The 287,989-nt window shown below is 38.7% G+C and overlaps 1 protein-coding gene across 1 annotated transcript; it reads right to left on the reverse strand.

Annotated features, from left to right (window-relative positions):
• Nucleotides 1-32,039: 32,039 nt before the first annotated feature.
• LOC149185286 (pentatricopeptide repeat-containing protein At2g13600-like) lies at nt 32,040-178,060 on the reverse strand. The gene is made up of 7 exons (XM_089415609.1): nt 175,452-178,060; nt 174,676-174,817; nt 174,488-174,544; nt 139,556-139,652; nt 138,538-138,704; nt 33,947-34,021; nt 32,040-32,135 (listed from the first exon to the last, which is right to left on the reverse strand). The coding sequence occupies exons 1-7, from the start codon at nt 178,058-178,060 to the stop codon at nt 32,040-32,042; spliced, it is 3,243 nt and encodes a 1,080-aa protein (XP_089271735.1).
• Nucleotides 178,061-287,989: the final 109,929 nt, after the last annotated feature.

Here is a 287,989-nt window from a genome sequence, read left to right on the forward strand (position 1 = left end):
AGAGGGATGAAGGACCAACAGAACAGTAAGCAGTCAAAGGGGAGAAACAGCCAACAGAGAAATAGTCATGCTGAAGCATTCATTGTGACAATGAGAACATAAGCTTGAACAGAAAATTGTTCTTTATACAGAGTTTAGTGCAGCTAACAGAAGACTGACTAAAGCTGTGTGAAGACATTATCAGAGAGAAAAATGGCTATTGGAGACTATGTGTGGGCAGTGTGCAAAGTTGTAAAGACTCATTCATAAGAAGACTGGTTGTCATTGATACTGTAGCTTGGAGACTACAGTGAAGCTGTAAATAGATAGAACTTAGCAGAGAAGAGTTCTGAGAGCAGAAGGATTGGAGTCCTTGGGGTTGGTGCCTCAAAAGTGAGAAGGATTGAAGTCCTTGGGCTGGTGCCTCAGAAGTAAGTAGGATTGGAGTCCTTGGGGTTGGAGCCTCAGAAGTAGGAAGGGTTGAAGTCCTTGAGAGTTTGTGCTCCTAAGTCCAAGATTGGTGTCTTGGCAAAATAGAGTTGGTGCTCTGGAGGTTGGAGCCTCACCAAAGTCCAAGTTGGAGCTTGGCAACTGATTGCAACCATCTATATATTGTATCTATTTTACTACACAGTTTATATTAATAAAAGCATTTATTCTTGCTATTCATCTTGTGTTCTGAATATATATGTTTTAATTGGTAAAACAATAGTGGGAAAAAGAAATACTAATTCACCCCCCCTCTCAGTATTTCCAACAATTGGTATCAGAGCAGGTTCCTTCATTCAAAGCTTAATAGCTTGAAGGTTGACATTAGGAACACAAATGGCGAAGTCAAGGAAGAAAGTCTCCAATCCTCCTAAGGATGTGTCTCCCTCTACTACTAAAATAGAAGACAATCAATTTGATGAGGCTCCAAGGCTCAATGGGAACTTTAGTATATGGGAAGCAAGAATGAGGAATTTCCTACAAACTCAAGGCATTGAAATCTGGAAATCAGTTATTGCTGATAGTAGGATGGATGAGGGATCCAAGGATTACAATGCAAAAGCAATGAAGGCAATCTTGAATGGGCTACCTAATTCTGTAAAGAACAATCTAGGAAAATGTTCATCAGCAAAGGGCATTTGGGACAAACTTCATGATCTTCACTCAAAAGGAGCATTGACCATGACCATAAGCCAAGAAGATGATGGAAATCTAGAAGGAAATCCAAAACCCATCATAGAAGCTGAACATGAGAATGATGACATCAAGGCTAAAACAGACTTAGAAGATGAAGAGAATGAAAAAGATTTTGTAGAAGAACTCCTTGCTAAACTTATGATTGCCATGGAAGAAATTAACAATTTGAAAGAGGAAAATGAGGAACTTAAGAAGAGAGCACTAGTTGGTAACCAAGATCAAACAAGAAAGAAATTTGACCTCATCAAGCTTCAAGTACAAGAAAGGGATGAAGAGCTTGCCAAGCTTAAGAAGGAATATCATCAAAGCAAAAGAAAGCATCATGAAGAAGTCATATCCATGACAAATCAATTGGACAAAGCAAAGAAGCAGGAAGATATCCTGTCAAGCCAACTTGAACAAAGGCACAAGAGCTTGAACAAACTTGAAGAAGAAATTGGTCAGTACAAGGTAGAGGTCTCCTCCCTTAAGTCTCAACTACAAGAAGCCAGGAAACAGTCACAAGGAGCTGAGAAGAAAATGAAGAGCAGTCAAGCAAAGAATGAATAAATCTTCAAAGTAAAGTCAGATATCATCTCCCTTAAAATAGAAGCAGATGAAGCTACTTGTATCAAGGAAGAAACTGAGGAAAAACTTGCTAAGAAGACTAATGAGTGTGAAATTTTGGAAGAAGAGATTATCTTCCTCAGAACAAAAGTTGAAAGGATGAACAAAACCTTGAAGAGCTCTCAAGCCTTGGATGACATGCTCAGCTATCACAGATGTCCATCTGATAAATCAGGTCTTGGATATGTAGGTGAATCCTCAAACAAGAATGAAAATGCTTCAAACAAAAGAGATGTGAAGAAGCTAAAAAGAAATGATGATGCTCCCAGCTCCAGCAAAGGCAAGGAGAAAAATCAAGGCTGCAATAGAACAAATCCTCTTCTAAGGAGAAAACCAGCTCCAAGAAGAAATGTAGATGATGACAAAGATGCAAGAAGAAATGGTTATCATCAAAGGATATCAAGGAAGAAAGGCTTCAGAAGTACATCAAGGAAATCCCCATCTCCCAGGTACCAAAGTTCATTTTTTGGTTATTGTTATTCTTGTACAAACTTTGGTCACATGGCAAAAGACTGTAAAGCATATCATAAAGATAAATGTTATGGTGCCCAACCACTCTATAGAGATAGATATTATAGTCCCCAACAATCTACAAGAAAGAATTTTGTAGGAATAAATCATGAATTCTTATTCATGAACAATGTAGAATGCTTCAAGTGTCATAACATTGGTCATATGGCACATGATTGTAACTTACCATGGGCTCTTACACAAGCTAGAACCATGCAAAAGAAGAAAGTTACACAAGTATGGAGACGGAAGGAAATACAATCTGAAAGTCCCTTGAGCTCTCCAGCCAACAGCATATGTCATTGGCCTAAATTTTGACAATCTAAGAATCTTATAAGAAGACTCTGCCAAAAGGAGATGATGCATACAGTTAGGGGGAGCCTGTGATTCTTGATCATTATTGCTGAAGCTATTAGTGAAAGGGTCCTGATGAAATCCTTGCTGAACTATATTAACAATCATTCTTTGATAAAGATCATTTCTCAGGGGTACTCCATTGAAGAATATGATCCTGTAACCATTCTTTGGACTGTTGTTAAAGAAATAGGGCAAACAACCATGGTGCTGTTATCATAGAAGTTTATGTCTTAACTCAGGAATTAAATGTGAGAACAGATAAATTCTGGACACTGATAGAGGCAGTCTTCAAACAAACAGATAAATCTGGAATGGAGTTTGAAGTAAGAGCAGCTAGCAGCATATAACAAACTGAAGCATTGCAAAAAGATGCAGATCTGCAATTGTATTTAAAAGACAGTCACATATTGGATATCTAAATCTGCTAAGAGGAAATAACTAGCTGAGATATGTACAAAAACACAAGGAAAGGATAGCAGTGAGTTAAGAAGAAGCACAGAGACACAAATAAATTCAGATCTAAAGAAAGACAGGATGAAAGACAATCTCAGGGGCATTTTCTCTTGATTCAGACTATGAAAGGACAACAATATTACCTGTGGAGACAACAATATGGATTGAAGTATAACTTGGACACTTGGTGTATGACCGTTTGCAATCTAAATGAAAGCATTAAAGTAGAGCATCCTTAAGTATTGTTGAAGCCATGATAAAGCAATTCTGAGACATGAAGAGGGAATAATGTGCAAATTGATAATAAAATATCAATCCTTCTATCTTGAGTAAAAAGGAGAAGAGCACTATGACAGGGGGAGTCACAGACCCATGAAGATCTACCATTCATGAAGAACAAAAGAAATTTGATAGGGGGAGTCCCAGAGCACTCCTTTGCCATTGATGTCAAAGGGGGAGAGAAGAAGAATATTTCCATCAATAACAAAGGGGGAGATTGTTGAGCTAGGTTGTCATTGATGTCAATATGGCAATATTCTGGATATTAGAGGATGACATGAAGCCAAGGGGATGCAGAGCAGATTCATGAAGAGACAGGAGCAAGCCCATTAGGATAGCCAAGCCATAAGCAAAGAGGAGTTACCTAAGGAGGCATATCAAAGCATATTATAGGATATCAAAGCAAGAGAGGCATTCATATATGCAAGGAGGTCTTTGAAAGACACTGCCAAGCCAGAGGAGCCACATTGGACTAAGAGGAGCTGCAGGAGGAACCATAAAGCAAGGAGGCATATCAGAGTCATCAGGAGCCATCGGAGGAGCAATGGATGCGTTTAAAACAAAAAGGAGCAGACAGAGTCACCAGAGGAGTAGATGGAGACGAAGAGGAGCTAACAGAGCACGAAGCACCACCATGGGAGCCATAGAGGAAGCAGACAGAGCTAGAGGAGCCCAAGTGGAGCACACAGGGTGCTGTAACACTATCCACGACATAAACATGCATATGGCAGCAAAGACCTGTATATGCATTTAACCCAAACAGAGCTATCGGAGGCGGACGATTTAGACTCATATGCAAATACACTGACAGAGTGAAAAAGGTAGAGTTTATATTGTATGAGCAGGCTACGTTATCGGGCTTGTAAAACCCATGTATGCATGCTTTAACAGCTGTTGAACATTGTTGAAAAAGTTGGAGAAAAGTTGCTAAAACATCAATTTCTCCGTTGCTGAAACACCGACACTTGTCAAAAATTTGCTAATACACCAGTTTCAGCATTGCTGCAACACCAGTTTCAGCGTTGCTGTAACACCAGTTTCGGCGTTGCTGAAACACCAGTTTCAGCGTTGCTAAAACACCAGTTTCGGCGTTGCTAAAACACCAGTTTCGGCGTTGCTGAAACACCTCCGTGACGAAATTATATTTCGACATTGCTGAAACACCTCCGTGACAAAATTATATTTCGGCATTGCTGAAACACCTTCATGACGACATTATATTTTTGTGACAACACATCAATCGAAGGTAATCATGAGGAAGATAAAGCGAATGGTGTAGAGGAAGCCGAAGCTCAAGCGAGCGAAGAGGAAGCCAAAGAGCCATTGAGTAAGCGAAAACGAATGGACAAAGGTATGAGAATTTATAAAACAGTAAAAACAGAGAGCTGTTGCAGTTGGAGCTATTGTGGTTGTGGCAAAGAACCAGAATGTATGCCAACAGACGCAGTAGAGGTGGTTAAGCGTTGTATGAAGCTGCTGTTGCTGCTGTTGCTGTTGCTGTAGCTGCTGTTGCTGTTGCTGTAGCTGCTGTTGTTGTTGCTGTAGCTGCTGTTGCTGCAGCTGCTATTGCTGTTGCTGTTGTTGCTGCTGTTGCTGTAGCTGTTGTTGCTGTAGCTGTTGCTGCTGTTGCTGTAGCTGTTGTTGCTGTAGCTGCTGTTGCTGTTGTTGTTATTGCTTCTGTTGCTGTAGTTGTTGTTGCGATTGCTGTTGTTGCTGCAGCTGCTGAAAGTTGCTGAAATACGCTGTGAAGGCTGTTACAACTGCTGAAAGTTGCTGAAATATGCTGTGAAGGCCGTTACAACTGCTGAAAGTTGCTGAAATACGCTGGAGGAAATAGAGGCCGTATGAAGGTCCAACAGAACAGAAAGAGGGTGCAGCAAAACAGAAAGAGGGATGAAGGACCAACAGAACAGTAAGCAGTCAAAGGGGAGAAACAGCCAACAGAGAAATAGTCATGCTGAAGCATTCATTGTGACAATGAGAACATAAGCTTGAACAGAAAATTGTTCTTTATACAGAGTTTAGTGCAGCTAACAGAAGACTGACTAAAGCTGTGTGAAGACATTATCAGAGAGAAAAATGGCTATTGGAGACTATGTGTGGGCAGTGTGCAAAGTTGTAAAGACTCATTCATAAGAAGACTGGTTGTCATTGATACTGTAGCTTGGAGACTACAGTGAAGCTGTAAATAGATAGAACTCAGCAGAGAAGAGTTCTGAGAGCAGAAGGATTGGAGTCCTTGGGGTTGGTGCCTCAAAAGTGAGAAGGATTGAAGTCCTTGGGCTGGTGCCTCAGAAGTAAGTAGGATTGGAGTCCTTGGGGTTGAAGCCTCAGAAGTAGGAAGGATTGAAGTCCTTGAGATTTTGTGCTCCTAAGTCCAAGATTGGTGTCTTGGCAAAATAGAGTTGGTGCTCTAGAGGTTGGAGCCTCACCAAAGTCCAAGTTGGAGCTTGGCAACTGATTGCAACCATCTATATATTGTATCTATTTTACTGCACAGTTTATATTAATAAAAGCATTTATTCTTGTTGTTCATCTTGTGTTCTGAATATATATGTTTTAACTGGTAAAACAATAGTGGGAAAAAGAAATACTGATTCACCCCCCTCTCAGTATTTCCAACACCCGATACACTAGAGAAATTCGAACCAAGCTGCAAAGCTCAGTGGAGGGCGATAGGTTAACCGATTGTGGGAGCAGAGGACACCTACTTCGGCTAAGAATGTTGCAAGTGCAAATTAATCAACGGATGGTGAGAGCCAGCCGAGCCTGTTTTTCAATTACAACGTGATTCGTGGTGAGGAAGTGAAGTGGCCAGGCATACGTGGCCACATGCAGACTGCAGTTCTATCATGAACTGCATGTTCTCTTCTGGATCAGTTGCATTAGAGTTCAAATGGCCAACACTTCCTGTTTTTTTTTAATTTTCACGTGAGTCACCTGTCCACATGTACTGCGTGACTGCCGGCTGAGTGCTAGAGAAGACAATCGGCTTAACCTTGCTAATTCGTGGCTTAATCCCACCATTCCATTAACTCATGCCGTTTTTAAATTAAATTTGTGCAATAGAAGAACGAGTTTCAGTCACATACCTCGAAGTCGAATGGCTGTCGTGAGCTGTTGTGGGCTGTCATTGCTGCATGCATTTGATTTTATGGTTGCATGATGGCTTGGTTGCTGATTCATGGCTGGTTTCCTTGTGCAGGTGTCCTCTGGCCAGATGCATGCAACAAGAGTTCATTTCCACGTTCAGATCTGCACCCTCAAGCTGCTGCCATTGAATTTTCACAGGACCAGAACTTGTTTTCGCCATTTCTCCCAAACGGTGAACCAGATTGATCTGAAAATTTCTGAGCATGTTCCTATCATCATGGTGCATCTCCCATAGAAAAATAGTGATCAATGGATGCACGGATTTCGAGAAAAATGGAAAATGGCTGAATATTTCAGAGATCAATTTCTCGGAAACCGTGCATCGGAATCGGCTGAAACTGCTTGGGTTGGTTACCATCACTCATATGCATATCCCCATGAAATAGGTTTTGAAACGGATGCACGGATATGGAGAAAATGCAAAAATGACTGATGGTGATGGAGGCTGATTTCTTGGAAACCGTGCACCGGAACGGCATGAAACTGCTCAGGCATGTTGTTATCACCCTTGTACAATTCCCCATAAAACGTTTTGTCAAATGGATGCATGGTTTTCAAGTTATGGCAAAAACAAATTCTGTTCTATGTGTTTTTGCTTCAAGGCACTTTGCATTTTTGGTTGCATGGTATGAAAAAATGAATTTTGGCTGTGATGCAGGTATGGAGATGATGGAGGAGGAGTTGGAAGATTGCATGAGGACTTCTGAACCCTTGAGGAAGCTACCATGTTCGCCAAACCACTTTTTGAAATCCATGTCTAGTTTCTCACAATTTCTACAGGAAGTTCCTGTAGAAGCACAATGAGGTGGAAAAAATGATGGAGAAAGGCAAGGGATGGACACACAAGTGCTTGTAGGCCTAATCAACAGATTCCCACCATCAGATTCCATTTTAGACTTGAATTTGGTTCGTCCAAAGGTTCTACAAGATGTTTCCTGTAGAAATACAGAGCTTCTTGTAGAAGGCACAAGAAAAATTCCTTTAACCTTGATTTGAGTGCTCCTCCTGTCATGAAACGTCCTTCTTGCAACCTGCAATTAGCCAATGGAATTAGTTTTCTTTTTCTTTTTCTTTTTCTCTTTTGTTTTTTTTTTTTGAAAAACAACTAGGGTGCCTCATGGAGGTTTTCACCCTAATTGCCTGCCTTGGGCGCCTCCAAGGGAGGTTTTCACCCAAGGATCTTATTCCCTTTTATTTTCTCTTCTTTCTAACCCATTGACCGCCTCATGGAGGTTTTCAATTAATGAGCCAATCTAAGGTGCCTCTGAGGAGGTTTTCACCTTAGATTTTTATTTTCATCTTATTTTCATTTTTCTCTTTTTTTTTTTCTACCCTACCCTGCTTGAAAAAACAAAATTCTTTCTCAAGTATAAGCATACTTCCAATGGAGCCATGTGCACATCGAGATTAGAGATAAACTGATGTGGAGGCTTGAAATGCATGCTTTGACAGCTATCCGGATCTCAGAGACCAAATGATTTGACTTTGAAGGGATCAAACATAGCTGAAGAAGAGAGTACTGCTGCAACTTAGTGACCTTCTGAAACCATATCTCTATATAGCTCTGGTATCCTTGCTTCTTTTGCTGATCTGGATCATGTTTTATGTCACCTTCTAACATGACTTTCTCATCTTCCTCTTTTTGCTGATCTTTCTCTTGAGTACATGGAGGATTTGATGGTAACCATGAAGGAACTCTCTCGATCTCTGATTCTGATCTCTTCTCTTCACCAAGTGCAACCCATGGTTCTTTGATCTCCTCTTTGGAATCTTCTTTTTCCTTTGGTCCTTCAATGTTGTCAATATAATCTCTGTTTTTCAACACTCTTCCTGAGCTTTGGTGAACATCATTGAGCTCAAAAGGAGTCATTTGCACATGTTGTGCCTCAGCTTTGCACTTGGGTTGAGCTACTCCATTGTATGGCTTTGGAAATGGTACAGGTAGTTGAGTGGAGGTGTGAAATTGAGATGGAGATGGATGGCATTGTGGTTGGGTAGGCATTTGGGGTTGCCTTGGTGGAGGAGGAGGCGATGGTTGTGGATGAGCAGGTGGTGGAGGAAAATAAGCAGGAGGAGTGTTGTATTGGGGCCTCCACTCCTGATAAGGTGCATTCCACTGAGGCTGTGGTTGAGCATAAGAGTGAAATGAATGAGCAACTGGTTGGGCATAATATGGATCTGTGAAGGAACAAGGAGGAGGTGTGAACCAGGAAGGATGAGCAGGGGGACCCCAAGAAGGCATGAAAGTGGCTTGGTAGGGGTCATAATAGGTCTCGGGTGTCCCTTTCAGTTCCTGCTGGTAAGATCTAGGTCCATGCGGCCAACTTTGGTTCATGTAATAGAGTGATTCAGTGGCTCCTTTGGCTCTCTGATATGCAGCTCTGATTCTAGGTAAGGAAGGGCACTGATCTGTAGGATGGTATTCTTCACAGACAAAACACACTTCTATGGAGTACAATGGACATTCGTTCCTAGGATGCTTTCTAGTGCACCTAGGACAAAAAATGACCAAAGCCCTCTTGGCTTCCTCTTGCTTCTGTTGGATCCGCAAGGTATCCAGTTGCATGGCAAGAAACTGCCTCATATCACTCTTGAAATCTTTGATCTGATTTTCAATTTCATCTTTGGACAAGATGTTGCTCCCAACATTTCTGCTTGTAGCCATTCGCTTAGAGGAATGTTTTCTTCTTCTTCTCCCCTAGAGGTTCTTTAAATATGCCTTGATGTCCACCCAGGGGTTCTTCTTAGTCACAGCCATCGAAGAAGAGAGAAGATTGGCTGTGTGAAGTAAAGGGGGTGTTGTGAAAATATTTTTCTAACTTATCTCTACTCCTACAAGGCATGAAAGGAAATATTTTTGGTTGATTTTGTTTTTTCTTCTTGTACCTGCAAAACTAAATTAGATTGAACTGCAACTAACTATCTTGCTGAAATGAAAATGCGGAATTGAAATGGAATCAGGAAATGACTAATCTATTTTGCTCAAATGAAATTGCAGGAATGAAATGCTAGGCTACGCTTGCAGAATTGAAATGCTAATCTACGCTTGCAGAAATGAAATTGCATAATTGAAATGCTAATCTATGAAAGCGGGAAATGCTAATCTACTTTTGCATAAACGAAATTTCATAATGGAAATGAAATAAACTACTTAGCAGAAGATTGTAGTGGAAAATAGAAGAAAAGCAACAATCACCAATACTCTGATGCTTCCCCGGCAACGGAGCCAAAAAGATGGTGGGCCCCAGTATTGTAGCAATAATGCTACAACTCCTGGAACTCCCTTCTTTAATTTTATCAACCCGGTAGTTCGTAACAAATTTGGAAGCGACGGTGCTGTATGCACAAGTACTAGCTCTTGCTGCAGCTGTCACTTGGTCAGCTGGCACAAGTCCGCTAGGGGCTCAAGCCAACTTCTATGAGCTCTTAGAAGAAGCTTTTTAACTGATGGACGAAAGCTAACTCAAAGGAAGCTAATCTACTTGCGGAAAGAAACTGAAAGCCAAAAAGAAATACAAACCCTAGCAAACCCTAATTCTACCAACTAGTCCTACTGATGCTAAAATGAGAATGCAAACTATGAGAAGAGATGCCATTACTTCTAGGAAGGTAAAATGCATGTGTCTAAGTTATCACTATCTGAAGAAAACATCTTTTTGTATTTTTGATTAAGTTATTAGAATTATCATGCATGTGCTTTTAACTAACTTTTCACTGTGCAGGGGTGGATCAAGGAGGAGAAATGCTTGGAAAAGGTTGGGAAGACTCGGAGAGGGTCTAAGGGATCCCTATCATCCTTTCAAAGAGTTTCACAAAGTCAGGATGCCATACAACCGTGTTTATGAACTTCTACAGGAAGTCTGCAGGGGTTTCTACAGGAAGTTCTGTAATTCTTCTATAGGATGTTTCGTGATTGGGTTTTTGACTGATAGGTGAGTGGGAGAGAATGCATGAATGGGTAGGGAGGTAGGGTAGGGGCCTGGAATGACCCAATGACTGAGGGATGAGGTGATGAGAGGGTGTGGAAGTCTAGCTTGCATCAAAGAAGGTTTAGGCAATGGAAAGGAAAGAAGGTAGGGTTACGTGACAAAAGAGCAGATGGGAGATGAGGAAACAGACTTGGTGATGGAGGAGCTGATCTGGATGAGGCTCAGATGAACGAGGAGGTGATGAAGGTGCCTTGCATAGTGTTTACCTGATCAAACCAACTACGTCTTGCATACGATCAAAATATTGGATGATCTATCTAACAGTTTAATGAGATCAGTGAACATCAACCTTATTCATGCCAAGAATCACGTACAACATGTGAACAAAACATTATCAAAGAGATATAAACGCATGACTAACTCCTACCAATCCATCCTAAACATAAAAAGCTACTTCAACCATCAAAAGCAACCTAAGTAACAAAGCACGAATTAAATCTAAAGAGCAGACTTTATTTTAAGAATGCAGCGAACACACATAAAGATAAACAAGGGAGGTACTGGGCGCTTGAGATGGGCCCAACCCCAAGAGCTACAGCCTCCCAAGAGAGATTTAGAGCTGGTGCAAAGCTGGATTCATCTTTATTAATCAAGAATGAAGAGTTACATCAAAACTGTCCACAAGGAGAGCTTGAGAATGAGCTGAAAGCAAAGCTAATCTATTGCCTACAAATCGAATTACAAAATGACTACAACAAGGCTATGAAATGACTAACTACTAGCTACTATCTACTGGCTAACTAGCTAACATCCACTGGCTAACCAAAATGAGGCCCTAAGCCTTCTTATTTATACAATTTGAGGACCCAACAGTCCTCCTAAAATTTAGGGACTCGGTTGCCCAAGACTTGTAGTTAACAACAGTCCCACTTGACTTGCTTGGTTGCCCTTGTGCTGATTGATTTGGTGGCCCTTGAACTCCAAGCTGATGGTGGAGAATTCGAGGTAAGGGCCCATAAATGAAGGGGAGACCTTCCTACAAATCCTCTCCCTTGTTCTCCCACGAATTTGGCTGCCAAGTGCTCATTAAGACCTTCAATTTTGTCTCCAAATTGACCAAAAAGGCTACACAAAGCACACATTAGACTTGTTGGCATAATGACTAACCCAATTCACTCTATTAGCATAAATATAATTAAAAACATGCAATAAAATAATGAGAATGGTGGATTAAGTCAAATTAGGAGGTTGAATGAGCCCAAATAATTATCCATTTTTGGGGCTCATTAGCGTCACCTTTGCTACTTGATTCACCTGCATCAACGCTTCGATAGGAGGAGATCTCTCCCCTCCCCACAGGGATGCTCATACGACATGTCAGAATCCACTAATGTGATGGAAGCATCCAATAAAGTCTTCAAATCTGATAGTAAAATACTTTAGAACCTGCCATCCAAAACCCTGGCAGAGCGCATGTTCTCTTCTCTAGGTTTTCATTACAGGTTCAAAAGTATTTACTGAGATCTATTGTGGGGGTTTGAATCAAGAGACCTATGAAATAAATTTGCATAAACAATAGGGCTTTGTTATATTTTGAAGGGATTAACAAGGTTTTACTGCAGCGAGAATATGAGGTATATAAATGGTGTTTACCCATGATTTTCCCTCCATGATTCTTGAAGCGAATTTAGAAAATAAGGTAAGGAAAAGAAATTTATTGCATTAAGATTTGCTATTTGATTATTTAGAAGACTATCTCCTATTTTATGTTATACAAGTTATTAATTATGGAATGATTATAATTTGGGCTAAATTACTTCTATGGAAGATTATATGAGGAGACCATTACAATTATCCAAGCCAAGGAGGTGTGGAGTCCTCAAGTTCAAAGTCAAAGGGGAAAGAACCAAAGTTTTAAATCATCTCTGAGAGATGGAAAACTCTTTTCGAATAATGATTTTCAAAATTAATTCTTGTTTTTATTTGAAAGTAGTTAAGGGAAAATTATTTGAACTATTATTAATTTTTTTGTACAAAATCCATGATTTCTCATTCAAAAAGGGGGCTAGGGGGCTAAGGGAATGGGATTATATTTTAGAGACTCTATTGCAGCTGATGCAAAAGACAAATATGATATTATGTAACCTTTAATTATGCACTTTGAATATGATATTCCAAAAATTTTCTTTTTATTTTCCTGTGTACCATATGTTGACTTATATTTCAATTTAAACTATTGACATGATCGATTATTTGAATTTCTTTTCATTATTTAATCTTACCTCCTCTCAAGTATATGTATTATCAAAGTCGAAAATATTAAACTATTTCCATGTTTTATTGTTAATGGAATTTCCTAATGCATGACATTGTTGTTTTGTTATAGAATTTCGTGTGAATATTATTTTTATCAGTTATATGCTCTATTTAATTCCTTTTTTTTTTCCTGTTATTTCATATGCTAACATCTCAAATCTATGAGAAAATAATGCATTGACTTGATCATGGTTGTCTAGTTACAACCTATGCAGGATTGGTTTATTGTCTAATATACATATTATTGGATTATAATCTTATTCTTAAAAATAATCTTTTGTAGGGTGAATGAAAAATAATAATACATCATGTTACGTTATATCACGTTTTTCACTTTGATGGGTTACCAATAAATGGGATATAATCATAGCTAACGTTTAATTATTTTTCTTTTATTGTTAGGTCCCTATAATACTAGTGTATTCCTTCATTGTTATTGTCATTGTAGCCCCATTATTTTGTTTTTGTTGTGCCCAGTCCTCATATTGTTATTATTGTGCCCCATAGAAGCTCACTATTGTTATTTTTGTGTCCTTACATTATTATTGTTATGTCAACTCTGATTATATTGTGACCCCTTAGACTCCTATATATAGGAAGGAGGTTTTTTCATTTGAACCATCCAAGAATTTTTAATTTGTGTAATGTAAAGGAGGTTTCCCCCTTGAAGAGGCTAATTTTGAAGTCATTAATTTAACTCTTCTTCTATTTTGTGAGTTGGTTGCATAACATTTGCTATCAAAGACTTGGATTCTATGGTTTCGCTTTTTTAAACAGACTATCTTGGAATTTTAGCTATAACTTATTTTATATGAGGCTTCAAAAAATAAAACTTTTACCACTTGGATCTGAAATCTCATAGAATGTCATGTAAAAATTTCAATTCTTGGTTCTCTATATTTTCGGAAATATGCTCTAATGAAGTTAGGTTTTTTGCAAGCTCTAGAATTTTGTCTCTAAGAGGATACCTAAGGAAAATTGTCAAAAATATTTTTTCTATGAGGCTTCAGAAGCTGAAAATTTTACCATGTGGATTAGAAATCACAGAGAACATCGTGTAAAAATTTTAGATCTTAGTTCACTATATTTTCAAAGATATTCTTTGAGGAAGTTAGGGTTTTTTCAGGCTCTAAAATTTTGTTGCAAATAGGTGACCTAGGGAAAATCATCATAACTTTCGTTTCAGGAATAAGATTTGAATTTTGTAAAAAGTGACTAAAAGTGCATAGACTGTAGTTTGTTTTGTAGAAATTTCAAGAACGAAGATTGAAATAGTGACACCTGACATCCCGTACAACTTCGCTATACTGAACTAGTCCATAATCAGGTTATCGTGGGAAATTTGGCATAACTCTTTCTTGAAGAATCCAATCTCAACCATAGTTATGATGTTGGAAAGAAGACTTAGATGTCTACCTTGGGACAAAATTTAAGACCTTGGAGATCCGAAATTTTAGAGATACGATAGATTCAATATCGAGCTCCTACAAAGCGAAAAAAAAAGTGTGTAGTTTTTAAAATTTGCATATGTTTTTGTTTGAAAAATTAGTTTGAAGTGATTCAAAGAGCATAGTGAAGTATAATTATCATTAGTTGATGCCTCAAAGAAATAAAAGGGAAACACCTAGTAATAAGCTCGAAAGCTCTACTATGACACATGAAGAAGAGGAATAAATGCAACATGATATATCAAAATTACAAGACCAAGTGCAACAAATTTCACTCTCACAAAAAGTAACAAAAGAAAAGATGGATGGTTTGAAGAAAGACATGGAAGGTTTGACAAAGTTTCTACAATAAATGCTTCCTAATGGTGAAAAGGTATTAAATGAAACTCATGATGAGAACAAAAGAAATATTAATCATGATTCCATAGACTCTAACGTTGGATTGAAGGCCTGCGATATTCCAAAGATCGATATGAGGAAGTTTGATGGCAAGGATATGGTAACATGGATACTACAAATGGAGCAATATTTTGATCTTCATAACGTGAAACACATATAAAAGGTATGCATTGCAACTTTATATTTAGAAACCAATCAGTTTGTATGGTATCGATGGCTTTGTTCTTGTAAACCACTTATCACTTGGTAATTTTTTACTGAGGAAATGATTGAACATTATGAGGATACAAAGAGAAAAACCTTCTTTAGCCAATTGATAAATCTCAAACAAAAGGGTTTAATGGCAGAGCACATTGAGGACTTCCAAAAATTGAATATAAAGGTAAATGATATTCCAGAGGAGCATAGGATTGATGCCTTCATAGGGACTTTAAAGGATAAAATCCAACATGATGTTCGCCTTTGGGAAACTAATTCATTGGAGAAGGCACTTAGGTTGGCAAGAAAAATTGAAAGCAAAATTATGGCAACAAGGAAGTCTACCACTCACAACCATAAACATGGAGGTGTTGTTGCTCCTAACCTTCCACAACCTACAAGGTTGACATCACAAAAATTGGAAGAAAAAAGAGAAAAAAGGCTTTGTTACAGTTGTGATAGAAAATACACTAAAGGTCATAAGTGTGTTGAGAAAAAATTAATTTATATAGTTTGTGAAGAGGAGGAAGAAAAGGAACAAGAAACGTCAAAAGAAGAGGATATACATCAGGAACCAACCCGTGGGAAAGAAGAAATGAATTCGACCATATATTTTAATGCATTGGGAGGAATTGCCACTCCTCAAACTCTCAATATAGAAGGACATATCAAGGAGAAAAAGGTAATAGTGTTGATTGACTCAGGTAGTACCCATAATTTTATTCATTGTAAGATAGCCAAGGAATTAAGTTTCTTCCTATATGAAGCACCAGAGTATCAAGTGAAGGTTTCAAATGGAGGAAGCATAAATTGTTCTGGAAAGTGCCATAGTATAAAGTTATCCCTGGGATAATATGTATTGAATAGTCCACTGCTTTCCACTCCAATCGGTGGTGTTGATGTTTTACTAGGAGTCCAATGGTTACAATATTTGGGTATGATAACTTTTAATTTTCAAGAACCTTTCTTGATTTTTTTTGTGAAGGAAAGGAAGTTGAATTAAGGGGTATCACAGGGAAACCAGGAAAGATAATCAGCTCTAATGGCATGACAAATCTTTTAATAAATAAGAAAGGGGAATAATTACACAATTATGTTCACTAGAGGTTCAAACACTGAAATCATTTATTTCTCCAGATCTCCAAAAAGTCTTGGACAATCATTCTACGGTTCAAGCAATGGAATATCACATCGAGCATCAACAACAAGTTTTCCAACTCTTAAAGGATAACATCTCTTTGGCACATAATAGAATGAAACAAATGGCAGATCAACATCGTAACGAAAGAAGTTTTGATGTAGGTGAATGGGTATTTTTACGGCTACAACCATACAAACAAATGTCCCTCAAGAAAGCTAAGAAGGATAATAAATTATCACCAAAGTATTATGGTCCTTACAAGGTGTTGCAAAGTATTGGTACTATGGCATACAAATTGGAGCTTCTTGCATCTCCCCAAGTGCACCCATTTTCCCATATTTCATGCTTAAAGAAGGTTATATATGACAAGATCCCAATTCAAACAATATTGCTAGAACTTGACGATGAAGGAAAAATCATATTGGAACTTGAAACAGTCATGGAAACAAGAACTCGATAACTACGAAACTAATCAATTTACGAGTATCTCATCAAGTGGAAGAACTTACTGTTACACAGTATTTTGTCACACCTCCTACACTTCCCTATGACATACACTGAAGTTCCCAAAACATGACCATAATGTAGTATACTCATTCATATATGCAGCTCAGATCCTCCCTCGGACATTGATTAGAAAATGCCTTGAGCTTTCCCTAAATAAAATAGCTCTAAAAACTTAATTTGAGGATCATCACTCTTATGAGGCCAAAACCAATGATGATCGCCTGTTGCACTGTACTTGACCAGTGACGGCATCACTCTATTCACTTGTATACCCACGATGATCCAAAAAAGGCAATTTTCCCAAAGAGGATGAGAAGCTTCGTGATCTAGAAGCTTCTAGAGCGACAAGATGGAGGTTGTTTGGCATAGATGAGATTGAATTCTCCCAACTTGGCCTCTTGGTCTTATTCCTATGAGCTACCTCCTTGAGATAATGGCCTAATCATATCTTTGGAGAGGTCCTAACTCCCTTTCCTAGCCTATATATTCATCCTCTCCCATTCCCAAATGGTTGGTCTATTGGTCTTTGCCTATTTACACCCTTATGCTAAGATTGTGCCTATATGCCATTCATTTGGCTTGGAGAAGGAGTGCTTGGAGAGCATAGCTTGGACTTGGATATTCATTCAAGGATAGCCCATCAACATCAAGGCTTGGTTGTATGCTTCCCCTTATTTTCTATTAATATACAACTGCTGGTTCATTTTCCTTAAATGTGTATGTTCATGTATCATTTAGCTTAACATTCCTTGATTAGTTAAGTATGTTTCTTTTGAATATGCTATTTGTATTTGCATGCCTTGTTGTGTATTGATCTCTTGTGCAGGTGCACAAATGTTGAGAGCAGCAAGAACGAGCCCGCAGAGTGAGTGATTCAAGATCTTCAACAACGGAGATTGAGGTAGCATCAAAACGAGGTAGGTCATCTTCTTCGTCTCTCTTTTCAATTGAAATTTACGAAAGTGTCTAGTAGATTGTTGATCTGAATATGAAACTACTTGAAATGCTTAGCAAGGTATTCAATTCAGTAAATATACATGTTAACATGATGTACTTGTCTTGCAGTTAAAAACAAATGAAATTTTCAGCTGTTTATGACCCATTTAAGTATAGGAGAATTATTTCCTTTTTCTGTTTAACACACTAAAACAAATTTGTTATGCAAAATAACTCAACCACAGATGCAAAAGAAGTTGATGAAGCAGTTCACCCCTCCTAGGCTACATCTGCTGGGTCCAAGGCTCCCAAATGGGCATGTCCTTGATTTGATTAAAATCTCAAAATGATTGTACAACTGAATACAAGCCTTAACAGGAAAAATGGACTGTAAAAATGGATTCAGAACGCTCAAATCAATTAGGAATGACTACTGGTTCTCATCCAATGGGTACTTGCAACTCTATACAACGCCCACAATGCTGGGCCTTAATGGCTCCTAGAACTTCCACAGAGAAAAAAACACCTGAAAATGACCTCTGATTGCTCTCTAACCTATGCCAATGGCTTCAAAATCATCTGATTAGTCAAAATCAAAAAAAAAAATTCATCCAAAAAGGACTTCCCTAGCCAAAGTTATGGCTCATTCATTGAACTACCAGTGTGCCCCCAAAATCACTCTAGCTAACTTTAGTGGAAGTTTAGTTAGCGCCGCCAATTATGGTGGGACCGCCCAAATTTGTCGGTTCGCCAAAACCTTCGCCAGTCTGTCCTGTAACAGTTTGGTTGAACTGTAGTTATAATAAATAATATGTGAACGCAATTCATGAACTGGCAGTCCTTTTCGGAGTTTGAGCCCGAACCTTTGGTAAATGGTTAGTGTAACATTTTATTGGCCTGCGGTATATGGTAATGCAACCACATAATGCAGGATAGTAGTGACCATTAAGCACATTTATTCAATTTTACTGGGCATTTCTTCCTTTTGGCGTAACTTCCGCATACAGAGACCATTTTTCGAACTGTTTGCGGCGCCGGAATCAGGAGGACGAGACCTATCCGATCATTTAGGTTAGAACTAGTTCTGATCACTTTCAAAATTGAGAATTTTCGATACTTGGTCTTAAGCTCCTGATCACACCTTCCAAATGAGAATGAACACCCTCTTCTCTTCAGCCCTTCAAACATTTGATTTGCATGGCAAATGACTTTGAACCACAAATGGAAAGAAATTGACATTTCCCTTCCTGAATGCACTTGTCCTCCTATCCAAAACTGTCTTTCTTGCACTCACACAGAAATTTTCTGGCGAGAAAAATTATAGAATGAAACTGAACAATGTTGCCTTGATCAATGATCTAAGGTGGCTCAAAACAAACAAGATATTACAACATAGAATACATGCATACATCCGAAATTTACATATGTACAAAAGGAGTACATCTTACTGTGTCAAGAAGTCCATCCACTTCTCACCAAGCCCCTTCCATGGCAAATTTTTCTGCTGCAACTTTTCCTCATGTGAAACTTCCCTTTCCACATCAATAATGGAATCTGTGGTTCCACCTTTGCCAATCTTCTCGTCCTCTTGCTACATGTGTTCTGGACGACGAGTTGGATGTAAAATCCGACATTGAGAGACAACATGTCCCTTCTTTTGGCAAAAAGTGCAAAACTTATGCACCTTCTTTGAAATTAGTCTTTGCCTCATCTGTTCCCTGTGTGATTTCTTCCTCATCCAGCATCTCGAAACATGATGATTAAATTGACCACAATATGTACAAGGAAACTTTCTTCCATTAAAGCATGTAAAATTTTCATGCCTTGCTGAAACACAATCAAATTGATCATGAGAAGATGTATACCTCTTGTGCTGCTTTGCATGTTCATCCTTTTTGCCTCCATGAGGAGATGAACTAGTAGAGGCTCCAGTTTTCAATTCCTGACTAACATCATAGTTCTTGTCTTGAAAAATGCCTAAAATTGCATGCTTGCCATAAGCTGCATGTCTACCATCTTCTTGCTACAAAAAAGGGTTAAAGAAATGGTAATCATCTTTGAAACAAATTTGACATATTTGTCTCATGGAACTTGGGACAAAAGTTCTCTTTGAATTAGCCTCATATGCCTTCATGGATTTTGAGTTTTCACCATAAAATTGCACATAACCCAGTCCAAGAATCTTGGATCATTCTGCAACAGAAATAGGTTCAATCATGCCTTGTCCACGCTTTCCTAATCCTTTGCCTTCATAACCCATCTTAATCATGAGCTTGGATCCTATTCCCCTTGTATGCTTTTCGAAAGATCCTACACATCTTTATAAAGAGGAAACTGAAGACAAATTAGAATGGAATACCTTTTTCTCAAGCCTGTTCTTGGCCAAAGCCTCTTAGGCTTGATGAAGCTGCAACTCCATATCATGCAATATTTGAAGAATTTCTTCCTTCTTCTGCTTCATGGCCAAAAATTTATCATGAAGCACCGTGCTTTCTCTCCTATCCTCAAATAGGATCTGCACCATATCCTTCAAGATAAGGAATTCACACTTCATATCCTCATCGAAGAACCTTGTGAAGGAGAAATCTTCACTTGATGAAGTTGTCATTATGATGTCAATGAACAAATTAAATTCAAAAATGTTCTTAAAGCTTTTCAAAACACATGACAAAGCTTTTTACCCAAATGTCTTTATAACCATCACATTCAAGCAGCCAACAACACATAAATCTAGTGAAAATCTTGTTCAAGCAAACTATCTTCCTTATGAGTGATAGATTCTGTTGAGGCTCTTGAGGGTGAATCTGAAGGTGGAGATAATGACACCCTAGCCCTCCTTGACTGAGGATTCTCTCATTCTCTATTCAAATGTCCTTCCCCTCTCTGAATTTTCAGCTTGGTAAGCATCAAAACTTGCAAGATAGTCAAAATATCCTTGCACAAAAACAATCAAAAGACAACTACACCAGAGATTGACTGAAAATAGTGTTTATCTACTTTTCAATTGTATAAAAAGAGCATTTTGAAGGCTACTTGGCTCATTGTAGGCTCTATCTATAGTTTATTTGAATACTTTTGATATAAAGAAACAATAATATAGCTCTGATACCAACTTGATCTGAATATGAAACTACTTGAAATGCTTAGCAAGGTATTCAATTCAGCAAATATACATGTTAACATGATGTAATTGTCTTGCAGTTAAAAAAAAATGAAATTTTCAGCTGTTTATGACCCATTTAAGTATATTAGAATTATTTCCTTTTTCTGTTTAACACACTAAAATAGAGTTTTTCTACAAAATAACTCAACCACAGATGCAAAAGAAGTTGATGAAGCAGTTCACCCCTCCTGGGCTACATCTGTTGGGTCCAAGGCTCCCAAATGGGCATGTCCTTGATTTGATTAAAAGCTCAAAATGATTGTACAGCTGAATACACGCCTTAATAGGCAAAATGGACTATAAAAATGGATTCAGAATGGTCAAATCAATTGGGAATGATTACTGGTTCTCATCCAATGGGTACCTACAACCCTATACAGCTCCCACAATGCTGGGCCCTAGTGGCTCCTAGAACTTCCACGGAGCAAAAACACCTACAAACGACCTATGATTGCTCTCTAACCTATGCCAATGGCTCCAAAATCATCTGATTAGTCAAAATAAATAAAAAATCCGTCCAAAAAGGACTTCCCTAGCCAAAGTTATGGCTCATTCATTGAACTGCCAGTCTGCCCCTAGAGTCACTCCAGCTAACTGTAGTGGAAGTTCAGTTAGCGCCGCCAATTATGGCGGGACCACCCAAATTTGGCAGTCCGCCAAAACCTTCGCCAGTCTGACTCGCAAAGGTTTGGTTGAACTGCAGTTATAATGAATAACATGTGAACCAATTCATGAACTAGCAGTCCTTTTCGGAGTTTGAGCCCGAACCTTTGGTAAATTATTAGTGTAACGGTTTATTGGCCCGCGGTATATGGTAATGCAACCACATAATGCGGGATAGTAGTGACCATTAAGCGCCGACGGATAAGGGTAGGGCCCAAGGTTTTGGGCGGTGGTTGCATGATATGGGGGCTGCCCCCCTTTGGGCCCTGCACCATTAAAGTTTAAACCTTAAATACAATTACCTCTGCACCACATACAAGAACTGTTGCCGTGTCATGTTGGTTAAGGCATAGTATTGGCTCCGAGTAGGTCGCGGGTTCAAACCGCCGGACCTCCAACCAAATTCTTAACATAAGTCCATACCATCTGCTGACATCATCCAGGCCACGTGGCAGCCTCCGAGCCTGCCACATGGCAGCTTCTGATTGGCCTGCCCAAGAGGAATAGTCATGGAATATTCCAAGGAATATTCTATGGAAATATTTTTTTATTTTTTTATTTTTTTGAAAAAAATTCAAAATTCAATGTTATTGGGCATTTCTTCTTTTTGGCATAACTTCCTCATACAGAGACCATTTTTTGAACTGTTCACGGTGCCGGAATCAAGAGGACGAGACCTATCCGGTAATTTAGGTTTGAACCAGTTCTGATCAATTTCAAAATTGAGCATTTTCGACACTTGGTCTTGAGCTCCTGATCAATTGTCACTTCAGTTGCTAGACCCACTCATTGGGCTAGAGGTATCGTCTCTATCAGCATAGAGGTTTCACCTAGAAAACAAAATGAGGACTCCACTGGGGAGCCTATGATCCTTTCCATTCAATCCTTCACCTTGTTTTTGTGATGAGTTTGACCAATCGTCCAATCCCAGACTTGTTTTCTTGTCTATAACTATTTTCACTTTCTGGTAATAGCTTGAAGGTTCTTGATTTGTGCTACTCTTGAAGATTTTTTGTTTTTTCTTTATCTTTCTCGACCATCATAGTTTTATCTCTTATAGTCACGATGACATCGCGGATATGTTGATTACAGTAGCGATGATCGCTACTTTTCTTTTAATAAGTGTGATGATATCAGAGGTTAAAGAAAATTAGGGTTTGTCTTCTTGTTTTTAATTTTTTCCTTTTGTCAGTGGTTTACCAGTGTGATTTTAGTGTTCTTGTCTTGCTTGACATGTTTGTCTAATTACAATTGCCTCTTGATTTGGTTTAAGTGTGTTTGGAGCTTGATTTGCCTTCTAGGGTTTTAGGACTTCTAGGTCATCCTTCATTCACTCATTGGTCTTCTCTTCAGAGATCAATTTCCCTTGTTCAAGGAGTCTTTTTGTGTTTGGATGTATTTTGCAAATCACTTTTGGTTCTTGGGTATTAAGTTGTTTTCATTAGTGTCAAATTGAGTAGATGCTTTGAAAGTCACTTTAGTTCCCTTTGGCAAGAAATAGATTACAAAATTGTTTGTTTCGATTGAACTGAAAGGAAATATTTTCTTTGAATTTTGTGTTTCGAAAATCGAAAGCGAAAGTGTTTATCTTTTAAGTAGTTTTTGAAGCATTTGTTTCATTCAAAATCATTAATGTGAAAGATATTTTCATGATTATTGATTTGTTTGCATTCTCTTTTTCTCTTTTGCACTAGATTACATTGATTGCATTAAAGTGAAAAAGGAATCATCATTATATCTTAAGGTAGATCGCTTTAATATTTTTATTTTGGCATTTGCATTTTCTTATCATATGAAATATTAGATTTCATGTTTGGCATTTAGCATTGGAAAATTGTCATTAATTCATCGTTTCTTGTTCAATGCATGATTTGGGTGTTTATCTTCCCTATATAGGTAGCCTTAGTCGAATGAAAGGATTTCATTTCATCATTTAGTTGCATTTTCGGAACAGGTGACATAGTTAAGGCCTTGAAATTGAAACATAATTGCAAGACCAACTTTAAAATCTATCAATTAATCTAGGGAGCATTTGAAACATTAACGTTCATACTTAGTGGTCTAGGCTAGAGACGTGTTCTGATGTCTATAAAACTTAGCAGTTTTTGTTCACTCTTGCATTAGACAACTCTAGCACAAACTTGTGCTTCTCGTACCATCAAGTATATAAAGGGAGACCCTCATAGGTTGCAAACCTTTATTCATAGGAAGCCGAGTCTATCGCCCTGTAAACGTGATACACCGAACACAACATTTAGGGAGATTTCCTACACGTACATCAAGTCCTTGGTAAATTTATTTTCTGAGGTGTATATTGCAGTTCACGATTACTTGGTAATCCCTTTTGCCTAGAGTGTCATGAGTAGTCATTTCGATCTTTTCGGACTCCTTAAATTTGAAAAGATCATTGAGCACTTGTCCTTTCAATCATGCTAAACCAATGAAAGTGACTACAGTCACCTTTTTGTCCTTTTATCGACTCTTAAAACATGAAAAGGAAAAGTTTTTGTTTCAAATTCTAAAATTAATTGACCACGGAACAACATCCTTCATGTGGAAATACTCCTTAGTAGATATTAGGTTGATACCAATGGAAACATTTCCCGATTCTACCAACCAAGGAAACCCCTGACAGGAGTCCTCATCCTTTTCCTTCTTTTGGAAATGTTGGTGCTCCCTATATGGCAATGTTGTTGCTTCCTGGATTAACCATTGGTCTGCCATTTTGGTTGTTTTTGACCCCAGTGTTTCCGAGTGTCCAAACTACTTTTCAACCAAGTTCTCCTCCACTTGAACAACATCAACCTCATGTTGATCCTAAATTTGACACCTCGCCCTCTGCGCTTATTTCTTCACCCCATTCTTCCTCTTCGCCTGGTGAAAGTCTGGATTCTAGTAATCAGGAAGCTAAGAAGAATAATAAGAGGATGAAGAAGAAGAAGCAAAATAAGCAAAGGGGCAAGAAAACAATTATTGTTATGGATGCAACTGATGTAGAAAAATCTTCCAACCAACCCTGGAAAGTAAAATTCCCTTACATGTTATGTAAGGGTGACCACCTTCTTCGGAATTGTCCTGGTATTCCCAAGGTCTTAGAAGTGTGGTCTACAGGTTCACATCGACCTTTGTCATCAGCCTCTGGAGATCATGCTAGTGATAAACCTTCAACTAGTGACAATAAAGCCCATGGGAAAAAGGGAAAAGTCAAATTTCCCTGTAAGTTGTGTGAAGGTAATCATCCCATTCACCTTTGTCCTCTTATGGATGAAGATTCAAAAGAGTTAGAAAACCTTACAAATTCTCAACCTTGTCTTCTGGTTGGTTATCGAAAGCTTTCCGATGATCCTTCACTAGTTGATCCAGTGATTAATCAAAATTCATCTTTGGTCAACCCTACTCTCTCTGAAAGTGAGCCTCATGAGTCCATTCTCGACCAATCATTGGTTGATAAACTAGTAGACTTGACTCCACCTTTAGTTAATAATACCTTTCTGGTAGAGAGTGAAACTCATACTCTTCAAGTTCTTCTAGTTTCTCCAGTTTCAAATGAACTGGAGGGAAATCCTCCCGTTCTCGAGGTGCATGAGAGTAGTTCTCATGTTCCTACAACACCCCCTTCGAGTAGTTTAGTCACTTATTTTGATTGGAGTCGACTGGAAGTATATCATCTTGTATCTTATGTGCCTTTCCAGATTTCAATACAAGCTTACCATATGGCCGTACCTACCACAGTGATAGACGAGGGCGCACCTGTTAGCATTCTGTCCTCAACTACTTGGCAAGCTTTAGGTTCTCCTCAGCTTGTCCCTGTCAGCCAGAATCTGTTAGCTTTTAATAGAGGAAAAAGTCAACCATTAGGGATCCTTCCTAAGTTACCTATTACTTTTGGAGGTAAGACTATCTATATAGATGTGATTGTTTTCCAAGGCCCTTTAGATTTAAATCTACTCCTTGGCCATGACTATGTTTATGTCATGGGAGCTCTTGTCTCTTCCCTCTTTCGAGATATGTGTTTCCCACATGAAGGAAGCATTTTGATCATTGATCAACTTACATTCATTGGTCCTGAGTCAACTCCCCATCAACCATCATCACTAAATGGTTATCATATGCAAGCGGTATCACCCCCACCATAGTTTAATTATGTGGCTACATGTTCCATGCCTACACATACTAAGCATCTAGTAGGTGATGTAGTACACCATGTACTAGGGGCATTGGGGCCCGATCTTTCATTTGGATCCCTAGACATGTATCCCTTCTAGAGTGTTGTTCTCCCATATGATGAGAACCTCTTGGAAGTCATGGCTTATTTTAGGTTGTGATAAAGGGTTTGGAGCAGAGTTCCTTGTCTTGTGTCAAGCTTGTTAAAAAATGAAACAAGGGCCATCAGGATAGTTCTTTTCCCATGTCAACCTCATTAAAAAATGAAATAGGTCCCCATGAGGATAGTTCTTTTACTATGTCAACCTCGTTAAAAAATGAAACAAGTGTCATGAGCATTGTTCTTTTCCTATGTCAAGCTCATTAAAAAATGAAACAAATCCCCTTCCAATTCGAGTCTTTTATTAGATCTCGTAAAATCCCAGTCGAGTCTTTCACTTGATCTCGTAAATGAACCTTCATTCCATCCACCTGTTAGTAACCAATAGTCAACTTAGGTGAATGAGATGAAGCTTGGGGGGAATGTACCTCATATTGATTCATTATTCTGAGGGCATGAAAACTTATTTCAAGCATATTTTATCTTTGTTTCAAGCTTGTGTAAAAATGAAACCAAACTCAAGCATAGTTTATCTTTGTTTCAAGCTTGTGTAAAAATGAAACCAAATCCAAGCATAGTTTGTTTCCATTTCAAGATTGTGAAAAAAGGAAACCATCCTCAAGTATACTCGAGCATAGTTTCCCATGTTTCAAGCTTGTGAAAAATGAAACCATACCCACTTTACATCTCGTGATTCCCATTTTTATCGGCCGATTTTTGCCAGATGAGCCTTGGTTTTTTCATTCCATTGTCACCATCTCTTTGGCTGATCATAGACTTTCACTTGGCTTTTTTACCTTTTCTTGAGGAACATTTGTAATGAGTGGTCTTATTAGCCAACCTATTGTCACCTTTACATGTTTTGAGCAGTTCCATCATTACCAGAACCAATTGCTATCCTTTTATACCACTCGTTCCTCTAGGAGGAGTCATCTTTCAACTCTTTTCTGACTCTTGAAATATGAAAAGATTGTCGAGTACTTGTCTTTTCGAACTCGTTAAATTAAATGAATTGATGTAGTCTCAGTATATGTTTAGCCCTTTTTCAGGCTGAGATTGACTATTTACGAAAAAGTTACACCTTGGTTGACATGATCAAGAGGTTCTCCCAAATATTGTTTTCTACCTTATTGGGTTCGAGGGACAAATTACGCAAAGGGACATGATAGAGTTTTCTTTTTCATCTCTTTTTCAAATTCTCTAAATATGAAATAGGTACCGATTTATTCTTTCGTCAGACTCATTAATTTTTTTTTTTTATGATGAAAGACTTATCACCATGACGAGACCAAGTTTCTCCTTCCTAGGAGTCGTAAAAATTACTAGGATGGATTCATTTGAAGGGTGAAATTATATGACAAGCATATGGTATCCTCTTCAATATTGTGTAACAATAAAGAGGTACTCATTAGAAATAACAGGGGAAAAATGAAAATGAAACATCCATTGTATAGGCAGCATGTCTCTCTTGAACATGACACTCTTATGCTTTCGTGTCAGGTTTGGGATATCCTCACTCAATCACTTGTCCTCCGAGGTTTGGGTTATCCATTTTGCCTCTTGTTTGACTAATCCATTTTTTCATCATGACCTTTAGTCCTATGTTGAGTCAAATGCTTCCACACTCGGGAGTCGTGTCGCCAGTGTTCAAGAGAAGTCCTATCTACAGTTATTTATGTATACATTTTTTGACCCATTGCTATAGCCTTGGATCTTATTCATTTCATTCCACTTTATTCCTTGTTTCATGTCGATGATGGGGGACGCATCATTGTGGTCCTTCCACGGGTCACTTCCTATCGACTTCATCTCATTATCCAAGAATATGACTTAGAAACTCCCTTTCAGTACCTTAGAGCTTGCATGCCCTAATGGAAAGTTCTTCACATTCGATGATAGGTCTTCATCATTGGCCTTCGATTAGATGATTCCATGAGTGTTTGACTTTAGTTTCATTATCACATTCATGGATTTTACTATCGTACCTTGACAGCCATTGTCATTATTGGTGGTTTCTCTTGTACCTGTTAATGATCCACATCATTGGCTGGTAATCAGGTGGTTTTCTAGCATGTTCAACTTCAACACATTTATTCACATGTTCGAATTCATACTTTGGTTAGTTTGGGATGGAACACAAGACTTTGAGTCCTGTCTGATATGACTCAAGTTGCGTGGAGTTATATGTTATTCATGATTGTACACATGTTTCTGCTATATGGATTGTTGTGACCATACCATGGGACTTTACATTTATGATGATCCTTTTATATCGAATGGCTGCGTCCATACCTTGGATCTTATATTCATAGATGATCCTTCTTATTTGGATTGTTGCGCCCATACCATGGATCCTTTCATATAGTCCTTATCATCTGGATGGCTACGTCCATACCGTAAATTCATGTCTTGATCTCAGATATGTATATGTATATGCGTCCTTGATTTGCAAGTCTCCTGACAGTGATTGACCTTGTCCTTGCAAAATCTTGTGAAGCATCTCAGCCATCACTCCTTTTTTTGCCTTCATGCTTTAGGGGGCATCTGTTACACAGTATTTTGTCACACCTCCTGCACTTCCATGTGACATACCTCGAAGTTTCTGAAACATGACCATCATGCAGTGTACTCATTCATACATGCATCTCAGATCCTCCCTCAGACATTGATTAGAAAATGCCTTGATCTTTCCGTGAAGAAAATAGCTCTAAAACCCTAATTTGAAGATCATCGCTCTTATGAGGCCAAAAACAACGATGATTGCCTGTTGCATTGTACTTGACCCATGATGGCATCACTCCATTCACTTGTATACCTGCGATGATCCCAAAAAGGCAATTTTCCTAAAGAGGATGAGAAGCTTCGTGATCTAGAAGCTTCATGATCTAGAAGCTTCTAGAGCAGCGAGATGGAGGTTGTTTGACATAGATGAGATTGAATTCTCCCAACTTGGCCTCTTGGTCTTATCCCTATGAGCTACCTCCTTGAGATAAGGGCCTAATCCTATCTTTGGAGAGGTCCTAACTCCATTTCTTAGCCTATATATCCATCCTCTCCCATTCCTAAATGGTTGGTCTTTGCCTAGTTACACCCTTATGCTAAGATTGTGCCTATATGCTATTCATTTGGCTTGGATAAGGAGTGCTTGGAGAGATTATCTTGGACTTGGATATTCATTCAAGGAGATCCCATCAACATCAAGGCTTGGTTGTATGCTTCCCCTTATTTTCTATTAATATACAATTGTTGGTTCATTTTCCCTAAATGTGTATGTTCATGTATCATTTAGCTTAACATTCATTGATCAATTAAGTAGGTTTCTCTTGAATATGTATTTGTATTTGCATGCCTTGTTGTGTCTTGTTCTCTTGTGTAGGTGCATAAACATTGAGAGCAACAAGAACGAGCCCGCGGCACGAGTGATTCAAGGTCTTCAACATAGGAGATCGAGATAGCATCCGAACAAGGTAGGCCATCTTCTTCGTCTCTCTTTTCAATTACAACTTAGGAAAGTGTCTAGTAGATTGTCACTTTGGTTGCTAGACCCACTCATTAAGCTAGAGGGATCATCTCTGTCTGTAGAGAGGATTTACCTAGAAAACACTTACCCACTGAAGATTCCACATGGGAGGATGAGAATTTTATAAAGAAGCATCCATAACTACTCAAGCATTGATGACAACACTTTTTGAAGGAGAGGGGCATGTTAGGTCCTTATAATACTAGTGTATTCTCTCATTGTTATTTTTAGTGTAGCCCCCTTATTGTTATTGTTGTGCCCATGTAGTCCCCATATTATTATTATTGTGCCTCATAGAAACCCACTATTGTTATTTTTGTGCCCTTACATTATTATTATTATGTCAGCTCTGATTATATTATGACCCCTTAGACTCCTATATATAGAATGGAGGTTTTGTCATTTGAAACATCAAATAATTGTTCATTTGTGTAATGTAAAGGAGGTTTCCCCTTCGAAGAGGCTAATTTTGAAGTCATTGATCTCTCTCTTCTTATATTTTGTGAATTGGTTGCATAACATTATCTTCGATTGTTCCTTTCTTTTATTTTAAGTTCTTATAGAATATTATTTTCGTATTGCTCAATTAAGGTTAAAATTCGATATCATTGACTACACAATTGTATGTAATCCTCTCCCACCTAGAGCTTCACACCTTACACTCAATGTCATGATATCACTAACCTGTCCATATTTATTTATGGAATTAGAAAATCAATTTAAATTAAATTAATAACAACCATCCCTTGTCACCTGAAGTGGGGGGATTCTTAGAATCCTCGGTGAATGTCTTCTCGGGTTGTTCTTAGTTATCGATAAAATCTGAGAACCAACATTCTTCTAGTGTTATTACCAAGGAATGAATTGTCAAGATTTCATTTTCCTAGTAACTGGATTAATTGATTAAGTCTGTAACCTGCTAGTAAACAGGATCATAGATGCATGCATCTTAAAAGTTTTCAAGTATATATTTCATTGTTTTTTTATTCACTTGAAAACTCTTTTATAATGGATTTATCTTGGGTTTATTTGGTATCTTTTGGGTGCATTTTTTGTGCCTATTTCCTATACTTTATTTCCCTAGTTTTGACGCTTTCCCCCTCCAAACCAATAGAAATTTACATGTTAACCTCCTTTTTCCTTATTGTGGACAACATATTTTTCTATCATGTTATTTTGCTATTTTTTCTAGATATAACAATGCAATATTTATTTTTATGGCTAACTGGGCTAAGCATTGGAGAATTATTTTGGATCCTCTCTTCTTTTTTAGGTGTTGCTTGCAAGAACGAGGTTATGGAATGAACAACCGCGCTGATCGGTCTAAGAGCATGATGGAACAGATTGTTGTTACACTTTGTTTTCTCTTACAAATCTTGTTGTTACACCATGATGTTGTTACAGGAATTTGTTGTTACATCGCTTTACTGTTACAGGTTACTGTTGTTATAGCTTGGGTTGTCGTTACAAGGTTTTTTTTATCTAGTGATTGTTGCTACATCCCAAACTGTTATTTGATCACAGGGTGTTGTTACACCGTAGCTGGCAAAGTTGTGGGTACTATTCCATGAAATAACTATTGGAATTTATGAATTGTTTATTTAGAAAGTGACAAATCCAAGAGGTTATGATCTTAACTGATGTGTTTGAATAGAATTTGTATTTAGGAATTGGTTATAACAATTTCTATTTTATGATCAGCATGAGAATCGTGAGATTCTCATGATTGATCTATTCCCGATTTTGGGTATGTAGTAACTATAAGAGAAACTTAATCCCCTAGGTATGGGGGACAACATAGAGAGTACTGTTATTTTGATCTTGTAACTTTTAATTGTTTTTAATATTAAATAAATTGCAGTGATGTTGTTTTTGTTTCCTACTCCCATGCTAGGGAGGAAGGGCCCTCCTCTTTAGCAGGGACTGCAACGGTAGAATAGTTATATATTATTGTTTCTCTCTTTTATTATTTGTATGGTTTTCTGTTGTTGTTGTATAATTTTTAGAATACAATTGATTCAGTTCCAGAATTATGTTATGTTGTTACACAGATTTGATTTAGTTGACTAGCCGGTGTAGTTATCAGTACAGTGTGTGGCGCACCTTTGCTCTGGTAATTGTGAAGTGTGATTTCATTTCTGTAGAGCGTTTAATTTCTACATGAATGATTTAGTTTTTGCAATTGATTCAGCGACATTCTTTATTGTTTTCTATTTTCACTCTTGGCTGTAGTGTATCGGCACAGCTAGTGACAACTCCATTGAAATAACAAACCTACCCTGGGTTGAAAATTAAATGGTTGTAGTCTTCATCAATTAAGATTGGGTAAAACAGAACTACATTTTGGCACCATTTTCAGGGATGTTAGTTGACGATACAATCATCCAAGTTGTTTGTTTAATGATAGAGTGTTCCTAGTTCATAGTCGTTGGGCAGTAAGACAAGAGGTAAGAACCTGCGCATTGCTCTAATATGCCTAGGTGGGTGCACCCTTGTGATCACTAGGGAATTTAGGGTGGGGCATTTTCATGTTTTCTTAAAACGTGTCTTCATCTCTTCAGTTGTTGGGTGGTAAGACAAGAGGTACAAACTTGCACATCGCTCTAACATACTTGGGTGGGCTCACCACTATCGAAGACTGGGACACTTATGGTGTGAATTAATACACATAGGTACCATGTGTGCAATTGTAGGAATTATAGAAATACCAAAAACACCCCCCACTCTAAATAGTCATAGGAAAAAAGGGTCGTAAAAAGGAAAGGAATAGTGTAGATTTGGGAAGGAAAACATTTATCCATGAACTGATCTCAAGGGAAGAAAAAGAACAGTCAAGTTCTCAAAAGGACACAAGGAAAATAGGGCCACAAAAAGGTGTTACTCCCATAACAAGGACAAAAGGACCATACCATTCTAAAGCTAGCAAAAACACCCCCAAGACTAAGCATCCAATTCAGGAGCAATAGGGGGAAGCTAGTAACCAGAACCTTAGGACTGAGCCACAAGGGGAAAATGAAGGGGAACATCAAAAACCTAAAACCAGAGAGCACTTATTGGTTTTTCAATACCCATATTCGGGCATCGTAGTGAAGCAACTAGTCTTGAAGCAGCTTGAACTACCAATTTCACCTGCAAGACAATCACAAGAACGGTTTGAAGAACGTATGTTACAGAAAGGATCATAAGGGTTAACAATGGGGGAGAAAAATAACAACACTAAAATATATGCTACTATCACCACCTTTGAGTTCCCAATTGGGGATATCAGAGGTGAGGCTCCCATGAAAAATATTCCTTTATCATCTTTACCATATTTTCAAGGAATGAATGTAGAAGATCCTGACACCTTCTTATTTGAATTTGATTTCTTATGCAAGAGTTATGACTATGTTTTAGATGCTCAGAAATTAAAATTATTTCCAACTACTCTAAAAGGAGCGGCCTTGAGATGGTTCACGGGGTTAGGATTTGCTTCTATTCGAACATGGAGTGACATGAAGGAGACATTTTTATCAAAGTATCAAGACTATTGCAGAACCAGGGACTTAAGAGAGGAAGTATTCAGGATGACACAGAAGGAGGATGAGAGCTTGGAGGACTATGTGGAGCGGTTTCATTACAATTTGCAGAGGTCTAAACACAGTGATTTAGATCACAAGATCTTGAAGACCATATTCATAAGAGGAATGAGGGATGACTGCCTTGATACCCTAAATCTATTAGGAAAAGGGGACATATCTCAGGAACCATTCACTGAAATCATAAAGATCTGTCTGAGATGCTCTAGAGGATCGTCGAAGGGAAGAAGCACAATCTAAGATGCCTCTACCTGAATACAAAAATCTACAAGTGGAGGAGTAACCAGAGCAGAGATTGGGAATTTATTTGAAAATTTCAAAACCAGCATCCTCATTACTCTATCTTCCCAGATAACAACAACACAGATCAAGAAGACACAAGGAGAAGCTGGTACACCTCTAGCTGTGTTCTTTCCAAATTGTCCAAAGAAACATCCCTTGAGGGAGTGTGAAATGAACAACATCAGCTTGTGCAATATTTGTGAACTGGAACATTCTACAGGTAAATGTCCAGAGCTTCCCAGACTAAAAGAAGTACTTAGAGAATTGAGTGAAGAAGTTTAGTCCTCCTATTTCATCGCTCCCAAGAAACCATGGCATCCATGACCTCCAAGTCTGTCCCAAGATTTTTCTTCTTCTAATTCATGGAATAATGCATACAATGCTCAGAAATATCCATGGAAATAATCCTTTCCTTTTCCAGCACATTTTCCTTTGCTCTGGAACTAGTGGTCCCCCTCTCCATCTATTCAATATCCTCCATTTCAACCATATCCTTGGAATCAGAACTAGAGGGGCAATGCCCAAAGTCCAATCCCATATGGATGAGCAATGCAGCAACAACTACAATTACCCCCTTTCCAAACTCATGTTCCTACACCACTTGTGCAACCTAACCCTAACTCGAATAATAAAGTAGCCCAGAGCATAGAGGCTCCAACTACTTTCCAGACTTACCTTATCACTCCCGTTGGACTTAATGAAATTAAACTACGGTTAGGTAAGGTAATTAAAGCAAACCACTCCCCTTTCATCACCAAGGAGGAATGTGAACCTTCTAGAGAAGGTATAGTAGATCTTGAGGCGGTTGTTACACCTATAACATCCGATACAGAGAGGATTGTTACACCTATAACAGCCAAACTAGGAAGAACTGTTACTCCTGTAACAACCAACTTGAGTAAGGCTAATACACCTGTAGCAATCAATTCGAATGTTATGACTTAGGATCCTTCGTATTGTGATGTAGGTAAAGTTCCCTCTGCGGACAAAGGCAACCCCTCTAGCCCTAGAGTGGGTCTAGTCACAACAAAACAAATGAAACAACTAATTCCTTAAATATTCATTGTTGAAAGAGCCTACCTTATGCTGGTGTTCGATGCAGTCTTCATTACGCTGCTCCAGATATCGTTTTCTTCTCTTTGATGAGCGGTTCACCTGAAACAACATAAGAGAACAACGAAACATATAATAGAGCACAACAATGAACTATTCACTTACAGAGTCAAGGAACCATAAGCTATCAAATATATTTAATACAAGATATAGGAAGTAACCATTGATTGTATTAATATGAGCAAAATTAAAGCTTACAACCATGCCTTGATGTCGTAATCTTCCTTGAAGAGTCCAGCCAGTATGTCTTCGTGAGCATTCACTCTCAAAGGTCTCCCAAAAGGCTGATGGCTCTCTCTGTCACTCAAAAGCACTAGTATAAGGCTAAGGCAATCACACTAACAATCCACAACCTATTGCTAGACTATCAACAATTCACACTACAAACTATCAATCCAACACCAAGAACTAGCTAATTTGCTGACTACCAAAAAACTAGCTGATCATAGCAATGGAGGATGCTTTTATAAGAGGAGGAGCCTCTATAAATGAGGGAGAGGAAGCTTGTCTTCATGGGAGGTTACTTAGAAGGTGAAACCACCATCCCAACTCAGGAAAGGTGAACTTCTTTGACCCAACAACTAGTTCCAGAACCACACAGAAGCATTCTGTTTGAACTAATTCTAGGTCATCGCGAGTCAAACACTAAGACTCAGAGACAACATCGTGAGACAACAGTGTATTCAGAGCTATCATTGCAAGCAGGGTACTGATGACTTGCGATGATCCCTAAAATTTGACCATCACTAAGAACAGATGTACTCTTGCGACGATGTCACGAGGTTCTTGTTTACTCTGGGCTATCGTCGCATGTAGAACATTGATGTCTTGCGACGATCTTGAAACATGGGTAAAAAGGATCAACTTCAGGATTAATGAGCATGGTTAATCTTCTTGAGTGATTTGGAAGATGTGGACACATATTTTGATGTATGACACAAAGCAAATGCCATTCAGGGACCGACTTTACCTGGGATCAGGGGATATGGGGTCGGTGACAAAATATTGTGTAACAGATGCCCCCTAAAGCATGAAGTTCGAGAGAGTGGGAGGGGTGAAATGCTTTACGAAACCATAATTGAACTGGAACACCATCGCGAAGAACCTACATATTCAAGTACAACTGATATCTCTGATAGTGAAAGAAATACATGTAGTCTAGGTATGGGCGTAGCCATCCAAAAGACAAATAGAATGGGTCTGTGGTATGGACACAACCATCTAGTTGATAATACCATATGAAAACATAGGTATGGTCGTAGCAAATCAGAAAGACTCAGGTATGGTCGCATCCATCCAATCAAAGAGTCATGTATGCTATCGCGAACCAATCCACGCAACCCGAACTTATGTAATCTGAGTCCGGGGTCTTGAATCCAACTTGATCATAATACGATTTCTAACATGTGAATAGATGTGTTGAAGTCAAACATACTAGAAAATCACTTGATTACCGTCAATGATGTGAACCGTTAACAAGCGTGAGAGAAACCACCAGTAATGTCAATGGTCCTCAAGGTACAACTAGTACAAGTCACGAAGTGTGAAAAATGAGTTGGAGTTGAACACTCGTGAAGTCATCTGATCGAAGGTTAGTGATGAAAACCTGTCGTCGAATGCAAAGAACTTTCCATTATGGCATGCAAGCTCCAAGGTACCGGAAAGGAGTCTCTAGATCATCCTGAATAATGAGTTGATGTCGACAGGACATGATTGGTCGTAGGAGGGCTGTAATGTTTCCCACATCAACGATGCGAGATAGAGGAACAAGATGATGATGGATGAAATGGAGAATCAGAGGAGGATGCAATGGTGCAAACTACAGAAGGATTAAGCTCTTGAACATATCGGCGACACGACTTCGGAATGTGGTAGCATTTTGGTACCAAGGGATCAAAGGTCATACAAAGACAACAGGGATCGAATGGAATGAGGCAAAATGAAGAACCCAAACCCCGGAAGGCAAATGACGAAGTGAGTATATCCCAAACCCGACGAGAAACAACAAAGGTGTCGATGTTCAAGAGCAACAAGTTGTCATAGGTAATCAATGGAATATTTCCAAATTTTCCCCCCACCATTGCTGGCGAGTACCCCAATTATTTTTGAAACATAAGCTTGAAGGGGATAGCATATGCTTGCAATATAAGTTTGTCCTTCAGACAAATCCAACCTAGTGAAATTTTAATGAGCCCTAGGGAGGAGAAGCTCGGGTCTCATCATGGCGACGAGTCTAATGTCGTCAGGGTTTAACGAGTCCGACATAGGTAAAACTCAGAGTCTTTTTCATGTTTAGAGAGTTTGAAAAAGACATGGAAAAGAAAACTCCAAATGGACCCTTTTCGTACGTTTGTGTCTCTCAAGCCCGAAAAGGGAGAAAACAATATTTGAGAGAACCGCTTGACCATTTCAGTCGAGTAATTTTCATAAATAGTGTCTCCAATCCAAAAAAGTAAAAAACTTCCTAGATACATGACATTTTGCAACCATGAACGAGCTTGAAATGACAAGGGATCGACAATCTTTTCACATTTCAAGAGTCAAAAAAGTGCTTAAAGCAAACCCCCCATTTTATTTCCTTTACGAGTCAAAAAGGGAAAAATACTCGGCAGTATTTTCAGCTTTTACACGTCAGGAAATAGCTTAAAGGTGACTCGTCCTAGAGGAATGAGTGGTATAAAGGGTAGCAACTGGTTCCGGCAATGGTGGAACTGCTCAAAACATGTAATGGTCAAGAGGTTGGCTAATAAAACCACTCATCGCTGCAGTCCCTTAGGAAATGAAAAACAACCAAGTGAAAGCATATGATCAGTCAAAGAGATGGCGACGATGGAATGAAACAACCAAGGCTCATCTAGAAAAAATCAACTGATAAAAATGGCAATCACAAGATGTAAACTGGATGTGGGTTCGTTTTTACACAAGCTCGAACCTTGGAGAACTCTGCTTGGATTCAGTTTCATGTTTACACAAGCTTGAAACGAAAAACTATGCTTGAATAAGTTTCGCATGTCCCCAGCATAATGATTCATTCGAGGTACGTGCCCCCCAAGCTTCATTGCATTCAACTAGGTTGAGGTAATGAAGGTTCACTTTCGAGATCCAGGAAAGACTCGACTGGGATTTTACGAGATCTCAATCAAAGACTCAATTGGGAAAAGGGAGTTGTTTCATGTTTTAACGAGGTTGAAATAGTGAAAGAACTACCCTCAAGACATTTGTTTCATTTTTTAACGAGGTTGACACAAGATCAAGAACTTTCCTCAAGACGCCTTGATTCATTTTTTTAACGAGCTTGACACAAGACAAGGAATTATGCTCCATACTGCTTGTTTCATTTTTAAAGGAGGTTGACACAAGATCACGAACTATCCTCACAATCCTTGTTTCATTTTTTGAGGAGCTTGACACAAGACAAAAACTATGCTCATCACCCCTTGTTTCATTTTTTAACGAGTTGACACATGAACAAACTATCCTCGGGACTCCTTGTTTAATTTTTTAAGGAGGTCGACATAAGAAAAGAACTATCCTCGGGACTCCTTATTTCATTTTTTAACGAGGTTGACAAAAGAAAAGAACTATCCTCGGGATTCATTGCTCAGGGACCAAATAAGGACATGGCTCCCAAGAGGCCTTCACTCGACAGAAGAATAATGCTCAAGGAGGAATACATGTCATTAGGTACCAACAACAGATCGAGTCCCAATGCCCCCAGTAGATTATGTACTAGATCATCTACGTGATCATCTAGGGAGGCAGAACAGGTAGCCACATAATTGACCTGTGGCGGGGAAGGTACTGCTGGAAAACAAGAGCCGACAGAAGATGATGGTGACGAAGGAGGTACTTGGTGACTAACGAATGACAATTGATCTATAGTCACAATTCTTTTGTCATGTGGAAAACAAAACACACAGAAAAGTGAAGAAACGATAGCTCCCATGACATAAATATAGTCACGGCCAAGGAGGATATTGAAATCCAATGCACCTTGGATGACCATCACGTCTATATAGATGGTTTTACCTCCCAAAGTAATAGGGAACTTTGTAAGGATCCCTAAGGGTTGATTGGTTCCTCCGTCGAAAGCCAACAAATTATGCGTGATAGGCACAAGCTGTGGGGAGCCCAAGGCTTACCAAGTAGTGGAAGGCAAGAGGCTAATAGACACACCTTCATCCAAGAGAGTGCCATGTACTGCCATATTATAGGTGCGTATTGTGATCTGGAAAGGCACGTAAGATGGAAGGCGGAAAGTAGTCAAGTGACTCCAATCGAAGGAAACAATAGAACTACTTGGTTGGGGTATCGTATGATTGCCCCCATGCTCTGCAGGAACCAAAGAAGGACTCTCTTGATCAGCTAGGACAAGAGGGTCATGCATTGATTCAGGAGAATTGGATGAGATGAGAAGAGCATGAGCAGTGTAATCATTACGCTCTTCCGAAATAGAATGGACAACTGGTGGCGAGACCAGGCCAACACTCTCTTCGACCAATGGTTGGTCGGAAATAGACACAACACAGTCAGACTCCAGAAGAGGAGGATGGGAAAGAGATGAATCCAAGTCAATCTTTGCACCATGCTGGGGAGGATCAGAAGAAAGCCTCTGATAACCAATAGGAAGTTGGGGTTGAGGAACTGCCAGGTTTTCCAAAATTTTGAAAGCTTTATCCATGAGAGGACAAAGGTGAAGGAGATGTTCGCCCTCACATAACCTACAGGGAAATTTAATCTTCCCTTTCTTCTTACCATCGCTGGCCAAGAGCGTAGCATCGACATGATCTCCAGAGGTCGATGATGATGGTTGGTCCGAAAGCTGACATCACACCTCCAAGACTCTGGGAATGCCAGGGCAATCTCAGAGGAAATGGTCACCCTTGCACAACTTGCAAGGAACTTTACCTTCTGTGGGGGACCAGAAGGTTTTTCGACTTGAGGTGGACTCAGAGCAATAGTCGCAAGGTTGGCCTCTCACATATCTAACTTCTTCTTCTTCGTCTTCCGATTTTTCTTCTTAGCATCCTAGTTACTGGATTTAGAGCTTTCACCAGGCGAAGTAGAAGAGGAGGGTGAAGAAATAGCGGAAGAAGGCGAAGGGTCAACCCGGGAATCATCGTGATGTGATTCAAATGAAGGAGATGGTGGAACGGGAGTCGGAATGCTCGGGACCACCGAGGTTGAAAACAACAAAACAGGTAGACCAATGGTTAATCTGGGCAGGGACAACATTGCCATGTAAGGAGCACCAACATTTCCAAACGAAGGAAAAGGACTAGGATTCCCATCTGGGGGGAGACCTTGACTGGTAGACTCTGAAAATGTTGCCATAGGACTTCACCTTAAAAGGAAGACTAAGCTTAAACAGGAATATTTCATGGGCAGTTAATTTTACAACAATGAAACAAAACTATGTCTTTTTATATTTTAAGAGTTGAGAAAGGGATGAAAGGTGACTCTATCTCTTTCAAGGTTTAATGAGCCCGAAAGGAAAAGTGCTCATATGATCCTTTTACTTTTAAAGAGTCAAAAAGGAATGAAAGTGACTGCTCTGGAGTACTAGACAAGAGGTTTACCAGACAAATCGCAAACTGCATATACACCTTGGCGATCAAATGAAAGAGAAATGACCAAGGACTTTCTGTAAAGCAGTCAATCTTCCCGAATGTTGTGTTCGGTGTGTTACGATTCGTAAGGTGGTAGACTTGGATTCCTATGGATAATAGGATGATAACCTAGTGGGGTCTCCCAAAATATACTCGATGGTACGGGGAGCACAAATCCGTACTAGTACCTATTGAATCACAAAAGGAGGAATCACCCAACCTTAGTGAAAACAATAATAACTAGGTTTAATAATGCCAGAACATGTCTCTAGCCTAGACCTCTAGATATGTGAACATTAGGTTCCAATGCGTTTTTAAGTTCATTCAATATATTTTAACAATTAATCTTGAATTAAGTCTCGATTTCAAGGCCCTACCGAATGTATTTCAACAATTTATAGAATGCAACTATAATGAGTAAAAAACCATTCCTTTCGATGAACAACTACCTAAATAAGGGCAAGGAGTTCATTTCCAAGCAAATGAAGACAATAGCAAGCAAATGCAAGAACAACTGTGCATGCAAGAAATCCAATCACTAGGAAACACAATGCATCAATTTTGCTTATCTCACAACTCCTATGACGGAAAATGAAAGATTTGAACTTTGATTTTTAATTTCTCAATCATGAAAAATCCACTAATGCAAATGAGCTTTCACTTTCGTATGCTAGATGAGCGCAATGTTTTTTATTTTAGGACTTAATAACAAACAAGAAAATGCAAGCCTGGCTTATTAAAACAAATGTAATCTATGTTTCAATGGTGAACGGAAATTAAATCAACACACCAAACTATTTTGTTGACCAATCACCACAGACCAATCAGATAGAAAAGACAAGTAGTAAGGGGACAGCTGCAAATAAGTCAATAAGATGGTTGTGGACGTAGTTCAGAATCTTTGAAGGACAAGCAACCCAAAAAAAGTGACTTCTTGACGAAATCCCAAAAGACTTAAGTCAGACGGCCCAAACACCAAAACTCATACAAACGGAACCAAGAAGGATATGCCTTAGCAAACACAGTCAAAACAAGCTTGATAATATGTGAGAGGCAGCAGAGGACAAGATACACCGGCCTATTCAAGAGGCAGGGCTCTGAAAAGAAACCCTACAGGAATCGTGGTAGGGGTTAGACTAGCAACATGAGACGAAAGCCAAATCATCGCAGGAACAAAGTTAGCAACTCAGTGATGTCGTCGCAAGAGTACACCTGCCTTCGACGACGTTCCGATTTCAAGAATCATTGCAGTTGTATGACGGGATATCTGCGACATACAACTTGGTCAAAGAGGACAGGGGTGATTCGTCATAGTTGTTAAGAGCTAAACAGCGACGATCTCAACAGATAAGGAAAACAAGGCAAAAACCACTAAAAGACACCAGGCTTATCACTCAGACAGCGAAGTGGAATACCAGAGCTACTCAAGTGATGCAAGACACTGATGGGTTAGTCCCAAACAAGGAGACGCTATGTAATTCAATAAAAAACAAATCAAGAGCAAAACAAGAGACAACACACAAAGCATCCCCAACAGAGTCACCAACTTGTGATGTAGGTAAAGTTCCCTCTATGGACAGAGGCTACCCCTCTAGCCCTAGAGTGGGTCTAGTCACAGCAAAACAAATGCAACAACTAATTCCTTAAATAGTCATTGTTGAAAGAGTGTATCTTATGCCGGTGTTCGATGCAGTCTTCGTTACGCTGCTCCAGATATTGTTTTCTTCTCCTTGATGAGTGGTTCACCTGAAACAACATAAGAGAACAACGAAACACATAATAAAGCACAACAATGAACTATTCACTTATAGATTCAAGGAACGATAAGCTATCAAATATATTTCATACAAGATATTGGAAGTAACCATTGATTGTATTAATATGAGAAAAAGTAAAGCTTACAACCATGCCTTGATGTCACAAGCTTCCTTGAAGGGTCCAACCAGTATGTCTCCGTGAGAATTCACTCTCAAAGGTCTCCCAGAAAGACTGAGGACTCTCTCTCTCACTCAAAAGCACTAGTATAAGGCTAAGGCAATCACACTAACAATCCAAAACCCATTGCTAGACTATCAGTTATTCACATTACAAAATATCACCAAGAACTAGCTAATTTGCTCACTACCAAAAAACTAGCCAATCATAGCAATGGAGGATGATTTTATAAGAGGAGGAGCCTCCATAAATGAGGGAGAGGAAGCTTATCTTCATGGGAGGTTACTTAGAAGGCGGAACCACCATCCCAACTGAGGAAAGGAAAACTTCCTTTACCCAACAACCAGTTCCAGAACCACCCAGAAGCATTCTGTTTGAACTAATTCGCCATATATTTGTCATGAGTCAAACACTAAGACTCAAAGACGACATCGCGAGAAAATAGTGTATTCAGTTCTATCATCGCAAGTAGGGTACTGATGACTTTTGATGATCCCTAAAATTTAACTGTCGCTAAGAACATATGTATTCTTATTTACTCTGGGCTATCGTCGCAGGTAAAACACTGATGTCTTGCGACAATCTTGAAACATGGGTAAAAAGGGTCAACTTTAGGATTAATGAGCATGGTTAATCTTCTTGAGTGATTTGGAAGATGTGGGCACATATTTTTATGTATGACACAGAGCATATGCCATTCAGGGACCGACTTTACCTGGGATCAGGGGATACGGGGTCCGTGACAAAATACTGTGTAACACGTATCCTCATAGATTAACTGATATTGAAATGACCTCACAACCCAAATTTGATTTCCTTAGGGAGTTGCAAAACCTGCATGTATGAATTCCTCTGCCACAAGCTCTTAAAGAAGTACCTATTTCTGCCAAAAAAGTACTAGATATGTGCATTAAGTAACCTGGAAGGAAGCTTAAGGACTCTACTACCATACACGTGATGGGGAAATTGTTTGAATTAATGACTGCTCAACCTCTTTTAACCAAGTATAATGATCCAAGAAACCCTACGGTTACTGTCTATATTGATGGCCATCCCATAAGTAATGCATTGATTGATCTTGGGGCGGCCATTAATGTAATGAAAAATGACCTCTTTACAACCTGGGGGCTACATGGACTTAGACATATGCCTAATGTACTTCAATTAGCAGATAGGTCCTATGTTAGACCTGAGGGGGTATTAGAAGACATAGTATTCACAATATCTTCCTAGAGGTATCCATCTAACTTTCTTATCTTACAAACCAAATCCAACCTAGGGGGACATCCTTTGATTCTAGGGAGACCCTAGTTGGCCATTGCAGATGCATTTATAGGATGCAAATCCATATCTATGATGATTTTAGATGGCCAGGCTACAAAGAACCTTAACCTTTACCCCCCAAAACCAAATATGGATTTGAACAATCCCTGGTGGGATGAATTTGAACCTGAATCAGATCTTTCCCTACCGCTCCTCACTTTGGGAAAAGCCCAGTATTTCAAGGATGAGACAAAAGATGATATCATTAATGGTTTTATTAGTAACTCGCTTTTTGTCGCTTCTATTGAAAATTCAATGGAGAAAGAGGAGGTAGAAGATATAAACTTTGAAAAAATGAGAACCACTCTGCATGCTGACAGCATTCCAGTCAAAATAAAACTAGGAAAATATTTGAACATTTATCCCCACCTAACTGCTGAGCAAAACAAATTGTTGTTACAACTGTTACAAAAATACAAAAAGGCATTTGCATGGAACTACACGGATATGAATTGGATGCATCCTAACTTGTGCACTCTCCACATTTATTTGAAACATGGCTGCAAACCAATTAGATATCACAATTGTAGATAAACCTGGAAAATATAATGTAGTAGATGATTTTGTTTCTAGGTTAACTATTGATGACAATTGCATTTTGTTGGGTGTGGAGCCTGATTATCTTCTTTATTTAGAGGTATTTCCACATTGGACCCTAGTTCGTAATTTGGCGGCAACGCCACCCATAAAATGTATGATGCAAGGGGGGTCTAAGGGGGTGGCTGTGATTTTTTGGAGCCCCCCCGGTAGGGGATCGGGGGTAGCACCCCTGAAGCTGTAAATAGATGTAAACTTGCCTTGTAAAATGTTGTAATTTCGTAGTCAATATGGGTCGCTCATAAGGCGGAGATATGACATTAGAAGTTATCTTTAATTTAGGGTTTTTCCCCCTAGAAGGCAAACCCTCGCTATATATGAGGGAATTGTATTGTGTCTATGTAGATCTGTATTATGAGCGAGGAAGAGAGAGGAGATTGAGAGTGAAGAGGAATTACAGTGGATCTGTTGTAGGTTGTATCTCTTCATTTTGTTGGATAATAGAAAAAGGAAGGACTGACTGTTTCTCTGTGGACGTAGCCCAAATTGGGTGAACCACATATATCTATGTCTCTCTTGTTTTATGCATGTTTTGTGTTTATATTTATGCAATATTTTGTGTGCCATTACTCTGTAATATATAATTTTTTAACCCATTCCTACTTCTTTCCCTAATGAGTATCTCTTTGCTATTTCTACTTACTCACCATGGTATGAAAATATAGCCAATTATCTTGCTACATGGAAGTTTCCACAATACTTGTCCTCCAAGGAAAAGAGAAAAATCATATAGCAAAGTGCTACTTATACCTGCATAGATGGGAATCTCTATCACACTAGACCAGATTTTTAGATCAGACGTTGTGTTAGGGAAGATGAGATATTTGACATCCTTAAAGCTTGTCACAAGGAACCTTGTGGAGGGCACTTCACAGACAAGTGAACAGGATACAAAGTCCTTTCAATGAGATATTATTGGCCAACAATATTTCAGTATGCCAAGAATTTCGTGAAAGGATGTGATAGTTTCCAAAGGATGGGCCAACCACTGCAAGTAGATGAGATGTCGCTATAGCCTCAAATAGTCTTAGGACCATTTGAGAAATGGGCCTTGGATTTTGTGGGATCAATTAATCCTTCATCTAGACAGAGATCCTACATCTCGGTCTGCACCAACTATGTCACAAAATGGGTTGAGGCAGAAGCACTAACCAAATCCATGGAGCAGGTTGTTTCAGAGTTATTTGAAGACATATTCATCTCTTTTGGGATACCCAGGGAGATAGTGACAGATGGAGGGCCCCAATTTACATATCATATGATCCAAAAGCTGGTTGAAAAATATAAAATCCATCATAGAATCATGACACCTTATCACCCATAAGCAAATGGCCAAGTGGAAAGCACCAACAAGGTCATTGAGGGGATTCTTACCACAATTGTGGCTAGTCACCAAAGGAATTGGGTTGATAAACTTCCAGAAGCGTTGTGGACATATAGAACTACATAGAGGAATACTATGAGATTCTCACCATACGAATTTGTGTATGGTAAAAATCCCTTATTCCCTATTGAGTTCGAAATCAAGACATTGAGAACAACATTGCAGGTAAACATGGATCTGGCTACAACACAAAAGCAAAGGTTTAACCAACTCAATGAATTGGTAGAGAAACGGCTGATTGCTATCCAGCAAACAAAGATTATCTAACAACAGAGAGCTAAGTGGCATGACAGGTTTATCAAAAAGAAGAAATTTCATAAAGGAGATTGGGCTCTCTTATATGATTCAAGATTCAAGGACTTCAAGGGTAAGCTCTGCACCAGATGACTAGGTCCTTATGAGATAGATGCAGTCTTTGACAATGAGACTGTAAATTTGGTTACCATTGACAGTGCGAGGACACCATTTATTGCAAATGGGCACCGTCTTCGGTTATATAATAAACCTGCTTCATAATAAACCTGCTTCAAGGGATTCATTTGTTAACATTGTCACGAATTCAGACCTTTATATTACAAGAGTAGGGGAAAACCCCCCTGTGCTACCAAAATTCTAATTTTTCAATAAGTGTAACAACTGAAAAACAACCTCTGTCTGCAGCTGTTAGACTTGCTAATATATATATATATATATATATATATATATATATATATATATATATATATATATATATATATATATATATATATATATATATATATAAGAAAATAAATAATGAAAATTATTTGGCTGTGAAAACCTCTTTTGAGCGTAGACAAAAAATTTCTGTAACAGTTGAAAACCATTATGTGGTTGCTGTTACAAACTTTGAAACAACATTTTTTACTTGAGGCATATCTTACAATAATGTTTTTACATGATTTTTTTTAGTTCTTTGTTTTTATCTTTTGTGGAAACCAATAATACATAACAGTCGTCTCAACTGTTACAGTTGTAACAGCCGATGACTTCTAGAAATGATCCAAGTAAATTATCTATTGTGATACATAACACACATCACCATGACTTAGAAGTAATTGCCTTGATCGTTGAAATTAATTTCATGCACCTCGTCACCAATGTCTTCTCTCCATGTCTGTTGCACAAAATATTGTCACCATGACATTCTGCAATCAGTGTGAGTCTATCACCACTCATACTTTCCTCCTATGCAAGTCTTAAACCTCAGCTCTTCATGTCAAGCCTTGAAAAATAAGAAAAAGCCCTTAAAAATCTCTAAAACTCTGGTTCCGCACTTTCTTTTACCATTACCTACGGTCCCGCACCCACTGGTCATGTCCCCTGCGGACTTGCCTGCTCTATTTCTGTGTAATGGGTGCGGACCCCTGTGAAAGCAAAAAGGCGCAAGTACATTCTCAAAAACTCACTTTGGGTTATTTCTGGAAGCTTCTAGATGGAATCTTGAGGTGGCAAGTTCGCTCCTTTAAGGTGCATGCATCCCATACCTAAAGGAGCTAACCCCTTGATGTGAGGAGCTTATCCCTTTGAAGGAGGACTCTACCCCTTCATAGGTGGACCTGTAACTTCCTTCCTTTGCACTATAAAATGAGGCATTGGGCTGATTACTAAGGAGGTTGAAAGCTGAATATTTTTTAGGGTAAATGTTGTTGGAATTTAGACTTCCTAATTGAGCTTGAGAGGAGAGATTACATACCTTTTGACCTCATTGGGAAGAGTGTGAGGCTTGTCAAAGTAGAGGAGATTCTTGCTTGGACCTTGGGAGGAGCTTGTACAACATCAAGGCACCAAGGTTGTAAAGTTTTTCTTTGTTCAAAGTTAATACAATCAATTTTATTTTTCTCAATAAGCTGTCTCTTATGGTTTATTTCATGGATTCCTTGATCACCATGATGAATATGATTTATTATATTAGCTATTGATCTGAATTTGAAACTACTTGAAATTTGTTTGCAAGGTATTCAATTCAGAATTAAACATGTTTAAAAGATTTCCATGTATTGCAGAAAGAAAACACATGAAATTTTCAGCTGTTCATGACCCATTTAAGCATAGCAGAGTTATTTCCTTTTACTATTTAACACATTAAAATGAATTTGATCTGCAAAATAAATCAACCCCAAATGCAAAAGAAGTTGATAAAGCAGTTCACCCCCTCTAGGGCTACGTCTGCTGGGTCTAAAGCTCCCAACCGGGCTTGTCCTTGTTTTTATTAAATGCTCAAATTGAAAATACATCTGAACAGAAGCATCTACAGGAGAAATAAATGGTAAAAAAGGATTCATAACACTTGAATCCTTCAGGATTGACTATTGGATCACCTCCAATGGATACCTGCAACCCCATACAGTCTTCACAAAACTGGGCCCTAGTGGCTCCTAGAACTTTCATGGCTCCAAACCTCTGTAAATGACCTCAGATGGCTGTAAGACCTACACCAATGGCTTCAAAAGGTCAAAAATACCCAAAATAAAAAAAAAAATTCGTCGAAAACTGACTTTCCTAGCCAAAGTTATGGCCATTTAAAGTTTCTCCAGTTTTTCCCTAGAAAAACTCTAGCTAACTTTAGTTAACTCCAGATAGCTCCGCCAATTATGGCGGGTCCGCCAAATTTGGCGCTCTTGCCAAAATTCCACCAACTTAACTGCAGTTACATTTAATGTTTGGTGGTTTCCTCGGATTTCGTGCCAGGCGGAATATTCCTTTTTTAATTTTTTTTGAAAAATTACAATTTCTAATGTTATGGACAAATTCTTCTTTTTGCCATAACTTCCTCATACGACGACCATTTTTTCGAACCGTTTGCGACGCCAGAATCGGGAAGACGAGAATTTTGCAGTCATTCAACTTTGAACCAGTTCTAAGCACTTTAAATTTTGAGCATTTTAAGACACTTAGGACATGAGCACCTGATCACGCCTCCCCATTGGGAAGCTTTTGGACCCCAAAAGCCTTCAACTACCTGTTAAAGAGGTGAGGGTACAGCTCCCTCACTCTGTCCACCTCCATCCACTTTTCCTTGTTCGGTTTGCTGCCTTTGAAACCAACCCGAACATAATCTACACTGCCCCTTCTTGAAGTGCGTGTCCTTCTGTCAAGGATTGTATCTTCTTTCAGCTCATCTAAGAATTCTAGTGAGAAATCTTCTATAGATGGCAGCTGAACAACACTTTCATGATCAGCAATCAAAGGAGGTTCATACAAACTTAAGTTCTCCACATTGACAACAGAATACATTTGCATGTAGGAAGGCAAATCTAATTGAAAAGCATTATTTCCAACATTCTTGAGGATTTTGAATGGACCATAACGAATAGGCTTCAGCTTTTTACCTTCTCCTTGCATCCTTTCCTTACTAATGTACAACCATACCTCATCTCCTTCTTGAAACTTGTGATCGACTCTATGCTTGTCGTGTCTTTCCTTGTACTTGCCTTGACTCTTCTCAAGCTGTTCTTGAATTTGCTAATGTATTTGCTGAATTCTTTCAATGAATGAATGAGCGTTGTCAATGTCACTATGTCCCTCAATGGCAACATCTTTCTCAAGAATGAAATCAAGAGGTGATTTTGGCAAGTAACCAAAACAAGCTTCAAACGGTGAGGTGTTTGTGGAAGAGTGCTTGGCACGATTGTAAGCATGTTGTATGTAGTGCAAATGTTCATCCCAAAGCTTGGGATGCTTGCTGCAATAACCTCTCAAGAGGTGCACAATGGTTCTTTTCACAACTTCTGTTTGTCCATCTGTTTGCGGATGGAAAGCAGTACTTTTCTTCAACTTTGTGTCCATCATCTCCCATAGGTTGGAGCAAAAATTCCTCACAAATCTGGAATCCCTGTCACTAATAATGGAAGTAGGCAAACCAAAGTGAATCCATACATGATGAAAAAATAATTCAGCAGTTTGTTCAGCAGTTATAGTTTTCTTACAGGGCATAATTATACACATTTTGCTAAAACGATCAACTACTACATATAAATGATCATGCTGCTTTCGAGATTTTGGAAAACCTCCTACAAAATCCATAGAGATGCTCTCCCATGGTCTAGAAGGTACCGGCAAAGGAGTATACAAACCAAGCTTCTTGTTGCTAGGCTTGCTTGTAGCACATAATGAACAACCTCTTATGAACCTTGAAACAGAATCTACCATGCGAGGCCAATAGCAATACCTCTGTAGATGTGCAACTGTTTTGCTCACACTAAAATGGCCAGCAATAAGAGAAGAATGAGCTTCTCTTATGACATTTATCCTCTCCCCCTGTGGTATACACAACTTGCCCAAATGAAACAGCAAATTGTTATGCATGTGATAGTCATTTTCCTCTACATGATTTCCTTTACTCAAGTTAGCATACACATCTTTAAAGTCATCATCAGATGCATATTGTTCTATGTAACTATCATGTACAATGGAATCATTCTTAAGTAAAGTAACAGCACCAATAATAGGCCTTGAAATCATATCAACAACCTTATTCAAAGTACCTTTCTTATACCTTATTACCAAATGGAACTGTTGCAAGAAGCCCATCCATCTGAAGTGTCATGACTGTTGTAACTTGCCTTGTGATTGCAAGTACTGTAAGGGCTGATGGTCGGTATGTATAATAGTTTCTTTGCCCATCAAGTAGTGTTTCCACTTTTTGACGCTTTGTACCAACGCATACAACTCCTTATCATATGTAGGATAATTTACAGCAGCACCATTAAAAGTTTTAGAATGAAAAGCAATAGGCTTACCATGCTGTAGAAGAACTGCACCCATAGCATAATCACTAGCATCAGTTTGTATCTCAAATGGCTGTCTCAAATCCGGTAATGCAAGGACTGGAGCTGAACTAATCTTCTCTTTCAAAGATTCGAAAGCTTTTTGCTGCTTGCCTCCCCATTGGAAAGCATGCTTCACACTTGTCACTGCATGCATAGGAGCTGCTATAGAAGAGAAGTTAGAGATAAACTTCCTCCAATATTGAGCTGCACCCAAAAAAATTCTTACCTTTGTTATGGATTTGGGAGTAGGCCACTTCACAATAGCCTCAATCTTAGCAGGATCAATTCTCAAAGCACCTCCTCCTACTATGTGTCCCAAATAAACCAAAGAAGTCTTTCCAAATTCACACTTTGACATTTTAAGAAATAACTGATTCTTCTTCAAAACATCAAGTACTTTTCTAACATGCATGACATGATCTTCTCTAGACTTGCTAAAAATTAAGATGTCATCTAAGTAGACAATAACGAAATCATCAAGAAAAGGACGCAAGACATCATCCATTACCCGCATGAAAGTTGCAGGTGCATTGCACAAACCAAACGACATCACAAGCCACTCAAAGAGTCCTTGTTTGGTTTTAAAGGTTGTCTTCCAAATGTCACTTTCTTCAATTCTTACTTGATGATATCCACTGCGCAAGTCTAGTTTAGTGAAATATCGAGCATCTTTCAGCTGGTCTAGCAAATCATCTATCCTTGGGAGTGGGTAACGATTCTTTACCATTATCTTGTTCAAGGCCCTGAAATCAACACACATACGCCAAGTGCCATCTTTCTTTGGAATCAATACAATCGGTGACCCACATGGCGAAGTACTTGGCCTTATGAAACCCTTGTCCAACAAGCCCTTGATTTGCTTCTTTATTTCAGCATTCTCCATAATAGACATGCGGTACATGCCTATGTTTGGAAGAGGACAATCTGGATGCAAATGGATTTCATGCTGAATATCCCTCTTAGGAGGCAAACCTGTAGGCTCCTGAAACATCTCATGATATGCATCAACTACATCATACAGATCTGATTTAAGTTTTGGATCACAATTGTCAAATGACTCATGATTCACATCAACCTTGGGCTTAATCATAAGAAGAACACAATTCTTACTTGAATTGAACAACCTTTTTACCTGTCCTGCATTCACCATTGCTATATTTGTCTTCTTGCGATGAGCTTTAACAATGAACTCCTTGCCATCTTTGAACAGATGATATTTGTTTTCATGGCGATGAAAGATAGCTTTCCTGTCAAACAAGTAAGGACTTCCCAAAACAATTCCTGCTATATCAAAAGGTACCACATCAAGTTCAACTGTGTCAATAAAATGTGCAGTAATTGCAAAGCACAATGTGCACTTTCTTGAAACTTGTAAATTTGCATCCTTGCAAATCCATCCAAGTTGATATGGCTTCAGATGTGGAACGGTCTCAAGTTTAAGCTGCTTGACCAAATCCTCTGATATAAGGTTTGCTTGTGACCCACTATCAAAAAGTGTGTCAATTTTAGTATGTTTTGAAATCACCCTCACATGAAACAGTTCAATTCTTTCTTCCTCATTAGGAGCTTGTACATGGCAGTTTGAGGTACTAGTGCTGGCTTGAGTTTCAATTTCTTTTCCCTTCAAGTTTTTCAAACCCATGGCTGCAATTTTGGTTTCATCACCTGAATCTTCCCCTAAATCTTGTGGTGTAGATGTAGTAGCAGCAGTTTTCTGTTTCCCTTTGGATTTGTTAAATTGAGGTCTTTTTTCAAGATATAATTTCCAACAGTTTTTCTCCTCATGGCCTGGTTTAGAACAGTGCTTACAGATCACTTTCTCACTCTGCTGTTTGATAGATGCATTTTTTTTTCCCTTTCCCTTGGAGCTTTTCTCTTTGTTTTTCCCCTTGGGGGGCTTGTTTCTACCCTCTTAAAATGTGTTTTTTCCCCTTGCCTCTAAATGGGTAGCTTGGACACAAACCTCATCCAGGCTAGTAGGGTTAAACATCAAGATGGTGTGTCTAAGGTAGCTATGCAAGCCACCGATGTATTTCAGCAAGGTTTCTTGGGTCTGTAAATCTACCCCTAACAAGGGAGCTCTTCTCCTGAATTCTTGGGTGTAGTCTTGGACACTCTGACCCTTAAGTTGTCTGAAATTTTTCCAATTCATAATGGCCTTCTGCATGTGAGCAAGAGGATAAAACTTTTTTTTAATGGCTGACAGAAATTCAGGCCATGTTAAGGTAACCTTACCAAATTTCTTGATCTCCTCTTTAGTCTTGGCCTCCCACGAGACCAATGCTGCTCCATCCATTCTCAAAGAAGCCAACTGAATCTTTGTGGCATCATCATGCATATTTTGGATCCTCAAGTAAACTTCCAACTGCCTAATCCAGTTGTCAAGCTTTTCTGCATTCACTTCACCATTAAACATAGGTAAATCGAATTTTACATCAAGCTTCAAAAAAGGACTTTTTCCAGAGGATCTATGCTTATGAACAGAAGAAGACGAGGATGAAGAGGAAGAAGGTGAAGATGGGGGTGGTGGATCACCATTTCCTCCATGTCCTTTCTTGGAATGATCATCATCCTTCTTACCTCCTGAAGAGCCCTCTCCTTCATGTGGATGTTTGTACCCTTCTCCAGCCAATTTCTCATTTCTTTCTTGGTACAATATCCTCACCATTTCAGTGAGGTCCAAGAAAGCCTTTCTGAAGACTCTTTCTTCTTCTCTTGGATCTGTCTCTGTAGGAATTTCTCCTTCATGTGCAGAAATTCTTGAAGCTTCTGCTGAGACTCTTGAGGGTGAAATTGAAGGTGGAGGTGATGGCTCTCTGGCCTTCCTTGACTGAGGATTCTCTTGTTCTCTAGTCAACTGTCCTTCCCCTCTTTTAAGTTTCAACCTGGTAAGCATCAATACTTTGCAAGAAAATTAGAAGATCTTTGCACAAAAACCCTGAGCTCTGATATCAACTTGATCTGAATTTGAAACTACTTGAAATTTTTTTGCAAGGTATTCAATTCAGAATTAAACATGTTTAAAATATTTCCATGTCTTGCAGAAAGAAAACACATGAAATTTTCAGCTGTTCATGACCCATTTAAGCATAGCAGAGTTATTTCCTTTTACTGTTTAACACATTAAAATGAATTTGATCTGCAAAATAAATCAACCCCAAATGCAAAAGAAGTTGATAAAGCAGTTCACCCCCTCCAGGGCTACGTCTGTTGGGTCCAAAGCTCCCAACCGGACTTGTCCTTGTTTTTATTAAATGATAAAATTTAAAATACAGCTGAATAGAAGCATCTACAGGAGAAATAGATGGTAAAAATGGATTCATAACACTTGAATCCTTCAGGATTGACTATTGGATCACCTCCAATGGACACCTGCAACCCTATACAGTCTTCAAAAAACTGGGCCCTAGTGGCTCCTAGAACTTTCACGGCTCAAAAACCTCTGCAAATGACCTTAGATGGATGTAAGACCTGCACAAATGGCTTTAGAAGGTCGAAAATACCCAAAATCAAAAAAAAATTCGTCCAAAACCGACTTTCCTAGCCAAAGTTATGGCCATTTAAAGTTTCTCCAGTTTTTCCCTAGAAAAACTCCAGCTAACTTTAGTTAACTCCAGATAGCTCCGCCAATTATGGCGGGTCCGCCAAATTTGGCGCTCCTGCCAAAATTCCGCCAAATTAACTGCAGTTACATTTAATGTTTGATGGTTGCCTCGGATTTCGTGCCAAGCGGAATATTCCTTTTTAAATTTTTTTTGAAAAATTACAATTTCTAATGTTATGGACAAATTCTTCTTTTTGCCATAACTTCCTCATACGGTGACCGTTTTTCGAACCGTTTACGGCGCCGGAATCAGGAAGACAAGTACTTTCTAGTCATTTAACTTTGAACCAGTTCTAAGAACTTTAAATTTTGAGCATTTTACGACACTTAGGACATGAGCACCTGATCAGCTATGCAGGTGTTATTTGATGTGTGCTTGTTTGTGTTTGCAGGTTCTTAAAAGGAAACTCATTCGGATGGTCGAACCATGGATGCCAAAAACTAGCGTTGGACTTAAGGTAGGGTCTAAAACACCTCTTGGTTTTTATTTATAAATCGCACTATTTAGAGAAAGGTAGATTTGCTTGTTCTGCTTGTCACTAGATATTAATTGATACTAGGGAGATCGGTCTTCTCCGCAAGAACAATTTATCCGGCCGACAAAATGGCGACCATACTGGGGACTTAAATTTTGGTTTTTTTCTTTTCCTTTTACTTTGACTTGAGAAGCTTTTTTCTTGTTTGTGATTTTTGCCTGATGTGTGTGGGATTGGGTAGTTTTTAGGTTCTAAATTGTTTTTTGTTTTTTCACGTTTTTGAAAGAGGACCGCACGTTCTGTTTGTAACACAGTGCAGACATCCCCGCACTGTTGCTTTACTACACAGAGCGGTACCGCATCTGGTTATACCGGAAGCTTGCGGACCCTGTCAAATTTTTGAAAAACCTAAAATCTTTTCATCCAGTTAAGCTTATGATTTTTTTATGTTTTTTAGCCTCTGCCCAGATCTTCATGTGTATTGTCAAAAGTTCCTTGTGAGTGAATTCCATTGGCATTTTGGTTTTAGGTGATTTTCTAGAAGTTTTGCGTGCCTGGTTTGATTTTCGCTTGGTCTTTGTAGTAACTTAGAGATTAGAAGTCTAAGAAACCTCAAATTACCCTGGTCTTTTTGGTCTTCTTGATGAGTTTGACCGATTTGTGAAATCTTCCCTTGCTTGAGAAATAGATCTCATTTTCTCTTAGCGAAGCTTTGAACGAACTTGTTGGAAAGTTTTGAATTTCATTTTTAAAAAAGAAAACCTAGCTGGGTGTTTTTTTTGATTAATTTGTTATACTGAACGAATTAGTCCTTAGTTTGCTCAATAACTAAGTAAAACATTCTCAAAAAAGAAATTTTTTAAAGCTTTTACTTCAATTAGGTTTTTAGAAATTTTTAGATCTCAAGCATAGTTTTTTATAGTTTTGAGTGTTTTCTAGAAATTTTAGAATCTCTTTTGAAAGAAATTGTTTTTTGTAGTTTTTGAGTGTGGGAAAAGAAAGGGATTTTTCATGAGCATAATTAGTAGTCTCGTTTTTGAGGTTATTGAAAAAGACAAAAAAAAAAAAAAAAAAAAATCTTTTCATTTATATGTTGAAGAAAGATTTGATTTTCAAAGAATTGCATTCTCAACTCTTTCTTTAGCTAGAAATTCATTGAAGAAAAAGAATTGTTGATCATCTTAGGTGCATTTTTAGTGTTTTGGGGTCAAGTCTTCACACCATAAAGTTTCATCTCCATACCTTTTGACTTAAGAAACAACCATAAAAATAACACTTAAAGTAAAATTGATCTAGCAATCTTTTTATTTCTAGGGTTCTTATCACCAACATAACTTAGCCTAGTATCTTGGAATAGGGAGTAATTAACTCTCCAAGATAGTTAAAACAAACAAGTAGCTATATCTTGCGGTAGGAGATAGATTCCAATTGTTATATCTATGCTCTGGGAAGCTCCTCTTAAAGGAGTCAAGCACAATATCATATTTGAACTAGTGGGGTAATCAATCCTTCCTCATTGGGAACAATAGCAAATATACATGTATTAAAAACAGTAAACCTCGGATTAACCATTGTCGAGGAGCCTGGGGTCACTTGTTGGTAAACCTTGGATTATGTCAAGAAGCCTTCAAGGGGATTGAGCTTTGTTACTCTGCCCTTGCATGTGTATTGGATCGTAGACTATTCCCCCAGGTATATTTGTCTCTGTTGGTAACCATAGTGACCATAATCTATATGATTCTTTCCTAAGGTGACGGTGGAGGGAAGATCCCACTGTACCTAGAGCAGACGTTGACTAGACTCACTTGGACTCTCTGGGGGGTTCTCTTCACTCAAGACGGTTTTGTGAAGAAACTTGTGCCAATCTATTTCATTAAGCAGGTTGTCGGGGTAACTGTTCCAACCGCCCTTTCTGTATTGAATTCTGCGACGTTGGATTTCATCACCAACTAGTGTTTTTGGTACGGAAAGTTACTGGTTGTGTGTGGTTTGATCTCCTAGATTTTTTTTAGGCGTGTGATTCAAATTGTTTGGTTCTTTAGAGACTTTAGGTGGTTTTATTGAGATTTTCTTTGTTTGCGTGTGAAGTAATTAAAATATTTAATCGTGGCCGAATTACCAAGACAATCCCGTAGACTTCGGGGGCAACCTCCCGAGTATTCACCAAGCCAGCTTGAAGGGCTATGAGCTCTTGTAACTCCTAGTGACAATAGAGTTGGGTCACTGGAAGAAATAGAATCTTCTTTAGTTGTTCATCCTGATTATCAAGTTCAAGCAACAAAGTATATTTCTGAACCAATTTCATTTTCCGAAGTTATTGGTAGTATATCTTCTACTAGTGAATTAGCCGAAGAACTTGAAATTTCTGAGCCTGAAACTGAACCTGTTGCTACTCCATCCTTAGGATTTGCTTCTCCAACTTCCAGTGGTCCTGGTTCACCCAGGGTAGGAAGGATCATTACCCAAAATCTTCCTTCGGGACTCATTTCTATTGAAGAACTTGTCAGTCCAGAAGAAGGTATAACTGTCCCCGAAAATCAACCAACTTTAGAACTTAGGGCTCAGTGTGAATCAATTTTCTAAAGTCCTCCTAGGAGGGACGCTTGGTACCTCTCATTGACCAACTTTTTAGAAAATCCGGGTCTTAGTTTTTCACCACCTCGTATTCCTTTTCATCCAACACCTAGAGGTTATCATCCTCCTTTGAATATGTCGAGACAGTCATCCATGATTTCCCAATCATCGAAATCATTTTTATATGGCGGTCCTTCTATTCCTTCTGGGTATCAGTCACTCACTAGTACTTTTTCAGGAGCATCTCCTCAACCCATTGAACATGGGCTATCAACTGGTAATAACGAAACTAAACTGTTGAGTGTAGAAGAAATTCTTATGATGTCTGGTACTATTCCAAATCTGCAACCTCAAGGTAGTCAGTTACCGCCTAGGGGGCAACCTCAAGGTACTCAATTATCACCTGGGGGGCAACCTCAAGGTAGTCAGTTATCGCCTGGGGGGAAACGTCAAGGATAGTGCATACCTTTGGGACAGTACATTCCTCAAGGTCAACCCCAAACTCAATATATACCTCAAGGTCAACCCCAGTAACAATATATACCTCAAGGTCAACCTCAGTTCAGTACGTGCCTCAAGGTTATCAACCTCAAGGTCAGTGCCCAACCCAAGGTTGCCAACCACCTTCAGGTAAATCATTTGTTCAAGGAGTTGGAAATGTACCTTTGAATTATCAGCCCTATGCTCAACCCAGTTATGGTCCTCAATATGCTCAACCTTCTATGGGTCCATACCCCGGAATGAACATGGTGTGGGATCCATCTCAATCTCAACAAATTTTGCAACCTAATGTGCAGTTGTCATCTCAATCTGGACAACCTTTGGTTTCTGGTTCAACCCAACAACCCGTCCAGCCTACTATTCAAACTTCTGCACTTGGTGTAGCTCATCAGTCTGGGCCTAGTTCGCCTTGAACTCCGCCTCAAACGACTGCTGCAACTACTGCAGCTTCTGTTCAATCTACCCCACCTACTTCTGGAGTATCGAAAACTCTGGTTTCTACTGTTCCTGCATCAACTCCTCAAGCATCTTTACCTCAGTCCGGACCTACAATTTAGTCTTCGGTTCAGAGGACAACCTGGTCCAAGTACGGTTGTCACAAGTCAACCACAGTTCACTTATCAACCGTACCAGGGACAGTACCAATTCGGTCTTGCTGTGCAAAGCCCAGTTTACCAGTATCAACCATACCCTGGATATACTTATCAGCAACCTCAACAACCCCAATACGGTCCGGTTAATCCTGGTTTTCTGGGAGGATATAATATCCCAAATGCAATTCCAATTCCAAGTTATCCTGGATATCCTCCTCCTGGGGCTGGTCTTATGACCCAAGGTTTTCGTGACCCTAATCGTCAGTTACCGTTTATAGCAACTTTGGACTTGCCTGATTTGTCGCGCCTTACGAACGATCCAATTAATTATCTTCCGTTTTGGCCGCCAATGCCAAATAAGTTGCCTAGTGATATCCCTAAGTTTGAAGGTAAATCAGGAGAGGATCCATCAAACCATGTGATGACTTATCACCTCTGGTGTGCATCTAATTCCATTATAGATGATTCAATTCGCTTACGTCTTTTTCAACGCACTCTGATTGGTCTTGCGACCAAGTGGTACATTGAGTTTCCGCGAGCCTCTTTTTATAATTTTAGTTAGTTAGCCACTTCATTCTTAACTCATTTTCCGCTGCCTGTCAGATATGACAATGGCACGGAATTATTAACTTCATTAAAACAGTCAATGTCCACATATATTTCAGATCATATTCATGAATGGTGGTGTCGACGACATTTAGTGAAAGTTTTTATTCCGGATCAAACCTTAGCAGAATGGTTTGTTAAATCATTGTTACCTAAAATCACTGAGGATGTAGCTAAGGCAGAAGTTGTTACTGAAGAGCAAGTAATTACTCAAGCTCTGTACCTTGACCTCGTTTATACGCAGTCGGGTACTTTACACGAGAAAATCCTTGATCTTCCGAAACAAAATCAAATAACTGCAGCTCCTTCAGGGTCTCATGTCGCTGAAGGTATGATTGGTTCAGCTAACACCATAAGTAAGAAGAAATCTTCAAATAATTCTTCTCCTATTATAACTTTACCAGATTCCTCGACAGGAGACTCTTCCACTGAAATTCCTGCCGATATTCATGTCGTAGAATCATCTACGGCCAAATCAAAATCCAGCGGTAAAAAGAAAGGGAAGAAGAAAAATAAGCAAAATTCGAAAGAGAAATAAGATAAAACAGAATCTACTGACGAGAAACGTAAACCTCGCTATCCTTGTCTCATTTGTGACGAAGAGAATTTTACAAGAGACTGCCCTCATTGTCAAAGGTTGCGAAAATCGTCAAAGGTTCTCAAATGCCTGCTGTCTTGAAGGATCCTTTTCCTAGTCAAGATAGTAAGATGATCGGTTCTTCCTCAAATGCCTCAGAAGAACCCATAATGATGATGTCTCATGTTAGGATTGCGACGCGATCGCAAGATTATGGCAGTTAAAGTCTTGTTGGTGGTAAGGAAGCAAAATATTCTAATTCAAACCCATCAACTTCAACTCCTGTTTTCGATCTGCTACAGATCGAGAAACCTAACACAAACTTAATAATCATACCGTCTGCTAAAGGTATACTTCGAAAGTCAGCTTTCAAGCCGCATGCGAGAGCTTCTCATAATTATAACATTATTGAAGACTTAGCTATTTCCCCTTCAGCAATGTCGGCTTTGGAGGTGCTGCAATCATGCCCAACACAACGTAAATTACTATTGTCAGCTATAAGAGTTGTTGATATTCAGGACTCGAACCTTATAATATTCGATTTAGAAAATAGTACACCTCGCTTACCTCATCAAATGGCTTTCCAGATTCCAGTGTTATTAAAAAACAGACCCTGCTTTAGGACTGTAATTGATGAGGGAGCTTCAATGTGTATTATGTCGATCCAGTGTTGGAGATCGCTTGGTTCTCCTACACTTAATAAATCCCTGATGATTCTAAAGGCTTTTGATGGCCGTGGGTTCCATCCTTTTGGCATTCTACAGGATTTACCTATAGGGGTTGAAGGAAAAACTATTAATCTAGATGTGGAAGTGGTTGATGCCCCTCTAGATTACAACCTTCTTTTGGGTCGCAGCTGGTCTTACGCTATGACTGTTGTTGTTTCATCGGTCTTTCGGCTTATAAAGTTTCCTCATAATGGAAAGATCATAATCATAGACTAGCTGACTTATTTTTCATCTGACCCGGCCTCTTCTGAAAGTATCCAACATGTCGGTAAAACAACTATCCCTTATAAGGATGTTGGGGTAGGATTGATTAAAGATTCTGGTTTACTAGGAAATTTTACCTTTCCTCCTCCTAACGCATTGACTTCTACTGCAACCATTCATATGATTTCATCAAACACTATTGTTATTGATGATCCTTGGATCATACCTTCTGAATCTGAGGTGGATTCATTTGGTGATGCGATGCCTTTGAGTCCCTATGAAATTGCGTATCAGGCTGTACAGTTGTTTTCCAACCCTTCTTCAACCAAAATTGATCTAATGAATGTGATCCAAGGAGAATCACTTTCAATATCAACCTCAGATTCAACAACTTTTTCCGAGCTTGTTCATACTGATGAGAAGATTCGTGAAATTTTGTCTGTTGATGATTTACCATGGGAAGATCTTCATCATAGATCTTCGTTTTTACTTGAGCTTGATCATTTTGAAAATGTTTTTTCATCTATTTTTACTATTGATTATGTCAAAGAACCACAGAATCCATTGCAACATCCTGATTCTGAGTTAAATTGGGGAAATATATCTCGAACGGTTCCTATTGACTTTTCAGTTAAACTTGGAATTGTTGAAAACATTCATATAGGTGCTTCCTGTACGGATAATGAACTCCAAACTTATAAAGCCCTATTTCAAGAATTCCGTGACATGTTTGCCTGGTCATACAAATAGATGCCAGGAATCAATCCAGCAATTGTTTTTCATGAAATCAAAACTTACCCAGATGCTAAACCTATCCAGCAATGTTTGCGTCAGATACATTTGCGAAAAGTTGCTGCTATTAAAGCAGAAGTTGAGAAATTACTTAAAGCAGGTTTCATTTATCCAATTTCCTTAACGGATTGGGTATCGAATATTGTTCCTGTTAACAAAAAGCAAGGAACAATAAGAATATGTATCGATTATAGGGATATTAATCGAGCTTGTCCCAAAGACAATTATCCAACCCCCTATATCGATCAAATCATTGATGATTGTGCCGGTAGTGAAATTTTCTCCTTTATGGATGGTTTTTCCGGTTACAATCAAATTAACATACTCCCTGGTGATCAACCAAAACCGGCTTTCATTTGTCCATGGGGGACGTTTGCTTATTGCAAATTGTCTTTTGGATTAAAGAATGTCGGCACAACTTTTCAAAGAGCTATGTCTTACGCGTTGCATGACATCAAGCACATTGTGCAACCTTATCTCAATGATTTACCTGCCCATTCATTACGTAGAGCCGATCATCTCACTCATTTACGAGCAATATTTATGAGATGTAGGCATTATCAAATTAGGTTGAATCTACACAAATGTGTTTTCTGTATAGAAACGGGTCGTTTACTGGGATTTGTTGTTTCAAAAGTCGGCATTCGTGTCGATCTCTCGAAGGTTGAAGCTATTGTCAAATTGCCTCCTCCTTCGACTCTTCGCCAACTCCAAAGTTTGCAAGGGAAAGCAAAATTTTTACGTCGTTTCATTCCTAAATATGTCGAGATAACAAAGGGTTTTACCAGGTTGTTGAAATAGAATACTCAATTCTTTTGGGATGAGATAGCTGACAAATCTTTTGATGCACTTAAACATGCGTTGACCCATGCACCATTATTGCATCCTCCCAACTACAACCAGGATTTCTTCTTGTACTTCGCTACCTCTCATTCCACCATTGGGATGGTTTTAGTTCAAGAAGATGAATTCAATAGTGAACATGTGATTTACTATCTTAGTCGAACTTTGAATCCGACTGAGCTTAAATATTCGCATGTGGAGAAATTGGCCTTGGCAGTTATTCAAGTTGTCCAAAGATTTCGTCATTACATCTTACTACGCAAAACTACCGTAATTTCTAACTGTAACCCTATGATCTATATTTTGACCAAAAAATTGCTAGGGGGCAAGTATTCCAAATGGATTGTTATCCTGCAGGAATTTGACTTAGAATTTGAAAAATCAAAATCAAAGAAATATTTGGTATATGTGGAACTGATGTGTGACTTCCCGCGCATTGATACTGAAACTGTGGCGGAAGAGCCCATTGCGGACGAATCCTTGTTTCTTATCAGTACTCTTGATCCATGGTCTGGAGATATAATCGTTTATCTCCAAACCCAATCTTTTCGGCCTGAAATTTCACGATCTCAGCGATGGAAAATACGATTCCAATCCCAACAATACAAAGTAATTGGAGATACATTCTATCACCGTGGGGTAGATTCTATTTTTTGACGTTGTTTAACTCATGAGGAAGCTGAAAAGGTTCTAAATGACTGTCACTTTGGAGCATGTGGCAGTCATATGTCTGGGTATTCCACATCCCAAAAGATATTGCGCACTGGTTATTTCTGGCCGTCTTTATTTAAAAATTGTATTGACGCGTTTCGAAAATGCCACAATTGTCAAATTTTTGATCGAAAGATGTGTGCTCCACCTGCTCCTCTCCACCCTATAATTGCCATCGGCCCTTTTGCAAAATGGGGTATCAACTTTATTACATGTAACCCTCACTCGGTCGGGGGGCAGGTGTATATCATCCTTGTGGTAGATTATTTTACCAAGTGGGCTGAGGCAATGCCTACATTTTCAACAGACGGCAAAACCGCTACAATTTTCGTTTTCAATCATAGAATTACTAGATTCGGTGTTCCACAAGCGATTATTACTGATCATGGGAGTCATTTTCAAAACATAATGATAACTGAACTAACAGATCAACTTGGCCTACGTCACGATAGTTCTACTACATATTACCCACAGGCTAATGGTCTGGTTGAAGCCATCGACAAAGTTCTATTCATTATGATCCAACGAATCATTGGTATTTATAGGTTGAATTGGCATAACATGTTATTTTCAGCGCTTTGGGTGTATCGAACCTCAGTAAAAACATCAACTAGTTTACGGTTTGGAAGCTGTGTTACCCATTGAATGCAAAATTATGTCATTGCAAATAGCCATAGAGTTACTCCCAGCCACTTCCGAAGAGGAGAAACGTTTGTTGTACTTAGCTCAACTAGATGAGAATCGACGTGATGCTACATTAGCAATCAAAACTCATGCCAAACGAATTAAAGCTCAATACGATCAAAATGTTACACCTCGTATTTTTTCGGAAGGAGACCTAGTCTTACTATACGATCAAGCAAACGATAAGCTAGGGGCTGGAAAATTTGTACCTATGTGGCATGGTCCTTTTATTGTTAAGTGAAAGCTGGCGAAGGGGGCCTATGAATTGGTAGATTTTGACGGTGTCTCTTTGGGTAATCCCAGAAATGGTATTTATCTGAAGAGATATTATGCTTAAATCTAGGTGTGGAGATTTTAGTTAGATTTTTTTCTTTCTAGCTGGTGTGTTTTAGATTAGAAAAGTGTGCTTAGTTTAGAGAGTGTTTTTTATCATTATTCCTTCTTATCTTGATTTTACTCTTGATATTGCAGATGTCGACGTCTCTTCAAACATACATTGGTTTCGCTAATGGTGCTTGTCGTAATACACAGAACATTTCTTACGCAGTTTGGGTTATCTATTCACCCTCTGATGAGTTGGTATCTATGCATGGGGTAAGCCTCGGTCAAACAACAAACAACATTGCAGAATATAGTGCAGTGATTGAGTTATTATTTGAATCCATCTCATTTTGGATTCAGAGTATGATTGTTAGGTTAGATTCTGAACTCATTGTATTGCAACTTAATAGAGTTTATGCCATTAGAAATCCAGTGTTATTAAGATTATTTTTGAGAATTCCTCTCTTGGAACGTGAATTTGATTACCTTGAATATCAGCATATTCCAAGATATTTAAATACATTAGCAGATGCAATCACTTCTCGAATGTTAAATAGACATTTGCAATAATAAAACAGTAAATTTAAAAACATTCCATAACATGTTTTACAAGATAGACAGTAATAGCGATATAGCATAGCATAGAAGTGTGTCAAATATACATCGTCTTCGATCATAGGTTGAAAAACACCTTATGATCGGCAAAAATGATAGTACAAAAAGAAAAAATGGTGTATCAAGTTGTTGAAGCCCCGAAAATCGGGTCGACAACAAGGGGGATACCCACCCGGTCCGAACCTTGGTTGGCAGCTCCTTATCCGTTTGGTATAGCGGGTCCGACTGGGGATAATGGGACCAGTTTCCCAATTTAAGGGTGTGTGTGTGTGCAGAGTTGGATGATGCTGATCTAAGAGTACTTAAAGCTAATTTAATTCAAACTTTTAAACTAACTCTATGCTATTGTAATCTAATGAGAAACAACACATCTAATCTACGCTAACCCGGGGTGTATTTCTTCTATTATGCGATCTAAAGAGATTTCAAACAATAACTGGTAATAAAGATCATTCAGCTATCATAAGAATAGAAATCAATTAAGATAAACCACTTTGCATAAAAAGTTAGGCAAAACAGTTGTGAACAGCATATCACATAATAAGTTATTCATATATCAGACACAAATAAATGGCTCCACCATACAAAAGTGCCAAATGGTAACTCACACATTCATGCAGTAACATATAAACAACTAAAGACTGCATATCACTTTAAGAATATAAACAGAAACGATCAAGAGATAAAAGTACCATTTATGACTGGTTCCACTCATAAGCTTCAAGTAATAATGATTTATCTCTCCTTGCTCTAACATCTACTAAGAGTACAGAAGTGCAACATCAATAGCAGATATCAAATGCAAACATTAATAAACCTTGATCCATCCATTCATCAAAACGCCCTCCGAGGGTGCAAAAGTGCATGTTCTGAGGACAAGTTTTTTGACAAATTTCTGGACCCTTCTCTAAATGCATGAGAAGGGTTAAAATACTACTTCCTAATTCTAATAATAGTGTATTTACAAAATTTAGGATGCGGTTTTCAAATGACCGTCCTTTTTCTAATCTAATTTTAAAGAAAAAAACAACATTCTAAAATAAGGCTACTTCTGGACTTGGTCTTTAAAGCTGCAAGTGTTCATCATGGGCTTGAGGAGAGTCGGCTGGCTGACTTCTGCGCTGAGCTGGGCTGCGAAAACAGAATCTATGAGAGCTGGCACTACTTTTTCGGCCGTGTTTATGATGCATTTCACAGTCATCCATTGACTATGCGGCTTGACCAAGTATGCCCAGTAACACTCCCAATTTAACCTGTTTAATGCTTGGATCGCCTTTCCCTTTTCCTGCGCCTTCTGCTTCCATTCTGTTTCCATTCGTAGTTTATTTGGTAGGTACCCCGGGGTGGTCTCTTCAATTAAATTGGCCCTATGTAAATTCTCATTTACACAGTCGATAAGAATGCTTGCTTGTGTGGCCGTTGTCTCCGCTGCTTGTTCCGCCTGCCTGATTTGATCGTCCCATTTATTAAAGAGAAATTCTTTATGATTCTCGTTTATTCTGGGTGCACTTGCTCTTTTCCCTTCATCTTCATCCTGCCAAGCTAAGTATTTTGTCACTCGTCTGTCACTCTGATCATAGTCACTCCGCAAGTCTACCACTTGATTGGTGATTTTATCGCTCAGCTCGCAATAGTGACTCCACTGTGATATCTTACGTCCCAACTCTTCCTGTTGCTGTAGTAGTTGCTCATTTAAGCCAATAGATTCTGAAATAAATTCCGCAAGCTTAGGCTCATCTTTATGCATTTCTTGTAAAATTTGCAATTGTTTTCCTTTCTCGTCTAGACTTCTTTGATAGCCTATCTGCATCTGCTGAAAGTTTTCCTGCAAATTCTCGAGCTGTTTGGAAGCTTCAATATTAGCATTGGCTTGTTGCAATTGTCGTTGTAGTAGCTGTATTTGATCTTCTTTTTCTTTCAACAATTGTTGAACTTCCGATGCCTTGTCAATAGTTGCAGAAGCATATGCTCCTGTGATCTGAGACAACTTAGTGAGATTTTCAGTTGGGTTATTGTTGGGGTCTTTCCATAAGACATCCAAATGTTCAGCATCTTGTGACAGTGTATTTTCTAGTTTTCTTTTCTTCCTCTGTCTCCTTACAACTGCTTTATGTTGGGGACTATAGAATATGTCTAGTGGGGGAATTTCTTCTACATTAAGTAGAAGCTCAGAAGGTGGAGCGATAGGAATGTGCTCCGTTTCTGTGACACTGCTGACTATGGTCGAAACCACTTCTTGCGCTACCTGTGTATTGTTCACAAGTGTTCTTGGGGCTTACCCTTCAAGATTGATCAGCTCATTGAAGGTTTCCCATTCTTTGTCCAGTTCTGTTGTGACGGGTGGCACTTCAATGACAAGAGGGGGAACATCTCTTGGCGGGGAGGCGATAACCTGCTGTTGCGACATTGCACTTGACTGAGCCGTATCCTTAGTCGTTTCTTCGTTCTTTCCTTGGTCGCTTCCAGATCCTTTAAAATGTTCAGGCACTCCTTGCGCAGTGTTAGATTTAGACCTGGAAGTGCTAGAGTTTCCACTGAGGCTAATGCTTTGAGTTGGTTCTCTGGCAGGCAGTCGCAGCTTCTCTAGAGGAACACTAGCCAGCCTTCTTTCCCTGTATAACATGAATCTTTGGAGGTCATCTGGAGACAACTTCGACTGAGCTTCCCGCAAAATTTCCTGGAGTGAGCTTCTACTCTGAAATAAATCATCAAACAAATCTTTCTTTCCAACGAATACTTTTATTTTGATGTTCGTTGTGAAATATTGGGCAACATCATTTGGGTTGAATGGCCTTGCTGGGAATTTAAATAATTGTAGACACGTCACATTCTCCACTTCGGTGAAAGCGTGTCCTACATCGAACAATGAAAAGGCCCCACAAGCTACAGGAAACTGAGGCCATATGGCCTTCTTTTTGTCTTTTAGGTCTTTGGTCAGGGCACCTTCTGAACATGTTTGATATGCAATTTCCCGAGCCAAAAGTTTATCGGGGATATACAGAGGCAAAACATGAGGAGGTACAGTGCTTCCAAACACTCTAATATAGGTGAACCATTCTTCCCCGAACCATCTTGTGATGGGGATGATATCTATTTGTGCCTTGGGTGAGCATCTCGGGGGGTCTTCATCATACATCATTCTATACAAGGGTAATATAAGCCCGTGAAAAATCTGGTAGAAGTGTGGGACGAACTGAGAATCCCATAACACCTTATGATAAACATGGATAGGTAATGGGTCCTGAGTAGTCCATTTCCAACCCATAGTGGGAAATTTAGACACATAACAAATAGAATCCATAACATATGCGGACAGATAAAAAGGAGGATAGATCCTTTGAGACAAGGATCTTTTAGACCGGTAATTGATAATAGCCATGTATAGATTATCAAAAAAGATCTTGGCCCAATCCATAATATCGGCATTTGTGTCAGCATCTATTAATGGTAGCCATTCAGACAAAAACTTATTGATATCCGACATTCCAAATAATCTACAAAGCATGGCCGCAGCAAAACAATACGGAGAGGTGAGGGAACCAGTGTTGTACATACCATTTTTGTCTTTTTTGAGCGGCTCCTCTTTTCTGGACCAATCTTTGGTGGTCTCTGCTAGGTTTGGGTTCTCTGCCACAAATTTCTTAACGAATTGTGCATTGTAAGTCGCCTGTGGTTCAAGAAGATGATACATAAGCTTTAAATCTTGTGCAGCGAATGATCCGATGAGCCCATGTCCTTGAATCTTGAATTGTCTGTTGTTCATCTCTGCATTGTCAAGTATCCACTTGATCATATCCATATATGGTATAATTTTGGGCCTTGCTGCTATCCGGTGAAGAAATGAACATGCTAGCTCCTCTAAGGACGCCTCGGAAGAGCGTTGTGAGCCCGCGACAGCAACAACCTTCATTATTCTGGGATTCTCTTCTTCGAGCAGTCTGTACATGCTTTCCCATGTCGATATCCCTGCGTCTCTGTTACAGGCTGTGTCTGTATACAAAGGCACCATCTCCTTCGTCTTTTCCTTCGCCTCAGAGCCTTGAGCTTTATTTTTCTTTCTCATTTCTTCCTGCGTTTGGCTTTGAATCGTCTTTAGTTCTTCGTTCCTGCAGCTTACGAGTGAAATGGAAATGACTGATCAAGAAAGGTGATGGGAGAGTTTTAAATGCAACAGATATATCAAATATGCCACCTTACGTGAAGTAATTCTTTAAAAAAGCACGCGTCTTCATTTCATTTAATAGCTGACAACTAATTCCTTTACTATCATTAAAAGCGCATGATCTTGAGTCAGATTATGGTAAGTGGCTTTTCTTTGAATAGCATGCCCGAAGGATTCGTGATGAAGTGATTTATGATTTGTTTACGTACCATCGCAGATCGCGCCATCGCACCATCGCAGATCGCGCAAATATACGAATATAATATCGCAGCGATCGCAACATCGCAGGTCGCAGAAGTTTAATGTTTGCCGAATCTTGTCAGCTCATTTCTGCGATATGCGATCTTGCGATCGGTGTTATCGCAGATCGGTAAATCTTGAAGTTTTTTCTTTATGAGTATTACTTTATTGCGATGCGATATTATGCTTAACACGAGAGTCTTGCGCATACCGATATTATAGAGAAATGGAGGCATTTCCTATCTTTTTTGCAACGCGGCTTTAAAGATATTTCCCTTATCATAGACTTAGTTTAAAAAAATATTCAAAAGACCTTTCTAAGCTTACGATGGTAACCTTATTTTGAAGAAAGGAAACTCTTGCTTTTTTTCTAAAATTTAACTAAGGGTCCCCATTCATTTAGTATTTTAGACAACACTTAAATGAACAAGGGGGGGGGGGGGGGGGGGGTGTTGTTGGCCACAACACAAGTCTACAAAAGCGATCATCCTATCACTGGTGATGATCACGATAAGAAACCATTGCTCGGGCCACCCTACAAAGGAACCTCCTGAAAGGTCCTGGGACTCCAATCACATAGCGCTGTAACCTAAGTGGAATGTCATCTATGCTAATCTTTGGAATATATGCTGTCAAACGCTCTAGATGATTTTCCAATTCGGTCAGGGTATCTGTAGATTCATCCCGTGGGGCCGGTACTGCTGCAGCTGAGTGTCTCCTCTCATAGGGCCGGAGAGTGGCTGGTCACCGTGGACCCACATCTGCATTTGAAACTTTTACTATTAGTTTTGGACGATTAAAAAAAAAAAAAAACTTAGAAAATGTTGAGAATGATTTTACCTGAGTCATCCCACTGCTCTCCTGGTGGAAGAGTCATGTCTGGATCACCACGATAATCCATCCCAGCATAAGGAAAATCCTGAATCACGAAAAGTTGGTTCTCCAACCAACGAAAATACTCAGGAGGAAATCGAACAACCTCTGAACCCTCCTCAGGATGACGGGCCATAACTGCAACCCAACGCATCAGCTTGGGCTCTTGGGGAAGTCCAACTCCAACGGAAAGATGCTGTGGGACCAACATCGGGACCCTCTCTAGACCAAAGCTCACAACTAAGAAACCATATCCAAAGTTTTTTAGTTGTCCGTTCTTTGCTCTAGTCAGTTGGCCTTTTACATTCGCCAACACAGCTTCACACCAGTTGAAGATGGTGCCTCGATAACAGTCTACTGCCATTCGCATTTGGGATCCGGTAGCTACATGCAGTGTCGCGCTTCTGCAAAGTCTAGTGACAGTAAATGCAATCACTTTAAGGTCAGGACGGGAGATAGTATTGATATCAATCCCTTTGTCCTTTGTTTGGTCATTACAAAACTCTAGTCGGAGACTATCGACAGACTAGTCACTTGGCCTAGTCCCGAATAGAGATAATCATTCACCTCTCTTGGGAAAACCAGTCAAGAAGTAAATGTCCTCTAGCTCCATTTCGAGATAGTGGCCACCAATAATGAAACAATGATCCTATATATTCCATCTGTCCACTAGCCACTGCAAAAAGTCTACTTGGGCCCTCATTCCAGGTATGGCCCAGAATTTAAATAGCCTACATGCCCTCAATGCATCTATTATGGCAAGGTCCACATCTTCGTGCTCCCGTTCCCACCAAATGAGCATTGTGTATATCCCACATTGTAAAAAAGGCGAATTAGAACATCTCAGTTCAAAAAAATTTGGGCAGAAATGAAAAAATTGAAGTTTTAAAACCTATTTCGCAGGGTCCACACTCTCCAGTTAGGGACAGTGCGTAGATATGCACTCTGCCCAAGTAGCAGGTGCGGGCCCCTAGCTCTTTCCTTTGTAGGAAAAAGTCGGGATCCGCAGGTTTTGCATGTTGCGCCTACGAACCCCCATGAGCGGTCTTTTAAGCTAATTTTTCTCTAAAAATCAAAATGGAAGCCTAAAAACAAAATTCAAACATTTGAAATGCAAGATTAAAGTGATGTGGATTACCTGGAGGTGACGGTTTTCGTTTCCAACAGACAGATTTTCCGCAATATTCACAGGAATTTTCTTACCCAAAAGCTCTCTTTTCTCACTCTGAAGTCAAACGGCGAAAATGAATTTACAAAAGCCCTTTTTATAAGCTTTTTTGAATAAATAAATTTTTAATTTGTTTATTTTTCACTTTAAAAAGGTAACTTTTCGATGCATTTTTGTTTATTTTAAACAGGTATGAGTAATGTTTCAGTTTTTGTGTAGAATATTGGATTTTTCAGGAAAAATTGATCGTTTTCAACAAAAAACATTGGAGTCCTCTTTAAGCTCTTTTCTGACTCGTAAAATATGAAAAGATTGCCGAGTTTTTCTTTTTAAGCTCGTTAAAATAGAATTAAAAACATGGTCCACTTACAGCTCTTTTCTGACCGTATAAACATGAAAAGATTGCCGAGCTTTTGTCGTTTCAAGTTCGATATTGGTTATAAAACGACGTGTCCTTGATCGTTTTTTTACTTTTTCGGATCAAAGACACTAATTATGGAAAGTACTCCTTGATTGTAATGGTCAAGCGGTTCTCTCAAGTATTATTTTATACTTTTTCGGGCTTGGGAGACACAAATCTACGAAAAAGGACAACCATGGAGTTTTCTTAAGTTTTACTTCTGACTCCCTAAAATTGAAAAACGTCGAGTTTCTCCTATACTGGACTCGTTAAAATGTAACAGTAAAGGACCTGTTCAATTTCAAACAGGAACGGACCACTCATTCTTAGGGTTCGAATTTTAAACTAAGTTGCACTCATCCGAAGGATGAGCTTATAATCAAGCAAATGTTATCCTCCTCAAGCTTGTCAAAAATAAAGAGGTACTTGCCAGAAATGGTGGGGGAAAAGAGAGAAAAATGAGCCTGTTTGTTATACTTTGTGTCTCAGAAAAGCATTCAACCACTCTTGAACACAACACTTTTTGTTCACCTAGGTTGGGAAATCCTTTGCCCAACAGTTAATCAAACCGTATTGAAAGTCTTCAGCCGGTTTCTGGGTATTAGCTTTGGGTCAATTGTCACCAAACCATCTGTAGTGTCGTTATGTGTTCAAGAGGTTAGTTCAAATAAGCCATTCATCTGCAAAATATCTGTCATCTATCTTGACCATCCCTGAGTTAGTCCTTGCCAAATATATTTCTTCAAACTTGATATATGATTTCGTGTTGTGGGCTTGCCTATGACGGATCGCTTTCTATCGACTTCAACTCATTATCTAGAAAGATGATCTAGAAATTGTCAGTACCTTCGAATATGCATGTCTCAGTGGCAGGTTTCTCGCCTTCGATGATAGGTTGCGTCATGACCTTCGATCAAAGGATTCTATGACATGTTCAACATCAGCTCATCTATTCACATTTCATGGATTGTACTGAGTACTTTGAGAGCCATTGACATTATCGTGGTTTCTCTCACACTTGTTAATAGTTCACATCATTAACTGGTAATAAAGTGGTTTCTACCATGTTCGACTTCGACACATTCATTCACATGGATAGAATCATACTAGTTCAGGAAGCAGAAATCAAGACCGTGGATCTAGTTTCCACCATCCAGGCTGCAAGGAATTTTGTTATTCATTATACAGTGGACTATTCATAGACAGATGGCTACGCCCATACTGTGTCTACATGTCTATACTTGTGATGTATTACAAAATCATTCCTATATCAGAGCAGTTTAGTTAGTTCTCTAGTCAGTTTTGATCTGAGTATGGGAATGCCTACCTCAGCTATGATATGATCACATATATATATTTTGTATTGAATGTTTTTACAGGTTCCAACCAGGCTGTCCACAAGATGATCTTTGAAATGATAAAGTACTTCACTCTTCTTAGATGACAAATAATATCCTCATCTATTACAGACTTCGCACATTAGGGGGCAATCTGTTGCACAAAATATTGTCACCATGACATTCTGCAATCAATGTGAGTCTATCACCACTCATACTTTCCTCCTATGCAAGTCTTAAACCTCATATCTTCATGTCAAGCCTTGAAAAATAAGAGAAATCCCTTAAAAATCTCTAAAACTCTGGTTCCGCACTTTCTCTTAGCATTACCTGCGGTCCCGCACCCACTGGTCATGTCCCCTGCGGACCTGCCCGCTCTGTTTCTGTGTAATGGGTGTAGACCCTTGTAAAAGAAAAAAAGGTGCAAGTACATTCTCAAAAACTCACTTTGGGTTATTTCTGGAAGCTTCTAGAGGGAATCTTGAGGTGGCAAGTTCGCTCCTTTAAGGTGCATGCATCCCATACCTAAAGGAGCTAACCCCTTGATGTGAGGAGCTTATCCCTTTGAAGGAGGACTCTACCCCTTCATAGGTGGACCTGTAACTTCCTTCCTCTGCACTATAAAATGAGGCATTGGGCTGGTTACTAAGGAAGTTGAAAGCTGAATATTTTTTAGGGTAAATGTTGTTGAAATTTAGACTTCCTAATTGAGCTTGAGAGGAGAGATTACATACCTTTTGATCTCATTGGGAAGAGTGTGAGGCTTTTCAAAGTAGAGGAGATTCTTGCTTGGACCCTGGGAGGAGCTTGTACAACATCAAGGCACCAAGGTTGTAAAGTTAGTCTTTGTTCAAAGTTAATACAATCAAGTTTATTTTTCTCAATAAGCTGTCTCTTATGGTTTATTTCATGGATTCCTTGATCACCATGATGAATATGATTTATTATATTGGCTATGCATGTGTTATTTGATGTGTGTTTGTTTGTGTTTGCAGGTTCTTAAATGGAAACTCATTCGGACGGTCGAAGCATGGCTGCGACAAACTAGCGTTGGACTTAAAGTAGGGTCTAAAACACCTCTTGGTTTTTATTTATAAATCGCATTATTTAGAGAAAGGTAGATTTGCTTGTTCTGCTTGTCGCTAGATATCAATTGATACTAGGGAGATCGGTCTTGTCCACAAGAACGATTAATCCGACCGACAACATCACACTAGGTACGTCATGAAATGGTAATATCATTATCCTCTTTTATTTAGTAATTATGGTAATTTAATATGATATATTTTTTATGGCCGAGGACGTTGTCACATTTAAGTCGAGGGGGAGGACGAATTACATCATGACATGACCTTTGCATGACCTGTGATCATTTAAACCGAAACCAAACTATGGTGATCTCGTAATCATTATCATTTAATGATTGATGATGTCGGAAAGGGAATTGTACCTCATACTAGAGCTTCCATAACTTAGCATTAATAAGGAAATGATATTGTGCAATACAAACCCTGATTTGAAATCCCTGCCTTTAACCTCACTGTGTCACCCTACCATTACCCACTGTTGAAGCATTGCATCCTCATTCAGAACTCTCAGACAGAAGTGGAGGAGAACAATTTGCAGAGCTAGAACAACTGAGCATTGTGTCGATCACTTCGAAATTTCTCAAGGAGGAGAAGAGAGGAGAACAACGTTGAAACAATGTAGCAATGGGTGGGACAACAATTCGACATGAACCAGGATCAAAAAAGGCATTGGAAAACTACCCCGAAGCATGCCAAATTTTTAAAGACATAGGTTGGTTTAGGCTAGAGGGATCAGATGGAGCAATTTCTATGGAATTCGCTAAGAATTTGAAGAGGAATCAAACGGAGGTCAGGGGATTGCAGCTGGAAGTTACAGAGGAGGTAATTTCTCGTGTGACAAAATTGCCAACAGAGGGAAAAAGGTGGTTTAACAAAAAAATCAATGACCCCTCTTTGAAGGAGGATTTTCTCCAAGGGGAAGAACGACTGGTGAAGAAAGGAAGAGGAATTGACAAGTTGTCGCTTCCCTAGCCATGGGAAGATGTTTCCCTTTACCTCATTAAGTATATCACCTGTGAGGATAGGGAAACAATTGTATTCAATTACCACTTCCTGTTGTTAAATCAACTACGAAATCATCAGATGATAAACCTCATGTATTTTCTGCTAGAGAATATCAGGCCTATGGTTGCAGCCGTGAAGATAGTTGCGCACCCTAGAGAACTGCATCACAAACCATGACCTCATCAAGCTAATTGTGCTAGACGCCCTAAGTCACCAGGACAAGAGCTGGGATGAATTCATGAGAAACAAGGCTAGGAATACCTATAGGAAGTGAGCTAGGACTTCTGAGAAATCTCCGGTGAAAACCAAGGAGTAGACCCAACCCTCAAAATTAAGGGCTGAAAAGAGACCAGTTGACAAGCCAATTAGTGATAAGCGGCCAAAGAAAAGAGTAAGGGTTAGTGGGAACCCAGAGTCTCCATCCATGTATGAGAAGAACAAGGAGGCAGCGAGGTAGGAAGATCCAAAGCAGGCTCAATCGGAAGAACCTTCCTCACCAGGTAAGAATGAGACCCAAACCTTGTTGCTAAAAATTGAAAGTTTAGAAAGAGAAAATGAAAAGTTAAGGAAGTAGTTAGCAGAGGATAAGGTAGAAGCAAGGGCCTCGAGGTTAGATACTTTGGTTGAGGCTATAGATAGGGCCAAGGAAGAAAATGTTACGAGTTCTGTGTGCACGACTTGTGCTAAGGAGCTAGTGGCAGGGGGTATAGAGTTTGTGTAGTGGACAACTTTTTGAGGGGAACACAAACTGATTCATGAGAAGTTGACGCACAAAAACACATTGAAGACATTGTTGTTACACAATAACCAGCAGCTGAAAAGGAGCATTCCACAGAGAGTAGTTTGGTAGCTGATACACAGGAACCCTTGGATGGCACTGTTGTTACACAAGAACCAGCTGTGGAAGCAAAAGCTAACCAAGGCGAAAAAGAAGAAGTTGATATACAAAAACCTATGGTTGACACTTTTGTTATACAAGAACCAGCGGTGGAAACAGAAGCTAACCAAGGGGAAAATTATACACAAGAACCTATAGATGAAATTGTTGTTACACAAGAACCCATTGATGACGTTGTTGTTACACAAGAACCAGCAGTCGAAATGGAGTAGTTTCACCCGCGAGAGGCTGTTACACCTTCAATTGGTAGTGCATGCGGGAGAACACTGAGTGCTCATGAAGGATGGTGTTCTGAAAGAATGTTGTTGATACAAGAATTACAAAAATGGAAGTAGCAAGCGCTCTCTCTGCAAGAGAGAATGATCTCACTCAAGGCACATAAGAAGATGATGAATTCACTTTGGGAGAAATGGTTAAGGAAGAATGGGCGATAGAATGGGAAGAGTAGAGGAATAAGGAAGCTATGAAGAAGAAATATGAACAACAACAGCTGTTACAGCCACAGGTTCTAGACTTAACAAACGATAAGATGAAGCTTCGAGAGCTTTCCTTGAACCTGTTAGGTTGCAAGAGGCCTTCCCCATCATATACAATGTTCCTATGGGAACAATATTATTTATTTCAATTAAAAGTAGTCTTTGAAAACAAACCTTATTTGGGTTCTTCTACCTGCACTTTTCTTGAAATTTTTCGTGCTTGTGATTTTGATGAACAAAGCTTACTTTGTGAATTATTTTTGCATAACATGATGTGTGAATATGTCAGTACAAAGATGGTGGCAAGTTTTTTCTCTTATATGGGGGATTTGCAGCTGTGAGCCTTCATTTCTTTTATGGGGAATCAAATCGAATGACATTTGGCATGAAGTCAGCTGAGACTAATGAAGAAAGGGCAACATTGTGGATCAGGGAAGAACCAGGAATGGTTTTTGAGTTGAGACGTGAGTTCAAGTTGTTCCTGAGTACCCCAGAAATCAAGGAATAGTCATCCACTTACAAAAAAAGGATTGTGGGGTTTTGCCTCAATCTTTATGCACAAATGAAAAGTCGAGCACTAACAGGGTGCCTTAAGTGCACCGAAGCCTATAGTGCTGGATTACAAGAAGGAGATCCTTTCGAGTTCAGGAATTTTGTCGTTGCTTTTACACGAGTACCAGAATATGCCTGGGTGGTGTAAACATTAGGGGCCTTCTAGATTGGACTTAGATTCAAATATCCTTTGATTTGGTTATCGGTGGAGGAATACCAGTCGTATTATCACTTGTGCGATTATGAATAAGAATCCTAGCTACGACAGCTAATGACTAATTAGGGATACAAGTCTGTTGGTGAAGACACTGCTGGTGCTTATAATTTTACAGAATTGCATCGGAGGTATAACAGGAGAAACTGAGGTTTTTGCATGAGGACATGCAATTACTCAGTTGGGGGGAGATGTTGGGTGTAGTTTTTGTGCCTATTTCCTATACTTTCTTTCCCCATTTTTGACCCTTTCCCCCTCCAGACCAATAGAAACTTACATGTTAACCACCTTTTTCCTTATTGTGGAAACATATTTTGCTATCATGTTATTTTTCCATTTTTTCTAGATATAACGATGCAATATTCATTTTTATGGCTAACTGGGGTAAGCATTGGAGAAGCCTTTTGGACCCTCTCCTCTTTTTCAGGTGTTTCTTGCAATAACAAGGTTATGGAATGAATAGCCACGCTGATCGGTCTAAGAGAAGGATGGAATAGATTGATGTTACACTATGTGTGTTGTTACATATCTTATTGTTACGCCACGATGTTGTTACAGGCATTTTTTGTTACACCGCGTCGTTGTTATAGGTTACCATTGTTACACATCGGGTGTCGTTACAAGGTTGTTGTTATCTAGTGATTGTTGTTACATCCCAAACCGTTATTTGACCGCAGGGTGTTGTTACACCATAGCTGGCAAAGTTGTGGGTACTATTCCACGCAACAACTATTGGAAGTTATGAATTGTTTATTTAGAAAGTGACATATCCAAGCGGTTATGATCTTAACCGATGTATTTGAATAGCATTTGTATTTAGGAACTGGTTATAATGATTTCTATTTTATGATCAGCATGAGAATCGTGAGATTCTCATGACTGATCTATTCCTGATTTTGGGTATGTAATAACTATAAGAGAAACTTAATCCCTCGGGTATGGGGGACGACATAGAGAGTACTATTATTTTGATCTTGTAACTTTTAATTGTTTTTAATATCAAAGACACTGCAGTGATGTTGTTGTTGTTTCCAAGTTGACTCCTTAACTAATCTCGTGTTCATTCCTGCACCCCTGCTAGGGAGGAAGGGCCCTCCTCTTTAGCAAGGACTGTAGTGGTAGAGTAGTTGTATATTATTGTTTCTCTCTTTTATTATTTGTATGGTTTTTTTTGTCATTGTATAATTTGTAGAATATAATTGCTTCAGTTCCATAATTATGTTATGTTGTTACACATATTTGATTAGCAGTATGGTAGTTGATCAACTGGTGTAGTTATCAGTACAGTGTGTGGCACACCTTTGCTCTAATAATTGTAAAGTGTGATTTCATTTCTTTAGAGTGTTTTAATTTCTTCATGAATGATTTAGCTTCTGCAATTGATTCAACGACATTCTTTATTATTTTCTATTTTCACTCTTGGTTGTAGTGTATCGACACAGATAGTGCAAACTCCATTCAAATAACATACCTACCCTGGGTTGACAATTAAATGGTTGCAATATTGGTCAATTAGGATTGATTAAAAGAACACTACAGTACCAAGTTATCTGCTAACATACTTGGTTTATTTCATGTTCCTGATCATGCTAACATTGATGATTATAAAGAAGGAAAATCAAGGTTATGCAAGCAGGAAGAAGAGAAGGTATGTGATCTTGTTTTGTAGGAATTTAAAAGGTAAGATTCTCAGATAGAACACCAAAGGACACCGCTCACAAACAGATCACAGATCAATACACCAGTACTTTTGATGTGGTTAAAACCCTCAAAGAGGGAAATATTCCATGGCCTAAGCCAACGCGGCCACTTCAGGCAATTTATTAATAAAAGAATGAAAATTTACATAAGCTTCTCTCATGGACGGTTAACCTACAAATGACCCTCCATGCTCTTTAAATAGAGATCATGGACCAATCGGGTGTTAAGCCACGGATCAAGTGTCGGTAATACTAAGGAGAGAATGAACCGTCAGATCACTACATATCATGACCGTCGGATTGTAAGTTACAAAATGTACATAGTAAAGAAACACACTTTACCTAACTCTATACTAGACCAAGTTATATTTATTTATTTCCTATGTGTCAAAATATCCTATCATTCCCCCTTAATAAAAACTTGGGATAGGATTGAAGGATTTACAAATATGACACAATAGGAGAAGGAAGGAGGCACTAGAGCCTATCCCCCCTTAGTGACAACTTCCTGAACTCCAACCATAAATCGAAGTTTAGTGAACTTCGCCTCTGTGAGAGCCTTTGTAAAGATGTTTGCAACTTGATCATCTGTTGAAAAATATTGCACTTCAAGAACATGGTCGTGGATGAGCTTTCTGATGAAGTGCATGTGCAGTTCAATCTGTTTGCTGCGCTGATGTTGGACTGGATCTTTGCATAGTTGAATGGCACTTTGATTATCACACCAAAGTGTAGTCGGATGTTTTTGCTGAAAGCCAAACTCTGAGAGGATCTGACGAAGCCACAAGGCTTCCTTACTAGCTTCTACGGCACCACAATACTCTGCTTCTGTTGAAGAAAGAGAAATGGAACCTTGTTTCTTGCAAGCCCATGTAATAGGTCCTAAACCAAGAGTGAACACATAACTTGCAGTAGATTTCTGATCATCAGGGTCACCAGCCCAATCGGAATCAGTGAAACCAACCAATAGAGGAGCTGCTTCGGCACTGTAATGAATCCCAAATTGAACTGTACCTCGAACATAACGAAGTATTCTTTTAGCTCCTTTTCAATGACTTTCATGTGGGTTTTTCATAAACCGAGCAACAAGGCCAACAACAAAGGAAAGGTCAGGACGAGTATGGGTTAGATACAAAAGTTTTCCTACAAGTTGACGGTATAAGGTAGCATCAACTTCAGGAGAAGTACAAGTGACTGAAATTTTGATTCCAGACTGAAAGGGAGAAGGGGTTGGCTTAGAGTCTTCCATGTGAAAATGGCGTAGAATATCACAGGCATACTTGGACTGGGAAAGGGAAATGCCTTCCTTGGATTGCAAGACTTGAAGACCAAGAAAATAATGTAAGTGTCCTAAGTCTGTCATTTCAAACTTCCTTTTAAGGCTAGACTTCACATGGTTTATAAGGTTGGGATCACTACCAGTCAGGATAAGATCATCAACATAAAGAACAAGAATGATAAGAGACTTGCCCACTTTCTTGGTGTAGACAGTATTGTCAGAATGACACCTAAAAAAGCCATTTTCTAAAAGAAAGTTATCCATTTTGGCATACCAAGCTCGAGGAGCTTTCTTGAGACCATAAAGGGATTTCTTAAGCCGACATACAAGGCTGGAGTCTGTTTTTATAAATCCAATAGGTTGTTCCATATAGATTTCTTCATGCAAGTCCCCATGCAGGAAGGCGGATTTAACATCCATCTGATGGACTTCCCATTTGAAAGAGGCAGCAAGGGAAAGAACAAGGCGGATAGAGTTCATTTTGGCAACAGGGGAGAAGGTTTCAGTGTAGTCAATGCCTTCAACTTGTGAAAAACCCTTAGCAACAAGACGAGCTTTATGTTTATCAACTTTCCCATCTGGTCCATACTTGGTTCTGTAAACCCATTTGCATCTAACAAGTTCTCTTCCCTTTGGTAGAGGAACAAGATCCCATGTAGCATTTACCAATAATGAATGATATTCTTCATTCATAGCTGCTTCCCAATCTGGTTGGCCTAAAGCTTCTGCAAAGGTGTCAGGATCATAATTCACTGAAGCTTGAGCTAGTAAATAAGAGGCTCTATCAAACTGAGAATGTGTGCGTTGCTGATCTGTAGGATCACCAACAAGATCACCTGCTGCATCCCGAGTAGCACGGACCCATTTTGGAAGCTGAGGAGCTGAAGGAGGATCCTGAGAAGGTGGGGGAGGATTTTCATCCTCGCTTTCATCATCTAAAGAAGAAATATTTTCAAAAGCAGAAGAGATAGAAAGAGGTGGCACATCCAACGAACTAGGCTCGCAGGCCGATATATTTTCAGCAAACTTTACATCTCTTCTAATGATAACATTTTTGGACTTAAGTGGAATAAGTCTATATCCTTTGACATCTTCAGAATATCCAACAAAAATACATTTTTCACTCTTAGGTTCTAAAGCTTTATGTTTCTCATCTGGAATATGGGCCCATGCTTCACTTCCAAAAACACGAAAGTGACTTACATCTGGTTTAATTGAGCTCCATGCTTCTTCTGGAGTGATATTCTTTAAAACCTTAGTAGGAGTGCGATTTATTATGTAATTTGCATAGTTAATTGCTTCTTCCCAATAATTAAGACTAAGTCCTTTAGATTGAAGCATACAATTAGCCATTTCCTTTAAGGTGTGATTCTTCCTTTCAGCTACACCATTTTGTTGTGGAGTATATGGAACAGTATGTTGCATTTGAATTCCATTCTCAGTGCAAAAGTTGATGAATTTGTTGTTAACATATTCTCCGCCCTTATCAGATCTTAGCTTAAGAATTTGATGTCCAGATTGCTTTTCAACAAAGGCCTTAAAGGCCAAGAACATGTTAAATACTTCACTCTTGAGTTTTAAGAAGTATACCCAAGTGCGTCTGGAGAAATCATCAATGAAAGTTAAGAAATACTTGTAGCCAGAGAATGAAACAACTGGAAGTGGACCACATAAATCACTATGCACGAGCTGTAAAGGGGCTGAGGCATGCCAAGAGGCACGTTTTTCAAAAATATCCCGATGATGTTTTCCGAGTACACATCCGGAACAAACACCATCTCTGCAAGATACCATTGGAAGCCCTGTCACCATATTTTATTTACATAGATTCTGAAGGGAGCGATAGTTTAAGTGACCAAATCGCTCATGCCAAAGTTTTCTCACTTCATCATTATGAGCAACAAATACCGAGGGAAGATTTGATGACCCAAAGTTGTGAAACTTATACAACCTTGTCGAATCATCAGCAATGCCAGTAGCTAAAATCTGTCTAGGATCTCTTAGGTCCTTAATTACAACATCATGAGGTGAAAATTCAACGATTTTACCTTCACCTGAATGAGTTATCCAATATACAGATAGAAGGTTGCAGGATAAGGTTGGAACACATAATACATCATTAAATTGACCATTGTCTATATGAACAGTTCCAGTCCCTACAATGCTAAGAGATCTATCATCACCAACATATATATTTTTGTATGGGGTTTTTTTTTACGCAGTGCATTATATTAGATATCATTTTGGGATTCAACTACGTTAAGTAAGTCATTCACCTATGACCATTTCAATGAGAGGTAGTCGTAACTGACTAATTTCTCATGATTTTTGAATAGTTCACTTAGCACTCATTGCATCGGGTGATGCTCACAGGGGTGAAGAAGTGGGATTGAAACTAGTGAAATGAATCACATAGCATCAATCATCACTTCCGGGGCTTGCACCCGGTACCCAGGACTTCCCAGGAGGTCACCCATCCCAGAACTCCTCTGGTTCAAGCGCGCTTAACTGTGGAGTTTTTCCCCATAATCAAGCCCACTTAGCTTGCTACCCCATTTGTAAAACCTTAGCAAGTATTGTGCCTCATGAACCATTCAAGTAGAGATCCCTTGACTCTTTTTGAATTTAAGTATGGGGTTTTTTTTTTACGCAGTGCATTATATTATATATCATTTTGGATTCAACTGAGTTAAGTAAGTCATTCACGTATGACCATTTCCATGGGAGGTAGTCGTAACTGACTAATTTCTCATGATTTTTGAATAGTTCACTTAGCACTCATTGCATCGGGTGATGCTCACAGGGGTGAAGAAGTGGGATTGAAACTAGTGAAATGAATCACATAGCATCAATCATCACTTCCGGGGCTTGCACCCGGTAACCAGGACTTCCCAGGAGGTCACCCATCCCAGAACTCCTCTGGCTCAAGCGCGCTTAACTGTGGAGTTTTTCCCCACAATCAAGCCCACTTAGCTTGCTACCCCATTTGCAAAACCTTAGCAAGTATTGTGCCTCATGAACCATTCAAGTAGAGATCCCTTGACTCTTTTTGAATTTAAGTATGGGTTTTTTTTTTTTTTTACGCAGTGCATTATATTAGATATCATTTTGGGATTCAACTGCGTTAAGTAAGTCATTCACTTATGACCATTTCCATGAGAGGTAGTCGTAACTGACTAATTTCTCATGATTTTTGAATAGTTCACTTAGCACTCATTGCATCGGGTGATGCTCACAGGGGTGAAGAAGTGGGATTGAAACTAATGAAATGAATCACATAGCATCAATCATCACTTCCGGGGCTTGCACCCGGTAACCAGGACTCCCCAGGAGGTCACCCATCCCAGAACTCCTCTGGCTCAAGCGCGCTTAAATGTGGAGTTTTTCCCCACAATCAAGCCCACTTAGCTTGCTACCCCATTTGCAAAACCTTAGCAAGTATTGTGCCTCATCAACCATTCAAGTAGAGATCCCTTGACTCTTTGAATTTAAGTATGGGTAATTTTTTTTTTTACGCAGTGCATTATATTAGATATCATTTTGGGATTCAACTGCGTTAAGTAAGTCATTCACTTATGACCATTTCCATGAGAGGTAGTCGTAACTGACTAATTTCTCATGATTTTTGAATAGTTCACTTAGCACTCATTGCATCGGGTGATGCTCACAGGGGTGAAGAAGTGGGATTGAAACTAGTGAAATGAATCACATAGCATCAATCATCACTTCCGGGGCTTGCACCCGGTAACCAGGACTTCCCAGGAGGTCACCCATCCGAGAACTCCTCTGGCTCAAGCGCGCTTAACTGTGGAGTTTTTCCCCACAATCAAGCCCACTTAGCTTGCTACCCCATTTGCAAAACCTTTGCAAGTATTGTGCCTCATGAACCATTCAAGTAGAGATCCCTTGACTCTTTTTGAATTTAAGTATGGGTTTTTTTTTTTTTTTTTACGCAGTGCATTATATTAGATATCATTTTGGGATTCAACTGCGTTAAGTAAGTCATTCACGTATGACCATTTCCATGAGAGGTAGTCGTAACTGACTAATTGGTTGAAGGGAAAATACCCCTAGGGTCCTTTGGGCTAAGACTCTACCAGACTGAAAATTGCTTATTCAAAGAAACACACACACACAGCCATCATTTTACTTTTAAGCAAATGCTAACGTTAAGGGTACATACCTAAGGTCCTACGTTCGAGAAGACCTTAAGGGTCCAAACCCTTCTTGGAGTTCCCTTCTTCTTTCTTTGACCTGCAAGACAAACAAATCAAAGAACACAACAGTACATGTGCAAATACTTATATATAAACCATCTTCATGCTATAAAGTTAGTTATAAAAAATCTTTAAGTAACCACTTCCATAAGAATTCAACACAAGAATCTCATAAGCATAAAGAAAGATTATTCGGGAACAAAGACGTGTTTCTTTATATATAAAGGCAAATAAAGTACATATATCGGAAAGATATCACCTGAACACCTTCAGCAGGCTCCAAGCAAGCTTCCTCCCGGATTCGTTCCAGCCTCAAGCCTCCAACAAGAGCTCCTTCCAAGTCTTACTCAATGATGATGTCAAGGATGAATGATCACCAATACACATGGAAACAAGGGTTTCCTATGCAAAATGGGGGAAATGCAGAATGCACCAAGGACTTCAGACCTGGTCTAAGGGAAAAATCTCAGCATAATAATCTTGCTCTCCTTTTTCTCTCTCCATGGCCTTCCCTTTGATGTCTTTTTATACCCTCTCCAAAGTAGTTTTTTAGTTAGGAGTTGGTTGGGAACAGTTGGGCCACGGGCACTAACAGGTGATCCAGCAGGTAAACCCGCGATCACCGCCCGAAAAAGAGGAATTTATTATTTTTTTAAGTGTTTTAATAGATACACGCGGGTTGGGTATGACAGACCCGCGTGTACACGCGTTTAACACAGGGCAAAGTCGCGTATAGGGAATAAAACACTGTTTTTTAAATTTTTGGACCAGGTCTGGAAGGAGGGGTTGCCCTAGGCCATAAGTGCAGCATCACAAACCATAAGAGTGAGATTTGGAGCTATAACACTAATTTCTCATGATTTTTGAATAGTTCACTTAGCACTCATTGCATCGGGTGATGCTCACAGGGGTGAAGAAGTGGGATTGAAACTAGTGAAATGAATCACATAGCATCAATCATCACTTCCGGGGCTTGCACCCGGTAACCAAGACTTCCCAGGAGGTCACCCATCCGAGAACTCCTCTAGCTCAAGCACGCTTAACTGTGGAGTTTTTCCCCACAATCAAGCCCACTTAGCTTGCTACCCCATTTGCAAAACCTTAGCAAGTATTGTGCCTCATCAACCATTCAAGTAGAGATCCCTTGACTCTTTTTTAATTTAATTATGGGGTTTTTTTTTACGCAGTGCATTATATTAGATATCATTTTGGATTCAACTGCGTTAAGTAAGTCATTCAGGTATGACCATTTCCATGAGAGGTAGTCGTAACTGACTAATTTCTCATGATTTTTGAATAGTTCACTTAGCACTCATTGCATCGGGTGATGCTCACAGGGGTAAAGAAGTGGGATTGAAACTGGTGAAATGAATCACATAGCATCAATCATCACTTCCGGGGCTTGCACCTGGTAACCAAGACTTCCCAGGAGGTCACCCATCCCAGAACTCCTCTGGCTCAAGCGCGCTTAACTGTGGAGTTTTTCCCCACAATCAAGCCCACTTAGCTTGCTACCCCATTTGCAAAACCTTAGCAAGTATTGTGCCTCATGAACCATTCAAGTAGAGATCCCTTGACTCTTTTTGAATTTAAGTATGAGGTTTTTTTTTACGCAATGCATTATATTAGATATCATTTTGGGATTCAACTGCGTTGAGTAAGTCATTCACGTATGACCATTTCCATGAGAGGTAGTCGTAACTAACTAATTTCTCATGATTTTTGAATAGTTCACTTAGCACTCATTGCATCGGGTGATGCTCATAGGGGTGAAGAAGTGGGATTGAAACTAGTGAAATGAATCACATAGCATCAATCATCACTACCGGGGCTTGCACCCGGTAACCAGGACTTCCCAAGAGGTCACCCATCCCAGAACTCATCTGGCTCAAGCGCGCTTAACTGTGGAGTTTTTCCCCACAATCAAGCCCACTTAGCTTGCTACCCCATTTGCAAAACCTTAGCAAGTATTGTGCCTCATGAACCATTCAAGTAGAGATCCCTTGACTCTTTTTGAATTTAAGTATGGGGTTTTTTTTTTTACGCAGTGCATTATATTAGATATCTTTTTGGGATTCAACTACGTTAAGTAAGTCATTCACGTATGACCATTTCCATGAGAGGTAGTTGTAACTGACTAATTTCTCATGATTTTTGAATAGTTCACTTAGCACTCATTGCATCGGGTGATGTTCACATGGGTGAAGAAGTGGGATTGAAACTAGTGAAATGAATCACATAGCATCAATCATCACTTCCGGGGCTTGCACCCCGTAACCAGGACTTCCCAGGAGGTCACCCATCCGAGAACTCCTCTGGCTCAAGCGCGCTTAACTGTGGAGTTTTTCCCCACAATCAAGCCCACTTAGCTTGCTACCCCATTTGCAAAACCTTAGCAAGTATTGTGCCTCATGAACCATTCAAGTAGAGATCCCTTGACTCTTTTTGAATTTAAGTATGGGTTTTTTTTTTTTTTTACGCAGTGCATTATATTAGATATCATTTTGGGATTCAACTGCGTTAAGTAAGTCATTCACGTATGACCATTTCCATGAGAGGTAGTCGTAACTGACTAATTTCTCATGATTTTTGAATAGTTCACTTAGCACTCATTGCATCGGGTGATGCTCACAGGGGTGAAGAAGTGGGATTGAAACTAGTGAAATGAATCACATAGCATCAATCATCACTTCCAGGGCTTGCACCCGGTAACCAGGACTTCCCAGGAGGTCACCCATCCCAGAACTCCTCTGGCTCAAGCGCGCTTAACTGTGGAGTTTTTCCCCACAATCAAGCCCACTTAGCTTGCTACCCCATTTGCAAAACCTTAGCAAATATTGTGCCTCATGAACCATTCAAGTAGAGATCCCTTGACTCTTTTTGAATTTAATATGGGGTTTTTTTTTTACGCAGTGCATTATATTAGATATCATTTTGGGATTCAACTACATTAAGTAAGTCATACGTGAATGACTTACTTAACGCAGTTGAATCCCAAAATTATATCTAATTTAATGCACTGCGTAAAAAAAAAAAAAAAACCCATACTTAAATTCAAAAAGAGTCAAGGGATCTCTACTTGAATGGTTCATGAGGCACAATACTTGCTAAGGTTTTGCAAATGGGGTAGCAAGCTAAGTGGGCTTGATTGTGGGGAAAAACTCCACAATTAAGCGCGCTAGAGCCAGAGGAGTTCTGGGATGGGTGACCTCCTGGGAATTCCTGGTTACTGGGTGCAAGCCCCGGAAGTGATGATTGATGCTATGTGATTCATTTCACCAGTTTCAATCCCACTTCTTCACCCCTGTGAGCATCACCCGATGCAATGAGTGCTAAGTGAACTATTCAAAAATCATGAGAAATTAGTCAGTTACGACTACCTCTCATGGAAATGGTCATACGTGAATGACTTACTTAACGCAGTTGAATCCCAAAATGATATCTAATATAATGCACTGCGTAAAAAAAAAAAAAAACCCATACATAAATTCAAAAAGAGTCAAGGGATCTCTACTTGAATGGTTCATGAGGCACAATACTTGCTAAGGTTTTGCAAATGGGGTAGCAAGCTAAGTGGGCTTGATTGTGGGAAAAACTCCACAGTTAAGCGCGCTTGAGCCAGAGGAGTTCTGGGATAGGTGACCTCCTGGGAAGTCCTGGTTACCGGGTGCAAGCCCCGTAAGTGTTGATTGATGCTATGTGATTCATTTCACTAGTTTCAATCCCATTTCTTCACCCCTGTGAGCATCACCCGATGCAATGAGTGCTAAGTGAACTATTCAAAAATCATGAGAAATTAGTCAGTTACGACTACCTCTCATGGAAATGGTCATACGTGAATGACTTACTTAACGCAGTTGAATCCCAAAATGATATCTAATATAATGCACTGCGTAAAAAAAAAAAAAAAAAAAACCCATACTTAAATTCAAAAAGAGTCAAGGGATCTCTACTTGAATGGTTCATGAGGCACAATACTTGCTAAGGTTTTGCAAATGGGGTAGCAAGCTAAGTGGGCTTGATTGTGGGGAAAAACTCCACAGTTAAGCGCGCTTGAGCCAGAGGAGTTCTGGGATAGGTGACCTCCTGGGAAGTCTTGGTTACTGGGTGCAAGCCCCGGAAGTGATGATTGATGCTATGTGATTCATTTCACTAGTTTCAATCCCACTTCTTCACCCCTGTGAGCATCACCCGATGCAATGAGTGCTAAGTGAACTATTCAAAAATCATGAGAAATTAGTCAGTTACAACTACCTCTCATGGAAATGGTCATACGTGAATGACTTACTTAACGCAGTTGAATCCCAAAATGATATCTAATATATATTTTTGGTGTTACAATTAGTTAAAGAAGAAAACATGGCTTTGTTTTTGGCCATGTGATAAGAAGCTCCAGAATCAATGAGCCACTCATGAGAATGAGAGGAAGAAGATACATTTAGTGCATAGCCAGACCGAGATGCTTGAAAACCACATGCAGAAAGTGCCATTCCTGAAGATGAAGTTGAAGTTGAAGAGTGCTCCAAATGGATGTTATGCTTCTTCATTGCTACTTCCAAGGCTTCCATCTTCTTAAAGCATTTGGATTCTAAGTGGCCATCTCGATTACAAAAGTTGCAATGTCTATCAGTCTTCTTCCCTTTGTTTTTATTTGTCTTATCATTTTGTTGAAATTATTTTTCATTTTGAGGCTGAAATTGCTTAGGACCCTTGTTTGGTTTAAGACCATTCCTTTTAGGATACAACTTCGTAGGATTCTTTGAATTTGGTTGCTATTGGGCAGCTAACGCTTTCTTAGAAGAGTTTCCAAGATGAAGAAGACCAAGGTGTAAGAGTTTTTCTTGTTCTCTTATTAAAGAATCAAAGGAAGGGGACTTGTAGTCTTGTCCTTGAGAAATGAAGGCTTCTCTTGTAGAATGGAAGGTGGAAACAAACACGGAATAGGTTGGTCCCAACTTAGTAAGAATGGAATAGATAAGGCTACTATCTTCTTTCTTAACCTTAACACCTTCCAAGAGAAGTCTAAGGGTCTTCAACTTGGACAAAAAATCTTCAATGCAAGAAGAATTATTGGGGTCTAATGTAAGCAACTCATTTTCGAGTTGATGAGCTTTAAGTTCATTTTTAATTCCAAAAACTTTAGTGATCTGTTTCATTGCTTCCTCATGAGTATCAAGTTCTGCAATATGGAATCTAAGATCTGGAGAAATAGACATCCCTATCAATCCTCGTGCTTGATCTTGCCTATTTTCCTATTTAGCTGCCTTATCTTCATCTTTCGATTTGGTTTCTTGGCCTGAGGCTATTCTGTAGAGACCTTTACTTCTAAGTAAATCCACAATGTAGGACCACCATTGGAAGTAGTTGGTGCTGTCAAGAATAACTTGGCATGGACTTTCCATTTTAACAGAAACTAAAGCTATAAATGTTGAAACTAAGTGTCCTAATGGAAAGATCTCGAAAAATTAGGCTGTTTAAAAAAAATGGCTCTGAAAACGGCTTCCCGATGAAGAAGTTATGGCTTTTTGAAGAAAATTTGATGAAGATGCCGACAAAGTGCGAGAATGTGCGGAAATGAAAAATCCGCCCCCACAAAAAAGGAGACTTGAAATCAAAACCTCTACTCTCATAAATTAGCTTTGAACCAAATGAGCTATACAAAAAGTTTGAGAGAGAGGGGGGGGGGGGGAGGTTGAAGCTTTGGGTTGCATGCTTGCTTTGAGAAAGCTCTTTTTCCCTACAAAACAAAAAACACAAAACCCAACACGGACATACAAAAAAAAAGAACCTTGTGGCTCGAAGTTAGCTTTAGCCGGAAACTAAATATTTTCCTCAATGTTTCTGATTTTCCGAGATCACACTAAAGCGCAGCGGAAAAGAGCATACGCATGAGAAAAATCCTTCCTTTCTATTTCTAATCTGCCCAGATCGCACAGAGTCGCGGGGCAAAGAGCATACACAGAAATGAAAGGTATAGATCCGATAATAAAAAAAAGCTAAATAAACCGAAACCAAAATAAACAAAGAGAAAATAACTGTAAACTGCAAATAAACATTGTATACCTCCAGATCTTAAAAATGACATAGCTAGGGCTACCGGAAACCTTTTCGCATGAAACGAAAGGGGTTCCTCACTGGAACATATGCTCCCAACATAACAGAGCAGTCCTCTCGACACGAAAGCAGTCAGAAACAGTAGATCTAGGAAACGGTAGTCGGATGCAGTTATACCGGCTTCAGATTTGGATCACCAACAGATGCAGCCCTCAAATAGCTCTGATACCATGTAGGAATTTACAGGGTAAGTTCTCCAGACAGAACACCAAAGGACACCGCTCACAAACAGATCACAGATCCATACACCAATACTTTTGACATGGTTAAAACCCTCAAAGAGGGAAATAGTCCACGGCCTGAGCCAACGCGGCCACTTCAGGAAATTTATTAATAAAAGAATGAAAATTTACATAAGCTTCTCTCATGGACGGTTAACCTACAAATGACCCTCCATGCTCTTTAAATAGAGATCATGGACCAATCGGGTGTTAAGCCACGAATCAAGTGTCGGTAATACCGAGGAGAGAATGAACCGTCGGATCACTACATATCGTGACCGTCAGATTGTAAGTTACAAAATGTACATAGTAAAGAAACACACTTTACCTAACTCTATACTAGACCAAGTTATACTTAACTATTTCCTATGTGTCAGAATATCTTATCATCCCCCCTTAAGAACAACTTGGGATAGGATTGAAGGATTTACAAATATGACACAATAGGAGAAGGAAGGAGGCACTAGAGCCTATCCCCCCTTAATGACAACTTCTTGAACTCCAACCATAAATCGAAGTTTAGTGAACTTCGCCTCTATGAGAGCCTTTGTAAAAATGTCTGCAACTTGATCATCTGTTGAACAATATTGCACTTCAAGAACCTGGTCGTGGATGAGCTTTCTGATGAAGTGCATGTGCAGTTCAATGTGTTTACTGCGCTGATGTTGGACTGGATCTTTGCATAGTTGAATGGCACTTTGATTATCACACCAAAGTGTAGTCGGATGTTTTTGCTGAAAGCCAAACTCTAACAGGATCTGATGAAGCCACAAGGCTTCCTTACTTGCTTCTACGGCACCACAATACTCTGCTTCTGCTGAAGAAAGAGAAATGGCACCTTGTTTCTTGCAAGCCCATGTAATAGGTCCTGAACCAAGAGTGAACACATAACTTGCAGTAGACTTCCAATCATCAGGGTCACCAGCCCAATCGGAATCAGTGAAACCAACCAATAGAGGAGCTGCTTCGGCACTGTAATGAATCCCAAACTGAACTGTACCTCGAACATAACGAAGTATTTTTTTAGCTGCTTTCCAATGACTTTCATGTGGGTTTTTCATAAACTGAGCAACAAGGCCAACAACAAAGGAAAGGTCAGGACGAGTATGGGTTAGAAACAAAAGTTTTCCTACAAGTTGATGGTATAAGGTAGCATCAACTTCAGGAGAAGTACAAGTGACTGAAAGTTTGATTCCAAACTGAAAGGGAGAAGGGGCTGGCTTAGATTCTTCCATGTGAAAATGGCGTAGAATATCACAGGCATACTTGGACTGGGAAAGGGAAATACCTTCCTTGGATTGCAAGACTTGAAGACCAAGAAAATAATGTAAGTGTCCTAAGTCTGTCATTTCAAACTTCCTTTTAAGGCTAGACTTCACATAGTTTATAAGGTTGGGATCACTACCAGTCAGGATAAGATCATCAACATAAAGAACAAGAATGATAAGAGACTTGCCCACTTTCTTGGTGTAGACAGTATTATCAGAATGACACCTAGAAAAGCCATTTTCTAAAAGAAAGTTATCCATTTTGGCATACCAAGCTCGAGGAGCTTTCTTGAGACCATAAAGGGATTTCTTAAGCCGACATACAAGGCTGGAGTCTGTTTTTATAAATCCAATAGGTTGTTCCATATAGATTTCTTCATGCAAGTCCCCATGTAGGAAGACGGATTTAACATCCATCTGATGGACTTCCCATTTGAAAGAGGCAGCAAGGGAAAGAACAAGGCGGATAGAGTTCATTTTGGCAACAGGGGAGAAGGTTTCAGTGTAGTCAATGCCTTCAACTTGTGGAAAACCCTTAGCAACAAGACGAGCTTTATGTTTATCAACTTTCCCATCTGGTCCATACTTGGTTCTGTAAACCCATTTGCATCTAACAAGTTTTCGTCCCTTTGGTAGAGGAACAAGATCCCATGTAGCCTTTTCCAATAATGAATGATATTCTTCATTCATAGCTGCTTCCCAATCTAGATGGCCTGAAGCTTCTACAAAGGTGTCAGGATCATAATTCACTGAAGCTTGAGCTAGTAAATAAGAGGCTCTATCAAATTGAGAACGTGTACGTTGCTGATCTGTAGGATCACCGACAAGATCACCTGCTGCATCCCGAGTAGCACGAACCCATTTTGGAAGCTGAGGAGCTGAAGGAGGATCCTGAGAAGGTGGGGGAGGATTTTCATCCTCGCTTTCATCATCTGAAGAAGAAATATTTTCAAAAGCAGAAGAGATAGAAAGAGGTGGCACATCCGCCGAACTAGGCTCGCAGGCTGATATATTTTCAACAAACTTTACATCTCTTCTAATGATAACATTTTTGGACTTAAGTGGAATAAGTCTATATCCTTTGACATCTTTAGAATATCCAACAAAAATACATTTTTCACTCTTAGGTTCTAAAGCTTTATGTTTCTCATCTGGAATATGGGCCCATGCTTCACTTCCAAAAACACGAAAGTGACTTACATCTAGTTTAATTGAGCTCCATGCTTCTTCTGGAGTGATATTCTTTAAAACCTTAGTAGGAGTGCGATTTATTATGTAATTTGCACAGTTAATTGCTTCTGCCCAATAATTAAGACTAAGTCCTTTAGATTGAAGCATACAATTAGCCATTTCCTTTAAGGTGCGATTCTTCCTTTCAGCTACACCATTTTGTTGTGGAGTATATGGAACAGTATGTTGCATTTGAATTCCATTCTCAGTGCAAAAGTTGATGAATTTGTTGTTAACATATTCTCAGCCCTTATCAGTTCTTAGCTTAAGAATTTGATGTTCAGATTGTTTTTCAACAAAGGCCTTAAAGGCCAAGAACATGTTAAATACTTCACTCTTGAGTTTTAAGAAGTATACCCAAGTGCGTCTGGAGAAATCATCAATGAAAGTTAAGAAATACTTGTAGCCAGAGAATGAAACAACTGGAAGTGGACCACATAAATCACTATGCATGAGCTGTAAAGGGGCTGAGGCATGCCAAGAGGCACGTTTTTCAAAAATATCCCGATGATGTTTTCCGAGTACACATCCGGAACAAACACCATCTCTGCAAGATACCATTGGAAGACTTGTCACCATATTTTCTTTACATAGATTTTGAAGGGAGCGATAGTTTAAGTGACCAAATCGCTTATGCCAAAGTTTGCTCACTTCATCATTATGAGCAACAAATACCGAGGGAAGATTTGATGACCAAAAGTTGTGAAACTTATACAACCTTATAGAATCATCAGCAATGCCAGTAGCTAAAATCTGTCTAGGATCTCTTAGGTCCTTAATTACAACATCGTGAGGTGAAAATTCAATGATTTTACCTTCACCTGAATGAGTTATCTGATATACATATAGAAGGTTGCAGGATAAGGTTGGAACACATAATACATCATTAAATTGACCATTGTCTATATGAACAGTTCCAGTCCCTACAACGCTAAGAGATCTATCATCACCAACATATATATTTTTGGTGTTACAATCAGTTAAAGAAGAAAACATGGCTTTGTTTTTGGCCATGTGATAAGAAGCTCCAGAATCAATGAGCCACTCATGAGAATGAGAGGAAGAAGATACATTTAGTGCATAGCCAGACCGAGATGCTTGAAAACCACATGCAGAAAGTGCCATTCCTGAAGATGAAGTTGAAGTTGAAGAGTGCTCCAAATGGATGTTATGCTTCTTCATTGCTACTTCCAAGGCTTTCATCTTCTTAAAGCATTTGGATTCTAAGTGGCCATCTCAATTACAAAAGTTACAATGCCTATCAGTCTTCTTCCCTTTGTTTTTATTTGTCTTATCATTTTGTTGAAATTATTTTTCATTTTGAGGCTGAAATTGCTTAGGACCCTTGTTTGGTTTAGGACCATTCCTTTTAGGATACAACTTCTTAGGATTCTTTGAATTTGGTTGCTGCTGGGCGGCTAACGCTTTCTTAGAAGAGTTTCCAAGATGAAGAAGACCAAGGTGTAAGAGTTTTTCTTGTTCTCTTATTAAAGAATCACAAAAAGAATCAAAGGAAGGGGACTTGTAGTCTTGTCCTTGAGAAATGAAGGCTTCTCTTGTAGAATGGAAGGTGGAAACAAACATAGAATAGGTTGGTCCCAACTTAGTAAGAATGGAATAGATAAGGCTACTATCTTCTTTATTAACCTTAACACCTTCCAAGAGAAGTCTAAGGGTCTTGAACTTGGACAAAAAATCTTCAATGCAAGAAAAATTATTGGGGTCTAATGTAAGCAACTCATTTTCGAGTTGATGGGCTTTAAGTTCATTTTTAATTCCAAAAACTTTAGTGATCTGTTTCATTGCTTCCTCATGAGTATCAAGTTTTGCAATGTGGAATCTAAGATCTGGAGAAATAGACATCCCTATCAACCCTCGTGCTTGATCTTGCCTATTTTCCCATTTAGATGCCTTATCTTCATCTTTCGGTTTGGTTTCTTGGCCTGAGGCTATTCTGTAGAGACCTTTACTTCTAAGTAAATCCACAATGTAGGACCACCATTGGAAGTAGTTGGTGCTGTCAAGAATAACTTGGCATGGAATTTCCATTTTAACAGAAACTAAAGCTATAAATGCTGAAACTAAGTGTTCCAATGGAAAGATCTCGAAAAATTAGGCTGTTTAAAAAAAAACGGCTCTGAAAACGGCTTCCGGATGAAGAAGTTATGGCTTTTTGAAGAAAATTTGATGAAGATGCCGACGATGTGCGGAAATGAAAAATCCGCCCCCACAAAAAAGGAGACTTGAAATCAACTCCTCTACTCTCATAAATTAGCTTTAGACCAAGTGAGCTATACAAAAAGTTTGAGAGAGGGGGGGGGGTTTGAAGCTTTGGGTTGCGTGCTTGCTTTGAGAAAGCTCTTTTTCCCTACAAAACAAAAAACGCAAAACCCAACACGGACATACAAAAAAAACAAACCTTGCGGCTCGAAGTTAGCTTTAGCCGGAAATTAAATATTTTCCTCAATGTTTCTGATTTTCCAAGATCACACTAAGGCACAGTGGAAAAGAGCATACACATGAGAAAAATCCTTCCTTTCTATTTCTAATCTGCCCAGATCGCACAGAGTCGCGGGGCAAAGATCATATGCAGAAATGAAAGGTATAGATCCGGTAATAAAAAAAAGCTAAATAAACCGAAACCAAAATAAACAGAGAGAAAATAACTGTAAACTGCAAATAAACATTGTATACCTCGAGATCTTAAAAATGACATAGCTAGGGCTACCGGAAACCTTTTCGCGTGAAACAAAAGCGGTTTCTCACTGGAACAGATGCTCCCAACACAACAGAGCAGTCCTCTCGGCACGAAAGCAGTCAGAAACAGTAGATCTAGGAAACGGTAGTTGGATGCAGTTATATCGGCTTCAAATTTGGATCACCAATGGACGCGGCCCTCAAATAGCTCTGATAACATGTAGGAATTTACAAGGTAAGTTCCTCAGACAGAACACCAAAGGACACCACTCACAAACAGATCACAGATCAATACACCAGTACTTTTGATGTGGTTAAAACCCTCAAAGAGGGAAACAGTCCACGACGTGAGCCAACGCGGCCACTTCAGGCAATTTATTAATAAAAGAATGAAAATTTACATAAACTTCTCTCATGGACGGTTAACCTACAAATGACCCTCCATGCTCTTTAAATAGAAATCATGGACCAATCGGGTGTTAAGCCACGGATCAAGTGTCGGTAATACCGAGGAGAGAATGAACCGTCGAATCACTACATATCGTGACCGTCGGATTGTAAGTTACAAAATGTACATAGTAAAGAAACACACTTTACCTAACTCTATACTAGACCAAGTTATACTTAACTATTTCCTATGTGTCGCGGAATATCCTAACATGTTTTCATTACTTATGATGTCTATTCATTTGAGGTTCATTTTGAATACTCGGAACCTCCCATATATGATGTGTACAATGATAATTATTCACTTGTGGGTTTAAATTCACGATCATCATATGATTATAATATTTTTAATACTAATAAACATAATGAACATGACTATATAACTAACATGACACCTCTCTCTAATAAGGAAATTGTCTATGATAATTATTCTCAAGATGATGTTAAAATACATGGACATACAAGTGAATTAACTCTTAACTTCATTTTAACTAATATGCATTTATTTATTTTACCATATATACATCATCTATTTAATGCCACCTTCTATATTACACATGACTATATCAACAATTCTTCTCCTTGTTGCAATGAGCACAATTTTGAAAAATATTTGAATTTCCACATGACTAATCCTAATATGATCTTAGATTGCCCTGAGAGGAGAGTAAATTATGAATATGTTGCAGATACATTTATGTTACAAATGTTTCATCATTTAAACAATCACACAAAGTATCAAAACTTTGTGTATGATTGGATGGAAGAGGTATTTAAGAGAACATCATCCTATTATCATGTAGATATCAACTCATTTTTAGAGAGAAAAATGATCAAAACATCTTACCTTCCTTACAATTACTTTACATATTATTATTTTTAGAATACAAAAGTAAGGGTTATGGAGTTGATAAATTACTATCATTGTTACATTGTCTGTTTGATTTCTTTAAACAACTTTACCCTTGAGAATACTAATGTATATAAATTATCGTATATAAATAAACTCCTTTGATTATGTATACTTTTATGTTGTTAGGTTTAGAATGAATAAATATGAAATTATTTTCATCTTGAAGAATCCATGTCAGGTCCTTATAATAATAGTGTATCCCCCATATTATTATTGTTAGTGTAGCCCCATATTGTTATTATTGTGCCCCATAGAATCCCACTATTGTTATTGTTGTGCCCTTACATTAATATTGTTATGTAGGCTTTGATTGGTCTAAATATCTTAAGCTACCAGTATTAACCAAGACCTTTTACTTCTCTGATGTTAGCATAATTGCATTCAAAAGAACATGAAAATCACGTGTGCATACTGTAAATAAGATGAAACATAATAACAACCATCAAATCGAAGAACACACACACATTGATAACAGAATTCACCCAGTGTGGGTTACGTCTTTGAGCCCTGGTGTCAAGAGTGGGGAGGCCGCTTCATTCAATGACACAAGATGATGATGAGTACATAATACATTATTTTTCTTTACAAGGATGAATACCCTAAACTAGAGTGCCATGTCTCTCCACGAGATGTTCTTAGGAACTCTCAATCATATGGGAAAATTCCCTCAACAAGAGTGACGTGTCTCTCCACGAGACATCCTATAGTAACTCTCACTCAAATGGGCATTCTTTCGGCATGACAAGCTAATAAAATCTCATATGATGTGGCATACAAGTATCCATCAACATAATGAAAATCGTGGATCTCAATAACAAAAACATCATCTCAGCAAATCCGAAGAAAAGCATGACATAACTGCATCATATACCTCCACTTTTGGACATGGCCGAAAAATTCAAAGCTTAGCTGATGAAATGGACTTCACCACTGAATTTTTGGTGCGAAATCATGTCAAACAACTATAAACTTTTCCCTTTTCTGACACCGTCAAATTCTAGACCCTTAGGAATCTTGAAGATTCCTCCAAAGATTCTTTCTTGAAGATGGCCGAAAAATCCGCTACTCGGATGAAGATTCTGAGAACACCACTACACTCCCTACATAATTCTATGAAAAATGACTATAAAGTTGGCATCATTTTGTCTTGGTCAAAATCTGCCTCTAAGGGAATATTTTATATTCCACAAGATTCTGTGAAGATTCTTTGTTGTTGGACACCTATATTTTTGTTACTCAGATGGAAAAACAGACTGCACAGTTGGACTCCTGGCGAGAAAACATGCAAAAATGACTATAATCTTGACAAATTATGACATTGGTACCTCTAGCCCTATAAGGGAATCTTTTTGGCACCTTGCATATTCTCCTGCTCGTGGTTCCATGTAGAAAATCTGTGATAGGTTAACCCGATAATGCAATATAAATCAAAACAGAATACTATAACCTACTTCTACTATCAATTTGTGGAAGCTTAAAGATCGATCTGAACAATATAACCAGAAGAAGAAGAATCAATGGCACAATACACATGAAAATACTTTGGGAAAATCCTCTGATAAAAACCCCACACTATTGTATTATCATACATGGTGGAAATACATAGGAATTATACAAAGCCTTAGCTCTCACAACTAGCCAACTCTTAGTATAATCCTCACAAATGCTCACAGGTAATCTTGGCTTCTCTCCAGCCTTCCTCTCTGCCCTCCAAGCTCCTATTTCCTTGCAAAACCAAGCCTTCAAAACTGCGCAATCCTCAAGGATGAATCCTTGACTGCATGCATGAGTTTTCTCCATGAGAAAACACATGAAACTGATAGTACACTATCCTTGAACATTAATCTCAATTGGGTCTTTCTCAGAATAAACATGCATGAGTTTCTGATGAGGGAATCTTTAGTTAACTGGAGTAGCACTAGTTGAGTGCATTAATGCATCAACTAACTGTTAACTCACTATTATTTCCTCAAACAGTTTGGAACTAATTTAACTGGACTTAACTCAATAAACTGAGTTAACTAATTACAACTCAAATATAACTTAATCTTATCTCCTTAATTTAAGGGATAACTCTTGCATGACTTAAGAAAGACTTCTAACTTGTATTTTTCTAACTAATTAATTAATTATTTCCAAGTAGTTGTTAAGACTAAATTCAATTTTAATTCACAATTTAATTCAATGTCAAATTAAATTGGAATATTCTTGTTTCCATATTTCAACACTCCCTCTCAACAATAAAGGGATTATTTGCCACCCCAATCCTGTCTCTATGGAACTTGAATTTACACTTTGACAATGCCTTTGTCAAAATGTCAGCATCTTGCTCCTCTGTCGAAATATATTGCAGCAACATGATCCTCTCGACCTGTGAAAAGCCACGGGTAACAAATATTGCCTTATGATTCTCCACACTACCATCGGCAGCTTGCTTTACCTTGTAAAGCTAACGGGAACTCACAACTAACTTGTTCTCCGGTCTCGGAACCATGTCCCAAACATTGTTACAAACTATGGATTCATACTCCTCCACCATAACATCAACCCAAATCAGTTGTTGCACTGCTTCCTTAAAGGAAGATGGCTCAGTCTCAACACATTCCCCAACAAGGGCCATGTACCCAGTGTACCTCTCAAGTGACCTCCTCTGTCTGCGTTGAGAAGATGGTGCTCCCACATTCTCTCTCGCATCCTCCAATAATCTATCAGCTTCTCTTGTGCACTTTTTTCTATCTCTGGAAGACTCTGCTTGAGTGGATGTCTCCACTCCTAGAACCTTTGCATGCGGCTGCTCCGCATCAGTCTGAGGCTCCTCCTCCTTAGGAACCAATAGTTCCTCCACAACCTATAGTTGGAGCTCCCTCTCAAGGGAAACTCACATGGCCTTCTGCTCATCAAAATTGAGATCTTTACGAACCACTGTCCTCTGATTGGTAGGCAAGTATACCCGATAGTTGTGAGGTGTATCAGTGTACCCCACAAATATCCCCAACTCTGTTGTCGGCTCAAGCTTCTTCCGTGCATCTTTTGTCACATGGCAATATACCGATGAGCCAAAGATCCTGAAGTGACCCACATCTGGTCTCTTACCAGAGAAATCTTCCTCTGGTGTCTTCATCCAAAGTATGAGATGCGGGCTTCTACTCTACAAATAGACCGTTGTGTTGCATGCCTCAGCCCACAAGTGAAATGGTAGGCCTTGGTCATGCAGCATTCCCATGGTTCCCCTACAATAGTTTTGTTCTTCCTCTTAGCCACCCCATTCTATTGTGGGTTATAAGGTGTCGTCAACTCTCATTTAATTCCTTCCACTACACAGAAGTCCTTAAACTCTTGAGAGACATATTCTCCACCATTATCGCTTCTCAAGGCCTTGATCTTATTCCCTGACTCTTTCTCGACCAAAGATTTGAACTCACAAAACTTTGTGAAATTTTGGTCCTTCTTCTGCATGAAATAAGTCCAGCATTTGCGAGAATAGTCATCAACGAAAATCACATAATACCTTTGCTTCACTGTGGATTCTATCAAGAATGGTCCACACAAATCAGTATGAACTCGCTCTAAGATAGCCTCTGCTCGACTATATCAATCATGAAAGGAAGACTTGGTGTACTTTCCCAAGGTACAACCTTTGCATGTGTCAACTTTCTCAAGTTTAATTTTGGGAAGTCCTGTAGATATCTGTTGCATTATCTTCAAAGCCCCATGATGAAAATGGCCCAATCTCCTATGCCACAACTCGCCAATGTCTTGGCTTTGCACCAATTCAGCTTTCGTACTCAATGTTGCACAATCATCTACTCTAGTTTATAGAGATTCTTCACCCGAATCCCTATCCTCTTGGTCTGACCTGTGGCTATGTGTCTTAGGAATGCCTTTCCTTTACTGAAGACAACATCGTAGCCTTTGTCCTCCAACATCGCGACCGATAGCAAATTCTTCTTCAGTCCAGGCACATACATTGCATCTGTCAAGGTGAGATGAGCTCCATGCTCCCAATGAAAAGCAACCATGTCCACTCTTGAAACACTATACCTTCCGTTGTCACCCATCTCTATGGGCATCTTGAGGTCTTTCTCCTCTAAGGCACTGAATAAATTTTTATCACCAGTGATGTGGAATGAGGCTTCACTGTCAAGATACCAGACACAACCCATCATCGATGAAACCATGTATGCGATGAGGATAAAGTCCATTTCAAACTGAGAGGCTAATGCCTCACCTTCTGATCCTTCCGAGGATCCCTTCTTGGACTTATTCGATGGGAAATTAGTCGCATAATGTCCCATCTTGTGACAATTAAAGCATCTTACTTTAGACATGTCACCCTTCTTCCCTCCATGAGAAGAATTAGATTTGAAATGGGAAGCCTTCCCCTTCCCTTTCCTTGCCTTACTGTTATGAAACCAGCTCACAAAAAGAGAGATCCACGCTTTAGAATTCAGCCTCTTCGAGGGGGCAACCTCCTTTACATTACATAAATGAACAATTCTTTGATGATACAAATGAAAATACCTCCTTTCTATATATAGGAGTCTAAGTGGTCCCAATACAATCAAAGCCTACATAACAATAATATTGTAGGGCACAACAATAACAATAGTGGGCTTCTATGTGGCACAATAGTAACAATATGGGCACTACATGGGTACATCAATATAAATAAGGGGTATAACTACAATAGTAATGGGGTAATCACTAGTATTATAGGGACCCAACACTTACTTGCTAAGGCTAAATTTTCTTCATCATCACTCTTGGATGAAGAACCATCTCATGTGCTCCTCCTGATCTCCTCCTGCATAAGATCCGACCACAGTCGTTCCCAATCCGACAGTTTCTCCCTTCTATTCACAAAGTCTTGGTAGCTATTCCAACTCATTGGAAGGCCAAGGAGAGTGAGGCTCACCATATCATCATCAACAGTATTTATTTCCACACTGCCAAGCTCATCTCCACAGGTGGTGAGCTTGTTCAGATATGTGGAAATAGTATCGCCCTTCTCCATCTTGATTCTTCTAAGCTTATCCTTGAGCGTCAATTTCCTCTGGTCGCTATTGTTCTGGTAGAGGTCCTTCAATGTCTTCCACATTGAAAATGGAGTATCCTTCCCATGGATACTTGAGACAATATGGTCTCGAACTCCCTCAAGGATGATCCGTCTCGCCTTCGCCACACACTTCTTCCACTCAGCCAACTCTTGTGCATTAGTTGAAGTTGGCTTTGGGATTTCTTGATCAATGAATTCCTTCAAGCCATTGTCTTTTAATACATCCTCCATTCTATATTTCCATGCTATGTAATTCAAGCTACCTTCCAAGGCATAATCGAGTCTCAAGCCATAGAACACCATTGGCCAACCTTGAAGTATGATATGAATTCGATTTGCACCTGCAACCCCGAACTTCAAACTTCAAATTATTTTCTTAGTATATTGTTCACAGCTTCGATACCATGTAGAAAATCTGTGATAGGTTAAACTGATAATGCAATATAAATCAAAGTAGAATACTATAACCTACTTCTACTATCAATTTGCGGAAGCTTAAAGATCTAGTTGAACAATATAACTAGAAGAAGAAGAATCAATGGCACAATACACATGAAAATACTTTGGGGAAATCCTCAGATAAAAACCCCACACTATTGTATTATCATACATTGTGGAAATACATAGGAGTTATACAAAGCCTTAGCTCTCACAGCTAGCCAGCTCCCAATACAATCCTCACAGATGCTCACAAGCAATCTTGGCTTCTCTCTAGCCTTCCTCTCTGCACTCCAAGCTTGCGCAATCCTCAAGGATGAATCCTTGACTGCATGCATGAGTTTTCTCAATGAGAAAACACATACAACTGATAGTACACTATCCTTGAACATTAATCTCAACTGGGTCTTTCTCAAAATAGACATGCATGAGTTTCTGATGAGGGAATCTTCAGTTAACTAGAGTAGCACTAGTTGAGTGAATTAATGCATCAACTGACTATTAACTCACTATTACTTCCTCAAACAATTTGGAACTAATTTAACTGGTCTTAACTCAGTAAACTGAGTTAACTAATTACAACTCAAATATAACTTAATCTTATCTCCTTAATTTAATGGATAACTCTTGCATGACTTTAGAAAGACTTCTAACTTGAATTTCTCCAACTAATTAATTATTTCCAAGTAGTTGTTAAGACTAAATTCAATTTTAATTTGCAATTTAATTCAAGGACAAATTAAATTGGAATATTCTTGTAGCCATATTTCAACATTCCACACCACTAATTCGCTCATGGTTCCATTGCTCCGCCATGCTCTCCCCTGGTTAACTGAATGGTTTGGGTTCTATTGAAGCCCCGAAAATTGGGTCTACAACAAGGGGGATACCCGCCCGGTCCGGACCTTGGTTGGCAGCTCCCTTTCCGTTTGGTATAGCGGGTCCGACTGGGGATATGGGACCAGTTTCCGAATTTGTATGTGTGCGTGAGAAAGATGGATATTTCTGTTTCTAACAGTTTCTAAATGAAATACTTCTACTCTAATTCTAATCTAATAATAAGGAAATTATATTCTAATCAACAAAAATATGTAAATCTACACTAACCCGGGGTGTAATCTTTCCTTTATGCGGTCTAAAACTATTTCAAACAACAACTGGTAATAAAGATCATTCAGCTGCTATGAGAAAAGAATTCAATAAAGATGAACCACTTCGTATAAAAAGTTAAACGAAATAGTTGTGAAAAGCTTATCGCATAATAAGCTATTCATACACTAAGCATAAATAAATAGATATCACCGTACAAAAGTGCCAAATGATAACTCAGGCATTCATATATCAATATATAAATAACTGAACATGAAAATCACTTTAACACAAGGCAGAAATAGTTAAGAGATAGAAATATCATTTATAACTAGTCCTACTCATGAGCTTCATGTGATAATTATTTATCTCTTCTTGATCACATATCTACTACAAGTACAAAAGTGCAACATCAGTAGCAGATATCAAATGCAAACATCAATAAATTCGGTTCCATTCATTCATCAAAACCTCCTTAGAGGGTACAAAAGTGCATGTTCTGGGGATAAGTTTTTGATAAATTTCAGGACCCTTCTCTAAATGCATGAGAAGGGTTTAAATATTACTAACTAAATCTAAAAATAAATTATTACAAAAATATAGGATGCGGTTTAAATGACCATCCTCTTTTCAGGAAAATAAAACAAAATTAAAACTAAAATTGAATCTAAAATTAAACTACTTTTGTATTTGGTCCTTGAAATCGCATGCATGCAGCATCTGTTTGAGAAGAGTCGGCTGGCCGAATTCTGATTTTAGCTGAGCTGAGAAAACAGAATCGACAAGAGCTGGCGTCATCTTTTTAGCCACATTGATGATGCACTTGAGAGTCATCCATTGGCTATGTGGCTTTACCAAGTAAGCCGAGTAATAATCCCAGTTTAACCTGGTTAACCTTTGAATTGCTTCTGCCTTTTCTTTTGCCTTCTGCTTCCAATCTACCTGTAGTGTTGTTTTCTTGCAATTTTCAGAGCTTGTAGATGAATGGGCAATTAGCAGCTTGCCTTTTCGAAAAAAATTCTCAGCGATGCGCCTCGGAAACTGCCTCCGTTTCTTAATTCGGGTTTCCTTGATGCATTTTTCGCGTTTTGCGCTTTTTCTTTCTAGCAGATATAAATTTCATCATTTGTGAAAATAATATTTCCGTAAGATCTTGACCTTGAGTTTTAAACTCTCTGTTTCTGATATCTGCGCTGTCTAGTATCCACTTCACCATGTCCGTGTATGGGAGAATTTTGGGTCTTGCTGCTATCCGATGTAAGAATGAGCAGGCTAGCTCTGTAAGGGATGCTTCAGAAGAACCATTTGAGCCCGCAGTAGAAACTACTTCCATTACTCTGGGATTCTCCTCTTCAAGCAGATTATACATGCCTTCCCACGTAGCAATTCTCGCATCTCTGTTACATGCCATGTCTGTATACAAGGGCGCCATTTATTTTTATTTTTCTGAGCTCGGGGCTTTGCTTTTCTTTCCCATTTTAACCTGTGTATTTCTTTGTATTGGCCTCAGTTCTCCGTTCCTGCAATTCACAAGTGAAGTGAAAATGAATGACAAGGAATGGTGATGGGAAAGTTTTAAATGCCACAGACAACATAAAATATACCACCTTACGTGAGATGATTTTTCGATAAGCACGCACCCATATTCCATTAATAACTGGAAACTAACTCATTTATTAGCATTAAAGCGCATAACCAGGTGTCAGCTTAAGGAAAATACTTTTCTTGAATAACGCGCCTGAAAGATCTGCGATGGAGTGATGGAGCGATTCGCTTCGCAATATCGCAGATCGCAGCATCCGGAAATGATAATATTGCAAAATCGTAACATCGCAAAGTTGGTCACTCATGATATCGCATTATCGCATTGTCGCTGTATCGCGATATCGCAATATCGCAGAGCGCAGGAATGTTATGTATGACAATATTTGTTAACCTGTTTTCTACGAAATGCGATTTTGCGATCGACGTCATCGCATATCGGCAAATTAAAGCATTTCGTTGTAGATTGTGCTGTATGCGATGTGATATTTCATTATCGCGCATCGCAATCTCGCAATGTTTAAAATTCAGCTCATAAGGAGGTATCTCGTTATCTTTTTCCAATGCGATATTCCTAAGGAAATAATTGTGTCTTACCTTATCATAAAACTTAGATTTTTTGGATTTTAGAAGGGGGGGGCTTCCTAAGTTTATGATGGTAATTTTATTCGAAAAAGGAAATTTAAACACTAATTTGACTTTTAAAATTTTTAACTAAGGGTCCCCACTTATTTAGTATTAGGAATAACACTAAATAAGAAGGGGGGTTGTTGTCGGCCACAACAATTGGCGATTCACTTGGAAGAACCAGTTATCTCTGCTACTTTTTGAATTTTCAAAACTTCCAAAACAGAAAATCTTTTAGAAAGTTAAACTTTATTATAGAAAGATAAGGTACGTTATGCTTTAACCTGCCAATGACATTTTGTTTCAACTATTTTCAACTTTGATTATTTGCTGCCTCAAGCTAGTCCTTGTATTTACATCAATCATAACGTGGCTTGTAAAGATAAAACAAAGTCTTCTCTGTAAACCAGTTTTAAATATGCTCATTTGTCGTAGGTAGAGCCTCTACTGCCAGCAGGCGTTTATAGCCTCGACAGGGTTACCTGTTACCCAACAATGATCCTGTATCCTACTTAAAGAAACCTACAATTCCCAAAGAATAATCCACATCCACACTTATTGTTTTCATTTTCTTTTTTATTCTTAAAGAGCAATGTCTTGGTTTGTTAGCCAATTCATGACACAGTCATTCACTGATTTATAACTTTGCTGAACAAGATGGCTCGTGATGAGACCCCTTGCCTTTTGATTTTAACAATCTCGAGTCATTGCCCTGTTGTGGTATGCAGTATTGGCAAAGTCAGCAAGCTATAATATCTATGATTATGATAAGTCGGCTCGTGATGAGACCTCTCACTCTTTAAGATAAAGTGTATCCTTGGATTGTTCCTCTAAAAGTTGTGATTTCCTTAGTAGGGAGGAAGTCATTGTTTCCTTAAGATAGCTCTGGATGACAATAATAGAGTTTTTGGAAATAGCTGTTCTACAGAGAATCTTTATTTTGTTATTGATACCTTTCATTGCACTGATATAAAACAATTTATCACTAAAGGTTGTTTTCATCAAATTTTTTGAAGTTGAAACTAGTATCATATCTAGGCTAGATTTTTTAAATGTATCTTTCAATAATAAAGATCAATTTTCCAAAAGATTTGCTATTTATACAAGCGAAAGATCAAAATTTGAAAGAGAATTGGTGTCTTTTTTGTAAATACCTATTGTAACCATTCACAACTGGTTTTATTATGAAAATAAAAACAACTACTCTACAAAAATAAAAGAATGTTCTTCTATGGAAAATATTTCTTGAGAATTTGACCATTACCAGGTAGAGAATCTCTTTTTCCTGTTAAATCTTATAACATGAAGGTATATGGACCTATGACTTCTATGATTTGAAAAGGACCAAGCCACATTCTTTGAAATTTTGTATGTTTTCCTTTTTCCTCATGAGCTTTGTCCCATTTTAAAACTAGATCTCCCATCTGAAAATATTTTCTGGATATCATATTGGAATCAAAAGAGGACTTTACCAATGCTTGATGATGAGCATGAGTAATCTTAGCCCGTTCTCGTTCTTCTAATTTAATTAATTCCAGTTGCCTAAGTTGTAAAGAGGAAGTTGGTACTTCATCAATATATTGAACCAAGGCTAAAGAGGGAATTGCCAAATGTGTTGGAAGAACCACTTCTTTCCCATAAACTAAATTAAAGGGAGAAGTGCCGATAGAGGCTTTCTGCGTTATTCGATTTGCCCATAAAGCGTATATTAAAGACTTATGCCAATTTTTATGATTTTGGTCAATGGTTCGCTTAGTGATTCTAATTAAGTTCTTATTTGTAGATTCAGAAAACCCATTCCCTTGTGGATAATAATTGACCGAGTATTTAAGCTTGAAACCCCTTTTGAGTGCAAATTCAATCATTGCATTTCCATAAAAGTATGATGCATTATCAAACATTAAAGTGGAAGGCAATCCAAACCTGGTAATTATGAACTGATCTATGAATTCAATGATATTTTTAGCAATAGCCGTCTTGAGTGGAACTGCTTCTACCCATTTTGTAAAGTAATTTGTCACTGTTAGGATGTATCTATGTTTTTTAGAAGAGTGAGGAACGATCTCACCTATTATGTCCAATCCACATTGATAAAAAGGTTGTTCGATGGTAAGTGGTTGTAGTGGCAAGGATGGTTTCTTTTGTCTCCCAACAGCGGTTTGACAGACTCGGCATTTCCTTACGTAGTTGTGTGCATCCTTGAATAATGTGGGCTAGTAATAGCCTGCGCGTAAGATCTTATGAGCAGTGGTGTCTCCAGTGTAGTGTCCACCTGCTGGCCCATCGTGGAGTTCCTGCAAGACTTTTTCAGCTTCAGATTTCTCAAGACATCTAAGAAGAACATAATCATAATTTATTCTAAAAAGAATGTCATTCACAAGTTGATATTATTTGGCTTTTAATCTTAGGGCTCTTTTCTTGGTATGATCGAGGTTTGAAGGGGCATATCCATTCTTCAGATAATAAATAATATCAGCATATAATGACTCAGCATCGTTTAGGCTTACCTCGTACACTTGTACCTCTTCAGATGGATTTTCGAGCATTAACGATGCTCCTGCCAGCATTTTGCAAAAGCCTTGACCTTTTACAATATTTGCTGGTCTAATTTCTACGTCGTATTCTTGTAAGGCAGTAACCCAATTTTCCCTTTTCTCACCCACATCCTTCTGTACTAGAAGATTTCTTACCGCTGGAAACAGTACTATGATCTTGGTATGTGTTTTGAGTAAGAAAGGTCTGAAATATTTAATTGCTTTAAAAATAGCATAAGCTTGTTTTTCCACATCTGAATAATTCAGCTCAGCACCTTGTAAATTGGAACTGAAAAAAAAGAAATTGGGGCTTCCACCTTTTCGTGATTTGTTTGAGTGAGTATCGCAGCATATGATCTATCCGAGGCAAATGTATACAAAATAAAAGGATCGGAAAAATTTGGAGTCGCTAACGATGGAGCATTGATAATTGCTTGTTTGATCAGATTGAATGCCTCATGTTCATCTTGGCCCCATTTAAAATTTGCGTTCTTTTTAATCATGGCTTGTAAAGGAGACACGATTCTTGAAAAGTTTGGAACAAATCTCTTTACAAAGTTAATCTGGCCAAGGAAAGATTGCATGGCTTTCTTGTTGTGAGGTAGGGGAGCTGCGGAAATTTTCTTGATTCTGTCAGGATCAATGGGAATTCCAGATTTTGACACTATGAATCCTAGAAGTTTTCCTTCACTCAATGCGAAAAAAGATTTTTTCAGGTTAAGCGAAATTCCATACCTTAAACAACGTTGGAATATTTGTTTTAAATCCCTGAGATGGTTGTTTCATTTCTTGGAATAAACAGTGATATCATCCAAATAGATTACCACTGACTTATTAACTAACCCTTTGAATGCAATGTCCATGGCTCTCTGAAATGTGGCACCTGCGTTTATCAAACCAAATGGCATCTTTTGATATGCGTATGTGCCCCACTTAGTTCTGAATGTCGTTTTTAATTGATCGTCGGGATGTACGAGCACTTGGTTGTATCCTGAGAATCCATCTAAGAATGACAATAATTCTGAGCCCGCAACTGCCTGCAATATTTGTTCCATGGGAGGTAAAGGAAAATTATCCTTTTGGCAGACCTTGTTAAGGTTTCGAAAGTCAATGCAGATTCTGATATCTCCGTTTTTCTTTCTAACAGGTACCATATTGGAGACCCATTTAGAATGTCTAACGAGAAAGATTATTTTGGCTTTCAATAATTTGTTGAGTGTAGTTTTGATCTGATTTTCTAAATTTGGATGGATCTTTCTCAACTTTTGTTGGACGGGTTTTTCATTATCAATCATTGGGATAGTATGTTGGATGATGGAGGTGTCGTATGTTTTGAGTTCATCGAAATTCCAAGCAAAGACACTTGTGTATTGTTTCAAGAGACGAGTATATCCTAACTTTTCTTCAGGGGCTAGGCCAAGGCCTAGGTTGATATTCTGTGGTTTTGCATCAGTTCCTAGATTTACTAATTCATAATTCAAAGTTGAACTTTGGAGTTTTGAATTGGTAGATCTTTTGAATTCGATCTTTCAAATCATAAAGGTCTTCTAACTTGAATACTGATTTAGGTATAGCATTGTTAGTACTATCCTGTTGCAATTGTTGGTCATGTTGGTCTTCGTCGATTATTTGATTGGTGTAGGATCCTTCAAATGTGAGAAAACTCACGATATTAGGATCGTCATTGAAAATCCTCCAATTGGTAATGTTATCAGGAATAGATGGTCTAAAAATTAACTCAATTGAAAATCGGTCAGGGCTAAAATCTTCTGAAGGAATGAGCTTGGAAGCTACGTTGGCTAAGAGGTCTGCGCTAGCATTCTGGAGGCTAGCAATTGAGGAAATATTAAATGCTATAAAATGTTCAGTCAGATCTTGAACTAAAGATTGATAATGCTTTAAATGACCTGATAAACAGTGTATAGTATTACGTACCTCTCTGATTACAATTTCAGAATCTCCGAAAACTTGCAGGTATTTGTCCGATTGCCTTGTACAACCCTTGGACTAGAGCTTCGTATTCTGCGGTATTGTTGGTGCACTCAAATTCGAGTCTGCAAGTTAGCATGGTTTTATCTCCCTCTGGGCTTACTAACATGCATCCTGCTCCTGCTCCTTCGTTAGACTTAGATCCATCAAAAAATAGTTTCCAAAACAAAGATTTATTTACAGGACTATCTATAAAATTAATGCATTTAGAACTATCTGTTTGAGAAAAAATTTCTACTTGAGATAAAACATAATGTTCTAAGTAAGGTGAAGTGTGAGCATTAAAATTTCCTAAGAAATAATCTACTGAATAGTTGCCTATGATGTTAGAATTGTATGTTATTGGTTCATTTTCTCCCTCGAGTTCTATTACTATGTATTTCTGATGTTTTTCATGTTCAAATTTTATCTGGTTTGGTTTACCATTATAAGGGAGCCACATGTGGGACCAATCAGTTGCAAAGTATCCATGAAGTTTTTCTGACCAATCTCTACTAAGAATTAAGCCATAAAATTCAGGAATATCAGCAACTAAAATGTTGATAACTTGACATACCTTTGGGTTGGATGACAACCTTATGGTAACTTGATTTAATTCGCCAATCACTTCGACTTGCGATCGATCTAATTGGACTATGCGTACAGCAGATTTCTGTGGTTGAATGTTCAATTTTGCACAAATTGATCTTGGTAAAATATTTGATGAAGCTCCAGAATCAACTAAGCAATTATGCACATTTTTATTGAAAATTTCATAAGTAAGGAGAAATGGGGGAGTATGCGATCTCGATCTTCCTCCAATTAATGCGATATCATTTGGATCAACTTTATTCATCGTACTAGTTGGAGGTCTTCCCATATCATGAGAAGCTTGAGAGATTACAGCAGCTGGTAAAGGCACAACTAGTACAACATGTAATTCTTTCAAAAGTACTTTCTGCTGATGTTTTAACTTGCTTAATTCAAAAAGAGTAATATTGGCCCTAGTCTTTTTCATATCTTCTACGATGTTATACTCCATTTCATCTGAAACGATTAGCGTTTTAGATGGAGTAGATGTGTCTGTTTGGACTGGGCTGGTTTGAGTCGCTTTAGGTGATGTTTTCTTGGCTGCGACTTTATCCTTAGACATTGAGCTTGCGCTCTTTAGCTTAGGTGTAGGTTGAGGGGGATCAAGTTGATTTTTGCTACGAGTACTAACCAAGAATGCCTCTTGATCTTCTTCATTTGGGAGGATGAAATCCCACATACCTTGTAACTCTACAACTTATTCTTCATCAGTATGTTCTTCGGTAGTGTTTTCCTCTTCTTATTCTTCTGACTCAGCATTTGATATAGCGTTAGGAGGTTTGGAATCAGTTGAAGGATTTCTTTTAAAAGGCCTGTATGGATTTTTAGAAGAAGTTTCTGCCACTTGTTTCTTGATGTCGACCATTTCGTTAGACATGGTCTTCAAAACTTTTTGTAATCCTTCTAAATCAAATGGATCTTTCGGTTGTTTCTTCTTGGGATCTTCTTTGAACGAGACATTCTTAGATTTCCGTTCTTCCATCACGTTTTTCTTTTCTAGGACCGTAATACGTTTCTCTACTGCTATCGCTTCTTTCATGTTTTCAACTAAGGTTGTTTTGTTAGCCCTATCAACAAAGATTGCTAATTTTGATGGTAAAGCAGTAATGTACCATTCACTTCGCACTCCTTCACTAGGATGAGAAGCAGTAGGAATTTTGCTTAAAATTTTATTGAAACGTAAATTGAAATCTTTGATAGGTTCTCTTGACTTGTCCCTAAGATTAGACAAGTCATTGATCAGTGTCGTTGTAGACCTGTCGTCACCAAACTTGGTCAGGAATTGTTCTTGTAAGATGTCCCAACTAGTTATAGATCCAGAAGGTAACGAGAAATACCATGATCCGGCTGTCCCTTGCAAAGTATAAGGGAAAAGTCAAACAACAACATCCTCATTAACAACTCCATTGAGATTTATAGATAACATAAAGTTATTTATATGCTCTTCCGCTAGCATGCCTACCTCAGGGTTAAACTTAAGCAGCCATTTTTCAGGATGGGCCGGTAACTGACTCAAGGGTGCAGACATTAAGACTGCCCCTGGGTTATTCCATGGAGATTGGGCCATTGCTGAACTAATAACAGAGGAAAGCAGAAGATGATCCCTGTGGTTGAGAAGATGAGGATATTATGACTCCAGATGGTTGAAAAGGAGTTGAGGAAGTTGCAATAGGTTGATGGACGATGATCTGAAGTGGAGGAGTGGATGGTTGAATTCACGGTGAAGAGGTTGAGATGGATGAAGATGATGAAAGAGTCTCACTATTGGATCCTTTAGGAGACTTCCTTGCTCTCTTCCTGGTAGGTAGAGGTAATTCGGTTGGCTGAACACCAAACTTTTCGCTCTTTAACCTGGTGAGAGGATGAGCAAGATTATATTGCGAAGTCACGCTGCCTTGAGATTTATCAAACTTTTGAGGAGATATTAAAAATCGCTGAAGTTTGTGAATCAAATATTCAACTTCAGGAGGTTCAATAGTAGATTGTTCTGAAATATCAAGGTTTGTAGCAGTGGTTGTTGCTCCAGTGACTCCTAACTCTAGATTTAAGGTTTCTGAATGCAATGGAGAAGTCGGAGGAGATGGTGAGGGAGATTTACTCTTAGAATGGTATTTAGATTTGGATTTTCTTGCCATTCACAGTTCGGTGGCCCTCCTTCTAGCACCAAATATGTTGAAGCACCAAAAATTGGGTCTACAACAAGGGGGATACCCGCCCGGTCTGGACCTTTGTTGGCAGCTCCTTTTCCGTTTGGTATAGCAGGTTCGACTGGGAATATGGGACCAGTTTCCCAATTTGTGTGTGTGAGAGAAAGATGGATATTTCTGTTTCTAACAGTTTCTAAATGAAATACTTCCACTCTAATTCTAATCTAATAATAAGGAAATTATATTCTAATCAACAGAAATATGTAAATCTACTCTAACCTGGGGTGTAATCTTTCCTTTATGCGATCTAAAACGATTTCAAACAACAATTGGTAATAAAGATCATTCAGCTGCTACGAGAAAAGAATTCAATAAAGATGAACCACTTCGTATAAAAAGTTAAATGAAACAGTTGTGAAAAACTTATTGCATAATAAGCTATACATAAACTAAGCATAAATAAATAGCTATCACCATACAAAAATGCCAAATGATAACTTAGGCATTCGTACATCAATATATAAATAACTGAACATGAAAATCACTTTAACAGAAGGTAGAAATAGTTAAGAGATAGAAATACCATTTATAACTAGTCCTACTCATGAGCTTCAAGTGATAATGATTTATCTCTTCTTGATCAAATATCTACTAAGAGTACAAAAGTGCAACATCAGTAGCAGATATCAAATGCAAACATCAATAAATCTTGTTCCATTCATTCATCAAAACCTCCTCAGAGGGTATAGAAGTGCATGTTCTGGGATAAGTTTTTGATAAATTTCAGGACCCTTCTCTAAATGCATGAGAAGGGTTTAAATACTACTAACTAAATCTAAAAATAAATTATTACAGAAATATAGGATGCGGTTTAAATGATCGTCCTCTTTTAAGGAAAATAAAACAAAATTAAACTAAAATTGAATCTAAAATTAAACTACATCTGTATTTGGTCCTTGAAATCGCATGCATGCAGCATCTGTTTGAGAAGAGTCGGTTGGCCGACTTCCGATTTTAGCTGAGCTGAGAAAATAGAATCGACAAGAGCTGGCCCATCTTTTCAGTCGCATTGATGATGCACTTGAGATTCATCCATTGGCTATGTGGCTTTACCAAGTAAGCGAGTAATAATCCCAGTTTAACCTGGTTAACCTTTGAATTGCTTCTGCCTTTTCTTTTGCCTTCTACTTCCAATCTGCATGTAGTGTTGCTTTCTTGCAATTTTCGGAGCTTGCAGATGACTGGGCAATTAGCAGCTTGCCTTTTCGAAAAAAAATTCTCAGTGATGCACCTCGGAAACTGCCTCTGTTTCTTGATCCGGGTTTCCTTGATGCGTTTTTCGCCTTTTGCGCTTTTTCTTTCTAGCGGATATAAAGTTCATCATTTGTGAAAATAATATTTCCGTAAGCTCTTGACCTTGAGTTTTAAACTGTCTGTTTCTGATATCTGCGCTATCTCGTATCCACTTCACCATGTTCGTGTATGGGAGAATTTTGGGTCTTGCTGCTATCCGGTGTAAGAATGAGTAGGCTAGCTCTGTAAGGGATGCTTCAGAAGAACCATTTGAGCCCGCAGTAGCAACTACTTCCATTACTCTGGGATTCTCCTCTTCAAGAAGATTATACATGCCTTCCCACGTAGTAATTCCCGCATCTCTGTTACATGTCGTGTCTGTATATAGGGGTGCCATTTCTTTCTTTTTTTCTGAGCTCGGGGCTTTGCTTTTCTTTCCCATTTTAACCTACGTATTGCTTTGTATCGGCCTCAGTTCTCCATTCCTGCAATTCACAAGTGAAGTGAAAATGAATGACAAGGAAGGGTGATGGGAAAGTTTTAAATGCCGCAGACAACATAAAATATACCACCTTACGTGAGATGATTTTTCGATAAGCACGCACCCATATTCCATTAATAACTGGAAACTAACTCATTTATTAGCATTAAAGCGCATAACCAGGTGTCAACTTAAGGAAAATACTTTTCTTGAATAACACGCCTGAAAGATCTGCGATGGAGCGATTTTGCGATTTGCTTCGCAATATCGCAGATTGCAGCATCGTGAAATGATAATATTGCAAAATCGTAACATCGCAAAGTTGGTTGCTCATGATATCGCATTATCGCATTGTTGTTGTATCGCGATATCACCATATCACAGATCGCGGGAATGTTATGTATGAGAAAATCTTTGTTAACCTGTTTTCTGCAAAATGCGATTTTGCGATCAACGTCATCGTATATCGGAAAATTAAAGCATTTCGTTGTAGATTGTGTTGTATGCGATGCGATATTTCATTATCACGCATCACAATCTCACAATGTTTAAAATTCAGCTCATAAGGAGGTATCCCGTTATCTTTTTTCGATGCAATATTCCTAACGAAAGAATTGTGTCTTACCTTATCATAAAACTTAGATTTTTTGGAGTTTAGAAGGGGGGAGCTTCCTAAGTTTATGATGGTAATTTTATTCGAAAAAGGAAATTTAAACACTAATTTGATTTTTAAAATTTTTAACTAAGGGTCCCCACTTATTTAGTATTAGGAATAACACTAAATAAGAAGGGGGGTTGTTTCTAGCCACAACAGGTTCTTATACATTGGCGCCAATGGACAAAACAATGTGAGGCCCTATGGCCATTGGTGGAATTTGAGAATAGGTTGGCGGAGGTCAGAGGTTCCAATGCCCCGCCCGACCAAAACATATGTTGGTTAAACTTTTGTTGGCGGATTTGTTTGGTCGCATTTGCATTTTGGTATCCATCGGTAGTTATGACAAATCTGACGGTCAATATATATGTGGCATTTTTTGGAACAACCTGGGAGGTAGGCCAGCCCCACCGAGTCGGGCAGGTTCGAGCCCCGCCAGTTCCGTTGTGTATTATATATGGTATGGAATGGTTGGCAGGGTTGGTGGACCGCCAACTAACTTTGGAATATATATATATATATATCTATATATATATATCACGTCGGCAGGGTTGATGGGGGTTGACAACCGGCAACCCCTATTTTAATATTTTTTTCGTTTTTATAACCAACATGATTATTTTTAATTCACCCAAAAGTAAGGGTTACTAGACATTTTAAGTAGGCGACAAATTCACCCATTCAGTGACTAGATTTTGTGCGCTAGGTTGCTGCCAATTTGTTGCCTCGTTAATCTTGCAACTTGGTCAAGTTTGACCAAAACTTTGACCAGATATAAATTGAGCATATGAACTCAGATTTGAGTTGTGTTCGCATCGTTGGAAATAGGGTGACAAGAACTATGATCAGGTCTTGGTTTCACTTCAATATGAGGAATTTCATTTTTAAGATTTTGCAAGGCCACTTCTAAATTATGAGCATGTCTGGAGCCACCTGGATCATTCTTCCTCACTGAGGATATTTTGATCCTCCAAAAGCATGAACATAATATTCAATTGTTGTGTATATTGTCTGCACCACAAGTGTCCTGACAGGTCACACTTCTCCTTCACCCTTGTTCTTCGAAGCCATAAGTAATGAGCCGACACCTGCATCCTCCGCAAACCTGTAGTACATCTTTGCAAATTACATGCTCAATTACATGACCAATAATGACCCAAGCATCCCCATAATCGCCATGAGTTTATAACACGTGCTTTGTGTTCAAGTTTTCATCATAATAGAATCCAATACCCTAGCTATCAACAAAAAGGCCAAAACATCATAGCTTCTTTAATAAGTGATGGAAAACACATCATCACTTTTACATTTATATCGCAACAACTTACAAAATGCAGCCATGACAAGATACCATGTCCAGTAAAACCATCTCTTACTCAACAAAGTGAACCACCAGGAATGTGGAAGATTTGCTCATTGGACACCTTCACTAGTTGGTTTTTGCACGTGCGCATTATCCTTGAGACACTGCTATGGATGGAGCCTCTAACATGTGGCTCTTTAATGTCCACCTATGTTGCAATTACTGCATAAAGTCTTCTTCCTTTAAACTTGCTTTACCTTCTTCTTTTCTTGATATGGAGAAGGCATTTCACGTCTCATCCTCTTTCTTGTTGCCATTCTCTTCCAACACTTCTCAACCACATGGTTATGTAAACAACAAAAACTACATAGCTTTCTATGCCATCATTTATGTTCATCATTAACATTCTTGTAATAAAAATTAACTTTAGAGTATAGAGACTTGTTATACCTCTCTTGAATGTCTTTGGTGTGATTCTGGAAATAAGAGCTTGCCTTAGTTCTCCCTTTGTGATGTGCACTATCATTAGAGGATGGTATTGTGTTCCCATCATTCTCTTTCCTCGATGGTTTCAATAATGTCTTGTAATATTCTGACACCTTTGAGAACTCTCCTTCAATGTATCCCAAACCTATGAATCGATGTATTTGTACCACCTCCAATGGCTGAGTCATTCCTTGGCCATTAACACCAAGCCCTCCTCCTTTATATCCCATCTTTGTAATGAGTCTCATTCCAGTTCCTGAAATTGGTACCTCTATGTTTCCAACATAAATATTGTCATGTGAACATAAAACTAAAGCATGATTAACATTGTTTACCTCAGTTGTCAATTTTAAAACAGATGACGATGGCTTTACTAAGCCTTCATTGCGCTTCAATTCTTCCAAGGCATCTTTCATGACTCGTAGCTAAATCTACAATCTCTGCTTCTCCTCTTTCTCTTCTCGTAGAAGTCTCCTCAATTAAAAATTCTCTCCTTGAAGGTTGTGATTGATCTCCTCATCTAAATGATGACAATATGATGCAGAAGATGAATGTACACTCAAGGGGGTAGATGGAGCATCGTCCTATCCTCTTTCTTTCTCCCGTTCCTCTCTTTCCATATTCTCCTCATGATCTACATACATTATGTCTACCAGTTTTTACATCCTATAGAAGGCCTCATACATATCTCTGTCATCCTCCATTTTCCTTCTTGTTGCATGTTCAATCATTAACACTCGCAATTCAAATTAGGGAGAAGACCGCTCTAATCCCAAACTTGATCCAGATCTCTTCAGCTACCAGAATTAACCAAGATATTTTGCTTCTGTGATGTTAGCATAATTATATTCAAAAGAGCATGAAAAGCCACATGTGCATACTATAAATAAGATGAAACATAATAGCAACCATTAAATTAAAGAGCACACACACATTGATAAAGGAGTTCACCTAGTTTAGGTTACATCTCTGAGCCCTGGTGTTAAGAGTGGGGAGGTTGCTTCATTCAATGTTGCAAGATGATATTAAGTACATAGTACATTATTTTTCATTACAAAGCTGAATACCCTCAACAAGAGTGGCATGTATCTCCACAAGACATTCTCAGGTACTATCACTCATATGGGAAAATTCCCTCAGCAAGAGTGGCATATCTCTCCACTAGACATCCTATAGGAAATCTCACTCAAATGGGCATCCCTTCAGCATGGAAAGATAATAAAATATCACATCATGTGGCATACAAGTATCCCTCAACATAATGAAAATTAGGGATCTCAACAACAAAAACATCATCTCAGAAAATCATAAGAAAAACATGATATAACTACATCATATACCTCCATTTTCAGATATGGAAGAAAAATGCAAAGCTCAGCTAACGAAATGGAATTCAAAGTTGAATTCGTGGCTCGAAATCATGTCAAACGACTATAAACTTTGCCCCTTTCTGACACCTTCAAATTTTGAACCCTCGAGAATCTTGAAGATTCCCTGAAAGATTCCTTCCTGAATATGGCCAAAAAATTTGTTGCTCAGATGAATATTCTAAGCACACCACTGTGCTTCCTATAAAATTATGTGAAAATTGACTATAAAGTTGGCATCATTTTGTCTCAGTCAAAAGTTGCCTCCAAGGGAATCTTTTAGATTCTATAAGATTCTGCAAAGATTTTCGCTGGACCCCTGCATTTATTCTACTCATATGGGGAAACAGACCACATGATTGGACTCTAGCGACAAAACATGCAAAAATGACTATAAGCTTGACAAATTTTGACATTGGCACCTCTGGCCCTTTAAGAGAATCTTTTTGGCATCTTGCATATTCCCCTGATCGCGGTTCCACACCTTTTATTCGCTCATGTTTCTGCCGCTCCTCCATGCTCTCCATCGATCGACTAAATGGTTTGGGTTTTATACATTGGCACCAACAGACAAAACAATGTGAGGCCCTATGGGTCATTGGTGGAAGTTGAGAATAGGTAGGTGGAGGTTGGAGGTTCCAACCCCCCGCCCAACCAAAATATATGATGGTTAAACTTTTGTTGGCGGATTTTTTTGGTCGCATTTGTATTTTGGTAGCCGTCGACAGTTATGACAAGTCTAGTAGTTAATATATGTGGCATTTTTTGGAACCACCTGGGAGGAGCATCGGGCAGGTTCGAGCCCCGCCGGTTTCACTGTGTATTATATATGGTATGGAACGGTTAGTGGAGTTGGTGGCCCGCCAACCAACTTTGGCATTGATATATATATATATATATATATAGAGAGAGAGAGAGAGAGAGAGAGAGAGAGATATATAGATATATATATATATATATGCCACGTTGGCGGGGGTGATGGGGGTGGCAGCTTACCACTCCTATTTTAATATATATATTTTTGGTTTTTATAACCAACATAATTATTTTTAATTCGCCCAAACATAATGGTTACTGGAAATTTTATGTAGTTGACAAATTCGTTGGCCCAGTGTCAAATCGCTACCAATTTGTTGCCTCATTGTTGCCAAGTTTGACCAAAATTTTGACCAGATATAACTTGAGCATATGAACTCAAATTTGAGTTACGTTCACACCGTTGAAATCAAGGTGACAAGCATTATGATATGGTCCTAGTTTCACTTCAATTTGATAATTTTTTTACTTTTGAGTTTTTTTCAAGGCCACTTTTGAATTCTGAGCATGTATGGAGCCACCTAGATCACTGATTATATTGTAACCCTTTATACTCCTATATATACCAAGGAGTTATTATCATTTGTATCATCCAATTAATTGTTCATTTATGTAATGTAAAGGAGGTTTCCCCCTCGAAGATGATACTTTTTAAGTTATTGATCTATCTTGTATTCTATTTTGTGAGATGGTTGCATAACATATCAGAGCTTTGGATTTTAGGGTTTCACTACTTCAAACTGACCATCTTGGAATTTTCTCTATAATTTTTTTCTATGAAGCTTCAGAAGCTTAAATTTTGACCACGTAGATCTGAAATCTTGGTGAACTTCATGGAGAAATTTTAGATCTTGGTTCGCTATATTTTTATAAGATATGGTCCAAAGAAGTTAGGGTTTTTGCATGCTCCAAAATTCATTCTCAAACAAATGACCTAGGGAAAATCGTCATAACTTTCTCTACAAGCATCAAATTTGAATTTTATGAACAATGATTGAAAGCACATGGAATTTAGTTTTTCATGTATTATTTTCAGGGTCTAAGATTGATACAGTGACACATGAAATTCCGTCAGGGAAAATTTTAAGGATGGAAATCTATCTTAAAGATTAGAAACCTTGGCGAATCTTACTAATCCATAATATGCAAACTATAAAATTCTTAGTGATATTTGATTAAAAATATTCAAACTTCTAATGATTTTATATAGACTCTATAAAATTTTGGCGATTTTTAAGGTAAAATAAATTTTCCTTATAAAATATAGGCAAATCATTGTTAGGAAAAATTGGGATTTGAAGAATCGTTTTTTGGGAAAATCATGGAAAATTAGCCCATCTGCGAATATTAACCCCTAAAATATTCCTTGAATTTCGTACAAGTTTGCTCTACTAAACCAGGCCATTGTGGGAGATTGAGCATAACTTTATCTTGAGGAATCCAATCTTGGTCTGACTTGTGGCATTGGAAAGAAAACTCATAGGGCTACCACAAGACTAAGTTTTAGACCTTGGAGAGACTAAATTACAGAGTTATAGCCATTTCAAGATCAAGCTCCTAAAAGCAAGAAAAAAATGTGTATTTATTTTTTAAAAATTGCATAAATTTTGTTTGAAAAATTAGTTGAAGTGATTCCAAGGGCATATTGAAGCATAGATACCAATATTTGGTTCTAAAATTCATCCCAAACAAAATAATTCTAGACCCATGAAAGCCTCAGAAAGCTATTCTATGACTCATGAAGAGGAAGAATTGCAACATGATATATCAAAATTACAGGACCAAGTGCAACAAATTTAGCTCTCACAAAGAGCTACCAAAGATGAACTAAAAGGGGACATATATGGTTTAAAAGTAGAGATAAAAGGTTTTAAAGATGGTTTAAAAGTGTACGTGGAAGAAATGATGAATTTGAAGATGGAAGGGTTGACAAATTTGTTGCAAGAAAGTCTTCCTAGTGGTGACAATGTAATCCATGAAAATCATGACGAGAAAAAAAAAATGAATTATGATTTTAGAGACCCCAATGTTGGGTTTAAGACCCACCACACTCCAAATATTGATATGAGGAAGTTTCATGACAAGGACCCGGTAACATGGATACTACAGATGGATCCAGGAAGGAAAAATAGGAAGAAGGGCTAAAGGCATTCTTCCATCCTAGAGTACCTCAAGGCAGTCCTTATAGCACAAGAGGTTTGTTGCAAAAGGTTGTTGAAATAAGCTCTTTATTAATCTTGTTTAAAGTTTTCTGTTCATTGGCATAATGACAACTTCTACAAGTGGGTCCTCAAATTCTGCTTTCTTCACAAGATTCTTTGATGAAGACATGAAGCAAGAATTGTCTACCATAATGGATATGGTGAGAGAAATGTATGAGGATCGAAGGAAGAGCAGCAAACTTAGGGAGCAGCTGAATTCCATGAAGAAAGAGAAGCAGTTGCTTTCTGACAAATTGTAGGAAGTGGAGAGGCAACTTCATATTGGAAATATGAACATGAAAAGGATGCATGAGTTGGAGACACAGCTCTTTGTTGCCCAAGAAGCCTTAGTCAAGTATCAGCTTGAAGAAGAGGTAAACCATTCCAGTTTGTCTTCAAATTCCTCTAAGGATGCTTATATTGATTCTTTTGAAAAACATAGTAAAGGCATAGGTTCCAAGCTAATTTCCAAGATGGGCTATGCAGGAAAGGGCTTGGGTAGACATGCACAAGGCATTGTTGAGCCAATAATGATTGAGGGCAGGCCTAAGTATTTTGGTCTTGGCTATGGACAATCTTATGGAGAAAGTTCCAAGGCTGCCATGAAGGCCATTGAAATAGCTCCAAGAAGGAGTTACATAGAGTGTGAAGATTGTATTCAGTTGGAATGCAATAGCTTGAAACATCATTTGCAGGATGCAAGTGTTCAGAAGCACACACTTGAACCAAAGAGTTGGGGAGACTCCAATAGCGTTGAAGAGATTGATGATGTTCCAAAGGAAGCCACTTCTTCATTTGCTTCACCTCCTCATGAAGGTGATAAAGGTGAAAGAGAAAGGTCTAAATCTGGTTCTAAACATTTTCCTTTTGATTGTGCAAAGCGTGATAAATTTCCACATATGTATGGAAACAAAATTGCATGCTCCTTTTTTGGGTTGGATAACCATAATGTTTCTAGATGTTGGAAGAGAATGGCCACATACAAGAAACTTTTGAAGGAAGAGAAGCAAGAAGCCAAAGGTCCATTGGACAAGGCAAATCATGCAATCAAGAGGATGCACATGCAGTGCACTTACTTCCATAAGCAAGGACATCTTGCTGCAAAATGTTGGACTTTGAATCCAGCAATGCTTCCACAAAATCTGAAGAAAGTGGAAAGAGAAGATGGCAGAAATGGAAGTGAAGATTCCATGAATGATGTGTCTCAGAATGATTCACATGATGATGTTGATGTGCAGACAAAGGTAGTACCTTTGAATGGGATTGGTAAGGAACGGTTAGAGTTCTTATCCGATTAAGATTTCATGTCTATTGATGCACCTACATTATATTTCATTTCAGCTTCAAAATTACAGTGTGCTTAAGCGAAAGATTTAAGGATTAAATGCATGCATGAGCATGAGATGCATGAACACAGAGATGTTGATGATTTCCTTGTTTTTGAACATGTATGTGTAATTAACTTGTAGGGTTGATTGCTTTGACATGCATGTGATGCCATGTTGACTTGGGAGAAGTTAACTTGGTCTCCAAATGGAGATAGTGATGAAGTATTTCATCTTTTGAAAAAGAGTCCTAATGGTCTTTTTCTACATGCTTGACTTGAAGGGTCATTTGTTTAAAGGCATGTTTTGTGGGATTGTTATCTAGTCCATAATTTGTATGCAAATGTAAGACATGGAGGTTTTCACAAAATGTGAAAACTGTTTCTTTTGTTGAAGCAGAGGTTTGGTCCATCCAGTTGTTGTCTGTGTTTCTATTGTTGTTAACAATTGTTGTTGACAGCTTTTAAAACAAGTGCAAATGAAAGTTTTTGTGAAGCAGATGAACTTCACATTTGTTAACCTTGGATCAATGATCAAGGCAAAGAAGTTCAAACCACATTCTATGACCATTCAGCAGAAATTCTACAGGAAGGCAAGGAGGAACACAGTTCTTCCCAGAAAGACCAGCCCATCCAAGAAGGGAAGTGGTCAAAAACTATTGGTTTAGAGGCACTATGCAAAGGCAAGTGTAGGGAGGCTGAAAGAAGAGGGTGACTCACTCTCATTTACTACTCAGATCAGTATATCAGTATTTTGGAGACCAAAAATTCTTTTAGTGGGAAGGCGTGATCCAAAAATGGATCTTGGATAAACCTCTAAGTCTAAAAGACTTCATATAAGAGGTAAAAGGTGCCAAATGGCACAAATCCTTTGTAAATAAGAGGAAAATGAAAATCATAGGTTTCTATTGGAAATAGTCTCATTGCAAAGATCTCCTCATTCTGAATCCAACGCAACTTGAATGGGTGAAAACGAACGTCAGATGGAGAAGTTATAATAAAAAGAATTTCCCCTTTGTTCTTTAGGAAAGAGGCAAAAATCTGAAGAAATAAGGCCTATCGGAGGCTTAAGTCAACAATAAACAAGAGCCAACGGATCTGGCCAATCAACGGTCCAGATATGATCAGCATATCACATCGACAGTGACAGGCGAAAGTAATCGGAGGCATAACATGCGATGGGATCAGGTCGATGCAATACTGCGATTGCCGATATCGGCAGATCGCAATCGGCATTGGCATAGACCATACTATATGGAAAGGCCTCGGGCTGATGTGATATGCGATTGTGACAAGTCACATCGAAATATCGCATCAACGCATTACAGAGGAGTAGATATATATATATATATATATATATATATATATATATATATATATATATATATATATATATATATATATATATATATATATATATATATATATATATATATACATATATATATATATATATATATATATATATATATATATATATATATATATATATATATATATATATATATATATATGCGATCCGATTGTCGGACTCGATAGCACTTTAAAATGATATTACATAATAATTCAAATCTGATATAAACCCATTGCTACGGGATTTTGCGATGTTTTAATGTATTTCTAAAATACAAAGGGACAGGCCAAAGCAACTTGCGACAACGATTATGGGTGGACCCGATAGGAGTTTAGGGCACAATTATGAAGATTTGAAGTCCGGGGAACAGTGTTCTCTGCAGATTTTCCCTGTGTCTGGTAGATTTACCTGTGTAAGCCAAGAATGCCAAAATTTGGGGATTTCAAGTGCCAATTGCCCCTTCTGTTACAGAATAGGTGGCATCCATCCCTGAGGGAATTTAGCAATGATTGCTAACGCTCAGAGAAGAGATTTGAGCAGACTGTGGCTGGAAGACAGAGAGCCCGAGAGGGAAAATGAACCAACAGTGTTGATTTGGCTTAAAAAGCCATAGAACAATAGCAACAAGAAGATTTTTGGTTGCTGAGGGTGTTGCTAGGGTTTTGTTGCTGAAAGTGAAGCCAAAGCAGAAGCCTAAGGCAAAAGAGGCAGCGCAGAAGCAAAAAGGAAACCAAGGGAGTCACTTGGAGTTCAAGTGAAAATCCTAGAGAGCTGTAAAATGATAGAAGGCAGAAAGAAGCCAAAGCCAAAGCCAGAGCCGAAGAGCCAGAGTAAGAGCCAAAGAGCCAAAACCAAGAGCCAAGAGCTAGAACCAAGAGCCAGAGCTTCAAGAGCCAAGGGATAAAACGGTGTCTGAACCCATTGTTTCTATGTAGGACAGCATGAGTTGATCCAAGAGATTGTAAAAAGGACTTATACCATAATCCCAGAGAGCCTAGTTGAGTTGAATAGAGCTCACGAAGATGTAGCCCAAGAGTTGTGGGTGGACTCCTAATTAAATTGTTGTTTTTCTATGTGTTTTATTGTTACATTATCTCTGTTGTTTTATTTACTATTATATGCATTTATATATCAGTTTAAGCACATCAACTTACAACACAACAACAGAAAGTAAATTATATAATCAATTTAACACAAGCATAAGCATACACCTATAATTTCAAGCACTTCTTAATTCCGCATTGGTTAATCATTAATACTTGGGAATTTAAAGATTTAGAAGTGGGAGAGGTTCTGGTAAGTTAGACAAGAAGCCTAAGTGCCCCATTTTCATATCATATCATCAAATTAGAATGAAGACTAAAGACATTCCGAAAAAAATATTCAGAACTCATGAGAGTCATTATGAATATGTGTTCATGTCTTTTTGCCTTACTAATGCACCTTCCACATTTCAAGGTTTGATGAATTCCATTTTCAAACCCTTCCTTAGAAAAATTATGTTAGTATTCTTTGATGATATAGTAATCTACAACAAGTCTTGAAAGGATAATTTTCAACATGTTGACAGGGTGCTTAAACTATTGGAGGAGAAACAATTATATGAAAAAACCTCCAAATGTTTCTTTGGAGCACAAGAGGTGGAATATTTGGGTCATATTGTATTTCATGAGGGTGTTAAAGTAGACCCTAACAAAATTAAAGTCACTAAGGAATGGAAAATCCCCACAACCATAAAGCATATTCAAGGATTTCTCGAGTTGACAGGGTATTATTGCAAGTTTGTTAAGAATTATGGGAGAAAGCATCACCTTTAACAACACTACTGAAGAAATAAGCCTTTTGTTGGACTCCAAAAGCAACTAAGGCATTTGAACATATTAAAGAGGTAATGTGCCAAGCATCGGTCTTAGCTATGCTAGACTTCACAAAAACCTTTATTGTGGAATGTGATGCCTCAAGAAATGGAATTCGTGTTGTTTTAATGCAAGAAGGAAGACCCATTGCTTTTGAAAGTCGTCTAATCAAATGAAAGTATTTTCACAAACCTATTTATGAGAAGGAAATGTTGGAAATACTACATGCACTAAATCAATGACGACCTTACCTAATGGGAATACATTTCAAGGTAAAAATAGATCATGACAGTCTTAAATACTTTTTGGAACAAATATTATCTTCAGAAGAGCAGCAAAAATGGGTCACAAATATGTTGGGTTATGACTTTGAAATCATCTACAAAAAAGGGAAGCAAAATGTTGTTGTAGATGCACTCTCAAGAAAGGATGAGGATATGAAAGTATTGATTTGTTCCATTTATATTATCCAACCTGATTGGATAACCGAAGAAAGGGATGAATGGAAGAATGATGAAGAGCTGTGGACACCCATTCAAAAGTTGCATCAAGATCCCAGTACATCTGATACATTTAGCTAGAAAAATTATTCATTATGGTACAATTATCACTTATATCTTTGTAATAATTCCCAACTCAAACAAAATATTCTTTTGGAATTGCACACCTCCCCCCTTGGGTGGGAACTCGGGATTTTTAAAAACTTACCACATGGTCAAGAAGGATTTTTTTTGGGAAAGCCTTAAATATGATATTCAAAAGTTTGTGTCAAAATTTTTGGTTTGCAAACAAAATAAAGTTGAGACAATGAAGAAGACCCCGAGTCTGTTACAACCTTTAGCCATTCCAAGTCAACATTGGGAGGAGGTCTCAAACGATTTTATCACAAGTTTACCCAAGTCTGAAGGAAAGAGTGTTTACCCAAGTATGTATAATTGTGTGCATTGTCTCATCCTTTTAAAGCCAGTACAATTACTTTTGCATTTATGGAAACAATTCAAAATCTACGTGGAAACCCAAAGATTATTGTAAGTTACATAGATCCCATTTTCACTAGAAATTTTCTGACAAAATTATTTCCTTGTCCTAGTACTCAATTAGCTCATAGCTCATCTTATCATCCTCATTGTGATGAGAAAACTGGTATAGTGAACAAATTTTTTGAAGGATATCTCTGTTGCTTTATATTTGATAAACAAACACAATGGGTCAAGTGGTTACCTATAGGTGAATGGTGGTATAACACTTCCTTCCATATTGCAGCAAAAATGGCACTTTATGGATATCATCCACCATCCATCACATCATTTTAAGAGAAAATTCTAAGGTTCAACCAAAAAATCTCCAACTCTTAAAGGATAACATCACTCTGATGCATAATCAAATGAAATAACAAACAGACCAACATTGCAGTGAAAGAAGTTTTGATGTGGGAAAATGGGTATTTTTACGGCTACAACCATACAAACAAATGTCCCTCGGGAAAGATAAGAAGGATAATAAATTATCATCTAAGTACTATGGTCCTTACAAGGTGTTGCAAAAGATTTGTACTATGGAATACAAATTGGAGTTGCCCGCATCTTCCCAAATAGACCTAGCTTTCCATGTTTCATGCTTAAAGAAGGCTATCAGTGACAAGCTCCCAGTTCAAATAATGTTTCGAAAACTTGACGAAGAAAGAAAAATCATATTTGATCCTAAAACAGTCATGGAAACAAGAACCTGACAACTACAGAATCAATTAATTTCAGAGTATCTCATTGAGTGGAAGAACTTACCCACTAAATATTCCACATGGGAGGATGAGAGTTTTATATAGAAGCATTCATAACTACTCAAGTGTTGAGGACTGTTACACAGTAATTTGTCACTGTCTCCCTGTCAGTCCCCTACTGTGTCAGGAATTCACAATAATCAAGTTCATGCCTTCCGAACTGGCCAAAAAACCCACTTTTCCAAAGTTTTCCTCATCAGCGCGTCTGTTTCTAAAATATCCGCGATGACTGGCGCTTTATAACAGACCGCGTGCGCTGCCAGCGCGGAAGCACACGCCTTTCCCGCGCTGATTGAAATTTCATGACCAGCGCAGCCTCTGTTTGTATCTACCCGCGCTGATCTGGCCTTTTACATTATGTCTTCGCGACGTCAGCGCGCCAGACCAGTTATGCACCCGCGCTGATCCAGTTTTGGCGAATTTGTTCCAACAGCCAGCCTTCCAGATAACTCCAGGCTTGGTTGTTGGCTTTGTGAGTATCGACTCCTTTCTATGGCATGTATGTTCGACCCTTTGCAACCACTTCCCTTAAGGATAAGCTCATCCTTCCACCCTTTTAGGAGGCTCCTTCTCCTATATAAACTTCCACCTTTACCATGAGCAGCTAGTTTTGGAATAGCTTGGATTGTATAGAGCTTATAGTGCTCAGATTGCTGCTACTATAGGTATTTGGTGTGCTAGGTGTGGAAGTGATTGATTGCTTAGGGAAGGTTGTTTTGTGTTGCTTGTGTGATAGAGAGAGTTGCTTGTCTTGGGAGAATCACTTCCAAAGGTGAATGCTTGAGACACTTGCTGACTGGCCCCTCCTGAGAAGGTTACTGACGTCAGAACATTTGGTTGTACTCTTCTCTGTTTGATTAATAATAGATGACTGTTATTATTGTTCCATTCTCATTTGTCTACGCAATGGTTAAATGTGAATTACATCTTTTCTGACTGATGTATGGTTGCTTTTATTAGATTTCACGCTTGTGTTTGTTTCCTCTTCGTGTGTGCAGGTATCTATTCGCGGAGATCGCGGAGGATCGTGACCGGCCAAAGTGAAGGAGCGAAGGCGGCATCTCTTCGTCAAACAACAGCGCTGGAATCCAAGTAGGTGCTCTTTACCTCTTGTTTAATTGCAATTAGGAACATGCATAGTAGCATTGACTAATTGTTGCTAGACCCTTGCTGGGCTAGTAGGGATCGCCTCTATCCGTAGAGGGGATTTACCTCTCCAACAATTTGGCGACTCCGCTGAGGATCAGCCTTTTGCCTCTTGTGTCCACTCTTTGTGTTTGAATTTGATTTTTCTCTCTTTTCGAGTTTTGGGGATTGTTTCTCTGCTTGTAGCCTTCCTGGGTCCATCTGGGAAGTGTCTTGATTGTTAAAAGACTTTCTACCTTTGGTTTGGGAATTTTCTGCCTTGATTCTACTCGTTTTTACCTTCGTCGCGCTTTAATTCAGAACAGACGCGCTGACGTCGTACCCCTGTTTCTTTGTTATCCTTGTCATCGCGCCTGTACGATTAATAGTCGCGCTGACCTCGTTTTTAGAGACAGCGCGCTTTATCCGTGTGCTTTCGCGCTGACGTCGCACACCTGTTTCTTTGTCCTCCCTGTCATCGCGCTTATGTGATCAACAGTCGCGCTGACCTCGTTTTTTTGAGACAGTGCCCTTTATCCATGTACTTCCGCGCTAACGTCGCAAAGTTGCTACAGGCCTCCTCTTTTCAGCGCCGAGTTGCTGAAGGCTACCCGCGCTGATCCTGTAGGATTCATTTTTGTCCAGATTATCCTCCTGAACTTGTTGCTTTAGCTTTCCCCTCTTCTCTCCACTTGGTTTGTGACTTGTTTTTCATTACCTGAACTCTGAGCTGCTTGTTTGCGAGGTCTTGCTCCATAGGGTTTCGTTTTTGCTCATTTTTCGGTTTTGCAAATACCTTCCTCTTTGCTTTCGCTGCTTGGTTTGTATTTCCGCCATCACTCTTACAGTTGCTGGATTGTGTTGAGTCTCTAATTGACTGGTTGTAACTCTCATCCTTCGGGTGTTTGCCTTTTTCCTTTGATTTCGCATTCTAGCCCTAGGGCATCTAGTGGCTGTGTGCGTGTCAAGCCTTCCGTAAGGATCTTGTTTTCTTGTTTGACCAGCCAACTTCAGATTTGTTTTTGCACTCGTTCAGTGATTGTTGAAGTGTTTTTGGTTGTGTTTCCGAGTAGTTTTCGCTTCCTCCTTGTTTGAATCCTTGCTTGTCTTGCCGAGCTTAGATCACATAGCTCGTGCAGAACTTAGTTCTTCCTTGTGATTTGGAAGCCTTTGTTGGATGTTTTGGGAGCTTTGTGTGCTTTCATTGAGTGATTTGCTTGGTGTTCCGGTTCCTCCAAATTCATTTAGATGCTTTGTGCCATTGAAAGAAAATCAAACTAGTAGCTTTGCTTTTGAGAATTGAAAAGGAAAAGAACATTTCGTTGATTTGCATTTTCAAAAGAAAAAGTTTCCTTTCCTTGCCTTTAGCTGCATTAGGATTGTTTGATTGCTCGTGATCGTTTTGTTTGATCGAAATCTCTTTACCCTTTCATAGCTAGAATTCATCGAACAAAATGGTTTTCTTTGGCATGTAGTTTGCATCTAGGTAATTGTGAGAGAACATACGATAGGACCTGAAATCGAAACTAATTTCAAGATCAACTATAAAATGAACTGAATTAACCTAAAAACGCATTGGAACTAAACGCAAACATCTAGAGGTCTAGGTTAGAGACGTGTTCCGGCGTCTTTAAACATAGTCACTGTTGTTTCACATTATGGTTGGGTGATTCCTCCTTCTGTGACTCGATAGTGGTCTAACACGGACTGCGCTCCCACGTACCGTCGCGTATATAGGGAGACCCCACTAGGCTTTTATCCTTTATCCTTAGGAAGCCGAGTCTGCCGCCTTGTGAACCGTAACGCACCGAACACAGCATTCGGGAAGATTGACTGCAGTACAGAAAGTCCTTGGCTCTCATACGATTGCTAAGGTGTATAAGTAGTTTTACGGGTCGCCTGGTAAAACCTATACCTAGAGTCTCCAGAGCAGTCACTTTTGATCCTTTTCGGACTCCCTAAATGAAAAGGTGCCTGTGAGCGTCTTGTCACTTCGTGCTCATTAAACATTCGAAGGAGAATGGAGTCATCTTTTCGTCCTTTTCTCGACTCTTGAAACATGAAAAGGTCAAGTTTGGTTCTTGTGTCTTAAAATTAATTCGGCCACGATAACATCACCTGATTAGATCTTGTGTGCGTTAGTTTTGAGTAGGGTCTTTATCGTTAGTTTGCTTTAGGTTTTCTAAGGGGTCTTGTCATCCTGGCTGACCCGTCAACTCCCGGTCCAAGTGATCAAGGTTCTCCATCTTCTGTTGCTCCAGAGGTACCAGTTGTAAGCGGTACTCTTCCCATTGTTCCGAGTATCCAGCCTATCAACGTACGTGCCCCGGGCGACGAAGATTACATAGAAGATTGGAATCCTATCTGGGAGCCTGACAGCGATTATACCCCTCGTACCCCTCGTACTCCTCTCGGTATGTCGTCTCCAATGTCTACTTCCCCCATGGATGAGACAGCTTCCAGCACAGGTGAGACACCCGTGGTGACGGATATTGAGACTCCGATCCCGGCTTCCTCTCCACTCCCTCCACGATATCAGTCAATGAGGGATAGGATAGCCGCTAGAACTACTTCTACGACTATATGGGATCCTAGTCTTATTGCCACCACGGGGCCTTTTATTTCGCGACCTCTTAATACACCTCTTACTTCAGGTCTTAACACGCCTGTTACCTCAGTTCCCACCAATCCAACCGTTTGTGTAGCACGCTCGACTCCGGTCATCAGTGCTGTACCAGCATCCTCATCTACAAACCCTGAAGCTGGGCCCTTTCCTGGTGGTGTTCCAGGAGCAGGGCCGTATGATGCCCATGGGCAGCCCATTGTGGACCCAGATTACCAAGGTCCACTCTTTTATTATGATGCGAACGGCGAGTACCTCGAGAACGTTTCGTCCTTACCTCGTCGTCCTTTCGAGGAGAACCAGGAACCGTTGAACGTTACGTATGATCCCGTTACTCATGTTTTTCATGGGCGCTGGAATCCTCCCGAACAGCCTCAAGGACCACCCAATCAAGGCCAGCCGCCTTATGTGCAAACCCCTCAAGGGCAACCACTTTATGGCCCGCCTTACCCAGGACAATCTGGGGGCCCACAGGGACAACCCTACCAGGGACAACCCTCGACCGTTGGAGGTCCGTCGTATTCATATCAAGGTCAACCTACTGGATATCCAGGGCAACCTGGTACCCAGCAAGGTTACCCAACTGGACAACCCGGGCAGCCTTACATTCAACAAGGCCAACCCGGTTTCCAGCAAGGGTACCCATCTGGACAAACTGGGCCAGTTTATACTCCTCAAAATCAACCAGCAGTCCAGCAGGGATATCCTCTTGGGCAGGGGGGGCAACCCTACTTACAGCAGGGCCAACCTACCGCCCAGTCTGGTCATCTTTCTGGGCAGGGTGGGCAACCCTATGTTCAGCAGGGTCAACCCACTGCTCAATCCATGCATCCTTCTGGGCAAGGGGGGCAACCTGCTATACAGCAAGGCCAACCCTCTGCTCAGCCTACGCACCAAGGGGGGCAGCCCGCTATACAGCAAGCCCAGCCCTCTGCTCAGTCTGTGCACCCTGGGGGGCAAACGGGCCAACCTTCTATGCAGCAAGGTCAACCCGCTGTCCGCCCTAATCGTCCATCTGGACAAGCTGGCCAACCTCAGGGTCAACCAGCTATCCAGCCAGCTCAGTCATCCATTCCGCAAGGACAACCCTTGGTGGCTCACGGACAACCTGGTACCCAGCAAGTCCATCCTGCTGGCCAACCAGGTCCATCTCAAATCCAACCAAGTCAACCTTCGGGACAGATGGTTCAACCCCAGCCGGTTCAAGGACATTACTCTGGACCTCAAACTCAAACGGGTTATCAACCTTCTTACCAGACGCAGCCTCCCTATCAGGCTCAGTATGGGGCCCAGCAACCATATGGCTACCAGCAACCCCAAGGGCAAAATCAGTTTGCTCCTTATCAAAATTATCAACAGCCACAGGTCACTCCTTACCAAAACTATCAGTATGGTGCACCTGTGGGGCAAGCTGCTAATACATGGGGAGCTAGGGGGCAGACACAGGGACAGTCGTCCGCATATGGCCAGAATCCGTACGGACAGAACCCCTACGGACAAGCTCCCTATGCACCAGGCCCTTTTGGGCCGGGTCCATCGGGGCAAAATTCTTACGCACCAGGCCCTTTTGGGCCAGGTCCGTCCGGACAGAGTTCGTGGGGGCAACCACCATCTGGTTGGAACCCTAATGTCGCCTCGAATCCGCAGCCACAAATGTCCTTTAACCCGCAGTTACCATTCTTAGCAACGTTGGAACTACCTGATGTGTCCAAGCTAACAAATGATCCTATTCTGCATAATCCGTATTGGCCACCGGTTCCGACCAAAATACCAGGTGACTGTCCAAAGTTTGATGGCAAAGCTGGTGAAGACCCTCAGGCCCATGTAATGACTTATCACCTTTGGTGTTCATCCAACTCATGGCTTGATGATTCTATCCGGCTTCGCCTCTTTCAGAGGACTCTCACTGGTTCAGCTGCTAAGTGGTACATCGAACTCAATCGCGGCATGTTTCAAGATTTCAACTCATTGGCTATGGCCTTTCTGACTCATTTTCAGTTACCCATTCCGTATGAGACTGGGACACATCTCCTCACGTCTCTCAAACAGGATACGGCTACGCACATCTCTGATCATATACATGAATGGAGAAGGCGTCGTCGTTTGATTAAATTTTGGATTCCTGATCAACTCCTGACCGACTGGTTCACGACTTCCTTTGTCCCTAAGATTGCAAAAGACATTGCAATGGGAGCGTGTGTAACTGAGGAGCAAGCAATCGCGCGAGCTCAGTACCTCGACTTAGTGTACTCCCAGTCGGGTACCTTGTATGAGTATTTGCCAGATGCCCCGAGGCATGGACAGCCCAAGGCTCCACCGAAGCCTTCTGTTGATGGAGTCATTGGTTCTGTGAATTCGTCATCCAAGAAATCGGCCGCGAACCCTGGGAAGCAGAAACAGAACGCCTCTAACGAAAATGCTCCTCAGGGCCAATCTATTTCTGGGAGTACCTCCGAGGTAAACGCCGTTCAGTCCACCGCGGCGGATAAATCCTCGAAAGGGAAAAAGAAAGGGAAGGCTAAAGATAAATCTGGACAGCCCAAGCAGAACCCTCCTAAACCTCCCTCCGAGGAAGGAGCTAAACGAAAGCCTAAGTATCCTTGTCTCATCTGCGAGGAGGATCACTACACCAAGGATTTCCCAAGGCGGTGCGAGGTTAGTCGACTTTTGAAAGGTGCTCCGGGGCCTCCTGCTGTGCTAAAAGAGCCTTTCCCTTCCCAGCAGACGCATCAGGTGGCAGATCCCTCTCAATCCTCTTCCTCGTTCGGTTCTCAAGTGTTCATGGCTGGAACAATCCCCATCCATGTTTCGACTCGAGCGAAAGATTATCCATCTCCAGCCGGGAAAGAGCCGGAGGTTCCCTCCAGCGCTCCTCCGTCCAGTTCTGGTCCCCTTCACATCGAACGGCCCAGCACCGAGACGATCCCCCGACCCCCTCCTAAAGGTGTACTTAGGAAGTCATCTTATAACCCCAATGCTCGTGCTGCCTAGCACTATAGCATTGTCGAGGACTTAGCTCAGGCTCCGTCTGCTATGTCCGCGTTAGAAGTCCTCCAGAGCTGCCCCTCCCAGAGGAAGTCCCTGCTATCAGCGATTGGTGGCATAGACCCGGCAGATTCGGATTTAATTTCTTTTGATCTCGAGGGTTTCACACAGAGACTGCCTCATCAGGTGGCTTTCCTTATACAGGTCCTCATCAACGGCAAAACGATCCATCGAACAGTCATTGATGAGGGTGCCTCAACCTGCATCATGTCAGTTGCTTGCTGGAAGGCTATTGGTTCTCCTGCTCTGAGCCAGTCTCCTACGACCCTGGAAGCTTTCGATGGAAGAGAATCTCGTCCATATGGTATCCTCCCACGATTGCCTATCTCTTTAGAAGGGAAAACCGTAGAGGTAGAGGTTGAAGTCGTTGACGCTAATCTCACTTACAACCTCCTCCTTGGACGAAGCTGGACATATGCCATGCAAGCCGTGGCTTCCTCCTTGTTCTGTGTCGTTCGCTTCCCCCACCAAGGAAGAATCGTCACGGTGGACCAGCTGTCCTTTTTTGCTTCCTCTTCCGAAGGAAATGTGTGATTCGTGGAGCATACCTCAAAGTCGTTAGTGAGTGTGGGTGCCGGACTATTCAAAGATCCCTCCTTAATGGGAGTCTTTCCCCTCCCACCTCCGAATCTCGCCCCTGTCAACATGATTTCAGTGCGTTCTGATCCATGGGTTCTTCCTCCCTTGAATCAGGAAGACTCTTGGGGTGATATGATGCCGTTGAGTCCTGCCGAGCTCAACTACATCGAGATTGTCGCTGCGTCGGCTCCTCCTCCTGAACCTGCTTTTCTAAGCAGTGTTCCCGATTCATATGATCATTTCCCTTGGCTGGGCGATGAGGCCACTTCGGATCCCCTGAAGGAATCATTTCCCTCCGATGAGGCCATCATAGAGACTATGTCTCTCGAAGAGCTCCCTTGGTTAGATCACCACCATCGCTCTTCATTTCTCCCTCCGCATTCGGAAATGGTCGCTTGTCTTGAGTGGTTTGCTTCATATGTCCCATCTCCGCCTCTCCAAACACCTGTTCAGCTATATCAAGTGTCTTCGGAAGGCAATATGGGTAACATCACGTAGACCCAGCCTATCGACATCTCTGTCAAACCAGGGATTGTCGAGAATATTTTCATTGGAGTCACATGCACTCCTGAGGAAGTTCAACTTTATACCGCTTTATTTCGTGAATTTCGTGATGTCTTCGCATGGTCTTACGAGGAAATGCCCGGCATCGACCCCAGTATTGTGGTGCATGAAATACCTACTTATCCAGGCGCTAAGCCTGTTCGTCAACGCTTACGTTCAGTGCACCCTCGAAAGGCTGCAGCCATCAAGGCCGAAGTTGAAAAGCTTCTTCGAGCTGGTTTCATCTATGCCATTCCCCTCACGGAGTGGGTATCCAATATAGTCCCTGTGAATAAAAAGCAGGGCACTATCCGGGTCTGTGTTGACTACCGCGATATTAATCGTGCCTGTCCAAAAGATAACTTTCCTACGCCTTTTATTGATCAACTTATTGATGACTGCGCAGGAAGTGAGATTTATTCGTTTATGGACGGCTTCTCTGGTTATAACCAGATCAACATAGCCCCTGCAGACCAGCATAAGACAGCTTTCATTTGTCCTTGGGGCACCTTTGCTTATAAGAAGCTTCCTTTCGGTCTCAAAAATGTCGGTGCCACTTTCCAGCGTGCGATGTCGTATGCTTTTCATGATATTCGACACATCGTACAGCCTTACCTGGATGACCTCCCAGCTCACTCAGCTAAACGTCAAGACCATCCATCTCATCTACGCGAAATCTTTATCCGCTGTCGACACTACCGTATTCGACTCAATCCGCATAAGTGTGTCTTCTGCGTAGAATCTGGCCGACTGCTCGGGTTCATCGTCTCCCGGGAAGGCATCCGTCTGGATCCCCTCAAAGTCGAGGCCATTTTGAATCTTCCTCCCCCTACCTCTTTGCAGCAATTGCAGAGCTTGCAGGGTAAAGCTAATTTTCTCAGACGATTCATTCCGAATTATGCCGAGGTGGCTAAGGGTTTCACACGATTGTTAAAGCGAGACACACCCTTTCGTTGGGATGCTATCGCCCAGGAATCTTTCAAGCGCCTTAAAGACCTTCTTGTCTCAGCTCCGCTCTTAAGACCTCCGAATTACCACCGTGACTACACTCTCTATCTTGCTGCCGCTGACACCACCATCGGCATGGTTCTAGTGCAGGATGATGATGCCGGCATTGAGCACGTTGTCTATTATCTTAGTCGCAACCTTCTGGATACGGAAACTCGCTATGCATATGTCGAGAAGTTGGCATTGGCAGCTGTCTGCGCCGTCCAACAATTCCGCCATTATATCCTGTTGCGCACAACGACCGTGATCTCTGATTGCAACCCCATGACCTACATTTTGTCGCGTCAGCTGCTGGGGGGCAAATACTCGAAGTGGATCGTAATCCTCCAAGAGTTCGACTTGGAATTCACTGCGGCCAAGTCTAAGAAATCTCTGGTCTTTGCTGAACTGCTCTGTTCCTTACCATCTCACTCTGCACCATCTCGTTCAGAGGAGCATATCCCGGACGAAACATTGTTTCTCATCAGCACCCTCGACCCATGGTACGGGGACATTATCGTATATTTACAGACGTCTTCTTTCCGTCCAAATGTATCGAAAGATGCTCGACGGCGAATTCGTCACCAAGCTCAACCCTATCGCATTTTGGGCGATACCCTGTACCGCCTCGGCGTTGATTCTGTTCTCCGCCGTTGCTTGACTCTCGAGGAGGCTGAGCGGGTGTTGAATGACTGCCACTCCGGCGCTTGTGGCGGCCATATGTCTGGATATGCTACCGCCCAGAAGATCCTCCGTGCTGGTTATTTCTGGCCTTCCATCTTCAAGGATTGCATCCTTGCTGTACGTGCATGTCACGAATGCCAGGTTTACCACTGGAAGATGCGTGCACCTGTTGCACCACTGCACCCGGTTGTCACCGTAGGTCCATTTGCCAAATGGGGCATCGATTACACATCCTATAACCCTCGTTCGGCCGGGGGGCATGGGTACATCATCGTTGCCGTGGATTATTTCACCAAGTGGGCCGAAGCGATGCCTACATTGAACGAAGACGGTTACACAGCGGCGCAGTTTTTATTCAATCATGTCATTACTCGTTTCGGAGTCCCTCAAGCTATTGTCACGGATCACAGAAAGCATTTCCGTAATCACATGATGACGGAACTAACAACCCAACTAGGCTTGCGTCAGGATAGTTCGACACTGTACTATCCACAATCTAACGGTCAAGTCGAAGCCGTGAACAAAGTTTTGATCACTATGCTTCAACGCACCATCAATACGCACAAGTCTAATTGGCATTTGATGTTGTTCCCAGCCTTGTGGGCCTACCAGACTTCTGTGAAGGACGCCACCGGTTTTACTCCGTTTCAGTTGGTTTACGGACTGGAGGCTACCCTTCCCGTCGAATGTGAGATTCCTTCATTGAAATTAGCTGTCGAGTTGCTTCCCAACACCACTCCGATGGAGGAACGGCTTCTGTACCTAGAACGGTTAGACGAGACTTGTCGTTTAGCTTCTCTGGCTATCGAAGCGCAAAAGAAGAGAGTCAAGGCTCACTTTGACCAGAACATTCATCCTCGTTCCTTCGTTGAGGGAGATCTAGTACTGCTCTACGATCAAGCTAAAGATAAGCTGGGGGCAGGAAAACTCGAATCCATGTGGCTAGGTCCCTATATCGTGAAAAGAGTTTTAAAAAAGGGCGCATATGAGTTGATTGACTACGAAGGAAATCCTCTTGACAAGCCCCGCAACGGGCTGTATCTGAAGAAATATTATGCATGACTTCGTGCACTCAATGTGTACATACGCGTGTTTAGTGTGTTTTGTGTGCATGATTTCATGTTTTGCTTTGGTTTGAAGACGTGTTTGCCTCTTATTGTGTTTTCTTCTTCTTGTGCAGATGTCTAGTGCACCTTATGTTGGTTTCGCTGATGGCGCCTGCCGTAGTACCTGCAATTTGTCCTCTGCGGCATGGGCGATCTATGATCCTCACGGAGAGTTGCTAGATCTTCAAGGAGTCTGCCTCGGTCATACCACTAATAATGTTGCCGAATACAGTGCCGTAATTGAGCTACTAACCGAAGCAGTTGATCTCGGCATTCGTGCAATGATGGTAAACCTGGACTCCCAGCTTGTCGTTCATCAACTCAACGGGCGATATTCCGTCAGAGACCAAGTATCCTAAGGTTGTATCTACGTGTCAGATTGTTAGAAAGGAGTTTTGACTATATCACATATCAACATATTCCGAGACGATTAAACACGTTGACTGATGCATTGGCAAATCATGTGTTAGACAGACATTTGCGAAATAGATAAACATCATACGAGAAGACATAGAAAGCATAGTAGAGTAAAACATATGTAAATAAGACATTTCTCAAGCATAGTTTGCATGCGTGCTGTGTGTGCTTTTAAGCTTGCATTTAAAAACATTAAAATATATGGGTCATGTGTTGTGCAATTCATACATAAGATCACATTTGTACTGAACACTTGCATAACATAAACAAAACATCATCACATGTAACAAGATCCATCCAAAAATCGGTATGTATATATATATATATATATATATATATATATATATATGTGTGGCGCACTAAGGCGCTCAAAAATAAGTGTATATGTCAAAAATAGAGTCACTGTCCTCAATACATCCGAGACACATGTCTCTCAAAACAGCAATAGAAGTAAACCTAGGCGACTAGTGGGCTGGGTTGTGCTCTCTGTAGCACACAGCCGCTCGTGCCACCCGCCTCAAAAGGCGGTGCAGCCTGGGTGCCACCCCCACTGTGTGGATCTGGTGCTCTATGGGGACCTCCTCGACCCCCTGATAGTCTGGCACTCCCTCCAGCAAACCCTCAAGGTTGCGGGCCACAGTCTCCGACGTATCCACCCCTGGAGGAACTAAGGCCAGGGCCCCAGCTTCTGGTCCCTCTCTCCGTGCCGTTAGGGCTAGGCCCACAGGTCTCACAGGTCCCACATCTGCATACAGTGACATTCATTAAGACATGTACATGAAAAACCAAAAACATCAAAAAATGTTAAAATGAGATCAAGTGACATACCTCCATCATCCCAATGCTCTCCTGCGGGCAGTGGCATGTCTGGATCATTGCGGAAGTCTATGCCGACATATGGCCAGTCCTCCACAATGACAACTTGGCACTCCAGCCACTCTCTGAAGTACACTCCCCAAGATACTGGGCGACCACCACCTCCACGTGGCATGACCCGGGCCCATCGACTGGCCCTCGTCTCCCGGGGACCTCTAGGTGGATCCACAGCCATGGTCTGTAGCTGTAGAACCGGCACCCGCTCCAGCATGAGCGGTAAAAGGAGCGACCCATATGCGAACTGCTTCGTCTCTCCACGACGGCAGTTGCTTAGTTGCCTCTTCATGCTAGCAGTCACAGCAGTCGCCCAGTCAAAGATGGTGGGCTGTAGGCACTCCAGAGCTAACAACAGTTGGTTCTTCGAGGCCTCATGGTTGGCCAAAGAACCCGCTGCCCGTGTCACCAGGAAGAGTATCGTGCGGAGAGGCATGTCCCGCACTGTCGGGATAGCAACCTTCCCGCTCCGTGTCTTTTCAGCTCCTGGGCATACTCTAGCCATCAGCTGGTCCAGAGTCTCGCCGCTGGGTCGCTGCCCCTCCAGGATGGGCCTCTGGCCCCGGCGCGACAAACCAGTCAAAAAGTAGATATCCGAGGCATCGAACTCAATATCCTGCCCGCGGATGGTGAATTTCCCATCTACTGGATTCCAAGCTCTGATCAGGAACTCCAGCAAGTCAGGTTGCGCTCTCAGGCGCGGAGTCAGGAAGAACTTTAGGAAACCGCATGCCCGCATTGCATTCCGGCATTCGGCAAGTGCATATGCAGCTATATCCTCGTTATCGTGAGCTCTCTCTTGCCATACGAAAGACATTGTGCCCTGCAAAGCCATGAAAAAATATTAGATCGCCGTTGGTGGAAAAATTTACGTTCAATTTATAAAAATTCATATTTTTCCGCGCCAGCGCGACTGTTTTAAAAACAGTCGCGCTGAAAATGGCGCCCCTTTGTTTTTTCATTGGGTCAGCGCGGAAGAACACGGGTTTTCCGCGCTGACCCAAAAGCTGGTACGTGTAATTTTAAATCGATCAGCGCGGTCCCGAGCGGGAAACCCGCGCTGACCGAGAGCGCACCCATGCTCAAGAAATTTGCCCAATTGGGCGAATTCCACCGTTAAAATCTTGCTAAATATAATCAAAATGGAGCGCATGGCAAGGGGAACCTACCTGGATCAAGCCGTTCGACGAATGGTGTCTGCACGGGGAAGAATTTGCTCCGTCAACTTCACAGCTTCACAACGTTCTCAGAGGCTCAATATGGTAACAATGGTAAAAATGACTATTTACCCTCCTATTTATAGTAAAAATGGCTTAATTAACTATAGATTTTGCAAATGTGGGTTTTTGTCATGCTTTTACCATGGATTTAGCACTTCTCTCAATGTCGTTATGCATGTTTTAATATGTTTTTTCCACATATCGAACGGATTTATGTGGGTATTTTTATTGTGTAGGTTCTCAGAAACAATGAAGTCATAATGATCCTAAAATCACTTGGTCCCAAAAAATGTCGTCTTTGAGCTCTTTTTCGACATGAAACAAGAAAAGATGGCCGAGCTTCCTTTCAGCTCGTTAAAGGGGACGAGAGGCGGTCATTTTAAGCTCTTTTTTCGACCGTGTAACTTAAAAAGATTGCCGGGTGTTTGTCGTTTCGCACTCGTTATTGGCTTTAAAACGACGTGTTTCCGACCGCTTTTTTACTTTTTCGGGTCGAAGGCACTATTTACGAAAAGTACTCCTCGATCGTAATGGTCGAGCGGTTCTTTCGAGCATAGTTTTATACTTTTTCGGGCTCGAGAGACACAACTGTACGAAAAAGGACCCCCCTGGAGTCTCCTTTTCCGCTGTCTTTTCAGACTCTCTAAATAAGAAAAAACGCCGAGTTTTTCCTTTGTCAGGCTCGTTAAACACTTAATGACATCGGACATGGTCAAATGACACTCTTCAAGCATATGCCATCCCCGTCAAGCTTGTCATCCAAAAATAATCAGGGTACCTGCCAGAAATGGTGGGGAAAATGGAACTGTAATCATAGTCGTGTCGGTAGTATGTCGCTCTTGAACATGGCACTCCTCTGCTTCGTGTCTGGGTGGGACCATCTCATCTTGTTTTTCACTGGCCTCCGTGGGTTTGGGTTATCCTATTTGACCTCTCATCTGCTCATTGCCATCGTCACCATACCCTCTGCTCATTTGATGTCAAATACTGCCACATCCGCTATAGTGTCGCCGATATGTTCAAGAGAAGTTGACCTCTGCAATAATACAACCTCATCTGCTATCTCACACAAATCATTTTACCTCTGTCTCGTGTCGATGATGTGGGAAACATTATGGCCCACCTTCGGTCAAGGTCACTTCCTGTCGACTTCAGCCCATTATCCGGGAAGGTGACTTAGAGACTCCCTTCAGGTGCCTTAGAGTCTGCATGCCTCAATGGCAGGTTCTTCGTGTTCGACGCGAGGTTTTCATCATAGGCCTCCGATCGAATGATTTTGTGGGTGTTCGACACCAGCTCATTGATTCACACGCCGCAGATTGTATCTATAGTACCTTGAGGACCATTGTCATTATTGATGGTACCTCTCGCGTCTGTTAACAGTTTCATCATTGACTGGTAATCAGACGATGTTCTTGCATGTTCGACTCCAGCTCATGTATTCACATGCTTGGACTTGTACTTTGTTCGGGTCGGGACGGAGCGCAAGACCCTGGATCCCTGTCTGTTATGGTCCAGGTTGCGATTTTGTGGATGATCATTACATGACTCATTGATGGATGGCTGCGCCCATACCTGAGTCTTCATGGATGGCTGCGACCATACCTTATCATTATTTTGGTCTCTTTAGCTGGGTGGCTGCGTCCATTCCACAGACCTTTTCGCATGTCTTTCGGATGGCTGTGCCCATGCCTAGACTGCATGTACTTGATTATCAGAGATATTCGGTCCTTCCTGGTGGTGTTCCAGTTCGGCGAGTGTTGTAAAGCATTTCACTCCTCCCACTCTCTCGGTCTTCATGCTTAGGGGGGCATCTGTTACACAGTAATTTGTCACTGTCTCCCTGTCAGTCCCCTACTGTGTTAGGAATTCACAATAATCAAGTTCATGCCTTCTGAACTGGCCAAAAAACCCACTTTTCCAAAGTTTTCCTCATCAGCGCGTCTGTTTCTAAAATATCCGCGATGACTGGCGCTTTCTAACAGACCGCGTGCGTTGCCAGCGCGGAAGCACACGCCTTTCCCGCGCTGATCGAAATTTCACGACCAGCGCAGCCTCTGTTTGTATCTACCCGCGCTGATCTGGCCTTTTACATTATGTCTTCGTGACGTCAGCGCGCCAGACTAGTTATGCACCCGCGCTGATCCAGTTTTGGCGAATTTGTTCCAACAGCCAGCCTTCCAGATAACTCCAGGCTTGGTTGTTGGCTTTGTGAGTATCGACTCCTTTCTATGGCATGTCTGTTCGACCCTTTGCAACCACTTCCCTTAAGGATAAGCTCATCCTTCCACCCTTTTAGGAGGCTCCTTCTCCTATATAAACTTCCACCATTACCATGAGCAGCTAGTTTTGGAATAGCTTGGATTGTATAGAGCTTATAGTGCTCAGATTGCTGCTACTATAGGTATTTGGTGTGCTAGGTGTGGAAGTGATTGATTGCTTAGGGAAGGTTGTTTTGTGTTGCTTGTGTGAGAGAGAGAGTTGCTTGTCTTGGGAGAATCACTTCCAAAGGTGAATGCTTGAGACACTTGCTGACTGGCCCCTCCTGAGAAGGTTACTGACGTCAGAACATTTGGTTGTACTCTTCTCTGTTTGATTAATAATAGATGACTGCTATTATTGTTCCATTCTCATTTGTCTACGCAATGGTTAAATGTGAATTACATCTTTTCTGACTGATGTATGGTTGCTTTTATTAGATTTCACGCTTGTGTTTGTTTCCTCTTCGTGTGTGCAGGTATCTATTCGCAGAGATCGCGGAGGATCGTGACCGGCCAAAGCGAAGGAGCGAAGGCGGCATCTCTTCGTCAAACAACAGCGTTGGAATCCAAGTAGGTGCTCTTTACCTCTTGTTTAATTGCAATTAGGAACATGCATAGTAGCATTGACTGATTGTTGCTAGACCCTTGCTGGGCTAGTAGGGATCGCCTCTATCCGTAGAGGGGATTTACCTCTCCAACAAGGACAGCACTATTTTGAAGGAGAGAGGCATGTTAAGTCCCTATAATACTAGTGCATCTTGTTTACTGTTATTGTTAGCATAGCCCCCTATTTTTATTGTTGTGCCCATGTATCCCCCTATTTTTATTGTTGTGCCCATGTATCCCCCATATTGTTATTGTTGTGCTCCATAGAAGCCCACTATTTTTATTGTTGTGCCCTTACATTATTATTGTTATGTAGGTTTTAATTATATTATGACCCCTTAGAATTTTATATATACCAAAGAGGTCTTATCATTTGTATCATCCAAAAATTGTTCATTTATGTAATGTAAAGGAAATTGCCCCCTCAAAGAGGACAATTTTTAAGCCGTTGATCTATCGTTTCTTATATTTTGTGAGATGGTTGCATAACATTAGATGATCACAACTAGAATGGAATATGGATCTATGAGTAATTAGTATACACCATGTTAACGGGTTTGGAATACATCTTTAAATGACTTTTTTTATAAATGAAGGTTGATGAGTAACTATCTTTCTAAAGGACTTAAATCTCAATCTCTCTAATAGCCTCAACTTCATACCGAGCATTTTTTACCACATATTTATTTTCATACTACTTACACATAAATACCATCATGGATTGCATTAACTCATAAGTACTGAACTATAAACATAAGGTTTGGCTTTCAAAAAATCTAATTGAAACTCTGGTGGAACTAGTTAGTTACAATCATGCATGAGACCTTCCCTAATCACCATACTACCCTATGGACAAGAACCTATGTTTTCTTGGGTGGGGCATGTTGGTATCTTCGTCGGGGCTATAGACACTCGTTGGTAGCGAGGAAAGACCAGTGACACTAGATTAAAATCTAGTGTGTGATCTTCCCACTCCTTCTGTTGAGGTAACTTTTGATGGGACATGTCGGTATCTTCGTCAGGGCTATAGATGCCTGCTGGCATCCGAGTAAGGTTAGTAGTATTGGACTAAGTCTAGTGTGTAATCCTTCCATCCTGTAAAATCACTTATTTCCTAAATAAATTGAAATATGTCCTCTAACATGAAGAGCGATGTCCCTTATCTCAGGATAGTGGATGACTCCATCGGGACACTGATCAGGCCCACTAGTTGTGAAGCGACGTCCGATTATAGAAACTCATGTTATGCAAACAAAAAGGGAAACAAATCCCTAATAACTAGTCTCCATAATTTCAGTAAAACCTTATTCTGAAATGGAAGTCGTCCTTGTGAATATTAATTAGTACTATGACTCTTGCAATCTCTTGAACATTAACTGTAAGTATGTATTGTTTATATATGGTGTGGAATGCTCTTATGAAGAATGAGACGAATTTTAATCTATGATTGATGTACCCCAAATCATTATCATAATTACCCTGCTACTATGAAAAATATAAACATGTGTCTTTTATACGAACAACAACTAAGTTCATTAACATATATACTAGGACTTCATGTGATTACCTTGGTTTCATTCTTGCTATTGGTTAGACTAAACGTTAAGATGCAAATAGTTTCTTTATAGGATAGGTTAAACTTTACATTTTTTTCACATTCAAAGCTTCTTTTTCTCCTCCTAGGTAATAAATGAAGGGTTTTTTTGTTTTATTTTCCTTATAACAGTGAAAATTACGCATCTTCTGACATAAATAAAAAGGGGTGCTATTAAAGTTTTCTCCTATTTTAATTATTAAAGTGTTTTATTTCCATTAAGGCTTGATTATGTATATGAGAATCTTACAATTTTATGCTAATCATTTGAAATTCTTTGCAAGAGATCCTAGATTATCCACTAGATATCATCAGACAGTTGAACTATGATCAACCTATTAAATTGTAGCAAGAAAAGGCTTCATTTGACTTGTGCCTTAGTCAACTGGAAAAATTATAATTTCCATATCAACAAAATGACTTGAGTTACAGTTAGAAGGAGTGACATGGCCAAGTCACTTTGTTAAGTTAGTCAATTCAAGTTTGTGGGAAAGAAGTAGAGTTGTGCACGAGTTTATTGCTAAGATCTAGATAGTGGAGTTATACTTTGTGAAACTCATTTATCCGAGATCCAGTCATGAATAGATTCAATATGAGTTCAGTTGAGTAGTTGTAACTGTTGTTAACTCACAGATCTCTCTGTTAACTAGTCAATTTACTAAAAATAGCCCTAGTCATGTATGCAATTCAAATTGCCTAGTTGAGTGGTGGGAAAATGCATAATTGTATTTATTATTGTATACTAGTGAGTGTACAGAATTTGATGTATCAAATGAGGAGTTCTCTTGGGATTGCACAAGAAAATAGGAGCTCTTCCTATTCTTTAGGAGCACAAATTGCACAAGGAAATAGGAGGAAGCGGGAGGCCTATTTTGGCTAAGTCTTGGCCAGAGAAAATCTAGGAGGAGATTAGTATTGCAATATCGAATGAGATTCAAGGATTGAAGCATTCATTGTAATAGACATATATTCTCATATGATATAATAAAAATGGAGGAGAGGTTTTTCCCCATTGGGTTCCCCAATAAAAATAGTGTTCCTTGTGATTGAATGATTGCATGTGTTTCTATTGTATGTTTTCCCTTCATCAAATTGAGTAGAAGAAAATTGTGTTTATTATTTTTAGTCTAAATTCATTAGCAGTTGCAAATTTTGAGTTATTTCTACATGGTATCAAAGCTATTGGAGACTACATAAAACCCAAGTTCCAAATCTTCTCTTAGAGAAATTTCGAATAGAAAAGTTTTATGGTGCAATTTTTTTTAGTGTAGGAACAATGTATTTCTATGCATTGAGGCTTGAGTATGCATCAGAGGGCATTTAAAATTTCATAGCTTGGAAAGACAAAATGGAAGTTGTGTTAGATGACAAATGAGTATTGGCGTACACACAAACTGATATTCCAAAACCAGCAACATGAGATGGACAACAACTGGCTCAGTGGAAGAAAGACACAACAAAAGCTACAAGGATTATTCTAAACGGAGTCTGAGATCATGTGTTTTTCAATTTGCATGGCAAGGAGACTCTATTTGCAATGTGGAAAATCCTCACAGAACTATTCCACAACAACAATGATGCGAGGAAATTTGCATTGAGAGATAAGCTCAAGAACATTCGAATGGGTAAAAATGAAATTGTTGTTCAATACCTATCAAGCTTCACTTAGGTGAGAGATGAACTTGGAGGAGTTGGAGAAAATGTGCCATCATCTAAACTTGTGAGATTAGCACTCCTTGGTCTTCTAAGATCTTGGCATAACTATCAAGATTCAATTAATGGTATATACAAGCTCCCATATTGGGAAAGACTTTGGTCTGGTTTGGTGCAGGAGGAGATTAGAAGAAACATTAGAGATGGAGTCTCATCCAGATCCGAAGAAGAAGAAGAATGTGCTCTAGTTGGAAAAGGAAACAATGCCAAATGAAATAAGGCCCAAGGCGAGGCAGAATTCAAAAAAACCCATGGCAAGAAAAAAGACCTTAGTAAAATTAAATGCTTTCACTGCCATGAGTATGGAAATTATGCAACCAAGTGTCCACATAAGAAATTAAGTAAGGAGCCTGCAACAACAACAACAAGAAATGCTCTCACATCACAATTCGAGTTGGATTTCACCCTCATTACTTGCATGAAAAACATGGTAAGAGGGAGTGAGTGGTACCTAGACTCTGGTGCTTCACATCATATGATAGGAAATAAGGAGTTCTTCAGTAGCCTAAAGAAGAAGGACCTACAATTACCCATAGAGCTTGGAGATGATGATATATTTTGTACCAAAGGGATTGGCATTGTCACCTTTAAGAGGGATTTAGGCTCTCATCTTCACCTAAAGAATGTGCCTAGCCTAAAGAAAAATCTAGTTTATGTAGTTGTACTTGAGGACAAAGGATATGATGTGGTTTTCAGTAAGGGGAAAACTTATCTGAAGCATGTTGCTACTAGAAAAGTAAAAAAAAATGGTGCTCGAGTTAAAAATCTCCATAAGCTAGAGGTATATTTCAATATGCATGCAGATGTACCTCTAGGAGTGAGGTGGGGTGATGTAGAGCCTTAGTCCCAGAGTTGAAAAGATTTGGGCAGGGTCCATAGGAGAGAAACAACAATTGCAGTATACTCGTCTCATGGATCATTACTCTTGCTACGGGTACCCATAGTATTCAATAGCATAAGGATCAATGTCAATTGATGCATTCATACCTTGAGTGACAGTTGCAGAGGCTAGTAGCAGTCAGAGACTTAGGAGACAGTTGCATCTCAAAGACACAATTGATTTAGTATTTTGGATGCTTCTTAGTTGCAGTTTTTGCAGTAGCAACAACAACAATGAGAGGGAGTTTTAGTTGTGTTACAGTACATTCCTATAGAAGAGTAAGATTGGGGTTGTGCATAACCATTTTATTCCTAAGAGGGAGTGTTAATTTGTAGCGATAAAAGGATTCATTTGGCTTGTGCCTTAGTCAAATGGAGAAATTCAAATTTCCACATCAGTAGGATGACTTGAGTTGTAGTTAGCAAGAGTGACATGGCCAAGTCACTTAGTTAAGTTAGTCAAGTCGAGTTTGTGGGCAAGAAGTAGAGTTGTGCACAAGTTGATTTCTAAGATATACCAATGTAGTGGAGTTATAATTAGTGAAACTCAGTTACATGAGATCTAGTCATGAATAGAGTTAGTAAAAGTTCAGTTGAGCAGTTGTAACTATTGTTAACTCAATGATCTCTCAGTTAACTAGTTAATTTATTAAAAATATCCCTAGTCCTGCATGTCCTTTGAATTGCCTGGTTGAGTGGAAGGAAAGGCATAATTGTGTTTATTATTGTATACTAGTGAGCATACAAAGTTTGCATGTAGCAGGTGAAGAATTATCTTGGGATTGTGCAAGAAAATAGGAGATCTTCCTATTCTTTAAGAGCAGGAATTGTGCAAGGAAATATGAGGAATCATGAGGCCTATTTTGTCTAAGTATTGGATAGAGCATATTTAGGAGGAGATCAATATTGCAATGCAGATTGAGATTCAAAGATTGAAGCAGTAATTATAATAGATCTATATTCTCATCTGATATAATATAAACGGAGGGGTTTTTCCTAGTTTGGTTCCCCAGTAAAAATTGTGTTCCTTGTGATTGAATGAATGCATGTGTTTCTATTGTATGTTTTTCCTTCCACGGATTGAGTAGAAGAAATCTGTGTCTATTGTTTTCAGTTTGAATTCATTAGCAACTACAAATTTCAAGTTATTTCTACACAACCTCACAAAAAAAATATCTTCGGGTTGTAATTAGCAAGGAAGCTAACTCCCTCCTTGTGGATTGTAGATATCAGACGACTAATGTTTGATTTTGGGCCTAATTAATACCCACCTTGTGTCTAAAATGATCTAATGAAGAAAGCGAAAGTGATCAACAACTGGTTTTGGTTAACTCCTATAGTGTATCCGATGGTGAATTTCATCACAGTAGCTAAATTATGCTTGGTCCTTCCACACAGTTGAAAACAAGATAAGGATAAAATGGATGGATTAGTCGCTAAGTTTCTAGCCTTATCACTGAGTTTGAAATGTCAATCTTTAATAGTGACGAAAACAAATAATAGGTAAATTTACAGGACATTTATTGATAATGCATTAACATTGGATGTTTATGGTCATGTAATGATGTTGTTGCAATATATTGGTCTAAATGACTCCATTCCCAATAGAAGGCATCTATTATGTTGTTTTTGGTGCCTCACAAGGAGACACCATCCTTAGTAGGAGCTAGATGTTGTTCCCAAAGGTGACCCTCCTCAAAAACTAAGCTTCTCTCTCTTCGAAGACTTTTCTTATTTCTCCCAACCTTATTCAACTTCCTATAGTTGTATATAACTATGTATCGCTTATTCCTATTCATACAAAAAAAGAAAATCAGTGAAATAGATTAGAGCCAAAATTTTAAGTATGAAGAATGGAGTTAATGGCATAAGTGACGTTGTTTAAGGAATGTGACATATCAATTAAAGTGTGTGTTTATTATTTTTTTCAACCTTATTAATCATATATTAATAAAAATACAAAACAATTAAAAGATTAATATCACTAACTAGCGTATGTGACTAAACATAATTAAGAAACTATTACCATAACTAATAACTCCACAAAAATGAGAAAGTTGTCCACAAAAAGAGGAGTACGGTCCAAAAAAGGGAAATATACAAAGATTCACTATAATAAACTAATTTAAAGGTGATCATGATAAATCTTCTTAAACTAATGAAAATATAATTTAACCAAAGTAAATAATGGTAAAAATTGTATACCCTGATCGGGGTGCGTGCTAGAGGATGGCAAGTCCTGCGAATAGTTATGAAGAATAAAGGCAAGGTACATCACACTGCCCCCCACACGCTCAAGTTGATGGATGCGGTGGCCCTTCACATGAGTACATGCAAGGGTGGTGGGAAAGGTGGCAGGCACGGCAGGGACGAGGTGAGAGGCATAGTAATTAAGGAAAGACAAGGGGAGGAGGAATTGTATTATGGTTTGTGGAGTAAGGAGCTGAAGCAGCACCGTAGGAAGGCGACAGCATCAACATTTGAAACTTGGGAGTGGAAACGGGTATGCATCTTGGAACTATGCCTCCCTTGCAATGTCGACTTGGTTTGATTCTTGCTGGGGGATTGGGAGACTCTGGGGAAGGGAAATTGGGGGAATTGCAGGGGAAATTGGCGGAGGCGTCACGTTGTTTAGTCTGGCTTTGTGTCGTAGCTATGAGACCGTTGGGAACTAATTTGGCCAATGGTTGTGAGCCCCTTTCTGTGGGTAGCACTAAGACTCCTGGTTTCGCATGGTGTGGACCGAGAGAGGTCGGGTGCTGGGGATGGTTAGGTGACAACTCGCTGGTAGAAGCTAAGTGTAGCAAGAGCATTCAAACTACGGGGTTGGTGGGTGGATCAGTGGATGCAACCTCGGCAAGACCTGAGGAATGGGGAGTAGTAGCCGCGATGAGAAACCTGATAGGATCTATGGAGGGGAGGAAGGGTATGACAAGGGCAGAGGCATGGTGTTGGCTTACTAGGCAGAGGGGAACGAGATGGCATACCACGGTAGAAGAATGGCTGGGTTGATGCGAGGGATACATGCATGGCCTTAGCAGGGGCCTGTCAACCTTACTGGGTATGCGAGGTATCAAAGAGGGAGGAGTGAGAAGCTTAAAGGGAGATGGAGCCCAGCCACGGTTCACGACTGGGCCACCAGCCACCCTGCCCCCTACTCTATGCATAATTGGGTTAAGATAAGGAAGAGAGAGAATATCGACATTGAGAATTCAAAGCAAGACTGTAAAATGATCCAAAGCCAGAGGATAACACCTCTTTCTTGTGAATAGGTATTGAACAATATTGAAATGGCTCGGCCAACGAGAGGAAGAGGTCGCGGAAGATGAGGTCGAGAGCCGGCAAAGGCTAAAGGCCCGAGCACATCGAAACCCTGCAGAGGAAGGAAGTCAGTTGAGCACCTCATTAGTGAAGCCGCCAAGGCATACTGGGAGGGAACAGACGAAGGAATTCGAAATTTGCTAGAAGAATGGGAGGCAAAAATCAAGCAAAGCAATGAGACAAAGGAGGAGATAGAAAACTGGAAGACATTATTCCCGGACCTTGGGAATACCAGAGGAAGGATAACCCAATTGAAATAGACTTTATACCTCTACTGGCTTATGAAAAGCCTATTGGGGAAACCCATGGAACAAATCTCAGTGGGGATGGCTCTCTCTCTCCAAGACATGCCAAACTACAAATAGGATTTGCAGCGAATCCAATTCCAACTCCACAAGTAGGATATCCGACTGGATAGAATTCAAAGGCATATCCCATGCATCATTGAATTGTCTGAGATGCCTGGGGAAACTATCAAGGATCCGACATCGGTGGAATCGACATCAAAAGACTAGCAGGGATAGTTAGTTTATCTAGTTTCTTTTTGTTATTATATGCGGGTAGCATTTACTTTATATTATGCATGCTTATGGACAGATAGACATATAGAGTCTTGTCATGAAACAGAGACATACTTAGCTTGGTTAGAAAGACTAAAACTTCATTGTTTTTGGATGGTTTATAACGAGGATAGGTGGCCAACAGACTTGGTTTTCCATTAGGAAAGTTGAGGCCACCTAGCCTACCTATGTGGTGTAAATTTGCTGATTATAAATAGAAAATGAAGGGTCCTACGAAGTTTAACAAAAAAAGTGGTAAAAATCGTATAATTAAAAAAGTGAAAATAATTCCACATCTGAGAGTAATTTTAAATAATCACTTATTTGAAATCGATTCATATTATCATTATTATCATTGAATGGATTACTCATACCTAAACTATTTGACAAGCACAACCTTGTATAAACCTAAAATTGTAATCAACATCTAATCTTCTATTGACGATATGCATATGCATATCGTGAATCTAGTAACAAGGAATTAAATGGTTATATATATTATTTGAAATCAAATTAAATTTCATTATTCATATATTATTTATTACTCGCATTTGCATGGTTAAAATGTAAATAATTTGAATTATAAAAATAGTTATTTATAACTCTAGTCATAAAAGATAAATAAATAAATAAAATAAAATAAAATAAATAAGTAATATTTAGATTGGTAAAAAATATATAAAGAAAATATCAAAACATTAATATTTTCAGTAAATTATAAACGTTCTAAACATTCAATTCTTGGTGAAGCTTATTTAAAAACCATAAAAGCATAAATCAATTATTTTTTTCAATTTAAGTTTTTATAAATAAACACATATATAAATTAAAATGGAGATTAAAAAAATAAAAAATAAATAAAAATATGTAAGTAAATTTAAAAGTCACTTTTAAATAAAAATTTGTTGAAATTTATTCACAGAGAAGGTATGCTCAACTAGTATGAAACCCTATTCTACATTGCTTATGAATTACATTTGATTCCACATAGGCTTAAATTGAAACGTTTTATTAAACCATTAATATTTCTATTATTTTAATGCTACGATATTAAAAAATGATAAAAATAATTTTTATAAACTTTGTAGAGCTTCTCTTTCACTACGCTGGAAAGTTAATTTCTCACGCATTGTGCATCATGAATAAAAAATCAAAGTTAAAAAAAAAATAATAATAAAAAAAACAAACAAAACAAAACCAAAAAACCACTTGATAAAACAGATGCCCAAGAAATACTTAGGGTAATTTATCAAAACTTAATTACTAAACATTATATCATATTTACTATCTCCCAAGATCCACATTATAACGTTTCATTAGAATTACTTATACGAAACCACCTTTGTCAGATCATATTACGTTAAAAGAGGCTAAAGGGTAATATATTTATCAAACAAATATTTCATTAAACGAAGAACCACTTTATCGAATCATCATACTAAGCTAGGCATGGCGTCCACAATTTGACAACACTCGTATCGTTGTCGTTGGGTCGAAGGAGGAGGTTTATACACTTTCCTACTCCTAACCTGATATGGAAAGAGGGTCGTTTGTCAAAAATGAGATCAATGTTCGAGATGTGTCAGGATAAACAACGCTGATCACCAATTCCGGTCTTTGATTTTGGTATTTGGAATCAATTTGCAAAGAGTCTCACCCGTGTTAACTCACTTATCATTCTCCACCTGCTATAAGAGGATGATTTTTTATTTAAAGTAACTCAAATCCCTAGGTTGTATTAAAGAACACATTTTCACTTGAGTTTTTAGAGCTTTCTATTCATTTGTTGGTAGGGACGGATGGCTGTAGCACCCCCCACCCAGGTTCGAGTCCTGCTGTGGCAGGTGTATGATGTTGTATGTTGGAAAATGTAAAGGTCCCGCACTAGCTTACAAAAAAAAAAAAAAAAAAAAAGAGCTATTTGAACTTTGTTAATGTTTGAATTTAACTTGCACAAAGTCTCATATATAAAATGTGTCCTTGGAGATTAAGATTTTCATTATAGGTTCAAAAGTAATTACCGCGATTTTTATTAATTATGGAATGATTATAATTTATGTTAAATTATTTCTATGGAAGATTATACAAGGAGATCATTACAACCATTCAATCCAAGAATGTATGGAGTCCTCAAGTTCAAAGTCAAAGGGGAAAAAACTAAAACTCTTTTCGAAAATTATTTTTCAAAGTTAATTTTTCTTTTTATTTGACTAAATAATTAAGGGATAATTATTTGAATCATTATTAAATTTCTTGTACAAAAGCCTTGATTTCTCATTCGAAAAGGGGGTTGGGTGTTTGAGAGAAAAGACTTATATTTTAAAGGCTCAACTACACCTGATGCACAAGCCATATATGATATTTTGTAACATTTAATTCAACAGTTCGAATATGATATTCCAACAGTTTTCTTTTTATTTTCCAGTGTAGCCATATGCTGACTTATATTGCAATTTAAACTATTGACGCGATTGATTATTTGAATTGTTTTTCATTATTTAATCTTACCTCCTCTCAAGTATATATATTATCATAGTAAAAAAAATTAAACTATTAACATGTTTTGTTGTTAATGGAATTTCCTAATGCACGACATGTTGTTTCATTGTAGCAATTCGTGTGAATATTATTTTTATCAGTTATATGTTATATACCTAGGGGGGATAATATGGGGTACCAAGGGAGGTACCCAAGGTAATAATGTAATAATGGGATGCGCCATAGTAATAAATAAGGTGGTTAACCCATGTCATGTAAGGGACCACAAGTAGTTAATAATAATGTAATGGGCCCATGGTATTAGTTGATGGTATGAGGAAACCATGGTAATGATGCATGGTATTGTATGTATGAGGCCTATATAAAGGCTAGAGACTCCACATATGAAGATGAAGAGAAGTATTATTGTATGAACATGCATATGGCTTGTGGAGTGTTCTCCTTCCTTAAGGAGTGAATGTATGGTGTTTCCCTACCATAAGAGTTTTGATAATAAAGAAGCATATGCTTGTTCATACAAGAATACTTCTCTTCATCTTCATATCTCTCCATGTGGAGTCTCTAGTCTTTATATAGACCTCATACATACAATACCATGCATCATTACCATGGTTCCCTCATACCATCAACTAATACCATGGGCCCATTACATTATTATTAACTACTTGTGGTCTCTTACATGACATGGGTTAACCACCTTATTTATTACTATGGCCCATCCCATTATTACATTATTACCTTGGGTACCACCCTTGGTACCCCATATTATCCCCCCTAGGTATATAACATTCCACCCCCCTAAGCATGTTTCGTCCCCGAAACATGGGAAGAACACAAATAATAAGATCTACTCAAAAGAGTAGTCCACTGATACCATGCACGTGCATCTAGCCATCCAAGAGAAAGGTGAACCCTCGATCTCGCTGGTGCCTCGCTCGCTTGAGATGGAAGTTGACCGTGGCAGCTCTTCTGTGTTGATGTGTAGTAGGTGGATCGTCTCTCCTTTCTATCCATCATTTGACTACTTGGTTTCCATCTATTATATTTTTATAGATGGAAACCAAGTAGGGGGGATAATATGGGGTACCAAGGGAGGTACCCAAGGTAATAATGTAATAATGGGATGGGCCATAGTAATAAATAAGGTGGTTAACCCATGTCATGTAAGGGACCACAAGTAGTTAATAATAATGTAATGGGCCCATGGTATTAGTTGATGGTATGAGGAAACCATGGTAATGATGCATGGTATTGTATGTATGAGGCCTATATAAAGGCTAGAGACTCCACATACGAAGATGAAAAGAAGTATTATTGTATGAACAGGCATATGGCTTGTGGAGTGCTCTCCTTCCTTAAGGAGTGAATGTATGGTGTTGCCCTACCTTAAGGGTTTTGATCAATAAAGAATCATTTCATATCATTTCTGGGTTTATTTGCATTATCTTATACTTTTATATCAGATCTATAATATTCTGGGTTAGATCTACAACAATTGGTATCAGAGCTATAATATTCTTAGGTTAGATCTACAACAAGTGGTATCAGAGCTCTTTCTTAGGCAAACTGTGGAGGATTTTTTTTTTATTTTTTGCAAGGTTTCGGGGGCGGCGACTTTGCAGGTCAGATCTGTACATTTTGGTGCAAGATCTGTAAAATATAATTACAGATCTGTATTCCTTGTGAAAAAATAGCCGATTTCAACAAAAAAAAATCGGTTGAATCGGAGTCCGGATGAAGGAGATATCGCTGATTTAAAAATCAGTGGGGTTGTAGACAATTTTTCAGGGCAGCGAGTTTTGCGGCGCAGATCTAGACGTCCTGGTACAAGATCTGCAAAATCTAATTGCAGATCTGGATTATTTGGGAAAAAATATCCAACTTCAAAAAAAAAATCAGTCGAATCGGAGTCCGGATGAGGGAGATATCGCTGATTTAAAATCAGCTCTTTTTGCAGAAATTTTGGGTGACGGCGGGAGAGTAGCAGCGCAGATCTGGAATTCTAGCGCCTGGATCAGGATTTCTATCACATGGGCGGATGCAGAATGATTGCTCCATTTCTAAAAATAGGTCATAATAAGGATTCTGAGCAATATTGACGAAACTGTGACAATTACACATTTTCGCCAAGTAAGTGAATTTTTTCCAAACCATTCATGGCTTCTAGCAAGGATCTATATTTTACAGGAAAAGATGATGGTCCTACTATTGAAGAATTCATACAAATATACAAGTCCAAATTTGGGACAACAGGTTGTTTTTGGAAGTTTCAAATGTTGTCTAACTTTAGAGGTGAGGCTCTAAAATGGAAATTATTACTTGACTACGACTGGTTGAACAAAATTTCAGATGCAGAATTTGAAAAAGTCTTTTTGGACAAATGGTCTCGGGTTAGGAAAAAGGAGAATGAGACACATAAGGGGTTAATTCCTACTGGTATATCCTTATTGCAGATTCATGGATTGATTCAGAAAGAGAAGGTCATTGTTTCTATCAATCCTAGTTGTAAACATAATTTTATCAGTGTTAATTTGGTAAAAAAATTGCAAGTCCCAGCAAAACAAATTGAACATACACAGGTGGATCATGAGGATGTTCAAGTGTATAAGGATTTGAAGATTTCTATGGATAAATATGTGTTGCATGGTGATTTTTATGCTTTAGAGATGGATAACATGGATGTTGTTTTGGGATACCCTTGGATGGAATCCGTGGGTACTATCAATATTAATGTGCAGAAGAAATTCCTAAAGCTATGGTATAAAAAGAAGAAAATTACATTACACGATATTTCCATCCATAAACAGGTAGAGCACATGGAGGCTGAAGCATAAGATGTTCAAGGGACTAACATATCAGATGATGAGCCTTTGATGATCGACAATCAAACACAAACAGAGGCTGCAGAAGAAAAGGTTACAGGTGATGATACATCAGAGGAGGGCTCAGTGGTTGAAGTCATATTGAAAAAGAAGACACCACAACAGGCACCACAGTAGGGTGAAGTTAAGCAAAAGCCATCGTGGGTTAAAACTTCAACATATCATCACCCACATCACCCCGCAAGACAATCAAGATGGAAACCAAGTAGTCACATGACGGATAGTGAGGAGAGAAGATCCACCCACTACACATCAACACAGAAGAGCTGCCACGGTCAACTTCCATCTCAAGCGAGCGAGGCACCAGCGAGATCGAGGGTTCACCTTTCTCTTGGATGGCTAGATGCACGTGCATGGTACCAGTGGACTACTCTTTTGAGTAGATCTTATTATTTGTGTTCTTCCCATGTTTCGGGGACGAAACATGCTTAGGGGGGTGGAATGTTATATACCTAGGGGGGATAATATGGGGTACCAAGGATGGTACCCAAGGTAATAATGTAATAATGGGATGGGCCATAGTAATAAATAATGTGGTTAACCCATGTCATGTAAGGGACCACAAGTAGTTAATAATAATGTAATGGGCCCATGGTATTAGTTGATGGTATGAGGAAACCATGGTAATGATGCATGGTATTGTATGTATGAGGCCTATATAAAGGCTAGAGACTCCACATACGAAGATGAAAAGAAGTATTATTGTATGAACAGGCATATGGCTTGTGGAGTGCTCTCCTTCCTTAAGGAGTGAATGTATGGTGTTGCCCTACCTTAAGGGTTTTGATCAATAAAGAATCATTTCATATCATTTCTGGGTTTATTTGCATTATCTTATACTTTTATATCAGATCTATAATATTCTGGGTTAGATCTACAACAATTGGTATCAGAGCTATAATATTCTTGGGTTAGATCTACAACAATGGTTGTCTTGCGGGGTGATGTGAGTGATGATATGTTGAAGTTTTAACCCACGATGGCTTTTGCTTGACTTCACCCTGCTATGGTGCCTGTTGTGGTGTCTTCTTTTTCAATATGACTTCAACCACTGAGCCCTCCTCTGTTGTATCATCACCTGTAACCTTTTCTTCTGCAGCCTCTGTTTGTGTTTGATTGTCGATCATTAAAGGCTCATCATCTGATATGTCAATCCCTTGAACATCTTCTGCTTCAGCCTCCATGTGCTCTATCTGTTTATGGATGGAAATATCCTGTAATGTAATTTTCTTCTTTTTATACCATAGCTTCAGGAATTTCTTCTGCACATTAATATTGATAGTACCCACGGATTCCATCCAAGGGTATCCCAAAACAACATCCATGTTATCCATATCTGAAGCATAAAAATTACCATAAAACACACACTTATCCATAGAAAGCTTCAAATCCTTATAGATTTGAACATCCTTATCATCAACCTTTGTATGTTCAATTTGTTTTACTGGGACTTGCAATTTTTGTGCCAAATTAACACTGATAAAATTATGTTGACAACTAGGATTGATAGAAACAATGATATTATCTTTCTGAATCAATCCATGAATCTGCAATAAGGATATACCAGTAGGAAATAACCCTTTAGGTTCCCTAGTTTCCTTCTTTTCTGTAAAAATGAAATCTTTGCTAGGCAATGTGACCTGACGAGCTAACTGGCAAACCTCCTTCCACGTGGAAGGGTGGTGAAGTAGAACTTGAGCCTTGATGGCTTCTTTAAGACCGTTGATAAAACATTCCTTGAAGAATGCATTTGTGAGACCCTTAGTGCGGAAGGCTAAGGCTTCAAAAGCGGTAATATATTCCTCCACTGTACCAGTCTGTTGGAGCCAAACGAGACGATGCAAAAAAGATTCTTCCTGTTCAAAACGATCTAGGCCCGCCATCACAAAAAAAATTGAAATTGTCACAAGAAGCATTTCATATTATAAACAAAAAAAAAAAAAACCTCCACGGTTTGCCCAAGAAAGAGCTCTGATACCACTTGTTGTAGATCTAACCCAAGAATATTATAGCTCTGATACCAATTGTTGTAGATCTAACCCAGAATATTATAGATCTGATATAAAAATATAAGATAATGCAAATAAACCCAGAAATGATATGAAATGATTCTTTATTGATCAAAACCCTTAAGGTAGGGCAACACCATACATTCACTCCTTAAGGAAGGAGAGCACTCCACAAGCCATATGCCTGTTCATACAATAATACTTCTTTTCATCTTCGTATGTGGAGTCTCTAGCTTTTATATAGGCCTCATACATACAATACCATGCATCATTACCATGGTTTCCTCATACCATCAACTAATACCATGGGCCCATTACATTATTATTAACTACTTGTGGTCCCTTACATGACATGGGTTAACCACCTTATTTATTACTATGGCCCATCACATTATTACATTATTATCTTGGGTACCTCCCTTGGTACCCCATATTATCCCCCCTAGGTATATAACATTATATGCTCTGTTTAATTCTTCTTCTTTTTTCCTTGTTATTTCATATCCTTACATCTCAATCATGGTTGTCTAGTTGCAACATATGCAGGATTGGTTCATTGTCTGACATACATACTATTGGATGATAATCTTATTCTTAACACTCCTCTTTTGCAGGGTGAATGAACAATAATAATACATGATGTTATATTATATCACATTTTGTACTATGATGAGTTACCAATAAATGGGATATAAGCATATCTATCATTTAATTATTTTTCTTTTATCTTCAATCGTTTCATTCTTTTATTTTAAGTTCTTGCAGATTATTATTTTCTTATTACTTAATTAAGTTTACAATTTGATATCATTGACTACACGATTGTATGTAAGTCTCTCCCACTTAGAGCTTCATACTTTCCACTCCTTGTCATGATATCAATAACCTAGCCATATTTATTTGTGGAATTAGAAAATCTATTTAAATTACATTAATAATAGGGAATACCCTCTGAGGTGGAGGGAGGCCAACCCTTGTCAGCTAAAGCGGGAGGATTTTTATAATCCTCGGTGAATTTCTTCTCGGGTTGTTCTTAGTTACGGAGACAAAATGAGAACCAACAGTCCCTACCAGCCTTTTCTTTTCATTGTACACTTTGTGGGGAATGCTCCTTTCATGGATAGCCATGCAAACAAAATAATTTTGGGGGGCGTTGTTACTTTCCATAGTTTTTTGTCCACCAACATTGGTAAAAATCAAGGTAGCATAAAGGGTTTTGAATTTTGTATCAAATTTTGACATTGTATTTTCCCATTGTAGCATTTCTCCCTATAAATGTGTTCTCTTTCCTTCTAAGATGTAAGTTTTCTTAGGTGAGTAATGTTAATTTGGCAGCGAAGGGATAAATTTCCTCATTTGGAAAACCTTCCTCATCTAGAGAAAACCCTCTTTTCCCTTGGAAGAAATTAATTTAGTCAAGGAAAAATATTATTTTAAATCAAAAACCCACAAGTACACAAAATTTAAGTTCAACCTAAAGTCATAAATGGGTCTCCAAAGAAGCATATAAATACACATCAAGGCAGCCTCATTTGGACATCACATCAACACATATTCTCCTCTCTCCTCTTGTGATTGGTTCGTATAGGTATACAATAAAGGAAGTTGAGCTCACATGTGCGAAGGAAAGAAGGGCATTCTGAAATTTTTGCATTGACTGTTGTTTGGGCAACTGTTGACCAAGTTTGACTTGACATTTTGACTCACTTTGACTTGGAAAATTTCAATCTTGGGAGGCTGAGTTTTTTTGTGGAGGAACTGAATTTTTTTGAGCTACTTTGACTATTGTTGACCATGGAATTCAACCACAGAATTTTGAAGTTGACCACTTGGATTCTCTCTCCTTTGACCGAGCTATTTTGGGACACTTTTGACTTGACTTTGACCAACAAACGAGGCCGAGTTTTCTGCTACCAAAACCAAACCTTTTGGAGTTGATTTGACCACTAAATGTTGATTGATTAGGGCATCATTTGCTACTGTTGATTGTTGTTGACTTTGACCATATTTGACTTTTGGGCTCATCTCTTGGATATTGATTGGTTAATTGTTAGATAAGTCAAATATTTGACTTTGACTCTCTCTTGTTGAATTGTGTCATTGTAATCTCTTTGTTTAACATTTGATAACAATCTAATAAAAGAAGAATTTGAAAGAGTTTGCCCCCTTGTGGGGTTTTTCCCTGGTCTTTGAATAAATCGTGTGTCTCTTGTCATTGCTCTTAGTTGTCTTCTATTTTACATTGCATTTACTATTATATCTACAATTGCTATTTTTTATTGGAAGATTAAATTGATTTGAAAGTGATTGCTAATTGAAGAAATATTTGGGACAAGTGATTGTACTAAGCAAAAAACAATGGAAATTTAACATGGTATTGGAGCTAAGGTGATGACAAGCCCAACGAGACAATTTTGAAGCAATCATCTTTAAAAGAAGCTAAAGGAGCCTATTTGACTCGATTAAGATATCTACCTCTTACTTCAAGGATACCAAGAAGTTGGGTGACTCATCAAATTTTGTTACTTGGAAGATCATATTGGAATTTATATTGGATGATAATGATGTCCTAGAATATGTGGAAGGAAAAGTATCTAAGCCATCAAAATATACTCCTGCCACTACCAAATCCAAATATAAGAAAGGTGATCTTGGAGCCAAGAAAATTCTTATTGATTCTTTGAAAGATCATTTACTAAGTTATGTTGGAAAATTCAAGAAAGATAAGGACATCTATGATAAGTTGGTTGGGATGTATGAGGTCAACAATTTGAGTCACATCCTTTCCTCAGGGACATTAAGATGAATAAGAGTGAATATGTGCAATCCTATGCCATGAGGATATCCCAACGAAGGGATCAATTATAGACTACTAGTGAGCTTATATCTGATAGAGAGTTGTGTTAGTAATTCTTCAAGGCCTTCCTCCTATGTGTGAAACCTTCATCACCACTATAAGCAATAATGACAAATTTCCAAAATTTGGTGAGTTGGTTTGTAAATGTACCAAAGAAGAATTCAGGATGATCTCTAGAGGGAGGATTCAAAAGCATGAATAAGTAGATCCCTCTGCATTTGTTGCTTAAGACAAGAAAAGGAAAGGAAGAGGAGGTCCATCTAGCTCAAGGAAGCCAACATCGAGGTGTTGGAAAATGCAATATGGCAACTATCAGTTTATATTTTTCCTTATTCCTTAATACTTGCTTATGAAATTTAATTATCTTCTTATTCATATTTCTATTGCAAGTCTTCTTTTATTCCTATTGTTCATATCTCAAGCTATACATAACCTCTTGTGAATTTATTTCCCTAACCCCTTGCTTTACAACTCATCCAATTGTCCAACTTGTTGATTTTTCTTGATATATCTCGTTTGCAAGTATTTTTGATTCATTTGTGAGAATATATTTCTTGCAAGTATATTTGGAACTGGTCTAACTATATTTGTCTTGCAAGATATCAAGTGAACATAATTGATTTATCTAAATTGTTGATTGTTATATGCTCCTAATTGTTCATACTTGCTAATCAATCTAATCTTGAGATCTAATTCAAGTTAAAATGGTGAAGCCTTAACTAATTCAATTAACATCATTAATCTCCTAGAGCTTGTTATTCTTAGCAAGTTTTCTTCTTAGAATCATCTTTAGAGAGCACCCCCCTTAGTTTAGCTAGGAGAGAACCTGAATGAAGAGAATTGGAAATAGGTGACAGCCCCTTCTCTGAGCATTGTGCCTTAAAGACCACACCTTGTGGTGTTGAAGACTTTTCCCACATCAATCTAGGTGTGCATCTTAGGCAACAACATTACCAATTAACGTTGCATATATGCACTTTATATATTTTCCTCCCATTTTGAGAGCAGTGTTCCATGGGGACATGTCCCCGAAGGTGTAGGGCGCACTCTCCATGTTTCACATGCTTTGAGGGCAGGGGGATGCCTAGTTAAATGTTGCTCCATGTCCCTCTTTAGGGGAAACTTAGTGAAACACATGAGGAAAATTTCTCCCGGTGTGGGGAATGTGTTTGCCCAAAAGGAGGATGTTTGGGTGCCCCCCTTCCTTAGAAGGGAGGCGCCTAAATTTCCCCAAGAATATCATCTTGAAGGAAAAATGAACCCTAAGTCCATAAATTTTTTGTCTAACAACCCATGAACATAGAAAAAAAACAGAGGATAGGCCTTTGTTAAGTTTGTGACCTTGGTAATTAATGTTAATATTAAATTCTTAAAGTAAAAGGATTGAAAAAGTAAAATAAAGGAGAATGTCAATTGGTAAGATAAAGTAGAAGTGACAGTCGGTAAAATAAAGGAGTGAACCTCGAGAGTGTTAACTTGGCAGCTCAAGGACAAATTCACTCCTTTGGACAATCTTCCTCATCAAAAGATACCCCTCCTAACCTTTGGAAGAATTTAATTTGGTTAATGAAAAATGTAATTTTAAGGAAAAAACCCACATGTGCACAAAAGTACAGGTCGACTTTAAGAGAAATTGGACACCCTTGGAACCATATAAATACAAGACAAGTTACCCTCATTTGGACATCATCATGAAGCATCTTCTTGTCTCTCTTCTTTGGATTGGTTCATACAGGTCTGAAATTGTTTTGTGAAATTGGTTCATACAAGTTGTATGAACTCACACATGCGAAAAGAAGATATTGTTCTAGAGCTGCAGGGTTGCTTCGTGGAAATCTCGGCTTCAATCGCTTGGTTGATAGGGTATTCCCTGCAGATGAAGAGCTTCATTGGCACTCCCTGTCACTTGGTCTGTGTGGCTGTGATCTTGACCTAAATTCTATTGATCGTTGACTGCAGACTTCAAATATTTTGACTTTGATAATATTTGTCTACATGGCTCATCTATTGGATATTGTTTGGTTGGCTTTGGGATTGACTTTGACTCTTGTTTGGCGAATTGGAACATTGTACTCTCTTTGGTGATCATTGTGCATTTATTGTTTTATCTACAATTGTTATTGATCATTGGAAAAATAAATTGTGTTGAAATATTGCTAATTAAAGAAAAGAATTGGGCTAAAGTGATTGTAATAGCATAGAACAGTGGAAAATTTACACGGTATTAGAGCTAAGGTGAAGACAAACCCAAGGAGACAAGCGACAATAGCAATCATTCTTGAAAGAAGTTGAAGGAGCCTATTTGATTTGGTCAAGATGTCTACCTCTTACTTCAAGGATAATGAGAAGTTGGGTGATTCATCTAACTTTGTTGCTTGCAATATCAGATTGGAAGTTATGCTAAATGACAACGATGTTTTAGAATATGTGCAAATAAAGTACCTGAGCTTTCATCAAATGCTTCTGCTAGTGTCAAATCCAAATACAAAAAAGGAGAGCTTAAAGCCAAGAAAATTATCATTGATGGTTTGCAAGATCATTTGTTTGTTTATGTTGGTAACTTGAAGAAGTCTAAGGATATTTATGACAAGTTGGTCGAGATGTATGAAGTCAACAACTTGAATCATATCCTATATTTGAAAAACAAACTCAAAGAAATGAAGATGAGCAAAGGGGAATATATGCAATCCTATATCATGAGGGCATCTCACCTAAGGGATCAATTACAATTTGTTGGTGAACAAATCTTTGACAAAGAGTTGGCGGTGGTGACTCTTCAAGGTCTTCCTCCTATTTGGGAAACCTTCATTACTACTTTAAGCAACAATAATGTTCTTCTATCATTTGATGAGGTCGTTGGTAAATGCACTCAAGAAGAGGCCAGGATGATTGCCAGAGGAAGAATTCAAAAGCATGAAGAAGGAGAGCCCTCTGCATTTGTCACTCAAGACAAGAAGAGAAAAGGAAGGGGAAGACCATCTAGTTCAAGAAGGCCTCCTCCTAAATCAAAGGACTCTAATAGAAGATCAAGGGATATTGAATGCTACAATTTTCACAAGCATGGTCACTATGCCCGAGACTACCCAAAGAAGAGAGATGCTTCAAGGTCCAATTACAACAATAATCGTGGCTTCAACAATAATAGGTTCAACAATAGAAGAAGAGGTGATGATCGAAGAATAGGAGATGATAGAAGAAAAAGGGGTGATAGAAGGAAAAGAGATACTTTGGATGACTACGAAGAATGCCATCATCCTCAAAAGAGGTCAAGGAACTCCAGGTATGAAAATAATGCAGTTGTTGGTCAATTTGAATATATTCTTATTTATGCTCTTTCTAGTTCTTCCCCTTCGGATTTGTATGATATCTATCTGGTAGATAGTGGGGCTGAAGGGCATTTCTTTGGGTACAAGGAAGTCCTCTCTAACTTGGTTGAGGGAGATAAGTTTGAAAATCATTTTTGGAGACAACTCTACTCATCCTGTGAAGGGATTTGGTTCCATCAAATTTCATTTGGACTCTAGTCAATCCATTCTTCTTCATGATGTGATGTACGTTCTAGGATTAAAGAAAAACTTGGTATCTATTTCTGCTTTGGAAGACAAGGGTATGAGAGTAGCTTTCATCAAAGGAAAATAATTCACATGGCCTATGGAATTTTGCATGATGGATCCTTTTACCTTGGGATTTAGAGTTGAAGGACTCTATAGAGTCAATGGAAGACCTCTACTAGCAATGGTTATTGCCATTAAATCATCAAAGTGAGTTATGGTATCGAAGGTTGGCACATCTACATTATAAAACTCTATCAAAATTAAAGAGTCAGTCTTTGGGATGCCTAATGTTCAAGCCAATCACGATGGAATATGTATGGGATGTGCCAATGGAAATAAGACAAGGGGACCATTCCCCTCTAGCGAGAACAAGACCAATGATATTCTTCAACTCATTCATTCTGACCTATGCAAACCCATGCATGTGCACTCTATTGGTGGACATCTCTACAATATAATCTTTATTGATGACTTCTCCAGGAAGACATCAATATACTATTTGAAGCATAAGGATGAGGCTTTTGATATGTTCAAGGAATTCAAGGTGCTGATAGAAAATCAAACAGGGAAGAAAATCAAAATCTTCATGTCTGACAATAGTGGAGAGAGTACATTTGAAATGAATTCATTAACTTCTGCAAGAAGGAAGGTATCAAGAAGGAAACCATTGTACCTTATAATCCCGAGTAGAATGGAGTGGCTGAATGAAAGAACAAGTCCATTGTGGAAGTTGCCCAAGCTATTATGTATGATCAAAAGTTATCAAAATTCCTTTGGGAAGAAACTACAAATACAACCGTATATGTTCAAAACCGAGTTCCTCATCAAGCATTGGACAACAAGATTCCCGAAGAAGTATTCACATGTGTGAAGCCTAACATTGGACATGCCAAGATATTTGGTTGCCTCATATAATGTGCCAAAGGACAAGAGGAACAAGTTGGAAGCCACCGAAAAGAAAGGTACATTTGTTCATTACTGTGAATATTCTAAAGCATTTAGAATATACATATCTGGTCAAAGGAAGATAGATTTTAGCAGGGATGTAACTTTCAATGAAGATATTTCCCTCAAAAAAGCAAGGGACCTTCCTCCACCACTTCCTAGTGAGAAGAAAGATGATGATATGAACATATTGGAAGGTCCTTTTGTGTCAGTATCCGAGAAGGACATTGTTGATAATTCCATGGAGCCTATGGACCCCTTGTATCCTCCTCCAAGTGATCCCCCTGCCAGGAAGAGACCATTATTTCTTTGTGATACTTTACAGGATGTTGAGAGATATATTCTTGCCAAAAGGACCTTTAGAGAAAGTAAGAATCCATGTCAATATCAGGGATACGTTGTAGCTATGAGCACTATGATCTAGGCTGAGCCTTCTACCTTTGAAGAAGTTGTGAAAGAACAAGTTTGGAAGGATGCCATGGTCAAAGAATATGAATCAATTATGAAGAATGATGTATGGGATGTTGTGCCAAGACCTAAGGGAAAGTTTGTCGTAACTTCAAAATGGATATATAAGATCAAGCATGGAGTTGATGGAAGCATTGAGAAGTACAAAGCAAGGTTTGTGGTCTGAGGTTCTCCCAGAAAGAGGGAGAAGACTATGACGATATATTTTCTCTAGTTATCTTCTGCACTACTGTTAGATCGATTGTTTCCCTTGTTGCTAGTCAAGGATAGACTCTTCACCGGATGGATGTAAAGATGGCATTTCTTCATGGCATACTACAAGAAGAAGTATATGTTGAGCTGACTTGGGGATTTGAAGTAAAGGACAGAAAGGCTCATGTTTGTAGCACTATATGGTTCGAAGCAAGTCCCCAGAGCCTCATATGCCCGTATTGATAGTTACCTAGTGATGCTTGGATTCACGAAAAGCAGTGTCAATCTGAACCCTTCAAAGTGATCCAAGGTATGCCTTTAATTTTGATTTTATATGTTGACGATCTGTTCCTGATAGGTAGTGAGCCCCTGAATGCTCAAGTGTAAGAGGGAGTTGGCCTCTGAGTTTGAAATGAAGGATCAAGGTATGAAGCATTACTTCCTGGGATTAGAGGTTTGGCAGATATCTAGAGATATTTTCCTTTCTCAAGGAAAATATGTCATGAAGCTATTGGAAAGATTCAGAATGACAAAATGCAAATTCTTGGCCACCCCAATGGAGATAAAATTTAAGTTATGAGGAGACGACGTTGGAATTGACTTGGAAAACCCTTCTGAGTACCAACAGTTGATTGGGGCATTGATGTTCCCAGTGAACACTCGTTCGAACACATGCTTTGCTATGAACACTTTGAGTCAATTCATGATTGAGCCTATTCATGCACATTGGGTTGCTTCCAAGCATGTACTGCGATATTTGCATGGGTCGATTAACCTTGGTTTGAGATATACTGTCGAAGATATACGACTTCATGGTTACACTGATGTCGACTGGAATGGATATGTTATTGACAAGAAAAGCACATCAAGATGTTGCTTTACTTTGGAGTCTACGATGATATCTTGGATGAGCAAAAAACAAAAATTTGTGGCTTTAAGCATAGTCAAGGAAGAGTACATTGATGCTAGCATGGCTAGCTACGAGGCAATTTGGTTGAGAAAGCTCTTTGGAGAGATATTTGAATAGGTCCTAGATACGACAGTCATATACTGCGACAACAAGAGTGTTGCAAATATTGGCGAGAAAAGGGTTACTTGATTTATGCCTTAATCATTGGAGCCTGAACGAGTTCCTTACATGTGCATGACTCAAGTTCTTAAAAATTAGGAGATTCCCTATAAATTAAGATGAGTTTCTATAATTTAGGGATCAGCCCCGAAAAATTAGGACAAGTTAGGATGCAGTTAATTGATGTGTTGAAATTGAAAATCGAGTTCTTGATTTTCTAGTGTGAGTTGATTGACGAAAAACACAAGTGATTGAATTTCAACTGGTTGACTTGAAATAGGATGAGTTGCATGAGCAGTTAACTCATGTTAACTCAATCAATCACAAAATAGAAAACTCACTAATTTTAACCATTCGAATTTCCTTTAAAAGGAGGAACGAAGGCACAAGTTTAATAATTGTTTCGGTGAGCACGAGTTGGTGAGACCAAGCAATAGGAAGCACGAGTTTGTGTGTGGAGCTTGTGAGAGGAAGAGTGTGCAAGAGAAGCTTGTGCATAAGTTGGTAGAGGGCAGCAGAGATCAACAATCTTGCAAGGGTTTCAAGCTTAGAACAAGCAGGAAGGACAATTGTGTCTTTCAGATTGAAACAACTGTATTTTGTAAGAGATCAATTTCTTAGTTTCTCTATCAATAAAATTCTCAAACAAGTAGAGGGTTTTCCCAGTTGGGTTCCCTAGACAATTTTTTGTTTTTGAATTGTGTGACTATGCTTTTATTTTTGTTCCTAATCCACTGTATCTAGTAGACAAATTTTCTGCTTATGTGAGAAGAAATTTTTATTTTTTTTTCAGATTGCTCATATTAGCATATCAGAATTTTATGAATTTTTTACATGGTATCAGAGCCGGATCATAATAAAGATAACACATCCAAAGTGAAAAACACATCAAGGAAATATCTGGAATAGTTCGCGAACTCTTGGAGCTCAGTGAAGAAGAGAAGGTGACTTGGTTTAGATTGGTTTCTTGTCACTGTTTGGGTAGATTCAAGAAGAGGAGCAGGGTCGAGGCTAGGAGTAGTTCTGTGCAGTTTTGTGTCAAGATGGAGGTTGGTTTACTCTTGTAAACAAGTCTAATCTATTCTGTGTGCGCCCTAGTTCGGCCCAAGTTCTGTAGGGACAGTTTTGAGGGCTGGAAAGACATTACAAGTGGTTGTAAGAGGGCATAAAAATCGGCGATTAAAGGAGCTTGCCTAGAAGAGGAAGCCACAATCTTTGTGAGGAAATTTGACTCAAGAACAAGGTTGTAGCAGTAGCTATAAGTAGTCCTAACCAAGGTTGAGAATCACAAAAGGAAAGCACAGGTCAAGAAGGAGAAGAACAATTAGAGGTATGCGGTTGGTGTTTCATGTTGACGTTTTGCTAAGTGGATATTGTCTAGGTTGGATAGTGTGTGTTTGGCATCTTAAGAGCAGTGTGGAGGGCTATTAGCAGGTGTCAAAAGGAGCTCTAAGTGTAGACCTGTGAAGGACTACAAGACTGTTAGTAGGCAAGTTTTTAGAGAGCTCTCAGGGGAAGCAGGATTGTTTACCAAGGGTTGAGAGAAAATCACTGTCTAGAGGGAACATCGAACTTCATAGCTTGGAAAGGGAGGATTATGATAGTGTTGGAAGAAAATGGTGTGGGGGAATTCGTAAAGCAAGCTATCCCACCACCACAATATGCCAAAAAACTGGCCCAGCATAATAAGAATGATATCAAGGCAAAGAGGATCATTCTAGCAGGGGCCAAAGATCATATAGTGCCTCATATCCATGAGAATAAGAAAACGTTTGAGATGTACAATGCAATCCTAAAGTTGTATCAAATTACCAGTGATACCAAGAAGTTTGCTCTTAAGGAAAAGTTGAGGAGTATCCGGATGAGCAACGATGAGCCCATCATCCCATATTTGACAAGGTTCATTCAGGTATGAGATGAACTAAGTGGGATGGGTGTGGTTGTATCTGATCATGATCTTGTGGTTTTTTCCTTGCTTTGACTTCACAAATCATGGAAAGGGTTCTAAGATGTTATTAGTGGGAGAGAGAACCTCCCAAATTGTGAAAGGTTTTGGACTAATTGCATACAGGAAGAGATCTAAAGAGGAACCATAGAAGGGAGATCAGTTATGGCAGAGGATGAGGATAACTGTGCCATGGCAAGCAAGAGTAGCAAGGGAAAAAAGGGCCATGGAGAGGTCGATTCCAATCACAATGGAAAGAAGAATGATCTAAGCAAGATCAAGTGCTTTCATTGCCATGAATTTGGACACTACGCTTTTAAGTGTCCTGCTAAGAAGGAGGGGCGAGAAGGATTATGTTGCTACATCAGCAGAGGTAGATGAATTTTCTACCCGGTTCAAGAAAGATTTCTCATTGATTGCTTGCATGGCAAGCTCAGTATATAGCAGTATATGGTATATTGATTCCGGGGCTTCCTTCCACATGACCAGGAACAAGAAGAGTTTTAGCTACCTAAAGGAGAAGGATATGCAGTTTCAGATTGAGTTAAGAGATGATGGTCAGTATGCAACTAGAGGAGTTGGTACTGTCAGCTTTCAAAGGGGTAATCCTCTTCATCTCAGAGATGTTCTCTATGTTCCAGGATTGAGGCATAATCTTGTTTCAATAGCTACCCTTGAGGACAAGGGATATGATGTCATCTTCAGCAAAGATAAGGCATACCTCCAGCACTTAGCTTCTGGATGTAAGAAGCAAAGGGTGAAGAATCTCTAGAAGTTGCAAGTAGAGACAAGTGTAGCCTTGAGCAGCAAGGAAAGGAGTTCTCATAGTAGATATGTGGTGGTTGAGCGAGAGCAGGATAGAGCTCTTAAGATGGAGACTCAACCAATATCTCAGTTTTGGGTTAAGCTAGTTGGTAGTTGGGATGACTAGCAAGAGGATGATGATGACGATAGCCCAGGGTGAGTGGAGGTAGCCACTCAGTCAGAGACTTCCAATATAGGGAAATTTCGAGCCAAGTGGACAAAATATTTGGTTAAGGGAAATCAGAAGAGAGTTGACTCTCCCAACATCAAGAAGCATACACCTAGGTACATTGGGTACATGGCACTTATGACTACAGTGGTGGACTCGTAAAGCATGGTGGGAAAGAACAAGTCTTCAAAGCAGGTTCCATAGAAGAAAGTAGGGAAGTCTTCTAGTTCAGAGGGAGCATCTACAGCATTGAAGAACTTGGTAGAGTTGAAGACAGATCCAGGTGGACGAGGTTCTTCCAAGAACACCTTCCTCGCTAAGAGGGGGTGTTGAAAATATTAGTAAGAAAAAGGTTCCTTGATTTGTGCCTTAATCATTAGAGCCAAATCGAGTTCCTTCTTGTGCATGACTCAAGTTCCTAAAAATTAGGAGATTCCCTATAAATTAGGACGAGTTCCTATAATTTAGGAATCAGTCCCTAAAAATTAGGACAAGTTAGGATGCAGTTAACTGATGTGTTGAAATTGAAAGTCGAGTTCTTGATTTTCTAGTGTGAGTTGATTAAGGAAAAACACAAGTGATTGAGTTTCAAGTGGTTGACTTGAAATAGGACGAGTTGCATGAGCAGTTAAATCATACTAACTCAATCAATCACAAAATCATTCCTTAATTAGAAAACTCACTAATTTTAACCATTTGAATTGTCTTTAAAAGGAGAAACGAAGGCACAAGTTTAATCATTGTTTTGGTGAGCACGAGTTGGTAAGACCAAGCAATAGGAAGCATGAGTTTGTGAGTGGAGCTTGTAAGAGGAAGAGTGTGCAAGAGAAGCTTGTGCACAGGTTGGTAGAGGGCAATAGAGATCAACAGTCTTGCAAGGGTTTCAAGCTTAGAACAAATAGGAAAGACAAGTGTCTTTTAAATTGAAACAATTGTATTTTGTAAGAGATCAATTGCTTAGTTTCTCTATTAATAAAATTCTCAAACAAGCAGAGGGTTTTCCCATTTGGGTTCACTAGAGAATTCTGTGTTTTTGAATTGTGTGACTGTGCTTTTATTTCTATTCCTATTATGCTGCATCTAGTAGAGAAATTTTGTGTTTATGTGAGAAGAAATTTTATTTCAAATTGTTCATATTAGTAGATCAAAATTTCGTGGATTTTCTACAAAGAGTGAGAACTGATTGGCAAAGAATCTTGTATTTCATGACAAATCCAAGCATATTGAGATTAAGTATCACTACATTCGAGACATGGTGCAGAGAGGAGTTGTGAGACTCCATCACATTTCAATCGATGAGCAAATAGCAAATATACTTACTAAGGCTTTGCCAAAAGGGAAGTTCTTGGTCTTCAGAGAGCAGTTTGGACTAATGGATGTGACCCTCCCAAGTAAGGGACCCGACTAATCGAGGACATTGAGTTGTGCTCTTCCCCACTGTCTGAGCTTCCAGGGTGAGGAATTGAGCCTTAAAGCTCCTAGGGTTGAGGGAACTCAGGATAGTATTGACGGAGTATAACCCAATTAGCATCTAGTTTCCCACCCATCTGGCTAATGGGTGTTGGTTGTTTGAGTTAGTCACGATCCTTAACATTTATGGTAAGTGGCATCCCGCTCAAGCTAGAGATGCAAGTGTTCTACAGCTGACTCTTGAGGGTCAAATTGGGAAGATCAACAAACAATAGGATAGGCGCAATCCTTACCATTTATGGTAAATGGTATCCCTCCTATTGTCACCGAGCAATATGATACGCACGATCCTTACCTCACAAGGTAAGTGGCATCCCTCCTATTGTTTGTAGATTCCAGGTGGTAGCAGAGGCTCCCCGATGATGATGATTTCGGGTGGTAGCAGAGGCTGAGGCTCCCTCGATGGATAGAAGGTGGTAGCTTGAGCTCCCCTATGATGTCAAATTCTTCTTCATTTATATTTGTGAGTGTTCAATAGAGATGAGCAAAGATGAGTAGTGATGACATTTGATTTCATGATGATGAGATATTTGAAATGGGACATATGTTGCAGTGGATAATTTCTCCCTAGTTGAAAGGGAGTGTTAACTTGGCAGCTCAGGGACAAATTCCCTCCTTTGGACAATCTTCCTCATCAAGAAAGACCCCTCTTAGCCTTTGGAAAAAAATAATTTGGTTAAGGAAAAATGTATTTTTAAGGAAGAAACCCACGTGCACAAAAGTCAGCTCTAAGAGAATGTCAATTGGTAAAAGTAGAAGTGGTAATTGGTAAAATAAAGGAGTGAACCTCGAGAGTGTTAACTTGGCAGATCATGGACAAATTCACTCCTTTGGACAATCTTCCTCATCAAAATATACCCCACCTAGCCTTTGGAAGAATTTAATTTGGTTAATGAAAAATGTATTTTTAAGGAAAAAACTCACTTGTGCACAAAAGTACAGGTCGGCTTTAAGAGAAATTGTACACCCATGGGACCATATAAATACAAGACAGTTAACCTCATTTGGACATCATCATCAAGCATGTTATTCTCTCTCTTCTTTGGATTGGTTTGTATAGGTCTCAAATTGGTTCGTACAAGTCTGAAATCGCAGGGTCTGAGCTCACACATGCGAAAAGAAGATATTGTTCTAGAGTCGCAGGGTTGGTTTGGGAAATCTCGGTTGCAGCTGCTCGCTTGATAGGATATTCCCTATGGCTAAAGAGTTTCAACCGCACTCACTGTCACTGCGTCTGTGTGACTGTGACCTTGACCTAAATTTTGTTGATCGTTCACCACTGACTTCAAAAATGTTGACTTTGATCAGATTTATTTACAGGGCTCATCTGCTGGATATTGTTTGGTTGGCTTTGGGATTGACTTTGACTCTTGATTGATGAATTGGAACATTGTACTCTCTTTGTTGAACATTTTATGACAATCTAATAAGAAGAAAATTTTGAAAGGGTTTTTCCCTGGTCTTTGACCAAATCCTTGTGTCTCTTATTGTTCTTGATTGTCTTCTATTGTCTATTGCATTTACTATTCTATCTACAATTGCTAATGATCACTAGAAAATTAAATTATGTTGAAAGATTGCTAATTAAAGAAAAGAGTTGGGCTAAAGTGATTGTAACAGCATAGAATAGTGGAAAATTAACAGAGTTAGCTCAATTTGTCGAGTCCCCATCGTTAAAGCACATTTGTTATTGAGAGGTCACGTGTTGAATTCTCTCGACACTCTCAAGGTCAGGCTCCGTGGTTGAGCTGGAAAGAAGTGATCCCTTCCGGTATATCTGCCTAGTACAAATATTTCGTGGATGTAGCAGTCACTGATCTGCAGGAACCGTGAACCACATAGAAAAAAAGATAAAGGAGAAGTGACAATTCTCTTTTATCTTATCTAATCCTTTTACTTATATTTTTAACATTACCATTAATTTTTTCCAGATGTTTAAGAGTTGTTTCAACGTCATCAGACTTCATACAGAGAAAGTAGAATTTCATAACCCATTTAGAATTCCATAAACTTAATAGTTTCAGCCTTCAGGAATCACGACTTTGCATGTGATGAATTGTTATTGTTGGATCGCACAATCATGAACCCCAAAGTCCCCCATCCCTCCAAATTTCCCTAAAATTTGGGGGTACTCCCACAAGTCCCCCTTGTGCATCTCCCCACTCGACTTGTGCATCTCCCCACTCCCACGCTCCCAGAAACTTGGTAAAACAGAACCTGAGAGTTTAAAGCAACAAATGCATAACCACTCAAAAATCTCCCAGCTTATTACATTCAACCTTCTGTGACTTCTTTGGTCACCTTTTTCTCCAATCCAGTTTAATTCTAAACAGCTTGTAAGAATAAAGCTTAATCTGATCAACTGAAGTTGTAAAGTGATTTGGAAATGCTTCTCCAAATTTCCAACAGTAATGAATTTGGAAACATGTCAATTTCATTTGCGTATTTTCCTTGGAGATGTACCTCTAGGTCATTAGCATTGACAAAAAGTTGGTGATAAATACAAGTACAGAGTGCCGGAGTAGCAAAAAGGCCTACTTACTTCGACATATACTCAGCAGGTAATTAGCTAGGTGTAGATGAGCATCTACAATACGCTTTATAAGAACAAACACATAACTAAGCATTCCCCGATCAATACTTGCACATGGCCCAACTTGCTGCTGCCAAGTACAGCAATGAAAAGAATTTTGAGAACCTGCAGAAATGTTCACAAGATCATGTTACAAAAAAATTGGGAGTTAGTTTATTGTTACAAAGTTCAGAACATGGCATGGACATATTGCACTAAAACTTCATCCATTGCATTCAGATCAGAGTGCAAACAACCTCTTCATATTTTATCTTGAAAACAGTCTTCTTTCTCAGGGTACCAGAATAGAATAGATCATCTGTAGTAGATTTGTTCATGTAGCATGAGAGGCACTCCAATGCTTTGTCCAAGCTTCCAGTCATGTTATTCTTTTGCTTCCTGCTAGAACAAAGCATTCGGAAACCAAAAGTAAGGCCCAGCTTATAAATTGAATATTATTCCAAAATAACATCCATTTATGTCTATTGGGATGTATTCTGGGGCCAAGTTAGAGCACTTGTGAGGATGACCCAATTTCAATTTCTGGTGGCCAGGCTCCCATAGAAAACTGCATTCAAGATCAGGTGAAAATCACAGCAAACTTGACTCACACACAGGTGCACTACAACGTTGAAGAAATACAGTTGTAGTGTGAAATACGGTTGTTCTTTTGCTTCCTTCTAGAACAAAGCATTCGGAAGCTCAAATTCGGGCCCAGCTTATAAATTGAATATTATGCCAAAATAGCATCCATTTTATGTCTGTTGGGATGTATTCTAGGGCCAAGTTAGAGCACTTGTGAGGATGACCCAGTTTCAATTTCTGGTGGCCAGGCTCCCATAGAAAACTGCATTCAAGACCAGGTGAAAGTCCCGGCAACCTTGACAACACACAGATGCACTACAACGTTGAAGAAATACAGTTGTAATGTAAAAGATACCCAACACAAAGATTGGCAACCATTCATCATATAGGTATCTCATGGGAAATGCTAGCTAGCAAAAGACAAATGAAGCCTCCTGTAGTGAGTTACTTGATCTCTTTCTCCATGGCATGTAAGGCAAATCGCATATCTGGCACATACCCTGCTGCTTCCATCTGCAGTTGCAATTTCTCCAACATGGAATAGATTCTGCCAACCAGTGGATGGGATCTGTCTCCTGCCACAAATGTATGCACCCTGTTTCTGATTTGAATCCAGCTACATCCTGGCTCCTTTTTTACCCCCCTGTCTTTCATCATTTTCCTCACCTTTGCTACATCGTCCCACTTGCCAGCAGCAGCATATATGTTTGAGAGCATCACATATGTTCCAATGTTATATGGTTCCATATCAATAAGGCACTCTGCTGCACGTTTGCCTATCTCGATATTGCCATACCTTTGGCAGGCACTAAGTAGTATTCCCCACATGCGAGCATCAGGCTCATATGGTAAGTTGTTTATTAAGTTCTCTGCCTCATTCAAGTTCCCAACACGCGCAAGAAGATCAATCATGCAGGTATAGTGATCTATATTTGGTTTGAGGCAATGCTCTTCACTGATGGAATGGAAGTAAACATGGCCTTCATCCACTAAGCCTGCATGGCTGCAAGCAGAGAGAACACCAGTGAACGTGACATGATCTGGTTTCACACCTACCTGTAGCATCCGCTCAAAGAGCTGGACAGCTTCCCTGCCAAACCCGTGCTGGGCACATGCACAAATCATCGCTGTCCATGAGACAACATTGCGTTCAGGCATTTTTAAAAATACTTGGTGTGTATCATCCATGCTCCCACATTTTGCATACATTGTAATGAGGGAATTGCTGACAGATAACTGTGAGTCATGTTCAATTTTAATCATACTGCCATGGACCTGTCTTCCAAGTTCAAAAGCTGCTAAGCGAGCACATGCAGTAAGAGCAGTAGAAAAGATGTATGGTCCAATCTTCACGCTTGTCTGTTGCATTTGGCAAAAGAGTTTCAAAGCTTCCTCATCATATCCATGATGGGTATATGCTGCAATCATTGTAGTCCATGAGACAACATTCCGTTCAGGTATGTCTCTGAAAACTTGACTTACAGCTTCTCTCTTACCTTGGTAATATCCTATTCTTATCGTGTTCCAAGAACATTCTGGTAAATGATCAAACAGTTGGATCCGATCATCCGAGTCAAAGTATTTTCTACAATCCGAAGAGAAAATGTCTCTATCGTGCATTCTATTAAACAACTCTCGTGCATCACCTACTCTTCCATATTTAGCATATCCTGAAATCAGTGCATTCCAAGAGTCTACATCTTGTAGATGCATCTTATCAAACAATTGCTGGGCAGACTCCAGACTGCCACATTTGGCATAAGCATCAACAAGAGCACTTGCCACGTGGACATTTAATTCATTCCCAATTTGGATAATGTATGCATGCACTTGCAACAGCCGTTTTAAAGTAGCTGGACAGGTAAAGGCACGAAGAACACATACTAACGCAGACTGGTCTGGTTTATAAACTCCATTTAGCAATTTAGAGAAAATTTCCAAACCTTTGTCGAAATACCCATGATGTGAATAACCAGCCATCATGGCAGTCCACGACACAACATCCCTTTTCACCATTTTGGCAAACGACTGGCAAGCATCATCTAGAAACCCACATTTAGCATAGAGTGTAATAAGAGCATTGCCCACATTTAGGTATGACTCAAATCCACTTCTGATGATTTGAGCATGGACTGCCTTGCCCTCCACTAGTGCCACCAGGCTCGCGCATGCACTGATAACAATGGCAAAAGTAAGATTATCAGGCTTCATGCCTGCTTGCAGCATCTCGAAAAACAAATCCAAGGCCTCTTCACCGTGCCCGTTGTGGGCATAACCCATAATCATGGAAGTCCAGGATTTGACATCTCGTTCATACATTTTGTCAAATAGCTGACGGGCACATTCCAAACTCCCGTTTCTCAAATATCCCGAAAGCATTGCATTGTCCAAAACCAGATTTCCTTCAGACATGTTGTCAAATACATTGCCTGCATCCTCTATTCTGTGGCATTTAGCATACATATCAACAAGAGCACTACCCACAAAAGCATTTAACTCGATTCCATTTCTGAGTATATAAGCATGAGCCTGCTTACCACAGTCAATAGCTAGTATACTGCTGCATGCGGATATAACACTACCTATGGTACTTGAGTTTGGCTCCATGCCCTTCTGTTGCATTTGGCAAAACAACTCAAGTGCTTCCTCTGCAAGCCCACTGCGAACCAAACCTGCAATCATTGCATTCCATGAAACCATATTTCTATCAGGAATTTCGTCAAACAGTTTGCGAGCATATTCGATCTGCCCACATTTAGAATATCCTGTAATCATGGTAGTCCATGAAAATATATCTGATTCACACATTTTGTCAAACACTCGGCGTGCCTCAACCAAACTCCCACATTTTACATACATGTCCAGCAGACGGTTCCCTGTATAGACGCACGACGTATAACCAGTTATGATCATATGTGCATGAACCATCTTACCTTCTCTCAGGTTTTTAGTGTTAATACATGCTTGCAAAGCTCTATCACAAATGGCCATGTAGTTCTCCTCTTTAAGGTTCCTTGCATCACTGGAAAAACCGTCCAGAAGAGTAAATTTGCGCATTTGGGTACAATTATTTGCCGTATGCTTGTGAAAGGAATTGGGAATAGGTGATTTTTTGAGAAAATTAGTGAAGATACAGTTCATGGACTTCAACATCGCTATGGATAACGAATAGAAGGCTTAGAACATGGAAAGCCATCGCTATGGATGACGAATTGAAGGCTTAGAACATGGAAAGCCATTGAGGAGACACTGCTGTGAACCCAAGAAAAATGCAATCAGAAGCCAATCTGAAAAGGAATAGTAAGTGGTGTCTGTTATTTAGAATGGTGGTAGTGACTATCCAGGCTACAATTCTCAGCGTTTGCTTTCAGCCATAGAGATCACGGGAAACACTGCAAGGTACGCTTAGCTACCAACATTGAGACGGAAAACACTGCATCGTACGCTTAGCTGCCAACATCCAGGTTTCTTTTACCAAATTCCACTGGTTCCGTTAGAAGTAAGTTGTTGTTCATATTCATATTATAAAATAAAAATGAATAAGAAAAGAGACGGAAATATGTAATCAATCTGTAATCTCTGCCCTGCTGATAGGTAGTCTTTCTCAGAATCTGACTCAAGGAAAAAGTTAACGGATCAAGATCATGAAGCAGCATTTTGAGTTGAGTAAAAGTTTTACAAGTTGTAAGCCAATAATATTGTTAAAAATAATAATTGTAAAATTAAAGTCAATCAAAGGTGTCCTTTATTCATTTTCCATTTAAGTAATTTGAAGATCACTAAATATTATTAAAAAATAATATTTGTAATATTGAAGTGAATTAATGTATTTCTTATTCTTTTCCATTTAAAATATATATAGTTATATGTTAGATCCATTTTCCATTTAATATATATAAGTTAAAAGAATGTTTGAAAGATGTAAGTCATTATTTTATAATAATTATAATATTGAAGAATGTTTGAAAGATGTAAGTTATTATTTTATAATAATTATAATATTGAAGTCAATTAAATGGGTCTCTTATTTTCATTTAATATATATAGTTAGAAGAATTTTTGAAAGATGTAAGTCATTACTTTTTCTCTTTATGTTGATGATGTATAATTAATTTATTTAGAATCTTTCCCAGGATAGATACAAATATCTTGGAATTAATATCCATCACAAGATTGATTGGAATTATATATTGTGAAATAGATAAATGGAGGATGGAAAGCTTATTATGGACTTAAAATTTGTAAGTCAATAGATCTTTGCATATGGGATTCAAAAAGAACTCATCTTTGAGACTCTTGTCACCCATGTAATTTTATATGGATGTGAAGTTTAGAGATGTAGTATCTCCAAAGAGTCATGGAGGAAGATAAAACATGTCCAAAAGCATTTTATAACCTACTAGTATATAGTCATCTTAATCACGGATCTAACATGAGTCAAGAGAGATCAAATTTCTTCATGTGCAAACTTCTTTTAGAATGCAAAATACAATGTGTACTTTTTTATTGTTTAAATTGTATTTTTGAATGCTATATGAAGTATATAACTTAAACTTGTAAGTCCAAAAAATCTTTGTTGGATTTCAACAAAAAAACATATACCTAAGAAAGAACCAAACTGTAAAATATTGAGACTACTTCAAATGTTTTAACCATAAAAAATTATTTTTTTCAATAATTTTATATGATATATACATAAAAAATTTAAACAATATATGATATTAACATAATTGAGATTAAAATATTTTATATAACATGTGCATCCAGACATTTATCAACGGTTTTTTGTTATTGATATATTTTTAAGTATACATAAACATCAATTCATATTAAAATATTTTATAGATAACCCAATTTTTTGTTATTAATATGTTTTTAAGTATACATCAATATTAATTCATATTAATATATTTTATAGATAACCCATGTTGAACTATCTCCTTTTGATAAAGAAATTATTTACAACGGGTATTAGAGATCAATCATCCTCAATGGTTGTCCCCAAATAATTATTTTGTCTCTCAACATCAAGGGCGTTGGGGATGCCTCCAAATTTCTTTCCCTCAAAATGTTGTTGGAAATTTATAAGCCTTCCAACATTTTACTTCAAGAAACTATGGTTCTAGGAACGAAGGCTAGAGAGGCACTCTGCTACTTATGTGTGGGGTGGTATTCTACTACTATGGACTCCACAGGATTTTCCAGAGGGCTTCTCTCTTTATGGAATCCAAAGCATGCTTCCTTGCAGGCCTTCTCATCTTCGATTGGAATCATTTTAGAGGGATACATAAGGGGCTTCCCTTTTCCTACAAAAATAGTAAATTGTTATGATCCCTATGGGGAGAGGCGGGACATTTGGGATATGTTGCAATCCAATGGAATGTTAGGAAACCCATTTATTCTTCTAGCAGATGACTTAAATTTCATTATCTTTCCAGGGGAGATTTGGGGGTCTCGTGCCCGAGCGGATCCCCTGGCCTCCTATTTTTATGAGATGTTGTTGAGATACAATCTCAGAGATATAGCTCCCTTCCCACTTGCCCCCACATGGAGAAATGGTAGATTGGGGGCGGAAGGTATTGCCAAGCATCTTGATAGATTTTTATGGCAAGGAAATTGGTGAACAATTTTGGACATCATGAACCCTGGATAAGTCAAGAAAAAATTTCTAATCATTTGCCAATCCTCTTAGAACTAGATTTTGATACCCACAGGGACCTCTTACCCCTTTAAATTCAACCACACTTGGCTGCAAGATGATTCCTTCATAAATTTGGTCAAAGGTTGTTGGCAAAACTATGCGAACCTAAATTGCTCCTTAGTTATGGACATCCTTGCCAAAAAACTGGGGAGGCTCAAAAAGGAGGTCAAAATTTGGGAGAAAAATGTAGAAATTTTGAATAATAAACACTTATTCACAGAGATTATCCCGATTATACACTATTGCATAATACATGCATAATACATAACCTCCTCTATGTTGATCATCAATTTAGCAGCATCAAAAATAATGAAACATCAATCGCATGCACACATTAACACAGTATGTAACTAGGGGAAAGCTTACAGCTGAAAACCCCACACTATCTGTATATTAATGATTGAGAACATGTAACATTACATAGTACAATACTCCTCACAAGTATCCAACACTATCTCCACCTGTTACACACAAAACTAGCTTAGATCCGAACAAGTCACAGGTTCAAATCTCCTCCACTACTTTGCTTGCCTCTATTGCACAACCCTGCAAGAGAATGAATGATGAATCGCTGATCCAAACTCCTATTTACCTTGTGAAAATCACTCACACTAGAAATCACGTGAGCACAGGCTATTCTACTGGGCATATGTTGTGCAATTATCATGGGCATACTCAATACATTGCTTGTGCAATGTCTCATGCACAACTATAGTCACAACTGATAGCAATCTCAACCTCTAACACCTGTCTCCACTGAACTGTACATGCACTGAGTTAACTGATGTATTCTTCAGTTGCATTATGAGTTAATAATTAGTGAATTAATTTAATCAATTAATTCACATCACTCATCACTAGTCTATTTGTAGTTAGACTAATTACAACTAGTTTAACAAAGTCAAACTGAACACAACTCCATCAACTCCACATCCAACTCCACAGAACTCACATGCATGAGTTCTAACTGATGTCATGCATGCAATAGCTCAACTGACTCATAAGAAAATCGTATTTCCTTCTGACAGCTGCATGTGCCACATCTGTAGCTCAAATTGAAGTGCTCCAAGAGGATAAGATAAAGTTTATAGTCCAAATATTATTATGAGACAATAATATTTGACTTTTCTATTTTTGACTAGCAGTCTAAAAATAGACTCTGATCACTCCTGCTGTGATCCAAAAATAGAAGTCCATCTATTTTTCCCAACATGACCAATCATCCATAAACAACATCCTGCAACTCATAGACATGATCCATATGTCTAAAAATAGACTTTGCGCCAAAAATACCCTGCGGGTCCACTTAGTGAAGGTGACTCCTTTCCACTAAGATCCATCATCTTGTTGCATTTTCAACACTCCCTCTCAACAAGATATGGATTATCAGCAACCCCTATCCTGCAACTCTGGAATGTTCTGCATGCAACATGATTCTCTGCTCCACTTGCTCCAACAACACTTGGAACAAAAACACTCCCAACTGACCACTCTGTTGAGCTAGGAACATACTTTGATGCTGAAGCTCTACCTGTTGCTGACAAGTGCTCCCTCTCTCACATCTGCGCTACTGCAACATCTCCATGCATCTTGCACCATTGCACACTTTTCTGTGCCACCTAGCACTGTGCAAAACACTTATGCCTCTCGCATTGCTGCAGCCTGCTAGCTATGCACTCTCATGGGATTCCCTGCACTGTCGCTCTCTCTGCTGCTCCATCCGCATCTGTCTCTACCCAATCAGTCAGTTCCTGCTACTACACATTGGGGCTCCCGTAGCAAGGTCTCATCCAAGAGGTTGGGTACCTCAAGGATCCTGCCCCTCCTCCTTGGGACGATCAATCCACATCACCCCACCTCCTACCTGGAGGTATGGCTTCATGTGATCCCTCAGCCTACCACGAGTATACCAAGACCATGACTCTGGTTTTATTCCTGCATTTAGATCTTCATTATGATGGATATGTTGCGTCTGTTTAATATGTTGAAACAGAGATTGCATCTAGTATGCCTCCACTAAGATCCTTATTATATTATCCATTGATGAACAAAGTCCTTTGGAGATTGTGAGATCCTTTGTATAATGAGACCAACTCTAGAATTCATGAATTGGTCGTGTTAAGATCTGAGGGTGGCACCGAGTTGGTATATGTTATTGGACTGAGGTAATACTTCACCAATCAATGTAGATGAATCCAAGGCTGAGGATAGCCTTCAAACTGAATAAGTGCCACTTTAAATGCTAATGATGAGCACTTTTGTGCAAGCCTCTTCATGGTATAGTTGATCTTCTTCATGCATAGTACTAACCATAGCTCTGATCCATGTTGAAGAATCTAGGGCAAATTATTATTAATGATTCTTCCATCGTCATTGAAAACTATTGGTGATGTATTTTATTTTCTTTAGTTAACTTCTTTATGTTTTCTTGTTCTTCAATCATCAAACAGTTATCAAAACAAGAAGATCAAAAAATTACACGTACATAAGATGTAGGCTTCATGCTAGGGAAAAACCTCTCCTCTTGAGAGGAAAACCCTTCAATCTCTTCTTATAGATATCTAATTGATGAATACCAAGACCCTTAACAAAACTACTTGACCTAGGCTTACTTCCAAGACACTTGTCACTATCTCATAGATTCTGCACAGTCATTCTTATTGCATATCTCTAAGATCCTTCTCCTTCTAGTTGTCGTAGTACTATAGAATCTCGACCTCTGAAACCTTAATACTATCATGTTCTCTTCCTTTGCAATATATATCATAGTTCAGGATTCTCGCTTGACAAGAATACTCTATCTTCGGTCTTGTTTATCACAGAATCATGCTTTATATATCTCCTTGTATAGATATTGTCCTAAGACAGTGATTGGTTCATTTACACACGTGATGGACAAGGTATAGCCGAAATTGTGATGAAAATCTTCTTTGTAGTGATGAAATAGAGGTTGCCTTAACCTGAGATAGAGATATATATATTTTGTAATTTTCTTCATATCACTAAGCTGAAACATAGATTACTTTAACCCGAAATATGTGATAGATATGGTTCATATTTGATTGCTTTCGCATTACTTGTGAGATTAGTAGAGATATCAAATTTTTCTTCTTGTACTTCTGGAGTGATATCACTTACATAGTTATAGTGGCTCATGTGATAACTTGTAGGCCGACATATCCATATGGACATTGTTTTGTTCGTTTAGCTGAGAGAGATAGTGACAACGTCTTGGAATATGGGTTTTACTTGTGTAACATAACATTTTGTAATTATATTCATAAATCCTAAATACATCAAGAAGAAGTCTTTGAACTAAGTAAAACACTTCTTGCTCATGAAACCCATGATGCAATGAATACAATAAACACTTGTTTTTTCTTTATAAAATCATATTTACAACTTGTGGTGAAAACCAAACCTAGTTACACTTTCTTCAACAATTGGTAGGGTAACCTAACAAACATGAAACCATAGAGATGACTTGTGTTTTGTCAATTTAATCGTCTTAAGTTGATTACATAAATTATTGACCGGATTTGGTAAACTTGTGAAGTGCAAGTGCACAATATATGCTAGAAGCCTTTTTATTAAGTTGGATTTATTAATTGATTGAGTTATTGGAAATGTGTTTTTAAGTTTTGTATTCCTATTTTAAAAATGAAATTAACATTGTTATCTAGTGAAAATAAAATGATTGTGAATCTAAAGCAATATTCCTTACTTGAAAAAATGAAACTATAAAGAATTCACACTTGCAGAATGAAAACTAGATTAACTCACACTTGCTGAATGAAAACTATATTAACTCACACTTGCTAAATGAAAAGTATATTAACTCACACTTGTTGAATGAAAACTATATTAACTCACACTTGCTGAATGAAAATTATATTAACTCACACTTGCTTCAAGATTGAAAGTTCAAGAAAGTAACTACAATCAAACCACACTTCTTTTTGAAATTAAACTAAGAAATTTTTTGAATAAAAATGCTCTGAACATAAAGCTAAGAGGAATCTATATATATATATATATATATATATATATATATATATAAATCTATAGATAGAAACATCTTATGCTATGAATTTGAAATTCCTTTTTGATGAAATTCCAAATAAATCACAAGGAAACCACTAGTATTTTGATGAGTCAAATGAACTGCATAAACTATAAAAGAGAGTTGTAATGCTATCATAAGAAGATTAAAACTATAAATGGCCAATATTAATATTCAATGATCCAAAAACAATTAATGGAGAACTTCGCTACTGCTTCTCTAATCAAAAGAAATATCACTGCTACTAAAAATGAGACTAAGAATTTATGAAGTGAACATATGTGAAAATACTACAACAAATAATTACATAAAAGGAAATCTATAAGTGAAAAACCCTCACTGTTTGCAGGGACCCTCCACAAACAGGCGGTCTCAAGCTCCAATGAACAATTAACTGTGCATCAAGTCTTCAAAGGCGCTTCCATTAAATAAAAACGCAGATTTTTAAAATGATTACAGTCACCAAAAATTCATTCACGTCCTCCTCTATTTTTCCTACCTTACGGTATTTATAAAAGCTAAATAATAAATGTTTGAGGCTTTCATGCCTAATTTCAACTAACAGAGTTCTAATTTAACTATCAAACTGAGAAATAGATAACGATTCGCTCACAATTTTCTATTTGGCAAAGAAAATCATGAGGCATTTTCATCACAGACTCTCGCTCGCTTGCTCGAGCTACGTGTTGACTTTTGCCTTTGACCACGTGATTCGGATTTCTTCTAACGATTTGGTGTAGATGAATAGGAGGAGATCGTTGAGGGGATCAACCTCTTTCTGCCCATATCTCTCTTTCCTTGAATGGCGCCTCGGACCCTATTCAATAATGGAGTTGGTTGCAGAATTGCACGAGTCTGGTAGCCATTGCAAAATTTAACTTAATAATAAAGAACATTTAGGAAATATGAAAAATAGGATAATTACTACCTTACCTATGTCAAAAACTTGTTATTTGATGCCTATCAAGTTAAAATAAATGGTTAAGGAAAATGAAAATGAGTGAAGAAGAGTGTCAAGATGAAACATTCATGAGGCTCTACAACTTGCCTAGACATTTTTGGGAAAATTGAAGTGGAATAGGGTGGATTGGTCCTAGGAAACTCAGAATTCTCAAGTAAGAATGTCTCAAAGATTCGGGCTCGCTAAGGAAATGTGAGTTTTTGGTAAATATCCATGAGGGAATGAGTAGAAAACGGGTGCAGTGGAGTTGAAGGATTGATTTAGAGAGCTTGACATATGGACATAGGAGTAATGGCAAATAGAACCTCATTATTTTGGGCAATTACAGCCCTCTAACTAGGAGGATATTTGAGATGACACGAGGTAACAAATTCAGGGAAAATATGGCTCTTGGAAAGATTAATTGAGGAAGGAAAGACTCCCAATTGCTCAATTCATCACTAACATCAAGAAACTTCTAGTTTTCCCAGTTGTGGAGTTCATAAAGATCGAACTCACACTGAGTTTCTGATATTTTATACTGCGTATCTACCAGTGGTAGCACATCTAGGTTAATTACAGAAGGTAGTGTAGGGATATCTACAACTAATTTGGACTTGCCTTTAGATGAAGGCATCATAAACAAGAAATTACAGATTGAGGTTGAACTACCAGACAAATGTCGATCACTATCGTATGAATATTTTTGTGTAACTGTGAAATTTGGGGTCGCACTGGAAGTGTTGGGAGCTGAAATAGCGAAAGGGAATATGAAGATGGATATGTGGTTTTCAAAAGAGGTAATTTGAAGGATTAAATAATTTATAACCATTTTTAGGTGTGTCAAATTAATGAATTAGACGTTGGCACTAAAAAAATAATGATTAAATGGTAATATGAACATTTGGCGAAAGGAATTAAATGGTATAACGGTTATTTGGTGGGGGCCAATAGGAGAGGGAAAGATGGCAAGGTGTGAGTGGGTGCGGAAGTGGAGCATGAGTGGGAAGTGGTTTATGAAGGGGGGGTAGGCAGTTAGTGGTTTAGGAGAGGGGGGTCCCGAAGTTGTCGTGGAAGCGCCACGTATGAGTGGTCGGTAAACTAGAAACACCTGTTAAACTCCGACAGTGTGGGGGGTCCTAAACTCATCCCAAGTCATTGATGCAAGCGGGGATGATCTCGTCTGTTAATTTCCCTTCAAACTTATAAAAAAAATAATAATAATAATAATAATAATAAAAATAAAAATAAATAAAAAAATAAATAAATAATAATAATAATAAATAATAAATAAATAAAAAATGTCAAACTGCACTTTTATTTGCGAAATGAAATATAACCTTTTGGAAAATATACAAGGATTAAAATAATAAATATATAAAAAACAATGCAACATTTTGACTTGCTCGCGACTTTGGGGATTCTTTATTGTATTTATTTTTTCATATATATATATATATATATATATATATACACACACATTTTTATACCCCCTTTTTATTCTTTTCTTTTGATATTTTTCTTTATTTATTTTTCTCATTCTCTTTTCTTTATTTCTTTTCTTTTTTCTTTTTCTTTTTTTAACAAAAAGTAAAAAAACAACTAGGGTAAAAATAAGTTATAATACAGTACATCCTTAGTCCAAGGAACCCAAACCCTAGGACTTGGGTTTTCAACCATCCAATAATGGAGCTGTCGACTTTATGTATGCTAAAAATTATTAAGAAGTGTTAATTAATCATTATACATCAATGACTAGTCTTTGTGTCAAAATCAAACCTAGTCAAACCCTACGGTTGACATCAATGTGTTGCGGGTGTGAACACCGTAGGGTCTTGGATTGAAATCCCCAACAAAGCGGAGGGCAAATAGCAGCAAGAAATTCTCAGAAAAAACAATCTAAATGCTTATTCTACTGAACTAGGAAGAAGTGTCCTTACCCGGAGGTCCTACGTTTGGGTAGATCCCGCAGGGTGCAAACCCTATGCTTCTCTTGATGCCTTTGAAACCTGTAAATTATTCAAGCAAAGCATATATAGCAGTAGAAACGTAACGAATATTCATGATATATACATTAGATCATATAAACGGATGAACAATTACCCATTAATATAAGATTTATAAACGAATCACAATATATATCAGTGCATAAACATGATTAATATCAGGAACATAATAACATTTCTTTATTGATGTAAGCTACAAGAAAGGTGGAAAACTACAACCTAAGTCTTTCTCCAGCTCCAAGCGGAACCGTCCTCTGAATCCGTCCTTTCTCGGCCTCAGCAATCTTCCTCCATCATCATACACAAGTATATCTCAAGAAGGATGAAGGATATCTCAAAGGAGGAAACAAGGGTTTCCTAAAGATTTGGGGAGTGCAGGAGGCACAGGGATTTGATCAAACTCGATCAAGGATCAATCAACTATAATATCAATATCTCATTTCTTCTCCCTTAAGGCCTTCCCATGGAGGTTTATTTATACTTCTCCAAATTAGTTTCTTCACTTGGGAAACAATTGGGCCATGGGTTATAGGATGTTAGTAACAGGTAAAACCCGTAAACTCCACCCGAAATTAATGAAATTTATTATTTTTAAGTGTTTTAACACATGTACACGGGTTGGGTATATGCTAACCTGTGTGTACACACTTTTATCACAGGGAAAAGTAGCGTATAGGAAATAAAACATTTTTTTTAGATTGGACCAAGACTGGAAGGAATGGTTTCCCTAGGCGATAACCAGAACATCAAATCTACCAAGAGTGGTAAATGGTGCTATAACAGATTCCCCTTAATATATGAGGTCAGAAGAGGTACATGATGACCGAAATGTATTAAGTGTATAGAAGGAATCATGCCGAGACCAAGGAGAAGTTCACCAGAATTCAGCCTGCCAAGCCAACAAAAGAGATTAGAAAGACACTGTTTCCTGAGGCGGGCATACCCATGCTCAAAGATAGTAAAGCATGTTTGCATGTCAAGTACAAAAGCGGATCCAATATCCATACAAGTATAAAGGAACTGAAAATACATAATGGATCATCCGACCATATCCAAATAACTACATGTCTAAATATCACATATAAAGAAATGATCAATGATGCTGAAGTATGAAGCTGATCACTGAAGTCATAAAGGTGATCCAAAAAGTAGCAAGTCAAATGATGAAATAAATGGTACTACACTAAAACTCGGGTGCCAACATATAAGATGTCGTTGTAAGTAACTGCAACATATAAGGTGGATGGTGTCAACTAGCAGAAATAGGAGTAACTGACAAGTGAACCAAGAGATGTTGATGCAAACCCGAGGTCTTCATCGACCGTCGTGGTACATTTCTACACAATGGGAATAAATGATCTGAATTCAACCATGTGAGAAATTGTTTGATTACCTGTCCTTGTTGTATATTGTTAACAAATGCGAGACTACTCACCGATAATGATGATGAGAGCCAAGGTACGCAGTACAATCTAACAAGTGCGAATAGATGAGTTGTAGTCAAACACTTGGAAGAATATATCAATTAGGAGACAATGATGTTTTCCCACTGTCGATAGCGAAGGAATCTGTCACTGATGACTGCAAACCCTAAGGTACTGCCAAATGGACTCCAGATCTCTTTGCCAGAGCAATGAGCTGAAGTCGATGGGAAAAGATCTGCTATAAGGAATGCATTAAGGTATCCTTCATCAATCTAGCGCGAGTGTAACCCGTAGGTCAATAATGTGGAAGAAATCGGATATATAAACATGGTGTAACCCAACCAAAGCACATTTCCAACATACACGAGGTGTAGCTAGCGCACGATAGAAACCCTCTGAACCAACCAATAATGAAATCTGTCACAGAGGCGAGGAATCCACTAATAGGGTCAAATGGAAACCAAGGCAATGCATGAATCCCAATGTGTGATAATGAATGTTGATGTCGAACAAAAGGGAAACCACTCAGTCAAAGACCCATGATACTGATCAATGTTTAGCACAAGGTGACCCATCAATAATAAAAATAGGGCCCAGGTGCAGCTCTAGATCTTCCCTCAGAGCAATTTTTTGTAGTCGATAAGAGCAAGACCTGCCAACAAGAAGTCAATGGAGACCTTCTCAAACCAGCACGAGCAAACGACCAAATAGTTGATGTGATAACGAACATGATTCTGAAAACTAGGGATGGCCAACTAAAAAATAGGTCAAGAGGCATCGCAGAGAGGCTGACTCAAGTTTACTTCCCTTAAACAAAAGCACGACTCAACTGTGACTACATGGTAGCATATGATAACTTTGTATAAGTTTGTCATGCAGGAGGCATAAGAAAACTCTCCATATGATTGGAAGAGATAACCAATCGAAGGAGTACTGACTCAATAACAAGGTTAAGGCTCTCCTAAGTCAAACTAAAGGCCATCCTAATGGAGGAAAGACTTATTTTTTAAGTGCTTTGTTCAAGGGAGACACAATTGACTCTAGCTGCCATCAAATATGGAAATAATGTCTCGTTCTCGCTCTTTTTTGGGATATATAATATTTTTGTCTTTTTCATTTTCATGAAGCCTGAAAAAGAATAAAATAATGATATAGTACAGTGGAAAGAACGAGTGTCGAAAAAGTAGATTCTCTAGTTCCTAGGAGGGGAACATTCCTATGCTCAATGCAAGGTGGCGAAATTGGTCAATGAAACTCAAAGGAATTTTCTTTCCATGGGTGAAAGGGTGCGTCAAGTTGTAGAGGCTAAGTGATTGCAAGGTTGATTTTGCAGAAGACATGGTCAAAAAGTGTCTTAAACACGAGTCCAAGTGGAGCCAGATCAAGGCCAAAAGGTGCAAATAGTCAATATGCAATGCAGTAGTACAACTCAACACAAAGGAGCCTCTAGGGTATAAAGCTAGAAAATAGCGAAGAAGAATGAGAATGAGTCTCCAACGCACAAGTCATGGCGGGACTAAAGAGGACTCCCAAGCCTACTCAATATAACAGCATGGGCAACATATGTCAGCAAGGATATAACTAAGATGCCCATGTAAAGGTTGGCTCTACCATCACGTCATGATTTTAAAAGTCGGCGAGTGAAAATGGCTTGTGAATCAAAACATGATGGGGTTGACCCTATGGCAAAAATATTGCAGTATGGAGGCTCGTATGCAAAATGAAATGAAAAGTGATATTCCCTAACCTATATGCCAGTAAGAAAGCGATACCTACCATGACGGGTCTGCAATAATGGGACCGAAGCGATTTCTCAAAAAAGTCTCCAAAATATCCTGTAAAAACAACCCATTCCCAACACTCCAAGCCAAAAGGTCAAAAAGTCCATAAGATAAAAATCAACTTTAGAGAAATAATTTCATTTTTCAACCTATATAAGGACTTTTGGACTCACATTTTTTTCATTTGTGTTTTGAGCAAGGAGTTGTGGAGAAAAACTCAAACAAACTTCCTCCGTCAAATTCAACCGTTCAAATTGCTTCAAATCTTCCAAGTAACCCTTTAATCATGTTTTTGATCATTTTTTATGCTTTCTAGATGTTTTTTCATAATTTTGACCATAGGAAATTATGTTAAAAATTTCAACTCTCCGTACACGTAGGTTGGATACAGGGAACCAACATATACAAGGGCCCTACACGTGACTGTGTAAAAAGCAAACCCGTGTGTGCATTGTTACACAAAAATATCGTCACCATGATTATTTGCAGTCAGTATGGGTCTATCATCACTTGTACTATCCTCCTAAGCAAGTCTCAGAACTCAGCTCTTTAAGTCAAGCTTTGAAAATGAGAGAAAGACATTGAAAATCAACAAAGCTCTGGTTCCGCACTTTCTCTCACTGTTGCCTGTGGTCCCGCACCCCCTGTTCACAAAAAATGCGGACCTGCCCACTCTGTCCCTAAAGGAGTGGGTGCGGACCCCTATGAAAGTCAAAAAGGCGCAAGTTTATTCTAAAAAACTCACTTTGGGTTAATTCTAGATGATTATAGAAGGAATTTTGACGTGGATTGGTCGCTCTTAGGTGGTTCATGCATCCCAAAAGAGAAGGAGATAATCCATTGATGAGAGGAGCTATCCCTTTGAAAGAGGGCTTTATCCCTTTGAAGGAGGACCTAGTAACTTCCCTCCATTGCACTATAAATTAAGGCATTGGGCTGGTTGCTAGGGAGGTTAGAAGCTGAACATTTTTGAGGGTAAATGCTGGTGGAATTGAGACTTCCTAGTTAAGCTTGAGAGGAGAGATCACATACCTTTTTGGCTTCATTGGGAAGAGAGTGAAACTTGTCAAAGTAGAGGAGACTTCTTGTTGGACCCTGGTAGGAGCTTGTACAGCATCAAGGCACAGGTTGTAAAGTTCTTCTTTGATTTGAATTAATACAATCAGATTCATTTTTCTCAACAAATTTTCTTATGTAATTTGTTTCATGAATTCCTTGATCATCATGTTAAGTATGCTTTATGATATTGGCTTTTCAAGTGCTATTTAATTTGTTTTCTTGTTTGTGTTTGCAGATTCGCAACAAGGGAGCTCATTTGGATCAAAGGAGCGAGGCTTCCACAAACTTGCATTGGACCTAAGGTAGGCCTAAACACTTGTTTGCCTTTGTTTATAAATGCATATTTAGAGAAAGATAGTTTTTGATTGGCTTGCATGTCACTAGATATAGTTAGATTCTAGGAAGGTCTATCTTGTCCGCAAGATTGACTTATTCCGTGTGACATGCATGAATAAAAAATTTCAAACATTGATTTAATGATTTGAAACATATTTTTTGGCAAGATGACAATTACCTGGTTTGAAAGGGAGTATAGTGCCATTTATAACCAAGTGATGGAGGATAAAATTACCTTAGATGCTTTAAGAGGTTGTGGTTTGTTAAAATTCTTCAAAATGCCAAACATGAAGGCGAATACTCGATTGCTTGAGTTGTTGATTCACTACTGAAGTGCAAAATATCATGCATTCATGATTGACCAGATGCCCCTGAGGATCAAGGTAGAAGACATTTATTTCATTATAGGTGTTTCCTGAAGGGGGAAGAGAGTGCATTCAACTGGCAGGACGAGAGGTAGTCTCAGTGTAGAAGACTACGTTCGTATATACTGTCCTGGCAACCCCGAAAAGGTTGGAAGTCAGATTCCAACCAAGTATGTAGAGATTTTATCATCGAAAATCCTATTATTTGCCATAGCCAGGGTAAATGGTTATGTTGCTCTACATCAAGCTTCACGTGTGTCCATGAGCCTAGCAGTGGATTGCCTCACTACTGTCTTTGATTGGTGTACACCTCTGCTGACCAACATGAAGAAACAAATCACTTCCATTCAGAAGGGTTAGACGAAGAATTTTTGATACCGCACTATCTTATGCTTGTTCTTTTTTGAGAGAGTACATGGGCTTCGTCCCAAGGTATTATCTACCATCAGTAACTCGACAAATCCTTGGATGGGCATATGGTTTGACTTGATGAAACACCTAGGGGTCGATGAGGTTCCTAGGACGACTTTTGATGACGAGTTTTTCCTTTTGGCGGGATCAATATTTCATTGCAATCGACGACTACCCCTATGCTGGAATGGATATCCGAGGAGATCCGCATCTAGTATTTCCATTAGACGCAGCATGGGGTTCCATAGGTATAAATGATATTTGAATTTTTGAATTTTCAAGATTTTTGGATTTTCAATATAAATGAATTAAAAATTTGTTTGATGAGATAAGACACTTACAAAATTTATTTATCATGTTTCAGATGTGGGAACAGTGAGATCTCATGGATTTCCTCGACATAGGCGTCGTGGAAGAGATGCCGAAGGGGCTGCAGCTGAGACTGAGAGATTTCTCCATGCAGTCTAGAGGAACTTGGTGAGATTGACTCACCAAGTACCCATGGTGGCCATAAAGGACTTACCAGAGGAGATGCAGCATCGCGTGGTAGGAGTACCATGGGACTGGGTGTGACTATTTCAGCGTGTGACCAATGTCGTCGTTTACTTTCTAGTTGCTCATCCTGAGCAGGATCGTTAGATAGATGATCAGATATTTTTGTGATTAGACATGATGATGGGAATAAGCCCAAATTTTGTAACGCATTTTGTCCAGATTTTTGTATATTATTTTGGACACAAACACTCTATCTATATACAGAAGATTTTATGATGATCATATAAACAGATGATATTTCGATTATTTTTTATGTTATTAATTTGATGAATGATTTATATGTGAGTCCAATGCTTGATTAGCAATAGAATATACTAAGGAATTTTCTGATTGTGTAATGTAAACAGATGATCGTTGCAATAACCGCACTCTCAGAAATTGGCGATACAAATAGGGATCTCATACCTGATAGATTTTATTCAGTTGAGATACCACCAGTTGTGAATCTAAATAGACTACTAATGAATCAATATCAATAGATATTGCTTTAGATAGTAAATTAATGACAGCAGTATATTCGACAATATTATTCGAAGAAAGACCGATACATACTCCTCTCAAACCCATCAACTGGCCAGATGGATAATAAATCACCCAAACCATGGAAGTAAGGTTTCGAGTGTGTCTACTGGCACCATCGGCGAACCCTAGATATATCAAATTGTCCATCAATAACTGCCAAAGAAGATCAAAAAATATCGACATCATTAAAACCAATAGATAGATATGTACAAACATACAATATAAACAAACAAGTAAATGCTCGGTCGAAGCCTAAGCAAAGTACTTCTTAAAGTAGAGCCCATTTCTGGGCTCCGCCTACTTTTTTCCTTCAAATTCAATCAATTCATAAGCTCCATTTTTCAAAAGTTGCTTGACAATAAAGAGATCATACCACATAGACTTAAACTTGCCTACCCCCAAGGCATCTTTGTCTTAATCGTAGACCAAGACAAGGTCGCCTTCAGAAAAATTTCTAGGACGGATAGCTTTATCGTATTGAGTTTTTACACTATTTTTATGGGCTTCGTTTATTGTGGCAGCATCTTGATGCTACTCATCAAGATGCTCCAAATGAACGAGGCGTTCTTCGAGACTAGAAGTCTCAGGAAGAATTTCAACATCCAGTTTAAGAGAAGCAATTTCACATTCAACGGGAAAAATAGATTCCAACCCGTGAACCAGTTGAAAGGGAGTAAAACCAGTGGCAGTCTTAACTGACGTTCGGTATGCCCAAAGTGTCGGATATAACATGATGTGCCAATTGGATCTAGCTTTGTTAATCTCCCTTTGCATGATGATTTTAAGGGATTTGTTCACGGCTTCAACCTTCCCATTGGCCTGAGGATAATACGGACACAATACGAAGATGAGTGCTACTACCGGAAACCCAACTTGAGAGCTAATTCAGACATCAGTTGATTTTGGAAATGACTGCCATGGTCAGTGACAATCTCTTTAGGAATATCAAACCATGAAATAACTTGATTGAAGAGAAACAAGGCCAATGTTTCACTATCATAATTGAAAGTAGGCATGGCCTCAACCCACTTAATAAAGTAGTCTACGGCCACGATGATATACTTGTGATTTCCAGTCAAAGGCGGATTACAAGTAGTAAAATCAATGCCCCACTTTGTGAAAGGACCGATGGTGATAACGGGGAAACGCAGAGCTGGATATGCATGCATTTTTTGAGTATAGACCTAACAAGGATGGCATCTCTTGATCGCCTCAATACAATCTTTGAATATCGAAGGCCAAAAGTAGCATGCTCGCAACATATTTTGGGTTGTAGCAAGCCCAGATAGATGACCACCACAAGCTCCACTATGGAAATCATTAAGCATTGACTCAGCCTCTTCCAAGTTTAAACAACATCTAAGGATTCAATCAATCTCACGACGATATAAGGTGTCACCTATAATAACATAATTTTTAGCGAAGTGACGTAATTTTCTACGCTCGTCCTTGGAAAAAGCGGGTGGAAACTTCGAAGTCTAGAGGTATATAATGATATCTCCATACCAAGGATATTGTGGGGAATAAGAAATAGATGTTCATTGGGAAAACTTTCCTCGTGAATGATTTCTTCCTTGCAAGGCAGCTCTAATATCAACTCTGAAAATACCAAAGGTTTCTTAGATTTAGCCGACATGAATTCGAGGTCGAATTCTTGAAAAATGACAATCCATATACTATATTTTCCCCCAATCACTAGCCTACTAAGAACAAACTAAAATGGATTGACGGCTGCTAAGACGAACGTTTTTCGAAGAAGAATATAATGTTGAAGTCGTTGGACAGCATGGATAGCTGCCAAAGCTAATTTCTCGATTGGAGAATAGCGCAGTTCAGGACCTACCAAGCCTCGGCTCAAATATTAAATTACATGCTCACATAAGGCATCATCTTCCTGAACCAGAACCATACCAATGGTTGATTCTACTACAGCAAGATACAAGAGGAAGTCTCTGCTATACTTAAGTGGACTCAACAAAGGAGCAGAGGTTAATTCTTTTTTCAAAGCATCAAAATATTGTTGCGCAAAATCATCCCATAAAAATGGGACCCCTTTCTTAAGCAATCGCATAATTCCTTTTTTGACCTCAGCATAATTGGCTATAAATCTCCTCAAGAAATTTGCTTTTCCTTGCAAACTCCGAAGTTAACGTATGGAAGACGGGGGAGGCAACTGAAGTATTGCCTCAACCTTGAATGGATCTACACAAATCCCCTCTATTAACATGATGAATCCCAATAGCCGACCGGATTTGACAACAAAAACGCACTTATTTAGATTCAACCAAATTTTATAAAAACGACACCGCTCAAAAATCAACCGAAGATGTTTAGGATCATCAATTCTCTTTTGAGTATGAGCAGCTAAATCATCCAATTATGCTTCGATAATGTGCTTGATGTCATGAAAAGTTTAATAAATGGCCCGCTGAAAAGTAGCTCCAACATTTTTTAGGACAAAAGGCAGCTTTTTGTATGCAAACATACCCCAGGGACAAATAAAAGTTCTAGACAGATAGTAATTTGATTATAACCAGAGAATCCGTCCATAAACGAAAAAATCTCAATACTCGCACATTCATTAATAATTTGATCAATAAAGGGTGTGGGGTAATTTTCCTTAGGACAAGCCTTATTTAGGTCCCTAAAGTCTATACATACTCGAAGCGTTCCTTGCTTTTTGCCTACCAAGACTGGATTAGAGACCCACTCAGTTAAAGGAACAGGGTATATGAAACCCACCTTAAGTAGCTTCTCGACTTCAACTTTGATAGTTGTCGCTTTTCTAGGATTAACCGGTTGAATTTTTTGACGAATAGGTTTAGCATTTTCATACGTCTTGATCTCATGTTGGACTATAGATGGATCTATTCCAGGCATTTCCTCATAAGACCAAGTGAACACATCACGAAACTCTTTGAAGAGATCAGTATAAGTTTGAATTTCTTCAAGGGAACAGTCAGCTCCAATGAAGACATTTTCAATAATGTTGGGATTCCTAGAGATGTTCACTGGTACAGTTTGTGAGATAATAGACATGTTACCTTCGGCAGAAAACTGTGCTGGGACCAAAGGGTTTAAAACTGCATGAACATCACTAGTAGAAGGATTGGACAAACTTGACTCAACTTCCTGCAAATGAGGGAGGAAATACAAACTATGATGCAAATCATCCCAAGGTTTATCAACACCCATCATTGCTTCTTCATATGGTAAGACAGTAGCTAAGCAATCCTGAGTAGAATTTGAATCGAGGGTCCAGGCTGGAGCCACATCTCCATCTAGCTCCTATGGTGAAAAAGAAGTAGGATCGGAGTCTGCAGAGTTAACAATACGTTGATAAGAAATTTATGCTGCAGACATAGGACATGTCATTCCACCTACCTTCCCTTTATCTAATGTGGTGGTAGATGAGGGTAAAGGCCAAGGGTCTAAAAAATAATGCGTTCAAAAGAACTCTCTACGAGAAGGTCCCTTGGAGGATGAAATAGCATTAATTCAAGCTATAGGAGAAGGAAGATAAAAATTACCCATTAAGGAGGATTACATTCCAACTCCTAAATTCTCAATAGGTTGTTTGGGATTGTCCACTAATGCAACAGTAGACTCAGAAGATGCGTGGGAGTCACCCAGAGAATAACCCATCTGATCAATCCTTACAGTTCTCCCTTCATGAGGAAAGCAAAGGATGTGAAAAAATGATGATACAATGGAATCCATCTCATAAATACAATTCCTTCCTAAAAGGAGGTTGTAATCCAGATTCGCATCGACTATTTCTACTTCAATATTTACCACCTTTCCCCCAACACAAATGGGAAAGGCTGGAATAATCTCATGCGGCCTATGAGAATTACCATCAAATGTTGTCAAAAAATTTGGTGAAGGAACAACTTGAGGCGATCAAATAGCCTTCCAACATGACATGGACATTACACATGTGGAAGCTCCCTCATCGATAATAGTGCGAAAGATATTGGTATTTCGATATGTAGACATTATCTGGAAAGCCATATGATGCAGGAGTCTCTTCTTGATGTTTGACATATCAAATTTAATCACAAGAGAATTTTTTGGATCAACTACTCAGATCGCAGTGAGTAGTGCACTCCTTTGCATGGGGCATGACTAGAGTACCTCTAACATTGACATATCACAAGGACTTTGAGCCAAATCTTCTACAATCGAGTAGTTCTGGGCTGTCGAGCATTTTTCGGAGCCTTTCGGCATCCGAGGTATAGACTCAACAGAGGGCCTCTCAATATGGAGTGGATCTGAAACATGAGAAGCAGACTTAGCCCTAGATGACTCTGATTCACCATAATCATGAGATTGCGTAGCAACGTCAATATGTGAACTCATCATGTAGACATTTGAAGCATTATCCCCTTTCTGGTTGCCCCCTGCGAGGGTACCGGTACTAGACTTCGCACCAGCAAGTAATTGCTAACCTTAGGGAAAAGGGTTAGTGAGGACAGCCTGGGAGCTAGAAGACCCTTGCTGAACTAATAATCGTTGAGCATCTTGGATCTTAGGGTAGAGATGAGTCAAATGATATCCATTGCATAACTTGCATGGAAATTTTACTTTTTTCTTAGACTCCTTTCTACCCCCTCCGGCATCATTGTCGGGTTTGTTTGCATTGCCCTTCCCATCCTGGTTATTTTTCTTACCTCGTCCTTTCTTCTTCCCATCAGATTGTTGGTTTCCTTTAGGGTTAGAAGTTTGGACGGCATTTATAGATGTAGGTTTAGAAGGCATTGGTACCAACAGCAATGCCTGCATAGAAGAAGCAGTTTGTAAAGACAACTACTGCAATTGATTCAACAAGTTAGCCGTGTTAGCATTAATCGATCCGACTAGCCCATCGGCATGGGGACCTGGCTTCAACTTGGCTATATAAACCTTAGACCTAGGAGCATCCGGCAGAATTTTTTGAAGAACCCTATATTGAGAATATATAAGTTCTAATTGTTGGGCCCAAAAAATAGCCTGTTCTTCGGTGAACACACTGGAGAGCGACACATCCTTAGAGATCTCGAGTTGTAAAGATTTAAGAAACCATTCAAGAAGGAATTATTGTGGAATATCAGCTTTAATGAGCCTCTTCCTTCTCCTCCATTCCCGGATGTGATCCGAAATGTGGGTTGCCTGATCCTAGTGAAAATTACCCAAAAGATCAGTTCTAGCATCATAGCGAACAGGCAACTGAAAATGGTTCAAAAAGATGGTAGCAAAATCTTCGAAAGAAGCGAAGGTGCCCACTGGAAGTTCAATGTACCACTTAGCCACATTTCTAGTTAAGGTACGTTGGAATAATCTCAACCTTATTGAATCATCTATCAGGGAGTTTGATGAACACCATAAGTGGAAAGTGGTTACATAGTCACCCGAATCTTCACCAGTTTTCCCCTCAAATTTAGGTAAATCTGAGGGAAGTTTGGTTGGGACTAGAGGCCAAACCAGTTATATCTAATCATATGATTATTCAATTTAGAAAGATCTAGCAAGTTTAACGTTATCAAGAAAGGTAGTTGCAGAGGACCCTGAGGATTCCACCCAGTGTGGGTGGAATCCCAACATTCTAAAAAGAATGCCCTGGATTTGTGAAGGCACCAGGTTTCCTAAATTAATTTGTAGACCCACCTAAACCATAAGGAGCTCCTTATGGTCTAGAAAAACCAAATTTTGACCAACTCCTGCCGAAAAATTTTCATAGCCAGTGAAATTTCCCCCTAGAGAGGTGTTAAAAGGAGCAGAGAGCCCTTGGTAAGGGTTCCATGCATGAGCGTAGGGAGAAAATTTCTAGAATGAACTGACAGAAGAATAAGTCACATTCCTCTGTTGGCTGAAATAAGATTGATTCCTGGCTCCAAGCCCACTAACCTCAGGGTTAGTCCAACCTTGAAAAGGATTATAATTTTGACCCGTAGAGGGAAAAAGTATTGATCCCAAAGATGGGTTGGAATGTGGTATATGACCACCCCTAAATGGGAAACCCTGAAAATAAGTTGATCGACTTGCCATGGATGTGGAGGTAGCTGATGGAATACTTAACGTAACTGAAGGAATCGCACTGGTTGGCATTCCAAAAGGGAAAAAACCAATGCCAGAGGAAAAATCTTGAGTACTTCCACTCGAAGATGGAATGGAAGTAGAGAAAAATATGGTAGTGTTATAAGTAATGGAAGGTATAGAAATAATTCCTCCTCCTTGTACAAATACAGAAGTTTGAATACTAGTATCACTGATGGTGGATGACATGCTTCCAACAGTGGTCATCGAAGGAAAAGATCGATATAAACCTGGGCTTGAAGGCATGTTGGTCGGAGTCCCGACGTACAATAAAATGTCGGGTGATCAGGAGGAAGAAGAGAATTAGGTGTCAAAAGAGACTCTTGAAGCTCTTCGACCTCAATAACATATTCCGACTGGAAGAGGACTCTAGAAAGAATTGGAGCATTCCTCTCCAACTCTCTACTTGTACTAGGTCTATCTTGTGAATAAATAACTCCAACCAGAGGATCAATCTCTGATGCGTCTGCTACCACTGATTGAAAATAAATGGCAAAATTGCTCCTACCACTTTGAGGATAAGGCTCAGGACTCGTAGGTGAAAGCCCACGAAGTATCCTAGACCAATGAACCAGTCGATCAGCCACTATGAATTATTTTTAAGAAATCTAATTAAAGAATCAAAAAAGTCATAAATTTAGGCCAACTAGGAGCAAATAGAACTCTCTAAAAATCCCTAAAGATGCAGTCAATCAAACTATTTTCAAGTATTTCCGCTCTGGGTGATGAGGACTGGACACCAAAATACAAGAAATCGAAAATAAAGGACCTTCCCAAAAATATTTTGGGGTAATGACGGCCCAGGCCTACTAGTGAAGGTATCAGAAGCAGTTACGCTGAACTCCAGACAACAGCCTTTGTCAGTGCAAGCACATAAGCCTTGCAAGGGTACCCTCCAGAAGTATTGAAGAATGTAATGCAACGTCTGCCTCAGGTGCTACAGGATTCCCCTCTACAACCACCTATGAGATCCCTAGGAAAGGAAACTATGGGCACCAACTCGTATCAAAATATGGGTGGAATAGTCGTGAGGCAAGATCCAACAAGTAGGAGAGGGGGTATCTCTCTTCCTTGTCTTCACTCTCCCTCGTGCTTAACTCCCAGTCACGAAGCTTTCCCAGTCTTTCTAATGATATTGGATTTCGCTCGTTATTCAACTTCTATGTTTGATAATTTGAGCGACCTTGGAGAGTTAACTCTCCACTCACCTATTCCAAGGCCCTAATGAACCTAAACTTGTTGGTGTTTGTTAATGACAAAAATAAAAAGTTCTAGTTCATTTTATTAAATCGCTTGATTTTAGAGGGTTTTTCTTTAAGTCAAGGGTATTACGAGAGTGAAACTGATGATGTTTAGGATGCAAAAGAAACCAATAGAAACTTAACTATATGCATGCAGTTATTTTCTTTCGATGAAGAGGGATTTATACTTGGGTTCTACGAAAAACTTATATAAGAAAAATATTTTTCTTTTCTTTTCTGAAACACTCCACACACTCAAAATTTAAAAAGACTAAGAATGCTTATGATGCAAACTAACCTAATGCAAATTTAAATGACGATGCAATATCCTAAAAACGCTCATATTATAAGCAAATGTGCTTCTTTATGGAGTCAATAAGCTAACTTGATAATGAAGAGGGAAAAAATTTTAAAAACAAATTTCCCTCAAAAGTAAGAAAAACAAATTGAAAAAGATCACAATTGCTCAACAAGCAAAACAAAAGAAACCAAAAGCCAAAATCTTGGAAAAGAAAAAAAGCAAAAGCAATGTTTTTGTGTTTTTCTTTTAAGGAAACTAATGAAACTTTTGAGGTCAGCACTACTAAATTCGAAAGATCAAAAAGAAGCAGAAGGAGTCCTTATACCTTGCAAGTTATAAAACTCATTAATAAATGAAACTTGAAACAAGGACTACAAACTCGCACAAACTGATCCGAACAGCAATAAAAGACTTCAGCAAACCGACAAAATGTCAAGAAAGAAAAACTTTCAAAATTTCCAAAGAGACACTCAAAAAGCACGAAAAGAAACAAGGCCAATCAAAAGGAAAAGCAAAGCAAGGCAACTTGAAATATGGGTTACAAACAAAATCGAAATCAATTTCTTGTTCTAGAAAACCAGAACATTCAAGAACTTCATACAGAAGCCTTGAACCCAAGATACAAACCAAACACTTGCTCAAAAATCAATCCTAGGCCAACTAGGCTTTTCACTGAGAAGGAGATTTGAAAAAGAAAACTTGCAAGAGAACTGAGTTCTTCAGACAGTGGATGACCATAAAATAGCAGAAATCACCAGGCAGCAGACCTAACTAGGCAAAAAGATTTGAAAAAGCAATTCAAAAAATTGTATACGCGAATGTGCAAAGACACAGAGGCATGCACATGCATTTCTAATACAAGAAACTAATGTATACGCGAGTCTATTTAAGGAAACTTGCGTTTATACGTGACTATAACCCAAGAAAAAGGCATATATAAGGCTCAATTAAGAAAAAACAAAAATCAAGGCCTAATCCAGAAGATCAAACTTGATGCCTGGGAAGCTAATAAGTCAAATAACATTGTAAAAGCCAGCAATCAAGAAAACAAACCCTAATCGAGAAAAAACAACCCAAACCAGGAATAACAAGATTGTTATCCACGGTGGAGTCGCCAATTCTTTTGCGGGTGAGAACACCCTAGGGTGTTGGGTTGAAAACCCCAACAGAGCGGAGGGCAAACAACAGCAAGAAATGCTCAAACAAGCAATCTAAATGCTCATTCTATTGAACTGGGAAGAAGTGTCCTTACCCAGAGGTCCTACGTTTGGCTAGATCCCATAGGGTGCAAACCCTCTGCTTCTCCTAATGCCTTCGAAACCTATAAATTATTCAAGAAAATCATATACAACAATAGAAACATAAAGCATATTCATGATATATATGTTAGATCATATAAACGAATGAACAATTACGCATTAATATAAGATTTATAAACAAATCACAATATAGATCAATGCATAAACATGATTAATATCATGAACATGACATCATTTCTTTAGTTATGTAAGCTACAAGAAAGGTGGAAAACTAAACCCTGAGTCTTCCTCCAGCTCCAAGCAGAACCGTCCTCTAAATTTGTCCTTTCCCGGCCTCAGCAATCTTCCTCCATCATCATACACAAGGATATCTCAAGAAGGATGAAGGATATCTCAAAAGAGGAAACAAGGGTTTCCTAAAGCTTTGGGGAGTGTAGGAGGCACAGGGATTTCATCAGACTCGATCAGGGATCAATCAACTATAATATCAATATCTCATTTCTTCTCCCTTAAGGCCTTCCCATGGAGGTTTATTTATACTTCTCCAAATTAGTTTTTTCAGTTGGGAAACAATTGGGCCACAAGCTATAGGAGGTGAGTAACAGGTAAAACCCATAAACTTTGCCCGAAATTAAGGAAATTTATTATTTTAAAGTGCTTTAACACATACGTAGGTTGGGTATATGTTGACCTACGTGTACACACTTTTATCACAGGGAAAAGTATCGTATAGGAAATAAAACATTGTTTTTTAGATTTTGGACCAAGTCTGGAAGGAAGGGTTGCCCTAGGCCATAACCAGAGCATCAGATCTACCAAGAGTGGTAAATGGTGTTATAACACAATGACAACACCATCCAACAATATCCCTCGTTTTCATTGATGGCAACACATGTACTCCTTATGCGAGTACAACTCCCCCTGACTTCAAGCTTCCATCTCCTTCTCATCATTTCTCTCCCCCTTTAAAATCAATGGCAAAGGGTGACTCACAATCTGCCTACTTCCTATGGACCTTTCATCTACCTATGATCACCCTGATGAGAAACCTTCTTGTAACAATATGCCAATGACGATCCCTATGGACCTATAACCTGCATGTGCTTCCCCTGATAAGAAGCCTTCCTCTGTCACTAGCGATCTTTGTGGACCTGTAATCCTTTAACTCTTCTGCTCCCCTTGAATCTGTTATGAATTTGACACATCTGTCCTGAAGCTACCATTTTTTCCATGTTGTTTGTCTTTCAATGGTATACCTGTGCCACACACTTTCTACACAAACCCCCCTTCATAATTCAAGGAGTCAACAAGCGAGATCTTTCAAAATAATGTGTCAACCAACGAACCATCTTGACTTGGGTCATTATCTGAAGAAAGTGTTAATTTCTCACGACCTTTTACAAACCATGAAAACATAACTCTTAATACCTTATTGCGTTCCTACTCTTCTTTCTCAACATGTACCTATTTTCTTTTCCAAACCTTCTTATTCTCGTTTTCAACATTCTCATTCATGGTTGATTCCATCTTGTACCTGCAGTGACCATTTATATGTCGATAGTTATGACATTTATAACATTCCTTATTAGGATTTTACCTACACTCTCAAGCTATGTTTCTGTAATTATGACATTTAAAGCATTCTCGGTCATCCTTACAAGATTCCATTTGGTATATGTCTTGTGATCCTGCAAACTTGCTTCCAGGGTACCTGTCAAAAACTACACAATCCCTAGCCATATGTCGATAGTTAGCACATAAAAAGAAATAACCATTAAATGCACATGCGTACTTGGATAATTCATTCGGAGGTAGTGTTCCTTCATAATTGTTCATGTCAACAAATTTACAATCCCTAGCCATATTGTTATACGAAATCTATGACTGCGATAGAAGTATCTTCCCTGGACCTAGTGGCCTACTCTAGAACAACAGAAATCAAAGACTATAAAGTTATCCTTAGATAAATTGAACAATGGAAATATGCTCACTTGTGATTTGTCACAAGATCTTCTCTCCTCTTGGCTTGTAAGCTCCAACCATAGCTCTGGTTGCTATAATTAGAACCTGCATAGCAACACAAGCCAAATATCTACGACATCTATGTAACATTATTCAATCACTCTATTCAATGGATCAACATAGCATTGAAATATATGCATGTAAACATAACATAACACATATAGGAAAACGGTATACTCTTTGTATTAATATAAAAGGGATAGAGTTTACAACCAAAATTGGAAGTTGATCTTGTAGAGATCCCTCCAATTTGACTTGTCCTTCCTTGCCACAATGTACACCTCAAAGTCACCCTAATGCATGGGAATGATAACTCTCTTATGATCAAAGCAGCAACATAAGCGTATGATTAGTCTCCAAAATCCAACCTCTAGCTTATGGATGGTAGTATATATATATGAGAGGATGGTAGTTTAGAAATTCTTTTCCACTTACCAATCTAGGCTTGATATCCACTCTTGATGGGAGGAGGATCTCAAGGGATAAGAGGTGAAATATCCAAGGTGGGATCAAATAGGATTCAAATTTCTTATCCAAGGTAAATGGTTGTAATAACTCCTGGAAGCTTCTGGAAGAGGAAGCTTCGGGATTCTTTTTATTTTTCCCAAATTTCTAGAATTATCACACCCCCAACAAGGGACAACCTACTCTGATCAGAGAAGGTGCATAACTGAGAAACTTGTTGCTGAATGTAAGTCCCTAAAGGGCGAGGGTGTGTTGGGCCTTAAAAGCACTAGAATGAAGCAGTCAAGTTCAGAAACTCATGGATTTTGGAGAGTCGTGCTTATGGTTTTGTGTAGGGATGATGAGAACGAGTTCATGGATGTTGATTGATTCAGTTTGTAGGCTTATTGACCAATGTCACAAAATGGCCTATAACATATTGTCCCCTAAAGCACAAAGTCAGAAATGGAAACTGATGGCTGAAGTGCTTTACCTTGTGACAAGTCAGGATCAATAAAAACTGGTCGGATCATCATCTATTACAATACATTTACATCATGATATCTTTGTTGATGGAGGCATATCCATACTCAGCACATAAGCTAACATTACATGTTCAATGATCAAGAAGTCATGTCCAATGATGATGAAGTGTGGACCCATGATTGGATGATTGCCTGTATGATCATAGCCATCATGCTTTGTAATCTGGTGCACCTCTAGATTGTGGATTGATCTAGCTTGTAGTATTATTGACCAAATGTGACAAAATGGCTTATAACACATATGTCCAAATTCAACACATGAAAAATGATAACCATTAAATAGATGAATGTACCTAGATGATTTATCTTGTCTAGATGGTTGATTCTTCTTCATAGGTTGTGTAGTCTTTTGTCCTTTGTCTTTGACTGCTTTAGCATCATTCTTCAAAGTTTTAACATTCTTCTTAGGTTTATTCTTCATCGCAATCTAACTTTGCAAAGATGTGGGGCTTGTACCTTCATCAACTGGAGCCTTACCTACTTTTTCTGCCTTCATTTTCAACTGAGCCACTTCTTTATCTGTCTTGACCTACAATTGTTCTTTTTGGAATTCCTTGAGATTGTTGATATCATTAAGAGTTGCATCAAGTTCTCCATTCTTTTGAGAAAGGTCTTATTGAAACCATATTTTCAAGATATCATTTCTTTTTTCTGCCTCTTCAACCTATAGCTTTAGAAGTGTGGTGTTCTCTACTTCTCTGTTGAGTACCTTTATATGTTCCTTTTGCTTTTCACTTTCTTCCCTAAGCCTGTGTATTTCTAATGAAGATGTTTTTAATTACTTTTTCTTTTGGTCAACTACATATATGCACCTCTAATCATATTCCTTTAATTTGTTAGCCAAATCCTGCTTTTCAATTTCTTCTTCCTATACTTAATTCTTATGCCTACTAATCTCTGTGAGTGATATATCAAGTTCTTACTACTTTTGATCCACTTCTTTCCTGAGTGTGTGATCTGTTATCTCCATATTCTTCCATTCTGAATTTTTTACCTTTCTGGATTCTTCCAACCGTACTCTGAGACTGTTAATGATTTTTTCAGATTCTTCATTCACACATCCTTTCACTATTTCCAATTCTGACTCCATAAATTTTTCCTTTTCCTTTCAATCTGGATTTCTTTTATAACTCTGACCACTTCATTTTGAAATTCAATATTACTCATTTGTTCACTATCATCATCATGATCCTCGTGATTTTCAATGTCTACATCTTGACATGAATGCTTCTTTGAGTAGAGATTACGAAGCCTTTCCCAAAAAACTTTGATCGTTGAGCATTGACCAATTTTTACTTTTATGGAATTTGGAAAAACATTAAAAATGACTTTCATGGATTTCGTATTGTACATTTTATCTTCTTCGACAGATGTGTCTCTAGAAACAACTGATTTCCATACATCATGAGCTTGCAAATGCACTTCCATTCTAGATTCCCATATCCAGTAATTATCTCCATCAAATACGGGAGTTAGTGCACAATAGTGAATTTCATCATATGTTACTGTACATGAACCTTCTTTTCCATCCTTGGAATTCATGGCAACCTGCTTCTTTTATTTTCCCATCTCTATGCTCTAAGATCTTCCTTCCAACAGTTAATTTATTTATTACTAAAGGAACCAAGCTCTGATACCAATTGTTGGAAATACTGAGAAGGGGGGTGAATCAGTTTTCTTACAACTATCACTTTAATCATTTTTCAAAGCATTAGCTAATGTTCACTTATTATTATTTTTCTTCTTCAGATAATCATAAACAATAATCAATAGTAGAGAACACCATACAACAATGCAAAAACATAAAGATGGTAGACACAATATTTTTAGGTGGAAAACCCCTTTGGTTCAAAAACCACTTAATTCATCTTAGTAATTCTCTTCTCCTCCTCTTTAAAATAAAAGTAATTACATCAAGTTTTCAACCACAAATGAAGGAGGTTCCAACCCCCTAATTCACAGGCAAAAACCTATAGGACGCTACTAAACCCTAATAACCTGCCGCAACCAGAAGGAGGCCCCAATGCCTTATAAGTTAGGTGCCCCAACACTTTGTTTACCAGTTTTCATCAGAAGGATGTTTCATCGCCTTGTAGTTTATCATCCCTAATTGAGAGGACGCCACAACGCCCTATGCAGGCTATGACCTACCCTAGCACCACCCTTCCGCCCTAAAGTGTTCTTAGGCCACAACCTAAAGATGAATCCAATCACCTGCCTTGCACCACCCTACCACCCTGAATAGCCAACGCACCTTGTTTCACAATTTTCAGACTAGATCCTGCTGTGCCCTGAATCCATATAAGAAGATAGTAGATAAGAGAATGATTCTCTACTCAAGATGAATATCATGTCAAGTCCTTCAATTGTACTATTGATCACATTATACAATCCTGCTCAAACTGCACAACCCTGCTCAACTTGAAAATTGCATTGTCCAACTACTAATCATTGCACAATGTTATCCAACTGATCATTATCCAAGTTGTACCAAATAAATCAACCTGCAATGGTTATTGTACTGCACTTGTCATGTAGATATAAGCATCACATGCTCATGATACAATCAACATATCATGTTGTCGCCCTGTACCAAACTGCTCATATTGCTACAACCATATGGCATTGTTATCAAACAATGGTACAAACCAAGGTGCCTCAGTTCATCCCTATGACCTTCTACCAATTCTCCCAAGCTCTAGACATGGAGAGCTACCATCATATGTCTAGACATTGTTGCTCAACTGGTCAAACCATGTTATCCATCTTTACGTCAATATGTTGTACAACTAGTTGATATTGCCTTCAAAAACCTACTACAAGGTAAATTCATGTCATTATGATAGTACACCCTCTAGGTCATTACTACAAATCACTGGGTCATCAATAGTACAAATTCCTATATTATCACTTTCACGGGTCTATGTACTGCAATCTATGGGTCATAATTTGTCATATGCAGTTAATTCAAACTACTACTTAAGTGTCCCTATCTGAGGTCATTGTATCATTGTACATGATCATCATCAATTCTTAATATCATATGTTGATTCATTGTCAAGTCTATCATGTAATGTTATTGTTTTTTATAACTTCAAAGTTACACAAAAGTGTTATGTCATTTTTGTTACTAAGTGTCACTTTCAAGCCTATCCATCTAATCTATATGTCGAAACATTATATGTCAAGTTATGCATTCAATATTACATCATTTAAAAGCTAACATTCATTCACATTCAATATATATGTCAAACATGTTACTGCTAAGTCATGTCAATTCAAAGTCAAGGTGTTAACACACTTTCAAGTATCTATATGTCATATCTATGCATTAAATCCTAGGTATCAAGTCACTAGTTAGGCTAGTATGATCATACTGTGTCTCAAGTCACTATGTCAAATTGTTTTCAAGTATATAAATCTATGTCAGTATGTCAAGGTACCTTCTTATATATTTTTCTACTTGTCAAACTACTACAAAGATTCCTTATCAATAATACCATTGTTGAATCAGTTTACAGTCAACACTTATCTCATCAATAGCACGGTGTCAAGGTTAATAAAGACACATTTTCCTATTCATTGTATCATTGTCATATTATCATTGTCTACATGACATTTCAATGTCACTAGTTTTAGATGTCATATCACTTCTATCAGATGATTGTATACTGTGTAAGTGAGGTCAAGTCATAAGTCAAGTTTACTACATAGTCATATATTGATGAATAACACTTATTATTTATTCTACCACAAAAGGATTTTCCAATATTACTTCTTTTGGATCTCAGGATTGTGCCTTTAGCAAAGATCAATATACTTTTCCCACAAACTATTAAGAGGGAAACTATTGTCCAGCCTTAGTTAGTCCAAAACTTCAACTATATAAATGATGTAAATCAGCCCAAAAATACCACAGAAAGAAAACTAAGTCTCAAACTTAACTCATATCATCAAAATTTGCTTCAGATTAAGAACTACGGGTGTCTACTGGGAAGGGGCCAAATAGGTCCCAAAGTAAGCCTAAATATCAGCGTCTAGAAGCGGAAATATGATCTTAGATCATTTGCATACAAGAGTTACAAAAATGCCTTAGGCCTCCTGGAATTTTTCGAGATATCTAATCACAAGTCGTTGCTAAAGAATGATTTTATAACTCGCTTGAAGCCCAAAAGAATCATGAAGTGGATGCCTTATTATATGGTCGAAGGATCTGCATAAAAGTAAATACCCAATCAATTCATACTAGACATAAAACAACTTACCTCTACACTTCGTTACTTGCCTCAACTAGAATCTGAACCCTAATAAAGTCTTTGTATTTCTTCATTGGTCAACCTCGGGAGTTTGCTATCTAGGTTGAATATTATAGAGTGCTTCTCACAAGATCATTCATTGAATTGCTATTGTCTTGAGGGTGCATTAGATTTATTTTTATAGACAAATGTTAGGCTTAGGAGGGGCTTCATAAATGAATATTGGAGATGTTAAGGAAGGGCTCCATAAAGGCCTTAAAATATTTAAACATTAAACAATACAAGCCTTGTGTTCTAAGTGAGGAAGGCCACCGACCTTGAGGAATTGATTATGGATGTCTTTCCTTTATTAAATGGTGAGAGCCACATCATATAATGGAAATATAATTTAATACCCTAACTTTAGACTATTAATAATCATAAATAACCCTTAAGATATATTTATTTTAAGGATCTTGCCTAGAAATATTTTCAGTTCCACTAGAATTTGAAATCAATGATTGGCTTAGTGCATTTGGTCCTACCAAGGTTGTGAAGTCAATGATTGGTTTATTTCCTTACGTCATATATTGACAACTGTAGGTGAATTAATAATAGGGTGTCATGTCACTACCGTTTGGTGTTTTAGCCCATAAACTGGGGTCACAAACTTCAAATGCAATTTTCTCTCAAACCATGAGGACTTGTGTGGTGTACCACATACCACTGGAAATATCTCTACGAGGGGAATCTAATGACATGGATATCCGAGCCAAACTCAAAGGTTTGACCCTTCAAAAATGTTGAAAATAGCAACAAGAAATGCTAAATATAGAAGTGCTAAATTTAGCACTGCTATAAATAGCATTTCGGGATACCTTCCTATTTTAGTTAGTCCCTGAACTAAAATAGAGAAGTAAAAATTCGAATTTGATCTTAGCAGTTGTTTGTAAAATAATTAATTAATTCATCTTGAGTTAATTAGTTGTAGAAAATCAAACATGAAGTCTATGTGGGGACATGAAACAGTTTCTCCATTGATTAAGGAATTTATCCATCAGTTAAAGAGATAAGGATGAGTTGTAATATTGAGTTGTAATTAGTTGGCTCAGTTAACTGAGTCAAGTCCAGTTAGATTAGTTCAAATAGTTTGTTGAACTAATTGTGAGTTCAGTTAGTTAATGCATGCATGCATGTAACTGCTGCACTTCAAATAACTGAAAATTCTCTCATAAATAACTCGTGCATGTCAGTTCAAACAGAGACCCAGTTGAGATTAGATGGAGGGACAGTGTACTATCAGTTGCAGGAATATTCCATTGTGAATATCTCTTGCATGCAGAAGGAATTCATTCCTTGGAGATTGCGCAGTTACTTCTTCAGTTTAGTGAGTGTGTGATGAGGCCAATCACACAGGTGGCATCATTGGACCCCAAGAAAAATTGCGCAAGGAAATAGGAGGCTTGGAGGGCTGAGGAAAGGCATATCTAGTGTCTATTCAGTCTGTGAGTTGTATTGTTTGATTGCAGAGAGAGCAGGATAGCTTGAGAGTTGATTCTTTTTGTAATTTGAACATATTTCCACTTGTATGATAATACAGAGATTGGGGTTTTAGGTTGAGGCTTTCCCTGGGTTATTCTTCTCTGTTCATGTGTGATTGATTTCTCATTCTCAGTTATATGTGTTCTATTTGATCTTGCTCAATTCGATTAAGCTTCCACAAAGTTTGTTGTAGAAGCAGATCTTGTATTAACCTTAGGACTTGGGTTTTCAACCATCCAACATTGGAGCTGCCAACTTGATGTAATTCGATAATTATTAAGAAGTGTTCATTAACCATTTGACATCAATGAATGGTGTTTTAGTCAAAGTCAAACCTAGTCAAACCCTAGGGCTGACATCAATGACAACACCATCCAACAAGTGGTTACCCAAATCAAAGGGAAATTTACATGTCAATAATCAAGTTGTATGAAGGGAATAAACTAAACTGAATTCACTACCTTGGTATGAATTAACTTCCTCATATCATAGTCATATGAAAAATCTCTTGTTCATGTGTGAAGAGGAAATATTTTTTAGCGTATATCCATTAGCATCGGGGGGTTGGTGGCTACCACCTCGTAGGAATTTAAATCTCCAGCAAGCAGCAGTCCATCGCCCTCCCATTTATCCTACTCTCGTGAATTAAGCCCACCCCCATTGGGAAATGTTTCTATGTTGTTTATTATTGAAACTATGTTTATTTAATCTATGCACATTCTTCTCTCATTAATTAGTGTATAAATGTATTCCACACCCATGCTTCCTTTCATTAACAATATATTTTTAAATAAATAAATAAAATGTTCTTGATAATTCTATCTTCATTGGAAAATCAAATACTATCATTATTATTGTTGGCTCGGTGGGGCCTGACCCAGGTTCAGCGTTAGTTAGCCTTCAAGATCCATCATTGTCCGTTGACCATATAACATTGTTGCCTTAAATATATTTACTAACTTCCTCATCAACTAGGCCTAATAGAGACTATCCCATCTAGGGCTTCATCAAATATGTTATCTTCACATTGACCATGCTAGGGTTTCTAGATTTCATATCTATCTTTGCCATAATCCAAGGTTTCTGTCAAACCCTAACCTCATACTATCCATCAAAACCTAATAACCAAATTGCCTAGGGTTTCCTTCAAACCCTAGAATACTTTTAGGTCTCCTCCATCCTCTCTTGCTTCCATCAATGATGTCATGATAGGGGTGATATTCAATGACTTTTCTTCAGCCTGGCTTTGAAACCATGTTAATTTTTCTTAGGGCTATGTTGTTCTTTGCTTTGATAATTGCATTTCTTTATTTACACATTAAATTTGCCCCATAACATTATTCAAATTTACATCATTATTTAGAAACATATGCAATTATGTAGAAAGAACAATATCATCATCATCAATGCAGCGGAACATAAAGGAAAAATAGAATAAAAGTATTCACATAGAGAGGCACCAGGATTGGTCGGAGACCAGAGCAAAACCCACTATGGGGAAAACCCTTTTAAATTTTTCTTCTTATTAAATTGTCATTAAATGATTTAGCCAAAATGAGTATAATGATCTATACAACTATCTAGCAAAAATCACATAAACGATATCCATGAGATGAACCCAACCATGCTCATACTCAGTAACCCTGATTCAAAATCCTATATTGAACTGCCATTGTGTACGGTCAACTTTCAAACATTGTGGTCAATGAGCGAAAAATTTGGTCAACAAAAAAATGCAACTTTAGGTCCCAGTCACAGAGAGGAAGTGGGCATGCGAGCGACTGGGAGCTTTCAGTTGCTCCCTTGATCCTGCAAGCCAACGACCAGTCGAATCTGTCCTTTGGTAAGCCTGCGATTGAGAAACAAAACCCTAGAAAAATATGTGTGAGCTTCAAACCCTACAATTTCACCTTCGAGCGAACCCATTTCTCTGTGAACTTGCCTCAGACTTGTGCGAGCCAAAAAGAAGAAAGAGAATAGAAGAATGATCCATGTTGATGTCCAAATGAGGTAGAGGTAACTTGTATTTATAGCCTTCCCAGGGTGTCCAATTTGCTTTAGGGCCAACCTGATCAAATATGCACATGTGGGATCATAATTCAAAAATATACTTTCCCTTGTCCAAATTCGATGATCTTTAAGTTGATTTTGGTCCTCTCAAAAAGAGGAATTTAATGAAATCATCATCTCAATCAAATGCGTTGTCCAAATTGAAATTCGGCCCTAGTTTCCAATTTAAAAAAAAAAAAATGCCTAAAATGAAAAACCCTAATTGTGAAATGGTAAAGGAAGTTAAACCCTAAGGTGAATTTTTGCAGGAAGAAGCAAGGGTTTAAGGTAAGTATTGATTTTTTTTGTTATTTTTCTGAATTTTAACTAACTTTAAATAGGAACATAGATCGTAAAAAATTGTACTAGTAAAATTAATAGTAATTTTTTTATTATACAAGTTTTTTATTTTATTTTTCTGAATTGTGAATAAATCTAATAGAAATTGTACAAAAAATTAGCAGTAAAATTTAAAAATTTTGCTATCCAGGATTTTGAGTGAATCACCATATCTTTCAAATTGTAATATTTTTGTGGTTCCACAATATTTTTCTACTCCACAGTACTCCCAATATGTCTCTCTTGCAAATGCTCTCTCTTTTAATAAACCCTAACGGAAATTGTAAAAAAATTATTAGTAAAATAATCAATAAAATTTAAAAATCTTACTATGGGGGGTTTTGAGTGAATCACCATGCCTTTCAGCGTCTGGTGTTCTGAATAGTTCTACTGCTCCAAAGTATTCAATTGTTGCACAATGCTCTTGGTATGTGTCTATTGCAAATCACTCACATGAAATTTTGGGAAAAATAATGAAATAGTAAATAACTTTTTACTATTTAAAAGACTTGATGAAATTAGATTTCGAAAAATCAATTGTCGCTCATTAAAAAAAAAAAAAAAAAAATCACACTTTTTTTTTCAATTTATCCGAACATCAGTGCGTTCAATAGTCAAGCACACTCATGCGTTTATAAGAAAAGTGCACTCACATTGTCGGGGCGCCAAATTTTTTCAGCGCACCGACATTATAACATATATATATAATTTTTAATTTTTTTTTTTCGAAATCCTGAAATGGTGCAATTAAATTTTTTAACGCAACGGTGCGGTTTGTATTTAAAAGCATCGGTGTTGTAATTGGTATAAGAGCACTGAGATGGTTGAATTCGTTTTTATTTTCTAAAATCCATAAATAGGTGTGTATCGGTGTTGTTTTTCTTTGAAACACATCAATGCGTTTTTGTACAAGAGCATCGATATGATAACATTTTTTTCTTGAAATGAAGGACGCGGGTGCAGGTATTACTTGAACGCATCGGTGCTGGTATTATTTAAACGCATCGGTGCACTTTGTTCTGATAAGCGCACCGCTTGTGTTTAAAAGCTATATGAAATTTTATTTTCACATAGAATGGAATATTAATCTCAAATTATCATTTAGGACACATCCACATGAATTACATTAGTTCATAGTATACATTTTTCGTTTAAAGTTGCCTTATTCTTGAAAAATGGTTTGAAAACTACATTGAAATGCATATTGTGGTTATAGGGTTCTTGAGATTAATTTTAGATATGCACACAAAATTTTATTTCTGATTTTTCTTAAATGCGGGAACAAAATCTCAATAATATCAAATGGCCAATTCTTCAAATTTCTTCTTGTTCCATATTGCTGATCAAAGTCCTTCACGGAGTTCTCCTTTTCAATCTCTAGTAAGTTCAGATTTTATTTATATTTCGATTATCTAATTGATATATATATATATATATATATATATATAATCCATGTCAATTTGAATAAAAATGTATCCAAATTTGTAGGATCCTGATTCAAAATCGAGTTCATATGCAGAAAATATTCCTCCATTTCAAAAACATTGGAAGCTCTTATCAGGAGCAACATATCACAAGCAATTGGTAGATGAAAATGGACAGCCTCTTCACCCTACCAATTGGAACATGGCATCTTCTAGCTGCAATCCTGGATCAACAATGGTAATAATTGTTTGGTATAATGTAATTTCAATAAACCAATTTCATTGATGTGCTTACTAATATCATTGATATTGTACTAATGATGTTCAATATTTTTTTAAATTAGGATTCTAGTGATGATGAGTGACCCACCTACCATCTTCCGGTGCACCCCGTTACAACATACACTCAAGAGAAGGTTTCATTAAGAGTAAGACTTGGAGAGGAAGCATACAAAGAATGGTTGAATCAACTACCTATTCAAATCCCACTACGTCCAAATTCACCAATTAAGAATGACTACATCAATAGTAGTTCTTCATCACAAGTTGACAATGGAGGCAATCAAATAGAGGTTGGTATAAATGATTACTTACAGGATACAACTTCCATGGAGGCAATGTTGTTAGATGCATTCCAGAACGATGAGCTAGGGGATGATGCTCGTATCACTTATACCTTATTCGAAAGTCTAAAATATGCATCCACCGCCTCTCTCTTAGGACTTGGCGATAAGTCAAAGTCTACTCAGCTAGGGACAATGATGTTGTTGTACAACTTTAAAGCAAATTTTGGCATGTTGAATGCATGTTTCTCGGCAATATTGAGGTAATTCACTTGCATGTCGGTCAAGTCCCTTATATTTTGAGAAATCTTGTCACATAGTCAACATTAAAAATGGTTGATTTTATGAACGTTAAATATTGACAATGTACAATTATATTCCCCACCAACTACAGGTTATTCAAAGATAAGGTTCTTTGGAGTGATAATGTCTTACCGAGTAGTTGCGAAGGGGAAAAATAGTTGTTGAAAATGTTGGGTGTTGAGTACATATCATATCATGCATGTTTGAATGATTGTATTCTATGTAGAGGAGAATATGCAGACGTAAATATATGTTCGAAATGTGGGCATGACAGGTATCGTAATTCAAAAAAACCAGGTAGATCACATGGTCCTCCTCATAGATATTGAGGCACGTGCCTATAATCCCAAGGATTTAAAGACTCTTTCGCTGTAAAGAATTAGCTATGTTGTAGGGATGGCATGCCTCACACAGAAGTGAGTCGGGAGTTATGCGAATCCCAACAGATTCAATAGACATGAAGCATATAGAGGATACATGGCCTAAGAAATATAAGGATGAAGTATGGAGTCTAAAACTCAGCATAACCATGGATGGCATCAACCCATATTCCCTCCAAAACACCAACTATTATGTTTGGCCTGTAGTAGTGATAAATACATTATCCCTCCATTGTTATCCGTGAAGAAGGACATCTTATGTTGGCTCTCATAGTCCCTAGTAGAAGACAAGTGAAGGATATGGTTGTCTACTTAGTAGATGAACTAAAGGAATTATGGGAAGGGATACATGTGTACAATGTATCAAGACCCATCACAACAAAGAGGATTTTTACGTTGTATGGCATATGTTCCTACACCATACATGATTTTCTAGGCTTAGGAGTTTGCTTTGGTAAATTACATTTTTATTAATTTAATTCAATACAATTGTTATGATCTTCATGGTCGCTAACATGCCGACCTGTATACGATAATTTTGTAGGGCTTGTAACAAAAGGATATCATGGATGTAAATGTTGTGGACCTTCTCTGAAGGCTAGGTGATCCAACCACCTATGAAAGCTAGTGTATGATTGCTCCAGGGTATTCCTCCCGGAAGAACACCCTTACAGAAGAGAAACATATGCTTTCAATGGTAAACGAGAGAGAACCCAAAGGCCTAGAATAATGACACCAACCGAATGGCTTTGAGCATATGAGAGAGAGAAGGAGAAGGAGTTTGCATAAATGTTCGATTCAAATGGGAAGCGTATGTTTGATGATCCATAATTATTCGACACCTATGTTGAGAAATTTCCCATTGGGATGAAAAGGAAATATGTCTTTTATGAGCTCCCATATTGGGAGCATCTTAAGATTAGTAAACACATACCATTTTTACATGATTAGACAGCTTCCAAAGCCTCTCATGTTCTTTCAGATCTAGATCAAGTATGCCCAATTTACAAATTAAATTTGGGAGGATCCAAAGAAGATTCGTACTCCATTTTAACCTGCTTTACTGCAAATCAGAGATTGATTTGAATTTGGAGAGGGTGCTCCATATTGTTGTAAAAAACATGAGCATAGAGAAACCCCGCAAGGAAAAAAAAAAAAAAAAAAAAAAAGATCAACAAAGTTGAATTGAGGCTTCTGTGATCCATAACAATTATCAGAAGAAATTTCGGCGTAAATCACAATCAGAAAATCATTGCCGACGCGTTTCGAACCAACCAGTGTGGTTCATCGTCAGGAAACGCGTCGGCAATGATTTTCTGATTGTGATTTACGCCGAAATTTCTTCTGATAAAAGATCAACAAAATTGCAGCCTCCTAGACAAATTGGATTTGATTTGATCACGTTTATAACAATAGATCTATAAAAAATGTGAAGGAGGTTGCAACCAAGCTCTAATACAATGTAAAACTATTTGTATCACTCTCAATGCTCTAATACCATGTAAAACTATTTGTATTACTCACAACTACAAAAACACATAGAAGACCTCCATTTTATATCGATGGACTCAGGCTGAGGGTAGTTAAAGATAACTATGACAACTCAGCCAATACAAATTTCTATGTGAGCTTACAACTCACAACTAGCTCACAGGAAAAGGAAGCTAGGGAAAATACCAACTCTAACACTAATTCAGGCTCTTGAAATATTAATAATGAATTTGAAATTGTGTCATTAAACTATATATTATATTAAATTTATTGTTAACTAAATTATTATAAATTTAAAAAATAAAAGATACATTATATATATATATATATATATAATGTGTTTTTGAATAAATAAATAAATTCAAGATTTTGAAAAACCTCTTTGATATTTAAATTATACAGGTTATAGAATTCAAATTTAATACTCTTTAACTAAAAAAATGAGGGTTAAACTACACAGAGACACTAAAACCATACTAAAAATTTTACAAATACATATAGCATCTTAATAGTTTTATTAGCACATATCGCCTTACTAATTTTATTTGACATCCACAAATGGGGCATTTTGACTACTAATAATTTACAAACCAATTATGAACAATGGAGTGATTTTCACGCGAATGAAAGCCTAAATAAAATGGCAAGAGTTATCCAGCCTTTTGTGACAGTTAATGCGCAGGGGTTGTATATGCCCACCGTTGGATAATCTACTTGCTTAAATTCAACGGTGGGCATATACTGTCCCATGCATTAACTGTCACACATCAGGATGGATAATTCTTGCCTAAATAAAAGTGTGTGTGCAATAAATATGTATAACCAACAAAGACCTACTACCATGAAGTTTGAATACGGATATAACACAAAGTTGATTGTCAGGGTTTTCACCATCCAGATTTCCAATATATGGCAAAATCAATGGTCACCACTCTTTATGGATTACCTCTACTCATCTGTGTTTTCTCACTTTATGGTGCATCATATATCTCTGACGTTGTGGAAATCGACGTTCATCTATTGCTTTGCCTTTCCACAATGAAATGTATTTTAATTACACTACAATATTATATTACCTCAAGCTCTAAGCTCGTTGTGTTTTAATTTGATTGCATTCGAGCATCATTTGGAGACTAGAACTGTGTATCTACACAACTTCACTCTTTGATATTTTTGTTTTTGGAGAACATAAATTAGGATAAATTATAATTTTGATTATTTATTTATAATATATAAATATATTTAACAACATTTAAAATATTCAAATCATACAAATTACACATTTCAAAGTTATAATTTCAACAATTTCCTACGACATTTAAAACAAAATTCATTGAAAGAAATCGACAAATAATTAGAATACACGATTCAACAACTCTTTCAAATTGGGAGGACACCGTCGTGGCCTGACAATAATATTCAACAACTTTTTCAAATTTGGAGGATGTTGTCAGTGTCACAATAATATTATTCCAGAATTCCAAGTTGAAAATTAATTTAAATTGATTTGAATATTTAGAAAAAGTGTAATCAAACTTTTTAGGTTTTGATTTTTTTTTGTTTTTTTAATATTTTTCAATGAGTATGATGAGTATTACTGATCTGAATTGGATCCTTAAACATTCTCTAAGTTTTCATGACTGTTTCAATTATGTCAAGCTTCAAAATCTTATGGATATCGAGCTTATCAGAAATAACCTCTAAACAATGGCAATTTGTGGTCAGCATGTAACAACGAGGACCCTCGATCAAAGCGCACAGACCATTGGCCCACGGTGACCGCACACTAGCACAAATTGACAAACGGGAGGTCAAATCCAAAACCAGAGGCAGTTTCTGATATGCGATTAGCGTTGTCCTCCTCGGTGAAGGAAAGCCCCCAAGCGGTCGGTCACGAGGAAAAGCATAAAACCGTACGGAAATCACCGATTCCGTCAGAAGGCGGGTCTCGCGCTAAAACCGGCAGGATATCGGAAGGGCTTCAAGCAGTAAGCGGGTTCAATCGAGTCCCGCCCGATGCCATACACTGGGTGACACGTGTCCAGCGGATGAGAGAGAAAACCGCTCACATCGCGTAGGTAAAGGTCATGCTACTTACCCGCACGATATGGACGGAGACCGTAGGATCTGGAGGCTCCAGATCAACGGCGGAGAAATGATCCGATGGATGACCGGATTCGACAGGGAAATAGGCTGAGTCATATAAGATTTGAGGTCCAGCATGACCGATGAGTTGGTAGAGGAATCAGTTTCGCGGGCAATCTTGGAGCAACGGAAATAATGACCGTTCAAAGAGAACTGACACTCAGTTCGTGAGAAAACAAGTGGCCACCTCTCTATGAAGCGTTACATAGTGATGATGACGCAGAGCAGGGGAATTCAAGCAGACAGAGGCAGGAGATCCAGAGAGCCGAGAAGCAGAAACGAATAGTCAGGGAGCAAATTGGCTTTAAGCCACGAACAGACAAAGAGTACGAGAGGCAGAGAAAGAGAAGCAGAAAACTGAAAGGCCAGAAAGAAGTGAATTGCAGAGAACAGAGAAGCCGAGCTGACCTGTAGAGCAAAGTCAGCATCGAGCAAACAGAGACAGAGAGAGTTCGAGAGTCTGTGAACTCCAGAGAAGGCTTGAGAGGTTCAAGCAACTCTTCTGTGTATACCTGTCAGGTATTGAGTACCAAATTTGACTCATACCATTGAGACCAGTTGAGGTCGAGATGCAGTAAGGGGAGTCTGTGTACTCTAGAGACTTGGGGAATCCAAGTACAATCCTACTGATCATCATCTGTTAATTGAGACCCAAATTGAGCTCCTTTTTGTAAAAACTCTGCTTTAAGACACAATAGAAAGGCCACCATTGAACGTTGGACCGGGAGACATAGCCCAGGAGGACTGGGTGAACTCCTTATTAAATTTGTTGTGTCTATGTGTTTGCTTACTGTGTTCTCTTACTATTTCAATGTCTGTGTGTGTTTCGCAATCTTATCAATTCGTTGCAAAAAATAACATAGGCACACCCCAGCACTTGAGTCTGTAATACCTTCATTATTTCTCTAAGGTCATTTATAGGTGATTTCAAATCAAGTGGTATCAGAGCTCGTGGTTGTTAAGGTTAGACAAGCTTGTGCTGGATTTTTGTTGTTGAATGCTAACTAGATCAAAGCTTAAATTAGGAGAAGGAGAGTTGGTTGAAACTAACCCGGAAATTGGAAGAGTCTATCCTCAGAAGAAAATGTCAGAAGAAAGTCCCTTGGGACCAAACCCCCAATTTATAGATAGTTTCCTGGCCATGAGGTCCATGGTAGAGGAAATGTATAAGGACTTTAGGAAACATAAAGATGAAGATTCATCAGGCTCCAAACAAGATAAAGGAGAAGAAGAGTCTCTCCTCCATGACCACTCAAAAGGCAAAGGGAAAGAAGAAAACTTTCTCACACCTCCTAATAGCCCTGAACATAAAAAGAAGACATCTTTGATTAAATTAGATGTTAAATTTGATTTACCAATATATGATGGAGAGTTGAATGCAGAGAAGCTGGATAATTGGATCAAACAAATTGATGTTTATTGCAGAGTGCAGAGTATCGACTCAAACAAGAGTAAGATTCAATTGGCCAGCCTACGCCTCGGAGGCACTGCCTTGGTATGGTGGGAAGGTAGGACACAAGCTGACATGAAGAAACATGGTAAGATTCTTTCTGTCTAGAGTGAATTTGTTTCTGCAATCAAAAAGAAGTTCTATCCACTAGCTTACATGCAGCAAGCCATGATGAGCTGGCAAACTCTTCACCAATTGAAAGGGAAAAGTGTACAAGGTTACACCCAAGAATTTAGGAAAAGAGCTTTGATTCTAGGAATTTCTTTAGACTCACCTGAGACTCTGTTGAAGTACATAGGTGGTCTACACAACTACATGAGGCACACTATCCTCAAGTTTAATCCCACTAGTATAAATGAGGTATCGGTTCAAGCTACGCATCTAGAAGCTAGAGGAAAGAATGGGAACCCAGAAGTTGGGGGATCGTCCAAGCCCATTGCAAGCAAGAATAAGGAGAAAAGAAAACAGAAATGGAAAGAGAGGAATGCCAACACTGCACAGAAAAGAAAGTCTTCATGCACTCACTATAAGAAGGATACGCATGATGATGAGCATTGTTGGATCCTGCATTCGGAGCTGAGACCTAAGAAGTTCGAGGGCAAGAAGAAAAAGACTATTGCAGCTATTCAGAAAGATTTGGGGTCAGACTCAAGAGATGAAACAACAATTGCAGCCACAAGTATAAAAGGTAAAAATTCTGAAGCATCTACTAGTAATTCTGCACAATCCACTAATAATGAAGAAAATGAGCTTTTCCATATTCGAGTTATTTCCAAGCATCAAAAGATTGATACTTTGATAGTGGCTCACAAGTAAATTTAATTTCTGAAGCAATTGTAAAGAAGTTGGGATTACTGACTACACCTCACAGCAAACCATACCCATTAGGTTGGTTAAGTGATAAAGCACAACTACAAGTGACTAGACAATGTAAACTTAAGTCTTCTTTTGGGTCAGCATTTGTAGATGAGGTTGAGTTAGATATAGTTCCTTTGGATATACGTGGAATTGTTTTAGGAAGTCCCTACTTGTATGATAGAAAAACTATTTTCCATAGAGCTGAGAACAAGTATCTCCTCGTTAAAGATGGAATCGAATATATTGTAAGAGCTCATAAGCTCAAGAATAATTATACTATCATAAACTCAGGGTAGATGAAACGAATTGTAAATTCATGCAAACAATTTTTACTGATGGTTGTAAAGGAAAAGAAACCTGATAAAACCAATGTATTTGAGGGTTGTGATGCTAAGCAGCAAGCTGATTTAGAAAAAGTTGTTTTAGAATATGATATCTTGTTTCAAGAACCTAAAGGTCTGCCACCCAAAAAGGAAATAGTGCATGATATTAATTTGTAGCAAGATGCTCCATTGCCTAACATCGGAATGTACAGGTTGTTTGCTTTAGAGAATGTAGAAATCAAGAAGCAAGTGCAGGAGTTGCTCGAGAAGGGGTTCATCAGACCTAGCACATCACCATGTGGGTCTCCAATCGTTTTGGTGAAAAAGAAAGATGGCTCGTGGAGAATGTGCATTGATTACCGAGCACTGAATAAGATAACAATCAAAAATCGTTATCCCCTTCCTCGCATAGATGATCTATTAGATCAGTTAAAGGAAGCTGTTTATTTTTCCAAGTTAGACTTGCATAGTGGATATCATTAGGTCAGAGTTGTAAAACAAGATGCATGGAAGACTGCTTTCAAAACAAAGTAGGGATTGTATGAGTGGCTGGTTATGCCTTTTGGCTTAACTAATGCTCCTGCTACTTTCATGAGAATAATGAATGATGTACTCAGACCTTTTCTTGATGATTTTGTTATTGTATATCTGGATGACATTCTTATATTTAGCAAAACGTGGGAAGAACATTTAAAGCATGTTAAGCAAACACTAGATGTTTTGAAAAGAGAAAAACTTTATGTTAAACTCTCAAAATGTGAATTTGGCAAAACATCTTTGAATTATTTGGGACATATAGTAGGGGGTGGTGAATTGAAGATAGATCCCTCTAAGGTGGCAGTCATTGTAAACTGGCCTAAACCCAAATCTGCTACAGAAGTTAGAAGCTTCTTAGGAGTAGCACAATATTGGAAAAAGTTCATTTCTAACTTTTCCTTAATTGTAGCTCCCTTACATGCTTTAACAGGATTGAACAAGGTGTTTCAGTGGGGAGGCAAATAGAAGAAAGCCTTCGACACCTTGAAAGAAAAGATTAGTATAGCACTAGTACTAGCATTGCCCGATCTTCAAAGACCATTTGAGATCCAAACGGATGCCAGTGACTATGCCATGGGAGCAGTATTGATACAGCACAGTAAACCCATATGTTATAATTCTGAGACATTTAATTCTGCAGTAGTTAACTATCCCACATATGATAAAGAATTGTATGCATTAGTACAGAGTGTGAAAAATTGGAAACATTACTTAATGGGCAAAGAGACAGTTATACATACTGATCATCAACCACTTCAATATTTACACTACCAAACTAAGTTGCAGCAATCAAGACACTATAGATGGATGGGTTTTCTACAGCAGTTTCATTTAGTCATCAAATATAAAAAGGTCATACACAATAAAGTTCCAGATATGTTATCTAGACCAATTATAAACGCATCTACTATACTTTAGCATAACTCAGTATTGCATGAGAGCTACATTGAACAATATGCTCAAGATATAGATTTTAAAGATGTGTATGCAACTTTAAGTCAAGGCAAACGAGTAGAAGAATTGGATTATCACATTAAGGACCAACTCTTGTATCATTGTGGGAAGCTATGCATTCCAAAAACTAAAATAGTAAAGATAATCCGAGAAGCACACACTTCTCTAATATTAGGTCACTTTGGTGTAAGTAAAACGGTTGCACAGCTGCAAAGATTTTGTTATTGGCCAAAGATGAATGAGACAGTTTCTAGATATGTAAGAGGGTGTACCATGTGTGCTAAAAGCAAGCCCAGCAATAGAAAACTAGGCTTGTACACTCCACTACCAGTTCCTTCTCATCCTTGGGAAAGTATTTCCATGGACTTTGTTGGAGGACTACCTAAATCTAGGAAAGGTCATGACTATTTATATGTTGTTGTGGATAGGTTCAGCAAAATGTGTGTTTTGATACCTTGTAACAAACAAATTACAGCTGAACAAACTGCAAAGTTGTTCTTTCAGCATGTATGGGTTCATTTTGGATTACCCACTTCCATTATATATGATCGAGACACCCGATTTGTTGGGAAGTTTTGGTCGAGTCTATGGGAACTGATGGATACCAAACTGAAGAAAAGCACAGCCTTTCATCCACAAACAGATGGCCAAATAGAAGTGGTCAACAGGATAGTGATCCAGTTGCTCAGAGGCTATTGCAGCAAGCATCCCAAACTTTGGGATGAACATTTGTGTTATGTGCAGCATTCTTACAACCGAGAAAAACATTCTTCTACACAGAGATCTCCTTTTGAGACCTGTTTTGGTTTCACACCAAGGTTTCCCTTGGATTTTGTCTTTGGTAAGGACATAGCAGTTGATGGACACAGTGATGTGGACAAGGCAACCAATTTCATTGAACAAATCCAAGAGATTCACCAAGCAGTACAGGAACAACTGGAAAATAGCCAAGACAAATACAAGGCAAGGCATGACAAGCATCAAATGGAGCATATTTTCCAAGTTGATGATCAAGTCTGGTTGTATATTAGCAAAGACATAATGCAAGGTGAAGGTAAAAAGCTAAAGCCAATAAGGTATGGACCTTTCAAGATACTTGAGAAAATTGGTGAGAATGCTTTTCGCCTTGATTTACCAACTTACATGCACATCTACTCAGTCGTTAATACAGACAGCTTGAGACTATTTGAACCTTCATTAATTGAAGATCCCGAAGAGCAGAGTCAATTGCCTTCTATTGATGATCTATTACTTGAATATCTCAATGAATTGCAGGAAGATACAGTTCTGGACAGAAAGGTAAGGACGACGCGCAGGGGAGATGTTGAGTACCTCAAGATTGGACTCCAGGGTTCAAAGCCAAGCAGTGCAAAGTGGATAGAGATGGGACAAGTGAGACAACTATACCCTCACTTAGTCAATGCTTGAAAACCAACTTTTGGTGGTCCAAAAGCTTTTTTAGTGGGAAGGTCGTGATCCCAATTGGATCCGTAAACATTCTCTAAGTTTTCATGACTGTTTCAATTATGTCAAGCTTCAAAATCTTATGGATATCGAGTTTATCTTAAATAACCTCTAAACAATGGCAATTTGTGGTCAGCACGGAACAATGAGGACCCTCGGTCAAATCGCGCAGACCATTGGCCCATGGTGACCGCGCAGTGGCACAAATTGACAAACGGGACGTCAAATCCAAAAACAGAGGGAGTTTCTGATACGCGATTAGCAATGTCCCCCTCGGTGAAGGAAAGCCCCCAAGCGCTCGATCATGAGGAAAAGAATAAAACCGTACGAAAATTGCCTATTCTGTCAGAAGGTGGGTCCCACACTAAAACCGACAGGATATCAGAAAGGATTCAAGGGGTAAGCGGGTTCTACCGAGTCCCGCCAGATGCCATACACTAGGTGACACGCATCCAGCAGATGAGAGAGAAAACCGCTCACATCGCACGGGTAAAGGTCATGCTACTTACCCGCGCAATATGGACGGAGACCATAGGATCTGGAGGCTCCAGATCAACGACGGAGAAATGATCCGATGGATGACCGGATTCAACAGGGAAATAGGTTGAGTCATATAAGATTTGAGGTCCGGCATGACCGATGAGTTGGCAGAGGAATCAGTTTCACAGGCAATCTTGGAGCAACGGAAATAACGACCGTTCAAAGAGAACTAACACTCAGTTCGTGAGAAAACAAGTGGCCACCTCTCTGTGAAGCGTTACACAGTGATGATGACACAGAGCAGGGGAATTCAAGCGGACAAAGGCAGGAGATCCAGAGAGATAGGAAGCGGAAAATAACTGTCAGGGAGCAGATTGGCTTTAAGCCACGAACAGACAAAGAGTAAGAGAGGCAGAGAAAGAGAAGCAGAAAGCCGAAAGGCAAGAAAGAAGTGAATTGCAGAGAACAAAGAAGTTGAGCTGACCTGCAGAGCAAAGGCAGCATCGAGCAGACAGAGACAGAGAGAGTCCGAGAGTCTGTGAACTCCAGAGAAGGCTTGAGAGGTTCAAGCAACTCTTCTGTGTATACCTGTCAAGTATTGAGTACCAAATTGGACTCATACCACTGAGACCAGTTGAGGTCGAGATTCAGTAAGGGGAGTCTGTGTACTCTAGAGACTTGGGGGATCCAAGTACAATCCTACTGATCATCATCTGTTAAGTGAGACTCAAATTGAGCTCCTTATTGTAAAAAATCTGCTTTAAGACACAATAGAAAGGCCACCACTGAAGGCTGGACCGGGAGACGTAACCCAGGAGGATTGGGTGAACTCCTTATTAAATTTGTTGTGTCTATGTGTTTGCTTACTGTGTTCTCTTACTGTTTCAATGTCTGTGTGTGTTTCGCAATCTTATCGATCCGTTGCATAAAATAACCTAGGCACACCCCAGCACTTGAGTCTGTAATACCTTCATTATTTGTCTAAGATCATTTCTGGGTGATTTCAGATCAATTACCGCAATGCTAATAGGAATATATTATATATAAAAGTTCAGTAATAATAAGTGGTAAGGCTACATAATAAGATGTTGTGTGTGATATATTATTAAAATATATCCTACCAAGAATGATCATTGAAGGTGACGAGCCCAAGCCATATACATCATGTCATTGAAAGTCATAAGCCTAATCCATATACATCACATTGCATGTTTGAAGGACATCAATTGTACGATATGACAGTGACGTGAAAAGCACACTTGCAAGTTTTCACAGTGTTTGGTATGTGACTGATAAGACCCATGAAACCCTAATCTGATATCTTTTCTCTCTACCATTGCCATCTCATTTCACTCGTATTTGACCATATGAACCACAACGTTTAAAAAGGTATAAACTTTTCACGGTTCCATTTCTAAAATCCATGGCGTTATAACGGTTTGTACCAAGAACCTCTGAGATCCATGTAAGACACTTAGAGTGTTTATTGTATGACAACAATTAGGTGTTCTACCTCTTTCTGTCCTCCCATGGTCGTACCATATTGTATGGGTATGCCATTTGCTCCTGCTCCTACTGTTGCTCCCTGTGTTGACGTCTATGCTACATGATTGAAATATAAAATACACCAGCCTCATACATAAAATACAATTTTTTTTATTAAATGAAAATTATATTTATAAATATGGAAACATAACTTTCAATTTAATATATATATATATATATATATCAATCATTGGTGTGCCCAAAACACAGTTATGCACCGGCTTTGGTGCACTATCAAACACAATTGCACCGATAACAGTGTGTATATACGTATGATGCACTGTTGTTCTGTTGAAAAATGTTGCAAGAAATTCTCAATTTGATTTTGCCTTTACTAAATTGAGAAAATTCAAATTTCCACATCAGTGGACAACTTGGATGATGTTAACATGTGTGACATGGCTTGTGTCACCCAGTTTACTCTGTAAATTTGAGTTGGAGGAGTTAGAGTTCCATTCTACATGTGTGATTACTAATTTGTAGCAATCAAGGCCTGTTATCTCAAATTATTTCAGTTAAACTAGTTCCAACTTTTGCATGAATTAGTGGAAGTTCAGTTAAGCAGTGGGACTTTAGTCAAACTCAGTGTTCATCTAGTTAACTGATCAATCAACCAAAAATAGCTAGTGCATGCAAAGAATTTGAGTTACCTATTTGAGGTGGAGATTCCAATGCAGTGTAACATAAGTTGTAGACTAGTCTTGAGTGTACATGTGTTACATGCAGTCAGGTGATAAACCTAAAGGAATTGCGCAATTCAATTGAGTGAATTTCCTAAATAATAGGGTCTAATTCCTCAAGGAACAACATAAGGAAATAAGAGCTCAAGCTGAGGCAATATTTGAATAAGTTTGGGTCACAGACCTTCATTGAGCAGAGAGATAGGTTGTGCACTTGCAGGGTGAGATCAATTGAGCAAAGCAATTGTAATACATATCTATTCATTTGATTAATCCAAGAAAGCATTCAGGTTTTTAGTAGATTGTTTTCCCCATATAAAAATAATTGTTGCATGTGTGTTATTACTTCTTGCATGTCGGAGATTTTTGTTCTAAATTGTGAATTAATGTCCGCATAACAATAATGTAGGTTTGTGTCTTGTGATTTTGATTAAAATTTCATGAGCAGTTGCAAATCTACATCCTAATTTCTACATGGTGTCAGAGTTGGATTCACATTAGAGCAGGAAATTTGAAGTTGTTTCTCAGAGGTTCGAATCTGAAGATTAGTGTAGCAGGATTTCTTCAGAGCTGAGAAGATGACATTCAATGGACTAAGGCTAGAGTATGCCTTGGAAGGCACCTCTAGTTTTGTTGCATGGAAAGACCGCATGGAGGCAGTATTGGATGACAATGGATTACTAAAATAAATCAAGACAGATGTTGCCAAACCTCAAACATCTGATGCCCAGAACCTTGCTGAGTGGAAGAAAGGTGTAGCTAAGGCGAGAAGAATAATCTTGGAGGGAGTACAGGATCGTGTTGTCTCAAATTTCCATGGAAAAGAAACTTTGTTCACGATGTGGAAAGCACTGACAGAATTGTTCGAGAATAGTAGTGACCACAGGAAGCTGACACTCAGGGATAAACTTCAAAGTATCAAGATGCGGAAGAATGACACAATTCTGCACTATCTGAGCAAGTTTACACAATGTCGTGATGAACTTGGTGGGGTCAGTGTTAATGTCCCTGTAGAAGACTTGGTAACCCTAGCCTTTCTAGGCCTTCCCAAGAGCTAGCAAAGCTATCAAGATTCGGTGAATGGGAGGGAGAAACTACTGAGTTGGGAGCACTTATGGTCTGATTTGGTATAGGAGGAAATAAGGCGGAATACCAAACATGGAACTTCATCCAAGGGTGAGGATGAAGAAAAATTTTCATTGGATGAAAATCCAAAGAAGGGAAAAGGGAAGAAATCACAATCCAAACCAGAATCCAGTCAAAGGGGCAAGAAGAAAGATTTGTCAAAAATTAAATGCTTCCATTGTTGCGAATTTTGGCATTATGCCACAGAGTGTCCACACATGAAGGCAAGCAATAAATACTTAGGACGAGTAGCAGTTGAGGCTTTGGATTCACAGTTTGAGGTTGACTTTACGCTCATTGTATGCATGGCCAACACAGTGAGGTAGTGTGCGGTACTTGAACTCAGGTACATTGTTCCATATGAAGAGGAATAGAGACTTTTTCTATGACTTGGAAGAAAAACATTTGTAGATACATATCAGGATGGGGGATGACATAAGGTGTAGTACGACCTGGATTGGTACAGTCACCTTTCATAGGGAGTCAAGCTCCCCCCTCAGGCTCAAGGATGTCATGTTCGTTCCGGGCCTAAAGAAAAATATCGTCTCTGTTGCAGTTTTGGAAGACCGTGGTTATGATGTGATCTTCAGCAAAGTAAAGGGATTCCTGAGACACATAGCCATGGGATAGGTGTTATGAAGAATTTAGTATCTACGGATAAATACTAATTCCTTAGATAAGTAGCCATATCTAGAACAACGGTTTAAAGCACTTTAACCTTTTTCTATAAACAATAGATAATACAAAGAGAATGAGAGGACCTACTTGTAATTTCACTTTCCTCTTGCCTCCTTTGTATCGGTCCTATCGCTCCTTCCCATACTTAACACGCTTGAGAAGTACCTATAAACATCAACAAAAGACAAAGAACCAATCAAAGCAAAAGATCTATTGATTACAAGTAAATGGAATCAGATACATTCACACATATAAGCATCACATATCAAGATAAGCATATGGAAAAAGGTGTAAATACTTTATTGAATAGAAGGAAGAATTACAACCATGAAGCCTGATTCGAAGTCACTCCTCCAGCTTTGGTTCCATCCACATCACATCATAATCCTAACATTCCGGCAGCATAACGACACTTACAATAGTCTCAATTCTCAAACTAACATTATCTCCTTACAATTCATCAAAGTCCAACCCTTGATCACTTAGATGAGTGCTCAATTTATAGGAAGATGGAGGAGGTTTTGTCATCAATGAGGGTATTGAATGGCCTTCCATACTTAGAATTAGTTCCATGGAGGAAGGGATGAGAGGATAGGAGGTATCTTAACTCATTCCTCATCCATTTTCGAGCTCATAGGAGATGATAAGTGTGGGAATCTTCTAGAAGGCTCCAGAAGATAAGAATATTCCCCAAACCCTATGTGAATTTCGCTCAAACTCACCCAGCGCAGGTCAAAGAGGGCCTAAGTGCTCTGCAAAGCACCCTGGCATGGACTTAACTACTCTGCAGTGCACCCTTACATGGGCCTACCTGTGTTGGTCCCTCTAGAGGTCATTTCAGGATGTCTTCAGGCCATGAAACTGTCTAGGAAGGAGGCATTCAAAAGGTTGACTTGTTTAGGGCATGTAGCAACTGAAATTAGGGTTTGATGAGCCCTAAAACACTGATCTAGATGATGGGAGTGATGTGCCCAAATGGATTTGTAACAATAGGTGAAGCATATCGAGGTTCGTGTGAATAACCTATACAAACTAGATGTGGAGGATTGTGTTGCATTGAGCACAAAGGCAGAGAAGGTGTAGAGCTGTGGTGTCAGTGAAATTTGGCATAAAAGACTTGTCCATTTACATCATGGTGCTTTGAAGATAATGCAACAGATAACAATAGGCCTCCCTAAAGGAGCACTTGAGCAACAAGATGTATGCAAAGGATGTACCTTGGGGAAGTACACAAAATCCACATTCCATGATCGAGACAACAAAGCACATGCAATCCTTGAAAGGATCCACTCTGATGTTTGTGGACCTTTCTCGACATCCTCCACTGCCAGGCACAAAAAGTTTGTCATTTTTATTGATGACTTCTCACGGAAGTTTTGGATCTTCTTCATGTGGAAGAAGGATGAGACATTCTACAAGTTTGTATAATAAAGGCACTGGTTGAGAAAGATACGAGCAAGACGGTGAAGGCTCTCAAGAGCGATAATGGAGGTGAGTATCTGTCAAATGAATTTAAATATTTATCTACAAAAGAAGGCATTCGACGAGAGCTCACAACACCCCACAACCCACAACAAAATGGGGTGGCTGAGATAAAGAATTGTAGCATTGTGGGAGTAGCTAGAGCGATGTTGCATGATCAAAGCCTACCTTTGCATTTGTGGGCCGAGACATGAAACACAACAGTCTATTTGAAGAACCGAAGTCCTCATCGAATCCTTGGCTTGATTACAAATGAGGAGGCTTCCTCAGGGAGGAAGTCGGATGTGTCGCACTTCAGGATTTTTGGAGTCTTTGTTTACAACCTTGTCTCCAAAGAATCAAGGAAGAAGCTAGAGTCGACAATAGAATTGGGGGTATTTCTGGGTTACACAGGAACTCCCCATAACTACCATGTGTACTGGCATCCCTCAAAATGATAGTTGTGGAAAGGGATGTAAAATTTGATGAAGAAAAAGCCATGTGGTGCTCTCTTGAGAGGGAGCTTCAAATCCCATTAGAAGATGAGCTTTTATCTCCAAAGAAGGAACCTCAAGAAGTTGTGGACTGGCCACAAGTTGAGGAGCAGAGAGTGGAGACAACCACTCAAGCAGAACCATCCAGAGAAGGCAAGAAAAGGAACAGGGAAGCTGAAAGACTTGTGCAAGATGCGAGGGATAATGTGGGTGCTCCTTCAAATCAACACAGGCAGAGAAGGTCACCAGATTGGTACACTAGCTACATGGCTCTAATGATTGAGCTTGTAGATATTGAGCCATCCTCTTTCAAGGAAGCAGTAGAGAAACTTGTATGGGTTGATGCAATGGTGGAGGAATATGAATCCATTGTAAAGAATAGTGTTTGGGAAGTGGTCCTAAGACTAGCAGATAAATCAGTTGTGGATTCACGATGGATCTTCAAGGTAAAGCATGCAGCAGACGAAAGCATAGAAAAGTACAAGGCTAGATTTGTGGCCAAGGGGTACTCTCAAGTTGAGGGGATTTACTATGAGGATACCTTTGCTCCTATAGCAAGGTACTCATCCATCAAATCAATTATTGCTCTGTCTGCACAGATAGGGTGGAAGATCCATTGGATGGATGTGAAAACGACACTCCTCAATGGAGTTATTGAGGAGGAGGTGTACATAGAGCAACCGGAAGGCCTCAAGACTTTTGATCGGGAGTCTCATGTGTGTAGATTCATGCGAGCATTGTACATTCTCAAGCAAGTGCAAGCACCTCGTGCTTGGTACACCAAGATCGATAGTTATCTCACCGATTTGGGCTTCACCAAAAGTGAAGCGGATGCAAACCTCTATAATATCTTGGTAGAAGGTAAATTGTTGATTATTGTCTTATATGTTGATGACTTGATTTTAACTGGTGATGAGAAGTTGATCAGATCATGCAAGGAGGACCTTGCAAGAGAGTTTTAAATAAAGGACATGGGTCTCATGCACTACTTCCTCAGATTGGAATTATGGCAAGGTGATGGAGAATTGTTTGTCCCTCAGGGAAAGTATGTCAACGAGATACTTCAGAGGTTCCACGTGGACAGTTGCAAACCCATGGAGACACCTCTAGCAACCAATTGGAGGAAATAGGATGCTACTTCAGCTGAGGAAGTGGATGTTATTGTTTACTAGTAGTTGGTGGGTTCACAAATGTATCTTGTGAACACACAACCAAATATGTGTTATGAAATCAACCAGTTGAGCCAAGCTATTGTTAGGCCAACCAAAATTTTTTGGAGGGCAACTAAGCATGTTCTACGTACCTCAGAGGCACTACACAATTTGGACTATGGTACATATGGATAGACAGAGTGAAGATGTGTGGCTTCATAGATGTAGATTGGTTTGGGAGTCCATCAGACCGAAAGAGTACATTAGGTGGAATTTTCAGTGTTGGGTCTGCAGCAGTTTCTTGGTACAATAGGAAACAAAGATATGTGGCACTCAACTCGACATAAGCATAATGCATGCCTGCCAGTCAAGCAACATGTGAGGCAATCTGGATGAGAAAGATACTTGTTGGATAGTTTGGTCAGATGATGTATCCAACTATGATAATTAGAGTTGCATCAAGGTCTCTAAAAATATTGTTTTTGCGATCGATCCAAGCATATAGATATTCGGTATCACCATTTACAGATTGTGTGTAGAGGCAGATAATGTTGTTGCATTACATTCTGACAAAGGAACAAGATGTTGAAATTTTGACAAAGGCATTTTCAATAGGGAAGTTCTGGTTCCACAGGTGCAAGATAGGGGTGGTTGATAATCCCTTTCTTGTTGAGAGGGAATATTGAAAAATGCAGCAAGAAATTCTTAATTTGATTTTTCCTTTATTAAATTGAGAAAATTCGAATTTCCACATCAACAGACAACTTGGATATGTTAACATGTGTGACATGGCTTGTGTCACCCAGTTTACTCAGTAAATTCGAGTTGAAGGAGTTAGAGTTCAGTTTTGCATGTGTGATTGTTAATTTATAGCAATCAAGGTCAGTTATCTCAAGTTGTTTTCAGTTAAACTAGTTCCAACTTTTAGAGGAACTAGTGCAAAGTCAGTTAAGCAATGGGACTTCAGTCAAACTCAATGATAATCCAGTTAACTGATCAATCAACCAAAAATAGCTAGTGCATGCAAAGAATTCCAATTACCCAGTTGAGGAGATGATCATCCTAAAGGAATTGTGCAATTCAATTGAGGGAATTTCCTAAATAATAGGGGCTAATTCCTCAAGGAACAACGCAAGGAAATAGGAGCTCAAGTCGAGGCAAAATTTGACTAATTCTGGGTCAAAGGCCTTCAGTGAGCAGAGAGATAGGTTGTGCACTTGCAGGGTGAGCTCAGTTGAGCAAAGCAATTGTAATACATCTTTATTCATTTGATTAATGCAAGAAGGCATTAAGGTTTTTAGCAGATTTCTTTCCCCAGATAAAAATACTTGTTGCATGTGTGTTATTTCTTCTTGCATGTCTGAGATTTTTGTTCTAAATTGTGAATTAATGTTCGCAGAGCAGTAGTGTAGGTTTCTGTATTGTGATTTTGATTAAAACTTCATGAGCACCTGCAAATCTACAACCTAATTTCTACATGTTGGTTCACAAATTTAAATTTTCATCGTGGTGCATCACACATATGCAACGGTGCGCACGTAAACCTTTTCACACGGGTGTGAAATGTTCAGGTTATCGAACGAACCGAGCTATAGCTATATTTTTAAATATTGTTTTTGTGGTGCATTTGGTAAATATAAACGCACCAGGAGTAATGCATCAACATACAATTTATAGCTTTCCCGATGCGTTTTAATTTACGAAATGCACCGCAACAATAGCGTTGTGTTATGTGCACCGTTATCGATGTGAGCCGAACATATTAAGCACACCGCGCAAGGAATTATTTTTTTCAAAAACAGTGGAAAATTTAAGCTAATTTGCAATCCTAATCCACTAAAAATTTAGATTAGAGAGAAACATAGACATTACCTGGACATTTGGTCGTCAGGGAGGCATTGTTAACATGCAATGGAGAAAAAATATTTTTACCACAGTTTGAAAAAATTGGAAAGTCAAGCAGTGAGCACGGTATGGAAGGATGGTGAGCAAGAGAAGTATCGACGTCAGGACACTTGCATGAGGCAAGAGTGGCACCGATGCTTCAGAGCTCACTAGCACTATAGATGGTAAAAATGAAATTTACGACCGGGAGGTGTTTTTTTTTTTTAACCCTGGTCTAATGTGATACGATAACTGCACCAGTGCGGAAGATATGCAAAAGCACTGCGTTCTTTTTTTAAATTAAAAAATCTATAGCAGTGTTTTTGGTTAGACGCCCTGAGGCGCTCTAATACATGTACCACATTGATTCTTTGTTTGACTATAACACCACTCTTTTTTTTTTAATTAAAAAATGCCTAACATTGTTGTTTAGTGTTATGCTCTTAACCTGCAAAATGATACCCAAATACAGAATATGCGAAGAAAAGATACCCAGAACATAGAACAACAATGATTTTATTATTCAGAGAGTAATGTTCACTTGCCTCTTCGAGGGGGCAACCTCCAATAGAGCAGAGCTCGCTTACAAAAATAAGACACGATGCTCCTTGCAGGGAGTCTCTATCCTTTATATATGACTCATACATGCAATACCATGGATCAATACCGTGGGTTTTATTAATACCATCTATCTAATACTATGGCCCATTTGCAACTAACTGTGGTCCCGTCATTAATTGCGGGTTAACCACTTACAAAGATTAATCTGGGCTTTATTGAGTCTTGACTATGACGTGATCCCATTACATAAATAAGGGGGTTAGGGTGGGACCCTAACATGCCCTCCCCCTTAAGACTAGCCTTGTCCTCAAGGCTGAACCTGCGGAAACTGCTGAAGAATAGTGGCTGGTTCCCAAGTTGCATCTTCCGGAGAGGTGTCTTTCCATTTGACGAGGACTTCCTTAATCATGCGGCCGCGCAGGTGCCTGTCTCGTGTGTCTAGGACCTGTTCGGGTTGAAGCCAGATTGACCCTTCTTCATCCAATTCAGGTAGACTGGTCTGAATTCTACAATTGTTCCCAATCACTTTCTTGAGGCATGAGACATGGAAAACTAGATGGATTTTTGCAGTACGCGGCAAGGCCAACTTGTAAGCCACTTCTCCAATGCGTTGAAGTACTTGATATGGTCCGTAGAATTTGGGAGATAGTTTCTGACAACCCTTGTCTTTGAGTGATGTTTTCTTATATGGCTGCAGCCGTAAAAAGACCTGATCCCCTTCTTGAAATTGGCGCTCTAAGCGATGCTGGTCTACTTGTTGCTTCATGCGGTTTTGAGCTTGATGAAGATTCTCTCGAAGATGGGTGAGCATGGTGGTGCGGTGTTGTAGGAGTTGATCCACTGCTTGTACCTTCGAGAATCCCTTAATATAAGAAGTAGGGGAAGGAGGGAGTTGACCATAGACTGCTTCATAGGGAGTCATTTTGGTGGTGGCATGATAGTTGGTGTTATACCACCATTCAGCCAGAGGTAACCATTGTACCCAAAGATGTTGCTTTTCTGAAGTGAAACACCTAAGGTAGGTTTCCAGACATTTGTTGACGGCTTCGGTTTGACCATCCGTTTGTGGATGATAGGAAGTACTGAGTTTCAGTTGAGTGCCTTTTAGCCTGAAGAGTTCCTGCCAAAAATTAATTGTGAAGATTGGGTCACGATTGGACACAATAGAAGTGGGCATACCATGCAATTTGAAGATCTGATCCATGAAAGATTGAGCGACCAAAGTTGGTGTAAACGGGTGGGGTAGGGCGCAAAAATGAGCATACTTCGAAAGTCTGTCCACAACCACCATGATGACTGACTTGTTTCCTGACTTTGGAAGACCTGTAATGAAATCCATAGAAACCTCTATCCATATTGATGCTGGAATGGGCAACGGTTGTAATGTGCCTGGTGTATTGACTGTCTCCCCTTTGTGTCGTTGACAGACATCGCATTCGGCTACGAAAGTAAGGATGTCCTTTTTCATACCTATCCAAAAAAATGATCTTCTGGTGCGAGCATATGTCTTCTGAAAGCCTAAGTGTCCTGCAATGGGGGATGAGTGCAATTCTTCCAAAATGCGACTTTTGAGGGTGGAGGTTGGTGATATGACGACTTTGTCCTTATAGCGAAGAATCTCATCCTGCCACGAGTAGCCCTTGTTGGAATTTGGATCCGTCTGCAATTGAGAAATGAGTTGGGAGAGCCTGGGATGTGAAAACCATTCCCAACGAGCTTCTTCAATCCATTCTGGAATGGGAAGGGAAATTGCTAGCAGGGTACTTTCCTCCTCAAATTGGCGAGACAATGCATCTGCTACCCTATTGTCTTGCCCTTTCTTGTAAATGATATCATAATCATATCCCAGCATTTTGGCTAGCCATTTATTTTGTTGTGGGGAGGATAGGCGTTGCTCCAAAAAATATTTAAGACTGTGATGGTCTGTGCGGATGTGGAAACGTCGCCCCAATAAGTAAGGTCGCCAGGTCTCGACTGCATGTAAGATGGCCATCATTTCCTTCTCGTAGGTAGATTGGCCCAGATTCTTCCCACTGAGTTGTTGGCTGGTGAAGGCCAAAGGTCGTCCTTCCTGCATTAAGACTGCCCCAATACCCGTACCCGAAGCATCACATTCAATGACAAAATATTTGGTGAAATCAGGTAGTGCTAAGACTGGAGTCGAACACATGGTAGTTTTGAGAGTTGTAAAGGCCTTTTGTGCTTCCTCATTCCACAAGAATGAATTTTTCTTCAAGAGTTGAGTGAGGGGCTTTGCTATGCGACCATAATTGCGGACAAATTTGCGATAATAGCCTGTGAGACCCAAGAATCCTCTCAGGCTTTTCAAGGTCCGAGGTTGAGGCCACTCCTGCATTGCCTGGATCTTTTTGGGGTCCACCTTGACACCTTCACGCCCCACAATGTGGCCCAAATACTCAACTTCTTTCATGCCAAATGCACACTTGGACATTTTAACAAATAATTTATGCTTGCGGAGCAGTTGCAGGAGTAGATCTACATGCTGAAGATGTGCGGCCCAAGTGCAACTATAGATGAGGATGTCATCGAAGAAGACAAGGACAAATTTCCTGAGATATGGTTTGAGAAGGTGGTTCATAAGGCTCTGAAAAGTAGATGGGGCATTACAAAGACCGAATGGCATGACTAGGAACTCATAATGGCCTTCATGAGTGCGGAAAGCAGTCTTTGGAATGTCGACTTCCTTCATGCGAATTTGGTGGTAGCCTGAGCGCAGATCTAGCTTAGTGAAGAATTGAGCCCCATTGAGTTCATCCAGCAAATCATCAACCACTGGGATGGGAAATTTATCTTTGACTGTCAACTTATTGAGAGCCCTGAAGTCTGGACACATCCGCCACTCCCCATCTTTCTTGAGCACCATGACCACCGGTGATGAATAAGGACTAATGCTGGGATGAATGACACCTGCTTCCAAAAGTTCCTTGATTATTTTTTCTATTTCATTCTTTTGGGTGAACGAATATCTATATGGGCGCACATTTGGGGGTTGGGCCCCTGGAACCAAGGTGATGCTATGATCATGTTCCCCTCTCGAGGGTGGAAGCTCATGAGGCTTGTCAAAGACCGGCCGATGGTTATTTAAAATCTGTTGCATCTCTGGATGAATTGGCAGAGACTTGGTTGCGACTGCCTGGATGGCATTAAATTGAGCTATAACTCCATGATGGCCCTTTTTTAGCAATTTTTCCATCCTATGCGAGCTGATGATAGAGGGAGCTCCCGCCTGGAGTCCCCGGAGGGTATGTGTGGAGTTGTTCTGCTTAAAACTCATATATAACTCCTGGAAATCCATTGTGATAGTCCCCAGCATGCAGAGCCAGTCAGCGCCGAGGACAATGTCGCATCCTCCCATGTGTATGGCAAACATGTGGGTCTTCAACTGATAATCCCCCATTTGAAGTTTGACATTTTCACAGCGGCCCTCACATTTCATTGTGCCCCATCCGCGATTTGAACTTGGAAGTTAGAAACTGCTCGTACAAAACAATGCATTGCTTCCGCGACTTTTTGATGGATGAAATTATGTGTACTTCCACTATCAATCAAGACTACTACTGGGCGATGTTTAATAAAACCTCTGATTTTGAGAGTTTGAGGTGAAGAAATCCCTGCCAAAGCATGCAACGAAATAACTGGTTCGTCAGGTACATTGTCCTGTTGGTTGTCCTCTTCTACCTCCTCATGTTTCTCCAGTGGTGGATCTTCCTCCGATGAGCTATAGTCAGTGGCATCAATTTGAAAAAATTTGGGCTCCTTGCATTTATGACCTGGGGAGTATTTTTCATCACAGTAGTAACATAATCCTTGCTTTCTTCTTTCGGCCATTTCTGCAGCTGACACCTTTTGGACCTTAAGTGTTTGAGGGTGCTGTGAGCTTGTGGGGAGCGACCCTTAGCGGGGAAATTTGGGCGACTGTACCGGCCTGCTAATGCACGTTCCACGTTACGAGCTACCTTGCAAGCATCTATCCACGTGGGAGGGTGGTGCAGTTGGACTTGGGCTTTTATCGCTTCTTTAAGACCGCTGATAAAACATTCCGTGTAGAACGCATTTGAGAGATCCCAGGTGTGGAAGGCTAAGGCTTCGAAGGCTGTAATATATTCGTCCACTGTGCCAGTTTGTCGGAGCTTAGTAAGACGATCCAAAAAAGAAGATTCTTGGTCAAAGCGGTCTTGAAGAGCTTTTTTGAAGGTGTTCCAAGTCTGAAAAGGTCCACTGCAACGTTGATGCCATTCCCACCATTGCCACCTTTCATTGTCCAAGTACATGCTCGCCACCATAAGCTGAGTATCATCATCTAAGATGTTATTCACATTGAAATACTGCTCCATTTGTGCTATCCATGTTGTCGGCTGAGACCCATCAAATTTATGCATATCCAACTTGGGACGTCGCTGACGAGATTGTTGGTGGGTGCCCCAGGCGTGAGGAGAGTGGCTAGACTCACCCTCACTGTGTCCCTTGCCATTATACGCCTCCTCGTGGGCTTCCTCCTTGCCCTTCAAGATTAGTTTCGATAGGCTTTCAATTTGAGTTTGGATGGATTGCAAGGTTGTTTCAAGGTTGTCCATCCTCTCATTGGCCATAGCTTGAGCTCTAGTTTCTACCATGCACCAATCAGATGTTCTTGAGATTTGGGACCGCCCAAAAAAAATTCAGTAAGAATTGAATGGTACCGCCTTGCTCAACTCGTCGTCCTGATTCTGATGGGCTAGATCACCAAGAAACGCCCCAGGAGATCTCAGATCTGGTGGATCTGAGAGATCTGAATGGCGGATCTGATGGCTCTGCGGCTTTGATGGATCTAATAGATTTGAATGACTGATCTGCGAACTCGAGACTGCAGGACTGATGTCTGCTGCTGCTGCACCCCTTTTGCACAAGCGGATCTGGAAGAGATGATGCGTGATCCCCCGACGGAAAAGGGAACTATGGTCTTGAGGAGTGTCAGGTGCTACAGATCACAATATACATAAGGGTCTGGCAGTAGTACTCGACCCAATGTTTCAGGGCTCTAACTAAGGAGGATCGACCGTACCCTTAGCCGTACAACCCGACTACCCTATCATACGGGCGAGTAATCTCTCCGAGTGCTGTTCTCGGTGTATTGTAGCCGCAAGACGACCGACGGTTTATCTATGGCGAGGTTTCAAGGGAGCCTAGGGGGCTTCCAATATACCCAGAGGGTACGTGGAAGACAGTCCGTGCGCGGTTCTGTCTAATGCGCTACTACTCGAAGGGGTACTCAGAGGGGTTACAAGGGAGTCCAACAGATGTGACCACCCCTTGTATTTCCTGCGTGCATGCCTCCCCAAATCCACAGGTTTATGCGCTCAATGACAGATCCCGTGGTTTAAAGACGCCGGAACACGTCTCTAGCCAAAAAAAAATTTGCTAAGAAATGGAGATCCCACCGGCCCTGGAAAGTGCTCTGATACCACTTGTTATGCTCTTAACCTGCAAAATGATACCCAAATACAGAATATGCGAAGAAAAGATACCCAGAACACAGAACATCAATGATTTTATTATTCAGAGAGTAATGTTCACTTGCCTCTTCAAGGGGGCAACGTCCAATAGAGCAGAGCTTGCTTACAAAAATAAGACACGATGCTCCTCGCAGGGAGTCTCTATCCTTTATATATGACTCATACATGCAATACCACGGATCAATACCGTGGGTTTTATTAATACCATCTATCTAATACTATGGCCCATTTGCAACTAACTGTGGTCCCGTCATTAATTGCGGGTTAACCACTTACAAATATTAATATGGCCTTTATTGACTCTTGACTATGACGTGATCCCATTACATAAATAAGGGGGTTAGGGTGGGACCCTAACATTTAGAAGATGTCATGGGGCATTTTATTACATTTACCACACCGGTGCATCGTTGGAAAATAGCACCACATTTTTTTTTTTTTTTTTTTTAATTTAGAGACTATAGCGGTGCTCCTTGGTATGCACCGAGTCGTCATGAAGTGCACTAGTGTTGCGAGTTTATTTAGTACCGACAGATTTTAAAAGTTAAGGATTTTATAGTGCTATCGATTATTCAAGCACCGGTGCATTATGTTATTTAGCGCACCGTGTTTTTTTATTTTATAAAAATAAATTTTCCACGGTGCACCATGTTCTATGCGGCACTGGTGCTTGTATGGATAGTAAAGCACTCGGGCATTTTTATATTGTAGACGCACCGTCTAAAAAACATCCGCTTAAACATATGCCTGCCCACCTCCGCTAGTGACCTCCACTACAAATGAAATTTTTGGGCTATTTTTATAGCAGCTTCTTCAAAAACCTCCGTTAGAAGGTCTTTTCCTTGTAGTGTGGAATAATGACCAAAAAGTGCCATTAAGAATTGGATTGTAGGATAATATAAACAATATCTTGATTAAAGGAACTCTAGTAAGGAAATAAAATATATGGTGAGAAAGGTGAAGAAGATGGTCAATCATATACATTAGCATTTAAATTTTTCTTATTTACTAGAGAGATTACTTGTTTAAGATTGAATATTAGTATAATTAATAACAATATGACAAAGGTGAGCAAAGTTTATAAGTACAACATAAAATAACTAGTTGTTATCAAAAGAAAGTCATTGATATTAAAAATAAAATCGGGAAAAAGCCTAGGAATTTATGGGAGGAAACTATAGAAAGAAAGTACCATACTCGGTTAGAAGAATCATATCATGATATGATGCAACTCATCTTAAGAAATAAAGTCCAATCACTGGCTCTTATATAGGTGTCATGAGAGGTAAATGTGGATCCTTATACGAGGGTATTTATAACACATTTATAATAACCACATAAGCAAATTAAATAATCAACTACTAAAGAAGGAACACATAAGGAAATCAAATGAAAATAAAATAACGAAGTAAAGAGAAATCAAGAATACCAAAAATAAATGTTGTAATGTGGGAAAGTCAAAACCATAAGATTAAGCAATACAAGGAAGGGAATAAATACAACATGTAAAGATATTTTAAAAAATTACCCAGCGACATTTCAAAATCAAATAGTTAAAGAGACGAGAGGGAAAACTTAGAGGGAGAAAACTCAAGAAACTAAAGGGAACAATATTGAAGGCATTAGCTAACAAAACGAATTATGAAAAGTGGTGTGAAGGATTCTAGAAGAAAAACAACAAAAGGGAGTAAGGTCCTAGGTTGTACTAAAGGATTTACAAGCTTAGATGTATCCTTTGGGCTTCCACGAAACTTAATCTGGTGAAAACAACAATAAATTCATACATACTGAAAAAACATTGATACAGGAGTCAAAGTGAAGCGCAACAATATCTACAATGGTAAAAATAATAAGGCATGCATTTAAAATTATGAGTGGAACAAAGTTGTGGTATAAAACCTTCTTTGAAGAAAGAGATACAACATACCAAATATGGTTGAAGAAAAATTAGAAGCCTATACATAGACATGGGAAACTAAACTCATATGACACTAAGGAGACAAAGTATGAAGACTAGTGAAGCCATGTTCTACTCTTATGCATAATTTTTGGGCACTAAGATGAATCAATGTCATTAAGGAAACTATTATACTAATTGTCAAGTGTTGAATAAGAAAAAAACCAAATAGAATGAACCCAAATAATTGAAGATGAACTACACTTCAAAATTACAAAAGTAAAAGATGATGGTTATGTGAATTTACATATGTACATTGACTTTTTTAGATATTAGTGGCATTGTTAAAGATGATGAGGACTAGGGTTATTATGAAAAATAAAAATTTGTTGATACCCTTCCACTACACTAGAGTGTGGGAAAAATACATACATTGGTTCTATTATGATGTAGAAAATGACATGCTCATATGGGGTAAGTTGATAGAATGGTAGTGTGATGAATAAAACCCAATATTTGAATCCCAAGGAAGATTGTGGATTGAAGCGAACAAATATTGGTTTGATATGGTAGATATTCATACATTGAGTTGTGGGGATTTAATTATCATGCTTCAACACTCCCCGAATTTGTAAGAAGTGAGATATCCATAAGAAAGGTACACAAGCCTATAGTAATAACACACTGTTGACGTGGCGAATTTTCGCTATGCCAACAAAGGGAACTAACTCGATCGCAGGCCCCGATTAGATCTGCTTTCGTTTGGAGTGGCTAGTTCCAACGGGTTTTAAAGGATCCCATAAACTGTTATAGGTGTTGAAAGATTGCTCCCTAGAGGAAGACTTCAGTTAAATCAACAAAAGAAACAGCTAACCTATATGTATTAAGTCCTATCTATACTAATTCTACCTACTTATACTAATCTTAACTATTCTAATCTATCCTGTAGGAGCATAATAAAAGAGATTAAACATCATATATAGATTCCAAGTCCAAATGAATCAATTACTGAGTTCACAGATGAACAAGGTTGTATTAAAGCTTAATTGTAATCTAATTATTCATACAAGAATGCACATTCATGTTCCTACAAATAAACTTGCAATTGATGTTTAATATAGTTTCGAATCGGGGACCGCTCATGAGTTAACCATGATAAAGAATTACATTCAAATAACCAAGACTAGTCATAAGTTGTATCGTTATCAATCTGCACAAAACAAAACACATTTATATTTATGCCAGCAACAACACCCTGATTCTAAACACATGAAAGAAGAGGAAAATAAATTTGAAAAAGGCTCCTTCTTGACCCAAACAGTCTTCTTTATTAGCACAATAAATCAAAAGTTGTTCTACCCAAAAAAAAGTCCTCTACCCATCTCCGGAGGTAATACTTATGTAGAAAAGACTGACCCTCTGTCTTCCCCCCCCCCGACTTTCCACCTTCCTGCTCTTTTCCATATACACCCTAAAATATACAGACGTAGAATCGATCGGTGACATAGTTGACACGTAGAGGGCATATCTGTTGGAGCGCTTCATTTCCTGGGGAAATGAATAGATGTTGATTAAAAGAGAATGATTGTGTGTCATCTCTTCGCACTTGTATTGAGCGGACGTTATTCCCTATTATTTCTTGAAGGAAACTAAAGATGCTGCACTCATCATCTCACATCTGGCATGATTGAAGGTGTGTTTGGAGGTAATAACATCTTGATGGATCAACCTTGTCATGAGCGCTTCCTCTTGACATAGAGCGTGCCTCCATTATGCACTATGGCGGTTCGTATCCCTTTCTTGTAGAGTATGTCTTTGCAATATCGACATCGGTGGTGCAGAGGTGTCGTCTTGATATAAATCGCATTTATCCATTACCGGGTCCACTCAAACTTGCCTTTCTTCTCTTGGTCCTCGCCTGTAGAAATAGTTCATATTAGCTATGATTATGAGAAATATGACAAACATGCCACAAACAAACCTTGCATTCAGTCACAGTTTCTATTTAATCTCCTAACGCAGAGCAACTATAATGATTAAACCACTGAACCTGTTGTAACATGTATTCTCATTGCCCATAATATTCATTTTTATTCAAGAATCGCTTGGCAATGCTTCAAAAGCGGACCATTCACTCTATTGGATTTTCTTTTGAAAACTCGGACCACAACACTTTATCAGAACACATGGGAATACACGGGAAAACTCGCAGCCGAACCATAAGGTCGAACTTCAAATACTATACACCCAGATCTATAATTATCGTCGAGTCCGCTCATCGCCCCTTCGCATATCGCATGTCGCTTCACTTTCTCCGACTGCCGATTGCGATTTGCGATTGGCCGAACCTGAAAATATATAAGTTGCGTTTAATAGTCCCGGCAGGTCCGCCATATCGCATCGCGCCTTATGTATAAGCCTTGGGCTCCACCGATTGCGATTTGCGATAGGCCGGACCCGAAAAATATATGTGCTGCGGTTAATAATTCGGTGGGTCCACCATATCGCATCACGCCTTATGTATAAGCCTTGGGCTCCGCCGATTGCGATTTGCGATAGGTCGGACCTGAAAAATATATGCATTGCGGTTAATAATTCTGGCAGGTCCGCCATATCGCATCGCGCTTTATGTATAAACATTGAACTCTGCCGATTGCGATTTGCAATTGGGGAAGCGGACCCGAAAAATATATGTGTTATGTTTAATAATCCCGGCGGGTCCAGTGTATCGCAGTGCACCTTATGTATCAGCGTTGAAAGTGCCGATTGTGATATCCGATGCGATCGGAGACTTGATAGCATCGCAGTAACTCATGGGAGATAGACCTTAGCCCTTTACCAATGCGAAAAGCGATATGTGATGGAGGAGTGGTCAAGCGATTGCGATAAGCGATGAAGGCATGCATCGAGAGATGTGTAAAGACCGAGGAAGCGCGAAAAGGGTAAGTTATGCATATTTGTATAGTATTTCTATTATCAAAGCATTGATATAGAAATAAGGACGCGATAGAAGGTTTTGAGGGTTGAGTCCATATACACCCATAGTAAAGAGTGGGGGTTGGTTATATGTGTGGGCATAGAGCACCATGAAGGTTTATGAGGATTGAAAAAGTCCCGATGAAGGATATGAATGAAGGGCTAGACTAGGTTATAAATGAATCATGCTGCAAAGACTTATTCAGGGGGGTCTTAACCATTAAGAATTGAAGATTTGACTCAGTAGAGAGTTAAAATCCCTGGGATAAAAACAGATCATTCAGAGAAATGAAAGATAAAAATTCTAGGGGACCCATTCAAATTTGCTACCAGAGCAGGTTTTAGTAGGGTGGTGGTTGTGGCCACAACACAAACATATACTTCATCAATAAGAAGAAGTTGTTGGAATTATGGTACAGGTATTGTCCTTGATGGCAACCTTATAGGTATTGATCACTTCAAGATGTAGAACATGTTAGATATATCAAGCAACACCAAGATACTCTTCCCCTTTGACATCAAGGGCAAAGGGCAGACCAAATTATTCTCCCCCTTTGAGATACACTATGTTGTCCATTCTCCCCTTGAGTACATGCAGAGTATGCAGAGATATTTTTAAAAATAATAACAATGAGGAAGAAGGTAATTGCTTTCCCATATCAAATCAAAATGATATAGAGGAAGAAACCAATGAAGCATCAAAAGAAGATACAACTGACAAGGAAAAGGCTCCATCCATGTATGTTCAAAAGAATCATCCAGAATCTCAAATTCTAGGAGAAAAAGGGTCTGGAGTACGGATAAGAAGACCTCTTGCAGGAACTTCCAGTTATCTAGCATTTCTATCCACCATAAAACCACATAATGATAATGAAGCTAGCAAAGATGAATTTTGGGTTAAGGCCATGGATGAAGAACTTGACCAAATTGAAAAGAATGATACTTGGGAATTAGTTCCTAGACCCCATGATAAAAATGTTATAGGAACAAAATGGATATTCAAGAATAAGTTGAATGAAAATGGAGAGGTTATTAGAAACAAAGCAAGACTTGTTTGTAAAGGGTATGCTCAACAAGAAGGTATAGACTTTGAAGAAACATTTGCACCTGTTGCCAGACTTGAAGCCATAAGAATGTTTCTTTCTCTTTAGGGTTTTCGGAAATTCAAAGTGTATCAAATGAATGTAAAATCAACAAAGGAAGATGACAATGAGGGAGACGGTGATTGCTTTCTCATATCAAATCAAAATGATATAGAGGAAGAAACCAATGAAGCATCAGAAGAAGATACAAATGACAGGGAAAAGGCTCCATCCAGTTATGTTCAAAAGAATCATCTAGAATCTCAAATTCTAGGAGAAAAAGGGTCTGGAGTACATACAAGAAGAACTCTTGCAGGAACTTCCAGTTATCTAGCATTACTATCCTCCATAGAACCACAAAATGTTAATGAAGCTAGCAAAGATGAATGTTGGGTTAAGGCCATGGATGAAGAACTTGACCAAATTGAAAAGAATGATACTTGGGAATTAGTTCCTAGACCTCATGATAAAAATGTTATAGGAACAAAATGGATATTCAAGAATAAGTTGAATGAAAATGGAGAGGTTATTAGAAACAAAGCAAGACTTGTTTGTAAAGGGTATGCTCAACAAGAAGGTATAGACTTTGAAGAAACATTTGCACCTGTTTCCAGACTTGAAGCCATAAGAATGTTTCTTGCTCTTTCAAGTTTTCGAAAATTCAAAGTGTATCAAATGGATGTAAAATATGCATTTCTTAATGGAGATTTAGAAGAAGAAGTTTATATTGAACAACCAGAAGGATTCATTCTAGGAAATGATGCAAAGCTTGTATGCAAGCTCAAAAAGGCTCTATATGGACTGAAACAAGCTCCAAGGGCTTGGTATTATCATCTTGACAAATATCTACAACAACAACGTTTCACAAATACACAAAGATTGAGACTGATAAACTGCTAATTATTGTTGTTTATCTTGATGATATCATATTTGGTAGCAATGAAGAATCTATGAGTCAGAACTTTGCTTCTATTATGCAACAAGAATTTGAAATGTCTTTACTTGGTGAACTAACTTATTTTCTTGGTTTACAAGTACAACAAACAAAACATGTTATTTTTCTTTCACAAACTAAATATGTCAAGAAGATTCTAAAGAAGTACGGAATGGAAGATTCTAAACTAGTATGTACTCTAATGGTAACATGATGTAGTCTCAGTTCTAACAATGAATCACCTACAGTGAATCAACCAGCATACAGATCTATGATTGGAAGTCTACTTTATCTAACAGGTACCAGACCAGATATCATGCATGTAGTAGGAATTGTTGGAAGGTTCCAAGCCAATCCAAAGGAATCACATCTTCAGGATGTAAAAAGAATATTCAAATATCTCCAAGGAACTCAAGACTTTGGTCTATGGTATCCTAAAGATACAAATCTCACTCTTCATGCATATACAGATGCGGATTGGGTAGGAAATATTGATGATCGAAAAAGCACAAGTGGAGGAGCATTCTATATGGGATCATGATTAATGTCTTGGTTCAACAAGAAACAAAGTTCGATTGCCTTATGTATAGCTGAAGCAGAATATGTGGCTACTGCATCTTGCTGCACACAACTACTTTGGATGATGCAAACACTACAAGATATTCAAATCACATGTTCTCCACCCATCTCCATTCTATGTGATAATACAAGTGCCAATAGTATTTCAAAAAATCTAGTCATGCACTCCAAGACCAAGCACATACCCATTAAGTAACACCTTCTATGAGAAAAAGTGCTTGAACAAAAGGTTAAATTGGAGTATTTTCCCTCCAAAGAACAGGTTGCTGATATATTTACCAAACCCCTTCCCAGAGAAACATTTGAATATCTCAGACAAAAGCTGGGAGTAGTTTCTGCATCATCCTGTTGTTAAATCAAGTTTTCAGAGGAATGTTTCCGATAAGGTGGTTTCATGAAGCAGAGTCGCACATATACACGAGTTTTTGTGGCTAAGGTTGTGTATGTGTTTTTTCTGATAGAAAAATAGTGGGTCAGACTCAAAATCAGTTTTTGACATGGGTGTTCAGTTTGATATTGATGATTACAATCTATTGATATGCTTTGTTCATTGTTGTTTATTTGACTGATGAAGATGCTTTGATGAATGATTTTTTGACAATGCACATGTAGCACAAGTTCAGGGGGAGCATTAGCCTTCAAAAACATTATGCATTATTGGCATCATGGTTGTTGAATTCAACTATGGTTTCAAACGTTCATATCATTTGTTGTAAAGGTCATGTAAAGACCTATGGTGTAATAATATGTCTCTTTCTGTTCTTTTGGACATATGATGTAATTTGAACCCCCGCTATGCATGGGAAGGATGATGTAATAATTGTAATTTTTCAGTCATGTATGAACATTTGGTATATCCCCACTTGGTTGGGTGATTGATGTATGTATGAGTCATTGGTGATAGGAAGGTCATACTCACATAGTTGAGTTATAGAGTCATGTTATTCTTTTGAAAAATATCTCTACAGACTCTACATGTACTCAGGGGGAGCATGGAAAACATAGTGTATCTCAAAGGGGGGGAATAACTTGGTCCACCCTTTGCCCTTGATGTGAAAGGGGGAGAGTATCTTGGTGTTTCTTGACATATCTAACAGGTTCTACAACTTGAAGTGATCAACACCTATATGGTTGCCATCAAGTCCAAAGGGGGAGATTGTTGGCATTATGGTACAGGTATTGTCCTTGATGGCAACCTACTCTCAAGTCAATTCAGATTTAATAAAGGGCAGCTCACATTGTAACAGGTCAATTCAGATGTAACAAGGTAATGGTACACAAGAATAGGATGATGGGACAAAGGATTATAAATCAAAATCAAGCAATTGAAGAAAAAGAATGTTTTAAGTTATTTTAAGTTGTATACACGGGTTCACCTAGTCGAAGTAGTGTATACAAGCAAGTTCATAGAACAAAAGGAGCGTATACGTATGCACACACTTTCACAGAAGGAAAAGTGCGTATGGGATGGAAAATTAAGGTTAAAAGAATACCAAGGGTCAATACCATGGTATTAGCCCACAATATTGAGCGGAGTAATGGTTATTTGATCCCATCTAAGAATACCACAGGTTCTAAGTGTTGTTTTGGTCCGAGGTATTAAGAAAGACTAAAACTGTATAAGGAGGAGAAGATCAAAGGGCTAAGTGTGCAAGTAAAAGGGTTTTTCATGAATACTTCCATCTGAAGTATATTTTATATTGTAAGGGCTATGGTTATGATATGATCTGAAATATCTTGTGCACCTTTGGATATAATGTTGGATCAGGATCATGAAACCTGAAATGACTTATCATTATATGATATGATAATTACTGGGCTAGATCTGAATGCTAATGCATGTTTTATCCTATAAATGTTATGATCTGGGTATGACTGAAGTCAGGAATAGTTGTGAAGTTTTAAGTTATTATTTGTAGATCTATACGCTGGTTTGACTCTTCCAAGTAGCGTATGCAAAATAAAACCCTGTTGTTCAGAGATGACTGATCTATTTGATCAATGTTGTTGTTTCACTGTTGTGTGTCAATGATGTCTTCATTAGATCTGAAAGTAGAACTGAATGTATAAGGAAATTGAGTCTCATTGCTTGATTGATTAAGTGAGAAGGGTGATCTTTGCTGTTGTCTGTTTAGAACTCTGTAATTTGATAGTAGATCTTCAGAATATTCTGGTTGGTATATTTTTGATTCAGAGGCTTTTATGATTCAATATTTTTAGAGGTATACATAGGTTTGGTTAATGGAAGTAGCATATAGATGCAGGTTGGCTTCACTGAAGTAGTGTATACATGCAGGTTGGCTTCATTGAAGTAGCGTATACATTCTAATATATGATTTTTGAGATTGCAATTGGTTCTGGTTGATGATGTAGGTTTCTGGGTTCAACACAGTGTTCTGGTGACAGTGATTTGACTGTTCAGATTGACTGATTGTTGGTAAATGCAGTTATTGCAATGGTGATTGATTTTGAGCATCAATGTTACTAATGGGTCCAGTATGAAAATTTGATGAAACATGGCCTTCATATTGTTGGGTTGTGTTATATTCTTTCCATGACTAGCCCACGTAGTTAACCGGGGGGTTAGAAGGGAGGAGGAGCCCACCCCCCCCCCTTTGTTGTGCCAATTGCGTAACGGGGGGGTCACAGGGGGTTTGAGGGGTGCAAGTAACCCCACTCTATGGGGTCTGGGGCAGTGCCCCAGAAAATTTTGTTTTTGGACCCCATATTAGGTTGGGCGGACCTACCTATGGTTTTGTGCATGATTTTCGCACATGGTTTTGGACGCGACGGTTTTCGGTCCATGGTTTTGGACGCGATCGTTTTCGGTCCATGGTTTTGGACGCGATCGTTTTCGGTCCATGGTATTGGATGCTTCGGCATGTATAAATATGATTGTAACATTGAAAGGAACATAATGAAAAATCAAGCTGGTAGTCCCGGTTTTGGGATCCAGGGGAAAATCTCTGTGTATATGTGTTTTATGTGTTATGCTCTTGCATTGTTTATTTTTTGTGTTCTAGAATTCGTATGCAGGTAATTTCTGTATAGGGTTAAAACCTACATTTGGTATCAGAGTTTTTTTTGGCTTCAAGGGGACGCCTTTGTTGTTGAGGGGTTTCGCTTGGGCCTGTGGTAGACCCTGTTCAGTGGGAGATCTACAAGATCGATTCTGGTGGTGAAAGAAGATGGCAAGTAGTGGAAAGATAGAGATCGAGAAATTTAATGGTCAGAGTTTTGAGTTTTGGAAACTCAAGATGGAGGATCTGTTGGTGGATAAAGATTAGTGGATCGCAGTAGATCCGGGTACTAAACCAACGGGAGTGTTCGATGAAGAATGGAAGAAGTTGGATCGGAAGGTAAAGAGCACAATACGATTGTGTGTCTCAGATTCAGTATTGTTGAATGTATCAAGGGAAGCTATGGTGAAGGCTTTGTGGGACAAGTTAGGGAATTTGTACCAATCTAAGTCTCTAGTGAATAAACTGTTCCTACGGAAAAATCTATAGAACCTGAGGATGAAAGATGGAAACTCGGCGACAGAGCATCTAAACACATTTAATATTGTGGTAAGTCAGTTATCATCTGTTGATATTGAAATTTTAGATGAAGATAAGTGCATCAGTTTGTTGTGTTCTCTACCAGATTCATGCGATAGTCTGGTTATTGCAATAGGTAGCAATGAAACTGCCTTACAGTTTGATGAAATAGTCTCATCCTTGCTGACGAAGGAGATGAGACAAAAAAATATGGAGAGCCAGAATGGTGATTACTTGTCTGTACGAGGACGGTCCCAGAATAGAAACAAAAATAAGTCATCGAGTGCGAGATCTAAATTTAGAGGGAGATCTAAATCTCCAGGAAAACCTGTAAAGGTGGTGTGTTGGAAATGCAGAAAGGAAGGGCACTACAAAAGGGACTATAAATCTAAAGCTCCTGATAAAGGAAAGGGATCTAATGATGTTCCTTCTGTAGAGGCGAAAACCACCTCAGATGAAGGTGGGGATGTGTACTTGGCTTCTTCAAGTACACATGTAGATCATGAGGCATGGTTGATTGACTCAGGTGCATCCTTTCACTTCACTCCCCATAGAGAGTGGTTTTGCGAGTATGAGAAATATGATGGTGGTGATGTCTTCTTGGGGGATGACAGGAAGGCTAGAATCGTTGGTCACGGAAAAGTAAAGTTGAAGTTGCAAGGTGGAAGGGTTAGAACACTTTCGGGTGTTCTGCATATTCCTGCGTTAGCCAGAAATTTGATTTCTGTAAGAAAGTTGGATGATGCAGGTGTAAAAATAGTGTTCGAGAAGGATACCTGCAAGATGGTTTGGGGAGCATTGGTATTGATGCGGGGAGTTCGGATTGGAACTCTATACAAACTGCAAGGTAGCGTTGTTGTTGATGGGTGCAACAACTCTGTGGTTCTTGAAAGTGGAGCAGAAAATCTAGTGGTCTCTGGAGAGAAGATCATGTTGTGGCATCAAAGGTTTGGACATATTGGAGAGAAGGGCCTTCAAAAACTTCATGGTAAAGGTATGGTAGAAGGTATGAGTAATAGCTCTCTAGATTTTGATTTCTGTGAAAATTGTGTATATGGGAAGCAGAATAGGGTGAGTTTCCCCTCTGGTGGTAAGAGGGCAAAACAGATATTAGAAATTGTGCATAGTGATGTGTTTGGACCTGTGAAGGTTCCATCACTGGGTAAGTCTGTGTACTATGTATCATTTATAGATGACTTCTCAAGAAATACATGGATATATTTCCTTAAGAAGAAATATGAAGTCTTTGATAGGTTTAAAGAATTTAAGGCTCTGGTGGAAAACCAAACAGAGAAGAAGATAAAGGTGCTAAGGACAGATAACGGTGGAGAGTTTTGCAGTAAGGAATTTGAAGAATTCTGTAAGAAGTGTGGTATAACACGACAGAAGACTACTCCATATACAACTTAGCAAAATGGAGTTGCATAAAGAATGAACAAGACGCTGATGGAAAGGGCAAGAAGCATGCTCAGTGGTGTCGGGTTAGGACAGGAATTTTGGGCAGAGGCGGTGGAGACAACATGTTACTTGGTCAACAGATCACCTTCATCAACGTTGGAGGATAAGACTCCACAAGAGGTATGGACTGGTAAGAAACCCTCTCTTTCACATCTGAGGGTATTTGGATGTGATGCATATGTACATGTTCCAAAGGAGAAACGAACCAAGTTGGATAGTAAATCTGAAAAGTGCATCTTTATTGGGTATAAAGATGGTTTAAAGGGTAATAATCTTTGGAACCTAGTAACAAGGAAGGTTGTGTACAACCAATATTTGGTGTTCAGAGAGGTAAAAGATGTTATTAAACATGAAGTCCAACCAAAGGAACCTGAGAAGATAGAGTTTGATCTAAAGGAGGAAGAATTATACTCTACAGCCGAGGAGGAATCAGAAGATGAAGAGCCACAAACTCCGGGTGTGAGAAGATGAGTTCGAGAAAGAAGGCAGCCAGAAAGGTATAGTCCATCTGCTTTCTGTTCAAATTTTGCTTTATCTATTATTGATGATGATCCCAAAACTGTAAAGGAAGCAATAGATTTAGAGGATGGAAAACTCTGGAAAGAGGCCATGGTTGATGAAATGGTATCTTTGCACAAAAATGAGGCTTGGGATCTGGTGGAGTTGTCGGCTAGAAGGAAACCCATTGGCAACAAATGGGTGTTCAAGAAGAATACAAAAGCAGAAGGAAAGGTGGAGAAATACAAAGCTTGATTGGTAGCAAAAGGTTATTCCCAGGTGTCGAGAATTTATTTTGGTAATATTTTTTCTCCTGTTAAAAAGGTAACTTCTATTAGATTACTTTTATCTGTTGCTGCTGCTTTTGATTTTGAGGTAGAACAGATGGATGTGAAGACAACATTTCTTCACGGGGATCTAGAAGAGGAGATCTACATGAAGCAACCTGAAGGCTTTGCGGTGAAGGGTAAGAAAGAACTGGTATGCAAGTTAAAGAAGTCTTTGTATGGGTTAAAACAGTCACCAAGGATGTGGTATCATAAATTTGATACATTTATACAGGGACTTGGCTTCACCAAAAGAAAAGTATATCACTGTGTGTATTTTAAATTAATTGGTGACCGTGTTATTTATCTGGTCCTATATGTGAATGATATGTTGCTGGTTGGAAATGACAAAGAAATTATCCAGGATTTGAAGACCCATTTGTCCTCCAACTTTGACATGAAAGATCTTGGTGCTACAAACTATATTTTGGTCATGGAAATTAAAAGAGATCGGACAAAGAGGAAGCTCTGGTTAAACCAAAGGAAGTATGTCGAGACAATATTGCAGAGGTTTAATATGCAGGATAGTAAACCAGTGAAGGTTCCTATTCCTGTAGGTGTAAAGTTATCTGTTGAACAGTGTCCCAAGACACAAGAAGAGGAAGAGGACATGTCCCGTGTTCCATATGCAAGTGCAATCGATAGCCTGATGTATGCGATGGTCTGTACAAGACCAGACATTACACATGCAGTGGGAGTATTGAGCAGGTTTATGTCAAAACCAAGGAAGGAGCACTGGATAGCAGTGAAGTGGGCTTTAAGGTATTTGTGTGGCACTAGTGATTATCTACCAAGGAAGACTAGGATTGGACAGAGTGTTGGATATTCGTGGCTTTGTTGATGCAGACTGGACTGGAGATCTTGATCAGAGAAGATCTACAAGTGGGTATGTGTTTAACCTATTTGGAGGTGCAGTCAGTTGGATGAGTAAGAAACAATCTGTAGTGACACTATCAACTACAGAGGCAAAATACATGGCAGCCACTCATGCAAGAAAGGAAGCAGTTTGGTTGCAAAGATTGTGTTCAAGTATGGGGTTAGTATAGGGAGCTATAAGGATAGACTGTGACAGCCAAAGTGCAATTTTCTTGGCAAAGAACCCTGCATATCATTCAAATACAAAGCACATTGATGTTCAGTATCACTTTGTGAGGGATATGATAGGAGACAAAAAGGTGTTGTTGGTAAAGGTGGACACTTTGAAGAATACTGCAGATGCATTGAAAAAATCTGTGAGCTCTAAGAAGTTCTCTTGGTGTAGAGAAACAATGGGCATTGCAAGGCTGGATAAATGACTAAGCTCTCTTGTAGCTCCCTGTGGAAAGAAAACAACAAGTGGGAGAATGTCGGGTTGTGTTATATTCTTTCCACGACTAGCCCACGTAGTTAACCGGGGGGTTAGAAGGGTGGCAGAGCCCACCCCTTTGTTGCACCGATTGCGTAGCGGGGGGGGTCAAACCCCACTCTATGGGTTCTAGGGCAGCGCCCCGGAAAATTTTGTTTTTGGACCCCATATTAGGTTGGGCGAACCTACCTATGGTTTTGTGCATGATTTTCGCACATGGTTTGGATGCGATGGTTTTCGGTCCATGGTTTTGGATGCGATGGTTTTCGGTCCATGGTATTGGATGCTTCGACATGTATAAATATGTATTGTAACATTGAAAGGAACATAATGAAAAATCAAGCTGGTAGTCCCGGATTTGGGATCCAAGGGAAAATCTCTATGTATATGTGTTTTATGTGTTATGCTCTCGCATTGTTTATTTTTTGTGTTTTAGAATTCTTATGCAGGTAATTTCTGTACAGGGTTAAAACCTACACATATTGAGTTGTTATGTATCAGGAGTATCTAGTCTAAAAACTTACGAAACGTGGTCCCTAGAGAAAGAGTGAAGGTAGTAGCATTCTATAGGCTGACACCTACATACTGGTAAACTTACCAGCTAGTGCAAGAGCTAGAGGGTTGGAGCTCCCTTCTAGTAGAAGTTGGAAAACGAGAGAAGGTTGTAACCTTCAGCAGGTAGATGCCTGCGTACTGGAAAAGTATGCACTAGTACAAAAATTTGTAAACACTTTTTATTATAAGAAGATTGAAGACTGAGACAAGAGCATCGTGGTTTTTTCCCACATTGGGTTTCCACCTGAAAAATCCTGGTGTTCATGTGTGTTGCTTATGTACGTTGAATTATTCTATTCTTACTGCATCTGTTTATTGTTGAATGCATCACTCTCTGATTTAAGACTTTGAATTAGTTGTTTATTACATATACGTTGGTTTCATTCTTTATAGTTGAGGACATACACCGGTTGGTTTCAGTAAAGTAGCGTATACTGTTTGAAAAGGAAAATCATAATTGTGAAAGTTAACATACTGATTGACACCCCCCCCCCCCTCAATATTTTTCCCAACAGAAGTGACACCTTGGAAACTGCCACATAAATGGGTATGAAAATATGTCATCAAGGGACTCGTAGAGGAATTAGCTCGAGAAGATTACCAATTGGACTTAGATTTTATCATGCCAAACTTCAAATAATATAAAACCATAGATAGCAATAAAATATTAAAAGGAAATTTTGGGTGAAAAGATACCTTTCTTAGAAAAAGCATAAAAGAGAGTTCCTTAATGCAACAATTGTCAACTAGCACATATAATTGCCAAAGTCATTAATGGGAAAATAGAAACATTGGAATTGAAATGAAAATTTGTTAGTGATGAAGCATAGATCAACTTCGATACATTAGAGAAAATAAAGGCATGAGGAGGTGTTAGCACTTGAGATTTCACCCTAGGCTGAGGAAGGTAAACCTTCAAGGCAACATCAAACCATTTCACCTCGTAGCTAGCCCTACGGGGTATGAGAAGGCTCTCTCCGGTCAAACTCGGTAGATCTTTCAATAGGATGAGCTGACCCAATTAGGAACACTGATATTAGGCTAGTAAACTGATAAGGAGGGTTGATTTAAAGTTTTTGGGGTTTTTGGTGGCAATTGGAGGATCTGCAATTTTAGGGTGCGGGGATTTGACACAGTTTCTGCAGGTGGGTCTTTGGGGCAAGGTAGGAGTTTGTGCTGATGCCTTTAGCTGAGATGGATGATCAAGGAAGAAAAAAGAGAAGCTAAAGAGGGCAAACAATGACTTTGAATCCTCTCTAGACAGTGGAAAACATAAACATTAAACAAATTTGAAAGCTGAGCATGGCAAGCATGAATTCAAACTTTATCACTTCATTTGTTTAATAAGCTGCAGTAAAGAAAGAGATGGAACACATAAACACACTTACAATTACAATAAGAGAACACACCATCAACACAAGAGTCCACAAGAATCCCAATGATGTCTGCAAAACCCTGGTCTTCCTTTTCCTCAAATTGCAGAGATACAAGTAAAATATACAATAGGAGCTTCTCCCTCAAGAGTCCAACCTTCCAACCTCTGAAAATGATTGAGAAAATACATAATATAGGCAATCCAACCTCTTCCCTTGCCTCTAGGGGTCGAACTCATCCTTCTAGGAGCTGTTTCAACCAATTCTAAACTGAGCACTAGATAATAGGCAGTCAAAACAACTTGCCTCTAAAACTTAGGTAATCTATCCATGCATTAAATATTCACTATTTACATCAAAGAAACTTCTAGAAGTGTCAAAGGAGAGTAAATGTATCCAAGTGTTATGAAAATTACACAAAAATCCATCATTTACATGCCTCAAAAGTCAACCAAAGTAAAAACAGTGTTTTGCTGGCCGAACTAGTCAAAACAGTGAAATTTCCCTGAGTGGTTGCGCCCCTCACTTTGACTGGTCGCGCGCATTGACAGCTCTGTTTGAGGGCCTTCCCGGTGTCCAAATCAGGTGCAAGATAACTCATTGGAAAGGTCTGTGAGTCTACTTTCCAACCCCACTGGAATTTATGAATTTGGAGTTGATTTGACCCCTCAAAAGTCATTTCTCCCAAGACAGCTTTCTGCAACTCAAAAAAGGGGCAGAAAGTCAAAATTTGCATGTATTTTGAGCTTTTGGAAGCCCAAATCTTCATAAAATCTGAAACCCATCCATAGGCAAGTGTATTTTTGTATGACAATTCCAAAAATGCAGAGTTTTCCCCGTTCTGAGCTTTCCCCATGACTAGTCGCGCGCGGGGTGAGACCACTTAAATGGCCAAAACCTGTAAAATTCTCAAAAATGCCAAAAATGTCTCAAAACTCTCAAAATTTCTTGGGTTTGCTGCTAGGAGGATGCTAATGAGTATCATGGTGAGTGAGAGAGGCCTCAGCCAAGATACGGAGTGGGTTAGTCTTCTTCTTCCTCTTACGGTCCTCGGACAACCTCCTTTGGAACATCTTCATTTTCGCCTTGCAAACATGCATCCTCGCCCAATAGTGATTCTTCATGTTCCGTAGCAACCTCTTGTCCTCGTTTGCCTTCTCTAACAGCCTCTGCAAGTGTGCATTCACACGGATAAGCATGGATTCCCTCTCCTTGGGCAGCAAGTCACCGGGCCTCCTACGGTTGATGACTCGGTCACTTCGAATCCTCCACAGCTCATCCAACTCTTTCTCATCCTCAAGTTGCTTGTTGCGCTGCTCAAGATAATTTATTGTCCATTGGGCCATGTCAAGCTTCTGCTGTAACAAGCGGTTTTCCGCCTCTCTCTGTCGGATGATCTCATGCAAATCTGAAGTGGGGGAGCGAGCATCAAGGTCAATGAAGTCATGATGTGTATCGCCAACTCTCTCGTCCTCAACCATGGGCTGCTTGCCCTCCCATACTGCCTCTGCTGTACCTCGATCTCTGTGGAAGAAGACCGGTCATCACCTTGTTCATAGGTTTCGGTGGTTGACATGGTGCTTTTGAGCAAAGTGAAGCAAATAGATAGAGTAAACTGCTGCCCTTGCCTGCAAAAATGCTGAGAAGTATGCTGTTTTCAAGGGGAAAAAATCATAAGGGAAATGTTAGGGGAGGGATTTTTAATAAGGAATGGGAAAATATGTAAAAACAGGGATTTTTAAGGGATAATTCACAAAATGTCAAACATATCATCTCATCTTCCATCATTAGGAAATCATTTGCAAAGAAATACTTTATTAGGGAAAATACGTATGATAGTCATCAAGGGAAAGGACATGCATTTGCAACAGGAGTATAGGACAGCATAGATAGCTTGCTCCTTTGAGTTTTTTGTTTTTTCAATGTACATCATAAGGTAAACATTGTTTTTCAAAGGATTTTATGTACATTTAGTCATAGGGGAACAAGGCTTCTTTTACATCTTGTCATAAGGGAAAAGGGATCTTAATTGAACAGGATTTTAGGGAAGGGGTAGAGAGGAAAACAGGCCTTGGTTTTGGGGAGACACAACAATATTCTTTTGTAAACAATATTTACAGCAATATGTCCATTTTATACATATACACAGCTGCATTTTTCTTGTTTTTGCTATGGATATGCAACAGCAGTGTGTCTTCTATTTTCCAATGACTATGCACAGCAACATCTTTTTTTTTTATTTGGTCATTTTGCCATATTATTGCTCTTTTCTCTTTTTACATAACATTTTTTTATCCTTGCTGTTGTTCATTTATTTTCCTTGCCGTGTGGAGGGTATTAGGGTTTGGGTAGAATACATGAAAGGGCATTAGGGTTTTGTAAAGGGATTTGGGGGAGGGATAGGGTTTTAGGAATTTTGGGATGAGAGATTTAGTTTTTATTGCAAATGAGATAAGATATAAACATATTATGACATTTGTGAATTTAATAGGAAAAAAGGAAGGAATAAATAGGGATTTAAAGCCTTGAAAAAACATCAACCTTAGGATAATGCCTACATGAACAAGCAATCACCCAAATCCATTTCTCCTTACATTTCTTGGTGATAAACATATATATGCAAGCCCATCATTTCATGTTTCAAGCATTCAAACGCACTAGAAGACCCTACCTTGATCAGTTGAGCAAGCAAGAGGGCGATTTAGTCGATTTGGAGTGGTTTTGTAGAAGACAGCTTGAGTGGTCGCGCCCCTGCTCTGAGTGGTCGCTGAGTGGTCGTGCCCCACCCAACTGGTCGCGCACTGAGCCTGAGTGGTCGCGCCCCTGAGAATGACTCCAACTTTCTGCAAATCGCCTCTTTTGACCTCTCATTCATTTTTGCAAGCTCTCAAATGCATAATGAGGCTGTTTAGAGGGAAATTTACTCTTTATAGGCCCAATTTGAAAAAAATAACTTACCAAACCCACTTTCTAATGTTTTTGTTTTGACATTCACTTTTAACACTGTTTTGAGTTCACTTTGTCCTGAATTTGATCTTTTGAGTGCTTTAACTCCGTTCTTTTTGCAGGTTGACCATCTGATGGACTCTGGCGAGGAGACCAGGGTTATTACCGGCATTTTGAAGAATTTTGAAAATTTTCCTTATTTTTTGCAAATTTCACATGACCTTGGGTTTAAAAACAGGGTTTTTAAATCCAAGGTATAAATGAGCTGTACCTGATGAAAAATATCAATGGAACATATTAACATACCTCCTTCCGGCTTGCTGGGGACTATTAGACCTCTGACTCATGACCTTGCAGTGATTTTTGACCAAAACCCTAGACCTAAGACTTGGGACTTCAAGACAAAAATAAAACAAGTGTAACACAAGCTCATTAAATGATATGACCTGATCCAGCAAAGCCAAGAAGGGAACAAGGACCAGCTCCTCCATCCGTTTTATGGCATGCCTAACGAAATGCAAAACTGACATTGATGAGACACCTACTTATGCATATGCAAAGAGTTTTTTTATCACTGATGGAGGGCATCACGACCGACACTAACAGGAGGGAGAAGGAATTATATAAATAAATTATGAACATAATGGATTATGAGGTGCATACAAAAGAGGAACAAGGCAAGTGAAATGATCAGATGTTTAAAGAAGTAAATAATTTCATAAAAGAATAGAACGAAAAAAGTTAAGCAAGAAAACAACTAATGCTCAAAAAAGACATATATAAGAGCCAAAAAATGAGAAACTCGAGCAAATGAAATCCCTCTCAATGAACCCCAAGAAGGAAGCAAACACATAGGAAGGAATATAAATGATAAAAACTAAAATGATTCCTAAAACATGACCAAGGACAAGGCAATAAACATAGGTAAATAAGATATCACAAAGTTTGAGGGAAAATGTAAAAATATATAGACACCACATATTATAAGAAAACGACAAAGCAAACGAAAAGAAAAATGAAAAAGGTAGATATGATGAGTTGTAGTAACCAACCTAATGGAGGTATTGGAATTAATATTAAATAACAAGGACAAAAACAAAGGTGAAGAAACAACAAGAAATACAACTAAAAAAATTAGCGATTTTAAACATGTATCGAGATGTCACCAAAGTAATAAATGAAGTATAGTGAACATTGTACATTTATGAAACATGAACGATAAAACATGTGTTGGAGAATTCTAAAAGAAAAGGGGACAAAAGCCATGGTTATAAAGAACAAAAGAGGGAAAAACATGCATGGAATCTTAATAAGAGAAAAATCCAATATGATAATAAGACAAAGTCGGTAAATTATAAAGGAATATTAAAAGAGAGAGGAAATAAACCATAAATCACTTTAGGAATTGAGTTAGAGGTACCTAAAAAAGAAGATAGATGAAGAAAGGAATAAAAAGAAGAAAACCAAATGAAAACTTCATAGGAAAAGGATATTGAAAAACATATTAAGAAAGAACTAAAATGTAAAAAAGAGAGTAGATTGATAAAGTTAGAGATAAATAAAAAGGCATTAATAAATGCTAAGAAAAGACCAATGGAAGTTTCAAAAATCAAGGAAGAATAAACAAATCATGGATAACAAAATGGAGATACTATAGGTAATGGAAATTACTATAATGATAAAAAATGAAAATGAAAGAGAAAAGGAGAACAAATAAAAAAAATTATGCAAAGGCCATGACAGGAGAAAGAAGAAGACAATAAAGTGAGACAATAATAAGAGGATGAAGAAAGATGAATAACAAGATATATTGGATAAAAATCTACTAAAAATCAAGAAGATTGACAAGAAAATACTAGACAACTGAACAAAGGGTTCTAATCAATATCACAAACAACATCATGACCATAGTTGGATGAAAACAAATGGAAGTTTATATGCAAAGGAATTAAGGAAAAATAGAAAATGTAGATAAGGGTAAATGAAGAAAAAGTCAATTTGCAAAGAGTCTTAGTACTCCAAGGAAAAGACAAAATCAAGGATAAAACATAGCTTTAAGTCTCTTTTCACAAAATTATAGGCATAATGAAAACAACACTCGCAATGTGAATAATGTTGCCACTGATGTCAAATTTAAGGGGATACCCTTCTTTAGGTCGTCATAACAAAGTTTAGGGGACCAGATTTAGGTGCCCATGCTTTATAAATAATGGAGTGGTGAAGTGAATTCGAGCTATTTGGATCAACAAGAAGAGGCAATGTGATTTGAGGCAAGGAGTAGGTGCAAGGAGTAGTGGTGAGGAGGTTTGAAGCACAAAAGAGGTCATTTTAAATTTTTGGAAAAACCTCAAAATTTGTTATAACGTGAAAGCATTTCAATTTGAATATTTTGTAGTCGCTTCATTAATTAACAAAAGTCTATTGATAGAAATTTTATGATCTATAAATAGTCCATCTACCGGACCCCCCAACATACAAGGATTTTCATAAAAGGTATGTTTTGCATTTACCTTGATATCTGATAAAATATTAATCATAACGCTTGGTCATCAAGGTGCTTAATTATAGCCCTGAGAGTGTAAGCCCCTCAACACATCACTATACCAGAATTTTTGTTAAATAATTTTTTCAAAATTTCTTCAAAATTATGAGCTCGAATAGGCTCCTAATCACATCACTTGTTCATATGGTGCTTAATTGTAGCACCTATGGGGGTTAAGGTCCTTTGCATATCAACATATCAACGTTTTTAGTGAAGGCATAGTTGTGTAGTTTCTTCAATATCCCAATATCCTGTTGTGGAATTGTAGCTATGGTCGATCTTCATAAAATTATTTATTGTCATTAACATATTCTTCATATTTTTGTAAAGAAGAAAACTATTATTTTATTTGTAATTACAATGGCTCCACATGTGCTAAGTTGGAATTTATATATGGTCAAGTCAACTTGCCGACGAACTCACTCATTTAGATCATATCAACCCTTCTAGATGGTCAAGTCAGTTTGCTTAGAAAGGTGGCAATTAAGATCTCATGATAGCTATATAAAGAGCTCCATTCATCCTCCTTCAAATGAAATTCAATCACATATACATTGCTCATTTGTTCTCATATAAAGAAGTATTCAAAGAGAGGTTCAAGAGTTAGATCAAGCGAATACGGATCTCTTCTATCTTTCATTGAAATCTGTATTCATTCGTTGAAACTGTGGATCAAGTCTGAGATCTACTTATTATTCTCGTGATCTGAAGTCTAGTGGTCTGAGATCTGCTTATTATTCTTGTGATCTGAAGTATGGTGGCCTTAGATCTGCTGCTTATTCTTGTGATCTAAAGTCTAATGGTCTAAGATCTGCTTATTATTCTTGTTATATGAAATCTGGTGCTATGAGATATGCTTATTATTCATGTGATATGAAGTGTGGTGGTCCAAGATTTGCCTATTATAATTGTGATTTGAAGTCCGGTGGCACAAGATCTTCTTATTATTCTTGTCATATGAAGTCTGGTGGTCTGAGATCTGCTTATTATTTTTGTGATATGAAGTCTTGTGGTCTGAGATCTGCTTCTTATCCTTGTGATCTGAAATTCGATCTGCCTGCCGATATCTAACTCAGATTTGTCTCTAGTCCAAGATCTGGGCTACTCCAAGATTATGACTTGGTCTATGTTTTGTACTTCCACATATTTGTATTTGATCTAAAGTTTGAGCCTCATAAGGGAAGAAATCCCAAATCTGTCTCTATGGTATGGTAAGAGGATCAACCTCTTGGAATTGATCTTGTTGGGGATCTTGTTGGACTACTTGTTGACATTTGCATTGGAGACTTAGCACTTGTGGAAGCCATCTTATGGTCAGTATTATATATGTCTTGATGTCTTGTTGAAGGACCTCTATAAGGAAAGGTTTTATTGGGTTTTCCCCTGGTCTCTGACCTAAACCTTGGTGTCTCTTGTTATTGCACACTGTGATCTCTACTTTCTTGTTATTGTTACTAGTTGAGTTTTCTAATGTGTAATTATTTGATGAAGTATAATGAAATAATAAGATCCATAATCTCACAAATAATTATCAGTAGATCAGAAATATTGTTTGTGTTCATTACACTTGATTTCTCAATACTTGTATCCCCTAGTCCCAAAGGCGCTTGGCTATAGATCATAGAGCTTAAGGCCCTCGACATATTGTCATATCATCCTTTTTACACAATTGTGCAGTTTCATAATATCCTAGTGCCATCAGTGAGTGGCCTTAAGCAACAAAATTTTTGCCGACATTTGAATTATGTCACACTGAATCCTCAACTTATTGAAAAAATTCATAGTTTTGCATTTCTAGATTTCTAGTATCCTGATATGTTGAAATCTATCAGCTAACATGCCCAATAGATAGAAAGGTTTCCGATACTTGACAAAAATATTTGTTGTTATTCAGGTCCAACAGAACTTGGTTTTACAATGCTAAAAACTTTAGATATTTTTCCCAACATCCTGGTATAAAGTGGAATTTTTGTGTTTTTGGCCTTCACATTGTCGGATTGCCAACAAGAGTTGTCCATCATACCAAGACGTTGCCCCACTAGGATTTTATGAAGAGGAGCTCTTGAAAGTTCTCAAATATTTAGATATCCCAGTGCCTAGGCCAGTCAACTAATATAATAATGACCAATAATTGAAAGCCAATATTATTGTCATCTAGAGCCAAAGGAACTTGGTTTTATGAGGTATTTTAGTTTTAACAACTTTTGGGTATTTTCTCAATATTTCGATATAAAGATTAAATTTGGACTTTGTTGATCTCAGTTCTTTGGTTCGAGGTAAAGTTACTATTAGTGCATCTTATAGTATTTCAAGGACCTGATAAGTTCCTATACACATCACGAGGGCATATGATATAATGTTTAGGCATATAAGCACCAATGTTTGAAAATTTGGGATTGAAGAAAGTGTCAATATATCAAAGAATGATTAAGGTGTAATGTTAAAGCATAGGGTATAATACTTGATCACATAAGCACATCCTTTGAATGTTTGAGTTTGATGCAACGACAGTGGTCGGGTCCCGCACAAATCATGCCCCAACCTATAACTTAGGTTGTGACCCTCAACTTCTGTGCAGTATCCACAAGACCATGTGGAAAATCACGAGCTCCAACCCCATAGGAAAACCACACACTTCTTGTTTACTACAGTGGACTGCGACAATGTTCACTCTACGAGGTGTTGCCAATACACAATGAGGACGCGAATCCATAAAACTATGAGCTCCAATCATTTCTCGCATAACACCATCCTAGAACCGTCTAACTTTAGATCTATCATGCGCTGAGAGGGATCAAATCTATTGAGGTGTAAACCTTTCCTCAAATTATACACTCCAAAAAGAACTCACGTGAAAATTCAGCGAGAGTGAAGGAGTATGTAAACAAATGCATTGATCAATCAATTGATTTCTAATTTTTTTTATTTATAGGTATTTTCATTTTCTTTGGGCTGGTATCGAGTAAATATTTTATTATTTTATTGGAGGCGTGACATACTTACACATCACCCATATAGTGGGTTGTAGAATGTGCCTCTCTTCGTTTTATTGGAGGCGTGACATACTTACACATCACCCACATACTGGGTTGTAGAATGCGCTTCTCGACGCAAACATAGTGGGTTGTAGAATGTGCCTCTTGGAACAATGACTCCAAGGTTCGTATGATTGTGTGTAGTGAGCCAAATTATCTTTGTTCACCACGCATCCCAATTTGTCTAACTGGAAACGAGAGAGGGGAAGGTCGCATAATTGGCACCTTGAAATTTCTTTGAAAATTTGATGGGTGTGATCTAAGTCGAACTTCCGAATTTTATTGAGTTCCCATGTTTCACGGATTTGACTCTAAATCATTAATCCTCTTGGGGAGCGAGATTCATTTCAAATTTAGGCTCTACCTCTCGAGAAGATCATTGGATGGTTCAAATCATCCTACGATAGGGAATCCTCAACATGAAAAAATGGATCAAACACACAAGACCATATTAAACTAACTAATTGGATAATTACAAGTGATAAATAAAATACATATGAACGAAGAAGAAGGTAAATAATGGTATGGTCATTCTACACATGGAATTTTCCAAAAAATCCAACAAATAAAATATTTTATTCATATCGTCGCGAGACAAATAAAAAGAGCAACCCCCTCCCCCCCACCCCCCCTTTTTCTTCTTGCTCTCAAGCTCGAGAAAAATATCTTTAGTCGTGAAAATGAGGTCATTACCAATAGTCCTCGCATAATTCTTACAACTCTTCCTATTCTACAAGGAAAATGCCACAATATTGATTCTATTATTTACGTTTGTCCCATGAAGACAACTCAGATAGAATGATGATTTTTTGCCTCTTTCTTGACTAATTTGAGTATTGTCTATGATATATATATTCTTTCTTAATATATATATATATATATATATATATAGAGAGAGAGAGAGAGAGAGAGAGAGAGACATGATCCATCTAAATATAATTTTGCCATGATCATTGCAATAATTTTCCCATGATCGCTGCAAACTAGTGGTAATATCACTTACAAGAGGCAAGGTAATATTAAAAAAAATTGTATATATATATATATATGGAGAATATAATCTATCTAAATATAATTTTGCATGATCATTGCAGTAATTTTGCTATGATTGTTGCAAACTAGCAGTTTCCTTATTGGATTTGATTAGTTACTTACAAGAAGTTAAGTAATATTAAAAAAAAAATAAAAAAAAAATATATATATAAATATTTTAAAGCGCGTGCGTGTGTGTAGAGAGAAAGAGTCCAATCCATCTAGATATAATATTGCCATAATCGTTGCAATAATTTTGATATTGCAAACTAGTGGTTTCCTTATTGGATTTAATCACTTACTTACAAAAGGCATGGTAATATTAAAAGCTTTTTACTTTAAAATGTATAAATATTTTAAAATATTTACAATACTATATATACTTCTCACACTCAAAATATCAATGAAATTATATTTTGTATGTGTAGGTAAAATTGAAAATGGATTGTTTAAGTTTTTAAAATGTAATTTTTATCTTTCACTTTCATTTTTATTGATTTTCAGTTTTATATATATTCTCTCTATATAATAAAATAAACACATATACTCTAATCACTCGAGCTTTTTAACTCTATTGTTTTATAGTTATGTATAAAAGAAGAATCAAACTTCAAAATAATCCTATAGATTATGTTATGGAACAAATAAACAAATCAAACACAACAAATTGAATTAGTGGATGCGGATGTCACATAATAGCTAAGGATTTCGATGTTTATATTTTTTCTTGCATATAATAATAGAAAATTAGTAGAACACTCTAACCAATTATATATAACGCAAGATTGAACTCCAAAACCAATCTATCCATCTTGGTATGGAACAAGTAATGAGGCGAAACAACAAAGTTGAATTAGTAGGCATGTCGAACAAATAATTAAGTGAAATACAAAAGATTTATTTAGCACACATGCATCATGTCAGAGAGCTAATGCTTATTCAAGGAAAAGGGAGAAAAATATTCCTCGAGGCCAACAATACTCTTCTTCTTCCTTGCTAATATTTGAAGTTGGATTCACCGAGTTAAAACTTGGTATCCTACTATTTTAGAGAAAAGGAAAACATCAAACTTCCATGGAAACTATTTTGTAATACCTTTTTCTTTCTTCAATACTGTGGAAGTTTCAATGTGTTGATTTATGGACATTAAATGACATTAACCTAGGTATAGAATGAGAGAGGAAAGTGAAGAGTAAGAGTCAATAATAAATATACTTTGCTTGAAGATAGAATGATGATTTTTACCTCTTTCTAACTAATTTGAGTATTGTCCTAGATGTCTATATAATTTCTTTATAGAGAGAGAGAAAATCCAATCCATCTAAATATAATTTTGTCATGATCATTGCAATAATTTCACCATGATCACTACAAACTAGTGGTTTCCTTATTGGATTTGATCACTTGAATGTAATATTAACAAAAATTTAATTTAAAAATGTATATATATATATATATATATATGGAGAATCCAATTCATCTAAATATAATTTTGCCATGATCATTGCAATAATTTTGTCATGGTCATTGCAAACTAGCGATTTCCTTATTGGATTTGATAACTTACTTACAAGAGACAATGTAATTTTATTTTTATTTTTACAAACACTTTTTTAATTTAAAAATGTGTGTGTGTGTGCGCGCGTGCATCTCTCTCTCTCTCTCTCTCTCTCTCTTATATATATATATAGAGAGAGAGAGAGAACCCAATCCATCTAAATATAATTTTTGCCATTATCATTGCAATAATTTTGATCGTTGCAAACTAGTGGTTTCCTTATTGGATTTGATCATTCACTTATAAAAGGCAAAGTAATATTACAATTTCTTAACTTAAAAATGCATAAAAATTTTAAAATATTTACAATACTTTCTTGAAAACATACACATATAAACTTCTCACACTCAAAATATCAATGAAATTATATTTTTGTGCAAGTAAAATTGAAAATGGAATGTTTGAGTTTTTAAATATAATTTTTATCTTTCACTTTCCTTTTAATTGATTTTCAATTTTATATTTATTCTCTCTATATAATAATATAATAAAATAAAAACTAGTTAAACACATATACTCTAATTGCTCAAGCTTTTTACCTCTATAAAATTGTATAAGGGAAGAATCAAACTTCAAAATAATCCTATTGCTTATGTTATGGAACAGATAAGCAAATCAAACACAAAAAATTGAATTAGTAGATGCAGATGTCACATAATAGCTAAGTATTTCGATGTTTATATTTTTGCTTCCATATAATAAAAGAAAATCAGAAGAACACTCTTATCAATTATATGTAGGGCGAGATTCAACTCCAAAACCAATCTATCCATCTTGTTATGGAACAAATAATTAAGTGAAACAACAAATATTGAATTAGTAGACATGTGAAACAAATAATTAAGTGAAACATAAAAGATTTAATGTTGGCGATCCCGAGGAGGGACGCATGGCTGTGACTGTTTAATTCTTCGGTTCGAGTTAAGTTTGGTGGCAGGGTTTTGTGGTGTGTGACTTTATTGTGGTTTAATGTTTGTGTACGCCCTCTGTACTGACCTCGGGCTTGCGACTAAGGGTTATCACTTTCACCGAGGGTGTTTGGAGGTCATTTCTCCTTTGCGATGGTTTGGCTCTACGGGTGCTTTGTGTTCTCACCTGGTATTCACGATGGATGGTAAGTATTGTGCCATGTTTGCTCCGTATGGCAGTTTAATGTGCTTTGTTGGTTCTCTATGGTTTATTGGTGCTATGCCTCTACTCGTTCTCTATGGTTTGTCATTGCTATGCCTCTGCTCGTTCTCTATAGTGACTCACTGCTCTAGTCTTTGGAGGGTTTTAGGCCTTCTTCCTCTCGCAAGTTTGTTTATCTATGTTATTTGCTTCGAGCTCGTCTCTGTTCGGTTTGTGGTGATTTGTTTGTTGATGTGGGGTCTGGTTATGGTTCGGCTCCGCAACTCTCCGGTCCCTGCTGAGCTGCTGCATAGGACGACTCGGCACCCTCAATCTTAGGTAAGCTCCTCCTTCCGATTTCAATTTCACTACCTGTTTTTAAAGGTCATAATGCTTTGCCTCCTTGGTGAGTAGGCAGAATGTGTCCATGACTCATCCACTGGTGGAAACCCTCTGTTGTGGGTCTTGGCTCTCGTCCTCCGTCTTGAAAGCGGTTCTTCTCCAGGTAAAGTCCTCGTTCTCCTTCCAGCTGGCTATTCAATGTTATCTTTTTTACTTTCGTGGCTCAATACTGACCGCTGCCCTACTTTGTGGTGGTGTGCATGCCCTTCCAGGGAAGTGCTGCTCCACAACTTCATCGTAGGGACTGTTCGCAATCTCAGGGAAACCCGGGTAGGGTCTTTCCGTGGCTATAGCGGTTTCTTACTTGCTTTGTTGTGTGTCTAGTTTGCAATTGTTCTATTGCTTGCTCTTGTTTGTAACTCGGCTATACCCTTGAGGTTTTGGGTCCTTTGTATTTAAATGTGATCTTTGAGGTGTTCATGCCCTCGCTAGAAGTTTTAGGCGTAGCCTGTGGACTGTAATGTGTTTTGGTTTCATGGGTTTGGAACCCTTCACGATTTCCAGATTACAGATTTTGTATAGTGATTTTTTATTGAATGAAAAAATTGAAAATGCCATGTACAGGAAATGCTTTTTGTTTAAATGCAGAATGTAATAGTACCTGGGGTTTGTTTTGTTGAGGAAAGAAATCTATGTGTTGGTGTACCTCTATTTGGTTCTCGGTCTTGAAATGCTGCTTGTTACTAAATTCTTATCGATGCTTGTTCGAATCTTTTGAAAAGAAATGGTTTCACTGTCTTGCTTTCATTTTGATGCCTAAGACATCTATGCACAGAGAACGTAATGAAATTTAATCTACTTTATTAAATGACAGATTTTGAATTGTTAGCTATCATAGAAATTCAAATAATTTTGGGTTACATCTTCTGGGCTCTCTCCTCTCTGGATGGCAGTGCTTCCATCCTCTCTGATTTTTCCTTTTCAATACATTATCAGCAATTCCTTTACAGTTTGAGGAACTGTTCCTCAGTTACTTTTCAGTTACTAAACAATTTCTTCAAACAAGTTCCTAACTAATCCTATTTTGTCTAATTTAAAAACTAACAATGGTTGATTCAGCCTTAATTTAAAATGACACAAAATGAAACTAAATGAAACAGAAACTTGAAGTGTTTTCCTCTCTATCTGTCAAAATAAAATGAAAATAAAAAACATCTCCCAGTTGTCACCTCTTCACTCGGATGCTCCTGCATCAGGCTCCCGGGGTAAATTAAACTCATGGCTCCTATCCATGAGCTCTTCAATAGAGTACCCGACGCTTTGAATCTGGCCAACATCTAACCAAGAACTATCTTCAATAGGATGACCCTTCCACTTGACTAGGTACTGCAAATATTCCTTCCTTCGAGTCCATCTGGCCACCTGGGTATCTAGGATCTATTCGATCTCTAGAGGCTTTTTTGGGGGCATTTGTTTAATCCACAAATCATTCTCTTTTTGGGTGTCCCATGTTCGTCTTTCCAAACTGTCTTCTTCATCTGCCGCAGTGTAGGGGTACAGATCTGCCACATTGAAAATGGGTGAAATTCCAATACCTGGGGGTAACTGCAATTTGTAATCATTCGCATAAAATTTCTGAAGAATCTTGCAAGGCCAAATTTTTCCCATTTCAACTTGTTGTATTCGCCTTTAGGAAACCTTTCCTTGCGTAGGTGTGCTAATACCAGGTCTCCTACGTTGAATTGTACCTCCCGCCTTTTCAAATCTACCTTCTGCTTGTATCTTTGGCTGCTGTCTTGTAATTTTAATTTCACCTATTCATGAAGATCGTTGATTGCCTTTGCAAAATCTTCACCATCAGCACTCCTGCACTCCAACTATCCCAAATCCCGTAACTCATGTACTCCACGTGGGTGCATTCCGTATAGGATCTGGAAAGGACTACTGCCCGTGCTTCGGTTGGGAAAATCATTATAAGAAAATTCCACTTGTGAAAGCACATGATCCCACTGTCGAGAATTTTCTCCAACCAAACTCCTCAATAAGTTTCCCAAACTTTGGTTTGACAATCGGTCTGCGGGTGATAAGCTGAGCTAAAGTTTAGTTTGGTGTCTAATTTTTTCCATAGGGTTCGCCAAAAATGTCCTGTAAACTTAACGTCTCGATCCGAAACAATAGACTTCGGCAAGCCATGTAATCTGACTATCTCGGTAAAGAACAAATGTGCTACATGTGTGGCGTCACTGGTTTTCCTGCATGGAATGAAATGTGCCATTTTGGTGAAACGATCCACCACCACCATGATGGAATCGAATCCCCGTTGTGTCTTCGGCAGACCTAAGACAAAGTCTAAACTGACAGAGTCCCATGGTCTGTTCAGAATAGGTAAGGGCGTATACAACCTTGTGTTCTGGTTGTGTCCCTTTGCAAGCTGACACACTTTGCATCTAGTCACAAACCTTTGTACATCTCTGCGCATCTTCGGCCAATAGTAAAAGTGACTCAACTGATCCAAGGTCTTGTCTATGCCAAAATGTCTGGCTAAACCTCCATTATGCTTTTCCTGGATTAAGTTCTCTCTCATAGAACATTCCGAAATACACAACTACCCTCCTTTGAACAACAACCCTTCCTGCATATTATAGTCCAACCATGAACTGTTATCTCTCAACAACGGATTTTGGCAAGCTTCATAAGCTTCCTTAAAATCTGCATCTGCCTCATACAAGTCCTTAAGATGTTCAAATCCTAATACTTGTATCGTACTTTCCTGTAGGATCAAATTCCTCCTGCTTAACTCATCTGCCACTTTATTGGCTTGACTGCTGATGCATTTCAACACAAACGTAAAACTCTGCAAGTACTCCACCCACTTCGCATGTTTATGGTTCATCTTATGCTGCTGCATAATATACTGCAACGCAGAATTGTCTGAAAACAAGACAAATTCATTGGCCAACAGGTAATGTCTCCAATGCTTCAGTGCTTGAACCACTGCGTAAAATTCCTTGTCATAAGACGTGTACTTCTGCCTACTTTCATTTAGTTTCTCACTGAAATAGGCTATTGGCTTGTCCTCTTGACTGAGCATTGCACCAATGGCTATCCCACTGGCATCACAACGAACTTGAAAAAGTTTGTTAAAGTCTGGTAATCTCAAAATCGGTTTTTCAGTAATTTTCCTTTTGAGCAGCTGAAAACTCTTCTCTGCCATTTATATCCAATGGAAAGGCTGATTTGTCTTCTTAATGGTGTCCAACATGGGTGCACAAATCCCACTGAAATTTTTAATAAATTTCCAATAAAAACTCGCCAATCCATGGAAACTCCATACCTCAAACAAACTTTTGGGGGATGGCCAGCTAACTATGGCTGCAACCTTTTCTGGATCCATTTTTAGTTCATTCTCGGAAATCACAAATCCCAAATAAATTAATTCTTTCTTGAAAAAAGAACATTTCTTCAAATTTATCAGTAATTTATTCTGCTGTAATTTTTCCAATACATACCTCACGTGTCGAAAATTTTCTTCCTTCGTCTTTCTGAATATAAGTATATCATCTAGATATGCAATCACAAATTTTCCAATGAATTCCTTCATCAACCGCATCAATGATGCAAGAGCATTCAGGCCTAGTCAGCAATGTGATGGCATGATCGCATGTTGTGACTAACAAGGGGTTGGCATACAAGAGTTTAGTTAATTTTATTTATTTAAATGTATGAGAGTGTTTATTTATTATAAAATATGAGAAAAAGGGTATAGTGGCTTACTGATCCTCCCTGTGTGGAGATCAGGCCAAATAGTTAGATTTATTTGGTTTGAATAGGATATGAGGAATTTGAAAGATTGATTTAGCATTTGTTTAGAAAGGAGTGGAGTTGAAGAGATTCTTTAGGAGAGAGTGAGAGATTTCTGGATCTGAACCAAAATTGGTTCATGAATCCACTTTTGTATAAATTGTGATCTTTTTGTATAATTCTGAGGTTGGATAGGTTGGAGAGGTTGAATAGATTAGCTGGAGTGTAGATAAAGGCTAGCAAGAGGAACAGGGTCTTTTTAGTGTTATAATAGAGCCAGAGGGCTAAGACTCTGTAACTCATTATGGAATAAAATATTAGTGTTTGTGAAGATGTTGTTTCTATTAAAACCCTTCTCTTATCTCTGTATATCCACCTACAGATACATTTAAGTGTTTTCTCTGTTTTATGCTCTAAAGTGATAAATCGTAGTGTTCAAAGCATAATTGGGGTCCTTAGTGTAAAGAGCAGTGTTTGAGCCACTTTAACCCCAATCATTGATCCAAAGATATCACAAAGAATCGTTTTCTTTAATGCAGAGTCTATTAAAAACAAGTGAGATCTAGACAAGAGGGAATAAACGCAAGAAGGCACAATGGCCGCTGGATCTGTAAGATCAACAGACCAGATCTAATCTAGGAAAGCAGAGCCACTGTGTTGTTATCGTTGATCAAAGGAGATCTACGGTCATCGGGTAGTGAAGATGCGCATGCATTAACTAGAAGAGCGGTTTCCAAAAAGTGGTAATCGGATTATCAGGCGGCCTCAAAAGCCGTAAGTGGTTTTCAGAAAACAAACCCGATGAGGTTATGAGCTGAGATTTAATTGAATTGAAATCCAGAGGAGATCGGACCGTTCGTTGAATGGATGATCAGACGATTTCGGGCGTGAACAATCGAGGAAGTTAATTCGGATTTTGGACTCGATGGGGTTTTATATAACAAAGTTTAACCGTCGTTGAAGTCCGACCATCCAGACCATTCGTTGGATGATGGATTGGACAGTGATCGCGCGGGAATGTGCGCGCGAGTTAATGGTTAAGCAGACCCGATAAGTTATGAATGCGGGTGTAATTATTTTGAAGTCCGGCCTTAGCGGGTTTCTATGTATTTCCCTTATTCCTGTGTATTCCGATAGTTGTATGGTCCAAAGGTTTTTAAAGCAATAGTGCATCAATAACGCTTCCGATAGATGATTGTGGGCATAACCATAAGTCCACGACGAATGCAGGTATATGAATGGGGGATTGCCTTGCGATCGGGCTACCCCTGCATAATTTTTTGTATCAGAGCTAGATCAATGCTCTGTAAAGATTGGTTTGGAAATTGAATTTTAAATCTCAGCATATGTATAATTGCACGGAAGTGGATCGATATAGATGGAGATCAGACTACAGAGGACACTGAGATCAAAATGGGGAAACAATGAATTTTCTGATGAAGGTATGGTAAGAATGTTTATTTTGATGATTTTGCAGAGATTTGTTTTGAATGACTGAGGAACAACAAGGGATTGAAATTTCAAAGGAGAAGGTGCTTTCCTTTCAGGAAAATGAAATTTCCATGTAAGTTGATTGAATGATTGGTTTGATTTAAAAGGTAAATTGAAATGAAAGGTTTAGAAGTTAAAGCTAAATAGAAGAGTGGTTTGCTATGGCACTGAAGTCATTTAAATGATTTGAAGAATTTTGTGAAAACTGAGAATGATTGAGGATTGCTTAAAGTATTGTTGAAGGCAATGATATTGATGATTGAAAGAACAGAGATTGGGTTTAATAGGACTGAAAGAAGAACCACTACAAGGAATGAATTTTGGAATTTGTAGAAGCAAGACAGGATTTGCTTACAAACAGGTTATCAGAAGGAATTGATAGTGTCTGTCATGAATTGGTAAAATAATTGAAATTCAGATCTAATCTTAATTGATCTTGAAAGCTGAAGAGTCCATTATGAAAAGTAAAATGGGAAATAGTTGTTGGCTGTATGGAGTCTTTTGAATGGAAAGTCTAAATGAAATAGTGAACAGATGAATCATTTGGCAAAGATTTAACTGATGGAATGGGAATTAGTCTTAAGACATATTTGAAGGGAAAGTTGCAGGTTTAAAAGGTTACTTTGATATATCTTGAGATAAGATTGTGTAGGTCAGTGGAAGCAGTGGAATTGTTGAAAGGTAGAATGAATTGTACCAGCATCATAGCGTATGAGCTATGTTAAAGAAGATAGATCAAGAAAAACTCTCAGATGAGTAAAGGTGACAGTACCCGATAGTAAATGAAATCACTGAATGGAAGAAGGAAGTGAGCAATTGAAGATGCAGAGCCTAAAGCAAGGAGTGTACAAGAGGAGATGAGAACAACTTCCAACTGTGGTTGGGTAGAAACTATTGAGGCAGCTCCATAATTGTGATTGTGGATAGGAGATAACAATTCCAGCAAGAGGAGCGCTGGGTAGAATTGTTAGTCAGTGAAAGGTTCAAGGAAAGAACCAATAGATGCCAAAAGGCTAAAATCAAGAAAGTTTGGTGAGGCATGAAGGAGACTTGTTACCGGTGAAATGGAAAAGGCTAGTTGCAACTCACTAGTGAACAAGGAAAGTTCACTAGAGGAAGAAACATAATTGATTATTGATAGTCATGACAGGGGTACAGAGGAAAGTCATAAGCAGAGCAAAAAGAGTGTTGAAGCAGTTGGACTCAAAGGAATGAGTAAAGAATAAAGGAACATAGAGTTGGCTGAGATGAAGACAGAACTCAGTCGCTTGAAGAAGCTGGTATTGAAAAGAATTAGAGAAAAATGGAAACAAGGATTTTATGTGGGAAAAAGAGTTAAATGGCCTGTCAGAGAATTGTTTGCTGAGAAAGTACTACTCCGAATAGTTGAGAATGAGAGGAATGTGTTGGTAGCATCCTCATAGATAAGAGGATCTCATATTTTTGAGATTAATTATTTCTGTGAATGTAAAATTGCAGGTATGCCGCCTAATGAATTTGAACCTGTGTATGAAAAGGTGAAAGAGGCAAAGGCAAGACAAACACAAAAGGAGATGCATAAAGACTTTCAAGACTTCAATTGGTGGAAGAAATTAAAAGGTATGGCTGAATGGTTGTGTCTTTTCTTATTAAAATCATATTGGATCATATTTGAAGGAATTTTAGCAGGGATAGAAGACCAAGGGGAAATGGAAAAAGGAAAGGAAACAGATGCATTGCAGATTTGTGAAATGAAGAGAAGAAAAGTTGACACAGAAAAATTAGTTGAAGAAGTTAAGTTAAGGAAATCTTTGAAAGATCAAAGACTTATCATAGAACAGGAGGAGGCATTGTTGTCTTATTTGGATAGACTGAGTGTTGGAGGAAGTTGTGTAGAATAGAAAGTTATTCTACAAACTTATGATGAAGTTGCCAAGCATAGTCAAGAAGTTGCAATCCCAGAAGTTTTCTTTGATGAGGAAGAAGTCAGAGATATTGAGGAAGAATTTCTCAATAACTTAGTGAACTATTCGAATAGTTTAAAGAAGCATGAGGAACTGATCACTGAGACTTCAAATGAAGAGCCTTGTATTTTTGAAACTGACATGTTGTGTATGTTTTCAGGTTTGATAGGTGATGAACAACAATTGGACAATGTGCTTATACATTTTGATGAAGAAGTGAGATTACTGGAAGAGATGGCTGAAACAGAAGGATATTTTGAGCATGTATTTAATAATCTTGAGAATGATGGCATTGACAGGGAAATTGTCATGATTAAAAAAGCTGAAGATAAGAAAATGAAAGTTTGTGATGATAACCAAAATGAAATATCTTCAGTAGAGAATCAAAATGAAAGTATTATAGAAATTGTGAAGGAATATATGACGATGTTGGCAAATGCAGAAGTTCAGGAATTCTATGATTTTAAAGTGGATTATTTTTATTAATTTGTAAATCATGAAGAAGCTTTAGAAAACCAAAATTTTGTTTCTATTGTAGGAGAAGATAAAACAACATCATTTTGTTGCAATGGTATAAGTATAGAAGATGACAGGATACTTCACAATGATATGCTCCAAGAAATCCTAGCTATTGAATTGTTGAATGATAGTCTTGTGTTAGAACAAGGAACACTGTGTAATGTAGAGGAAAGTGTTGGAATGAGAATTGATGACAGTTTCATAATTTTTTCAGAAGGACAATATAAAGATTTGATGGCAGAATTACCTATGGAAAGTGAAAACCGTAGTTATTTTGAATCTGACAATTATGATGGAAATTTTGTTTTATATAGGAAGGAGGAGTCATATGAAAATGACATGCTTATTGAATATGAAGGAATTTGTACTCTTCTGGAAAGATTATTAGATGAACCTGATAACATAGAGGAAAGGATTATCTTTAATGATAATGGAGGGGAAGTTGTAGAATACAAACAACAGTTTGTAAATGACAGAGGTGAAGAAGAATTGGACAAATTTTTTATAATTTATATGGTAAAGGATAATGTACAATAGACAAATGTCAGAGGAGTTCAGTTAAGAACAAATGGTAAGGAGGAAATTGAGAAATTGTGGAAGATGAAGTCAGTGAAGAAGAGGGACAACAAGGAAGAGAAATTAACAAAAGGAATTTCTATTAGTAAGGAAAGAGGACAGCAGCAAAATAAGATTTGGAAATCTGGAAGAACAAAAGTGACAATGGCAGAAGAATTGAATCAACAACATGATGAAAGTGATGACCAACTACAAAGTAAAGTTTGGGATACTGGATGATCAGCAGAAGAAACACATGACCAGGAGGTCACGAAAACTTTCAACTTTGGGAGTCTGATGCAGGAGCATTCAAGCCTAGTCAGTAATGTGATGGCATGATCACATGTTGTGACTAACAAGAGGTTGGCAGACAAGAGTTTAGCTAATTTTATTTATTTAAATGTATGAGAGTGTTTATTTATTATAAAATATGAGAAAAAGGGTATAGTGGCTGATTGATCCTCCCTATGTGGAGATCAGGCCAAATAGTTAGATTTATTTGGTTTGAATAGGATATGAAGGATTTGAAAGCTTGATTTAACATTTGTTTAGAAAAGAGTGGAGTTGAAGAGATTCTTTAGGAAAGAGTGAGAGATTTATGGATCTAAACCAGAATTGGTTCATGAATCCACTTTTGTATAAATTGTGATCTTTTTGTATAATTCAGAGGTTGGATAGGTTGGAGAGGTTGAATAGATTAGCTGGAGTGTAGATAAAGGCTAGCAAGAGGAACATGGTCTTTTTAGTGTTGTAATCGAGCCAGAGGGCCGAGACTCTGGAACTCATTATTGAATAAAATATCAGTGTTTGTGAAGGTGTTGCTTCTATTAAAACCCTTATCTTATCTCTGTATATCCACCTGCAGATCAATTTAAGTGTTTTCTCTATTTTACGCCCTGAAGTGATAAATCGTAGTGTTCAAAGCATATTTGGGGTCCTTAGTGTAAAGAGCAGTGTTTGAGCCGCTTTAACCCCAGTCATTGATCCAAAGATATCATAGAGAATCGTTTTCTTTAACGCATAGTCTATTAAAAACAAGTGAGATCAAGATAAGAGGGAATAAACGCGAGAAGGCACAGTGGCCGTCAGATCTGTAAGATCAACGGACCAGATCTAATCGGGGAAAGTAGAGCCACTGTGTTGTGATCGTTGATCAAAGGAGATCTACGGTCATCGGGTAGTGAAGATGCGCACGAATTAACCAGAGGAGCGGTTTCCAAAAAGTGGTAAGAGGATTATCGGGCGGCCTCAAAAGCCGTAAGTGGTTTTCAGAAAATGGACCCGATGAGGTTATGAGCTGAGATTTAATTGAATTGAAATCCAGAGGAGATCGGACCGTCCTCGAATGGATGATCGGACGGATTTCGGGTGCGAACAAGCAAGGAAGTTAATTCGGATTTTGGACCCGATGGGGTTTTATATAACAAAGTTTAACCATCGTTGAAGTCTGACCATCCAGACCATTCGTTGGATGTTGGATCGGACGTTGATTGCACGGGAATGTGTGCACGAGTTAATGGTTAAGCGGACCCGATAAGTTATGAATGTGGGTGTAATTATTTTGAAGTCCAGTCTTAGGCGGGTTTCCGTGTATTTCTCTTATTCCTGTGTATTCTGATAGTTGTATGGTCCAAAGGTTTTTAAAGCAATAGTGCATCAATAATGCTTCCGATAGATGATTGTGGGCATAACCATAAGTCCACGATGAATGCAGGTATATGAAGGGGGCATTGCATTGTGATCGGGCTACCCCTTGCATCAATGAATGTGCTAGGGGCGTTGCTCAATCCAAATGGCATAACTAGCCATTTGTACAAGCCTTCATTAGTCTTAAAATTTGTCTTCCACTCGTCTCCTTCTCAAATTTTGATTTGGTGGTAGTCGCTTTTCAGGTCTATCTTTGAAAAATATGCTGCTCCACTCAAACAATCCATCATATCATCCATCCGAGGTAAAGGGAACCTGTACCTGTACCTGTACCTCCTTTCTTGGGAGCTAAAACAGTTAGAATTGCACAAGGGCTTAAACTCTCCCAAATCAGTCCTTTATCCAACAACTCCTGCACCTGCTTCTGGATTTCTTCATTATCCTTCAAACTTATCCGGTAGGTAGCCTTGTTCGGCAAACTGGCTCCTGGAATAAAATCAATATGGTGACTAATGCTCTGCTTCGGTGGTAATTTGTCTGGTAGATCATCTACCATAATATCACTAAACTCCTATAGCATGTCCTGTATCTCTTTAGGTAAGTTGGTGACTTCAGTATGGATCAATACTGGTTTTGGCCTTCGCACAACTGCATACTTCACCTCATCATCCTCCATCTGTCGCAAAAACTCTTTTCTGCCTAACAATAGTGCTTTTGTCCCACTGGTTTCTACCGCATCCTCTTCCTTCATGGGCACTAGGGTATGTTTTATCCCATCTTTAACAAACTTGTAACAATTTGTTGCCTCGTCATGGACAACCTTCCTATCATACTGCCATGGTCTGCCCAACAAAATATGGCACATGTCCATAGGCATGATATCACAAGTCACCTTGTCCTTGTACTTGTCAATATGAAACTCTACTTCACACTGCTCATCGACCAGTAGTTGGTGGCCTTTCTGCAACCACGACACCATGCATGGAGTTGGGTAATTCAACTTCTTCAAACCAATTTTCCCACCATTTCAGTAGCTAACAGGTTATCAGTACTTCCACTATCTATAACTAATTTGCAGCATTTCCCATGCAATTTGCATAAAGTCCGGAACAATGCTTTCCTCTGTGTCTGATCAACTACTTCCTTAGTTGGTTTAATAATATCTTGTTCAATGCCAAGGCTTCCCCAGTCTCTGGCATATTTTCCACCTCCTATGGTGGTGCATCCGCTTCTTCGGGTTGAGCGACATATGCTCCCCTCTGCCCAGTTTGTTCATTTTCAGGGCATTCAAAGGACCTGTGTCCCCACTTGTGACACTTGTAACACTGATAGGAATTTCCTCTGCCTCTGCCATTACCTCTTCCTCGCTGGTATGAACTTCCTCCTCTAGCGTTACCTTCCCTTTCACTCTGTCTCGAAGTCTTCGAACTACTGCCCTCTTCATTACTGTTGGCAGTCCTACCTCTGCCAAAGGTCTGTTCCCGACCTCTACCAAAACCATGTCCTCTTCTGGCATTTTGTTTCCTAGCAATCTTCTCTTCCGCCTTCAAAGCACTTTGATAAGCTTCCTCTATGGTCTCAGGGGAGAGAATACTAATTTCGTCTAGGATCTCCATCCGTAGACCATTCACAAACTTCGTTGTTTCTTAGGGGTATCTTCAACATAACCAGCTCTTAGGTTAACTTTATAAAATTCTTCAGTATATTCCTTCACAGTCATCATTCTCTACTTCAGGTTCTGTACTTGTCTATAAAGGGCAATTTGATAATCTTTAGGCAGAAACTTGCTCTTCATTCTAGCAACCATCCTGTCCCATTTTTTAATCAATGGTTTGTTTAATCTCCTCCTTTCTGCCTATACACTGTCCCACCATAGAGCTGCATGTCCCTTCAATTTGGTGACAGCAAACCTGATCCTCTTGTCTTCGCTGATTTCTTCATACTCAAAATATTTATCTAGTTCACTTATCCAGTCTAACAATGCCTCTGTGGACAAACTACCATCATAATTAGAGAGCTCCAGTCTTGGCTTGCTGCTAGCCAACAAAACTGACCTCAATATTTTAATTTCTGGTCCTTTGTCACATGACCCATCCGTCGTGGCTATGTTTTCCTCCTCACTGTCATCCCCACCTTCCGAATCTCTACGCCTTCCTTCTTCCACTACTGCCAAACGTGCAGTTAAATTCCTAATTTCTTCTTGTAGCCCTTCATTTGCTACTCTTCTGATGGCTCTTCCTTGACCCCTTCTTCCTACCTCCATTTTTTTTTTGAGAGAGAGAAAGGACAACCTGGCTCTGATACCAAAAATTGGTGGCGATCCCGAGGAGGGACGCGTGGCTATGACCGTTTAATTCTTCAGTTTGAGTTAAGTTTGGTGGCAGGGTTTTTGTGGTGTGTGACTTTATTGTGGTTTAATGTTTGTTGTCCGCCCTCTGTACTGACGTCGGGCTTGCAACTAAGGGTTATCACTTTCACCGAGGGTATTTGGAGGTCATTTTTATTTGCGATGGTTTGGCTCTGCGGGTGCTCTGTGTTCTCACCTGGTATTCGTGATGGATGGTAAGTATTGTGCCTTGTTTGCTCCGTATGGTGGTTTAATGTGCTTTGTTGGTTCTCTGTGGTTTATTGGTGCTATGCCTCTGCTCATTCTCCGTGGTTTGTCATTGCTATGCCTCTGCTCGTTCTCTGTAGCGACTCACTGCTCTAGTGTTTGGAGGGTTTCAGGTCTTCTTCCTCTCGCAAGTCTGTTTATCTCTGTTATTTGCTTCGAGCTCATCTCTATTCGGTTTGTGGTGATTTGTTTGTTGATGTGGGGTCTGGTTATGGTTCGGCTCTGCAAATCTCAGGTCCCTGCTTGGCTGCTGCACAGGACGACTCGACGCCCTCAATCTCAGGTAAGCTCCTCCTTCCGATTTCAATTTCACTCCTTGTTTTTAAAGGTCCTAACACTTTGGCTCCTTGGTGAGCAGGTAGGATGTGTCCATGGCTCATCCACTGGTTGAAACCCTCTGTTGTGAGTCTCGGCTCTTGTCCTCCATCTTGAAAGCGGTTCTTCTCTAGGTAAAGTCCTCATTCTCCTTCCATTTGGCTATTCACTATTATCTTTTTGACTTTCGTGGCTCAATACTAACCACTGCCCTGCTCTGTGGTGGTGTGCAGGCCCTTCCAAGGAAGCGCTGCTCCACAGCTTTGTCCTGGGGACTGTTCGCGGGCTTAGGGAAACCCGGGTAGGGTCTTTCCATGGCTATAGCGGTTTCTTGCTTGCTTTGTTGTGTGTCTAGTTTGCAGTTGTTCTGTCGCTTGCTCTTGTTTGTAACTCGACTATACCCTTGAGGTTTTGGGTCCTTTGTATCTGTATGTGATCTCTGAGGTGTTCATGCCCTTGCTAGAAGATTTAGGCATAGCCTGTGGACTGTAATGTGTTTTGGTTTCATGGGTTTGGAACCCTTCATGATTTCCAGATTACAGATTTTGTACAGTGAATTTTTATTGAACGAAAAAAATGAAAATGCCATGTACAGGAAATGATTTTTGTTTAAATGTAGAATGTAATAGTACCTGGGGTTTGTTTTGTTGAGAAAAGAAATCTATGTGTTGGTGTACCTCTGTTTGGTTCTTGGTCTTGAAATGCTGCTTGTTACTGAATGCTTGTCGATGCTTGTTCGAATCTTTTGAAAAGAAATGGTTTCACTGTCTTGCTTTCATTTTGATGCCTGAGACATCTATGCACAGAGAACGTAATGAAATTTAATCTACTTTATTAAATGATAGATTTTGAATTGTTAGCTATCATAGAAATTCAAATAATTTTGGGTTACAGCTTCTGGGCTCTCTCTCCTCTCTGGATGGCAACCCTTCCATCCTCTCTGATTTTTCCTTTTCAATACATTATCAGCAGTTCCTTTATAGTTTGAGGAACTGTTCCTCAGTTACTTTTCAGTTACTAAACAGTTTCTTCAAACAAGTTCCTAACTAATCCTATTTTGTCTAATTTGAAAACTAACAATCGCTGATTCAATCTTAATTTAAAATGACACAAAATGAAACTAAATGAAACAGAAACTTGAAGTGTTTTCCTCTCTATCTGTCAAAATAAAACGAAAATAAAAAACATCTCCCAGCTATCGCCTCTTCACTCGGATGCTCCTGCATCATTTAATTAATACACATGCATCATACCATGGCTCAAGAGAGCTAATATTTATTCAAGAAAAAGGAAGAAAAACATACTTGGAGGCCAACACTACTCCTCCTCCTTGCTAATATTTGACGCTAGATTAACCGAGTGAAAACTTGGTATCGTACTATTTAAGAGAAAAGGAAAACAACATACTTGGAGGCCAACATTACTCCTCTCTGTCGCTAACATTTGAAGCTCGATTTGCTAAGTGAAAACAAGGTATCTTAAGTGGATTAGCCAATAATAGATATGTGTGCTTTTGTTTAGTCAATGAGATAAATATATATTAGAATTTAAAGAAACAATGGTTATTGTTTTATTGGTATAGTCCTAACTTGTGAGGTAGGAAGAGCCTTATACAAGCTCTTCATGTTTTACATAAACAAATATGGCTTAAAATCTAACAATGGAAATGGATGAAGATCACACTATATTGTTGTAGTAATCAAAGTTTTCAAAATCTGAACTTACAAAAGAAAATGATATAAATGATTGTAAATTTAAAAAAATTTAAATTTTAATTCAAAACGATAAATAGTGGAAATCATTGTCAGCTTTGAAAATTAAAGAAACGATGAAATATAACCTATTTATGCAAATGACCAAATTATAGGGACTTCAATTCATACATTTTTAACATTTTCTTAATATATATATTAATGAATCCCTCCATGGCAAGGGCACCAAGAACTCCAAACATGGCCAATGCCATACATAAGCTCACATTCTTTAAACCTTTATGATACGAAGACCCCCTTACATGGTTGGATGGTAGGTTTGACATAAGGGTCCTTGACAAGATCAAACTGAACCTTGTTAAGAGTTTTGGGCATAATTGTGACCACTAAAGCTTGATTCCATGAAATATGGGCAAATATGAGGCATAATACGGTGGATTAATGGACTATATACATAAAGGGGTAAAATCGTTGAAAATGTGTAATATTAAAAAAAACTTTTATTAAATTTTTAAGCCATTGAAATCACTTGTGGGCAAAATTTCACCCCTAAAATTTTCTATGATAGATTCTTCATGGAGAAGGAGGTTGAAATACCTTCTTGTGATTTTGTTTGTCCTTTTTCTTCTCTATTAAGAACTTATGAAAATCTACTCTACCTTTGCTTTGGTCATACAAGTATTTGGCCTTTTTAATTGACTATTCACAAGTCTTAGGTTCATGAAACTAAGTTTTATTTTTCTAGAATGCAGGAAATTCACTTCAGAATCTTTGTAGAATGCAGGGAATCCACTTATGAATCTTTGTACCTTTGCTTTCTCATCATTAATATAGATAAACTATCTTATTAGTTCCAACAACTTCTTTTGTATTTTTCCATAGTCATATTTCCCAAATTTAGCTTGAAAATTCCTGCATCTTCTTATCATATCAATGCTTAGAAAGATATAGTTGTTGGTAATACTTCTTGACTTTCTTCCAATAAATTATCCTCTCGTCCATGTGCATAACTTGCATTAGTTGGTCCTGCCACATAGAATTTTTTGCTTCTTTCTTGTTGTTATCCATGCTTCCATTGTCTTTGATGAGGTTGTTGCTACTTTATCTATTTCCTTTTGAGCATGAACTAGAGGATCATCTGCTCGACTTTCCTATGGACAAGAGCTGGAAAAATCCTTTGATCCATGCCAACAATCAAATTAAAGTGGATCCTCGACTTTTAGATTAGATTGTTTCATTTCTATATCCTTGAGATGTTTTGCTTCATACTTAAGTCATTTGAAAGATGATAAAAAATAGAGGATACCTCCTTGGATGGAGTTTTGTTGGCTTATGATGATACCTCTTGGGGTTTGTCCTTTGGAGAGTTCATTTCAGAAGAAACTTCTTTTTCAATAGCCCGACGTCCAGGGTTGGAGCTGACCCACTAGGTTCATTTATGCTTGGGTTTGTTGTGCTTCCTTAAATTCTATGGGCATTAGGATGCAAATGACCTATATGAAAGCAAGATTTGCAATGAAAATACTTTTTTTTTTCATAGTATAGTTTTTGTGTCCATGAGGAATATTTCTTGGTGAAATTTATGTATGTTGGAAAATATTTGCTAAAATATAGTTTTACACAAATTCGTGCATAAGTACAAATGCTATAATCCTTAGTTTCAGGGTTGTTATAATAAAATTTCCATAGAGCATTTCCAATGGCACCAAAAGAGGGAAAATTTTGGAGTTTGAACCAAACATGGGCCGAAGAAAGAGAATCAAACAAGGGATTGAAGGAAAGAGTCCAAGGCATCATGTGTAAACTGGAACTTCCCCAAAACCATAGATTATAACTGAATATCTTATTCCTATCTTTAGATATATAAAACTCAACAATAAAAAACCCCTTTGCATAGGGGTGAATAAATACCTCGAGTTTCATATCTAACATCTAGGATTTGGAGACTCAACCATGAAGACCAATTAGACGAGGCCAAAAACCATTGAAATGGTACACTAATGCTAAGGCACGTCGACGAAAAAGTCTTAGAAATTACATCCTTATCAATGGGAGTGGATAGGGCTAGGCTTAAGGCCTACTGCACCAAACATAGGTGATGTTGACACTCGTCAACGATAATTAATTTCCACAAACCATTGTGGTCACCCCTAACTAATCCTCTCCTCATCACACTAAATTTTTTTCAATAAAATTGACCTAGTAGGTGGGAACCCTCATAAAAGGGAATTCTCTGAAATTCTAAGGTCGGTTTTCATTCTAGTGAACTTGAGAAAGTTTTACTGCAAGGATATATCACATGGATTAAATAAGTATTTCACATGCTAATATATGTTTGGGAGGGGGGTTTCTTCTGTTTTACAACCACATGACTCTCAAGAAGTATATATATATATATATATATATATATATATATATATATATATATATATATATATATATATATATATATATATATATATACACACACACATTATATGCATAATATAATGGTGGAAACATTTTGCAAGTTAATAATGAAGGTCCCATATATATCCACTTAATCAAAAGTACAATGTGCACCAAATAACTTTGGTTGTTTTA

Source organism: Pinus tabuliformis, chromosome 3_2 (genome assembly GCF_031772625.1).
Source record: "Pinus tabuliformis cultivar Carrire ecotype Pingquan chromosome 3_2, CPIR1, whole genome shotgun sequence".
In the NCBI taxonomy this organism is placed as follows: Eukaryota; Viridiplantae; Streptophyta; class Pinopsida; order Pinales; family Pinaceae; genus Pinus; species Pinus tabuliformis.

Bases quoted from the DNA above. Each gene is read 5' to 3' on its own strand.
- LOC149185286 (XM_089415609.1), bottom strand. From the start codon at position 178,060: ATGCGCAAATTTACTCTTCTGGACGGTTTTTCCAGTGATGCAAGGAAC. The intron at 174,545-174,675 runs GTTGTTTGCACT...ACATTTCTGCAG, and splicing joins TCAAGATAAAATATGAAGAG to GTTCTCAAAATTCTTTTCAT. The intron at 139,653-174,487 runs GTATTGATCGGG...ATGGCTTTGCAG, and splicing joins GCAAGTTGGGCCATGTGCAA to GGCACAATGTCTTTCGTATG.